Raw genomic sequence first — 288,358 nt, 5'->3', positions numbered from 1 at the left:
TGTATGATTAGACCTTGTTCTCTTTTGTGTCATTATTTACAAGTTAGAGGGCAGGGGAATAAAAAGTGTTAGCAAAAGAACATTGATGTTTAAATTCAATTTGCACGTGAGGCCCCAGGGCAATAAGGAGATCAGGCTCCCCACATCCTGGATTTGTAGCCATACTAAAGTATTTGACATCTGGTCTCTATTAATTAGTAATCCTGGAAAGGTAGAAGAGGAAGAAGCTGCAGAAAAGCTAAGTCTAAGCTGGCTTTGATTTGCTCGTAGTGTGATATATTGTGGCTGAGCATATGTACATCAGGGTTTAAAATCTTTTTCCTTCCTCCTTCTTATTTGCTTCGTCAAAGCCAAAATTTTAAACTATAAAACTCTTCTTCATGTAGCTATTAATTTTCTGTGAGCAAAGGCTGCACACTGCACTTCAAAAACTCATGTGGTCCTGACAAGGCTGCCCTGTGCACGCTGCATCCACTGCCACTACCCTTAGCTTATAGCAAACACCTGAGTTCTTGCCAACAGAGCATCCTCAGCCTCTGAAACCTCAAAGTTGGATCACCATTATCTTGCATCTCACTCAGCTGTACAAGGATGACAGAGTGCTCACCTCTGTCGAGTCCATACCAGCGCATTTAAGTGTGAATGGGCTCAGAAAACAGCATCTCAGTGCAGTTTCCTGATGAAGTTTAAGCCAATCTTAAGATGTGCTCCTGCTCACAGGGAGGACTCATCTTCCGTTCTGCTCCACTCACGCCTTCCCACTTCCTCCCTCAAAGAGCTGCACAATGATGAGGTTTCCTGGTCTGACTGAAGATGTTCTCATGTAAGGGTTCATCTCTTGTGCCAGCTCTGACACCAGGGAGAGGGCAGGAACAAACACCCTTTTATTACCAGTTTATTTTTAGGTCAGCTTGCACTGATGGAGGAACAATGCTACCAGGTCCTTCTAGCTGTCAATTATCTAATCTTATTAACTAAACTTTCTTTTTAAGCACGTTGCTTTCTTATGGCTAAGAAGTATTCCTTGATCCAGTGTAATTGCAAATAAAATAAAGCACTGGAAATGAATTAAACCCATAGGAAAAAGAAAAAACACCTTGCAAATTACCTGTCAGTGGCAGTATTTGAGGTACAAGAAAAATACATTGCAGTGAAAGGAATATACTCTTGCTCTTCAAATTACCCTGAAGACCAAAAGGTTTTCAGAAAACCAGAAGAGCAATCTGTGCTGTAGCCACTCCAGGTCAGCGGGAGTCCCCTGTGCTATCAGAGCCTTAGCTACTACCAAAGAGGTGCTCAGTATGTGGCCAGCTGGGCTCACCAGAGCTGTATGTGCTTGAGCTTGACCATGGCACCATCTGAATTTGAATGTCAAAAGTACTTGCCTCAAGAGCAGGGCCTGTTTGGGAGAAATGGCTTTTTGTCTGTGCTGTTTCAGGCCTGCTGAAAGCCTGACTGTCCTTGTTGAGTGAACTTGTCTGGTGGGTTGTGTGACTGTTGCCCATCTGTTTAAGGAATGCTTAAAAACCGAAACACAATAAAATAGGAAAATGTCCTGACACTCTAGTGAGGGCAGAGGTTAGAGCTTTTTGTTCTTTGGATGAATCCTCCTTTGAGAAGCCTCCCAGTGCTTTCCCTCAGCATCTGGACAAGCCCTTCATTGTGAAGGCACATGAATATGGAGAGACCTGCAGAACACCCTTCTCTCCAGTCAGCTTCAAAAGGAAAGCTTCTAAAGTTATTATTTTCTGGAAATTTTAAACATCTGAACTGGGGCATCGCTAGCTTTACAAACAGCATTAGCTGACTTCGATGACTTGGAGCAATTCAGTATTTGCACAATTAAAACAAATAATTAATGTGGGCTATGTGCTTAGCCAACATTGTTGGTTTTGCTGACTAAATGTAATATGTGAATATGTTGTTCTCATTCAAATAAGGTGGTCTTAAGTCATTTCCTCAGCAGACAATAATCCATTCCAAGAATAAGAACATCTGTTCAGTGCCCAGACCTGAAATAAATAGTAGGTTTAGAGACAGGTCTTTTGTCCAGTGCTGTGTGGGCATTAAACATCCAAGAAACAGCTGACTCTTCAGGTCATAGCTGGGGTTTTGGTGACAATGTGTAAGTATGTCTCTGCTAAGGCTGACCACAGTAAGCATTACCTTTGACTGAAGTTCTGTTCCTGCTGCCAGTCTACATTGCTGTGCTATCATGGGCTTTTGCAAATAGCAGCTTGCTTTAGAGTGCTTATGGTTACATTCTGTTGTTTTGAACTCTGTGTGTTTATATATGCTGCTGTTGATTTTTAAGGGAAACCCCAACAGCTGGCTATCAAATTTTCGTTTAATTATAAGGTATTGCTCAAAGTAGCCCATGTTTTTGAGAAACTACAACTGTTTTCATAAGCAATTATCAGTCTTTTTAAATTCTCTGTTGCAACCTTTATCTAGAAATCACCAAATACTTGCCAAGTGACAATCTCGCAGAAGTTTCCAGGCAATAGATATTTTATTCTAATGTATAAGTAGATAAGCCAAGTCATTAGAGAGCTAAGTAACTTTGCTGACATTTGTCAAGGAGTTGCTGCACTGTGATCAACAATAAACTAAATCAGTCATGGCCCTGTAAATAAAGCAACATCAAACGAAGTTGTTAGCAAGATTTTTCTCATTTCCTGTTGTGTTTGCCTTCTATGCAAGGAGAGTGGCTCTATGAGCAGCTTCACTTCACCTCAGCTTCTACAGGAGCTCTGTGTCTGTCCCCTCTCCATCTGGCATGAAATAATGAGATGGTATTACTCCAGATGATAGCCTTACCTGCTTCTCGGGAATCACTGTGAAGGGTCATCTTCATACTTTGTGCTGGGTCAGTTCTTGGCCAGTTTCAAAGCTGTCTTCCATGCCTTGGCTGGCACCTTTCTCTCCTAATGATGAATTATGCCACTGATGCCATGTCTGGATTTTAAGTTATTCTTTGCTGAAGTCAGAGGGAAAAAGAACACTCCTGGCTACATTATAAAGAAGGAGTTTTTGTGATGTGTCACTGGGTTCTGCATAAGGCCCTGCATATTTGGTGAAGCGTGGATGCTCTGGTTGTCAGATATGAGTTGCAGAGCTAGTGAAATACTCACCATCAGTTATGAGGTTATTGCACAGATAGTGTCATTTTCTTAAACCCTCGGGCTGCGTTGGAAGTTGAAATGATAGGCAGAATGAACAAAGCACTCATAAAGGCTGACACTGAGCCTGACTAGGAAAGCCCTGACCATACAAAGAACTTTCCATGCGATTATTTTGGTAAAAAGAGGAGAGGTAGCCAAGCACGCTCTCACAAGCAAACAATGAACTGGTGAAGTCAGAAACTTGCAAAGCAGCACTGAAAATTACAGATGTTCTCTTCACACCAGTTGTACTTTTCACCAGGGTTCCCCATAAGTAAAATCATCTCTGAGGAGTTTGCACAGTTAATGTCATCTATATCTGGATGACACTCAAAGGAAATAAAATGTGCTTTTTCCACGGACAGGCTCATGGCCTCCCTGTGTTTACCAGAGTAAGTGAAAGACTTGTTAGCACAGTTTTGGAATTACCAAACTCAGTTTTATAGCTTGACTTCACAAAACTAGTTAAAAACACTACTAAAACAGGAAGAGCGTGGAATTTACTTAACTTCCAAGGTAATCTCCAAAGGGAAGGATATCAATTCCTATTCCAGATTCACTTCTCAGGCAGTTTTACAATAGACTTCTGTGGGGAATACTGGAGTAGTAATTCATTGTTAAGGGCAATTCATCCCATCTCCAGGCCAGAACTCTATATTTCCCAAAAGTCACAATTTACAAAATATAGTCAGTTATGAGGCCCCATATTTCTGTACTGTCATTACTCTTTTCAGTGTTTGTTTTTAAGATCTTCCAAGCCAGAGATAGTGATTTAAACTTTTTCCTCTTTATTTATAAGCATAAATTCAGGAGCTCCAGAAGCATTTAGCAACAAATATTAGGTAATGAATCAAAGCAGTCCTGGAAAGCATGACGTGCCAGGGCAGAGGCAATCAATAGTAGAACCTATACATAGCAAATCGGTTCTGTAATGAATTGTTTTCCAGGCCCTGGGCCCTTCCTCTATGTAATCACTTCATTATCACTTCCTGTAATAGTACAGAGTATGTTTCTACACTGTTTTGTAGGATATATTTGTGCTAAGAATTACACACTGATTTCCTGTGATTCAACTGCTTGTAGAAGTCCGTGGTAAAATTTGCACGAACTTCTGTGGGACTAAAGCTCAGTTCAGGATGGTAAATACGTATCAGAGCACAGCAGACACAGAGATTGCTATGCAGAAAATCACAGTTCTTTGCCACCTATGGAAGCTCTTGTCTACATCATAATGACACCCATGTGAGACACAGAAATTCAAGAGAGAAAAGAGTGTCCTAGATGATTATGATAACCATGTAGTATGAGTCTCTTCAGCAGCACAGCAGGTTCTTCCTCCAGTTAAGTCAATGGGAAGCAATTAGTCCTCAGCTAGCACCAGCTGAACCCAAAATAAACTAGAAACAAGCATAGAAATACAGAACTGCACAATGTATTTTTCTGAAATTCTTGTATTTCTAATCTTTCAAAAGAAAAATTCAGTTATCATCTTATGCAAGTGTCCAGCAGTTCCAGGGGCACCCTGGGCTGCAATGCCAAATAGGAGCTCTCAAGATTCCTGGTCTTCAGTAAAGATCAATGAAAAATAGGAGAAACAAAGGAAGACCAGTTGGAGAGATGAAGGCTCTTCAGCAGCGGTAGCACTTAAAGCGATAAATGCTGCAATTCAGGTTTGGAAAGGTGCCTTCAAAGTCAAAAAGAGATGTTTACCTGCCTCGGTCCTCTGTAGGTCCTTCCTCCCATCCTTGCTGTGTTTCTGTTTGTGCAGAGGGAGGGTAAAACTCTGCTCTGAGTCATGGTCATGCAATGAAGTTGGAGTCAATGACCAGTTTTGCTTCATTAAAGTTATAATGACTGTTGCTGATCCTGGAAAAAAATGGTCACTGCTTTGTGGCAAAACCATGTTCATCCTTTCAGGGCAATAGGCCACAGCAGAGCCAGTGTGAGTGTGTGGCCAACTTTGATCTTTGGATGAGCACTCCTAGCAAAACAGCAGACGTGTTCCAGGGTAAATCAAGGAGGAACATCTGAGGTCAGAGATTCAGCAGCATAGCAAAGCAAGCTGATGTTGATGGCTACTGACCTCCAACAGCTGGAAAGTTTGGGCCATGTATCTTCCATATGCAGATGAATAGGGCCTTGTAATAAAGCGTAACTTCGGTCTGACTTTGCAGATTACTGAATTATATAAAAATACATATTCTTTGCCATTTGCTTGGCTGTCACATGCCCAGTTACATATAATTGCAGTCAAACTAACTCTGTCTGCCTTCTTAAAAATGTCTAGCCTGTTAAGATTAATTTCCAATTTATTTCAGAACATCTTTGAAACTATCACACATACTCTTGAGTATGCTTTACAATGTCAGCTTTATATTCTTATGGGTGAGAACTGTCATGTAAGTGAATATAAGAGCAGTATTCTTGCCATATTTGGCCCTTTATGTCCTGAGGGTCTTTCCAGTGCAGCCTCTCCCTCTCCAGGTCAGGGATAGGATTGTGGTAAGCATCCTCCTTTGCCAGCTGTGGCACTTGCCACCCTATCAGCTGCAGCTCCCAGGCTGGGGTGACCTGTTACCTCTCCTACCAGGTCCAGGAGCAGACCCATCCTGATGGGTTTGCCAAGAGTTAAAGGGCTGAAGCAGAACTGTAGGGCTGGGCTGCTGCCACTGCAGACTCCAGACGTGAGGGATCTTTGGCAGCATTCCTGGGTCTCCACATGAAGGCAAAGGGAGCCAGTTACTTGCTAAATGAAAGTATGTATTCAGTTGAAGTTTAGACAAGACAGAGTAACTGATTGCATTTCTTGGGAGACTTGAATAGAAACACTTCTCAAAAGAGTTTTTACTCAAAAGCAAAGGGACGTTTGCCCAAGTACATTTTCCTTCTGGCTGATACAACTCCAGCACATTTCTTTTTCCCCCGGTGCACAGTTAAATCTTTTTAGCTTTTCAGAATCAAAGTAATTTCAGACTTGTTTGCTTTCCCTCCATTTTTTTTGTTCCTTTTCCCTAGACCACTTTCCCATATTTGCAGAACTGTCCAGAGTGCCCAGTACCAGTAACAAGAGGGTCGCTTCCCCATACCACCCCCCAGGGCTCCTGCAGGCACCGGGCTGTTGTTGGTCAGCAAAGGGTGGGGAAAGTCTGGTGACTGGCGGAAATTTTTCCCCATCAGCTACCACGGGAGGGAGCCCTCGACCAGCCCTCCGCGGCCAGCGCCCGGGACCGGGGCCGGGACCGGGGCCGAGACCGGGGCCGGGGCCGGGGCCGGGGCCTCCCCTACTCAGGTAACCGAGAGGAGAGGGAAGAATGCCTGGAGGGTTTACGGGCTGAGGAGCTTGCTCTCGGTCATTATCCGTCCTTACACAGGTATGCTCTCCCACTAGAAATGATTTCAAATAACAGAAGTTGGGGAAAAAAAAAAAAAAAACAACACAAAAAAACCCCCTACTAAAAATCTGGAGGAGTGGGTTTTTTTGTTTTTTTGTTTTTTTTTCACCATTTCTGCACTTCAGAGGGATGGAGTGGACACAAGGCAGGTTTGCTGCTTTCATGCTCCAGTCTGATTGTAACTTTCCCCTGCTATTTGAGGAAGCCCTTCACAAAGCAAAAGGGAGAGAAAAAAAATAATTTAATAAATAGAAAAATTTTATTTTGAGTCTGGACCTATATTTTACACTCCATTCTGTCATTGCCTCTGTGGGAAGTGACATATACTCCTGCAATGACCATTATCATTTTTATTACAGAAATTTTCTACATTCCTCAGGCTTCAGCTGCAGCTGAGCCCATCTGCAGGCTGCCCAGTAGAAAGCAAACACCCGCACATGGCTCTGTACACTGAAGCTGGCTCTGGGGATTAGCAGCTAACTATGAGATTAGCTTTTATGTCTGGGCACTGGGGCGTTCACAGCACTTGCTACTTGAACCAGCCTGGGTGGCTGGACAAGGAGAAATGGCTCAATGCAGAGGCCAAACCTAAAACCAAGCAAAGAGTCCCCAGCTTTCCATAGCCATGCCTAGGGTGCATCCAGGTGCTTTCTCAGGTGGCTTCAAGCTCTGTCTCCACTTCAGCAGTCAAACCCACTGTGGGAGCTTCCTGCTGTGAGCAAAGCAACAAAGGTGCTTTCTAGCTGGACAGTTTAGCCCAAGCAGAGTTGTGCATGAACATGGCTGCTACCATTTCTGTTGCCTCTAAGCAACATGGTCAGAACTGACTTGTCATAGTGCTCTGCAGATGTACCTAGACAGAAGACTCCGTTTAGACTAGATCTTCACATGGCAAGAAACTGAAATGTAGTTGGCCAATAAAGAGTTGAAATTACCTTTGGGGTGGCTTGTAAAGGAAGACTGAGAAAGGATGTTGAATCCATCAGCTCTCTGAGATCCTACAAAATTATTCAGCAGTTGCAGAGCACACAGTCATGGAGCATTTGAGAATAAGCAAAGATGTTCCCTGAAGCAAGGGCTATGGATGTATGTGGAGAACTTTTATTGTCAACCTGCTGTCTGCATGAAAAGTTGGAGGTGGAGAGCTGTTGTACACAGCTGCTTGCATTGGAAAAGGGAAAAGCAACTTTCCTAAAAGAGAAACTGCTTCTCACCTTCACACAGCCTGAGGACTGTCATGCTTGGAGAGGTAGAAGTCAGTGTGAATATTCAAACAGGGCAAGCTGTAATGTGAGCTGTGAAAGAAAGTGTTGCAGTCAGGCAGAGACTGGGGAATGTAGGTCCCTGGCATTCTGGTTAGCGACTGTCTGTGTTTTGAGGCAAGTTTCAATCCAAAGATGCATTGAAATAACAGAGGATCCAATCTGATTGGGAGATGGGAGAGACACAGAAAAGCAGACAAGGAGATCTATTATAACTCAGCCAGAAGAGAAGGAAATACTGAGACCTTCTCCATCACATGGGGTGTTTCTTGTCCCAGACAGAAAATGTCTACCTTTGGCATTAAACCTGAAAGACCAAAAAGCATCAAGCTGCTGGAGGAAAAGCAGCTGAGCCTGGCTTAAACAGCTAGAAGAAATGCCTGGTTGGAACAGAGGTGGCAGCCAGGGTAGTAATACTCATTTACTTGGACAGCTTTGTCTTTTTTTCTGCTTAATCAGTGGCTCTGTCTGCTTCACTTTATTTTCCTTGGCAGCTGTGGCACTCACTTTCCATGCCAAGCATCCTGGTACAGGCCCAGGTGCAAGAAATACAGTGGTCTCCATTCCTTATCAAGAGCAAGACCTTCTCCATCCTGTGCTCCTCTCTGCCTTCTTCAACGCACTTCCCTTTCCAGACTATTGTGCCATCTTCTTCCATGCTCCTCTTCTATCTGATCTCCACATTTAAAGCATTTTGAACTTAAATTTGCTTTCTCCTGTCTCTAGAGACAGCTTTACTCAGTCCCCTCATTTGTGAGCCTATGAGTCAACCTCAAGGACAATTCATGGGTATGATCTCTTTGCCTGTTTTTTGTGGCTCTTGTATAACAAGATGGTTTTCAGTATCCATGTGTATTGTGTTCAGAGTAAAAAAACTGTCTCTTCCATCAGTGAAAAGAATATCCCTGTGCCTACCACGCCAGCTCTGTGGCTTTTATCACATATCATAGCAGAGGGATGTCTGCAAGCAGATAGGCATGAAGGCAGGCTCAATGGATTTACAGCTGTGAAAGTATATCAGTGGTCTTCTCCACACTGAGACAGATTGAGTACAGCCACAGAGCAAATTCTTTTCACCTGAGTGAAACCCCTTGAGATGCTCAGAGCTCAGCCTGGCAGTGCAGGAGCACCCTAAGTGTTTCCTTTCACCTGGTCCACATCTACTTTTGCAGGTTCACTGCTGCTCTGAAACTGGTAGACCCATCACAGCTGCGCTTTGTTGAGTCCCACAAGGACTTTCTTGAAGGCTTTGTGTTGCTAGAAGGTGGCCAAAGCCCCCTTCCAGGCTGAAGGAAATGGTTACATGCATCATTAACAGGCCATGTTGATTCTTCAAAACTCTTCAGAGAAGGTATGTGCACACAGCAAGGCCATTTGCCTTTTTTTAAAACCTGGTGACACACTTAACAGCTGCCAGATTCTGTACCTATTACACGATATGCAGACAGTGAATTTTTTTCACTATTCAACTTTTGCCTGAGTCTGAACTTAATTAAAAACAGATTGAGAAGCTGGGGAGAAAATAAAACCAACCAACCAACCAAAAACCAAAACAAAACAAAGCCAAAAAACCCAACCAACCAGCCAAACAAACAAAAAGAACAACAAATCAAAATCAAAACAAAAAAACAAACCCAAACAAACAAAGACAAAAAAGGATATCGAAGTTAGGAATTACAAAAGAGAAACACAAACTCACTGATACTTGTTGATGCTTGGGGTTGCAACACATGCAGAAGACGCTGGCAAAGCTGCTGTCAGTGAATCAGAGCAGAATGCGTCAGTTTGCTGAAGTCCTTGGGAGTCGTGACATGACTCATGCCCAACGTGGAGACCAAAAGGGGGGTTTGAAGGGAAAACGTCAGATAAAGCAAGCTTCTTGCAAAAGAGCAAGGACAGCTTTAATTCTAGTCTTTGAGATCTGATTCATTAATTAATACTGTGCAACATGATTGCAAAACACGGCCATCCCCCTTTGGTAACAGGAGGTGCTCTTGTTTAGTGACACAAATTGGCTGGACAATGCTGAGCTAAATATTGTTTCTGTCACTGGCAAGTGCTTTTTAATATTTTGATGTGTTTTTTTCATACAGTTTTAAAAGCCCAGTTTTGAAATCAGCATGACTAGTTTACAGAGTCCTCAAGTTTTTAGGTGCTGTGAAAGATATAACTCAAAAGACAGCATCTTTTTTTTTCTACTGGAGATTTGTCAAGCCTTACATCTGATTCACATGGGAAAAGGAATTTAGACTGTATGAGTCACTTCAGTCTTTGGATGCTTAGCAAAATGTACAGTGTGATTTGATGCATGACTAAAGCATTTGTGTATTTAAGAGCCTGTGGATGCTAATGGAAGTTTCGGAGCTTCTTATCTAGAAAAGAAGATACTTTAGAGCATAGTGGCTCATTAACTTTCATCTATACATAACCAGCTGCTGTTTTATAGATCTAAAAAATTCCTTAATGCCCTGTATGTTTTAGGATTGTGTTTTAAAAGCCCCCTACAGTAGGTCTTTGTTAAACCAACCCACTCATCTACCTTTAACCATCTCATTGTATTTTGTTTCAGTTCATTTGCACAGCCTGCCTTCTAATTAACACAATTTTTGCTGCCTGCTGGTAGCTTACCCTCTTCTGACCTGTCACTCCCAAATACATTCACAAGAAATTTCAGCCTCCTTTTGTTAATAGCATTTGCAAAGTGACCTTTATTTTCTCTGGCTACCTTCATTACTCACAGGTAGTTACTAAGTAACCCGTGCGAATGCTGCAGGCAATGGATCTCTTACTGAGTTGCACTATTTAGTGTTGGTCTTAGGGAACCGAGGACCCAAATCCTTTCGTCTTGGCTCTACCTTCCATCTGAAAAGGATGCTTGTAAACCAAGCTTATTGAAACCTTTAAATTAACAAGAATTTTCTCGTGACAAATTGGGCTTGCAATAGCAAGGTAAAAAAGGTAAAGAAATCCTTTCTATTCATCATTCTCTTTAACCAACAGTTTGCAAGAAGTGGAATATATCTCTTGATGAATGCATTTTTATTTTTTCCCAGTTAGCATAGTCTCTATATTCCTACTGATTTTCTTTTGTAATGCTTGAAAAGTAATAAGAAATTATTTAGAAAAAAAGATTAACTTTTTTTTTCAGATAAAAGTGAAACTGCTGATTTTAATAATTAAAAAAATAGTTGTGCTTTTAATTAATCCAACCATGCAAATGTGTACTAAGTAATTTCAGTCCACCCTAACTGTGGATTTCTGTGTTGAGATTTCATTCTGAGAAATGTTTGTGTTAAACTTAGTGAAACTGTGGATATTTTTATTTGCAGCTGGTAGTAGTCTGAAACACATTGCTGTTGAATTTTCTCATTCTTTGAAGTTTATCACTCCCCTTTAAGACCTTCTTACGCAAACACATTTTTCAACTCTCTGGAATATATATATATATATCCTCTTGTCTCATTTCTTTTGCTTTTTGGCTCTTGGCTGTGTTTTGCACAGGCACTATCACGGTGTTTGAACACCCATCACATTGCTTTGGCATTGCACTGCAACGAGGCGTGTGGGCAGAATGGACCAGAACTGAATTTAGAGCTCTGGATCCAAGCCAATCTCAGTTCACATAGGTAACATTATCTTTGTCTCATCCTTCTGCGGTTTCTACTCAGCAGAATCATCACAGTGTCAAAGAGCCAGGAGAACAAAAAAAAACCAAAACTTCTGACTTTCTCCTGGGTCAAATATGTCTCTCCAGTCCAGTGCTGAATTTAAAGCAGTCCCAGCAGTGGTGCCAGACAGTGACCAAGTACCTAATCCTGCACCTAAATGATGTAACAGAAACTTTCAACTGCTCTGCCCCAGGACCAGAAAGCATTTTCAGTCATCCTACTGATGCCTTTAGACCTGAAATAAAGGCACAAGGGCTCTCTGTCAAGTAGGTGTTACAAAAGTCCCTTCTTAGCCAATGATAACCACCTTAGGTGGTCAGGATTAACCCATTAGCATAAGGATCTCCCAGCCATTATTAAATTAGCTCCAGGAAAACTTTTTGCCTGTGGATCTGTTGGCCTTTAAACAAGAATAAAAGCCAAATGAGTGTAGCAAAGGAGACATTGAGGGTATTCTCTTCAGAAAACACAGGTGCTGTGAACAAAGACCCTGTGTCAGGCTGTGGTGCTGTCTTAGCACTGAACTCTCCTTGGTAACATTGTAAAAAAACCTGTTCCTTTCACATTTTGTCATGTTATTATAATCGTTGCTCCATGGAGTAGCACAAGAACATTGCCCTTCCTTTCCCAGGAACAGTCCCTTGGCGTTGCAACTGCATCTGTCATAAATCACCCGCTAGTCAGGGTTCTAAATGCCAGCTTTGTTGCAGTATTTTTTCACCTGCAATTATCAAAGACCAATTTGGGATTATTCTGTTTCCCCACAAGAGGTGACATTCGTGCCATTCAGCACTTGTGAGGATTTCAACACTACCTTGGTGTGTTTGCCAGCAGCCTCCCAGTGCCGTGCCTTGCGACGCTGCCGACCCCCACGGGAGGCACGGGAGGGCTTATGGTGGCTGCTGGTCCTGCTGGGATCAAGCTCTGCAACAGTGATGCCAACCTGCTGAATCTAACTGAAGGGGAAGACCTGTTGATTTAGAAAGAGGGCAAACAGTGTTGTATTTTCAAGAAGTTCTTAAGTGCTCCAGTCCTTAGGGAGGCAGCTGTGGGTCTTGTGGTCTGGATACCCTGGCATACTTGCAGACATTGAAAAGGGATAGGTTTACCCTGTGTAAATATCTGTTTACCCCTGGTAAAAAGCTCCAGATTTTTTTTGCTTCTTGTTTATTTTGTTGCAAATGTCTTTTGGAAAAAGAAATATCTTCTTGTACCTGTGCTCTGACTTTACTTGACATATTGACTGATGATCTTAATTTTCCTTAAGCTGTCTCCACCTACTGTTTTGCTGGAAATAAAAGGACAAAAAAAAAAAAAAAGAAAGGCAGAAGCATGTATCAAGAGAAGACGGGAGAAATTGTGAAGTGACGTGGCAAAGCATGTCTGAGACAAAGGGAACCTCTTACTGCTGCCCCAGTTCTGCTAGGAATGTGTAACATCATTTGACATCAAGAAGCCTTGAGTGCAAGTCTGAACTATCAGCCTAAAGACTTTCTGGCAACAGGGCTTTCTTTTTTTGTACCTGAGAGCACTTGTGTGTCTGATATCTGCAACCAGCTTCTCTGACAGTACTCTATCCTCTTTATGATGTAAAAATACACCACTTCCCTCTTCAAGGAGGCTTCTCTCCCTGTGGACCAGGGACATGAGCTGATGATGCTTACATCATATCTTGTCATTACACTGGCCAGTCACCCCAGGTGCTCAGGGAACACATTTTTTTCCCCAAAATATTATTTGCAGTAACTGGGACTGCCAGGGATCAGGTCAGAGGGAATGTCAATGCAGTGGTGAGTTTGTGGGATTTCTCCATCACCTTGGTTAAAAGAAGGTCAGCTTATTGTCAAAGGGCACCAGACATCTGACTAACAACATCAAGGTGACATGTGGTGACCAGGGTTAAAGCCCAGGCAGGAGATCATAGTGATGAACTTTCCATCTTGTGGAAAAAATCTTGTTGGGCTTTCCTTTCACCATAGGATGACCAGTTGCCACCACAGCTCACTGTTTCTCAAGGAAAAGTATTTAAGAAATTCTTATGTCCTTACTGTAGACTGATATAGAAGCAGGAGTACTTCCCTCGCATGTAACTTTAAAATGTGTCACTTTGTGATGTAGAGCCACCTCATTACTCTCTTTATGAACCTTGCAAAATTTTGGATTTTGAGTGTATTCGTAAGACTTCTAAGTCTATTGTTGCATAGGCAGGGAGGTCAGTTTAAAAACAGAGCTTTCAATTTTCAAGGTTTAAAATGCAGAGTCAAAAGGTTCTGCCAGTGGTGAAAGATTGTATTTGGCATTATCATGCCAGTATGCTGATACATCAGTGCTGAAGCATGTGGGATTCCTGTGTGACAGCTTTCACAAAGTCATACATCAAATTACAGGCACACGTGAGTGCCTTTGGAATCATGGCTTTTGAAAAAGTCATTTTCCCCTGGCTACACACTAAAATTCTGTGAATAGATCACCATAGATAAAAATAGACAAAGAAAACAGGGTGGAGTAGTGTAAAACGGGGAAATGGTAGGAAGCTGAATCAAGGGAGGTTTAGGTTAGGTATTAGGAAAAGGTTTTTCACCCAGAGGGCAGTTGAGCAATGGAACAAGCTCCCCAGGGAAGTGGTCACAGCACAAAGCCTGCCTGAGTTCAAAAAGAATTTGGATGACACTCTCAGGCACATGGTGTGATCTTGAGGGAGCCCTGCATAGATCCCGATGGGTCCCTTCCAACTCAGCATTTTCTATGATTCTATGAAAATTGGAGAAAGTACTGCATAGTATATTCAGAATGATGGTTTATAGTGCAGCAGGGTAGACAAACACTTCTTACTTCTCTCTTGCTCTCCCATTCACTGTTACATCACTGTGTCATGATAAGAAGATGTAACAACCTGGTCATTTCTAAGATTTTTTCAAAAGAAGACAACAGTACTCAGGAAAAGCAAGTTGGTGAGAGCAGAACTTTGTCCATAGCAAATGTTACTGTTCGGGGAAAAAGATAGGATTTGAGTTTGAGTCGGGCTCTAAAGCTTTATAGGGAGAAAAAAGGCAGTGCTTACTTTTGCCTTCTTCCACCTTCAACCAAAAAGATGGTGAGGAGCACAGATAATTGTGAATGTCCTGGGGCAGCCAACATGAGGGATCTCATTAGCTCCTGCTCAGCAGATACAAACAGCCAAAGTAGAGGAACAGTTTGTAAACATCATCCCAGTGAAGTCCACAAGAACAGTGCCAGAAGGACCTGAGATTCTGCCTGTCTTGACATTTGCTTTCTTCCAGCTCCTGTTTTAAATGATGTTACTGAGAATAGGGATTTAAAGTGTGTTCCAAAACCAAGGGAGACAAGAAGTAGCAAAATGCTATTTACCAAATGGAACAGAAGTCCTGTGACTAAGCAGTGAAATTATCTCACCATAAAAGCAAAGCTAGCCACCTGAGCCTTGCTAGTCAAATATGAGGTATCCCTAGCTGGCCTTGATAAGATGTATCTGGGCCACCAGGGGTAACTGGACAGAACACTATTTAGGCAGCAGCAGTTTCTTACATATATAAAAACTGTTACTGGTATAAAAACTGTTCCTTAACCACAAGGTTGTGGAAAGCAGATAGGTGAAAGTGGGCATCTGTTTCTTCTAGAGTATAAAATGTGTTTGCATAAAGCTTACAGCCTCTGCTTGTTCTCTTTTCATGAGACTTTGGGAGATTTGGAGCCATCAGTTTGCCTATGCTCTTCTGATGCTGTGACTCCTAGTGTGGATCCACTCCTGATATAAATACCATTAGTACAGAATTGATCTTTATTCTTACATCAGATACTGCAAGGTCAGTGTCAATGAAAGGGCCCATTTTCTTGCATATCCTATAGAAACAGCCAGACTGTCACAGTGATGCAGACAGATGAAGGAGCATTAATTTGTACTTCCTGAGGACATAGCCCACCAATCAGTAGCAATGTCAGTGATTTTTATTAATCCATAAAACAGAAACAGATACTTGTTTCAGACAACAAATGACTATGTGCTAAAGTAGTTGAATACCTAGTCTGTTACTGCACTGTACAGACTTTTCCTCATAATTTACTTGCGTTGAAAACCCGAGTCTTCAACAACAAGAAATGGTCTTCAGACCTAATAGTATTTGGTAAAGACTATGTATTAGTGAAGGGATACTAAATCGAGGAATTATAACAATTTCTCTCCTACACACTCTCTTGACTCTGTCATTTTCTAATCCATCACTACTCTCCGTATCCCAGTCCTTTCTGTTGCTGCAGATGATCCCAGTATAAAATATAAGAAGAGTCAAAGACAATGTTTTCCTTCATGTGATCCCTACTCTTCTGGATGTTATTTTTCTCTCCCAGTGGGTGCTTCTGTAGCACTAAATTTATGCTGGTGAAATGTGCATACATAGAACATCCTGAGATCATTCGTGGTGGTAGGACCCAGAGACCTAAGTGGGATATGGGGCCTTTCATATCTAGGTCACTGGTGAGCAAATAAGTAGGTCAGTAAGGAGTGGAAGTAGGTTATCCAATTGTTATGTGGGGTGTGGGGTGCAGATCTACTTCTTGGGTACGTTTCCAGAGCACAATAAAATAGCATTCCAACCGACACTGACATTGACTGGTGTCCCCGCTGGCCATCTCTGCTGAGATGCCATGAAATAAATGGACAAGGAAACAAAACTCCCCTGTCACATGGGAGAGGGCACACCCAGGTCTCGGTGCAGGCATATTGGGAAAGCAGCACGTAGCCTGACTGGTGAAGCTTTTGCTTTTCCATCCATTCTGTGCCTGATTAATGGACAGAAAAAGGACTCCACTTTCCAGGGCTTTATGCTGACACATTTCATCAGCACTATCCCTCGAGAATACCTATAAGACAACTAGTTTTATCCTATTATGTCAGAACAAATTGCAGCCTGCAGGCCTGATTCTCTGCTCTATTATGCCAGCTTTACACTGGTGCAATTTTGCTGAGCACTGCTGATCTGCACCAAACTAACACCAGCATGATTGCATGAAGATGCAGAGCCTTTCTCTTCCAGAGGATGCAGGACAAAGCTCCAAGGCCCTGCTGCATTAATAAAGGTGCTCCTAAGTACAGCCAATGAAGAGTAAATGGTATTTGTGCAGTAGTTGTGCTACAGCAGGTTGTGGTTTGGTTTTGTCAGGTTTCTGTGGCATTACTCTGGGAGGTGAAGGTTACAAGAGGAACCAATGACAGCTGTACCAGTCTGGTGGCACCTTAAAGCAGTGTACCCCACTCAGCTTGAGGTCCTTTTGCCTCTCAGCCAGATAAAAGCATTTCAAAAATTGTTTGGAAGGTACATCTGTAGTATCCACTCTGTAGTTTTCTTGTAAAGGAACAGCTGCTTAAAGTGAGGGGAAGAGAAATGTGTCAAGAGAATGAATACAAGAGAATGTAAAGTAGATGCCATGTGGTGCTTTGTAATAGCAAAGACTCTTGTCAAAGACTCAGTTGTTTTTTTATTAGGGTCCTCACCAGTACCTGAGGATGAGGAATGTTTCAACTTGCTAAACCAATCCAGAATTTTTCCTGGTTTCCTGAGTTCCTCCAGAATGGACACATGCAGCCACTGAGCTTGAAAAAGGAAGAGGAAATATACAGACTATTTCCCACCTGCCAGTTTTATGTAGCTTTTTTGTTCATTTTCCAATGTGCTATCTCCCCATCCAGGATGATTTCAATATAAAATCAAATTGAAATAAGGGAGAAAGGATTGAAGCCATACAGTAATCCAAAAAAATCAGATTAATTATGTGTGTCCCCTTTGCCTCAGAAAAGAAACTAGTGTGCTTTAAGGTATTTTTTGTAGGAATCCCCTTATCACCTATCCCTGCAATATCTGATTACTCCATTCAAGAGCCTTTCTGTTGCTCTGTCAGCTTTATTCTAACCCTACCTTAGGGCTGCAGAGCTCTTATAGACAGCAGAAGCACTATTATTACCTGCAGTTTCCTGGGTGCAGCATAACATGTGATCCAAGGACATCCTTCCTCTCCACTTCCCACCTCTGTAGATAACAATACTCTGCAGAATTCATTTCAGATACTATTCAGTGCTTGCAAACCCCTGATTTTCCCTTTGCTGGGAGCTCGAGACCCCTGGTATGTGTAACTTAGTGTGATTCCTTTCAATTTTAGGAATTGTCTGCTGGTTTTGTTGTTCACAACAGTTCTTGCATGGCAGGAAAAAATAAAACCACCACCACCACAAAAAAAAGAAAAAAGAAAAAAAAAAAAAAAAAAAAAAAAAAAAAAAGAGAGAGAGAGAGAGAAATAATTGGAATATAAGATAAGAAAGTAACGGAGCATGGCTGCTTGGAAGTGGCTTGATTTTTATCAGGGAAATGAGCATTCTCAGAAACTTTACTTCAGCAGCAGCATGTGTCAGTCCCTTTAAGGCTTTTACTTAGGAATAGATATTGTATTATATAATAAAAAAATGTATTTGAAACAGATTTGAGGACAAACAGTTTCTATTTAGTTGCAGATAGAAAATTTCAGAGCACTTAAATAGGTTATGTTCCCAAACACACTCTACGGGGCCTAAGCAACAGGAATCTCACCACCTTTTAACTCCTCATCTGCTGTTTGCTCACTGACTCATGAGCTACAGCTCTACAAGTAAATGAATACCCAGGACCACTCTGTGGACTGAAGCCACTGTCTCTCTATTATTAAACTCTCCTGCCCTCCAAAACAGGATGGCTGCACCCAAATTGCCTATGGGAGGTGGTACTTGGCCTACACTAACTGTGCTTAGAGATAGTTTGGGAAGCAAAACTATGCTGGTCATGGCTCAAACAATTTAATGAAGCCAAGCTCAAGTCCAAGTAGCCAATTGCTGTTGAGTGTTCCCTCCCACTATTTAATTTAGCCATATAGATGCATTCACAGTTTTTGCCACCAGACAAAACACAGGTCTTGAGTTCAACTTCTTTTTATGTTCTGAGACTCCAGGTACAATGTAGATTTTTAGGACATCATTGCTGCATGCTGCAGATCTTCATAGAATCATAGAATCATAGAATTGGCTGGGTTGGAAGGGACCTCAGAGATCATCGAGTCCAACCCTTAGACATCTTGATGTCTAGTCTGAGCCAGGCAAGTGGAACTTAGAAAAAGACAGCCAAATTATGATACCACATACCTTAACATGATGTATATGTATGTGACGTTAGCTGTGTTAGACTATTCTCATACTTAAGCAGCTAAATTCACCATTACTAATGTATAAAAAAGAGGGTTGCATTGACACATTTGTAGAAGTTGAGGTGTGACTGTGAGTCAGAATTCACTTCTACCTGCATTTCTGTCAAGCCCTTTCCCAATGCTCTTGCTCCAGGCAGAACTTGCTATGATCCAACTCAAGCTAATTATCATGGCAAGAGAAGTTTTCTGAGTGCTTGCAGAGAAAGCAATAACTTTGCATGGGCTGTTTGCTGTCATGACATTTCAAGAGAGACAACAAAATATATGGATGAGGGGAACAAGGGACACTCTGTAAGGAAACAAAACTAGGGAAATATTTTGATAGCAGAGGGTGTTGAGGGATGTAGTCAAAGGGTCATTATCTGTGTACAGTGCTGTTTATTTTCCAGTTAATTTTGGATATTGGGCACTGGATTTGTGAAGAAGGCTTCCTAGGGGCTGGACTTTGTTTATAGCCCATTAGGCTGTTTCAGAATAACCATAAAGAGTGCATTAAATGAGTGCCTTCAGTAAAGCTCTGAAGGGCAGAATTGCATCCTCACATGTACACATTTCAAACACTTACACCCTGCCCTTTTGCGTCAAAAGACTTTGTGCATGAGATTTCCTTGTACTGAAGAAACAGTGTTAAGCACACACTGAACCAAGGGAAGGGCAGCAATATTGCAAGTCAGCACAGGGGAACCTCAGTAGGCAAAGGAGGCTTGAACTTCCAGTACTCATTTCAAGTCAGAATTACGAAATTAAAAAGCAAAAGACTGTGGACACACAGTTTTACAAGGTGGGATAATGAGCAAGGTATCCAGTACACACACAAATATGCTTATGCATTTCTCTACCACCATGCAATAATTCATTGCAAATTCACAGATTTTTTTTTTAATTTGTTGGTACTCTCATAGGTTTTATGAATAATAAGTATTGACTGAGTATACTAATGTTACTGAACCAGCATGCACATACCTGGACAACATTAAAAATCCTGGCTAAGCAAAGAAAATCGGTTTCCATTTCATCCAGTTTTTCTACATCCTTCTAGTGGGCTATAGAGTATATTGTCAGGGCAAAGAAAGGAACTAATTTCAGCACCCCAAGACCAATAATGCCAGATATCAGTTTCTCTTCACACCATTTCTGAGTTAGCTTCATCTTTGTCCATTTCCATATCAGCATGATCTTTTATACCAGTTATGGGCATAAAATATACATTTAGGAAGGACCTTTCCTGTTACTGATGTGACAAAACACTTTCTCAGAAAACTGATGTGTGATTACAAATTGCTCACAAGTCTCTCAGGCCTTGTAGATAGTTTGGAGCTTAGATAACAATTTGCAACACCATCTTCTTGAGGCTTGGAAAAATCCCAGTCACTTAGTTTCACTAACTGTGCTTGTAAAGGAAGGTTGTTTGTGTTCATCTGATACCTTCGAGAGTGTTGTGACAACTCAGTGTTTGCAAAAGGATCTGATAATGAAATATGCTCCAGGCTGCTTGTGTCCTGTGCATATAGCAGTAGGTTATCTTAGCACAGCATTAAAAGGCTGCTTATCTCCAGGGACTGTTCCCCCTAGATGTAATGCACACCTGTAAAATGAATGCCCAGAAAGCACAATTAGACTCCATGTTTTTTATGACTGCCTCAAAAGCACTCGGTCCCCCACCAGTGAAAAAAAGCAAAGGCTTTTAAGTTGGCAGAGATATGTAAAGCTGTCATATTTTTTTTTCCTACTCCAGGAGTACTGAGGGGCTGTGGCTGGGGTCTTCTGGAGACAAAACTCATCAGCCATTGTTCTGTTCTCAGTCCAGAGGCTGTATCCTTGAGGAGGCTGTGCTGACACACTTGGCATTTCAGGCATTGCTTCAAGCTGGCCTCATCAATCCAAATTTCACTTGTCTGTGGAAAATGTATTCCAACCATATAGCTCCTTCTGAAACCATTCAGAGTCACGAGAAGGGAAGTTCTTGATAAAGAACCAACAAACAGCATATCTTCATTTATGTATATATATATCCTAGTATTTATATATATGTAATTATTAACAATCCTCTTGAGAAATGAACAGAAGGAAAGCCCAACTTTTATAATTGAGTAGCATACACTTTTGTGACAGATACTTTATTTTCACTATCTGAATCTGAGAGAGTATGGGGGAAGGATTAAAAAAACCCAAGGGTCCTAAACTGCTCCTGGGTTTTGAATTCAAGCCAATGTATAGTATTTAAGGCTGCTGCTTTTTAAGAGCTTCCCAAGCGCGTACAAGATGGAAAATGAAATATGCAGTCAAATCTTGACAGGTTTATTCAACAGTTACTAAGTGCAGTGATGAGGCTGTGGTCCATAGCAAGGAGGATTTTCTTGGAATTTTGCTAAGGAATGAAACTGAAGGAGCTGGAGAAGAGAAATTGCCTGTCCTAGTATATCATTATCTGGATCTCTGCTGTATTCTCCCTTATAAACTTGTATTTTTCTCCATCTTTCCCACTTCCCAAAACAGTACAAGCATCTCTTGTTTTCCATATTACTGTATCACTAACAGCTCCCTCAGGCCAGTTCTTCACCATCTCTAGCTCCTTCACAGGTCTTCTACCTTTACTTCTCTCAGCAGCTGAGCAGAAAGCAATGTGTTTTGTGACTTTTTCAGAAACCCTGCAGAGATGGCTGTTTAGGCAGCCACCTACATTAGTGCTAACTGGACTACTGTTTCTCCTAAATCCCTTCAGAGCAAACAAACCAAAAGGTGATGACTGCTTTTCAATCAGGAACAGCATTAATGTGGCCACTTCTCTGCCTCCTTAATAGATTTACACTAAATGTGGACAGCTCTGAGATCTCTTTCACTACATGTGTTTGAAAATTATTCAAAATGTATTGCAGGTAGCGGGGCTGATGACGAGGAAATCTGTAGACAGCAGTTCCTGTAAGTCTTGTTTCCTTAGGAACCAGGCTGAAAGCAAATAAGAAAGGTTTAAAAAAAATCTTGCTTGTGCTTTGTGGTTAACAGCCCTGGTTTTATGCTGTTGTTGCTCTGGGTTCACTGTAACTGTGTACTTCACAACATAATAGTACCAAGAGATAAGAGGTAGTCTGTTGTCACATCAACGTCCATGTAGTTCAAGAGATAGGATGCTGTGCTCCAATTAATACTCACTTTAAACCCCTCAATCTCAAATCAACATGTTCAGCTGACTTGTGCTCCAGAGAAAGACAATGAATGTGTGCCCTGGCCCCTGAGAACCACCAGCAGAATCCAGTCCTGCTAAATCCAGAATTTTTTCTATTCGTCATCTCTTGCTTTAGTTTGTTCTTCTTCCCCGCTCCCAAAAATGAGCCAAAAAGAGCTCAAGTTTTCCTATCATTCACACAGCCAGACTGATAAGTAAAACCCATCCTATGTAGGCTTGTCCTTGCTTTTCCTTCCATCTCCAAATCAGTGTGTGCTTGGTTTCAGCCCTCCCTCTCTCTGGCCAAACATTGTACTTAGAAACATCCCTCTGGGTGTGCTTGATGTGCTTGAAGGCCTGGGTGGAGCAGAGTGGCAGTGACCTGCCTTCCCACCAGCAAGCCCTCAAAGTGGACTGAAATGCTCTCTTAGCCTTGGGGGTAGCTCTGCTGGAATGTCAAAGATGTAGTTGTGGTGCTCATTTCTACCCTGTCAGAAGTAGAAGCAAGGTGTGCCCTCATGGCAGTGCTGATCTTTTCAGAAAGGTGGGAAAAACTAACTTCTCCTAAAGGAAATTCTTTTAAATTCTTCTCCCTGAGGAGGCATATGTTTGCTGTCTGGGAATATGTGGGAAGGAAAACAGCAGAAAAATTACTTATTTAGAATACATTACTTGCTAAAGAAGAAATAAATATGAGCTGAATGCCTGTAACCTGGTTATTCAAAGATTTTTAACTAGTAGAGGAATGAGGTGATGAATGACTAGAACATCAAAGGATGCAAACACCTGGTAAATTAAGCTCAGTGAACATAAGGGGAAGATAAAAAGCAGTCATCTGCCAGAGGTCTGTGGCTGACATCCTAGCAGTACCTTGCCTCCTAAACTCTTGGGACTAAACTACTGCTCTTGTACTGATTCCTCCTCCTGACCCAAGACACCAAAGTTGCAATTAGCTGGCAAGCGTGGGCTGTGAGTCATACCATGTAAAACTACCCCCTTTGTGTGGAGAGTGATGTGCAAAAAGGATCACAGTGTCACCTAATGCAAGTGGTCAGTGCCATGAAGTGTCATCTCTGCCATATTCATAGGTCTTTCATTTGTGTTCTGAAGTGTGACCCATTACTTACTGTGCTCAAATTACAGCACTGGCTGCAGCTTCCAACTTACCACTAGTTTCCTACCAAAAACTCCTCTTTGAAACTACTGTCAGTCTTTGTCTTCCACCTGCAGCTTCATCCAGGAAGTCCTTGTGCTGGCAACAACTCCATCAAACTTTCCACCAGAATTATACATCCCCTCTTCCTCTCATCCTTCCTCTGAAAATTGAAAAGAAAATAGGCATTTAGCTTCCATGGTGATGAAAACCCCTATAAAACCCTAAGAGGGAATGGAAACTACGAAACCAGCCAGTCCATTTTCTGTCAGTCCTCAAAAAGCCTAAAATGAGATCTACAGTGTGAACCTAAAATGGAGGAACAGGAAAATTTGGTGTCTGCTTTAATTCTGGATTATGTGGAGTAAATCAGTAAGTCACATTTGTGGGTTGTCACACACACAACTAGACCCTTGTTGTGGTGCTCCATGATTGTCTGCTTCTCCTGCAAAGCAACAGCGCAGACTAGCACCACCCTTTTAAAGGCTCTGCTCCTCATCAGGATTTAATTATGAACAATTTGCCTGCTGCAGAAACTTGTGGTCTGGGATTCAGTGGTACAGGGTTATTATGAAAAGGAATACCAGCCTGCCTCTCTGACAAGTCATGCTGACTCTTTGCTCGGGCACTTTTCTGGAGCAGCTGCTGACAAACAGAAGAAATAAGTCACTGCTGGGCAGCTCCAAATGCTGCAGTACATAGGAAAGAGCAATAGCATCATTTTCCTGTTCCAGGAAGAAATTCAGTCATGTGTACCAGGTTAAGCTAGGACATGTGGCATATCTAAAAGTCCATTATGTCTGTATCTGGTTAGGGTGGTGTTTTTTTTTAATTTATTTTTCTTTTCTAAGTGATCATTAGCTTTCAAGATGAACACAGGCTTCTACTTCACGTGTACAAGTGGTCAGAATTTGCATCACACTTTTCCTACTTTACATTTCACGTGCTAATAAGGTTCAGATGTGAACTCTGTGAAGCTTAATAATGACACCTGAATGAAGAGAGGACAGTCCCTCTTAGGAACTTCCTTGCAGGGTGGAATGTGCTAAAACACCATGGCAAGTGGAAAGTCTGTAAACACCCTGTCCTGGCAGATAAGATGTTCTGTGACTGCAGTATCTTATGTACCAGTGATGGTATCAGTGCCAGCAGAAATGTTGGTATCATTTTGCTTGGGAGAGGGAGCCACTTTTGACTTGAAAACTGATAATGTTGAAATGTGATAAAAGCTTGAGAAAGGCTTTGATAAGGAATCCCACCAGTCACCTCCCCATGTATGTTTGGAGAATTTAAGCATGTACTAAAACCTAAAGTTTTGGGTATCTTGACATAAAATTTGTATCTTGAAGTGAAAATAGCTCTGGGCCTGCCTTTGCCTCACACACATGAACTTTTAAGAAGACCTTTGGCTAACTGTGAAATTGGGCACATCTTTGTATTTTCCAGAGCCTGCAATGCCCTTACTGTCCTCCTCTGCTGGTACCTAACAGGGCCGAGAGCCTTCACCAGAGGATGAACTCAATGTAACCGTCATTCCTGAAAATTAAAACTCTCCTCTTTGGACTTAAGATGAATCTGATTTAATTCAATATAAAACTAAGCTTCAACTTGTTTACAAGCTTCAAACAAGGGCTTCTGAGCGTGATTTGACATGCCAGAAAAATGCTAGGATCTCAGACTGCCCTCAGAATGTTGGTCTGTTGAAGGCTTTGGCTAGGGCATTTTCTGTGCAGACAATAGCAGTTTGAGGAGAGGAGAATCTGACAGGCTTGCCAGCCTCTTCCCCCCATAGGACACACACTGGGTTAGGGCTGTTGTGTGAAGGAATCCCTCACTGCACATGCTCCATGCAGGCTTTGCTGTTGCTGCTCCCTGACACATCCAAGGGCTAAAGGACAGAGAAAACATTTTTGTTCTTGTCTTGTTTGCAAGGAGCACTTCAATACGAGAGTGGTAGTAAGATCATAGAATCATAGAATCACAGAATCAGCTGGGTTGGAAGGGACCTCTGAGATCATCAAGTCCAACCCTTGATCCACTGCCGCCGCGGTTACCAGGCCATGGCACTGAGTGCCACATCCAGCCTCTTTTTAAGTATCTCCAGGGACGGAGAATCCACTACTCCCCAGGGCAGCCCATTCCAATGCTTGATTACCCTCTCTAAAGAAATTCTTTCTAATATCCAACCTAAACCTCCCCTGGCACAACTTAAGACCACGTCCTCTTGTCTTGCTGAGAGTTGCCTGGGATAAGAGACCAACCCCCACCTGGCTACACCCTCCTTTCAGGGAGTTGTAGAGAGTGATGAGGTCTCCCCTGAGCCTCATCTTCTCCAGGCTGAACAGCCCCAGCTCCCTCACCTCATAGGATCTGTGTTCGAGTCCCTTCACCAGCCTGGTTGCCCTCCTTTGGACCCACTCCAGGACCTCAATCTCCTTCCTGAACTGAGGGCCCCAGAACTGGACACAGGACTCAAGCTGTGGCCTCACCAGGGCTGAGTACAGGGGCAGAATCCCTTCCCTGGACCTGCTGGCGATGCTGTTCCTGATACAGGCCAGGATGCCATTGGCCTTCTTGGCCACCTGGGCACACTGCTGGCTCATGTTCAGCTTCCTGTCAATCCAGACTCCCAGGTCCCTTTCTGCCTGGCTGCTCTCAGCCACTCTGTGCCCAGCCTGGAGCTCCCCATGGGGTTGTTGTGGCCAAAGTGCAGGACCCAGCACTTGACCTTGTTGAACTCATCCTGTTGGAATCAGCCCAACTCTCCAGTCTGTCCAGGTCCCTCTGCAGAGCCCTCCTGCCTTCCAGCTGATCAACACTTCCCCCCAGCTTAGTGTCATCTGCAAATTTGCTGATGATGGACTCAATGCCCTCATCTAAATCATCTGTATAGATATAAACCATTCATGCAGCAGGATAAGTACAGGGAGAGGAGGGGTCATGTTTGTAGCAACCACAAGAGATTTTAGATGAAGTTCAGCAGAAATTAGCCTGTTTATTGATTATTTTAATGAGCACAATGTCATTGCTTTCATAAGTTACTTATTCTTTGTAGTGATTTCATTAGCATAGCTATTTTTGTTTATGTGCCAGCATTGTCACTGATTCCAACATAACTTTTTAAAGTACCTTAGTTAACACAGATTCATGAAGGCCAACCAGCAGAGGGGGCACAGAAGCCAAAGCATCGATCTGGTTATGTATCAGTGATAAGCATCTTTCCCTGTGTTTATGTGTGTGTGCATGTGTGTACATGCAAAGAGTAAAAGAGAACCATTTTCAAATTATTTAATTTACCTTTACTAATTTACCCTCAGTGAAAACATGTTCTGTCCTAATTACAGACAAATACTCTTGGAGACTGTGTTTCATTAAATATGTTGAAAGAAAGCATATTTGCAGAGGATATGTAGCACTAGCCACTTGATTAATTAAATCATTTATATAATTTTTCAATGACAGAGCTAGAAATTGTCTGCATGCTTTCATAATGCATTGATGAGAAGAGCAAGTGGGATAGAAGGGTTCCTGAATACTTATGGAGTTCCAGGTGCACAATTGGAAGAATACCATGAGTTTATGAGTTGAAATTTAGGAAATGGTCAGCTCCAGAGTCTACACCCCTTGTCCTGGGAATGTAGAGCTCCCAGAAGTCCCCATGGGAACAGGCAGAGATAGCTGCTGGCAAATGGAGAACAGAAGTAAAGCAGATTCCCAGAAGCCAGACATGTAGGGAGGTCAGGAGGGGACAGATAAAGGATTTCACTACTTAAAAATGAGAGAGGGACACTTAGAGGACAAGCAGAAACACCAACTAACAAGAGAAAATCCATGCAAGCACTGAGTCAAGGAGACACACTGCTCCACAGCAAACCAAAGGGAGGAGGATTAAAGTAGCTAAGACTGAAAAAAAACATCTAATGCAGTTGTTCCTTGACAGAGAAAAGCACACAGGGGGAAAAGGGGAAAATGAATATTCTTATAAAAAAATAGCATTTTATTGTGTACCTTGGCAACCTGGTGTGCAGGGGAAGCAGCCACAGATGGTGTTTGCTAAAGCCTGCTTAGCCAGGAGACCAGAGATCGATGGGTAAAGGCCCATTGGAAGTTCTCTGGTAATCTCACAGGAGAATTAAGCTCTGAACAGCAGACTTTTGGTTAACAAAAGAAACCAAACTGCCTTAAAAGTCTAGAGTGTTTCTATCCCTATTTTGATTTTGGCCCATCTCTATCTTTTTTTCCTGCCAATGTCTCATTTACTTCAACAGATGATTTGCTTCAGTGAGTCATAAGGTAAGGACTGGGCTCGAGAATGGATAACATTGTAATGTATGAGTCTGTGAGGCATATACTATTCTGTGATGTTTTCAGGAAATTCTAACGGGGGTCCTAAGAGTAAATTTACAGTATGTAGCATTTGATGTGTGGTACTAGCTTTGAATACTTGCCACAGCAGATGAAAGTTTGTGATATGAATCTTTCTTGTGTCTTTTTCGATAGGCAGCTTGTTCAGCACATGTTGCAAATGCAAAGATTTTCCTCCCTGGAGCACAGTACAAACTGAATTTACTACTAAAAGAAGTTTACTATCAGCATAATCTATTAGAGTGGAAAAAAGGTGTATGACTCAGTGAAGCATTAGTGTCTCCATCACCACTTCTGCAGTGCTACCAACAGCACAGATACTAGAATTTTTATGATTCTCAGTTTGTTTTTAAGTCCCTGGTTCCAGAGGTCATTTGAATATGAGACAATTTCAAGCTTCCATCTCTTTTTAAAAATTAGTAGTTAGCTCTCAGGCCTGTGAAAAATAAATTGGAAACACAAGCCTGGAATGATCCTGGAAGTTCAAGAGCTAGCTCTTGAAGAACAAATCGTTTTTAAGGGCTTCCACATGACTTTCTGTATGACTTTTTCATATGTCATTAGCAGTACTACCACAGCTCTCCATGGATCTGTTCTGCTCCGTGTCTCCTGCTCAGCACATAGAGCCAAGCACCATGAACACCAGCCAAAAGCCTGTCCCTAGAGTCTTTATTGAGGGGTGTTGCACATAGGCAAAGTGATACTCCAATTAAAGACGTATAAAGGAGAAAAGTCATCCCCAAGGAGGAGAAGGTGATCTGGAACAATCCCAAATCAAATGTTCTAATTATGTAACAGAGACCCCTTTTCATGAAGGTTGTATCAGAACGTGGTTCAGATGGTTCTGCTGCATAACATTTAGCAGATTCTTTCCATCTCATGTTGCAAAGTATACTCTTCTTTTCTGAATGATTGCTTTAAACAAAATGAAAGAGTCTGATTTTTGACTGATACTTTCCTGATATTTTTTTCCACATAATGGAAATATGATGCTCTGATATTTTTGCAGTGTTTCTCTGCTTTCTTCCATCAGTAGTGATTACTTCAGTCATATTTCTAGTTCCCTAGACAGTACATCTTGCTTGAATTCTCACACCAGTGGGAGATGCAGCTCATTTTAGTCTTAAAACTATTTAGTGCTTTATATTTAAAGGTGATTCTGGAAGGTGATTTTCCCCCTCTAGTCAGCACTTGTGAGACCTCATCTTGAGCACTGTGTCCGGTTCTGGAACCTGCAACACAAGAAGGACATGGAGCTCTTGAAGCATGTCCAGAGGAGGGCTACAAAGATGATCAGAGGGCTGGAGCACCTCTCCTGTGAGGACAGGCTGAGAAAGCTGGAGCTGTTCAGCCTGGAGAAGAGAAGGCTCTGGGGACACTTTAGAGCAGACTTCCAGTGCCTGAAGGGGCCTGCAAGAAAGCTGGGGAGAGGCTTTTTGCAATATTTAGACATTAGGAAGAAATTCTTCAGTGTGAAGGTGGTGAGACACTGGAACAGGGTGCCCAGGGAAATTGTGGCTGCCCCCTCCCTGGAAGTGTTCAAGGCCAGGTTGGATGGGGCCTTGAGCAACCTGGCCTAGTGCAGGTGTCCCTGTCCATGCAGGGGGGTTAGAACTAAATGATCTCTAAATTCCTTTCCAACCAAAACCATTCTATGACTTCATAAGTCACTGTATGGATTTCTTCCTCGAAATATCATAAACACAATTGGCTGAGCTAGCTTGTAGGGCAGGACTGCTGTCAATATCCCTTACTGACAGTACACTTAAATGTCCTGCTACACACAGGTAGTTTTTCCTGACAGAAAGCATTTGTTGGCCACAAGAGCTTCTTCTCTCCTGGCAGACTATGATTCTGATTACTCCATCTCTCACTGGATTACAGAAATGAAATTGTAGGCATGAAGCCAAGAGAAAACTCCAACTAACATAGTATATAGTCTAAGAAGCGGAGCCTACTGTGAACATATGTCCTCTGCTTCTCACTTTAGCCTCCCATAGAGATTCACTTCCACTCACTTTTCCTACTCTGATGCAATGGGCATTTCTGCAGATAGGTATAGACTTCTTGGGCAGTAGACAAAACTTTAAGGAGTGGCTGTGGTATGGACTATCTGGAACACCAAAACGATCACCACACTAGTCTTTTGATGAGAACCACATTGTTCCTTTACACTCCAGCATTTCTCCTGTTATATATGCTGGGTGAGTAATCTGGAGGGGGCGACAGCAAGTAAGGTCTCTCAACACAGGACTAGAACTCAAAAGTGCATAATAGAGCAGATAAGTAAGACTTGTAGTAGGTGTTTTTTAAACTGGAAATCAGTAAACAAAACCAAATCAAGCCAAACAATAATTTGGTCAGGGGAAAAAAATCCCAACAACTGACTGTCTTAAAATAAAGCCTTTCTCCCCAAGCTCGCAACTGCCCTGGGGAGAGAATGACAGGGCTCGCAACAAAACAAAGGTTAATTATATAATATAACATGCAAGTGAACTGTGCTTGCACAGTGCAATAATAGTAATAAATACATCAGAAGAACTGAGCGCAGGAGGTAATTGTAGACAGGGTGCCAGCTCCTCTCTGCTCTTACGCCTCAGCTGCGCGGGGTCAGGGCCTGCCCTCGCTTCCCGAAGCTGCCCAGATCGCGACTGTGGTGCCGGAGCTGTTCCCTTTCCCGTTCGTTTTGCTGCGGAGCCCCTCTCGGAAGGGCTCTTCCAGGTGGTTTCTCTTCCATTCAAGCCCTGTGCGGGGAAAACCCAAGAGGTGCGAGGTTCCTCTTGGGTTTCATTTCTCCTGGTGCTGTATTAACTGGGTAGGTAACTTGGCAGTAAGTTTTTAAGTTCGTAAAACGAAGACTAAAGCCCAAGGGGCCTTGCTCTGGCAAAGGGAGGAGGATTGGGGTGGTAACGCTTAGATCCCGCACCCTTTACCGCGACCCTGCGGGTGCAGGTGGACACCCTTAGCCCTTCCGCGGGCACTGCTGGGACGGGAACATCTTCCAGCCCGGCAGCCTCACTGCTTGCCGGGCCATACCTTCAGCCCCGGCGTGCGGAACCTCCGCGGCTGCGGCCCGGGCAGGGGGAGCCGCGGGGCGGGGTCAGGCGGCTCTCTGGGACGCCACCGCCCCTGACGGGAGGGAGGGAACGGAACGGAGGGGGCGGGCGGGGGAAGCTCCGCCGTTGGTGCGAGGAGCGAAGTAGAAGCAGAAACTTCTCCGCCGGGAGCCGGGAGCGCTGCAGAGGGTGCGGGACAAAGTCCTCGGGTCTGCGGCGCTGCGCACCCGCGGACAGGTAAGGCAGGGGGCGGCCGGGCGACGGGTTGCCAGCCCCGGCAGGGGCTACTGAGTGTGCGTCTGTCTGTGTGTAGTGAAACCTGCTGTTAGTCTATGCGGCCGGGGGCGGGCGGCTCCGCAGCTGCGGAAAGGGGTCTTGTTCCTCAGGCTCCCGGCGCTCCTGCGGCTGAGCTGCTCCTTGCCCTGTTTCGTGGGGCGCGGCCGCTCCGGCCTCTGGTGCCGCTGAACAAAGAGCCTCCGCGGCCGCGCAAGGATCCGTACCCCGCGCAGCACTCGGACGGGGAGCCTGCCCTGAGCCGCCTACGGGGGCGGACCGCCCGAGCCCGGCAGCGAGAGGGGCTGCAGAGGGGCTTGCGGGCGCCGAACAGCGGCAGCGGGGCCGACGGGGTCCCCGTCTCCGGGCGCTCTCCCTGCTCCATCAGCCGGTGCCCATCAGCGACACCTGGGCATTGGGGCTTCTACAGCACCCTGGCTGCGAGTCTGGAGCTGCTGTATGCCTGAGTGCCCGCGCCCAGCTCTTTAATGGGGATTTACTGGGAAACCTTCAGGGGTAGTCGTTGCAGCACAGGGCTCAGCAGTTTGAGAAAAAACAGTTTAAAAATTTAGCGAAATGAAAGTATTTGCTGTGGTAGATCTCGGTTTAAGGATGATTGTGGGATGAGCTTTCGAAGTAAGAGAGTAAGAGGGGAATAGAGTAGTCAGCAACACAAATTTTAGAAGGTCAGGCTTTCAGAAGTAGTTGTAAGTCTCTTGAAGACAGCTTGATGAAGGCCATTTTTGTACCGAGTTTTAATAACATGGAGTAAATTTTTCCGTTTTATATGTCAGCAGGGCTTTTGTCATTTCCCAAGAGACCTCCCAAGGGTGCCATACTGGGTTCCCAGCACACCCTGGACTCCCACTGAAGTGAATTTAACATCTTGTTTTAAGTTAATAGCGGGATTAATGGTAATTTTCTTTAATCGTCTTTAAGTGAAGAAAATCCCATTTCAGTATGGGAATGTATGTATTCTGTAAAGAATACAAGAAAATCCCACCGGAACCGTTGGGATCTTTGTATATGGGAAGAATGTGTAAGGAAACCAGCACTTCCGTATGACCCTTTTTAATCTAACTTAATTTACAGTAATGTCCTTTCAAGTTGTTGACATGAGTGCATGAGTGAGCCTCAAATTCCTACAAATGTTTCTCTATGTATTTGGGCTTACTTCTGTGTCTGGTCCCCATGGGAGACATTGGCTGGTCTCAGAGAGGCTTTGCTCTCTGTAGTTGGGGGAAATACAGATATCTTGCTCTGGATGCTTCTGTGTTAGGATGAGTTGCTATGGTCCCATCACACCCTCTCCCTTGCGGCAGTTCCCAGCTCTGGGAGCCAATGAAGAAAAAAACTTGCCCATCCTGAGCACTTTTTGCAGGATTTTTTTGCTGGTTTGGCTTCCCAGGGGGAGGTCTGGGACAGCTGCTGATCTTCATTGTAGGGCAGGGAGGAGAGGACTACCCTTATTGCTCCACTGTCTGTGATGGTCAGATGAGTGTAGAAGGGCTGAAACTACAGTTTCTAAGTAAGGTTGTACTTTGGGTGGTTTAAACTGGCATAACCTGGTGTCACCCTGGCAGCCCCTGCCTACCTCTGTCTCTTTTCCCCTTTCATACCTGCATGATCGCTGATGCTGCCCTGCGGTGAACTAGATCTAGGCACTGAGTGAAATCCAGATTTAATTTTAACCTGGATCAGTTCCATTATTTGGTTCACTTGGGGGTAGCAGAAGAGGAAAGAAATTGTCAGGAAGGTAGGGCTGCTTTTTTAAGCTGGCAAAACTTGATACCACTGCCAAAAACTGCTTTTGGAGCTGCATTGTGACTGTGGCTGCTCCAAGCTGCCTCTCCCGCTCCATGTCTCCCCTGGGAGCCTTCCCTCCCTGGGTAAAAATGAGCCTTTGCAAATTAATCCATTAAGCCTAATGGAGTAGTTTGTACTAGAAAAATTAAGCAAGTGCCCAAGTGTTTGCATAATTGTTGCTTTGGACAACAGTAAACACCGCAGATAGCACAGCACAATGTGCAGGGTTTTATGAAAAGTGTGTGTTTGTAAGCTTTTACAGCTTTTTGCACAGTGTCTAGCACTAAAGGGAGAGAGTGAGCCAGAAGTTTTACGGTCTGTCATGACACTTGTAGTAATAAGCAATTATCACATGGGCTTGTGACAGCATTTGGTGCTGGTTTGTCAGGTGAAATAAACTGTGTTTCTCAGTCCTGGAGCTGGTTGAAAAGTAGAAATTGGTTCCTAGAGTAAGGCAGCAAAGTCCTTGATCCAGTCAAAGATGGGGAATTGTCTTTCCCTCCCTTGTTTACATGATCCCAACGTAACACTTGTGCTGGCTTTTTGTCAGATCAGGTCACTGATTGGGTTGAAAATAAGTTCTCACAGGAGGAAAAACCATTATTATACTGACTGGATTGCTGCTGTTTCAACATTTGTCATAGGGTGGGCTGAAGACAGGAGCTGGGAATCCATGGCCAGGGATGGAGGGTACCGTGAGACAGCCCCTTGTAGTGGCAGTGCAGTTTTAGATGGTGTTGATAGTGCAGTTGCTCTTTCCATTCCCCTTGTAGCAGTCACTTGAAAAGCTGGCAAAAGATACAGATTTGGTGCTGAAGTCCTGCGTAGCACTCGCTTTCTCTGTAAATATTCAGACTATTGGGAAGTAGTAACTGTTGCTGCAAGTGGAAATGATAATTAGTTCTTGTTGCTTGCTGCCTACAGAAGACACAATGGCCATATGTTTGCATGAAGAGCCTGATGGTGTTGAAATATGGTGCAGCTGATCACAGGGCTGACCATGAGTTGGTTAAAGGACTCGTTTTTTGTTCGTGTATTTTTAGTAGCATATGTACTTTCAAAACCTGCATTTGTGCCAGATCTGAGCTCTTCCGTTCTCAGCTTATGATCTTAACCACCAAAAACTGCCAAAGACCTCCCTCACTGACTCACCTTCAATGAGGTGCCTGCAGAGAGTGATGTGGAGAGCACACTAGTGAGATCCCTGCGCTGTCTGATAAACTTGATTCTGATTTTGTGTTTGATAATGCATAGGCACATTAGTAAGGATCCTTCATGCTGCTTTGAAACACCCTTATAGATTGGTGTGGTTGCTGTACCATTTAGAGCCAAAGATGAATTCTAACGCTGCCAAGGTGAAGTGCATTGTTTCTGAAAATGTAATAATAATAATGGAGTGGAAAAGTTCCAGCACTTTGCATCTACTGTCAGATTCTCTGAGAGATTTTCTTTCCCCCTCTATAAACTTCATTGGAGTGACACACAGTAATGCACTGGAAAATTTTGGACAAATTCTACCAATGAGATTACATAATACAATAGCGAAGGAATTCATTGTGAAGCCCGTTCTTGATTCAAAGACAAAAGATTTTCCCCGGTGGATTGTGGCTAGTTTATAGCTTCCTCTCCCCTTCCAAAAGCATATGTGTCATATTGTGTAACCACAGAAGTAAATGCTTACTCCTCTCCAGCAAATGGATTGTGAGATCTTTAATAGCAGTTGTAAAACTCATAGTTTGGTTCTTGGGGTAGCATAGCTGCAGATGGGTCTTGCTGTTGTTGGCAATTAAAATATGAGCACTTCTCTGGGCTTTATTTCTACTTCTTGTGGGCCATGATTAAATATTGGAGTGTCTGGATTTAGAAGTGTTCCTACTGTCTATAGACTTTGAGATAACAATTTCTTAGGTGATCTCATTTCCTCCTTTGTCTCTTCAGAATTGTCTGTTTATTTTAAAATGAGTTATTTGAAAAAGAGTAACAGAGTAAGACTAATAAATAGATTCCATGGTGTTTTTTAAATTTTTTAAATCCCTTTCACCACTGAATCAAATATGCTGTGATAGGCAGTTTGCAAATCAAGCAGGTGATATTGACAAGCCTTAACATTTTTGAGGTCATAGGGAAGATCACAGCAAAGGAAGCAACTTTGCTTTGCTTTAGAAGTAATTCTTATCACTCATCTTTAATTCTTCAATCCTTTCATGGTTTGTTGTTTGGTTTTTCTTTCTTCTTTAGCATAGGATAACTTGTTTCTAGGATGTATGCTCTTATATCCCAAACATCAGAGAAGCATGTTTTCCTGCAAACAAAACCGGTGTCATTCCAAGGGATGAAGGGTGAGAATGAAACTCTCAGCAGCTGCTCACCTGCTGATTAGAACGGTGTCTTCTTCTCTGTTGTGGGCACTTGGTACCGTGCAGTTGGGACTGCGGCAGCTCATGCCCACAGAATGGAGCAGCACTCTGGCTCCTCTTAGCTCACCTGTGGACCTCCTTTTCTCTGCCTGATGCTGTGACACTGGGTGAGAGCCACGGGGTTATGCAGTTGCCCCCTGCTCACGTGTTGGTCTTGTGTCAAAGTGACAAATAAACCCTGCTGTGACATGCCAGCGTGCCAGTCATCCGAGGAGAGCCTTGATTTTGAAGGTGCCCGGAGGCCCCTTGGCTGCCCTGATGCCTGGGTTGTGCTGGGTCGTTTGCTAATGTGGTTTCTTACTTGCTGGCCTGCATCTTAATGGAGTTCTTCAGCCAGGCTAACTGATTGTGATAACTTTTGCCTGTCTAGACAGGGCCTTACTGTGTCTGATTAGATCCCAGCCTTGTGGCGTGCATCGCTGCCTGTTTCTTATAAATGTGATGAAGGAAAAAAAAAAAAAGTGCATGTTATTAGTGCTTAGTCTGTTTTTTTGCTTTGCAGTGTTAGTATAAAATGTTTATAGATGTTTACTTTTTGCCTGGAGGAAAATAGTTTTAGTCAAATGTTTTTAGGATGCAATTTAGAAGGGAACTTCTTATCTCCAGTTAAGAAGAAGACAAATGTTCTCTTTGAGAGTATTAATTGGGATTCCACTGAAGTCAGTTGCAGAAGTTTGTTACATACTCAAGTCAGTAACTTCTTCTCTTGTGTGCAAAGAAATTAATATATCTGAATCATTAATGAAAACTAAAAGCAAGAAAACTTCTTACTGCTTGTTTTCCTTCCTTACAGCTTTTTAGAAGTGAAATACACTGAATAGTTGAATTTAACTTTGTCACTCTCAATATTTAAGTGCTGTAGAGGAAAGGTTGCATAAAACAGATTTCTACTGTGATTTTTTTTTTAATTCGTATTCAGTTTTAGAAAAACCAATGTTTATAAAGTATAGACTTCAAGATAAATTTTGGGTGGCAATAAGGTCTGTTTGTCTTTTTCTTCCATACCTTCTCCAGAAAAAGAGATTCAGATTTTGAAGTCTCTTAATTAAAGAAGAAAACCCATCTTGGGAAAAGAAATGGACTTTTAGTTTTTATTTGGAAAGTAAATCAGAAGTTAGTGCAAATGTGTACGCTTTTCAGTAGCTCTTGTTAATGTTGTAAACTGTGTCATGGTAACAACTGCTTCTGTTTTCCTCGCACTGCTAGGATGGATTTAGACTTAGAGAACAGAGGAAACACGTCAAAGAAGTTAGCAGACCCTTCTGGTGTCTTGCAGGAATGGGAAACAAGACTACATTTTCTGGAGCTGGGAAAATCAGTCGCAGCTTGGCTGGTGTGCAGTGCCTGCCCAGAGGAAATTCCTCCTTTATAGCGAGACAGTGGCCAAAGACTAGAGCATATTATTCTAATTAAATCATTTAGATTACATCATCTTTATTCGAAAGGCCCTGTGCATCTTCTCTGAATATAAAAATGAGTTATAGTCTTGTTCTGCGGGGACACTGTGAAGAATTTGAATACTTACATGCTGACATTTCTTCAGTTGATGCTGTTAAGTTTAAATTGCTGGTTTATTTTTACATTAGTCACTTGAAAATGCTGCTAAAAATGGTATCTCTTTAGAGGTAGAAGTAATGTTTACGTGCATTAACTACATGCACAATTAGTTCCCTGGCTGAAACACCACAATATTAATAAACTAGCATATAAAAGGAAACACTGAATGCAGCTCTATAAAAATGGGACATTCACTTCTCACTCTAGTTTAAGAAATCAGTCTACTGCAGAAAGGCTAAGTACAGATCTGGACCTGATGCTGGTGTTGCTGCACTATCTCTGCAGATCATTGTTTTAAGCCAATTGATGCAAATTTTATCTCGTTTGCCTGTAGATGCCACCTGCCCATGGATAGAGTGAGATCATACATTAGCATGGTAGCGGTACTAATAATTAGTGTATAATTGTCGTGATGTCTAATATAACTATATCACAATTTTAGCGTGAGATATTTGGCAGTGCTAACTCCCTGTAATTAACTTGCATGATCATTGTATATATGACAGCAGAAAGAAGAGAAACTTGAACCATTAAGATACCATTGTTTGGAATACAAAGCTTGTTAAGTAATTATAAGCTTTCAAGCTTTACCAACTTACTGCAAGGCATCTTGTTTGAAAAAAAAACCTGTTAAAGTAATTTACTTTTTCTCTGTGGTTTTAAACCAACAGGCATATTTCATTTGAACTAAGGTATTTTGTATATATTCCCCCTTATCAGGTCTTGTGGGGGAGAATACTTGCTTAAAGTTGTTCAAGTTTTCAGGTAAGTAACACATTACTTAGTTTCAAGCATTTCAATCTAACTAAACTAATTTTGAAGTCCTCAGTGAATCCGCTGCCTATACTGGGTTTTGCTTGGCCTGAATGTGAGCTCTCTAAAACCATACTCATTGTTACAGAGGGTCTTACTAATTTGATCCTCATGCTTCTTCCATGTAAGATGCATGGAGGCTGATGTTTACCTCCATCCTGCTGTTTGCCAGGAGGCATAATCGGATCCAGTTCAAAGGGTTTCCCCATCTACGAGCTTTTGTTTCCTGTTACCAATCAAATGTATGGGCTCAGCATGTAGTCCCCTTCTGGTCTTACTGTATTCACTTGGCAGGTGGAAGAGTAAAGTAGATGGGAGATACTTGCTCCTGGTTTTTATTCTCCATCTTTTCTTCAGCTCATCATTACCTTTTGAGGGAAGTGCCAATAAAGGAAAGGAAATTCTTAGCCTGCTGTTTTCATACAAGCCAGAGGACATATTGTTGCTTGAAGCCCCAACAGTTTTTCTAAGACTTTGACTCAAAAATGGCAACAGTTGTTTCTGCAGGAGGAACACATTTGTTCATTATCTGCATCACACTTTTTGAATGCACGCTTTGAAGTTCCAGTTGTGGTAGTACTGGTGCTGAAACCAGAAACCAGTGGTGGAACAGATACAGTGCTGCTTGTTTGAGATTCATTTTCACTGACAAAATGAATCAGCATCACCTAACAACAATAATTTCAGTCTAGCTATTTATTCACGTCACTATGGTCCCTGTTAGTACATTGTATGTATAAAATCCTTCTTATATGGGAATATGTTATATGATGCTAAGTGCTATTATGCTCTTTCATTATCACAAAGCAAAATACCAAATATACTTAGCTTAAAAGCTAAGTTGTTATAAATAATTATAAGGTTGGGGTTTTTTTTAAAATAGTGTAATTACACATCATATATTTTTTAGCTCCCTCTTTGTTTATGACCTCATGTTTGTGGTCTTGGGTCTTGCTATGAATCTTTCTTCCTCCCTTGGTGCATGTGTGGGGTGTTTGGGGTTTTTTTTGTTTGTTTGTTTTCTTTTGGGGTTTTTGTTGTTGTTTTTGTTTGTTTTGTTTGTTTTTGTATGCTCTTGTTTTTAAAATAAGAGTATAATTTTTGTTGCTGAAAGTAAAAAACCTTTGCCTTAACTAAGCACATTGGGTTCATGGAGTTCTGAATTGGGGGGCAAATTTTAAGTTGCATCACAATCCAGTAGTTAACAGCAATAAAAGGAAATATCTGCACAACACTCACAATACTCTCCCCTCTGTAAGGTATAACTCCAGCAATGCATTGGACATTTGATAGAAGAATATGCTGCTGGCAGGCAGCTCTAGAAATATCCCCCACGGATAACACAGATTGCAATTGGTAACGGGGGTTGAACAGGGTTTTATCATGTCATACTGTGGCTGTGATTTTTATTTTTTGTAATTACTCTGTAGGCTTCTGGTTTCCTCTGCATCTGTGACTTACTTCTCTCGGGGCAGGTCAAGGGCAACACAGCATTACTGAGACTAAGATTCGCCTTATGACTGGCAAAGCGATAAAACTATTGTTTTAAAATTTACCATTAAGTTGATGCTTCCAGGACATAAAATGATGTGAACTTCACTTCTTGGCAGTCACACTGTAGGCTACTGATGTGTGTTGACACTCCCTTCTCGTTGAGCAGATTTGTTGCAGTTGGCATATTACTGCTAATAGCTCTCAGATTGCTCGCAGCAGTCCTGTCCTACCTCTGCTCTTGTTATGAACAACCAGTTCCTAGGCTGGCAGCAGCAGTGAAATTGTAGGGTAGTGGGCAACTAACTGTTACATCAGCCACTTGAAAGTGTGCAATAGATAGCAGCAAAGCCTTATTAGCTACCAGCTGCAGTTGCACCACTGGCAAGTGTCTACGCATACAGAGGAGCCTTGCAGTCTGCCCAGTGTTGCCTTGATTATTTCACTGGGTATTGTTGACACTTGAACCCCATTAAAAAATATTGCGTATCTGATTACTTCTCCAGAATCAACCCCGTAATAACCATCAAAAATATATGAACGTAATACATCTTCCTAAGGATCGGGTCAGATGAGGTGTGAATGCAGATGATGAAATCTAGATTTTTTTTTTTAATTTTTGTTTGGTACAAACAGAAGTAGGGAAATGGAGAGCTGTGCCGCTTTTTCCATTATGGAGAGGTTTCAGCAGAGCATCTATCTGAAATAAGGTTAGTCTGTATTGGTTACTTTTAAGCTCTGCAATGGGAACATCTTTTATCAGAAAAAAAGGACTTATTTTACCTACTCTTTGTTATTGTCAACAAAACTACTTTTTCTTGTTTTTTCTGGCACAGGCCTAAACTACAATTAAATAACAAAAGGAATATTGAACAAAAGAAGGAACTTAGGATCAGTGCTTTATTTGTTGAGCTACAGCTCACATATGGAGTACTTGTTGCAGAGTGTTTCTACAGAAATCAAGGATGGGTCTAACTATTTTCTACCTTTCCAAAGGTCATGAGATTTGCTTCATTTTGTAAAATAGTAGAAGGCTGCCCACAGACAAAAGCTGTTGGATCTACATGGTGGTGTTTACTTTTTCTATTAAAGTACATAATTTTATCATCAGTACTTCCTAGTAATAGAAAAGAAAGATTTGAGTGTTATAGTAGCATAATTGATGCTCATTAATTAATGATAGTATCTTTAAAGAAGTTCTTTCCTAAGTAATGTGCTTTTTTCATAACGCTGCCCAACTTGTGTCCTTGAGAAATGTTTTTTTTCACCTTTTTACTCTGTTGGGACACACTTTCTAGACATCACCTTTCTCCCCTGTATTTCTTTTGGATCCTGACAGCTTCTGCATTTGGTCATGGAAAAGACATTTCCCATAGCGGAGAACTACATTAGAAAAACAAATCACCCAACAGTTGTGGTTCTCTTGTTTGACAGTTTATGGAGCAAATGCTGGCTATGCACCATTTAGCATTCTCCAAGACAAAGTACCCACACAGTGCTGCCAATTTCATTATAGAGCTACACCAGCTACTTTTAAAATTTGGTCCTGTTTACATAGGAATTTCAGTTTTACTACCATAACCATCAAAAGGTTATTGTCTGCACACAGAGAGTCACTGTTTTTAGCAAATCTGCCTATAAATCTAAGTAACCAGTAATTAAATGGGAGTCTGAATACCAGGCAAGTAAAAAAAAATTAGGGTCTCCCTGTGGGTTACAAAGTTGTGCTTAGCATGGGCTGGTTTTAAGCACCAATCAGCCAGAAAAATATTGTAATTCATCATTAGGACCTACCTTTCCAGGAACCCCAAAGTTAAATTTCAACAAAAGGTGAGAGATGACTCAAGGAACAAAACAATCACAAAGCGATGGTTTCTTTTTGTGCTCAAAGGTAGCTGGAATTGGTGCTTGTTTTTCAGTTCATAACACATGTGGGAATGAAAGCTAGGTGCCTGGGGATGGTGTTGGAAAAAGTATGTTCAGAAGCTTTCAATGGTTGTTTTCTCAGTTGTTGATCCTCTGCTTCTGTCTGCTTTTTTCCTTCACTCCCGTTTCCACGACCCAAGATCCATGACAGGACCTCAGCAGGTTGAGAATTAGGGTACAGAGTTCACATACTATACACATGAATTATATGTCCACAGTGTATCAGGCTTTGCCAGAATCTGTCTTCAGCCAAGACATAATGTATAGCAACACTTTTTTTTTAATGAGGAACATGCATCTGTTACACATTTAGCAGAGGATATTTCTGGAGCAGTGTTAAGAATAAATGCTTTGGTTTTGCACTCCCATACCCCTCTCTCTGTCTCTAGCGATGTCATTTTTTTAGTCAAAGACCAGACAAAAGGGCTTTCAAAGGCTTTAAGACTTAAAACTGGATAGAAGCTTGGCAGGCCTGTCTGCCCTAAACATGGTATGAGTATCATCGTCGCTTCTACTGCTCCCCAACCCAAGCCGCTGACCAATGTGCTCTTTGGAGAGTTGAGGAAGTATTTCTGAAGAAACACTTGAATAAAAATACTGTTTTGTGTAAGAAGTCTCACATAAATGTGTGAATTCCTAATTTTCAATAGAAAAGCTTGTGTAAAACACTGTCATTCAAAGCTAAAGTCAAGTATTGGTTTAGTTGGCATCTCACTGCAACACCTTTCATCACCATCAGGTGAAAAACTTTGTTTCTGTGATGAAACAGACATTTCAGTCAAAAACTGGCCTGAAATGTGGTTGGCTGTTGGTTTTTTTGGTTGGTTGGTTTTTGGTTTGGGTTTGTTTTGGTTTTTTTTGCTAGGTTGATAATGCAGAAAATGGGTATGAATGGCCTCAAGACTGAAGTCCAGGTTTGAAGACAAAGCTATGAGCACGACAACAGCTCCTTCTGCGTCTTGTGGTAAAGGCAGCCAGGAATAAATCCTGCCTGTGTTTTTAGCCAGCATGAGGTGCTGTGAACATTGCCAGCATGTGCCGAACCCAGGGTAATGGCACAAAGCTAAAGGTGGTGTCCCTGCAGCTAAACAGTTTATTAGTTTGGCCCAGAGCCACGCTAAACGTTCAAAAGGCTTTTGGTTATCTCCAAGTGCGGGCAGGGATTGCTTGTGTCTGTTCAGAGCAAGTTTGAACCTGTCAGCATCATAACCTATAGGCTTATCCTGTGAATCTGCATCTTTGATGAAAGGAAACTGGCATCATTTAGTATCTTGCCATTCCTTGAGTTTGTTAATTGATTTTTTAAATTATTATTTTTTGTAGGATTTCAAAGTCTGCCTCACTGTAGAAATATTAAAATAAGAAGCAATTAGTTCTTCTTGCAGTGGCCATCTAAGTCCAAAACACTAAATGGTATTTTCTGGACTATGCTTCACCTTCTCTATCAAACCCTCTTTGAGGGCTGTACTCACAGACTTGGCAGTCTTGAATATAAAGCTACTTGGAAGGAGCGTTTCCATGTAGGAAGATGCTTTTCCATGTGAGGCAAAGCACTTGCTTAACCATTTGCAACCAAGGGCTCCTTTATCTCCCCTGCTACCTTGGTGTGGCTTGGAGAGAGCTTTTGGAGAAAAGTGCAATGGTATAACCACTTTTTCTGGTGTCCATGTCTTGCCATCTTGTGCTTTAGGCCTTGTCTGATTCAGCTGTGCTTGGGTGGCATGCTGCCTTTACTCTGGAAATGTTTTCTAGATAATCTGAAGAAGAAGAAACACCAAAGAGACCTAAGATGGAGGTGGAAAGTTGCATTGAGGGAATGATGGCTTAGAGCAAGTTACAGACAGAGATCTTACCTTCATGAGAAGTACTTGTCAAGGGCATTTTGCTGAAATTAAGAATCAGGTTATGCAGAATTTGCATCTGCTCAGGTTTCCATGCTCCATTAGCTAAACAGCTGCACAGAAGACCCCCATCAGAGTGATGGCACTGAAGGTTTTCCCATGAGACATCTTGGATGTCTTGCATGAAGCAACCATCTCCATGGTGTCTTGAAGAAAGAGTTTACCTGGCTCTAGAGCTACCTAGGTCCTTGGTTCAACAGTGCATCTCTGGGTAGACAGCAGAAGGCATTGTCATATATACGGAGAACAGGAGGGAAGATTTCTTCTTCTTTTCCTTAGGAGGTGTTGAGGGTGAACACCTCCCTCTACTCTTGTTCCTCATTTGTGTACAACTTTTACAGATCACTTCTGTGCAGATTTCCCCACAGCATCTTGGCTTCCATCTCTGTGACTACTCTGGAGAAGCTGATGTGTATGCAGTGAGTGTTGCCTACGTAGTAAGCAGCAGGAAATATTAAGATGAACCACATCTGAAACAAAGGTTTGTTTTAAAATGGGGGTAACCTCCTCGCCCAAACCTCCAGAGTGTGTAAATTTGTCTTCTGAAGATTAAGAAGGGAGTGGTGATCAAATGTGGTTCCCTATGTCCTCCTTTCTTCCATCCAAAGTGAGAGGAGGAGAAAGGTTTGTGAAGAACTTGTGTCAGCAGTGCTAGTGACTACCATGGGGTCTTGAGGAGGCAGAAAGTATCTTGGAGAGGAAACAAATAATTTATGTTGGCTGGTGATGTGACCATGGGAGAAATGGGTCATCCTTCTGCTGGTTGCATTGGGATGGGGAGGTGCTGTAGCTGTGGAGGAAGCTGCCTGGGCTCAGTCCCAGTCAGCCTTGTCCAGGCAATGCCACCCTCTCCTGGTCCTCCTCACTCTGTAATGTAACTTGGGCTGCTCCTATTGCTGGAGGAGAGAATCTTTGTCCATGGGCAGCTGCAGTGGTCCCCTGTTTTCTTCCCAGGTTTTGGATGTGACTTTGTGTGTTGGGGCAGGGGAGCAGCCCAGAGCTGTGTCCCTTTGGGAGTGCACTGGCAAATCTGAAAAGTTCCCTTTGTGTGTGTGACCTGTCCAGCCCTTCAATGTGGCTCACATGGCCACTGGCCCAGACCCCTGTCCTATCCCTTAGCACTGTCTGTCAACCTTCCTTGGTGCTGCAGGTCACCCTCAAGGATCAAGAGCTTCTCTGGCTGGTTTCCTTCTGTCATGGCTCCTCATCCTCCCATCCTGGGTGTACTGGTGTGTCACAGCTCCTGTCAGGTCTCATACCCCTCACCTTCAGCTGGCACAGGGGTAATTGAGCTCAGGGTGCTTTCTGTTTGACTTCTTCTCTAGCAGCGAAATGTGTTCAGGATGCTGTTTCAGTGTATATCAGACTACATTGCAGTATTTTACTCTGTTCAGTGTTTTAAGGTTTTTACACTTTGGCCCATGTCAGGATAAAAATAAGTAGAGGAATATTAAACTTTCCCCCCAGGACAAAAATTCCATTTTCCAACCACTTCTAATTATTTCCATTCTGCTGTCTGGAAAGGATCTGGAGACAATTTAGGAAGCCATCTACAACTAACTTGGGAAAAAATTATTTACTCCCCTAAACCTCCTTAGATTTGCAGCTAGTGGCATGTGATCTATAGAGAATCTCGTGCTTAATGATTTTGGTGCTCACAGAAAGACCTTGAAACCATAAAACTCAGCCTGGGGCCTTATTATCTATACATGTAGGTTTTGTAGGTGTGGTAGATGAAACTGCCCACTTGATGAAGGGCTTTGTTAAGTGGGAGGAGTGCTTTGAAAACCTGGAAAGGATGACTTTGTTCTGCAAAACTCTGTTGTGAGGTATGTTGCATGCTGTTGCCCACTTCCTTCCTGCAGGAGTTGGGGTGACCCTAAAGCTTCTGGGCCCAACATTGGGATCTCCAGGTGAGAGTGGGGCATGCTCCCAGCTCCTGTGGTCTTTAGGGTCCTGGTGAGTTGCATTTGTTAGCTCCAGAAGTGAAGGGAGGTACAGTGAAGGGTGTGTGTGGATCTTGGACACCAAGCTGCTACTGCTCGCAAAGCTTTCTCTCTGATCCCTTCTCTTTGGATGAATCCAGATTTTTCTTTGGCTTTTCTTACATAGCAGGGCTGCATACATCATCCTGCATACTGCTTTAATCCTATTAGGGCTGTGTTTAACTGGGGTTAGGATTTGTCACTAATGAGTGCATTGAGGTTAGTAATTTGCAATTACATTTTTCCAACTCTCAATTAAAAAGGTGGTTGACTTTTTATATGGAGAATTAAAAAAAAACACAAAACTTTTCATTTAGGCTGGCTGCAAATTGTAAAAGTGGGACTCATGGGTGTACAGAATTAACATTCTTAAGAAATATTGTAAAACATGTTCTTCATGGTTAACATTTAAAATTTTATTTTAAGATTTTATGTGCTTTATGCTATGCTGGCAAATTGAAAAAATATTGGATCCTTATATGGAGAACCAACAATTTCCCACAGCCCTGCTTTTACAGTGCCCAACACATTTCATTTTGTATGCAATTTTCCCCAGTTGCCAACTGACTACATCATACAGTTTTTTTGGCTTACTCTTTCTGTCTTATGACCATCAGCAGATATTTTGAGTAGCATATTATAAAGCCACAGATCCTTTTTGCTGCCTCGGATTTCGCCTGCTACCACTGGTAACGGAAAAGATTTGATGAATTTTGTGGCGTCAGTGAGCATTTCAGAGGAGGCTTCGAGAGAGCTTTTTGTGTGTGACCCCAGCCCTCAGCACTGGTTGTCCTCAGGGTTGGCAAAGGATGGATGCCACTGGCGGTCTCTGGTGTCTTCTTCAAAAGTATCATGAGGTTGCTCTGGAGAAGGATGAGGAAAAAGATTGGTATTTGTAAATCATGGAAGATGCCCTGCGAATCCTCAGGGTGATTGAAGTGTTGAAGAGATGGAGCAGAATGTGAGGCATGCTGCTGAAGCTGAGAATAAATGGCAGGTCCTTGTAATTCCTCCTTTAGAAGAAAGGGAGGAGATAGGATATGAAATATTCTTGTGTGACAAATGGGTGTTTTATGGGAATATAAACTGACTGCCAGAAATTGAAGTGAGGGGATGCTGGTCTGTTGCTGTTACAGTAAGGCTGCATCTGGGTGCAAGCCTGCATCAGGTTAGGGTGCTGCAGGAATGGGAAGGCATAAAATGACCACCAGGCAGTTCATAGCAGTCTGAAAAATTAGGTTGTTTGGGACATTTTGTGTATTTTGGGAAGAGCTTGTAGAAAAATAACAAATGATCAGACACTGAAGTCTGATTCAACTGGAGTAAACGAAGATGTGAACGTGGGACAGCTTAGGTTAAGGATCATGGGGAGAAGGCTCAAATAATAATTGACATACCTGAAAGCTGTAACCCTCCTGCAGAAGGAGCCATTACTTAAGATGCTGCAAAGGTTTAAAAATGGCAAAAATTGGAAGTAGTAAATTTAGTAGCAAGTTTAATCTGAGTAATAGGAAGAACATCTTTGCAGTAAGGTATCATAAGGAGCAAGGCATTTTGGGGGGTAAAGGATGGGAGCTTTGCCCTTAGACATGTTTAAATTTGGGCTACTGAGGATATCAGAATTTGTGTTGCTGGGAGTCAGCCCTTCACTGGCAGGACTGGCTGTGCTATTAGACCATCAGCGATGTTGTTCTGATGAAATATTTCCTGGAATGATACATGAAGTATCATGAAACACCAGGGTTTTGTTGGTATGAAATATCTGAAAATATCTGTGGGATGAAGATATCTGTGATAAATTGTCACTGCCAAATCTCTGAGCCAACATTTTTATTAGAGAATGTGTCCTGCAAGACCTTAATGTGCAGAGTTATCTATGGAGAGGGTGTCACCCAAGGCCAATACTGATAGATCATTCATGAAGCATCTCATTGTAAAAGGCAGTGGGGTTTGAGGGCTAAGAACAAGTGTAAAGGGTGGCTTTTATTGCTGCTTTCAAACTTGGCTTTAGTCAACTACTCTTGTCTTCTTGCACTTCATGAATGTTGAAGTCCATGCATACAGGAGAGAAGATGTTAATCACCATTCACTGAATTCAGACTGAGGCAATTTTTAATCAATAGCTACTTAAAACAGAAAACTGGTGTAAAAGTAAGGACAGTCACCCTGCCACCTATAAAGAGTAACAAATAGGGCTGAATGATCACAAAATATGTTGGGTAAAATACTTGTCTTTTACTACTCGATTATCACCACCAAATCATAGTAATTTTTTTTTCAATTTTCAAAGATGTGCTTGACCATTTAAGCATTTTGTTTCTTTTAAAACAATTTAATTTGATTTGGAACAGTTCATTATTTCCTCTGATCCACATGCTGACACTGTTTTTATTACTTGCAGTATTTTGTTTTTCTCTGGGACTGCAGTCTTAGAGGGAAGACAGTCTCCCAGGTAAAACATAGTGTGGTAAATATTTCAAGTAGCTATATGAAGCTCACTGGTTTTGGATCTTGGAATGGGAGCTTAACATTAGCTTTTTGTTCAGTTGTATTCTTTGTATCATCATGAGATGGGAGATTGTTACTGTGCAGTTGTCTTCCTCAGCTGGAGACCTCTTTATAGGGAACTTTTATGTTTTCCTGATGGTGTTTTCCATTCCTCTCTGTGGATTTCTTTGTAGGATTGCTGTAGTTGATGTTGCTTGTTAGTAGAAGCTGAATTCTTAATAGATCAGCTGCCATATTGCACTTAGTATTACAGTACGAAGTATTACTGATAGTTTATTCATCATTGCTTTGAGTAGAGCTTTCCCCCATTATTGGCATTTTATTTTAAGTGTAAATACATATTATTTTACATATTACTGATATACACACATTTCTAACATATGTAAATGCATAAAATCTTGCAGACAAAAGTTAGGAAAGATTAAATGGTGTGTCAGTAAAGGTGCAGGAAAAGTTTTCTCTACTGAATCTTTTTCTGGCTCCTGTCACACTTTATGGATAAGTTTTAGAGTAGGAACAATAATCTCTGAGTGCTTTAAGCACTAAGCCCTGAAAAGCTCCAAGTTTGTGGTTTAGCCATGTGAGCTCTTTAGTATCACATGGATAATAGATGTTCCTTTTTGCATTCCCTTCATAAAAAGGAAGTCAACTGGAAGCATGTTTGTTCTAAACCACATCAAGAGTTATCCTCTGAATTAAGGACATATAATAGTTCATTTAGGAGTAAACCTGTACAAAATGTCAGAATATTTTGGTGTTGGTTCAGATATAATTCGTTAACTAGTTTCATTCCTATTAAATTTACTATTTTATCGGAATGAATTGGAGTGTGGTTAATTTGTATGCATCTTCATATACCACTATAAAGTTCTGTATGGAATTTAGATTAGATAAGATTCCAGGAAATAAGAATGAACTTTAGATGCGTATGACGGTAAACACACATAAAGAGCCATTCTGTAAGAGTTAAATAATGTTTAGAGTTAATTTACCTGATTTTTTTTTTGCTTTCCTTTTTCTTATATGGAGTACAGCAAGCAGAATCACAAAATCCAGATACATATCACTGCAGTATTTTGCTGCCTTATAGTAATTCATGGGCTATACTTCTTTACATAAGTAAGGCAATAGGTGCTATGCAAAGAAACCAAAACACAATCTCTGAAAGCCAGAAACCCCTGAAGAAGTGTTTTTAGTGGGTGAGAATTTTGTGATTTGAAATAAGAAGCCAGGCCTTCAACTCTAGGTCACTGCTCTGAAGGCAATTTACTAATTCCCTGGAATTCTTGCTGTGGTAAAGCCTCTTAGTGCGTGCTTCGGCAAGTGAATACTGACACTCACTGCCTGCCCACATGGTAAAACTACTCTTTCTGATGCATCCTTTCATATTTTTAATTACACGAGTGGCTTTGCTGAACGAAGTTGGTTGTTCCAGGGAGCTCTGTATGTACCCAGCATTAAGTATGCAAGCATTTCTAGTGATTTAGGTGGTAGCACACTTGTGCCTGGGTTTATGTCCATGGTGACTTACCTCACTGGTTTAAAGGCCACGTGACAGAAAAGTATAAGCTTGTTATCCATTTCAGCAGACCCATTTGGTTTTATGGTTATACTTTGATTGCAAAAAGGAATGTGTTTCACTTTCTGTGTTTTGTTGTTCTTGGTTTTGATTGGTTTACTTTGTACTTTGGTAGACAAGTAAGTATTGTAATTTAAGCAGACTCTTCTTTCTGATTCCCAGAAATGTGTCAAATACATTAATTTCCCAATGCTGTCCACCTATTCCATTAAGTTTTCCTGATTCATTCTTTCTTTTGTTGATCATGGATGTATTTTTGGTATTGTTTATAAAGCTGCATGTAGCTTTATGATTCTTTTGAAATCGTCGCAATGCTGGCACTCTTTGTGTTAAAGTCCATTTTACAGATGGCTGGAATGGGGTCTGTCTGGTACAAAATGCCTTCGTTGTCTTTCATTTTTTTAACAGATTTATATTATACTATATATTTACCTTTTCCTGAAATACAAAATTGTAGAGGGGCCAAGTTTCTAAATAATGAACATGCCCTTAAACATTCATAAACGGCAAGAAAGACGGGTTGTGAAGTGTATGTGGCATGATCGTGTCAGCAAGGCTGAGCTTTTTCTTTTGGTTTTTTTGGAGCATTGTGTGGTTTCAATAGCGCTTCCTCAAATGAAATTCTGCAAGTTGCATCTCAAAGTAGTCTAAAGTTGTCAAGTAACAAGGAAGTCCTTTTACAATCTTGTCAATCAAAGTATACCAGGTTACTTAATAATTAGAATTCAATGTTGAAATCATCCTAGAAATCAAGGGTCAATAATGAGACACAAAATTTTACAAACATTTCTGAAAAGTAAGCATTGAAGTAGCCCAGTATGAGCACTATGTGGATCATGGATTGTGACAGTTCAGTCAAGCTCTGAAGACAAGGCAGTGCTACCATCCTACAGATGTGCAAGCTGACATTTAGCTGCAAACATAAATGACTTAATATTTCCATGGTTAGCCAAATGCAGGATGATTATCAATGCACATTATTTTACTTAATTTTCAGCCCCTTAAGTTCTAGACTTGGTGTGTGTCAGTGTGCTGCCGTGGAGAGAGGGTGTAGACCTGGAAGCTGGGCTTTTTGTTTTTGTCTTTAAATGTATATATATATAAAATGTTTTAAAGGAGAAATGAAAAGGTCTGACAAGGTGTTTTTTGTTGTTTAATAAACGTCTTGGAAGGAATAACTACAGCCAGTCATTCCTGATTATTAAGTTTCTTAATAGCTTTGACATTGCAGCATGTTGTGCTCTGTCTTACAGACCAGTAACCTGAACTTCATGGGACCTGTAATAAGCAAAGCTGTGAAAGACTAAGGTAACTCATGTGCTGATTACACTTTTCATCCCTGTTGTTTGAGACAATTAGTGCATTGTAAATTCCCAATTCTCCTTTCCTATCCATGTTCTCCTTTTGACTGGCAATTATTTGATGCAATAGAAACTTACCTTTTATACCTTTAAACTTTTATATAATGAAGCAATCTGCTGTCCTCTTACCACATGGTGTTATATTTTATTGCCTTGGGAGTAGTACAGGCTGACTGAATGTAGATAAATGAGGAAGGTGCTGGTGATGTGAAGCCATAATCTGATCTTCCTTTGATGTAAAGAAATTTCTGTGGGTAAAATAATCAAATCAAAATCTCCCATCACTTTCCATCAAGTTTAAAGAAAGTACTTCTATTCCTCACCATCCCTACTCACCTTTTGTATGTATATGTGAAGTCATATGTCCCCTGATAAAGCTTTGAGTTGTTCCCAAGAGACCTCTGGGGACTTCCTCTGATTCTCTTATCTTTTATATCCTCTTATTGTCACCCCTGTCTTATGACCCTGCGTTTGCTGATGATCTCTTCAGAAAGACATTGTCTATTGACATTTATTCCTCACTACTAAGTGAATAGTTGGAGTAATTGTAGCAATGCTCCTGGCTAACTCAATGCTGTCATTTTTTCTGACACTCTGCAAAGGAACCCATCTTCCTGGCAGAAGTCATGGTCTACTACAGCCCACCTATGAAAAATCCATCTCCAAAGCCAGGCAGGCAGCTGTGGATATTGGCCATTGATATTTCATTACTGAAAAAGACAAAAAATCCTTTGGCATGCCAAATGGTTTATTAGGCAGTTTGTCAGACCATTAAGATAACTCAAGGTTGATACCTTTGTGTGAAAAACAGAGAAATGGGAGGAAATTGGGACTTGGGTCTAATAATAAAACCAAGTGGATTTAATTGCAAGGTCTTTTGTAGAGGCTGTGTCTTGCATTGTGGGGAAGGGATTACATAAAATAGCTTTTCTCTGCTGTGACAGCCTGTTGTAGGACCCATTAAAATCAACAGAAGCCTTTACATCAGCCTCTTAGTGAGGGATGCCTGCGGTCTTCCTGTAATGTGGAGACAAGATCAAGAATGCTACTTATTTTTCTGTTGCTAATACATAGAGATTATTGGATGATTAGAGCAAGATAAAAATGCTGTGGAGTAGTAGCAGCTGTCCCATGCTGATACCCCTGTGCTGCCATCATGGATCAGCCTGGGGGATGTGCAGAAGGAGGGCTGGGTGGCTGGGGCAGGCTGCTGGGCTTTACCCAGCCTTCAGCCCCCTCCTCACCGTCTTCCAGGCTGCTCTCCTGGCATGCTGTGCCAGATGTGCTGCCAGCAGCAAGTTTCTTAATCGGGGGTTGGAATGCACAGGATGACTGGGGCATAGTAAAGCAGAAAGGGAACTGAGGAAATGAGCAGGGCCCTGACCTCTGAGATTTACATTGATTTACACGCTACTACGAGGTACGCACCAAGTGTAAATGCATTCTGTGTTTAAGGGATTAAATGGTTAAATACAAAATTCTTTGTGTGCTGAGCATGGTCTAGATGGTTTATGGCTATTAGCATGCAAAAAGTTTACTTACTAAATTGATTTATTTTTTTATTTATGTTCTTGAATATTGAGAACAGACAAGGAATTAGCAGGGTTGCATGAGCTGCACTAGCACATTTTTCACCTTATATGGACAATTGCCTGCCACTTATCAAGCAGGGGCAGATTTGCTGCTGTTGTCACATTCCTTAAAGCTGGAAGAAATCATGTTTCTCTGACCAGAGAGTCAACTTGTAAGATTATGGTTTTGTCGTCTGAACACTGGTTTTCAATCCAGGAATTGTTGGGATGGGCAGCCCTTCTTTGGAAACCAGCAGTGTGCAATTTTTCACTGCTGTTTTTGCAGAGTTCATTCCTCAGCTCGGGTGGGGGAAACTTAAGTGCTTGCAAGGGAAAGTATGTTTCTGTTTTGGAGTCGTCCAGTTCCTCCTGGCTGGCTCTTCTGCTCTTGAGGAACACAACAGGAAGGAAGGTCTTGGGAAACTAAGAGGAAGACCTGCAAATTAGGGTGCTTGAGGTATTTAAGGGAGAAGACCTCACTGCTTTGTGTGAGATTTTTTATGGTAATAGAAAATACAGAGATTAGATGCGAGGATTAGAAAGCCTGTCCTGAAATTACTGTTGCAGATCCAGAAGAGTTAACTGGAAAATGATACTCAGTTGTTTTTTTTTTTCTTGCTCCATAAAGGCAACATTGACTGTATTTTTTTGAATAATAAGATGTAAGGAAGAATTCATGAGTCTGGGAACATTTGAAGCCAACAGAAACAAAAGGGTAGTTTATATGGCTAAATACTTTGAAAAACCAACATTTGAAACACTTAGGCAAGTGGTTCCATTGAAGTATACATGGAATTTTTGAGGCTCCATTGAAGTATACATGGAATTTTTGAGGGGGTAAGGCAAAAGATACGGATTTTTATTTACTGTTTGCTTGTTTGTGATTTTCCCATTCTTCCAGTTTTGTGGCTCACCAGAAAAGGACCAGATTTCTTATCGTCTATGGTATAAAAAATCCTAAACTACCTATATTTATATTTAGGGCTCCACCCATGGGCTTTGGATTTTGTGAGCAGCTATTTCAGTAAATTTACATCTATATGGGGAAACTGGCAAATTGAATACTGTACAAATCCATGTTCTAAAAAAAGCAATTGCTATTATAGAAGGTAAATGATATCATAAGAAAGCCAAATAAAAAAGATTGCATTTTTGTTTGCTACTTAGGGAATCATCAATGCTTCCTGCTGGCTTTTGCACCCTGCAATTGGAGATTCTGGCATGCAAATGGTTTAAATAATGCTAGGTTTTGTGACTGGTCGGTACTGTATAAAACTGGGGCTGAGGTGACTTAAATATACGGAGTGTGGTCCAATCCCAAAGTCCTTTCTCAGGCAGAACACCCACTGAAATCACATTTCAGTGTCGTCAGTGGAAGCTTTGCCAAAGAAATCACTATGGATTTGACCCCGAAGTTATTACTACTAGACTTCATATGTAAGCCTTTCATTACTGTGTTTTTTAGGAGTGGAGTAGTCGATTGAATCCTGGAATTCATTATAACTTTCGGATTTTACCAGACTATCGGCCTCTTAAGCTATATTTTCACTGGGAAAAAATGTTCTTCCTTTTTTTTTTTTTTCTCGAAAAGAGGTAGAAAAGATATTCTGTGGCTCAGATCTGTTTTACCTCAGGCAAACAGTCTACTGAAGTGCATAAATAGGAGCTTGGTCTTCCAGCCTGTGTGTGTGTGCACAGGGGAGAGGGTCATATCCAGAAGGGATTTTGCTCAATGTTTTCTTCTGTCTATGAGTCCCTCACCCATCCACCCCATTAACTCCAGGTGTGTTGTAGGCTACACTGACTGCCAAACCCAGAGGGATATGTTTGGCAGGTGGAAGGACCTGTTGTGATTTGTGATGTGCCATACGTAACTTGTTTCAAAATTCCTTTTTAGGAGCTAGTGGGTTGGGGTTTTTTGGTTTTTTTTTTCTTTTTCTTTCTTTCTTTTCTCCATGGATGATGGAGATTGGCAATAGAGCTGTGCACTTCAGTAGAGGAAGTCCCATGTTGCGAGGACCCTTGTGAGGTCTCCAGTTGTTCTTTTGTATTCTTTGTGTCTCTGGCTTTGGTCCCATCCCACAAGCTGTAGGTTTCATATCAGATCTTGTGAAGTGTTTTGTGACTTGCAGTGTGCACAGATGGATTATATGATCCACAGGCCCCTTAGACCAGATGTCTGCAGTGTCTGTCTGCTTGTGGTGGGACTGGCTCAACCAGGTGGTCCTTTCCCAGCCTGGGATCCCAACAGGGTTTTTCAGCATAGAAACCTGGATGTTTCATACTTTATATTGCTAAAATTGCAGTAATCCTGGCTTCCCTTGTTTAAAATATTAAAGTAACAACAACAAAAAGGGTGAGTCATTAGTGTTTTAATATGCCTTTTCATTTCCAACTGCATTATACAATATTATAAATAAAATATTGTTGGTGGGGGTGGTAGGAGCATACCTCCTGTATTCTCTTGTAACATTTTATTTTCACCTGTGTTTAATTCTTGCCAGCCTTCAGTCATATGTACAAAAAAAAATAATAATTCCGCAGTGTTTTTTTCTGCTTCAGACTGAAACCTCTTGGAAAGGTTTTCAATAGAAGAACACCAACTGTTTTTAAAATAATGCATTACAGAAAATTAGAGACGTTTGTCCATTTTATTTGTCCAACAATGCCTTTCAATAGCTTTTACACCTCCAGGGAGTAGAAGAGGCAGTCAGGGAAGCAGCCCCATGGAAATTAACCTAGATTTACCAACCTACCAGAGCTGGTAAAAGTTGCTATCTACAAATGCTCATGAGAGCAGGTTAAAAGCTTGCTGATAAAATCTTCGAATACTCCCACTTTATAAAACATGCTTTAACCCCACCAGCCTCTCTGCCTGGGGTGATGAATATGATGGGTGGTATAGAGCACCCAGCTGGGTAGCACCATGGTTTCTGCTGCCTCTGTTTTGTTGGAGAAAAAGGTGTCTGGGCGTTTAATAGTCTGCCAAATTTAGTAAAGCTTTATGCCAAGGCATACTTGAGACAGTAATTGAAAAGCAGTCGAAATCATTGCTGTTTTGCTATTCATCGTTCATATAGTTAATTTCTGCTGAAGCTGGGGGTAGAATTTATATTTGGGTCCATAAGCCACCACCCTCCTGAGTGCCTAGGATGAAAGGCAATGCCCTAAGTTTGGGAGCAGAGTTTGAAAATGATCTTTCTATATTATACCTTTTTTTTTCCCAGATTGTAGGAAGGCTTTAGTATTGCCAGGTTCCAAGATTTTACCAATGATTATTTGTTATTTTAAAGACACAATTCTTGAAGTAATGAATTCCATAGAAGGGATGTATCTGTATTTTATTTAAACATATTGGAGCATGAAAATGATACAGGAATGTTTTATGAAGGCTGAAATAAAACCAAGATTCGAATGCATGTTATCCTTAAGCTATTGAAGAAATAAGCCTAAATTGAGGTTTGGTAACCCTCAAGGGCTATGACAAGACTAAGGTCAGGTCTGAGACATTCTGCAGAGTGGGAAGGAAGTTGCTGCTGATGTGGCAGCATTGTTATTTCTGACATTGACTTCTTGTCCTAAGGCCTTTTTAAAAATTCACCTTGCTCAAAAGGCATAAAAATACTCCTCTAAGTGATAAGTGCTTTAGATCTTTGCTTTCTTAGTTGTGATCCCTGAAAGGCACCAGGAACTTCTCTAGAGGAAAAAGTTTATATTTGGCCAGGTGGGTGGGGGAAAGGGACAAGGAAGCACTTGCCAGCCACTCGTGCTGGCCAAGTTAGTGGGCTAACTAAGGTGAAAGTCCTTGAATGCATTCAGAGGAGGAACAGAAAGGTGGTGAAAGGGCTGGAAGGAATGTCCTATGAGGAGTGGCTAAGAACCTTGGGTTTGTCTGATTTTGAGAAACCTCATGGTTCTCTACAGCTTCCTGGGGAGGGAAAGTAGACAGGGAACTTTTGATCTCTTCTCACAGAATCACAGAAAGTTGGGGGGTGGAAGGGACCCCTAAAGATTATCAAGTCCAATCCCCATGCCAGAGCAGGGTCATCTACAGGAGGTCACACAGGAACACATCCAGGTGAGCTCTGAATGTCTCCAGGGAAGGAAACTCCACAACCTCTCTGAGCAGCCTGTGCCAGTGCTCTGTCACCCTTCCAGTGAAAAAATTTCTCCTCATGTTTATATGGAACCTCCTATGCTCAGGCTTGTATCTGTTACCTCTTGTCCTATCATTGGGCATAACTGAGAAGAGCCTGGAACCATCCTCCTGGCTGTCTCCCTTTATGTATTTATAAACATTAATGAGGTAATCCCTCATTCTCCTCTTCTCCAAGCTGAAGAGCCCCAGCTCCCTCAGCCTTCCCTCATGAGGCAGATTTCCCGCTCACTTAAGGATCTTGGTCGCTCTGTACTTGACTCTTTCAAGCAGTTCCCTGTCCTTCTGGCACTGAGGGGCCCAGAACTGGACACAATATTCCACATGTGGCCTCCTCTTCTTGCTGGGATCCATTAACACAACACTGGAGTGGGAATGGCTGAAAGCTGCTTCAGGTGAGGTTTAGACTGCATATTAGGAAACCTTCCTTTACCTTTCTTCCAGTGGTCAAACACTGCAACAGACTTCTGAGAGAGGTCATCCATGCCCCAAACCTTCCAGTGTTTAAGATGAATTTTGACAATGGTCTTAACACCATACTTTAGGATCATAAAATAATTTGGGTTGGAAGGGACCTCTGAAGGTCATTTAGTTCAACCTCCCTGCAGTAAGCAGGGACACCCTCAACTAGATCAGGTTGCTCAGAACCGTGTCAAGCCTCACCTTGAATATCTCCAGGGATAAGGCCTCAACTGCTTCCCTGGGCAAGTTCCCTGTTCCATTTTTCATTAACCTTATGGTAAAGAACTTTTTCCTAACATCCAATCTAAATCTTCTCTAATTTAAAACCATTGCCCCTTTTCCTATCACTACAGGCCCTTGCTGTAGGACCCTTCAGGCACTGCAAGGTCGCTGCTAGGTCTCCCTGGAGCCTTCACTTCTCCAGACTGAACAATCTCAGTTCCCTCCACAGGAGAACTGTTGGAGAGGTGTTCCTGTTGGAGAGGTGTTCCTGTTGGAGAGGTGTTCCAGCCCCCTGATAATTTTCACCTTTCGGTCAGCTGCAAATTGGTCAGACAGTTGGACAAATGATTGTCATAGATCCCTTCCATCTGAAATACAATATTCTGTTCTATTCTTTAATGTTTATCCCAGTGTGCTGATTTTTTTGCCAATATATTTCATTAAAAAAAAACCCCAGAATTTTTAACTATATTTCAGGTATTTGAAGGTATATTTTGAAGTTGGTTTTTTTCCACCAATTTTGTTGCTTTTAATAAATTATAAGCGTCCTGATGAAAACACAGAATTAAAATATCAGGCTATTTTCTTGCACATGACATAATTAAAAATTATACTAGATGAATGTGTTATAAAAGGGAAACTAAAACATTTGAAAAAAAATAAGATAATAGAGTATATTCTGAAGCATTTCTTACAGAATATCTGAAAAATGTAGGTATCCAAGTCTGTTAAATATGGTATATACCAACAAATGTGAGCAATGACCTGTTGATAATGTTGCTAGGTTTATGTTAGCTTTATGAGACTTAACCTCTCCATGTGCAACTGTTTTTGACTTTCTTTGTAAGCTTCATAGAGAATTTCACAGAAATGATCTCAACTTTTTTTTTTTTTAAAGGTTTTAATTTCTTTTGAAATTTTGCTTAGGAAATGAAACACTTTTTTTTTCTTTTCTTTTTTTACTTTTTTTTCTTGTCTTTTTTAACTTTTCTTTTCTTTTCTTCTTTGTCCTGAACAGCAGTGCTGTTTGTGGATCTCTCCTGGGGTATTGAGCCTGAGCTCTTACAGAGAATAATGCTGCTGTCATATTTAAGTCCACAGCATTGCTTTGTATATATATGGCCTGGTTTACAGTGTTGCTTTAAATACACAATAAGAGAGTTCATCTCCATTTCAGAAAAGGTTTATGACTGTTCTCTGCCTGGCTAGGGATGTTTATTTTCTTCCGTTGCTTCACTGTGAAAATGTTTTGAAACTGAGAGTCCTAAGCTGGTGGTGGAGCCTTGCTCATGTTCTCTTCACAGCTAATCCTCCACTGCTAGAAAGCTGTCATTTTATGATCAACCTCACACAGATCAGACTCAGTTCTGATATTCCTGTGTCCATTTCCCATAGGTCTGCAGAATTGAACAGATCTATGGGTGTTGGCAAGACTATCAGAAGCCTCATTAAGATTTAGTTATCAGTCCCGGTCCTTTGAAATATAACGTAGACTTCTTTTTTATTATCCGTAACTTGTTGATAAAATAACCCTGAAATAAAAGTTTTTAGAAAAATACCTTTCCACCAGCAGGGATAATGGCAACAGGGAGGATTCACAAAGTCTGAATGCTCTTAAAATGGCATGCTGGTGTAGGATCAGCTTTCTCTTTGAAAAGAAATGATGTAGGATTAAGCTTTCATCTTGACACCACATATTGATTATGTATTAAGGCCAATGGAAAAATCCTTTCTAACCACATACCAGGAGTTGTGTGGGGCTGTGGTGTATCCTGTGTGGTGGCTTGTGTTTTGAAAGTGAATAAATAATGCCAGGTACAGGAAGAAGCATGCAGAGAAGACATGATACGAAGCATGTAATATAGGATGTGGAAAAAAAAGCCCTGCTCTTCCTTTCCTCCCTTCCACCTTCCCTGTACTGCCTAGCCTGGTTGTCCAGTCTGCCCAATGTCTGCTTTCCTCATGTCACTTTCTGGTGACCATGAGAAGGGTTGGGCTCCTGCTGTACACAGAGCTGAGTCACCAGCTCAACCCACCACCTTTTAGGAGACCTTCCTGGACAAAAGAAGGTGGGACAGTAAAGCTGCTTGCTTGAAATCCCCTGAGGATCAGCCATTCTGCCCTTAGACCTGTGGGAAGGAGATAACCTCCCCCTTGTTCACAGGGCATCAAGCAAGCAGAAGGTCATTGCTGTAGGGATGCTGTCTGTTCACATGTAAGAGCCTAATAGGGGATTAATGGAAGGAGGAAAGTTACCCAGTCTTGCTTGCTCTTCAGAGCATCAGCAGACATGAGTTGTGACTCACAGGCCACGAGAAGCATGAGCTTTGCTAAATGGAGGGCAGTGTGAGAAGTGGCACACATATCTGGACAAGGAAGGCTCACCCATTTTTCAGGGGTAATAGGCTTGGGCTCAGGCTGTAGGCAAGCTTGTGGCTGGAGACATTTTGATGACAGCTTAAAGAAGAACAAGGGAACCTTTATTTAAAGGTTTTCTATCTGGTTGTCTTCCTAGGTGGGACACTGAAACCACTTGCTGGATGGGAGTTTACTTGGTTTCAGTTCTGGTATGTACATAATGCTGTGTACATTCCTATCAAGTATCGGTGTCATCCTTCATTGCTTGCCTGAACCAACTAATTAAGAACTGCACTTTTCTGGCAGGGCTCTGCAAATCTGTATCTAGCCTTGGCTTGCTTATTTTGTAAAAGCACAATAGTTAATTAAAAAAAAAAATAAAATCGGTGGCTATAAAATTCAAGGCAAGAAAATGTGGAATTTTGTAAAGAATAATGTAAAATGAAAAATACCTCAGAAGTTTAACAATGAAAGTGTTGTGGGGTTTTTTTTTTCTGCTCTTGTTGTGTTGAGGGTTTTTTGCCTTTATTCAACTTGAAAAAGAAAAAAAAAATGTGGGGGACAAAGTAATGCAGAAATAATTAATGCACATCTCTCAGGGGTGGAGTGATCTTTGTTCAGTCACACCTTCTCCAGAGTAGCTCAAGTGAATTAATCAATCATCATCTTTCTAATCAAACTGCTGAGTTAAGGGATTAGAAGCTTTAGATGATGATCATTAGTTTTGTGCAGAATCAGTGAATTAAAGGTAAATAATATTAACAAGTTCCTTTTCTCATAGATCAGTCAAAGGTTAGGGAAAAGGTCAAGACTTTTTTTCGTGTACTGCTTCTGAAATGTAAATCATTGATTGAAAGAAAGAAGAAAACACTTTGAAGTGCTTTCAGAAATGTATTCTGAAAATGGCAAGTAAAGAAACACCTTGGATCATCCCACACTTACATACCTGTTTGTCTCAGTTCTGCATCTGACAGAGCAGTTTAGGGTAGATCCGGAAACCCTGCACAGGAATGCCAGGCTTCCTGAAACAAACGCCCAGGCACAGGGAAGTGAAGTTCACCCTTCCTTGTGCAGACAGATGGCTTCTGCCTTCTGGCAGAGCTGCACATTGTGCTACAGTCCTGCATTTGCAGGTTGCCAAACGTTCTCTAACTTGTCCCTTCCTGAGGATCTGAGGCTTTACTGCCCATGAGCAGAGCTGATGCTCAGTGTGGCTGCTACTGGGCAGCCTGGACTCCCAGGAGATGTGCTGCTGCTTATACTGAATCTATGCTCAAGGTGTGTTTTTGATGGGACTGAAAAAATTGTGAGATTTCTTTTTCTTTTTCTTTTTTTTTTTCTCTTTCTCTTTTTAATTTTTTATTACTATCTTTTTTCTTTCTTCCACAAGCAGAAGCAGCCTTCATGATATTACATCTGATCTGCAGTCTATTCCCAAGTTTTGGTGGAAATCCAAAGTCTCTCCCCTGGTTGATGGTTGAACGTAGATGAGACAGAAATAGTTAAAATATCTGATGTTTAAGACGTCAAGGTCTGGATGTATATATTGTGTGTGACTATCTTGGAGAGCTTTTTGCAGTCCACTTCAGAGAGGGCAGAATGCTGTTGCTAGTTTGGCTACTCTCTGCTTCCTTCTTGCTAGACTTCATGAGGTTTGGTAGCATCTCATACCTCCCTTTCAACATAGGAGATGTACTACAGCTGAAACAAATGAAGGTGTCTATAGAGTTGTGTTACTGCATTGCTTAGTACCTTGTCATTGTATGCTTGCCGTAACCAGAGGCTATACTTTGTATTGAAGGTATCTGGCAACCCAGCAAAAAAACCAGACTGAAATGTTTCAGTTGTACCTTTACAAATCTGGGATGACTGAGTGTTAGTTCTGTGAGGTCACCATGCTGTGGTTAGCTGATGGCCAGCTGGATTGCCCCTACAGTTATGGGCCAGCAAAAATCTAGGAGAGTCTGTTTGCCCATGAGGGCAGAGACTAACTCTACATTGTTGAAATTATGTGAATATATTAACACAGATCTTGCATTTAGCATCGTTACTTCTCACTCCATGTCTATCAAAGCATCAGTAAAGATATGATAGAGCTGGAAATATGGTTCCAGCAGGAAAGGGAAAATGCCCAAGCAGCTCTCTACAATGAGCCAGAACATGGGAGGAGTGGCACTTCTCAGTTCAAGGATTTCATAAACCAAAATTGTGTGGGTGAGAGCAAGCCACTGTCCAAATATTTTGAGTCTGAGTTGTTGGTGTTCAGGAGCTGGGTACCATGGTGAAAGAAGGGCTTTGTCTCTTTGCAGAGCAGAGCCATGCTGTGGCATAGGGTAGGAAAAGTTAGCATGACAATTTGCAGGAGAATGGATCTGAGTCATGGGTCATGACAGTGTTATCTAAATGCCATCACTGTGGCACTCACAGCCCTGCCCTGCAGCACTTGGCTATGTGTCTCTTGCAGTGATGATGAAGAGGGGTTTGGGTTTTGGTGGTCCTCTGCTGTAAATATTCTGTACAGATAGATATGTACCATCCCCCACCAGCAAAATAAGTCTCTGTTTTGTACTTGAAACTTTACAAGTTGTTTTATGGTAGCAACTAAGAAAAATATTACATCTTCTTACTCACATTTCCTTTTAGGGTGTAACTTGCATGATGATACTGCTCTACTTTGCTGGCCATTGATTATTTGTCCCTTTTATATGGTGGTTTTGCAGCTTTGTATCATTTGCTCTTTTGTCTGTGTTTTATTTTAATGGGGCAGCCCTTGTTTTCAGTGAAGTCAGTTTGGGACTTTGCTCTAGTTCCACTAAGTAATCTTACAAAAAGAAAACTTATTGTGCTATGTTGCCTTTTTGTATGCTGGGAAGATTTAGATAGAGGAGTAACCCCTAGTTTCTATTTGTGTTTTTACAGGTAACATTTTAAATGAGAATTATGTTCTGTTGTTGTATACGGTCTCCATACCAGGCTTTTCAGTACAATCTGCCTTCTGAAGCATGAGTATGATAAAATTCTTGTGCTAGTTTTATTTCAGTGGTATGTCAGCTTAACTGTTGGAGAAATAAGGATATTTTTTATGACAAGGTGCTGTGCACCATGAAGAAGCTGTTGAAAATGAGACGTGCCAATTTAAACATCACAGAAAATATCGTAATACAGTCTGACACTTTGCAGCATGAAAATGACAGACTCGGTAGAGCATGAAGTGTTCTTCTTGCCAGCTTTTGGGAGCTCAGACACCATCTTCAGAGTATTAAGAAAAGCAGCTATGTCATCTGTCTTACTATTTTCAGCTGTTGTGGGCAAAAGAGCAGCTGGTTACTCTGTATTGGTCTACTTAAAAGCAGTGGCCTGCTTTTCAGAGTCTGGCACGGCTGGTGCAAGTAAACTTTGACAGGAGGTCTTTGTAGCTGAAAAGCAATTGTTTTGCAGAGGCCCTGGCTGGGATTTGATTGTCTGTCTGGGTCTGGGATGTGAGAAGTTTTAAATAAGTACATATGGGAACAGACCCAAAGGTGCTCCTGTGTGGACTGCAGTCCTGTTGTGGTCCAGGCACCTTTTACAGTTGGTGCCACCATTGTAGAAAAGGAACTGTTGATGGTGTTGACCCATTTTGAGCTGCCTTTGCTGGTGATGTGTTTCCCAGGTGGACACATGGACAACTTAACAAAAACTCCTCTTGAAGCACATGTCTGTAGTGTCTTGCATTACAGGTTTGTAGCTTCCCTTTGATTACAGAAAGTAGTTTTTAGCTGCCACACATAAGCAGTCCATGTAGAACATGTAAGGTATGGACCGAGCAGAGATGTTTCTAGCTGCCTTTTTTGCATGCAAGTTCTTGGCTTTGTGTGGGAGGGGTTAATAATTTAGCTGGCAGTGGTTCAGAACAAAACTTAGTTCTAATGTATCTAGGGAAACATGTGTTAACAAAACAGTTTTTGTTTTTCAGATTGCCAGTACTACGAAAATAGAGACTTCCAGCAAAACTTTCTTGAGCTCATGAAGCGGCAAGAACAGAGTTGAGAATACACTCCAGCCTCCCTCCGTGTTTTCACCCTAGGATGCAGAGGGAAAGAAGGCATTCAGAGAGCCAATAAATTATGCAAGGTTTGTTTGTTTTTGTTTTGTCAGTTTGTTTATTTCTGAACATATACATTGGATTATGAAACAGTTACAGGCCAAGGTCCAGATGCAACCAGTTTAAAATTCACTTTAGTCCCTGGATCTTAACATCTCATATTGGCTGGGTGCCTTTGAGGTTTTGGAGTCAACCAATAGAGAACACCAGCACTGGGGGAAACATAGTCCATCTGAATTGTTTCTCTGAGGCATTCATCAACTCTCAGTGCTTCTGACTTCAAAATAGGTTGTATTTACAAAACTTCAATTCAGACAAGCGTCCAAATCTTTAAATAGCATAGATGCAGTTTTCTATACTTAACTTGGGGTGGGAGAGGGAGGGGTTTAGGCTTTTTCCTGCCCGGCTATTAAGAGTGTTGTTGTGTGGTAGATGTCTGTCTATCAAAGGAGAGGGAATGGATGAGCAGTTTCTGGTGTAGACTGCATCATTCCAGAATTAGTGAGAAAATTACCAACAAACAGATGTCTCGCTATCCCCAAAGGACAGAACAGCGTTACAGTTTAGTTCTGGTGATCATCAGATGTCTTTCTGCTGTAGTCACAGATCTAAAGCATAGTGTATGAGAGAGAGAGGTGCTTTGGGTGAGGGTTTGAAGACCTGGTACAACTTAGCTCAGGGGAGGGCAGGTCTCCTCCACCCCCTTTGACTTTTGTCATGTGAAATAAAGGGGTTGTTTTAGAGATTTAAAAAGACTTAATCATGATGTTTTGTAAGAGGGTGATGAGAGTGTTTATTCAGCTTTTCATTATTTTAAATTGCTTCAGCTCTGTTTGCCATTATTAACTGAAGAAACCCCAGTTTCTTCAGTTGTAGTCAATTGTAGTCAATACTGCGTTACCTACTACATCATCTTTGCTACTAGTTAACACAAAATTCAGATGTGTTTGGGCTTAGTGACAGGAATCCACTCTGCAACCCTGACAAGGCTACCTTTTAAGAAGTGTAGGCCTGTGGGCAGCTCTGCTCATCCCAAAGTCCTGGGGAGCAGGGTTGGACCTCAACACATCCAGTTCATCCTCATTCCCTGGGAGTTTGTCTGACATGATCTTAAACACATGCACTGATGAGGGCTGTGGTTTCAGAGTGATTTGGTCTTATTCCATGCAAGGACAGGATTTCTTTTCTTGCCTGACACAATACTTTGGGGTGAAATCACACTAAATAAATGAGAACTCTCCAAGCTGAGAGGTTTCTTTTCTGACTGATACACACCAGGCAGGTGACTCTTAGAGCTGATTGTTATATGATACTTAAACAGTTGAATATAAATATGTTCAGTTTATTTTGTAACATGCTCATCTCTTTTAAAATCAGCATATAATGGAGCATAGCTGCAGTTTGTAATGATTTTAAAATTCTGCCACTTGAAAGGAACTTAGGGCACCCGTGCCACAAAACTAAGTACGCAGAAGCTCTGCACTTGCTGTTGTTTGATTAACAGAATATTTGGACCATTCTTTTCTAAACCAGGTTTTTTTCAATACTAGCTTATACCTTCAGGATGTATTACAAAAATGGATTTGAAGGAGTCATCAGTGTTAGACTGAACATGATTACAACAGTCTGGAAGTTCTTCTGGATTTTTGAGCTTTTCTTCATCAAAACAGTGAAGTAATACAAAGAACCCCAAAACAGACAAATGCTAACTGATTATGGTAAATGGGACAGCTATGATGCCGTGCCATTGTGACTGATACTACTAAACTTTCTGTTCTGGCATGCTGTGCTCTGTTGCGTCAGGTTAAAAGTATTACTGAGATTTTTTGCATAGCAGCACTCATAAAAGTTCTAATTTGTCACATTAGTCAATCTGTTGGGGGCTTGGAGGTTAGGTTTTTTGGGGGGGTTATTTTGTCTTTTTGTTTAATCTGTATTGGGAAAATGAGGTATTGGACCTGATTCTAAAATGTAATGAGACTAGCTAGCATCTGTTGTCAGTGGGTCCCACAACCATCAAAGCCTGCTGGTGATTTTTGCCATGCTTCAGTGCTGCAGGGTAGGTGCACTATTTATTACCTTGCAAGTTCCTTGGCTTTTTAGCAGTCAGTATGCTTTGTTTCATTTTGATTGTGATCACCTGCAGCTTTCCAAAACAGCTGTGAAAACCCTGAGTGTATTTCAGTGGCAGCAGGTGAATTCGAGTGAAGGTGAATGTGAAGGCATGGAAGAGAAAATTAGAGCATACGGATTCCTAATGATAAACATAGCAAAAACATCCTAAAATTATAAAGCAGTGTCGTGCATTAAAACATTCATTTGCATTTTGCCTGAGGCGTAGCTGCATTTTTTGACTGTCCCTTTAATTCTGCTCTTTTAATTACCTGCTGACTGGTTCCTGGGGTGGAAACAGTAGGCATTGGGCCTGGAGCAGTTCCGTGACGTAGTGGTTTCTATCAGACAGAGCAATGGGATTCCTAAGGTTACTTTGAAACCTGGGGTCTCCTACTGTAGACCAGCAGACTGACTTGAACAGGAGTCTAATTAAAAAGACCCAAGATGTTGAGTAAAGCTCACAAGTGCCATCTGTTCAGTTTTACAACCTGAAATTACTCGGTAAATTGCAGTAACAACTTTGATTGTTCCTGCATTTCTGTGGCAGCTGAACTTTGTTACAGAAGCTGGCTGGCACAGGCAGACTTGTGCTGACTCTCTTAGTGTTATTAACACTTGGATTTCATTAAGTATTCCAGCAAAGTATGTTCTGGAGATAGATGTAGATTAAAACCTAATATCCTGAGGAAGGCGTTGATACCCTGCAGGCTCTGTGCTGATTTTCTAGCTTAGAGCATGCTTGGAAAGGGGCAGCATGTGCTGGGTACTAAGAAGGTACCTGGCAAGGTGTGTTTGTTTCCTCAAGCTCTGCAGGAGCAAGTCTTTCCTGAATGGCTGAAGTTCCCACGGAATGGAGGCATGTGCCCTTTGCAGGGCTGTGGGCTCTGGTTCCCAGATCTGAGGGCTCCTGCTTTATGTGACTGAAGAAACAGCTTGCTGGGAGTTGCACACAGCAGTCAAGGTGTCACTTTGCCTTTGGGCACCACTCACAAGCACCAATGCCTGTGTTACACACTGAGTCTCAGGTTGCCCTGGAAAGTGATGTGTTGTGCATGCATGAGGTGTGGAGAACGTGAGTTTGGAAGAGAGTTGGCTGGCATGAGATAGAGGCATGATAAAAGTGCTAAAACTGAAGTACCTATTGGTATGTGTTCACGCTGGATCTTCAATGGTGGTATTGCCTGAGGATGATGTACACCTGAGTTTTCAGAAGAGCCTTTTTTGAAGCAAAGGTGATGTATAATTGAGACAAGTAGGTTGCTATGTGTTTACTGTAATAGCTGCTTAATTATGGCCCAGCACTGTGGGCATACGCAGTAAGACTGGACTCAGATATTCGATTAAGATATCATCATAACTCCATCTATAGATTCTTGCAACAAATTGTTCCTAGGTTAAAGTAATTAAAAACAAGGCTTGCTTCTCTATTTCCTTGCAAGTGAAAGTCTCACTCATGTGGTTGATTGGGTGAGAAAATGCTAGTCCAGTCCAAACGTTGCATACATCTGAGTGACCTGAAATTATTGTTCTATCTGGCCTGTTGTTGACATTTAAAAAATAATTTTTGATAGAACTGAATAAAACAAGTATGCTCAGTTTACAATTTTAACAAACATAACAAAAATGCTGTGTTTTTAAAATGTTTTTTGTTTGTTTGGTTGTTTTTTTTTAATGAAGAAATGTAAAATAATTCAATAGTTCTGGAGTTCAGTAATCTTCTCTATAGCAACACTAGTCTACTAGAAGTTTCTGTAGTGCTGCAGAATTTAGGTTTCAGGTGTCTGGCCCAGTATATGTAGCCTTGGCTCATTCATTAGAATCTGGTGTGAAAGTTCTGGGTTTCATATGCTGATACAGCTTCTCTTTAGGTTGCCCAGTATTGGGTAGTTAGTGTATGAGTGACAGCTGTTGTTAGACTCCAGTATCTTATGAAAGACATGTGGCCTTTTAGGTATATTTCTCCCTTTGGACCTACTAAGACATTTGATTTCCAGAAATCACCTTCCTTTGAAGTCTCTGCAATATATCTGAAGAGGTGACAATATAATTGCAAAACTCCCTTTTATTTGGGTCTGGAGTGGAATTTGAATGGAAACCAAATGATGCAACACACTTTTCTGCACTATTGATAAAGGAATTTGCATACTGATCACTGAGGAGCTTCCTTCTAACCTTAAAACAAATCAAAGAAACACCCCAGTTTTAGAAAATGCAGTGCTCTGGCCTGGGTTGCTGCAAAACTGAGTTTTCATGTTGCAGATCTTTTCTTGCACTAGTAAAACATGAGTGGTGTAAGAGCTGCTGTATTGTGTTTTGTTGGGCATGAAATATTGAAAAGGGCAGGGCCTGGTCCAAACCTGTGCCTCAGGGACTGATAAATCAAATGCCTAAGCACTGAACATTCAGATGGTTGGCATATCAGAGGGAGGGGCAGAAATCACATGGAAGATCGAAGGCATCAGAAGTGGTGATTAAAGCACTCTTATTTATTGTTTTAACTTTATATTCAAAGCTTTTTCTATATCCTTTTCTCTTTTACGAGTTAACACAACGGATGAAATTCTGTCACAGTTGAAGTTAGTGATATGTTTGCTTTAATTCTTCAGCGGGACGAAGATTTAACCTACAGTGTTTTAAGATGGTTTGCATGGGTGTATTTTATGATTCCTTGGTTAGTAGGTAATAGTGAAAGTGTTAGGTATCTTTTTCATTTACCTGAAGTAAGTAATGTTTATTTTTACAAGGGGAAGTTTCACCTATTTACAGCATTTTTTTGAGAAAATCAGTACAAAACTTCCTTATTTTTGTCTGCAGGAAAGGGTGTTTTTACTGGCATGCTAACTTACACTTCAGGCAAAAGTTAACAGTATCTTTTGACTTTTAAGTTACAGAGTAGTAAAGTTCATCTAATATTTCTTTGCTGCTTAGCTGACACACTTTAGGTATTTCACTAGCTGTATGACCTCAATGTACTTAATGGTAAAACTGCATGAAACCTTTTGAGGAAAGGAATTCTGCCTCAAAGAAAAAAAAAATGTTGTCATGGAGTAACATGGATGTTCTCTTGTTTGCTGTTTTCCTCTAGTGGATAAGGAAGAAGTTTGCAAGAAATAATTACATTTAAAATGTGTAATACACTTGTGTAGATGTCTCTGTATTCAGCTTCATATAGAATACTTTCTCTTTTCCTAAAAAACAATAGTATTAAGATGTCTCATACTGATTCTTCTCCTAGGACACTAATGTCAGATGCCTATTTTTTAATATGGTATATATCTGGATATGTGGCTTTCATACATTTTATTTTCCGTTAAAAGAGTAAGTGGAAATAGTAAAATAATAAAAAAATAGTAAAATGTTGAGCAATAATGAGATAGTAGGTTGAGGTATTTCTTCATTTTCTTGCCATATTTAGGTGGTGAAATTTACTTAGGTGAAAAGCAGTTCTCTATACCATACAGACAGTTAACTCTCCTAACATTTCTTAATAAAATACATGTCAAAATGTTCTTGAGTTCATCTCTCTTCCAGGACGTAGTCTTCTGTTGTACATTGGCAGATCTGACTGAAATATGATTCTTTCTTTGCATCTCTTGATAACTTGCTGTAACCTGATTTAAGTACTCTTGAGGGCAAGGACTGAATTTTTACTCCATCCTCTACCTGACACAGTAGGATCCTGTGGGAAGGGAACAGATGCTTTTGAGTGTTAGAGCAGAATAACACCTGCTAACAGGATGGCATCTGAATGGCACTGGGAGTAGTTCATAGGATGGTTTGTGTTGAAAGGGAACTTAAGAGGTAATGTAGTTCAACCACCCTGCCATGGGCAGGGGCATCTTCAACTAGATCAGGTTACTCAGAGCCCCATCTAACCTGACCTTGAATATTTCCAGCAATGGGGCATCTACCACCTCTCTAGGGAACTTGTTCCAGTGTTTCACCATCCTCATCATCAGAAATTTCTTCCTTTTGTCTGGTCTGAATCTGCCATCCTTTAGTTTAAAACCATCACCCTTGTGCTATTGCTACAGGCCCTGCTAAAAAGTCCATTCCCATCTTCCATGTAATCCCCTTTTAACGAGGGAGACAGATAAGAAGATGAGAAAGCTCTGGCATGAGACTCACTGTGACTTTTTCCCATGTGACCTTTTTTTTCCCCCAGACACTACTTGAGCATTCACCACACATGAATCTTCAGGTTTCTTGTTTTCACAGCCGCTGCAGATCCTTCCGTCTATCCATAACCACTGCAGGTGACCCATGACAGTACTGAACAGTTAATACCAAATAAAGCACATTTCCAGGTGGCAAATAACTAACAATTTCATAGCTCGTTGCCTTATTCATCCTTTTCTTCTCTAAAGACCCAGAAGCCACACTGAAAGAGGGAAGCCTTTTTGGTTCTTGTTCATTCCTTGTGTCAGCAGCATCTGGGTTGTTTCAGGAGCTCAGCAGATTGCTGCGCTAGAGCTTAGGAAATGATTGTAAGATGTCTGTGTTGGTTTATTTCCCGTGTGTCATTTCCTGTGATATTTCTATAGAATAGCCCTTTCTGTTACACAGACATAAATCACCTGAGCTATAATGCTGCCATAGAAAACGGAGCAGTATATTACACATGCACACATGGGATGAGATTCTAGTGCTGTCTACTAATGCGATTAAATATATTTAATATAGTGGTAGATTTCTGGTAAATCAAGAGTGAATTCCTGTGGCAGTAACAAAATAACATTTATAGATGTTTGTGTCTAATTTTGTGATGAGTCTAAATGTATTTCAGTCTTCTGAAATGCTTTTGGAAGAAGTTGAGGTTTTAGCTAATGTACATATTCTCTAGATTTTACAGGGTATAATTTCTTTACTGTTGTCTTTGTTTGCCTCAGAATATTTTTCATTTCTTCTTAAAATAATGTGAATTTAGATCAAAGTATTAGCAAATAACACAAGATTGGCTGTATACCCAGAATCTCAAAATCGATATTTATCCAGACTAAATATAGCAGATTGATTAAAGTGGTTTCAGGTTTTGTGCTAGTCAAGAAGCTATTTATGTGTGTTGGAATAAAAGCCATACAGTTGAACAAAGTTTTTATTATTCACAGAAATTGGAAATGAAAAGATATTTGATTTCCAAAGCTTTTGTAGAATCAATAAAGGAAGATTTATAGTAAAATCCAGGAGATGAAGGGTGGATTTCTTAATTTCTTTGGACTTCATGGGGAAAAACACAGAGAATGAAGTTGATGTTTGACAGTTTCTGGAAATTAGTACTTTGCAACTCCAGAAGTGATCTCTCTGCTCATCTAATTTGATTTCCTGAATAACTCAGATTTAGTGACTGAATTTTTTCTCTTTGTAAAGAAACATTTGTCCATGTATTTTTGTTTGAAAAAACAAAAATAGGCTTAATAGGCTGCTTCATCATGATTGCATTTCTCTAATTCCCCCTAAACCTTGCTTTGCCTCTGCTGCAGCTGGTTCCTGCTGGAGATTGGTTCTCCTAAGTGAAGCTCTGTGAGCCTGACCCACTGTGTCCCTTTCCAGGTTCTTGCAGAATGGGATGAAATAAGCAATATGTGGTGCTTTACCAGCTGTTGATTTTCCGCATGTGTTTTGAGACAGACAAAGCCCAAAGTGACTCAATTTCCTGCTGAGTTAAGTGTGCAAACTCTATAGGAAAAGATGCAGCAGTAGAGCTTGAGATAGGTGAGCCCCATCCATCCCTTGGCCACTGTTCTTCCTGGAGAAACTCTCTTGCCCATGTGCCCATCTCTCTTCTCTCTGTCTTTCTCCCTCTTGCCCCCTGCCCTGGACTGGTGATAATGATACCACTTCAGCACAGCACTTCTGGATTTCTAAATAATTTTTTGCATCATTATTGTTATGATAATATGCCCTGTGTAATTGTTTGAACATGCTTTGCCAGGCTGTAGCAGGTGGTGTCAGCAGTAAACATTGGGTTTTTTTAAAAAAAACCCAACTTGTTATGATAGTGGAAAATTGTAATAATTTCCCTGGACAAAATCTTGGCATCACTAAACACTATAAGGGCTTTGACATCAATGAGATCTGGATTAGGATTCATCCACTGCTGGGATTTTTTTGGTTTTGTTTGTTTGGGGTTTTTTTGTGTTTTGTTTGTTTGTTCTGTTTTGTTGGTTTTGTTTTGTTTTGTTTTTCCTTTATTCCTCTGCCCTTGGCAACTTCGAGGAAGATTTGCCCTTCTGTAACAGACATGGCAACCTGATTATATTGCTGATCGTTGCATCCTGCAACAAACAGTTAGGATTATTAAGAGTCCTAGTCAGAACCATGTCATGAGTTAAAATGTTGTGAAATCTTAAAACCAAGGTTTTATAGCTGAAAGGATTTGCAAGCCTTAGTTACAGAGTCACTGCTTCTGTCTAGACTGTGGAAATAAAAGAGCAAGTGTTACTCTGAGGTAGTAGCTTAGTTTTTGGCTTAAAAGTAACAAAATATTCTGTATATTATACAGAAAACTGACTTTGTCATGAAGATAAATTTTCATTAGAAAAAAATAAAAGAACTGCAGAACTGTACTGTCAGCTAGTGGAATTTTTTTTTCCAAACACTTCTGCAAGGAGTGTATGGAAAATTTATACTATGATTTTTCCCAAAATGTAGTCTAAATCTGAAAAGGCTGTTTTAAAGCAAGTACAGTATAGCAAAGTTTTAAAGCCAGTGGTTGTAAGCTGTCCACTATTTATTTGGAAATTATTGTTTTTCCCTGTTTCCTGTGAATGCAGATCCAACCTGCTGACTCTGACAACTATTTTTTGTTTCATTTTGGCACAGTCAATTACTGGAGGATTTTAGCACCGTTATAAGGGATAATATGTCATTTCCTGCCCACGTTGCCTTTTTTCACTAATTCATCTGTATATCTAGCCTAAATAGCTTGGTCTTGGACATCCTTGTACTTAAAAAGCTTCCCTTGACATCTATCCAAAGGTTTCCTCACTAAAAATCAAGCTTATTTATTTCTTGTCTATAGTGGATGAGGCTGGCTAACACCTGATTCCAAAACTCTTTGTAATGGTTTTTTTATACTGAAAGAATATTTTTCTTTCCATTTGTGTTCTCTTTAGAAAAGAGGTTTCTCCTTCCTTTTTCATTTCTTCAAATTACTAGTGTCTTCTTTTTAAATAACTGAAAGTTATTTACAATAAGTTCCAACAATATTGATGAAACAATTATCACTAATTTTGATAGGTCAAAGAATATTTTTGTTTGTTTAAAAAATTGCTGACTCATAGATATGTGCCTCTGTATTTTCAGTGTTAGTGCCATTCCTACTTCCTTCATGGAAGTATGAAAAAAAAAAAGAAAAGAGGTAATAAAAGAAAAATAAAACAAACAGCACCAAAATTATGATTTGCATGAGGACAAGAAATGTAATTTCCATTTCTTTAAGGAAAGTGTTGGAGCTACTCTCAAAGCTTGTCACTTTCTTTCCTGTTATCACCTGTTGTCATAGTGATGTTTTATTCTGTGACTAATTTGTAGGCTGTGCTTTTCAGCCAAACAGAAAAAGCACAGACTTCATTTTGATTCTCAGTTGCACCAGCGTGAAAGATAAAGGATGGAGCTGTTGATCAGTGGGTAAAGATGAAGAACAGGGCACACATTCAGATGAGTTTATCACCTAAATTCAGCAATGTGATGTGCAGATCCGCAGTTGGGATATTTGCTAGCTAGAGGAAGTAAGATGGTAAATGAATATAATTACAAAACGTTATGATGCATTTGGCTGTTCAATTGAGTGATGGGGCTCTTGTTTCTGTACCTGGCTTGACTTTTGCAGATCAAATCTCTCTCCCTGCACTTTCGAGCAGGAGACCTGGGCTCTCGGACCTTGCGCTGTTGTAGAGTTCTTACACAAAAAGACATTCAGACATTTTTAGTAAGATAATAGAGCGTTTGGACATGTGCTGTGCAGTATCAGGCACGTGGGCCAGGGTGGGGTTGGTGTTGGCAGCTGCAGCTGGTGCCAGGGTCTGCCTGGGTCACCAGATAGCAGCCAGGAGCCGTTAGAGCATCAGCAGGAAAAGGGTCCCTCCCGGGGTCCCCCCTGTAACCCTGGCACCCACTGGAGAGCCCGTTGGTGGGGCTGAGGAGGTGGGAAGATAATCCTTCCTGGAAAGTGTTGTGCCAGAATACATGAAGAATTGTCTTTTGGCTGAGCCATTCTTGATGCCCTTAGGAAAGGACCTGACAGTGGCTTCTCCTGTGTTCAAGTGTTTGAGGCTGTTGGGGACAGACCCAGAGCAAGGGGTGCAGGCACGGCTGGGCTGGGCTGGGCAAGCAGCACCTCGCTGTGCTTGTCTGTGCACTGTGGTTGTGTGATGGTTTGCATCTCCTTTGGAGTCCTTCTGGTCTTCTCTGCTGGTGGTTAGGACGAGTTTGTGCCTGTCCTGTCTACTTTTAGGGCAACAAAAAGCCAACAGCTCGTGTGTCGTGGTGCATTTAGCCTGGGAGGCTTTCTGGAGGCAGGGAGGCACCTAGCTACAAATAACTTGCAGGGGGAAACTGGTCTCCACTTATTTTCATAGTTCAGAGCAGCAGTGCACTGTCTGCTTAGTAAGTAGTTCATATTCACTGCCTTGTTGTGTTTTCTTTAATAAACTGTTACAGTGGAAGGACAAGATAGCTATTCAAAGACGGCTCAAAGCTAGTGGTGATGCCATGGCACAGACGGAGTAAAGAAATGTAGCAGAAGTTGATGTTTCTGCTTGCTGGGGTAGGCAGAAGAACTTGAAGTCTAAGGATATGAGTGGGAGAAGCCCACGTGAAGCTGCAGGATGACAACACTGCCATCTGGCCATCTCTCAGGAATTAGTTCAGATGTCCTCAGCTCTCCTCGTATGAGCGATTTGTAGAACACAGCTGTAGCAGAAAATGTTTCCCATATCCTAAAGGCCAGGTCACAAAAAAACAAGCAATGCTGTGAGATAAGGATGTGGGGAAAGCCAGGTGGTGATGATGGATGGGTCCATGCAGAGGAGGAGCCAGCAGCTGAGCCCAACTTGATGCCCACTTTCCCAAGCAGGCAGCTTCAAACCAGCATCTGCAGCAGAAAGCTTCTCTAGGTGAACCAAGTAGGCATGAACTGACCTGACATGTTGCCTTGCTTGGATAACTGGATGGATTCTGGAGACTTGGTCTTGGGCAGCAGTTGGAGCAGCAGTCAGGGAGTGGATGGGGTGTCTGGTAGGGGCCACAGGGAGCAGTGTGTCAAAGAAGGGGGACTTGCACAGGAGAAGGAGCTGTGATGGAGAATAGATCTTCAGTGGATGAAATCTGAGAATGAGGGAAGATGGGGAGAGTAGGTGCTGGAGAAGAATAGCTAGAAAACAATCCAGGAAGCACAGTGAAGAGAATCAATGCATGGTGTAGTTTGTGTTTTATAGCTCCTTGGTGAGCAAAAAGGCAACTGAGAGATTTGTCTCTGGATGCAAGACAAAGCTTGCACATAATTTGGACAGCTCGACAGCACCCCCTCGTTGCTCAGGTTGTAACATACTTGAATTGCTACACCAGGCTTTGTCTATGAGGATTCTTCTAGCCATAGAAACTATTTCAGCTTTCAATTAGTCTTTTCCTTTAAGAGAGGTAGTTTTTGTGTAGAAATGCCACTACGTGCAGATGTTTCTTATCTCCTCTGAAAAGGAAGTAGGGGAGTTACTTGAAGGCAGACAGGATACCCTTATCCTGCACTCTTCTTTTTCCAATTACTGCATGATGTGTAACTTGTCACAAAAGAGGAAAGGCTTATTTCCAGGAAAAGCAGCAGTTGAAAATGTCAGTGAGTTTGTATTGGGGAAAAACCCAGCCTCATAGAGTAGCTTGTACCTTGTCTTTTCATAGCAAGAGAGGAGGCATGCATATGTTCTGGTGGCAAGATTACTCAGAAGAAAGCAGCTAGTATGAGCACCCAGCTGCCTCTGGCACTTAATTTTAAAATAGGATAAATTAGCCTCTGAAATGCCTAGGTTGTGCCACTAACTGTAGCAAGAACTTGTATTACTGGTTAATTTACCAAGTTACATATGATCAGAAGAGATGAAACCCTCAGCAAGACAAGAGGACACAGTCTTAAGTTGTGCTGGGGGAGGTTTAGGTTGGATATTAGAAAGAATTTCTTTACGGAGAGGGTGATCAGACATTGGAATGGGCTGCCCACTGAAGTAGTGGATTCTCCATCCCTGGAGATATTTAAAAAGAGACTGGATGTGGCACTCAGTGCCATGGTCTGGTAACTGCAACGGTAGTAGGTAGGATCGAGGGTTGGACTTGATGATCTCTGAGGTCCCTTCCAACCCAGTCGATTCTATGATTCTATGAACCCACCACCCTCTTCTTGCTGCCAGATGTACCTGGTGCAGACGAGCCATCTCAGTGTGTATCTGGGCAGTGATGGGCTACACACATCAGAGCCTTGTGGCATCTCTGAGAAGGACCAAATACTGATTCTCATGCACTGTTCTGCTGCTGCACAGATTGAGTGAAAATGGCACTTCAGGCTATAACTTCTCCATCGTTGTTTGTGGCTTTCAGGCATTTCAGGAAACACTGCAGTATTGGTGTTGCTGGGATTCTTGGATGGTGATATTTCCGTCACTTTTGGAGCCATTGTTCTGGTGCGTGGAAGGCTGCCAGAGTATTTGTCTGACACAGGGACAGCATAGAAAATGTCTGTGCTAAGACATACTGCTTTCTAAAAAGAGGCTTTCATTTTCCTAGGACGTTTTTGCTTTGTGATTCTGTGATTTTTGTACTTCTTATGGGGGTTAACTAGTAGAGTTTTAAAAACCTTTGGTTAACACTGATACTTTATTTTGTGGTGTAAGGAAAGTTTCAAAATTTCCAAGGTGCTGTATTGAGCTGTTTTTACAGAACTCAGCAGCTTGTTGACATATTAGACGCAAACATAAGCCTGCACAAAGCTGCCAGAATCTGATTATTAAAAAGTGATCCTGGAGGTTCATACGTTTGCACTAGATTCAGAAGAGAAAATATCTCCCTTTTTCAGATGCATGAAACTCATTAGTACTACACACTATCTTCCTGCAAGTTATTCTCAGTAGTAATGCAATTATCAGCGTTCACACTGATAGCAAAAACCTTCCAGTAACATTCTTGTGAAGCTGTGAATCATGCTTCTGTTGTCTCTTGATAGTGTGCCTGAACAACGGGAGAGATATTTATAATAAATTATAATATGAATAATAATACAAATGCAAATAAAATGTGAATGGTAATATGAATAATAATATGTATGTTTTGTCCTTGATTTACAGAATAAGTTATCTTTGGAACTTATACTGCTTTTAGAAATGGGTTTACCTGGTGTACTTATAAAGAAATGGTCTTATTTAGTTATGTGACTGGCCCTGTTAGACCTGTTTGTTAATCAAACAGTTTTAATAACCCCTCCCAGATAGATGCAAACAAATAATATTGCATTCAATTTGCCACTGGAGAAGCTAAATCTAATCAATGGTGCAAAACACTGGAGTTGAATCCAGTATGTGAAGCTAGGAACTGCTTGTTCCATATAGGCAGCCTTTTGAGCAAGTCCTGTTTTCCATTTTTGTAACTGGCTTCTCAAATCACGGTTCATTAAACTGAAATTAATCTAAGACCAGAATTTAGGTAAGTGTTGTAGGACACTCTAAGGCCTGAATTTTTTTTCCTTTTTCTTTACAGAAGTGATTGTGTTAGAAGGCAGTCTCTACTGCCTGTTGTGGCGGTGTACTTGAGTGGGTGTGCAGGAACTGGATGTTTCTTCTGAATTATTTTGAAGCTTTGACAAGTACATCACGAGTCTGAATAAATGCTGTTCCTTTATAGCTTTCTTTTGTGAAATATTGATCAAAGAAATAGATGTAACTGTTGTAGGATGTACCTGCCTCTCTCTCCTTACTTCATCCTGTAAATTGTGGCACAATATTTGGTTAGTACTGGCAATAAGTCTCCAACTGCAGATTTTCATGGACTAGCTTGTTTCCACGGCAGCTCCCAGGACATTTTTGTGCAGTTTGGAGGGAAGCCAAGATGGGCTGCTGGGTCCCCCCCATGGTGCAGAAGTGCTGGAGAAGTAACAGGGTGCAGAGAAGCACTCCTGGCCACAGAGTGATCTTACAGACTTCTGCCTTGCATTTTGCTGCAGTCAGGTATTGGACATCTGCTGCTATGGCTACGTTGCTTTCTGCCCTGGTCTGAGGAGGTCTGCACCACAGTGACAGCTTCTGCTTCCCTTTCTGAAAGCTGGCTCTTGTGTTCAGGTGTTTGTATAAAAGTCAATGTGGCCTGGTGTTCACCTGGTGGCTGGAGATTGTTGCCTGCACAGAGCTTGTTTGTGCAGTTGCCTGTGCCCAGGGGTGGTCTGGACTGGGCCCTCTACATTGGGAATCACTTTCCTCCTGCAGCAGGACTGCTCAGAGTTAAATGTGGAGGAGCAGAGAAGAGGAGGGATGGGAAACGGCATGAAGCAGATTTGGTTTAGAAACATCTAAGTTTTGATGAAAATTAGAATTGAACACTTCCATGCACTTAATTAAGAAGGTGGGGAGAGTGGAAAAAAAAAAGTATGGCTTTATTCTTCCTGGCATAGCTTGTGATGATGCCATCCTGGACTCCTGTGTTGCCAGGAACAAGCACGTCAAGAGAAAGAGAGCGACCATGCAATCCCTGGGGGTGTGGGACCAGCACTATGCTAGGTGCAGGACTCGGTGCCACCAAGGCCTTAAAACACAGCTGACTGAGTGCTTATGGCATTCCCTGAAGGGTCTCAGGGTCAGAGCATCAAATTCTTCTCTAACTTCCACTTATCTGGCCACTGCTTTGTCTTTGTCTTTCCCAAGTATGTTGGTCAAGCTTTTTGTTTCAGTGGGTGCTTTTGTCTGGAGCAAGGTAGTGTTGCCCTGTCTGCTCCCTACCCAAAAGTCAGCTCCAGGCAGTGTGTTCTTCTGCCCCCACTTCTGAGGCAAAACTCTGAGTCATGTTGAAATATCTGTTCTTAATACCCTTCAATTAGAAAATCCCAACACCATAACTGCTCAGCATGAGGCTACGCTGGGCAGGCTGAGTTCCACGTCAGCTGGGGAAAACAGCAATTTTTGTCCCCCAGCACAGAACGTGATGTTTTCTTGCGTGTGCTATTTGCAGTTCACAAATATTTCCCCTGCTCAACACCATGGAAAACAATGCTTTTATGTTTCATGCTTTCTTTGCTCTTGGTTAAATGTTTGTTTTCAAGACTTGATTAGCTAAAGCACTCAAGAAAATTAGCTGAAGCAGGGCCTGATTTTTAAAATGGCAAAACAAAACATGAGGTGGTTTGAGTGGAACCAGTGTCTGTCTTGCTCACAAATGAAGACTTGGATAATACTCTGCATATTGTTGTTGTTTTCTTCCCCTTAAGTGCTTTTGGGTGCATCAAATGCCTTAATATGCAGCAGGCATCATCAAAAGCAATCCTGACAAGCAGCCTGAAACTCTGCTTTTGGCAACGTTTTGCTCATTCTTAATGACTTCTGAGTAGATCAGTTGAGTAATTTCAGCAGCAAGTTTCCAGCAAATTGCAGTTTGCTCTTAGAGACCCAGTGTGTGTATTTAGGAACCATCTTCTGCTTCTCACCTGGTGGCTGGAAACGTGTTTTTCCTCTGGCTAACTTTGCAATCTGGCTTTTTAAAAGAGAGCATCTGACACTGGTAACATTACCTCCATTATCATTGCTATTCATTAATTTTCAATAGCACTACTTGTTCTCTCTCTTAGCATTTTGTGGTCGGTAAGGTTACCCATCAGTCCAAACTATATTACAGCAGCATGGCTCCCGTTGCTTACCTCCCAGGGGCATCAGCAGCAGTAGAACCAAATATCTTTGAGGCAGGGGGCAGGGATCCCTGCAGGGTAAGCATATGAGGGTTTTTTGTCCTTGCAGAGGCTTCAGGGCTTCAAAGCAAAGGCATTATAGTCTTGTGCCTGCGTGCTCCCCTGTGGAGTTCCTGGTCTTTACTCAGCTCATCGGGGTAAGCCCCCAGAATCCTGTGTGATCAGAGGATGATATTTTATCTCTGGTAGGAAAATGGTGGTGTGCCTCATTTAAAACAACAAAACAAGGACTGCAATGGGACAAATCAATCTGGAAACTGTTAGGGCTTTAAATACAACCTTTGGTCTCTGTTGCCTGCAAAATGTATCTTGTTCTTATTCCTCCCTTATTTTCTTTGTCAAAGTCACAGACAGCATTTTTGTCCAACCACTTTATTTCAATGTGGAAAAATTGAGATCTCTAGCTTTTTGTCCACTTGAAGAATTTAGCAGAACAGGGATTTTGTTGACACGTGAAAAAACTAAAACGAACTGTGCATTTACTTGAGAAACATTTGCAGGGGTTTCTGGGCTCAGTCCCTGTTGCAAAGTAGTGAGCTGCATTGTTACCAATTATATATGAATATCCCAAGGACAAGGGTTTCATGAGGGTGCTGTTGGAGATGGGCAGCCTAAGTCACCTGCCAGCTACTGGGGCAGTGGCTGGCAGGGCTGGGAAGTGCCAGGGTGAAGCAGCCATGCCCTTTGCCACTGTGGCCACAGGGCTTTGCACCCAGGATAACCCTGAGAAAGGGCAAGCTACCTGAGGTTTGCTGGGTCCAATCCTTAAAAATATAGGGGCTGGGCTGGGCTGGGCTGGGCTGTAAAATCTAGTTAATGAACACTTGCTTTTACCGGAGGAACAGTGTGTGATAGCTTTAAAAATTGTTATTTGCCATTGTAATTGCAGCACTAATTAGCATCAATTTTCTGTTGTTGTTTTTTTTTCTTCCCTTTCATCCTCAGATTATTCCTGCAAATAAAGAGGAAATAATTCTGACAATCATTTATCGAAGATAGCTAATAAAACAATGGAAGGATGTAGGCTGTAGCATAAATGGGATATTGTGACAGATGTAGATGATTATTAACCAGCTGATGTTTCCGCAAAGGCTTCTAATCATAAACACAGCATGGAGTGAATCTGGGTGTATTAATAGCAAAGGTTTTGTTGAAAATCTGAGTGTGGCCTTTTTCTTTAACATCCCATTTCCTGCTTTATTGATAGACTGTGAAGCTTTCATACAAATAATTTGGAAAAGATTATTTTGTGTCTCTGACATTAAGTACATGGTACAGGCCAAGCACACCATGCTGTGGAAGGATTTCTTGAAAAGGACTCCTACAGTGATGCTTTTTCAGAGTTGTGACTAGCAACAAATGCTAAACTCAGTGATACAATAAAGCTAAGTGGCTGTGGCAGAGAAGTATCTATTTATGTCTATGCAACCTATGTTTTAATGAGACTTTTCAAGAAAGAGGAAGGTATTATCCAACAGAGATCATTATGCTGCAAAATTTGTGGGCTAAGCTTCCAGTTTTTCCCTGGCTTTCCATCAGATGTTGTCTTGGTTATAGTTTCATCGTCCTGCATTGTGTTTTGGGAAATGCAGTGCTAGGTTTGTACTGTAATACCTGGTTTGAATTGGAATACTTTAAATATGCACCTTTCTGAGGCTCTGCTACAGCTTTGGCTGTCATTCTCCTTTTCTGGATTCCTGAGCCTGAGGAGGGAGGCAGGGCAGGAAATGAAACAGAAATTACCCAAATAGAGTGATGATAGTTCTATTTAACATCTTGTATCACGTCTTTGCAAATACTGAATCCTGATACCATTTGCAAACATAAACTGTTTGTTTACCTTGCAGCAGTTGGTATTAGTGATGTATAGAGTGGTTGTTTGCAGTGTGGATAAAACTGGGTAGAAGATATTGAGGAAGGGAAATATGATTGTAGTGCTACAATACATTAAAAAGACAATGCAAGTGTTGTTTTAATAATAGTTTGTATTCTGCCGGTACCAACCAGTATATTTCAGGTGTTTTGTGACAGGAAGAGCCTCATCTTAAAATCTGAAAATTAGGGAAAATAGCATAAGTTTTAATTAAAAGTTATGGACAGGAATCAGTTTCTCTGTTGGTCACCCCCAGCACTCAAGTAACATGTATAAAGCATAAAGCTGAAGGGGTTCATTGCTATCTAAGTTATGGCAGTTCCTTTCATTGCAGCATCTGCAGGGATGTCAACAGGTCTGCAGCAAAGTAGGGCTTTCTTCCACAGCACTTACTATACTTGGTCTCTTGAATCTTCAGTTCTCATTTTCTGATGGCTAATTAGAGAAACTATTTTTATTTATTCTTGATCTTAATTGTTTTCTTTTATCTTCTCTTTCACTGCTTCCCCCTATTTACCAAGCCCTCCAGCTCCCCCACAAAAAAACAAACAAAAAAAAAGAAAGCTGTTTCTCTCTAAAAAAATCTGCTTAAATTAAGCAGTCTGTGCCAAGTGAAATCATTCAATTATTGGTGCTTTTTGGTCTTTCCTTTCAGTAAACAGAGCCTTCCTGACGGCAGGGCAGTTCCTCAGGAATTCCTTTATGGTGGATTAGGCAGGGTAGTCATGAATAAGTGGGGGCAAAGGACACTGAGCAGCAAACCAAATTGATTACCTATGTCCTCAGCTAACTTCTTTAGAGCAATTTTGGATGGGCACGGAACCCTCTGAGGCATAGGTGGAGCCTAATCTCACCCTGGGGGCCTGTTCTTGTTAATATTTTCTGCTGCATTGTCTTTCATGCCCATGCGCGCCCTTAGGGGACTAAAACTGTAATTAATTAAGGGTCCAGTAAGACCAGGAGCTGGAGTCTTTGCATAGTCATGCTCATGGACCCCTGGTGTATGTGGGGTGGTGGTGACAGGACGTGGCTGTGGTGCTCCAGGTATCCCTGTATCACTCACTGGCCACCTACATCTTCACCCTCTGCTTCCCTCTCAGCCTGCCTCTGCCAGGCAGCCAGCCCTGCTGCTGGTTCATCATCACTCTTGTCATGTCTGAGGCAGCTCCAGAGGGCACACACAGGCTTTGCTACACAGCTGTTACCTGTCCAAATGCTCAAAGGGTTCAGGAGCTGCAGTGGCCCAGCCTGTCTATACCCCAGCTTACTGCCACATCCAGGTGCAGAGTGAGTGCCTACGAGGGGAACGCAGCAAGAGGATTCTGCCATTCTGCCATGATTTGGGAAGCTGTTAAAGCATCTGACAAGAAGCATATAAAGACCCTTTATTAATGTTTTCTGTCTGTGACAAACCTGTGGAATCTACCATATCTTGTTATAGGAGAGAACAAAGCATCATAGTATGGACTGTTTTTAAGTGCTCTTGATTTGGTAGCAGCCTGATGTTGATCCCTATAGTCTTGAGAGACTTGTCATTCCCAACAGTCCTTTCTTTTATTTTTTTTTTTTTCTTTAACCAATTCTAGATACTGAGGCTGTCACCATAACAGCAGAGCATCAAGCCAGTCTGTAGGAGTGTGGATCCCCATATTGTATCCTGAAAAAAACAAAAAAACAAACCATACTGTCTGATCACCATCTTGACAGTCTAAGGTGAATCAAAAGGTTTTTACTGCACACTTTTTTTTTTAATTCCACTGTTCTTTCATCTCCTGTGAATGATCTTCTCAAGATTAATTTAGAATATGACCCACTGTTACCTGTCTGGTTAGGTTTGAAGAAGCCCAGGATTTAATATTGAGTTCTGCTCCCTGGTCAACACTGTGGGGACGTGATTGAAGATAGGATGAGGAAATAGAATGGTGGATTTAGGATGAGAATAATTATTATGGGGAATAATTTTGATCTTTGATTTTTTTTTTTTTTTGGTTGGTTGGTTGGGTTGGGGTTTTTTTTGTTATTTTAAATGGAATATTCCAGGGGAAATAGGAGAAGCAGCAGATGGAAGATGAATGAGGCAGCAGTTAGTTTGCTGCTCTCAGTGGTGGCAGATTGGGGTGCACCCTTTAGATTTACTCTCTTTTTCCATCTTGCAAGCAATTGCTAGTTCTAGTGACACATCTCAAGATACCAGCAAATTCCTGCAAGAGTAATTTTTTCTTTTTCTTTCTCAGAGGAAGGAGGAAGGGGAAGCATTTTGGGAACCCATATTTCATTATCTTGAATACATAGAATGGGATTGAGTTCTCTCTGACATTGACTTCTGTCTGCTTCTGGGATTAAGTTCTCATGCTCTGTGAAAAGGACTTCTGGGGCAATATACTTCCCTCAAGTAAATATTTAACTGGCTGCATCTTCATTGGAATTAAGCAAAGAGCTGCTCTGCTGTAAATGGCACATACTTGTGGGATTTGTGCTTCTTGTCCATTCAAATTAAGCAAACATGGTAGATGATGTGTAGAGGTACAAGAAAAGGGAAAAGGCTGTGTAGAAACAAAGTTCATAGGCTGCCCAGATCCCCCTTTTTTACAATTTTTTTTCATCAAGACCTTTTGCAGAAAGTCAGTCTGATTCAGATTCACAGAGCTCACTGGTAGAGCAGTAGCACATGGAAAGGTTTGTCACATGCTACATTTTGAGTTCAGATTCTTTGCTTCTAAGTTTGAGTTGATGGAGAAGCTTATAGAAGCCTGGGATGCTTGACTGGGCTCTGGCCAAGAAACTGCAGCTGGTCTCCTAATCACAAAAAGGGCAAATGATATAAAGGCCTTTGGGGATCTGTCAGAAACAGATTTATTGGGAAGGATAGAGAAGGACCTAAAGCTAGCGCCTCCTCTCCATCACCCCCTCCCCACACAGTGCACGTGCTCTGAGTTTTGTGATACTTTTTCAGCTTTGTGAAAGCCATCATCTGGATCACACTTATCATCTGCCTTCTTCCTGGTTCCTGCCCATTTTGTATCTTGTCCAAGTTCCAGTTAATGGCTGCGTAATTCAGGAAATAACGTGTAAAATCATTTTATGCATATCAAAATAAGGGATTCTGCAGATTAGGACTTCTAAGTGATAGTCTGACACCCTTTACTATCCCCTATGCCTCCTCAGATGTCAGTAAGGAAAAACACATCAAGATTGCCACTGATGAAAGCAAGACAACCCGTGTGTGCTGGCTGCTGCAGCACCAGCTAGTTGGAATATGTAAAAATAATTAAAACTGCCTGAAGTGAAATTTGTTGATTAATACTGCTTTCTGCAAAACTCGAGTCACTAAAGAAGTGCTTTCTAATGGGACTGAGCCTCAGTTAAGACTTAAACACTAGCTCAGGATACAGGAACTCAGTAGAGATCAAGATGTGTTAAACTTGTGCTTAAAATGCTTCTCTGAAGTTTTTCAGAAACAGAAACTCTGAGTGCCCCAGTTGTGTACTCTGGCTGCAGAATTCTGGAGTGTATGCGCCACCCTAACGTGTTTTTCAAAGCTGGAGGAAACTATTGCATATTTTGTCATTCTTCATTTCATGACACTGTTGATGCAAACCAGGACAGGAAGCTGGCTGGGATCATGATATATTGCTTCTATTTCTTTTCTCTTCTTTTTTAAATGCTCTCTTCTCCTTGCTCTCTAGAAAGAAAAACAGCATCAAAGCAGAAAAGAAAGGACAGACTTTGAAATCCAAGTGGATAAGTGTTTCCTTTTTGAGAGAAACTGTGCATGATTTCTCTGGTCTTTCATATAATGTAGCTCTTGATAACAACAAAAAAATTATAATTAAAAGTAGCATTAAAAATTGTTTCACAGCTGCTGTTTCCTTTTGACCTTGCTACTTCACTGTGATTACAGGAGAAGCTGATCAAGACATCTTGGGAGTTGCAGCTTCCTGGGATTGTCTGTCATAGGGATGAGGAGCAAAAGAATAGCTTTCTGTCATGAAGTGTGTGCCAGTATATTTTAAAGCATCCTTAAAAGACTTTTCTTTGGACATAATTGAGAGGATTCAAGGATCCAAGAAGCCAGACCAACAAACACCTATTGGTCCTCAAGTTATTTTTTTTTAAATGAAAGTCAACAGTTGATCTCTGTAACATACCCTGCATAAAAATACTGACATGCCTTTTGGTGCTGGATTGTTATTTAGGTTGCTTACATTAGGAAGCAGAGTGACCTAAAGAATTAAACATTTCTTTGAGGAAGCATTGTTCCTTTACAGTGAATATATAATCCTCTCCTTGAGCAAGCAGATGGAATCAAGCAGTGGGAGGCAGTAGGATTGATCTTCTGCTTTTCCTTAATGTCTCAGACCTCTTTTCAACTATTGCTTTAGTGAGACAGTGCTGTCTTTATTTATCTTAAGGCCAAGTCAAAAGTGGTTCCCACAATGACCTTCGATTTCTGCAGCCTCCTCAATCTGCTGGTTTGATGTTTGATTTGCTCCTCTTCCTGGCCTCGCTTTTACAAAAAGTGGAGTCCAGCCATTGCCTGGCCTTGCTTGTGGTCTCTATTCAGTCCTTGGTGCTCAGACACTTTGCCCCAAAAGCTGTACATGGATGAAGGGCAGCTCTTCTGTTCAGAAATTTTGGCTAATTTTTTCACTTGGAACAACAATATTTTAGCTTCATTAGAATCTGCCAGGATCACTGTCACATAAATGCTCGTGTACCTGTTTCACTGTGAGTGGAATTGGTGCCTAGGGTATCAGCATGGAGCCTTTTAGTACTGTGTTTTCATCTGCTGAGGGATCTCATCTGTAGTTAGTTGCATACTGAAAATGTTTGCTTTCATGTAGAAAGTAACTGGTGCAATTAAATTGCAAGTAGCAGCACCACAAATCCATCCCATCCCTGGCTGTATGAATGGGTGTAAACAAACTGTACCCTGTCCTTGGGGGGTTGTGTATGACCTTTCTCCCACTTTTCAAAATTGGGTTTATTGTGTTCTGGAAAAATGACAATGAGTGTTAGTCTTTAGCTGGCTATGAGATGCCTCAAAGTTAAGTGCTGTTGCACTTTATTGGTGTCTTGAGGGGAACAGCCTTGGAAAAGAAGGGGTTTGGGGCTGCCTCCTCATTCACTGCCTGTATGAAGTTGCACCCCTGACTGAGTGCAACTATTGTATGAGCATGAAGCTGTAAATGGCATTTCATCTGATTCTTGTTACTTAATTGCATTACCTTCATGTGTGGCCTGGGGAGGAAAGTAGAAAGCGGAGGGCAAGCAAACCAACCCACCTACCTGCCTAGTGGTAAACCAGAGTTTAAAATGTGAACTGATTTTGGGGAGGAGAAAACCAGACTAACATCTGGCATCTCTGACTGCAGGCTTTTTCCACCTTCAAACCCTGTACATTTGTGAAAACCAGGCTTTGTCACTGAGGAAGGTTTTGGAGTGGCTTGTGATGCCCTGCTAATGGTCACCCATGTATGATAACTATGTGCTTGCCCAGCTGGTGGTTTGCCACCACTGAGGCACAGTGGTGACTTGAATTTTCTCCTGCCTTTGCTTTTTAATTCCAGTTCAGAGTTAAGTTTTATCACATTCTCTTCTTGTTGTTATTTATTGCTGAAAAATGAAGTTGCCTAGAAGCAGAAAAGTGCAGCTTCTGGGATAGATTCAGTTGGTAAAATTGGAAAAGACTTCATAGTTTGAGTGCCTGTGTTGGTTGTTGAGCAGATAGTCCCAAGATGCTAAATTTATTTTGCACCAGACACTAGTTATCTTCCTAGACCTGGGTTGGTTCTCCTTGGTTATTTACCATTAAAAATTTTGCTTTGCAGCTCCGAAGGTGTGATCACACTTACCTTCTGACATACCAGTAAGTCATGTTATACTGAATGATTTATATTTAAACCTGTGTCTGATTTTACCTAGTGTTAACAAATTCTTGATTTGTATCTTTTATGTGTACATTTACACCTGACATTTTAGTGGCTTATAAATCTGTGATTAGTTGTGTCCAGTTCTATTTTTCTGAAATTTGTCTTGTATTTAAAATGGATAAACAATGTATTTATTTTAGTTTGTGGTAGCTATAAGAGAATAATGGAGAAATTTTATCAAAATATGCAGTTATTTGTCTGAAATAACACAAATTAGTTCAAAAGACCCATGGGAGTGAAACTCTTGCCCTCCTTCCTCTAGCTGCTTGCATGCCATCCAGGCAGGCTGCTGGCAATGGGGAGACAAGCTAGAAATCGGTAGCCTCTTACCCATAGGCATTGGAGATATTCTGGTCTCCAGGTATTTATGAAAAGAGCAAATGAGACAACCAAATGATACCTGGAGACCATGTGATGTACAAAGAGGAATTTATTGTGGAAGAAGAGGAGCAAGTGGAAGATATTTTTTAAAGCAAGTTAAAAGGTGGCATTTTAATATGTGTGGTTTGAACAACTGTTTTGTTTTCTTGATTTTTGGTTCTGTGGCGTTTTTTTTTTAACCTCATCTTGGCAAAATTACTTGGTTTAAGTGCTGAAGAATATGCATAGACACACAGTCTACACTCTACAGATGTTGGCTGAAAACTTTATGAACACTGACCAGTCTGTGAGTTTAGTCCAGGTCTTTACAACAGTTTTATGGACTTATTAATAACCTGTATTACTGTGGATTTCCTCTTCTGTCTGCTGGTGGTGTAACTAAAACTTATACAAATGTGGCTTTTGGAAGAAACAAAACCCACGGGCACGCGCTCTTAAGGCACAGCTTCAGATAAGAAGTCAAAATGGAGAACTTCTCTCCCAAAACATGAAGAATATGTATGTTATCTATCCTGTAGAGTACTGACTTGCACCTCTTAAGAACTACTCATCTTGAATTCTTAAAAGCAGGGAAAAGCTGAGTGGAACCATCAGAGAATGGAAAACTGTGCTAGTTGTTTTAACTCTTGGTTAGGCAAATAGGATTAACCATGGTGGTTTAAAATGATTGGATCTGAATTTTTTCTTTAATATAAGTAGGAGCCTAGACCATATGTCTTTGAGGAACATCATCTGGTTTCAGGCATTTTCAGTGGGAAAATGAGACAATTTTGATACTTTTGCCATCTGTTGTGGGGTTTATTGGGGACAAGGGAGGAGCTGCTACAGTTTCAGTTTGTTCAGTTCCTGAAGTTCCTGATGGCATAATACTCTGTAAGTGAAATGTTTTGGTTTTGTTTTCCATTTATTAGCTTTACAGTGTGTTTTCTAAAGGCACAGAGACAACTTCAAAACTGAATACTCTTGAAAAAAACAACACAGGAAACTTTAGAGTCCATCATTTCACAAAGCCTTCATTGTCTTCAGAATAATCAAGCGTGACTATGTTTTAGAAGGAAATAGATTCCCTACCACCCCACTGTTCTCCAACTGATAAGTCACACAAGTTTTGGAGCACATACTCCTGAAAAGCAATTTTCTTCATGTTTGTACTTTCCAGAGTGCTTACAGGTTCAGTCTTCATCTGATGATAACAGAGAAAGCAGAGAAACAGAGGAAACTGTATGAAATAGATGATTTAAACAAGGCCAAATAGCCTGGGTTTCCTGTTCTCCAGCATTTCTTTCTTTGCCTCCAAATAATTGCACTGATTTTATTGGAGTTGTTCCTGATCTAAAGATGGTGGTTGAGCATAATTATGGTTGTTTTTGTTATATTCTTAAATTTTATTTTTAAAGAAAAAAATGTACAATAAAAATCTTACATATGGTCTTATTGTTTATGGTCATCCAACCATGAACTCATGAGTTCTCTTATTTTTGCTGAGAATGGCTTAATCTTCTTTCTACGTTAGCCTCTAGTTCTGCTATCAACCTGTAGCTTGTGGGCTAAAGTTGCTGTTTCATCTGTCACCTCATTTGGATCCTAAATGGCTACATCACCTCAGAGAACACAAAATAACAACAAGAAACAGAAAAAAATAATACTGAGCAAGACTTGTATTATAAGGGAAAGTGAAAGGAACTGGTGCTTCCAGTCCCCAGAGAGGCAAGAGGAAACAGCAGTACAATGTCTGAGCAGTAGAAGCCAAGCACAGGAAGAAGGTTGCTGTTTATGGGCTTCCTAGGATTATCCATGTAAGGCTTTGTGTAGTATGAGAAATGCAATAATATGGACAGAAAAAATTACTGGCTCTAAATATCAATTTGTGCATTGCAGAAGAGCCACACAGCACTCTTCTCCAGAGGAATTGTGATTCCTGGTTGGTAAATGCTACTCTTAGGGTCACCAGGAATTCTGTTTCTCAGATTAACAATACATTATGATTTTCTTAGTCCATGTTGTACACTTGCCAGAAATGCCATCCTCTGAGTCTGTGCTCTGAACTGTGGTATTTCTTTAACCTGGCTTTCAGTATTTTGAAAAGAGTGGTCTCCCACCTCAAGCATGCTTGGGATAAGCTTGATTGTAGCCATACCATATTTTCTCAACCAATATGAATAAATGAGAGAAAGCAAGAGCAGATTTGATGTTCTACTCTGTTCTTAAAAAAAAAAAAAAAAAAAAAGTGATTTAATCAGGGATCATGTATCAAGAACCTTTGTTAGCATACTACGATGGGTCAAATTTGATGCCCAACAATCACTTGCAGAATAAGAGTCAGCTGGATGTTCTTCAGAGGAATGAAGTTTGATTTGTAATCCTGTCTTTAGGAAATGCACATGCATATGTGTTTATTCATTACTTCTTGTATTTAAAAAGGAGCCAAGGAGAGAAAGACATTTTGTCTGTTAATGCCAAATATTGTGCTACATGCAAATAGAGCAACTACTGTCTTTCACCATCTGCAATGACAAGGTGTCCACTGTAGAAACCTGCAAGAAGCAGGAATGAAAAAGGGCATAAAATATTGGTGAATATCATAGAATTGAAAGGACCTCAAGAATAATTTGGTCCAACCCTCCTAATATTATTGTTTATATGATATGTCTCAGCATCCTGTCGAGCTGAGACTTAAAATTGTCCAAAGTGGGGGAATCCACCATTTCCCTGGGAGACCATTCCAATGTCTCACTGTCCTCGTAGTGAAACATTTCCTCTTGTGTTCAATCAAAATCTCCCCAGGAGCAACTTGTGCCCATTGCCCCTTGTCTTGTCCATGCAACTCTTTGTAAACAGGGAGTCTCCATCTGCTTTGCAGAGCCCCTTTAAATACTAGAACATCATAATAGTGTCTGTCCTAATCCTTCTTTTCTCAAGGCTAAACAAACCCAGTTTTCTCAGCTTCTCCTCATATGGCAGGTGCTCCAGTCCTGTGATCATCCTCGTGACCCTTCTCTGGACCCTCTCCAGCCTGTCCACATCCTTTTTGTAGAGCTGGGGACCAAAACTTAATGCAGTTTATTATTATTAGATGTTACTAGGTATGTTTGTTGGCTTCAGGTTTTAGTGACCCTGAGCTTCTCTCTGTGACAAGATAGAGGGGCTTTGGCCTTGCAGGGAGCTTGGCAGCATCGCTATTGGCCAGAAAGCTCCAGTCAGATTCCTGGCCTGCATCTGCATCTTCCCATCAGCAGTGGCTTGTAAATGGTGATAGGCATTTGGCTTAGGTGCTTCTCAGCGTCTGCTGCCAGAAAGCATGAAGATATGTTTCTGTTCCTGCTCTTGACTAAACATCCCAGAAAGTCTGGCAGCTGTAGGTGTGGAGCTTTGACAAATTTCTGGTCCTCTTCCTTCTCTTGCATGTTTTTCTGTTAGTACTTCTGAATTCTACCTCTGCTGCAGTAATAGTTTCTTTAAGCAATGGTAGGAAAAAAAACCCAACCTAAAACACACCAAAGAATCAGTTTTCCTGTTCTTTTGTCCCTAAACACTGGTGAGGCCACACCTGGAGTACTGTCTCCAGTTCTGGACTACACAGTACAAAAGAGAGAGAAACATACTAGAGAGAGTCTAATGAGGGGGCACAAGGATGATGAAGGGAGTGGAGCATCTCTCTTGTGGGGAAGAGCTGAGAGAGCTGGGACTAATCATCCTGGAGAAGTGAAGGCTCAAGGAGATCTTATCAATGTGTATAAATACCTGAAGGGAGAGTGCAAAGAGGACAGAGCCAGGTTCTCCTCATTGGTAAACAGTGACAGGACCAGAGGCAGTGAGCACAAACTGAAACATAGGAGGTTCTGCCTGAACATCAGGAAATAATTTCTTACTGTGAGGGTGATCAAGCACTGACACAGATTGCCAAAAAAAGTTGGTAGTCTTCATTCTTGAAGATACTCAGAACCCATCTGGACATGGTTCCAAACAACTGTCTGTAAGTGATTCTGCTTGAATGGGAGATTAGAGCAGATGGCTTCCAGAGGTCCCTTCCAACTTCAGCCATTCTGTGATTTTGTGAAAGCTGGTATGACCCTTGGTTAGTTGACCATTCTTATTTACTAGCAGTGGAATTGCTTATAGTTTGAATTGCTTATTTCTGTGTTTGTAGGAACAAACTCAAACATATTTGCAATCTCTTCAAGGGACACTGCTGAGTTTACATTTTGGTTCACATTGAGGTGTTAGGTTGTTTGGGTGGGGTGTGTGTGTTTTTTGCTATGTTTGGGGTTTTTTTTGTTTTGTTTTATTTTGTTTAGTTTTCTTAAAGCAATGCATTATCCATGTAGTTTCAGTTCTTCAGATGCTTATGAGCCTAACATGTCCCTACTTGGGAGGACTTGCTATCTGCCAGGGACTTTGGGCATTGACAGTTCACTTTAGCCTTGCACTGAAAATTATGTTCTCTGCATGTGTTTCTGTGTGCATATGTGTTCACTTATCAGTTTCATAATTATCAACCTTGATAGTTTGTTGCTGAAAAATAAGTCACCAGAACACGCTGCAGTTTTTTGTATGGCACTTGTTTTTTCCAAGATTGCAGAGTTTAAGAAAGTAATATTATTAAATGCATAAATTTTTGAAAAGTTTCAATTATCTCTAATTCTTAAAAGTTGTGATATGTCCAAATTAAAATGAGATTGGAACCACTTAGAAAACTTAGAGCTGAAATGCAAACTAGACTGTGGATTTGATTTATTCCAGACACAATTAAGTGAAGCTTTGAGTTCCAGACATTCCTAGTTTTTGAATATTGTTCAAAATCTAGGTCCAGACATGAGTCTTGTGTTGGAAGTTTGACCAGTATATATATCACTGGGGGATATTTAACAAGATTTGATTGGATCTGGAAGGTAATGACTGCTTAAAATTTCTGAGTAATAGAGAGAAGTTAAGGATTTCCTGGGGATGGCCCTGAGTTCATCTTGCATTTCACAAATACAGCCTGCAAGAAGAGGTTGCAGGCTGTCTCAAACATGAAAAACTAATGTCAGCATTGATAACACACTTGCTACAGAGTGAGTTTAGGTGGGCAGAGCACTCCTTTTTTGTATTTAGCACAGTTGAACATAATGATAGTTCGCTTCATGTAAGGGTAACCTTTTCTTGTTTTTTATTTATTACTACTTTTTTACTTTATTTAATTTTCAGAACAATAAAGATGTAATAATCTGAATTTATGCTGAGACAAGAGAGTTGTTTTAATATGTTGGCTCAGTTACCTTGCCATCCCAGCATAAAGTCAAGAATACGATATAGCACCTGAAGTTAGGCATATTTTTATTGATGATAATGAAATGAAAAGCAGATCTCTTCATCCTCTGGGTACTTTCACTAATATTGGCCTGATCCAGTGCCCACGGAAGTCAGTGGGAGCCTTTCTATTTTCTGCACTTGGCTCAGGCTCTATCTTAGTAGTGCCATTATGTGAGCAATCGTATTTCAGGAAGCTAAAAGGCAGCTTGATAAGGTGGGAGAGAGCAGGCAGGACTCAGAAATCCCTGCTTCTGAGTAGACTGTTCATGCAGGCTTGATTGTTGTTTAGAAAGAGTAGAGCACTTTGGAAGATCAGATCTGCTTCTGGAAATTGCTTAGGGATACCAAAGTCAAAGAGCATCTAAGCATTGCTTTGTGGGTTGCCTTTACTGCAAATAGAGTTAATGTTTCATTACATTTGGAAAAATGGTATAGAGTTCCCTTCTGGGTCCCGTGGAAAAAGTGAACCAAAAGAAACTTTAATTATAAGCTCCATCTCAGATGCCAGGAAAGAGCTAAAAATCCTTGAGGGTGCCATACCCTAACAAGATATCCTGTTGAGGTCAATAATGTTGTTAGCTTTTTTTCCTTCTCTGATCTGAGCTTTCTACCTCAGGCAAGGAGAAAGGAACTCAAATTAGTTGAGAGTAAATAGGAAACAGAAAATGCTCTGCTTCTTAGTTCATGTTAAACTCTGGGATACATGTGGGGATACTCATGTCTTTCCTGCAGTCTTCATGGTTGCAGGGCAGAGCCCCTTGTCTCTGGAACTGATGGAAGCAGAGTGACTGTGCCTGGCTCTGGAGAGGTCAGGCTGGTGGGGAGTTCATCACAGTGGGATGGGTGTAAATGGGGCTGGGCTGGAACCAAAATTTCACATGTATGCAGAATTTCACAGTGCCCCAGAAATCATGAACTTCTGCATTGGGGTAATAAGGATTATGTCCTTAAGTGGCTGAGCTTTGAAGGCAGTGAGCATGGGCAAAGAGAACCTTGGGAACTCTTGGTCCCCAGTTCTCTTTCATCCCTGCACTGGCAACTAATGCCTGGCTCTGCTGCCCTCACTGCAGCTCAGACTGGAAGTGAGAAAGGATGCCCTGTACTCAGCAAGGAAAGAGGAAATCCCTGGCCACATGACTTAGTGCAGATGGTCTTAGGCTTCTCACATAATCCTATGCTTTTGTTTCTTGGGAGGGACCCCGCCTCTCCCTTGCCTGAGTGTAAGCATGTGTAGGAGGCTCAGTGGGGGAATCTTGCTGAGTTAATTATTCCTTACATGTTGTCTGCCTGTGTATGGAACAATTTAGCCCGTAATAATCAATCTTGCATGCTCTCAAACAGGAAAATGCTTCATATGATCCAAGCTGCATACTGAAATGTGGTTATTGGAAATGAATTTTATGGATGAATAGGCTGGTATCATGTTGTCTCTTTGCTTTTTTGGACCTTTAGTTATTTGTTCTCAATGTCATGCTGGCAAAATATTTTATGTCTTTCCATTTATCTCATTGACTTAATCTTCTACTTCTGGAAATGTTTATATGCAGATGATGAAATACAGATTTTTCAGTGTGAACTGGTGGCTTACTTTTTGTTCATGTTAATTGAAAAGCTTATCTCTGTTAGCATCTTTTTAAAGAATGGGAAGGAAATCCCTTGAACTCCTATTATATGCATTAAGGTAATTTATTTTTGCTATTTCTTATTCACATTGTGGTTGCTTAGAAACAGAAGTAATAACAATTTTCAAGTCTTTTTCTTCCATTTGTCCTTCCATCAAACTGGCCTTTCCCAGTATCTGTGGTGTTCAACGTGGTAATCTACTGAATATTTACATGTCTTCCCTTATAGCCTTAGAATGCATTTGTAAATCTCTTCTCACACATGGTCTGTGTTTTGCTAACAGAGGTCTATTGCAGGCATTCCTAATTGCTGCACTAACATTCCTTACAAAGTTCCCATGAGGAACTCTTTTCAGGTGTTACAGTTTTGAAGGGATTCTATGTTGTAGGGGACTTCTGGTGCTGTGAAGAAAATAAGGCAGACCCGTTAATTGTAAAACTGTTTATTTTTTCCAGTGTTCAGAAGGGTCAGGATTACATGAAGTAATTACTGATGCAGAGTGTGTTTGATCACTGTTAAAATAAGTGACCAAGAAATAATCTATCATAAGCAAAGCTGCTGCTGTTCTGCTTCCTTACTTGTAGTGTTCCCCTTCCTTTCTATAGATACTAGATGTGGGAGTATCTCTGAATGATCCTGTTCTTTAAATATGAGTGTCATTTGTCTCTAACATCTTGTGCTGCTACATTAGTTTGTTTATACCTGTCATTTATCATATGGCAGATGAGAAGAAAACTCAATAAATAGCTATTTTGCCTCCCCCTCCCCACAACTTCCCATATGTCGAGATGCTTACTGTTGCTCATTTAGCACTCAGGCTTGAAACAGTGTGTTTCAAATTTCTCTTTAATATAATTTACTTGTTTACTTCATTTGGTGGGTGCAGTGCTTATCAGTGACATATGTCCTCTTTGTTTAAAGTGAGGCTTTTAAAAAATGTGGAGAGGCTATGCTGTGGTGTGTTTCCTCATGGAAGCCAGCATCCTTTCTTTATAGAGCAGGGATAAAAGAAGCTTCTTGCCTACTTAACTCATGTGATTAAAATGGGACACATTGTGATGCTCTCCTCAATTAGCATGATCTGCTCCTGGGGAGCAAGGGAACCCTGGCTGCAATGGTTCACATTTCCCCCTCTAATGAGTAGAAAGAGTCTTTTGAGAATTGCTAAATAATTCAGACCATTAGGAACCTGTCAACTTAAACAATGCCCCCTCTGACCAGAAAAATGGTTGTGAGGAGTTGGACACCCTGGCAGATGTTGAACTTGTTCCCATTGCTCACTGTGCTTCAGGCAAATAGCTTTGCAGCCACTTAGAGGATCTCTGCGTCGCTACAGTCAGGCGGGGTGTGTGTGTGTATAATCAACACATGTTAGACAGACTTCTTCTAGCTTTTATACCCAAGTATTTCTTTTAGTTAATTTAATGATTTTGTAATAAGCTTCCAATATTGCCGTTTACTACTTTTAGTAGGTTTGCCAGCCATCTATCGAGAGAGACCACAATCGAGGCTAAAAAACCCACAAAGAGAACAAATGCTTCCCCACCCCCTGCTTTGACTTAATATTCTTCCTTTTGTGTTAATGCCTTATTTTGCATTTTGAGGTTCTTCTCTGTAAATAGAAGGATCACTCTTGTTGTCAAGCAGAATTTGCTGAATACATATACAGAAACATCAATGTCTTGAAACTTCCCATAAAATCATATGCATTCACCGGACTATTTTAGTTAAAATTTATTATGCAACAAGATGTATTTTATATGCCTTTTGGTGCATGCTGTTGAAGCAAACACCAATTTGATATGATTTTCTTAGAAACTTTGCCATCCTTACACTTCTGTTTGTTTATGTCTGCAGATTTTTCTAACTTAATGATGAACCAAGCATCAGTATCATAATGAAAAAAGTATTTAGTATGTTTAAAACAACCTATCATAGCTTCCCCACCCCCCAGAAACTGTTTTGCTTTTGTCTTGAATGGGTGATAACAAATAGTCAATCTTGCACAAGCAATTAGCTGGCTGGTTGGATCAGTTCATGGAACAAGCTATGGTAGTAATACAATGTGAAATAACATCTGTGATTTATAAATATTTATGTTGTAAGATCTCCTAGTGTACTCTTGTGACAAATGACTCCACCTTCAAATATTTTTACATGCTTAATAGACATGATTTTTCTTAACAGCATGTGTTGAAGGCTTCATTTCTTGTTTTTTTAACCCTAATGCATTTCAAAAACCCTTTTCACTTGTATTCTAGTCAGATTTTTCCAAGTTTTAGGTTTTTGTTCCTTTGACTTGTTTACGTCTTAAACTGAGAGCATTTCTACACCTATCTGTTGTAGAAAAAGAACTCTTAGCTCCAGCTCAAAAGACAGAATTACCTAGTTAATTAAAATCTGTTTCTGCGCTTTGCATGTTCATAAAGCATATTGCTGCAGTAGGATACTTGTCAAAAGATGCATTAATTAGTTCAGAATGAGTTCCCATCTTGATTTGGTGTATCAGTCTTTCTGACTTTATTTTTCAAAAACGAAGCTTTTACCACTAGTTCTGAAGGAAAAAAAAAAATTACGAAGTGTGAGTTTCTGAGGCCATGCAGGGTGAGCCTTTCTATAGCAGTAGCTACCATCAGTTCTGAGGGCTACCTTGGTCTCAGAAGTTAGCTCTTGTGAGGGCTTCATTGGTCAGATGTTGCAATGTCAGCCCTGGGAAACACACACACACACACACACACACACACACACTACACACATTTTTATTGCTGAGCATAACATTATTTGGTGTTGGATATGCCTTTGGCTGGTTTGGGTCAGCTGTCCCAGCTGTGTCCCCTCTTGCCCACCCCAGCCTGCTTGCTGGTGGGGCAGAGTGAGAAATGGAGAAAGCTTTGATGCTGTGCCAGCACTGTTCAGCAACTGCTAAAACAATGGCATGTTATCAACACTGGTTTTGGTCACAAATCCTAAAAACAGCACCACAGGGGCTGCTATGAAGAAAATTAACTCCATCACAGCCAGACCCAGTTCAGGAGTATTGATCGAGCCTTGTAGGCCAGGCTTCTCACATCCAGTATGCTCAGTCATCTAAATTGAGGAGATGAGTTTGCTGTATAGTTTACCTCCTTCTCTTTCCTAGTTCATTTTCTATTTTTTCAGTAATGTCTCATGCCCTGCTATCACATGGTCGTGCCTTATCTTTCTTCATTTAATTATATTGAAATTAATAAGACAGTAACCAGAGGCGCTGTGATTCCCTAACTATTCTCTCTAACTCACTTGAAAATAGATCATAACCACAAATAATAAATTCACATGTACAGTGGTGCCAAAGAACTGCATAACATCAAAACAAAGGGAAAATTTCATCTGCATTGAAAATCCAGGTGTGGTTTGTTGCATGCCTTAAATGTCAGTGGGTTCTTCCTATTTTGAACATGGGAAAATCCCATTTGAGAGGAGCAAGGTGTGGGAGTGTGATGCTTGAACAGCAGCCCCTCTCTGCTGAGTTGGGCGAGAGCATACTGGCTCTATAGGGAGATGGGGATGGGGATGGGGAGCATCCCTTTGGTCTCCTGTATTACAGTATTTCACAAAGAGAATGGGAGGCTCTGACAGGAAGGTAGTAGCCATTTAGGGCTTGTAAGTCTCTGTGATAGCTGAGGGTATGAAATTGTGTTCATCTACACCAGTCCTCATCTCTTCTGACCTATAGCTAGAGCTGTTTGTCTTGTGTTGGTGCCTGTTGGGGTCTGTGAGTTCTGAAGGGAAGGCACATTGTAACATGCAGGCTTCTGTGGCATCTTTTCCCAGTCTCCTCTGAATCAGAATTAAGTAACAAATTACATCAATTACTTTTGCCCTCTTTCATCTGACAAACATTAGGAAATGAAACATGGGTGGGTGATCGCTGGTTTGCAGGAATGTGAGATGTCTTCATCAACTGATGTCTTCTGGAGGAATTTCATGTGGTATAAAGCTTTACTTTCAGTGTGGGCTGAGTAATAGACTGCTGCTTTTCTTGTGCAGTTCACCTCCAAGGCAAAAGATGTAAAGGATGGACCCTAAGTACAGTTTAACAAGAGTAATTCTGTAATAGGTCTTGTGTGATTCAGATGTTTTAGTCATAAGAAATCAAGGTTTTGGAAGTCATCTCTGAGTAGTTACACTTAGCATAGCACAACTTCCCAGCATTCTTGAGAGCTCTGTTAGAGGCCTCTGATTTGAGAACATCAATTTCCTACTTTATACTTCCTTAATTCCTGCATGCATTCTGGTTTTGGTAACATTGGAACATGGTCTGGATTTCATGGGAAGTCTCTCTACATATCTCCCAGTCTGTGGATAAGCTGTGGTCAGCAGGGTACTAAAACCTAGCCATGTGTGCCTGTCCAGTGCCTGTTTGTTAAGGAACCAAGGAACCTTGTGGACCAGGGGCTTGCACAACTCAGCTGTTTTGTTGACAGGTGAGCCAGGCAGGATGAAAAGCAGACAAGTGGCCTTTCAGAAGCAGACTGGACTGTGGTGTATGTTTGTAAAAATGGGCTGACATGAAGGACATTTGTCATCTTCGTAGCTTGAGTGCTGAGGATATGTAGATTTTCTGTGGTTTTCTTAGCGGATTTTCATTGCTTAGCATACAAACCAGTGGTGATGGTAGGATCTCTTAGCACTTTCAAAGTTAATGCAGACAATTTTGTAGTGTAAAACATGGGTTAAAACAACTGTCTCTTTGATTTTGATAAATTATTTATCTCTACCCATTAAAAAGTAAGATCTTGGCTTCAAAACATTTTATAGAACACATGTTTAAAAAATGCTACAAAGCTTGCGTGTTACTCTGGTCATAGAGCCAACCTGCTATCTAAGGTGCAACTTCTAAGTCCATGATGGACTTCTCTGCACAAACTATATTAGTTTTTACTGCAAAGCAGAGATGTTAAGAGCCATTAAGCTAGCAGAAACATGCATGAAGACCAGCTATGGGGCATCCTCTTTCTCTATTGGTGGTCTATCCTTTAGTTTCCTATGTGACCTAACAGTTCTCTAGAAAAAGAGGATAATGGCACCCTTGTACTTCCCAGCTGATATGTTTCTGGAGGAGTGCGAGGCATGTAAATACTATGGATAATAATAAGTGATTAATCTTTATTGTTCAGCATGGAGCTTGGGTATTCCTTGTTGATCTCCAGAGGGCACTTCATTATCAGGTTGTCCCACATTGATAAGACAAAGCAGTGAGTGAGAGAGGGAACAAGATGAATGTAGAGACTCAGTTTTGATGGTGTGATAGAAAAGGACCCTCGTGCTGCAACTCACTAGATACTCTATTCCAAAGCCTGGTCAGCTTGTACTGCTTGCTTCCAAAGAGCAAGGCAGGAGGGAACCCCGTGTGCAGGGGGGCACTGGCAGCAGCCCAACAGCCCTGAGATGAAGGGTTTTAAAGCTCCATGTAAGTCAAGTAAGAAAAGTATGCCTTCAACAGGTAATATTAGTCTGCCTGTTGACACTAGGGAGTCACTCTCTAAAAACTAAAGAGGAAGGGAATGGACAGCTTCATTATCTGTTGCTTGAAGATTGTGAGGCACTAATGTTGACTCAGCCAGGTCCTAGATTGTGTCAGTCCAGGTATTTTATGTTGCATTAGGGAAGAATTAGTATCATTTAACAAGATGTTGGAGAGACATCTTTGGCATCAGCATTTATATTTCTGAACATTCACCTTTAAAAAAGATGAATTCAAGAAAATAACTGCTGATGAAAGGCTTGTGGGGTGGTTTGAAGTTAACCTTTTTTTTAGGCATAATTTGAACGTGTATTATTCAATCAACTAAGAGGAGGAACTTGTGAGGGAAATGCAGTATTCTCTGTGAGAAGGGGGATAGGAGCAGAGGCCGATTTTTGCTCCTGGGGGAGACCTGGTGCTTTGACTCTTGAACTTCCATTTCTTCCATGCATGTCCCAGGACTTGAATCTGGACTGTTGGTGAAATAGCAGGACCACAGCAACACTAAGTGAAGTGACAATAACTGTACCATGGACAGGACAAAGAAAATAGTCCACTTTTCACAGAGAGCAAAGCTGTCACCAAAACAAGCAGATATTTCTTCAGACATAGATTTAGGAGAACAGGTGTAAGTCCTCTACTGTTGTATTACATTTTACAAAAACTGACCTACGGAACCCACTCACAAGAAAATTAATTGAGATCAGCAGAATTAAAAGAAGGATTTGGCCCTTGCCTTGGTAAGGAGGGCATTCTTGATGCTAATATTGTGTAATCTGTGAAGTTTGAGAAGAGATCCAAGTCATGGTTTTCCAATGGTTTTAACTATAACTGGGCTTTGGAGGTTAAATAGGAGTTTTTTCCAAAGTGTTCTGAAGCTGCTGGGCTTAGGGGTTTCCTCTGTAGTGGGACAACAGTGGACACAGTGAAGCAGAAATCTGCTTTTAGGTAGCAATTCCTATGTTACTGTGCAAATCATTATTGCATTTTTGTGGACATAAATATTGATTTGGGGCTTTTGTGGGTTACTAATGATTTCTATTATAGTGTTCATGTGTTCCTTTTCAATTGAATATATCATCTGCCGTGTAACTTGGCTGTATTTTCACGCTTGGCACTTGAATGTGACCCTGCAATTTTATTAGAATATTTGAATAAATGCCTTGGTTTGGGGCTGAGTTTGTTCACCAACTGTTGCTTCAACCAGTGAAGTGTTGAGCTTTTCTGATAATAAAACAACTGTTTGTGCTCCTAGTGACAGATTTAGCAGCCTAGCTCTCTGTATTGAAACTTGGAGATGTCATTTGCATCTTAAGAGACCCATTGTATCACTTATTATAAAACAACTGATTCTTTAGGATGATGTAAAAAAGTATGACAAAGGAAAGCATCGAGGAAGTTTGAGTTGCCTGAGTTTGTGGTTGTATAAGTGATGCCGTTGTGCAGAACTGCTAAATGCAGCTGGGAGCCACTTTTAAGAGTAGGTTTTTATGACTACAACATTCCTCCTGTGGTTCGGGGAGTTACTTTTTCGCCAGGGCGTTTCACACAAGGATGTTAGGGCTACCTACTCCTTCCTAGCAATCGAAAAGGAAAAAAAAAACCAACCCAAAACCAAAAAAACAAACAAGCAAAAAACTGAAAAAGGAAAAAGATGCGGAGACCCTGGAGCTGCCATCAGGCAAGTAAAGCCCTCTCCCTTCAGCAGCCTTCCCAGCAGCTTTCCTGTGGAAGCAGCCTGACGGCTGAGGAATGTGGGGTCAGACAAGAGCCCAGTCACGGCGTTATTCCCCGGCGGCTGCCCGGCATCGTGGCAGGGCCAGCCCGCGTAATCGTTTCAGGCAGCCCGTGGAAAACCACCCTCTGGTTAAGTCTGCATCACGCTGTTCCACCAATGGAAAAAAAATTGAACGGGAGGGGAGGGTGTGTTGCCTGCAGACAAAAATACATCCAGGCTTGCGCCGGGTCTGTTTTTAGTTCCTAACGGCTTGAGCATTTTGAAGTGTTAGGCACAGTTTCCTGGCGTGCCCAGGGCAGGGAGGAGAAGTCCCCGTCTCTGCGGCTCCGTGTCCCTGCCACGGCAGAGCTGGGGCAGCCGTGGGGCCGGGAGGCTGGAGCCGGCTCCTTGGGGAAGGTAAGGGGGAGTGGAGGGAGGGGGGCTCTAAGGGGGAGACGGGGGATGGAGGTGCCAGGGGACTATGGTCGTCTGATCGCTGGCTGCTGGCCAGACCTGGGGAACTGCAGAAAAAGTAGGGAAAGACTTGGGAAGCATTTGAAAGCAGAGGCCGGAGCGGGCTGCTGCAGCGCCAGGACTCGCGGCCCCCGTGCAGCCTCTGCTATTGCCGCCTGGACCCGAGATGAATGGTTTTCCTCCAGAAAACTCTTCTCGGTGGTCATCTGTCAAACTCAATTGCCTGAATTGCTAAATAAACCACTGCTAAGGATCGTTTTACAGCTCTGTTATGATGGAGTTGAAAGATTATTTTTCTTTTCTATTTTTTTTTTAAGGTGAAGTATGTGAAAGTATTTTTGAGAGTGCCACATTCTGCAACATTAGAGTGACTCTCCTAAGACAACGGGGATAATCATCCCTCTGAATCGTATCTCTTTTATGAGCAGGGGTTACATGTTTGGCAAGTGTTAGGGTAAAACGTTTTAGACAACACTACTACTGCCATTGAACAGGGAAGGTGTGGAAAACCAAAGCTTCTGCATCTGTCCCAGGTATATCCTGCACAAGTTTTGATCTTTCTACACAAAGTTTTAGTGCTGTGTAAATTTTTAATATGTGACTGTACAGAAAGTGTGTTCCATGGCACAGAAAAAATAAGAAAGCGGAAAATACCTAAGAAATTGAGAAGTGCCTTCACCCCAACACAGACTTTTTTAAAGAGAGGAGTGATTCACTGCTTGTGCAATGCAACCAAAGTTTGCAACTTTGTTTATGCTTGTTGCTGATGTGGTCACGGAGTTAATTTTATACACTGGTGACTTCATACTTCATTCTGGAAATCATGTATTTCTTTCCCCTTAGGGTGGATTCTTTGATAACATTATAGACTGTATAGCAATTTGCTGGTTAGAGGCAAGGGATGGAAATTCTTTTTATCTGATCACCTCCAACAGGAAAGGGTAGCTGCATACCATTGAAGAGAGGACTCCCTGAATAGGGCGCTTGGTAGCTGTGAAGCTACAAAGCAAGTGTTCTAGTGGGGAAACTTAATCCTTGGTGTACTTTTTTGTTCTTTAATGTGCAAATAACATGCTGGTACTGCAGGGCTACAGCAAAGGAAGCCCTCAGCTGTGTTACTGCTGTAGGGCTCTTGGCAGGCAAAAATCAAGATCTGCTTTTAATTTTCCAAGGGACTGTGTCTCAAGTTTACTTGAGTGTCTAAATCCCAGATCCTCTATCCTCTTCAGGAAGTTCCAGGGCTAAAGGTGGGAAAGCATTTACTTTGGAATAGACACCCTCAGGTGTTTATGAATGTGTAAACTGAGAAGCAGAAAGGACTGTGCTGAATGCAGCACAGTTTCCCTCTCCCACTTGTGGAATGGGCTGCTGTAGGTGGCAGGCAGGGAGCCTCACGGCCATTCCAAGCCTCTGTCCCTTAGCCTGGCTCACGGTGTCCTACCAGTGGCTGGTGGAGGTTTTTCTCTGATACCAAAGATGGTCCAATAGACTTGGAAGACATCATACTAAAGACAGTCTTTGGGGGAAGAAATGGGTCAGTGTTTCTGCTTGGATTTTCACCTCCTTGCTGCTTTTTCCTTCACTTTTGGTATCATCTCCAGGGCTGTGTAGGGTGTAGTGTGGTAAACTGTATCCTAGCCTGGAAATAACTATTTTCCTGCTCTCTCCAAAGCTGATATTTTTGCACCTACAGTTGCCCACTGATTATGGTTTTATTTGATAGTATGAGCTGGTTGCTACTGAAGCAGACAAGAAAGGAAAAGAGCAGATGTTCCTGGTGGGGATTTGGGCAACCCAGGTTGACCAGAAAGGTCCAGCCTCCTCTCCCACTGTTATCATAAGTCAGGAGGACTGAAGCAGAGACCTCTTCAGGATGTGCCATAATTCTCTTAAGTGTTGTTACTCCACAGCCCAGAGAGGCTGAAGCCACGGCTCCTCTGCTTGGAGCATCTTGGAGTATTTCAGGTGCATCATCCTCCCTGCTCAAGGCCTCAGGGCTTGAAAGCATCATGTTAATCTGCATCAGGACATGCCAGTGTGCTTACAACCAGAGTAGGTGGAGAAGAAAAGACCTTTCAGATCACTGACTTCATTTCTCCTCCAAAGGCAGGAAGTAGACCCTTTGACATATCAACTCCTTAACTACTGCAGCTACTGCATTAAGCCAAGATGTGAGCTGGCATTCCTGTTTTTTTTTTTGTTTTTTTTTTTTTAACAAGCTTAATGGCTTTTATTTAAATGGATGTGCACTTTAGCCATTGTGTATAAATTCAATAACATTTACAAATGGTGAAATTTGTTTTTCCTGTCAAAGAAAAATAAGTCCCTAGAGATTTTAATTGTATCAGCACTGGTGTAATATGATAAGGATCTTCAGGCTTGACTCAGTCTTCCATATTGCAGTAACTGGAAAGCTATAAAGTGTAATTTAGTTAAGCTGACAATGTTTTGGACCCAGAAAAATGAGTTGAGTAAAAGAAGGAATCACATCCCAGGTACAGAATATGTAATTTTAATGTGATATATCTATGATGAAGTGTAAACCTGTTGAGCATAATGTTATTTTAAGAGAAGGAAACAGGGAAAGTAATTGTCCCTTTTGGGCTTAAACTGTGAAATTAGAACTCTATATACAACATAGGTTGGAGTCACAGCATGAAAAGGAGGGTCTGGGGTCATAATGACTCCTTATGTTTAATGAGAGAATCTATTGGTTTTAATTTGATCTGTGAGCTGCCAAACAGTTCCTAATACAGGAGGCTGTACCTCTGAAATGAGTGAGTGAGGAATTCCTTTTTTTTTTTTTTTTTATTTTTAGAAAAAAGGCATTCTTGTGGTATTTTGGTTATTCATTCTTTGAATACAGTGGTATATAATGCAAGATATCCTGCCAAGAATACCTCGGTATAATTATTATGGTATATTTTTGTAATAGGAATGTGATTGAGATTGCAGGACTGAGAAATCTGCTTCTGATTTGTGGAAGCATGTGACCAAAGTGTGTAGCTCTCAAAAATACAGTAAATTGTTTCCAGTAAGAAATTCCACGTTTAATCCAGCTACAGTGTTGTGCTAACCTGCCTGCCTCATTAATTTCATGTATCCGAACATATTCAGCTGTGCAGGAAGGTGAAGGCAGGTTCACATTCTAGCATTCTGTAATACTTTCATAGTAAAAACCAAAGTAGATTAAAATTTTAATTCTGTATCCTTCTAAGAATTCACCTAGCACGTTGATTCTTTGCAAAACTTACAAACACATTAATGTCTGAAAGATAGTTATATACAATTCTAAGACTTCATAAGCCGTTTAAAATGGATGGTATTTTAATCATTAGGTGGAAGAGCATGTAAAAGTAGTTTGAAAGGAAATACAGGAATGGCTTGGTCAAATAAAATAAAATAAAATAAAATAAATAAAAAAGAAAACAACCTTTTCCTGATGTAAAAAGCCACTAACATACTTGCTGCAGACCAAACCTGCAACATAGTTCTAAATTTCTAACTAGATCTGCCATTGAAAGGAAATAAGTTGGTCATTTCATATGGTGGCTTTGTGTTTCATTTTTTATTGCTCTGAAATACTTACAGATTCCCCATCATCCCAGCTCCACGAATCCTGATGACTGTTTTCTGTGGTGCGCTTACAAACCAGGCACTCAGAGCAGCTGCCTGTGTAAAGAGCCTGGTGCTGCCTTTTCTCCTCTCTCTCCCACTCCCCTCTTCATCTTCCCACTCCAGCCTGCACAGTCTGGAGGTGGTTGTTGCAGACCCACTCTGCAGCTGGGAGTCCTTACCCAGCCTTGGGGAAAGATGCTTTTCAAAGGCAGCAGAAAGCACGTGTGATTCTCTTGCTTCATGACTAGAGAGTAGTTGGTGGGATACACTCTGCCCTTTGCATATAAAACCCCCTTGTATTGAAGTCACCTCAAAGTGAGTTAAAGCTCTTGCTTGTCTAAAGAAGGGCAGTGTAGCTGGTGGAAGGGTCTAGAGCACAAGTCTGATGAGGAATGGCTGAGGAACTGGGTTGTTTCACCTGGAGAAAAAAAAGCTGAGGGGCGACCTTATCCCTCTCTACAACTACCTGGAAGGAGGTTGTAGCCAAGTGTGTGTTGTTCTCCCAAATTACAAGTGATAGGAGGAAATGGCATCAGGTTGTGCCAAGGGAGGCTTAAATTGTATGTTAGGAAGAATTACTTTACTGAAAAGTTTTTCAAGGCACTGGAACGGGCTCCCCAGGGAAGTGAGCGAGTTACCATCCCTGAAAGCATTTAAAAGAGGTGTAGATATGGTGGTTAGGCACATGGTTTAGTGGTGCACTGGGTTAATGGTTGGACTTAATGATTTTCAAGGTCTTTTCCAACCTAAAAGAGTCTATGATTCTGCCTTTTTTTGGCAGACTTTTGTACATGTGGAGTTGGGTCCGAGGGACTGTGTTTGGTGGCAGGTACCAGAGAATTTGTCCTATTCCCTCTCAAAAGGTACAACCCTGATGCAGGTAACAATCTCGTTGATGAAAAAAGTCTGAACAGGTTGTGACACATGGTTGCTTCTTAAGCTACAAGTAGGAATAAAATATTTAGCTTATGTCTTTCTTGAATAATTTTTAGGGTTTTTTGGGTGTTTTTGTTTTGTTTTTTTATTGGTTTGGTTTTTTGTTTGTTTGTTTTTTTAAAGAAAAGACTGGATTGAAAAATTTAAATTGTGTCCTGTTGTGTCATTGTAAAGAACTGAGAAGATGCAGTCTCGTTTTTTTGGGTGTGAGTTGGCTAGCTCTACCTTTTATATATTTTCTAACTCTTATTTTAAAGACACTTTAACCTTTTAAGACCTTACTCTTTTTAAAGACAGGAGGTTTTAAATGTAAGTTCATCTGCTGTGAAAAAAAAGTTATTGTTCCTGGTAATTCTGAAGACTCTTGGGAGTTCCCACATTTCTCAGTGAGTCCTCACTCAGTGATGCTAGTTTGATGGGATAATGTTATCCTCATCTGGACCAATCCATTTTGTTCTCTTTTTGACTTGTTTTTGCCATTTTTGTGCTGCTGCCATATTTAGTTAAGTGAGAATCAGCTTCCCTGCACCTCATCAGTAGATTTTTGAGGGTGCTACAGTGGGGATTAAATAGTTTGTAGATCACTTACTATACATCTATGGGTGAAATTTCATTGTCACCAGCCATCCAGAGAAACAAAGACATCAGAGTACATCAGAGGGATAGCTTTGGTACATGTGTTCATGTTTCATGAGGGTAACTTGTGATCCAGATTAGTGCTTAGCCGAGTTCTTCCAGTGTCCTGCATGGGAAGATGGTCAGTCCCAGTCAGGGAAATCTGCTGAACATCCCTAGAAAGATGCAACCACAATCTTTTTGTAATTGGTATAAAGCTACTGTCCAATGCTGACTGTGACTGAGGACCCTTCAGTCTGTTTGTGGCTCTGTGCTTGCCTTCTGGCAGCCTGGCCCTTGCCATTCTCTGTTCTGTAGTTTTTCAGTCTCATCCTGGTTATTGTGACTGTACTGGAAGCAGATGGCTGGCAGTAGCAAAAGCAAGTTTGGTGTATATTCCCACTGTGGCAATGAGACCAGTGGAGGAGCCTGTCTCCTTGGACTCGAATATCCTACTGATTCATAATACAGTGATTTCTTGTTGTATCTCTTAAGCAAACCTAGTACTGGGATAGTATTGCTACAGTTCAGTTTTGCTTGCAATATGGTTAGACTCCAGCTTTGTAAACGTTTATTTTGAGAGACTGAGACTAAAGAAGAAAGCACCCACGTAATAGCAGAGCACTCCTGTATGTGCTGTCACCTTAATCTTAAGGAAAGCATTTTCCCTTCTACCATTTATAAAGCACTCTGACTGCAGTGGTATTAATGAGGGTAAATATGTGGCAGGCTCTTCTCCAGAACTGGTCTTAAGCTTGTCTATTTGTTTTTCAGAGCCAAAAAAAGTCTAGGGGAGCTTTGTGTGGAGAAGTCTAAAGGTGGGGAAATACATTTTTAGGTCTGGGTTTATGATTTGTGTTAATTGTTGGGTGTGCTGGGGATAGTGGGGTTTCTGGATTAGTATGTTTGCATAGCTGCGTTTTTTGAATGTGTCAAAGGGAACCCAGGTGAAGGTTAGAAACTTCTTTTTTGGGGAATGTGGGTATAATTAAAAGGAAATAGCCTCTTTAATAGTCATCTTCAGGCTTAGTGAGCTGCTTTCTAAATATACTGATTAGAATTACAGAAAATATTCATAGAGATTTGTTTTGCTCACAAGAAGTATTCATCTTTCTGCCTAGGGAGAAAAGCATGTTGTCTTCTGCAGTGGAAGGTTGCTGTGAGAAATTGAGGGGAAGCTGAACTTGGTCCCCTATACTGTAATTTCCAGTGCTTCCATAGTTCAAATAGTGTCATGTGTGATGGAGAAAGCACAGCCTTAGCTTGTCCATGACCCCCACCCCTGCCCCTGGAGTCACATTGGCTTTGGGCACAAGCCAGCCCACTCTGCTCCCCCCTCCTCCCCATTGTAGTCATCAGAAAGAAAATTGGTCCACACAACTGAGAGGCAAGAGAAAGGCATCACAGCTGATTTGCAGGGTGACTGTCTTTGTGCAGCCTTGCAGATGCCCTGATTGGTTATCCCAGCATGTGTGAATGTTTAGCCTACCGTAGCTTTCTGGACAGCCAGGATGCTGAGAAAAATCCCTTGGGGCTATTTCTATGGGATTTATTGACTGTCCTGTTGTACTGCTGACTGATTCCTGCACAGACTGTAGACAGTGTACCCTGAGATAAATTTATTCGCTCACCCATTATGTGACTTGTGTATTGGATCAGACACACACAATGGACCCTGCAGCAGCATCTTGAGCCTTGACGAATTGGATGTCTATCTTCTGAGCTTCATGACAGCAGCTTGCTCACTACCCATTCTGTTAAAAGGATTACCTAACTATTTCACAATCACTATGGAGACCAGATGGTCTTTTTGCTTGTTTCTTTAGACAAATTGGGCTCAGTGTTCCCTTATGAATAGATATAAGGCCTTCAAAGCCTCTTGTTGAATGTACTTTCTGCTCCCAGATGACGTATTCTGAATGTAAACTCATTGCTTGTTTGTGGTCTGCACCTTCTGGATCGAGGAGGGCAGTTGTGCTGGGGATTCACAATTTCTTCAGCTTAGGGAACTTGTGTGTTGTCTTCTGCTTACCTAAGTCAAATGTCTTTTGTTTAAGCCGTGTTGCATATAATGTTTTTTAAACTGTTTACACAAATGAGTGCACTTCGTAGCATAGGCGAATCAAATCTGCAAGCTGAAGGTGTGCTAAGTAGCAGCTTCTAAACTGCTAAAGGGAATATGCAAGTTCAACAGATTTATTTACTTATTTTTAAAGACTAAGATGAAATTTCTGTGGCTTATCTGTTTAATCAAATATCTTTGTGATAACAACCATGAATTTGTGTTGATAGGTCTGCAGCATCTCTAGTGTGATCCAAAAGGATATATGTTTTCTAAGTAATATATTAGTTAATTTTTTCCAGGATTACTGTAGAGACTGGTTTTAGTTCTAGTTTGCAGTGTTTGCCTTCATTTTTGGTCATGTTCACAAAATGCCTAAGTTACCAGTGAATTTCTTTGAATATTTTCAAAGTTTCTTATACAGTAAATAGCCACAAAATTAGTCAGAAAAAGCAAAACTGTGCATATTCAAATCGAGTAGTTATTTAATTGAAAAATGTGAACATTAGCCATTGAATTTATAAAGAGAAGAATATTTGGGGGAGTTGTATATTAAGAATGGTTTCTAGTTAAAACATTTTTTCTAAAACTGAGCCTAAGATCTTCTACAGCTTCTTAAATTGAAAGTTTCAACCTCTAAGCTGCTGTGAGTTTCAGCTTCTATCCTTTTGTTTTGAATTTCAGCCTTTATGTGCTAAGTGAGGATCTGATAGCTTCATGTGGTCAGGAGAAACTTGGGTCTTGGTACCTTTGGGTGGGTGCAGTAGTTGGTGCTACCTTTTTCTTGGTTTTCTGGCAGATTATATTAAAATCAGAACAAACCTGAAGAAGAAGGTTGCTGAATAGTTGGGGGAGTAAGTTGCATGGCAGCCTTTCAGTCCAAGGGTCATAGTTAGAATCCAGGCATGGGGAAAGATAAACAGATGCTGAAGGACCTGGCTCTGATCAGCTTGGTTCACATTATAATGGATCACTGCACATTCCTGCCATCTGTAGTTGGTCTTCCAAAAAGCAAACTGGAGACAGGCTCAGAGTTTGCCCTAACTTGTCAGTGGGAGGAGAGAAAGACAAAATTAGAAAATAAACCACTTACCTGAACAGTGACTTAATGTATTAATTCCATGTCATTTGTTAAGTCATCTTTATAAAAATGTATGTCTAAAGTCCAGGAATCCTCTTAATTGCACCTCTCTTCTCTATTTTTTTACTTCTGAAGTTTTTTGGTATTCCTTTTGCTTACAGCTGGAGTGAAATATAAGTTCTGCTTGACTAATTCCTCTTTTGTCTTTTTTTTTTTTTTTTCTAGGAAGGCTGGGTGCAAGTCCATCCTGGTTTTGGCAAGCGTAGTGGCTGGCCACAAAGACGATGCAGAGCAAGCTAACTGCTAACTGTGCCTGTGTTTAAGAGTGATCCTACAGGTTTGCTGTTCATTTTCTACTATGGTTTTAATCTAAAAGTGCCTAAGGGTTAGAGGTAGGAATATTAAAGTATATAGAAACTGTAGAAAATAAGGATCTGCTTTCAAAATGGCTTATTTTAACATAATTTTAATGAGGCTGCAGTGAACTCCCCTAAGAGTGATAGTCTGAGACCCTATATGCAAAGCAGCATAGTGCTGATGGTAAAAAGCATTCGATATTGTTTCTGAAAATTACAAACAGTGGAGATTCATTCCAAGTAACAAAAAGAACAGATCGATTTTGGTGGTGGTTTTTTTTTTTCTACTTTGGGGGGTACACTTTATGTATGTCCAAAATCTTCAATCATCTTGCTGGGATAATTTAACTTCTCCAGGGTGTGCTGTTCACTGTGATTCAGTAAAAAGCTGAAGAGAACTATTGAAATGTGCCATGCTGAATGAATATAATACAGTTAGTTTTGTGTTGCAGTGTAAGATAAGGCTAATCACTGAGTTTTTGTGGGTTTTGCGTTTTGTTTTGTTTTTTCTGTGTTGTTTGGTTTTTCCCTTTCTCCTGGATTGACTGCATTTAAACACAGAGTTGGTGTTCACTGAACAGTTTATTGAGGCAACACTTGGTTGTTGCACAGGAACAAGTCAAGCTGAAACTGCAGTGGGCTTGTCTTCTGGCAGAAGGGATTTCTTTGAAAATATAGTTCACTTTACATCTAAGTTATTATTATCTTTCTGTCTCCCTTTCATTATGCCATTGTTCTTGGGAGCCAGAGATTTTGTAGGTTATAAGAAAAGCATGTTGCCAAGGGTGTGGGTGGAGGAAGGTGTTGACATGATTTCAATGGAGCTGGATTCCAGCTTTGTAAGAGAGGGGTAATGAACCATATAGAGAACAGACTTTTCTACCCTGCCCCTAAAATAAGTTCAGTTAAGAATTTAATGTTGTAAATGATTATTTAACTGCTTTTTAAGAAAAAAAATTTTCATTTAATTTTTTAAAAATTGCACTTTCCTGTGTAGAAGGTAAAAATGGTTTGCTGCTTTTCTCTCTGTCTTCTAGCAATTGTTTCTAATCAAACTCTTCTTAACTTAGTGGAAAATGGGAAACTCAGAAAGCCAATACAGTCTTCAGGGACCGAAAAGTCATGCTGCTGCTACAGCTGGTGCCAAGCAGAAGCCCTGCTCTCTAAAAATTCGCAGCATTCATGCTAAAGGTGAAAAGTCTTGCTCTATGCATGGCTGGGGACATACTAGTAGTGGCTCAAACTACAAATCGAGGTCCCTTGCAAGAAGCTGCCTTTCACACTTCAAGAGTGCTCAGCCTTATTCATCTAGACTGAGTGACACTGTGGTGAAGGTTTCTAAAAGCAATGCTCATGCCAAACACAGGACAAACACCTCAGGGGACTACTGCCAAGGAAATAATGCAGTGTTTTTGCCTGAGAATGGTTTCCACTATATTGGCCTTCAAGCTGGAGGTAATCTTACTGCCTCTCGAGAATGCAATGGACACATCTTAAATTGCTATGGAAAGAATGAGAGCCTTTCATCAACCTCCCCATCAGAGGACAGGAGGAGTCCCAAAGTCCTTATTAAAACACTGGGGAAGCTGGACGGGTGCTTAAGGGTTGAGTTCCACAACAGCAGTAACAGCAAGGTACCGACCGAAGAGTCCAGTGGACCGGTCCAATTGCTGAGATATTCTCCTGCCTTGGAATCTAAGCCAAACAACCTGCTCGATGTCAGGAGGAACTCCAGCACAGACTGTTCTTCAAGCCATCGTCTGTCACCTACTGATTCAAGGCTTCGATCTAGTAAAGGAAGCTCCCTTAGCTCCGAGTCTTCATGGTATGACTCTCTCTGGGGAAACGCTGGAGATATCAATGAGTTGGATGGTCCATATTTGACCAGAAGCACTCCAGATACAAGCATCCATGCCAGTTTCCCAGCAAGTGACAACAAGAAGTCCTTCAACCAAAGTTCATCTCTTTCCTCACTCCGAGATCTCTATAAGGATACAAATTTGGAAAGCACTCCTCCACCCAGGATCAGGCTGTCTGATGAGTATATTGATGCTCACGGTAGCCTAAGCAACCGTGTCTCATTTGCCTCAGACATTGATGTTCCCTCCAGGGTGGAGCAGGGAAGTCCTGCACATTACTCCTCCTACACACTCCCATGCAGAAAGTCAAAGCCTCTCAGTGAGGATCCTTCCAAAAAAGATACATTAAAAAGCCGAATGCGACGCATCAGTGACTGGACGGGAAGTCTCTCCAGGAAGAAAAGGAAGCTGCAGGTAGGTACAAATCCCAGTCTAAATGTGTGAAAGTCAGCTTGTAGAGTCTGCTGACAAGTGTAATGATTGCATCATGTTTGTCTTTCTCACAGGATAATTACTCACTAATCTCGTTTGGTAATTTGAAGAATTCTGAGAAGTGTTCCATCCCTGGAGCTGTCTGAAATGTGGGCAGCAAAAAAAGATACATGTTTGTGTGTGCAAATTTTCCCTTCCTATTTTGTCACCTTCTTAGCTAATCCCAATCTCTGCAGCCTAATCTCTCAGTGAGTTAGCTTTTGAAATCATTGCATTACTAGCAAAGTGACTTAAAGTTCTTGAGCCTTCTCTTTTTTTCAACCATGAAGATATAGTATAGACATCACATATAAGCTATAAATTGTTGGACACTAAAGAATGTGGTAGAAGCATTAGAAGAAGGATGTTAAAAGTATCTTTGCAGCTATTCCCTGTTTGTATTACTGGCTTCATTGTTCCCTTTGGTTTCACTGTCAGTCCATCTCTAGCAAGGCAAGCGACTGTAGAGTACTGACCACATCTGCCTCCACCTTCTATGAAGGCATCACATGGAATGTCCTCCTTTTGGTGTGCCAGCTTAGTTCACCAGATGGAAAAGCTTGAGTTGCCATCTGGCTCACTGGGAAGTGGTAGTGTGAAAAGGAGATGGGAGGAGGGCAAGAGGGGAGGGAAAGGATGTTTCTTTAGAAGAATTTAAGGCTAATCCCATTAATAGGAATTTAGGATGCCTGTGGTCAGGAATGAAATTCTCATTTCTAGCTGTAGACCCCTGAACTGGCTCTATAAATGCCAGACTCTTCATGGACTTTTACACATCAGTTTACAAGCTGAGATGGAGGGCACACAGTGGTTTTGGGTTTGGTTTTGATTTACTTTTATTTTTTAAAATCTCCCCCAGTGTTTCTGAACAGCCAGTGTGCTTCTCTAAATGAAGAAGCTGCTCCTTTTCAGCAGGGTTGGGCTGCTGGCCACTCCAGAAGTGAAGGGAACCCCATAACACATTCTTTCTGTGATGTGTAGAGCAAATGATGCCTCCAATTTTGAAAATTCAGACAGGTATCCTGCTTTACAGGCACGTGTCATGGCATTGTAAGACTCCTAACTGACCCTTAGGCTCAAAAATGAGGTCAGCCTGAGGTTTGCCAATGGAAATCCTAAATAAGGGCTACAGAGCCGGGAAAATGAAAATGGAAGCCATTTATTTGGATCACTTCTTTTGTGAATTCATGCTTGTGTATTTTATCAGATGTTGCCTTTTCACCTTCTCACTCAGTTGTAAAAGAGAAGGGAGAAAAACTGGAATTAGTGAAGAGCCTCAGTGCTTTGTGCCAGGATTCTTCACTCCTTTCAATATCAATAGCTGTTCTGGCTATCATATGCCAGGCTTTGCATATGATCTCTCCCAGACCTTTGCTATGTATTACTTAGTTACGACATTTTCACAGTGGTATTTGTGGTGCACAATTCATAGCTGTTTTGAATTCACTGTGTAGTGAATTGACTTCAGACACAGAAAGAAAATTTGGCTGGTGACATTGCATCAAACTCAAATCTGATTCTGGTAGAAGTTGCTCTGAAAATGGTGATTTCTTAGAAAAAAGGCTTAGGAAGTAGTCACTGATTTTTATCAGACAAGCATCCTGTAACAGAAAGGCTAAGAAAGGTAGCAAATGCTTTATAACTTTACCTTACTCTTGAGGCTTGGTCTGCTTCTATCTGTCTTGCACCTTTGAGTAACCTGCCTTCTCTTCTAGGGATTGCTGCTTTTTAATTTGGTAACAGTTATGCTCTCACTGGTTCCTTTTGAATTAAAAATGCAGAAGTACTGTGCGTGGTTACAGTCTGTCAGATGGTTAGTCCCTGTTTGTAGGACTGTTCATCACAGCAGTTGTAGCCTCTATGTTTTCCTCGGAACAATGTGTCCCTTCCTCAGTGCATTACTGGTAACTGACTGTGAGTCACTTGAGTGGAACGTAGGTGAAAGCTGGAATTTGTCCCTGTCAGTAGGGTGCTGGTGCTGGCTGTGTGGATAGGTCCCTCCAATTTCCCCAGTGGAAAAGAGACAGCCAAGCCTCCTGCTTCACAGGGGTGCAGGACTAGGTGGAACAGTCCTGGCATAGTGTCTTGCCACTAGAAAGGCAGTGGAGTTTAAACTCCCTTTGTGAACAAATTGCAGCTTGACATCAGGTGGGCTTTTCCCCAGCTTGAAGGCTTTTTCCAAACCCTCTTACTCTGATTCTTGCTAAATTGCAGAGTAAATGTAGTCCTGGCCAGTTTGTTCTGTTGCCAGCATTGTCCTCTGCATTAGTTATCCTTCCCTATTACCTGCTAGGCTTTATTTAAGGGAAGGAATTTTATATTTTCTTGGCCTCTATTTGTGGCTCTATGCAAGCTCTCTTCGGTCTCCTGTCTTAAGATAGGAAGTCTGTTTCCTTTTCATCCTGGCATTCTTTCTCTGCCCCTGTTTTAAATCATCCATAAACATGGATAGGCTCATATCAAGGCTTGTAGTCATTCTATCATTCAGCTTTCGTTGCATCAGGGTGTCCTAATGTGTTTCCTCAATGCCTCACTGGTACTCTACTGCATGGCATATTCTCATTTAGTTTAATCCTTGCTGAAATGGTAATTTTTCACAATGTGTGAGCAGCAAAGTCTATGTGATGTGCCCGAAACTTTAGGACAGAATTTAGGCAGACTTGTTGCATAGTCAGACACTGCTAAAACTGGTGGTGTAAAACACAGTGTGCAACTGTGTAACATGGAGAAAATCAGCAACTGCTGTGTAAAATGAAAATCCAGACACCAGAAAGGTTCTTCAATGAAGTAAGTAGCCTCTTTATGGGAATAATTTCTGAGATTTCCTGACTTCATAAGCCAGAGCCCTGAAGTGTGGTGTAAAGAGAATATAGAAGAAACATACATTTAGACAATCTCTTTATTTGGCTTGAAAACTGGTATTAAATTCCACTTTTAGCTTGGGTCCTAATTAATTTAGTGGGCTACATTGTTTCATGCACTGTTCTTTACAGCTAATTATTACATGCTTCACTTTGTCTAATTGGTATCTTAGTTAGCAACTTTATCTTTTGCAGTATCTTTAACTATTCTAGAATATTTCTCAGACACTGAGAGATCTGCTTGAATGCAGCTGAGCAAAAACAGTGGTAGTTTTCTATCATCATTAGATGCAGCAGAGAAAACAAGCAGAAAGTCATCTTCCAGGGAACCACCACCAGCAGCAATTTGGGTCAAACCTTTTCAGCAGTGACCAGATACTGCTGCAGTGACAGCCTCCCATAGGGACCAGCAGAGACTGCGTGACTCTGCCAATTCTGTTCTTTTTATGTAAAAAAAAAAGCAACCAGCACAAACAAACAAGTGGTGTTGTCATGGCGAAGTGTACATATTCATTTTGGATCCTGTGTCCATTTACTGTGCTCTGATACTTCGTCATTTCTCCAGGCACACAGAAAGGGTAGAAAACAGAGGATGTGGTTAGTGGCTGTTTGTGGACGGGTTGTATCCTACCCTTTTCACTAACACGTGTTGTTCCAGTAGAGACTCTACACAGCAGACACTTTCTTATGTATGCATCATTTTGTTTTTCTTACTAGTGCCTTAGGACTGAAAGAAATACATATCCTTAATAAACTGTATGCTACTATTTCCTAGAGGGCACTGTCTGTTCCTGGAGAATAGTCAAACAATTAAAAAACACAGGATTTTGGCACACACAGACAGTGACAGTAATAAAAAGAAGGTGGAGAAAGCTTCCAGTTTCTCACTGAACTGCAGATGGCTGGAGGAGGTGTATGATCCATGTTGTACTGTCTCTTTGTGGGCATAAATAACATTACATTATTATTTCCTTGTGCTCGCTCGCCCCCCTGCCCATCCCTTTACCTTTACTTCCTCCCCCCATGATTTCCCTCCCTTTGCTATATAAAAAGCAAAAGGTTTTATGCTCAGGGAGTTACCCTTGAGGGACTCTGATTAACCCTCTGCAGTAAGATTTGAGGAAGGTGGTTGATTACCAGGATAACCAGACAGAGAGATCTGAAAAGCCAGACTCAAACATCAGCGTGCAGTAAGAGAATGTGGGTCTCAGTTCAAGCTGTTTTTTTGTGAGGCCAGGACAGGCAGTGTCCTGCTGCTTGAGAAGTGGCTTGTCTGGTGATGCTTGGGAGGGCGTGCAGCCCCACTGTTGCTCTTGGCTGCATTCTGGAGGTCCTGATGCTATCAAAACACAGCACAGCTTTTCTGCTGCAGTTTTGAAGAGCACCAAGTAGGAAGGAATGGAACAAAAGAGTAGTTGCTTCCAAAGCTGCTGGTGAGTGCAGTTCACAGGAGACCAAGGTTTATTTACTTTATTCATGTACAGAAGTCTGTGAGCAAATAAATGCTTTTAGAGAGGCAGTCTAAACTTGGAAGTATAATAGCTTTATTACTACTGATGGTAATAGCTTCACTTTTTGACTTGTTTATAGCCATCTTTTCCCTCACATTTTTACTGCAAAAGACATCAGTTTTTTGGTATTGTATGTTCTTAAATCTTGATTGATTTCAAATGGCATTGGCAATGCTTGAGTTGGGAATACAATAAATGGCTTCTTATGATGAATGGTGTGGTTCTTGACAATGAAGTTAGTCCAAGGAGTTCTGGGTAGTACAAAAATCCCCCTTCATCACTGGAGCCTGTGAGAGTTTGGGCCAGTCAGCACATCACTAGGAAAGGCTTAAGAAAGCAGAAGCCAAATCTGCCAACAAGGTCCCATACTGACAAGCAGTGGCAAGAAACGGGCCTACGTTAGCATCTATATCACAAGGTAAAATTGGTGTCATACCATTGAGTATTTCAAATAACATTGGCCTATTCTCCCAATACAAGGGGTGAAATTGCACAATGCAATTAGGAGAAAGGCCCATTGGTGCTTGATAAGATCATCAAGATGCTGGGAGGTTTCCAACAAGTCAAAAAATACACACCTCTGCAATCTGGAGACTGGATGAGTGCCAGTCAGCAAGTGCATCTTTCTTTTTTTAAATCACATCTTCTGTTAGATTAGATTTTTGTCAACCGGTCAATACTTACAGGCTTAAAATATTCTCAACTTTTGACCTTTTTTGTGTTGGTTAAGCACAGTTATATGACAAATAGAAAGTGGAGGTAAAATTAGCCTGGTTGTGCTGATGCTAAATATAGCTGCCTTGCACAAATGGAGTGTCACCAAAATATTGAAAACCCTGTAATAATAGTGTTGTGACACTGTTCCTGCTTGTACTCAAATAGGCATATAAGTGGTGGTGCTGAGGTTTCAGATGGAGAGTGCGGTTGTCTCCTGGAGTCCATCCCATTTCAACCAGTAAAAGTTCCAGTGGTTACTAGTGAATTCTGAGATTTGTGGCAGGTATCTGAGTTACCAAAGGTTGCAGATTTATTGATTCGGGTTAATGGAGTTCTGAGAAAAGTGTGGGTAGTGGCACCAATGGTGTCAGTGGCTGATGAAGCAAAACCTGTGGTGTACTTATGAAAAGAGGTAGCCCTTGATGAAGGAACTGGCCATGGCTAAACATGAAACAGATTTAAATGCAAAATGAGGTTGGTGTTTTTGTTGTAGCTCTGGTGGCTGATTGCTGGCAATTTTCTTTTTTGCACAGGAGCCAAAATGTAAAGATGGGAGCGAATACTTCGACAGCAGAACAGATAACTTCACCACAGACATGCTGGCACCATCACAGCTCTCTGCTTTGCTGTGGTCACCCGGCTCCAGCCACGTCCTGTCCCAGAGAAGTGAGTCCACTAATGCTGTCAGCAGCGATGCCCTGAGGCAGAACATCTATGAAAACTTCATGCGGGAGCTGGAGATGAGCAGGACAAACCTGGAGAACACCGAGACCTCATCAGAAACAGAGGACTCCAGCGGGGAGTCCCTCAGCTCCTTGGAGCAGCTGGATCTGTTGTATGAGAAAGAGCAAGGAGTGGTGCGGAAGGCAGGATGGCTTTTCTTCAAACCCTTGGTGACCCTGCAGAAGGAGAAGAAGCTGGAGCTGGTGACACGGAGAAAGTGGAAGCAGTACTGGGTCACACTCAAAGGTAAACCACTGCAATTGCTCCTTTGGGTTGGTGGCAGCAGTTGTTTCTGTTGTGTCTCGGCAACATTTCATGCATTCTGGCTTCTGTTAGCAGGTTCAGGGGATCAGAAATTCATGCCTGACTTCACACAGTCTATCCAGAGCCTTAAAGTGAAGCATGTGCCCCCTGATTTGGAGTGGTGCTTATGTGTCTGGTATTGCAAATGCAGCCTTGTGGGAATCTGTTTGATTTCCCAGCTTCTGTACTTGCACAGAACTGGGGGGTTAGAAAGAAGATGCTTTTGGATGTTTGGAGGTCAAAGACCAAATTGAACCCAAACTGACAAAAATACAGAAGGTACACCTTTGTATGAGGGAAATTCAAAATTTAAGGATCAGAAGTCCCCAGTTTACTTATAGTTGGATTAAGATAATGTCAAAATGTTGAGTTCATTTCAGTGCTTCAGGTGGCACCATTACAAAGAGGTGCACTCCCTCTGCTAGTGCATTTACACAAAAACATGATGATCAGGGCAGAGGAGGCCCACGTAGCATCAGCAGGGGAAGCTCTGCAGTGCTTGAGGTGTAGCTGCATGGACCATTCCCAGGGCTCTTCAGTCTCTCTCCTATCCTTGGATGGCCTTTCACCATGCCCAACCACTTCTGGCTTTTGCTGTGCCCACCTTCCCACCTCCCCTGGCTGCTTCATGCTGTGGAGTAGCCCTGTGGGAAGGCAATCCACACAGAAGGGGCTGCTGCTAATGTGGGATGTGGTGTGACTTCTGTGCTCAGTGCTGTGCTTGGGGTGGATATTGATGGCTCAGCGTAATAGAGCAGGTAGGTGTGCCACGAGAAGTGTATGTGTGTCAGGAAGTGTGAGAAGGAAAATAACATCTGTTATGGGGAGGAAAAGGAATTTGATGGGTCAGTTCATAGGCTGGGTCACTGGGGGTTTTTTGTTTTGTTTTGTTTTGTTATTTTAATTGTATCCAAAGGATTTGCCTTTCGGTAAATAGAATGCTAAGGTAATGAGTAAGGAAATGATCAAACTTAATAATTTCCTAGCATATCTGGGACTGGAGGAGAGTAAATAACAACTTTCCCACAAGTTGCCCTTTTCAAAATTCTGCATGGGTGTAGACCTGAAGAAAAATGAACAGTAAACAGCAAATGCTGGGAATGTTGTCCTTGATAGTGCTGATCTGAAAGAGGCAAACTTGCAAGAATGTAGCAATTCTGCCTCATAATTTAGAGACCTGTTATCAAGGGATCAAAATGTAGGCTGTCTTAACAGCTTAAATCACTTACTCTGATCATCAGTTACCATGATTCACGCTTACAAGCAGTGTATACCAAGGGAAAAACAGTATCTGAATGCCACCCTCTTACTGTATGTGTTTGCATTCTGGAGTTTGATCTGCATTCTCTAAAATTCAAGTAGTTTTGAAACAATCCTATCAAAACTCTGAACTGAAGTATATTATATAGTACCAGTTTGTGCACTTCTGGGATAATGAAGCTCTGGGAAGGTATTTAGGTGTATTGTGTTCTATTCTTTGCTATAAAATTGGCTTATCAGTGACTTTGAACAAGCCACATGCCTTCTTGCTACCCGACTTTCCCCAACCATAAAGAAGGAATAATAAAATTCTTTATAAAAAGTTTTATTCACTTCTGACATTACAAGAGGTATTAGATACAACACTTTTTACTTTGGATGGGTGATATGGCTGTATTCATGGTGCAGAATCTCTTCCACTTTCTTAGCTGTTTTAAATATACATTCCTCATTTCCTTGATCTCGTACCTTTATTTTGCCATGGAAACTTCTGATGCCAAAATAAACTTGCCTGTCTGGATATCAAGGCGTAGTTCTGTTTTCATAATATGGTATATCAAGATCAAGGCACTTGCTTCAGTTCTCCTTATACAGGGTTTTGAAAAAATCTGTATTTAATTTGTTCGTGAAGTTTAAATAGCTAAGATATGTAATAAGTAAGTAATATGACTTAAAATAGCCATGTATGCAAATGGAGAACAGCATGTTTCTTTGCACTTTGTTGAGATGTGTTTAATTATAAATATGCAGAAGGCTTATGACCATCTGGTTACCTGCCAGACTTCAAAGTATACATGTCCTGAGGCCTCTGCTCTGCTTTCAGGGCCACCAAGACCTGAGCTTGAATAGTAACCCTTTAAGAAGAGGAGCTCTCTTTTCCATCTGTCCCATCTAATTAGTTTATTTTAATGGAGGAAATTGCTTTCTCATTGCCCTCCCCTTTCAGTTCAAGTTTTGATTAAAATACTTGCATGATAATCAGTCCAAGTGGGTCTGTTAGAGTTTATGAAACTGGCTGCTTCCAAGGATCACTTGGCTTGAGCTGAAGCTAGACCTGGGGTGCCATACACATGCATACCCTTGAAATCTTTCTCACTTATGTACATATAATGTCAAGATAAAATATAAAGTGTCTTGAGTTACCTTTTTGATAACACATAAGGGAAATACAGGAGCTGAAAATAGATCTTAATTTGCACTTTCCAAAAGTGCAGAAGTGAAAGTGGTTTTACAGTTCTTCTGCTGAATACAAGAGGAGGCCTGGTTTTGTTGGTTTATTTTGCCCTGTTACATTGAAATGTTGACAGAAGTGCCATGTCTGATATACATAATGCAATAGTAATAGGAAAGTAATAGGAAAGTGTGCCCTTGAATAGTATAGGAGCATTTCTCTTTGTTGGATTACTTCCTTTCAAAATTTTTAAGTCATCAAGTCAGTAACTTCTGATATACCTGGTATATATTTCCCCGTTGTTGAAGGGTATGTTAATCACAAAAGCATTGATGTAAGAGAACTCAGATATGGGATCCAGAACTTACTCTCTCCTTATGTTTTTGTTCCTTTGACCTCCAAAGGTTGTACTCTGCTGTTTTATGAGACCTATGGAAGGAACTCGATGGAGCAGAGCAGTTTGCCTCGATATGCCCTCTTTGCAGAAGACAGCATAGTACAGTCAGTTCCAGAACATCCCAAGAAAGAAAATGTGTTCTGTCTCAGCAATTCTTTTGGAGATGTCTACCTATTTCAGGTAACACTATGCATACCTAACTTCGTGTTTGTTACCATTTTAGGATGTCTTTGTTAGTATGTCCATTGTATATATACATACAACACACACCATCATCCATGCTTGTGCTTTTGGCTCAAAAATAAGAGTGTAGTTACACTATTATACTATACTATTGTAATACTGATTCAAGTTCTATGGTGTGACTCCAGGTATATGATATTATATCAGTTTGCTCAGTTATGGTTCAGAAATAAAAACTACAGATCAGAAATCTACAAGACACTTTTGGCACCTAGTAGTTAAAAGCTTCAAGAAAATCGGCATTATTATAATTATTTTTCCGTGTCTATTAGCTTTTCACCATTACAGAATGATGGGCTCAGCCCTGAATGTCTCAAACAGAATTGTTGAAGTGAGATGTTCAAAAAAGAAGGCTAAAAATGATCTGAAGATTGTGGCTGCTTAAGTGCACCACTGGAAATGTTAATAAAGAACAGCATATAGGGGTACTGTCTGCATAAATACATGTTGACTCGTAGGCACACTTTTCAATATCTTGGAGACACTTTGTGCACATGTTTTGTCCTCACCTTCCTGTCCTTTCTCCACTAACTTAGCATATTTTAAGAAAGCAGATATCTCTTCTCAGACCTTTCATGCAAAATCATCTCTGTTGCCGTGTTACCTGCAGAAGAGGAAGTTTATCTTTGAAACCCGTTGTTTTTTACTTCAATTATGTGGAGGGATGAAGGATGGAAGTCACATCTTCTCCACAACTCATGGGGCTCTGTTGTGCTTGCCCTCAGACCTTATAGATCTAATAAGGATAAGCTGAAGATTGGAGGCAAGCCATGAGAGAGTGCAGGAAAAACAGTTCCTTTATTTGCACAGTTTTAAAGATAAAACCTTATTTAACTGATTTTATAATAAAGTGCCTAAGATGTCAGTGAGCCTGTCAAGCACTTCATGTCCTCAAGCTGCTGATTTTAACTTTTTGTTTTTGTCTCTTGTCTGTTCATACTGTTGGATTGTTGATTTGTTCCACAGGCGACAAGCCAGACGGATCTGGAAAACTGGGTTACTGCCATACATTCAGCTTGTGCTTCCCTATTTGCAAAGAAGCTTGGGAAAGAGGACACGGTTAGGCTGCTGAAAACTCAGACCAAGAGTCTCTTCCAGAAGATTGACATGGATAGCAAAATGAAAAAGATGGCAGAGTTGCAGCTCTCAGTTGTTAGTGATCCAAAAAACAGGAAGGCCATAGAGAATCAGGTAATGGAAACTCCTTTTACAGGAGTATATTTATCATTATTTCTTGCTTTGGTCTCTAATTGTCAGTGCTTTCTAGGCCTGAGAGGCCTTGGGGATAGCTGGCATGGTAGCTGTAATCATTTCCTGGTTTCTACAGCAGTCCAGAGTATCATGGGAGGCTTCCCAAAGGTGAAGGTCAAACAGATCTGTGTTATGAGCACAAAGCTATTTCTTTTCTGGTAAAAGATACTTAATTTTCACTGGTTTATGATATACTTCACTGTTAATAATATCTAGCTGTTACAAAGCGTACCACAGAACATGTAGTATGTTTTGTAAATTCTTTATTCGTGACTTGCAGTGGAGATTTAAGAGTAAGTACTAAGCAATACTGTTCTGCACCTTAAGGCAGGACATAAAGAGTACTTTATCCAAATAAAATTGGAGGAAAGATTGAGGCAGACAAGGCTGTGTTCTTCAGTTGAAATTTAGCCACATCTAAGGCTAAGATCTTCTAGGATTCCTAAAAAGCCTTGTAGGAGTCTAAATAAGAATCAGAGGTAAAGACCAGAGTTTTCCATCCTAGGTGGCAAAGCACTGTCATGAGTACCACTGGGAGCCACTAGAGCATTATGCTGGTATCAATTTAAAGAAAAGGGGGTCACTCAGTCACTAGCAGCACCTCTTGTGACACACTGTGGTTGCCTGCTGGGAATTTTTCATCTTGGTGTAAGCTATGGCAAATTACTGCTTAGCTTGGAGAACTTGACATACTACAGGCAAGATTTTTGCCTGTGGCTGGAGCAGACAAAATGTTTGCATACAAACTTGTGTCTAAGTTAATTTTGTTTTGCAGCAGCAAGAAATGAGCTGAGTCATCAGTTGCCCCTCCCTGCAAATCTCATTATGGCTTCTGAACGCCTGATGTGTTACTCTGATTGCATGTTCAAATTATAGTGATAGGAATGCTTGACTCTTGGCTACAGTAGCAGCATTGTGCTTAGGAAGATTCACAACTAAGCTTTGTATTTAAAAGAAAAAATGAAATAATATCCTCAAAATTTAGATGTCACGGTGTGTATGTACCTTGGTATTTTAGGCAAGCCATGCCTAAGAAGGAAAGGGCATACTGATGAGCAGCTAGAAATATTCCTCAGTGAAAATGATCACCTTATTGTCTGTGCAGTAGTGCACAGATACCAAGCCTTCCTCTGCTCTCACTTCCAACATGGGAACCAGGAATCACTCCAGTGATACTTTATGGAACTATATCTTGAAGTATTGACATCAAGTCCATGTCCCTAGTTTTGTAGACGGCAGCTGGCAAAAGATGCTTTAATTAGACACACTTAATGTTCAGGCAAAGGCTTCACTATGGAGAGCCTCTCATGCTAAACTTTTCTAGTAGTTCAGCTTAATAGGTCTATGAATTGAGGTTACTGTATCTTTCATTAGGCTATTAACAGAATACATCTTATAGTTCAAATTCATTGACTGGTATTTGAAAGCCCATCCCTACTTTCCTTTCCAATCAGAGTAGCTATTGCTCTGTCGTTACTTGAGTCTGCACACTATGGCCTCTTGAGTAGCAACTGAAGTTTGTCTCCTTTTATCCAATGCAGCATAATTATGTTTCTTTGATTAGTGTAACACTTTTGGGTTCATGAATTTGATGCTTATAATATTTAAAATTCTTACTATGCTGGTTTGAACTTGACAAAGAGCAGACTATAACTTGTACTGATGTCACAGGCAAACTCCTGTAGCACATTTCAGTCTGAGGCTACATGAGCAGAGTTCAGTAAGTATGCAGGTTTATGTAGGGATTTGCAGTGCAGATGTTTGCAAGCCCTTTGAGTGCTCAGGTGTTCATAATTTATTTCGTGGTCCAGAGTCTAGTGAGGTGAATGCAGGAAGAAAAACATTAAGCATCCTCTTATTGTAGTAGGTTTTGAGATCTGAAAGAATCTACAGATTTTGAGAGATGTCTAATATTTGTAACATCATGCACTGAAAAAAAATCCTGCCCCATATTAAATTAATTTACACACACACATGCATGCAACCCGATTATTAGAGCCTGATGCGAGTGTATCTAGAGTCAGCTGAAGAGTATTAATGATGCTTTCTTAATATCTGCTAATTAGATGTTCTGTCCTTGAGCAACTACTTATCTTTTCCAATTCGGTCCCTGGGAGAAGCTGGCTGTGTTCTGCTAGAACCAAATTCCTGTCACTAGGACTTCAGAAGATTTATTCTTGTTCGTCTGCTGTCTGTGAATGTCTCAGAACACCAAATGAGGGCAAACCAGTGAGACAGGGGGGCGAGATGGATCATGTGCAAATATCCACTAGTTAACAAACAATAAATTTATAATGAGCCTTTTCTCCGGTCTTGATCCCTTTGATCTCTATGGAATCTCTCGTTACAACTGCTGAACGTTTGCTGGCAAAGTCACTTCAGAGAAAAGTTAATAGATAACTGGGTTTCCTAGTCTTTTGATTTAATGTCTCAGAGATAGGCTTTTGCAAAGGAAAAAAAATATCTTGCTTTAATTAGTAACTAGGAATTCTTAATAAACCTTGTAAGCTAATAGTTTTGGAAAAGCACTGTTACTGAAGGAAAAGTTTGCATGTGTGCAGCTCAGTTGTTTAGTAACTGTGGTTGTTTAGATGTCTTTTGCCCACTTTGAGTAACAGGAAGAATATAAATTTTGGGGGTTGGTATTTGTGTAAATTTTGTGCTGTTTTCAATCATATGGCACTTATGATTCTTCCATGCTGAAGTAAGTTGTATTGCCAACACTGTAGTTTATAAGCACACCCTACATCCTGTGCTGGAAGACTTCACTGGTGATATATTTTGGGAAGTCAGAGGAAATGGTGTGATTGACTTCAGAGGGACCACATTGGGTTTTTTATATAGAAGGATGAGGCAGTCTTCATTTCCATGGGGGAATTATCTTGGAAGCTGATTTCTAAATCCTTTCTTCATTTTTCCTTCCTCTTCCTCAGGAAAGCAGTCAACCAACCTCAACTTTTTATTTTCTTTAAATAAAAAATTGATTTAAAACCAATATTTCTCTACTGAAGACTTAATATTTCACAGGGCTTTACAAGTAAGCAAAACCTTCTCGTATTTCACAATTATCATCACGTGAAAGGCAGTTGCAGTAGGGGAACCCTGGACTCCTAAAATTGCTATAGGCATCTAAATGAACATATGTGTTCCTTTTTGGTGTCTAGCTGGAGAAACTCATTTGATCCTCTTAAATTTGGTGGATTTGCAGGTTAGCAACTGCTAAATTAGAGCTAAATAGAAGAAGTGCAAACAAAAGAAGGACAAGTAAAATGTTGGTTTTCTAGGGAAATGATTGTTTTATGAGGGGAGACCTCATTGCTCTATATAACAACCTGAAAGGAGGTTGTAATGAGACAGATGTTGATTACCAGCAATAGAACAAGAGGTAATGGGGTCAAGCTCCCCCAGGGGAGGTTCAGTAGACTTAATAGTATGAAACTGGTTGAGAAATGTCTACGGCTTTGCAGCCTAGATCAGGGATTTGCTGTCTCTTGCTTTTTCTAGTCCACTAATAATAATAATAGACTTAGGAACTGTTTAAGAGAAAGTGGCAGCCCTTCGAATAGCTGTTGTTAGCACTGGACAGTTGAGAAGACATCAGTGGAGCATCTGCCAGTCATGTATATACAGCAACCATTCCCAGTAGGCCACTGGTGATATGGATGGAAATCCCAGCTCTGCACATAGTACCTGTATCCATGGGTGATTATATTACTATATGCATAAAATATTACTTAGGTGGTGGTGTGCCTCCAAGGTGTTACTTCTCACCTAAACCGAAGAGAATTAAGATGAAAGTTAGTAAGTTTGAAAATCCTTAGGTGTCAAGATGCAGTTCAAAGCCTGTGGAGTCAGTTTTAAGAAAAAAAAAATAATTTTTTCTAGCTGTTTAACCTGCTAGAGAAATCATAGCATTTGCTGTCAATATGCCTGACTGCTATTGAAGTTAGTGAAAGGGTTTGTTAGCATTTATTCAAAGCTCTTTTAACAAAATATTGGGTATTGAGTCAAAAGCAAGGCTGTCAGTGCCTGTAAAACTGGTTTTAATGGGATGGAAAATCTAACTCGCAGTGAGGGCACTTCAGCTCTGGATCTACTTCTTTATGTATGTATTTATGTATGTAATTGTATTGTGTTGTCTCATTTTAGAACAATAATATGTATAATAGTTTCTTGAAAACATTTTATGCTTTTCAAATTTTACTATATTGGCATAATCATGTTTTCAAAGCTGTTCAGAGGTTTCTGATGTGATTCATATTTTCTGTGCACATGATAGTTAACTTACTTATCAGATGGGTTATCAAAGTAGATATTTACTTGCAGGCATTGAAATGGTGAGGCATTAGTGAGAAGAACAGGCACATGGAGGTTATTTTTATTGGCATTTTCTTGTGTGCCCTCCAACTAAAAGCTGTTTATTTATTGCTATAAGAATAAAAATAAGGACATCAGTAAGGTAATGTTCTGTTTACTCTGGGTAGCGTCGTGAAATGAGGCAACCAGGTGCCACTAATTCCCAGGGAGTGGCATGAGCTTGTGTCAAGCCCACCTGTGCCTGATTAGGGTGGGCCCCCACTGCGCATGAGCAGGATTAGGGGGCCAATAAAAGGTGAGGCCTGAGTCACAGGCTCAGCTCAGGCCTGAGCAAGCCAGCAGAGAGGTCAGTTGCTCTTGGAGCAACAGCACTGATCCAGGCTAGTCAACCCTGAGGGCTATAGGCTTATAGCACTATTCGTGAGTCTCTGCTGGAACACCTGGTTGGACCTTGAAGTGCTGTTCCCTAGAAGAGGTTCGTCTTGCTACAGATAATGACAGATAAATTTGTCCATGCTTCTGTTTCCGTAGCTCACAGCCACAAAGTACATCGAGCATTAGTTCATGTGCTTATTCATGGGTAGCACTTAAAATGTCTAGAAATCTGAGGAAAGACAACCCGAACCTCTAGGTACTGCTTACCTATCCAACCTGAGCTCATGGTGCAAATAAGAAACTCCTCCAGAAATGCCCAGTGGGGGCCCACCCTAATTAGGCACAGGGGGGCTTAACACAAGCTCATGCCACTCCCTGGGAATTAGTGGCACCTGGTTGCCTCATTTCACTACAGGTAGTCATTAAAGCCATTTGTACCTTTCTACTCTTCCCTGTGGTGGTCTTAGGCTTTTTACACTGAACATAAATTTGTTACTTTTTTGTTCAAAATGTTCCTGACTCTTTCTTTTCTCACATTTATAAAAAGGTGAGTGGAGTGGTTTGGGAATTTTATTCTTAAGGCTCTCCAAAGCTCAGATTTCATGTCTTCATTTTCTTTAAACCATCTGACAAAATATTGTTCTGATGCAAATTCCAGTAACAACACACAAAGAGAATCTTCTCGGGGAACTTTGCTTGCAATTGCCAGTTTTGCTACATGCACATTCAAAATGAATCACAATATACAGTTACTTTTCTTTCTTCAATGTCCTCCTAAACTGGAAAACAATATCTAAACTTGCTACAACAGATCTTCAGTTTGGGTGGTCTTTGTCCTGGCTAGAGCAGAGCTCTGCTTTCTGAGAGATTCAGTGTTGTTTCTTTTCAGGTGTCATCACCCTTCAGTGCAGGATGGTCCCTGCCTGTGTCATTAGCAAAATCTTTTAGTAGTAGCCCATCACAGAGGAATGAAGTGAATAGTCAGACAGAAAAGGGAGGTTGTCTCCATTCTCCTGCAAAATTATTATTTTGCAAATGGGTGAATTTCTCTCTTTGTTTCACAAAGATTTAATATAATGAATAAACTGTTACTGAATGTGGAGTTGCATAGCATTATCTCGTATGATGGTGGTGTGGGAGCTTGTGCAAGAAGGGCTGGTCTTCTGGTTTTTGGGGAGGGGCAGCTGCATAATAAGATTCAGTGGCTTTCTTCATTACATCCCTAGCTATAGACATACATGTGGTACTGCTGATTTCAATCAGATTATTGACAGGAATGTAAATTAGGTACATGTGGGTGCACTTTTGTGCCATCGGTGCTATGGGAAATAAGATTTCCTTTATATGCTTTGGTTATAAATTATGAAAATTCTGTCATTCCAAAGCAAGCAGAAAGATGACATTTATTTCAAGTAAAATAAAATAAAAATAAATAAAGAAAAAGCTTTTGCTGTCTTGTTATTTCCGGAAGTTTTCTTAACCATATCCTAAGTCACTTGGCAGTAAAGAATAAAGGGTTTTGCTAATTGCACATCATTGTTGCTGTACTCTATTATGTTCCCTTTTTTATGTCTTTGAGTTAGAAGTTATGACAGTATCTCTGTAGTGTCCTTTAAAGTAATGGAATTTCTGCAAGACTGATGTTTCTGCTTCTCTTTAGGAAGTAATGACAATAAAAATCTTTTCCTTGTCCCCAGAAACTGAATGACTCATTTATCCAGATGGGTACAATATGAATTGTGTCTGAGAACCAGAGACTGGAATGCAAAGAGATTGGTGTTGTTTGTAATGTGGTTGAAAAGCTGTTCCTATAAAACAGCACCAGAAGTTTCTTTTAAATCCACAGAGTTCCCTACATCAGCTTGCAGAGACACTTTCCATCTGGGAAGAAGATGTTGTGTAGGGGAAACATTTCTGAATTTTTTTGCTGCTATAGATAGTGAATTGTGTCAGTGAGAAGTTCATGTTTCTATGTGGTATAAGAACTGTTACTCAGTCCAGTCAGTTTTAGTGGTCTAAGCACTGAGAGAAGGCCCTCCTCACTAAGCACTTACTCTTTTGTGCTTTCTTAAATAAGTGCCAAGTGTAAAACTGGTGTTTTGTTTTCAGTTGTGTTGTACAGGGAGTTTTTTTAGCCCTTCCTCTAGGTCCTTGAAGTATTGCTACTTTGAGTTGATACAGTGTAATTTCTGGCACTACTTTCCACTATTCCCGTACTAGTTTGGGGTTTATTACGTTGAGCTTTTCTTACTCGGTACAAGACAGGTATTTGAGAATGAGCCAGTCCTTTTCCAGCTCCCAAAAGACACTGTTGGCACTGTACTACAAGAAGGATGAGGAGATGGGGACCATCCCTGAGCCATATTACCAGCACTGCTTTCTCTGGGACAGTCAGAGTCCTTCCTTTAACAGTCTGAAAAGCCAAGGAGTGTTCTGGTGAATGTGCCATTAGGAATGGAGCCTGCAGAGAGAGAGGACTGTATAGCACATATAGATCCCTGTGCTGGAAACTACTGGTCTGTATTCTCTGGTCTGAATGTATTTACCCCTTGCTTTTTTCAAGCTCCTTCTTTAGAGTTTACCTATAGAAAACTTAGTGGGGTTATAGAATTAGCTGAGACCTGCTTTTGAGCATCTTCTTCTCACTTACATGTTTATGTGATCGAAAATGTAATTAATTTAGGATTGTTTCTTAGTATCTGAATAGATTTTTTTGCTAACCTGGAGGAGAATTGGCTATTTATGTTTTGGAAAGTATTGTTACTGATGAAGTCCCATGTTGATTTTGCTTTATATGTTAACTCTTAAAAAACTCCTTCCTGAACTAAGTCTCTGATGTAAAAGCTTATCCTCTCACTGAGCATTCCCGACATGATTACTGTCTTGTCCCTATACCAGGCTTCCTTTCATGAGTTCTCCTGGTGCCCCAGGGTAAATAATTCATGGCTTTAATTCTTCAGTCTTCTTACATTTTTCTCTTTTCTGTCTGTCTACCACTGCCTCCTTTTTCTTCTGTTGGACTGAATACATTTATTAGGGTGACCCCTCCTTGCCTTTCTCCCAGGTGTTCTTATGAAACCACTTAAACCTTGCCTAACATTTGTCTGTACTGAGAGTCACAGCCTCCCTTTCCTTTAGGAAAAGCCTTTAGTACTTTTGCTGGAAATTCACATGGAAGTTTTGAAACAGTGGCTGAGAGAGGATGGTTTGCAATGGCCCAGGTGCTGTAGATGGTGGTGCAGGCAAGTGCAAGAGCTGGGCAGGTCACATGAGAAGCATTTCATGTGTATTTTTTTGTTTTGGTGAGCCTCACATCAGGCCATGTCTTATGAGACTTGCATCATGCTGCTGTTGGCCTTTGTCACCCATTCCCTCTCTCACGGTTTTCTGATGAATTCACTTTTTCCCCTTTGCTTCTAAGCAGATTTCAAAAGGGTATTTTTGTCTGGGCACAGTGAAATTAAGTCCTCGAGCCATCTTTTGGGTAGTCCCTCCCACATGGGGCAGAGATTTGCCTCACAATAGCAGAATAAGGATCGCAGCAGTTAGTCTGAAGGCTGTAAATTAACTTCATGGACCAGGTCATACTGTGCTTTGAAGTTGTTCCTTTTAATTTGTGTGCTTCCCCCATTTAGTCTTCAAGAGTATAAATCTGTAGAAAGAAGTATCAGAGTTTAAAAGGCTTAGAGAAATAGCAGCTGGTATTGGTTCGTGGTCTCCAATTGGTTCCAGACATCCCTGGTTTTGATAAGACAGCTCCAGAAATTCCCTGCCTACAGCTTTTGCTAATGCCATTAAATGTAACATGGTGATTACTGATGCTTTTGGAGCTGGTTAGCTAGCATCCTGTGTGACTGATAAACACTGTAATTCAATTATTTCTTCAGAATGTCCTCATGTTGTACTCCACTCCCCCTTCTTAGATTACCTTTATTTTAAAATACAACGTGGTAGAAATATTCAATGGGGATTTTGTAGAAAGCCTCCATAACATAAGGATGCCTGTGTTCAGGTCATGCCCAGTAAGGACAAGATGCTTTACTCTAGTAGTTCCCAGAACAAGCCTTGATCTGTTCCTGAGCTATTCAAAGTTGGCTTGGCTCTGTATCCATGCATGTGTCATCCTAAAAGGAAAGACTTCACCTAAGTTTGTAGCTTTTGGCCTTTGTGAGAAGCTGACATCCATGCTTTCTTTATGGTTGGGTGTTGACACAGAAGAGCTTGTGAAAAAAACCTTCTATTGGGGTTGTCCCATGCGTAAAGAACTGGCAAGCAGAAAAAATGCTCTGTGAGGAGTGCCTTGAAGTACTAAGAATGCAGAATAACAGGCAATGTTCAAATGAACTCAGGAAAAAAAAAACCCAAAGCTATTATTCTTTCTGGGACACAAAGAATATGTATTTTGAATGTATGTGGTGAGGTATTAGATAAAATGTCTTTATGTGTATATCTCTGTCCTTCTTCTCTGGACTTTTGTCAAGTGCTGTTAGGATCCACTTGAAAATTTTATCTTTTGCTTTTAATAGTCATGCCTCTACAGGTTTTTTCAAGTGTGTTGTAGATTATGATTTTACATTTGCAGATGTACAAGATGTATATTGTTATCCCTTTATTTAACCTCCCAGCCTAATAAGATCACCTCTTACTTTCAAAAATATAGCCATAAGTAATGCGACAGTTTCTTAGCACATGTGTAAGGAATCACAGAATAGGTAATGTCTCAGCTGTAGTATAAGCTTCAGCATCATATTCATAACAGGGCCTTTTTCATCCTTCCATTGCTCCAGTTCTTCATTGCTGAAAAAAGAAAGATTCTTGTTTAGTTCCCATGATATATGGCAGCATCATAAGTTAACTGAACTGATTTTGCTTCTGGATGAGCCTGCAGGTCATAGTTCACCTGAGGTTTTTATTCTGTTTATCAGTACTGAAGGGTCTTCTCTCCACTTTGGCCAATCTCAGTGTAAGGTGATAATGTCCTGAATGCACAAGGACAGGCAGGGTGTGCCAGTGAAAGGTATGAAGTCACTGTATGTTAGAGAAAATGTGATGAACTTTCTCTCCAGCCCTAAATCACCTGTTGAACAACCAGAATGCAGTGATAAGAGCTGATGCTGGAAGGACAGCAGTCAGGGGATTTTAATGATCTCCAGTAAATGAACATGTAAAGTGACCTAATAGACATGCCTTTTCTGCTCTTCCAGGTGTGAATGTGCCTACTCTGTTAAACACAGCTGCCTTAATTTTTTTACTTTTTTTCAGTTTTAAAGTATGTTTTGCACTGTGGGGTATATTTTAGCTGCAACTACAATCTGTAAATTGGGGAAATAAAAAACAGAATTTGGCTTTTGTGAAGTGCATAAGAAGATGAGTATGTATTTACATGGACTCTTAAAATCTGTCATCTGAGTCTTGATTCAAGTAAACTAGTAGGTTTGTCTAGTATATATTTCAATCTCTTCACTTTCTAATTTTGCACTGAAGTGAGATTAAACTGTCTGTTACATCTGCATGTACCTGAGTTAGCTATGTTTAAGAATTACATGAAGGATCTGTATACATTCTTGCTTTTGGTCTAGTGATTTGTACATGGACACATACAGCTCACTTTTGCAGTTTCCCTGAGCATAATCATGTCTTAATCTATTAATCAAAGAGTTGCTCATGCTTGGGTTGCCAGTATTGTCTCCTGTTTACAGATAGAGAGGCTATAGATGGTAGTAAAGGACAAGCAGAACCTATCATTATAGCTATTTCATTTTGCATAGTGCATTAGTGTAGCTCTGCAGCCTTGCTTTCACCCAGCCAGCTCTACTATCTAAGGTCATAAAAATGAAGGAAACAAAAGTAATCTCCTAAAAAGAGGGGGGGGGAAGAAAAAGAAAGAAAGAAAAGGAAAACACACCTCTGTGAGCAACAGAGTTGTGTTTTTATATAACTGCTTTTGTTACTATCAAACTAGCCAAAGTTCATAGTATATTCATCTTGTCAGTATGCATTTAAGACCACCGGCTTTGTTTTATTTCAAGCCATCTTTTGGGTTGATGTAACACAATATGACTGAATCTATTTTGGCAGAGAATAACTAATTTAATCCATATACTGACAGATGAAAGTAATTTAATGTGGATTTGTGGAAGGGCTTAAATTTTCAGTGCAGCCCACAAAGACATTTTTCCTCTTTTAATTGTGTCTTTTTATATCTAAACAGATCCAGCAATGGGAACAGAACCTGGAAAAATTTAACATGGATCTTTTCCGAATGCGATGTTACTTAGCCAGTTTGCAAGGTGGGGAGCTCCCAAACCCAAAGAGCCTTTTGGCTGCTGCCAGTCGTCCTTCAAAACTGGCACTGGGGAGGCTTGGCATTTTCTCCGTCTCATCCTTCCATGCACTGGTAAGTCCAAATGCATGGGTGCATTACACAAAGTCATCATTAATGACATCATGGAATTGTGCTGGGATAATACATGGCTGCATCCACATATGTTGTTTCAGACAGTCATGTTCTTCTCTCACTCTTTCTACCTGTTGCTTGACTGAAAAATATTTTCTTCTACAGACACAGACTTTGAAACTATGAGAATATGGCCATGACTTTTTTTTCTGTCTCCTGGGGACTCCAGAATTGGGAACTTCTGACCTATCTCTAAATATTAAACAAGCCAAAATATTCTTCAGATGTAGATGAGTCATTGTGTTGAAATTTTGTCACTGCAATTTCGCCTCCACTGGGTTCAGAGTTTAAAGTGCTAAGCTAAGTTACTTTGAATAAAAAGAGCCTAACACTGAAATTTCCAAAAGTGATTCTGATCTTCTTTTGGAGGTCTCCGGTGGCTTTATTTTTCAAAAACAGTTTGATACCTTCCTAAAGAGGAGTATTTTTAGAAAAGTCTAAAACTAGAGAGAATCCAAAATCATAAATCTGCTTTTAAGAACTGCAGCCTTTGTTTCTGAAGAAGAATGAGGGAGGTCCTCAGCCGCTGTAAGCTTTTCTCATGCTGTTTGCTTTAGGTGAAATATGGCAGTAGCAGGTTTGCCTCTGCTCTTTAACCTCAGTGGGACTGCGAGGCTGATCTTGGCAGAGAAAGGTGGACCACAGTTGCTGCGTGAAAATTCAGACTTATTAGTGGTCCTGGAAGATCTGTCTGAGCATGTTTTTCTCTCTGCCACTGTTTTCATCTGTGTGGTTTGTCATTGCTTGTTAATAACTTAATGCCATTGCACGTTTTTCTCCTATGTTTGGCAATTTTTAGTCTCTTTCTTTCTCTGGGTATTTCATATCTGAATGATAGGTTATCATTCTTCTTCAGAGTCTTTTCATTAACTTCATGGTTGTACAGAGCAGTATTTTCTCAGTTTCTGCCTTCCTGTGACCTTGTAATTTTACATGATCACACCATTAGAATACCAAAACAAGCAACACCTCTGAAAGTTTCACTGTCCTTGCACTTCAGCATATTGCATTGACATGAACTGAAGTAACTCTCATTTAATGCCTCAGGTTGAAATAACTGTCAATATTTTACTCCTATCAAAGTGATATAGGAAGGGTGTGTCTCTGTGTTTAAATAGATCTGCTCCAGGGATGAAGCTGCCCTCAGAAAACGTACCCTGTCTCTGTCACAAAGAGTCCGAAATAAGAAGGGTTTATTTTCTTCGCTAAAAGGACTGGACACATTGGCAAGAAAAGGAAAAGAAAAACGACCCTCCATAACTCAGGTAGATCTTATTTCTGGGGGTAGCATAGAATGGCTTGTTTTTGCTGGGCTTCATCCTGTGAGGTGCTGTTCGTGCATGAGGTAAGAGATGTCTGCCCATCGAACTTGCATTCACAGTATCAGTAGGCATGGCAGACTCACAATGGAAGTCTATATATCTTAAAGACTATATATCTAACTTTGGGTTTCTTTGTGATAAGCGAGATTCATGAATGAGAAGTTTTCATCCTGCAGATTGATTTATTATCAGCATCATGAGGCCATCAGGTTTGACTTTAAAAAATCTTGCATTCTGGCACATTGCAAACTGTTGGAAAGTAGGGTTTATTTGGAGACAGCCTGTATGCACAGTCCTTAACACTGTTGTGCTCACTGCAATTTAACGTAGAGTAACACAGGTGAGTCCTCAAGAGAAAAAGTGCAGAGACTGCTGCAAAGACAACTGTCTTTGGCATTGCCTCTCAAAGCAACACAGCCTGCTTGTTAGTACATTTTAGCAAACAGGAGTAGACTGCTGTCATGCAGCTGTATGCATTGGACTAATAAAGCCTTCCCAGTTTACACCAGTGGAAGGCTTGGCACAGGCTTGATGTATTGGGGTAGGCTGGCCCTGAGGAGAGGGGCTGTGCTTATGTGTGGCCCAGCTGAAGGGCTACCCTACTGCTAATGAAGCTACAGCATCTAACAGGGTCATTTTCTCATTGTGAAACCAATGACCCATTCACACATCTAGTGTGAACCCTTAAGGATTCTGTATTTTCTCAATAAAGACAGAAGTAAAGGTGAAACAAAAGCTTACTGCTGTAACCCTGAAAAAAACAGGTAAATAACAGCAAGGACCCTTGATGGTGAGACAGAAGGTATAGAGGTACAACCACCTCAACTTGTTATTGTCACTAATTTCTGCCATGTCTGATGTTTCTCCCCCAAAACAGTATTTTTGTGCATTATTTGTTTGGTGATTTTACTCCTGTTCATCTCTGGCCCATGTATTTTGACTTTATTAGTAAAAATCTAGGATGAGCAGTAGAAAATCATCTCTTCTCGCATGTCTGGTAATCAGCTTGTGGAATATTTCAGCAAGCCTACCTGGATCCATGTTGCAATAGTCCCAGAGCTGATACAACAGATTTAATGTTGCAAAATAACAGGTCAGGATTTTCTGGTCTAGTGGTTTGTATTTTTGATAGGTAGGTATCCATGTGTTACACTGGGATGAAGATTCTTGGGGTAACTGCTAGACATTTTAGCATATCAACTGAGATGTGTTTACGTAGCAAAATTGAGTAAAAGTCTGTCATATGAAACAGGGAACTTAAGAAGAAATTTTCTCTGGGTCATCTTTTTCCCATTATTTCCCCTGTGTTCCCCAGCAGGTGAGGCTGGCCTGAGAGTCCTGCACCTCTTCATTAATAAAGAGGCCTGAGGGGAAAGAATGTTACGCCCCTGAGCTCTGCTCCCAGTGGAGCTGATGCCTCACTCTATCTTAATTGGGTAATATGTCCTCATGTATGCTTTATAGCCCATGAAGGGGATTCTGCAGAGCTTGGGAATCAGGGAATATTATTTCCATGGCAAGGAGAGGAGGCTCCTGCTGCCCTCCCATCACTTTGCTCAGCACTACGGAAGGATCCCTGGTGCAGGTGGAGGTGCCCCTCATGTGTCCTCACCTTCTTTACTCCAAAATGTGCAATCAGGTGGCCCAAAAGAAGTGTTTATTTTCATCCCCAGGCTGAGGTTCTTGTATTTGTGTAATTTTTTTACCCCCTGTACTTTAACATTGTACAATAAAATTAAGGAAATGTAAATGGTGGGTGTTGCACATGAGTAACACCAGGCTGTGACTCATACCCATAAAAGTGAGAACTTTTCAAGGGCATGGATTTTAAAACTGGCCCATGAATCTAGAAAGTGGCAGAAAAGGGAGCCATGTCCTTGCTCAGGCTTGTGTGTATGCATGTAATTATATATCAAAATTGGAATAGGCCTGAGGCTGCCTTCTTTGCCATCACTTTCAGCCCACTGAGGAAACGGGGTTAAGCAGGGAGAAGGAGGAGAAGGAGCTTGCTTATCTGCCCCTTGTGTTCTCATGTCTGTGTCAAACAATAGGTTAACAATGTCTTGCTTTCTTGAATGTAATCAAAGTTCATTTGACTGATACTGATAATATTCCTATCTGCCATAAGGTAGTTTCCAAATTACGTAGTATATTCTTGAATATCATCGTATCGGAGAAGTTTTTTATTTTATCTGAAGTTTAATTTTATGGTATTAATAAATAAATAAAAGCTTTAGAATTTCTATGCTGAGAGGCTTTTGTAAACATTAATGAAGTGGCTTAGTCTTTTACAAATCAGTTAATAAAACTGGGCTGTAGCAGATGGGGGATGTCTAATCTCACATAATCCTCAGTTTCTTAAATGCTTGTCTGCTTTCTTGTGTCTAAATGATAAACTGTTTTGAGAAATCATAAACAATAAAATACTTTGATTATATCTTTGGGTGAGACAAGGAGGAGAAAGTTCAGAAGTGATGCCCTTTATTTGCATTGGTAGAAACTAGATTTTGTATGAAATTTTAAGAGACTTTGTTATTGTCTCAGATTATCAAAAAGGCTTCTGCTAGTACTAAAATAAAACAAACAAACAAACCAAAACAAAGCAACAACAAAACCCAAAACCTAAACAAAAAAGCTCAGAGGAATGTTTGAGATTGTCCCTATTTGTTGACTGCAGAAGGAGTTAGAAAAATGTTATTTATATTTGCAGCTGGAGGGGGTAATGTTATTATATGCAAGTCTCAACATCATGTATAAACTGTAGAGATCTATGTTTATACAACCCTTGTCACCAAAATATGTGATTGTATCCATAACAAATGATTGGATTTTTAAAAAGAATTTCATTAATAATCCTAGCACCTTTATGAGACACTACTAGATAAGATTTCAAAACAGATGGGGAAAGTAAGTCTTATTTTCTTCTTTCATCAATTCCAACACAGAGTAGTCAGCTATTCCCATATTAATAGTGCATCTTTTGGGTTAAGTATGCCTTCAAAGCTAAGCTTAAATCCAATAGTGTCAAGCTACCTACTCAGTTAAAAGAGTTTAAAAATGATAGGGTAAGAAGTTGTAGAAAACAGCCACAGTGTTTTAGAATAGCTCCTTTAGCTTATTGAGATTTGTAGATGTACCTAGAAGTATCCCAAAGTATGAAGCTTTAGTTTTGAATGTGGTGTATGATTTGAAGGTAAATGACTTTGATCTTATTGCAAAACAGTAGAGCAGAAAAAATAAGGGCATGAAGGCTTCTATATATATTTGAATATAAGTGAATGTAAGCCTGAAAGAGAAAACTTGCTTGGATTTTCTTTATGGAGGTAGATTTGTATTTCTTTAATACTTCTTCTAATCAGAATAAAGTGGTAGAAAGTACAAAAAGATCACTGGGATTTTATTTATTTACTTTTAATTTTTTTTTCAAAGAATTTACCTAGCACAGGTAGGAAATTAAGAGGTTTATGTGTTTAACCTGTTTATTTATCCATAATATTTTTAATAGATTTTTGATTCAGCTGGAGGACATGGATTTGCTGGTGTCCAGAATTCAGCCAACTCTGCTGAGGTAAGATATGGCTGTCCTCATTCCATACCATCTTCATTTAAATTCCTGAATATATTTCACTAAGTATCATGAGGCTGGTTCAGAAACCCCACAGAGATTCATGAGATGCAGTTAGTGTTAGATGGAAGGATTATAGTTCTGCTAACGAAGCAGATTTAATGAAAGTTTCCAAACATGCATGGTAGCCTTTTTTGAAGATAAATAAATAAAATTAAAATAAATCCCTAGAAGCTTTTTTTCGTAACACTAATCCTTACATTGTTTACAGTGTTTAAGAGAGATTTGGAACTTAGCTTGTTTGAAAGCATCCTTCACAGTACTGCAAAACTCAAAATGGTTTTTTTTTCCCCTTTGGTTACTTCAACAGAACCCGTAAGTTTTGAGTATTTAAAATATAGCTGGAAATTTCCCAAGTAAAGGAAGAGAAAGGGACATCCCCTCAAGATTGTTACTCAATAAATAGCTGTGGCTGCTTTTCTCCAGTGCACTGGAGCAGAGCTGCTGCTTGCCCCTGCCTGGTATCCCCTCTGTCTCTGGGGACAACACTGCAATCTCCTGGTCTGGAGGCAAAGCAAGACTTTCCAAAATACATAACTTCATGTGTGTAGAACTTTTGTTGTCTACATACTGTTGGGGTTACACAGGCAGAATCCTTCTCCCTCAGCAGGCTGAAAATAAAAAATTTGAATCAAGACTTGGGCACAGATTTTCTGGGCTTAGTTTTCTACATGGGAAAGCTGAGTTTCTTTAATGGCAATGATGTGCCACACTCAAAGGTGTATTTGTCTTCTTATCTACCTTGTGTCCCTTCTCCTCCTTTCTTCCCTGAACCAGATGTTCCCCAGTTGCAGATTAAAACTTGAAAGAAGATTTTCAATATCATAGTACAGTAGTGTTGCATTTTTCAGCTGAGTTTGTATACCAGGTATTAGACAAAAAGTCAAAATCTTCATTTAAAATGAAATATTGCTCTTTGAAATGATTAGCTGAAATGAATTTTGCGAGGAAGTTTTGGACAAAGTTCATAATTTCTCTTAGGTTTTTATGTTGTTTTTATGTCATGTGATACAAGGTTTATTTTCTCATCAAGTTCATTCATTTAATGGCTAGGTAAGAAAGAAATACATAACTATGAAGTTATACCACTGAGAGTCATCTCCCACTGACAGCAGCTAATCCTATAAAGATGTTTTGCCTCCTGAAAGCATCTTCACATTTCTTCTATTATTTGGGGGACTGTATTGAAACACCTTAATGTAGTGGGAAGAGCCTTTCTTGCTCCTGAGGCTCGACGAGCTGCTGGCCTCTTCATTGCCTTGCACCAGAGTGAGCTTAGCTGGAGCTGCCCTCTGTGGGTGTGTGTCCCACCTTTATTGGCCCCCTGGTAATAGGGGGCCTGCCCTAACCAGGCACAGGTTGACTCACACCCACTCTTTGGCAACTCGAGGCACCTCGTTTATCTTGTTTCTCTACACCTTAATTCCCCTAGTTATTGACTACTTGCTTGTTATTTCCTGCGGTGGAAAAGTATGTATTCAAACCAAATGACTCCTCTCTTTCAAAAAAATAAAATATAATGAGGGATTTCCGGATGAAATAATCTCCTGTAAAGAACACTTAGAAATTCCTTCAGAATGTTTTACTGTGTTGGTGTGACATAGCATCCATTTTCCACCTCAAAGATGGAAAACATGGTTCATTCCTCTCAAGATTTGGTCCCTTCCAAGCCTGAGAAGAGACCAAATCCCTCAGGTCCACCCCACGATGGCTTCTGCGGAGGGGCTGTGATGCCAGGCCCTCAGTTTAGCTCTGACCCTCCAGAGCTTGAGAGGCTGGTGGTGCTGCCTTGTGCAGTGGGGTCTGCCGTGGGGCTCCTGTTCTCTGGCCTAACAAGAGCATTGGCTCTTCCTGAAAACCTTTTGAGGACACAGAGGAGGCTTTTGAAGGTGCAAGGAAGGATGCTGAATTTAGTCTTCTCCGTTTGGTCCTGTGGGGAAGGGGTGATGTCTGGCTTCTTGACCCAGCTTTTGCAGCGGGGTTTATATGTTCTCTGGAGTTGCTGGATGAAAGCAGCCTGCTCCAAATTCGGGCAGGGGCTCACAGCCCCACTCCCTGAGTAGAAAGGACCAAGAGGCAGTATCACTGCAGGTTCTGGGCCAGACTTTTACAAAGTTTAGCAGAGTTGTTTTTCAAGACTATAAAGCCAACCCCAGTTTAGGTGCTGAAACAGAGTTCTGGAGCTCAGCTATATTTCTAGAAAAACATTACTGCTATTATTATTATTATTATAAAAATGGAATTAAACATACTGGGGGCATTTTTTGAGTCCCTGGCATTTTGATGAGTCATGCAACAACTCAGAAATGATTCATCGTAACTGTGAAAACCATTACTTTGGCATCAGCCCAGTTTCATTGGCTGCTTTCAAATGAAAAACAAAAACAGCAGCAAAACTTGTATAAAATGCTACCTGAGGAGTGCAGTGAGTGATGAATAGTGAAGTCTGCCAGGGAAGCTGTATTTTCCCTGAAAAGAATGATAAAAACAGAGGCAAACGGTGGGGGAAATTATGAAGTAACCTATTGGTCCTGCAGCAGCCCTGTGGCACAACGTGTGACAGTCTGCAAATCCTGGCGCCTATTTCTGGAAAATTGAATGGGTTATTATAACTTTATGTGGCAATGAATGAATGAACTATTGTAGAATTAGTCACTGCAGAACAGGAAAGAAAAATATCTCTTCATGTCAGATTTTCTGAGATGGAAAATGTGGATGAAGCAACAGTACCTTGACTGCACTTAAGGAATATAATCATCTTTAATGACAGAGGCAAGTTTATCTCAAGACCTACCCTTGAGCACAAGTGTACATGGGAAGAAGAGGGAGGTATGTCACATTGGCTGTGGAACTTTCTGTCCTGTCTTAAAGGCTTTTTGAAAAAAAGTGATTCTAAAGCTATATCTCATCACCTTTGACCTTGGTTTTGCCAATAGTGAGATTTATTTTGTTTGCAGAGATTTGAAGACCTACTGTTGCAGAGCAATAAACTATTGGTTTAGAGGTAGTTACAAACCTCTGGAGATGCTGGGAGCATCTCCTAGTTGAGGCAATATAGGTTTAGTTTTCCTCGGAGGAATCGCAGAATCACAGAATGGTTTGTATTGGAAGAGAGCTTAAAGACCATCCAGTTCCAACTCCCCTGCCATGGGCAGGGACACCTCCCATTGGATCAGGTTGCTCAAAGCCCCATCCAACCTGGCCTTGAACGTTTCCAGGGAGGCATCAGCCACAGCTTCCCTGGGCAGCCTGTGCCAGTGTCTCACCACCTTCACAGTGAAGCCACTGGAGAATTCAGTCTGACTCATTCCTACTCAGCTCTTGCAGTTTGCCTGCCTTGCCCTTTCTCCTTTACGTTATTTACACCATGGAAGCAGTTCAGCATTTATTCTCAGGCACTTGATTTAGTGCTTTCTGAGACGACCGTGCTTCTGTAGGAATTGTCTTCTTCGACACCAGTGTTAGGAGCAGTCTGAAACCACAGCCACTGAGGTGAAGCTTCACCTGGTATAGATTTCATCACTCCATTAATTACAGTAGCATATCAAAATTCCTGCTAGGTGTAGTAGCTGCTGTATTGTAGTAAAATTTCCATGGACCTGCATTAATTAAAAGGGACAGTGTAGTAAGAGCCTCATTGAATGCCCTTAGTTCCTTAATATCATTCTACCAAAAGCAGCGTTACTCTGGCATCAAATTATTACTTTGCCATACTCTGTGACAGCTGCAACCTGAATTTCTACATAGTTTGGTGATTACCTGAATAGGATTGTTTACTCTATCATATTTTCACAGCCATGGTGGTTGTTTGGAATAACAAAAAAATATTGGTCTCTCTTTTGCTACTGGTAGGCTGTTGTCAATAACTTTGTTGCTGGCTAGGGAAGCAGTATCTCCCTGTGCAGTGATCTTCCTCCAGTTTTTAATTGCAGTGCACCCCTGGGCTTGTGTCCCTGCAGAGCCAGGAGAAAGAATTGCATAATCCATGGGCTTTATGGAGTCAACAAAACCCCTGAATCCAAACAAACAGAAACAACGAATGAGCAGAAAACAACCAAGAGAAAAATCATTGGAGAGATAGGCACTTCTGAGAACAGATCAGAATATCTTAAGACATGTCTGGGTGGTGGTTCTCCCACACAGTTAACACAGTGTTACTGACCCTTTCCATTGTTTGTAAGGGGAATCCAGGGAAGCTCTATGTGTAGTCCTGAATTCCTTGATGGAGGCAGTGAAATGACATACTGAATAGGTAGACCCAACCATATCGGTGAAACTCAAAATTCTGAACACTTCAGAAGTATTTTTTTCTTCTTCTTCTTCCTCTGTGGTTTTGTTTGAAACCTGTGGCCTGGAGTGCAGCACAGAAAAATGAAGGGTGAGAAACCAGAAGGGAATTCATTCAGGGTCGATGTTGTTATTTGATCAAGTGGAATAGATTTGGATGAGGGTAAATGTGAAGCAAAATGGTAAACAGGCAGATACCCTGTGCTACATATGAAATAATTATGTTCTTAAACTGTAAATAGAATTGGAACACTTTATTCTGGCATCAGTCCTTTGTGCTACCACAAGCCTTGCTCCACAGTGCTCTCTGCTGGAATTTTACTGTATTACCATTTTCTGTTAAAACGACAGCTATTCCTCTTTTTCTTTTTTTCTTTTTTTTTTTTCTTTTTTTTTTTTTTTTCCATTTAGTAATTAGGTAAAATTGTAGTACTCCGTTCTGTTCCAGTTGTGATATGATATCAGGTAGCTACATATTTTCACAGAGTTAAATCAGCAATTATTATGAGATACAGGCAAAAAAGTCCACTATGAGAATGCAGAGGAAGTGCAGTCTGTTCTCAAGAAAATCACTTTTGATAGTGAATGAGAGCAGGTGACAGAATTTTGCCCCTGGCTTACCCTGGGGAAATACACAGTACTGTGTCTAAATGCACATCCACTGCAAACTGCTAATGTAATTGTACTTTTGGGTTTTTTTGGTAACATTCACAGATTATATATTTCTCCCTTGTTTCCAGCAGCAAGTTGATGACTTTTTGAATGTCTACTGCTCAGTGCCAGAGAGCATCCAGAAGGAAAGCACTTGGGAAACGCAGACATATGTTCACTTCTGTGATGGCCAAGGAGTGGCACTGACCCTCAAGCCAGAGCACAGGGTGGAAGATGTTTTGTCTTTGGCATGCAAGGTACTAATTCTTCATGTATGATTGCACCTTGTTACTAGCTGTGGGCTTGAGAAAGAACATCAGAGGATGCCTAAATAGTGAGGGCATAATACTGGCATCTCCCTGTCACTTTATCAAGGCACATTGCTCTTTCCTTTGGTTGTGTTATTTATGTGTTGGAGCCAAGGTAGCAATGCTGTGGAAAGGTTTCCAAGAAGTGTTGATCAAGATAGTGGTGGCAGTTTGCCAGGTCACCAGCCCCTGAGAAACCTTAGCATGTGTTTGCTGTACATTTTCAGTGCAGAAAACCCAGTTCTGTGCAAATTAATCACAGAGGAGTAACCGGGCTGGTATTTCTTATCAGGAGATTAAGACATTTAAGACTACTGTGAGAAAGGCTATCATAGATGTTTGCTTCTTAAAGGACCCTTTCAAGCTTTTAATTAAATACCAGCTCTACTTGTGAATTTCAAGAAGTGCATTGCCTTCTGATAGTCAGTGCCAGCAATCCGAGGGGGGTTGCTATAGATCATGGGACAGAAATCTTGAGTCATAATCTGAAAATAAAGTAGAAATACCCATTTTAACTACAAAGAGAAGACCAGCACCTTGTGAATGTGGCAACATACCTGTCACCTTTGTTTCCACATGTCAGTGCTTGAATGTAGCTGTAACTTTGTGATTCAAATTTTAAGTATGGAAACAAGGTTTTTTGAAAAAAACAAGCTTTGTACTTCCAAGGTTTGTTTTCTGACTAGTAGTAAGCATATTGTATTTACATCACCAGCAATGGGGAAAAATGGAGAAAAAAAGTATCCTGCTCTGTACAAAAATACATTAGCATGAACTTTCAGGTCACCTTGTTCAACAGGCTTGAAGTTAAAGAAAGGGCCCAATTTTTACCTAGTGATGTTGCAAATAAATAAATAAATAAATAAATAAAAAAAAAGAACATTGTACAAGTTCTCAAAAATATGAGGTTAACTTTAACTTTTAAATCATAATAAGCTCACCACTTTAGTCAAGTAACAATGAATCTCCATGGCATTGCCAAGAAAATATTACCTCTCATTGGTTTTTGGAAACTGAATCCTGGAAAAATAGATTGTTGCCTGGCTTTACTTTTAAAAAATTTACTTTAGTAGGCTGAAGAGATTGAGACATTATTTGACCAGCAGATGGCACGGTAGAACCGAAACATTTGGAAGTATTTATAGTGACATCTAAGACCCCTGAAGGAGGAAATAAAATTTATAAATGTAAAATTAAGTTGGAAAGTAAATTCCTTACCTCTCTTATTCCATTGTTCCAAAATACTTTTTATTGTAAAGCTTTTATTTTTAATGCATGTCTGTATTGCATGATCATTTAGTTTTAAATAATTTTATTTTTTTCTTAAACATTTTTCTGTTTTATTTTTTCTTTCCATTTTGTGTGTTAAAGCTTTTCATAAGCATGCTCTAATGCTGAATACTTTCTGCTCATCTGTCCTGGTTCTTTTCCTTCTTACATTTTCATTCTGCTCTGGTGAGTGTAAGGAATCTTTCTTCTTAACAGAACATGTTTGAATGTTATGTGTATAAGGATAAAGTTCAAAGGGGTGGTTGTTTTTTTCCCCTTCATTCATTCTTTATGGGGTTTATGCTTTTCTCCTTTCTGTTTTCCATCTGGGGCTTTTGGATAGTACATACAGAAAAAAATGTGCATTTGAATGCAATTATTCAGGATACAGAACACATGCAACTTGTAAACTGTTACACATAACAAAATGTTAAGGTAATTTTAGTTACTCAGTAAATTTACATTTTGTAAGCTGCAGAGATACATTAAAGAGGTTAAGTAACCCTAAGGGAGGCAGTCATGCCTCCTGTTTTAGAAATGTTGCTTCCTCCTGTTGCTCTATTAATATGCTAAACTGAAATGCTTTGTGCAGTGGTCTCACCATCATCCTGCTTTTCTGAGTGTCTCCCATCAGGGGCTTGACACTTTCTGACTAATATCCTTTGGGAATATTCCTATTTCCCCTTGACTTCCTGTTGAGACAGGATTTTTGCTTTGACCTCACGCAGTGAGAAAAAGTAGGTAAAACTCTCTGATCATAGATGAAACCCAGCAATAAAAATAAAATCAAATAAAAGCAAGTCCTTAGGGAACCTGTTTCCCATCCCCACTGCTAGCATCCCATACATGCATATACATTTTCTACATCAGAAAAAAAAGTGGCTGAGCAAAACTGAGTCATTAACTACTTTAAAAAGTACTTTACTTTAAAAGGTACATTAAAAGTACTTTCAGAAAAAGATGTCTGTGAGGATAAGTTCAAAAAGAACAGAAAACATTTGTAATATCTTTAGAAATATTTTTCAGTGTTCAGTTAATTAACCAAGATGTAGTTTATGAAAGGATTTGGGGTGGTCATAAGGGAAAACAGAAATTGCACTTAAACCTAATCTTCTAAGCAAGGCAGCAAGTTTTGTTTGTACCACACAAATAGTTAGAAAATGACTTCTTGATGGTCGCTTTTGCATGATTTCTAAAGAGTTTTTAGTATGTGTATGTTGCTTCTTAGTCTTATGGAATTCTGGAAAAAAATAACAAATTCCAAACTTTGTTCTCTTTATTCCTTAGATGAAACAGCTGGAGCCAAGACACTACGGCCTACAACTCAGAAGAATGGTTGATGAAAATACTGAGTATTGTGCTCCTGAACCATATGAATACATAATAGACCAGGGAAGTGTGACTCCTGTTAGCTAAAGCACTATGATGTCTGAAGCTAGAGTTGATTTATCACCTACAATATGTATCATTTAGATCTAAAATAAGGCTTTAAAGCTGTTCTTTATTGTGTTCTGCCACCCTCATTCACACAGTCTGTTCCTGTGCAGACATCTGGGTGGCTGGGCACTAGAAACACTCTGCAAGTCCTGTTTGAAGATTTAAGTGAGGCTTCTGGTGTAAAGTCTTGAAGTGTCAGTGTCTACTCCAGGCTGGGTTTTCTATCTTGAGTTTAATCTGATTTTAGTCCTACTCATACCAACAGTACTAGTACAGTACCACAGTCCTCTGTGTAAAGACAGCAAGTTTTGTCTCTTTATTGATGCAAGTGATATTGTGCTTACTTCCCATGCTGGATCTTTAGTTTTTGATGCTGACAGTTTCAGAATTTGATTATTTCTGTTACTGTTTTTTTCCAACAGGTGTATGATGAAATAGAAATTTGTCCCTTAAATGTTCATCATATTCATCTTACAAAGACTGAAAACATAAATGATTTTGGTAAGTTTAACAGCTCTTAGAAAATTTTCTTTTTATTCTTCACATTGCTTACTTTTTTTAGGACTTTTCTGTCTTTGAAAGCAGGTAGAGCCATCCCTAATAGGACTCAAAATCTGAGTCTGCAAAGGACTTGAGGTACTACAACAAAGATCAAAACTGGTTGTGTTAAAGTGGCAATGACATTTCTTATGTCTCCATTTGGGAAGGGGCCACTTTCTAATTCTCCTGTGCTGGCCAAATAATTCAAGCATCAAATTGTCAGAAGACAAATGCCCTTTGCCAGGATTAATGCAATTAGTCTCAGTCAGGCCATGGTAAAGGTCTTCCCTTTTCTTTTTGGTAGTGGGATAGGATTAATAGTGTCGTTTGGTACAAATTCTGACAGGCTTTTTATCTGTGAGAAATGGTTGTGCCTCAGAATAATTGTATACCTTCCAAAGGTACCTTTGTAAGGCAACTCTGTGCTGTTCTTTAGCTGAAGGTCTGTTGGTATACATTATTCCTTTCTGGGCTGTCTCACTCACTGGTCTATATGGATTTGTTGCTTTGTAGTTTAGGTTTCCATTTTTCTGGCCTGTTTAAGATACTTCTATGTCTGATGGACACACTGCAAAATTCTTACCATAAAGATGAGCTGTATCATTGAAATGTCATAGGGGACTGAGGTAAAAAAATTTTTTTTGAAATGTAATCTTTTTCTTAGAGCAGAGTATGACATTTCCTAGAAGTTGAAATGTTATATTAACTCTAATAGGCCTTACAGTGACTGAGAAACAAGGGGATAATATCTCTGTGTTCTGTGGGTGTGCTCTCATGAGCAGTATTCTCACTTTGGTTGAATAGAGGCTGCTAAATAAAAAAAATAAAAGGGAAAAATTTCTGAGAAAGTATATTTGATTTTAAACCTCTTGCTTCAGGTTTTGCTGTCACAGCACAGGTTGATGAAAATCAGCATCTCACCCGTATATTTGTAAGTGATGTTATCCCTGATGGAATGGCGTATAAGGAAGGTACTGTATCATGTTTATGTCTAATACTGTAGTTCTTTGTCTTTTTAAAGTCTCTAAACATGAAGGACCTTTAGTGCTGCTGTCTGAAATGGTCCTTGGCCATAGTTTTCCTTCCTGAAGGCCATGGATATTATGTGATATTAGGAGAGATAATGTGGACAGAATAACAGAATTCTGATTTAAATATAGCAGAGAGAGTTCTTGTTCACCCTTAGAGACAAAATCTGTGTTCAGCCATCTGACCAAGTGCTTTTGCACAGAGAAATAAGCTGGAGAGAGTTCATCTCACATTTCTGTGAGAGCCTTCCCTACTGTGCTGCACAGGAACCGTGTCTCTTCATCAGCACAGCATGATCACATCAGTTCTACTCTCTGAAAAACAGAGAGACAAATCCAGAAAACAGAGGCAGTTTCTTTTGCTATAGGAGGGTAATGACCACTTCATTGTCACTAACCATGAAAGATAGTGTTTAGTTTTATACAAAAGACTTCATCTGCTGTGGTTCCAGTTTGGCATGAATTATTTCATCTGCGTGACTTGTGCCTTGTTCTTCCCAGACTGGGAGAATGAAATACAAGATACATTTCTGTATGCTTTTGGGCTGTCTTTTAAAGTGGATTCAAGGGATCCAAGCCTTGAGAGGTGCCTCTGTTTTAATCATCATGGAAGTTGTGCTTCCCTCCCACCCGCCAAATCCTGTAGCATCTTCAGAAAGAAACAATTAGATTGAGGTAGTATTTGTAACACCGATAAGCATGAGACTGAACTGTTTCACAAAAGCACAAATAAAGCTCCCATTGGTTCTAATGGGTTTCTGATTGATTAGGCTTTTTGAATTACAAGCACAAAAATAAAAGATGAAGCATCATAAGGTTTGGTTTGAGACCCTTAACATTTTGTATTCTCCTTTTTCTTGCCTTCCTTTCACGTGCTCCTAGGGCTTCGAGTAGGCAATGAAATCCTGAGCATAAATGGAGAGGCTGTGTCTGATCTTGATCTCAGGCAGATGGAGTTACTGTTTTCAGACAGAAGTGTAATGCTCACTTTGAGGATGAGCCATTATGGAACCCAGCAACCCTTATGTGTATCCTGGTCAGATGGCGACATTTCCATGGAGCCAAAGACTTTGTTGCCTCCTCCAAACCAGTCACAGCTCCTGGAAGAGTTTCTAGATAACTTCAAAAAGAACACAGCAAATGGTAAGAGGTTGAGAATAGTTTAATCACTTTCACCTGACTTCTAACATTGCTTTTGTAAAAACTCAGTCAACTACATTTAAAATCTGTGCTTGCCTCATTGAGAAGCCCAGGTACAAAGTGTTTAAATTCCATTTACGCTCCATATGTGTCTTGTTATTTAATAATTTTATACAAAGTAAAAATGGAACTGAATATGGTCATTGCTTCAGGGAAATTATATTCTTCTAATCTGTTTGGCTGTACCATTCATTGCATCATTGTGATGACATCACTGTCATCAAGTGCTCTCTTGATTGTGCTGTGTCATGTCAAGTACCTTTAGTACATTTGTTACCCAGGCATCAGTATTTGAAATTATGTGATGGCTTTCAGAGGCATAAGTATTGTTCTGTGTTTACCATGTTTTACAAATAGTAAAGTACTGCATACATTAAGGATACCTTAAATACAGTAATCAACATCTCCTCAGAAAGGAGTCATTTAGCTCTGCTCCCACCAAGTGATGTAAATGTGGTCCCATTGTCCACAGCTGCTCCCCATGTAGAAGAAAGCCTATGCAAACAGCTTTCATATGGGTTATTTTGCTATCACCTGCTCAGATTTCCTACTCAGTGTAACACCACTGTAATAAACATTGAGACAGTGATCAGGGTGAGACCCATATGGGTTTCCACATGAGGAGCACCAGGCAGGGTGGGTGCCAAAAGCCAGCATAGGAAAGACTGTTCCTGGATGGCACAACAGCCTGGCAGCCCCAAGGAGCTTGCCAGTGCTCACTTTTCAGCTGGAAATAGGAGGTGGTACCTAGCAGGGCACAGCCTCACCAGGTAGAGTAGAGCCATGGTCTCACCCTTCCCTTCCTTTAGCTGATCTTACTTCACTTGAGTAGTACATCTTGTAATACCAGAATACTTGTAAACACCTGTCTGAAATAGAAAGTATGCAAAGATTTGTTCCCCTTCCATCCCACACCTTGACTATTTTTCAAACAACATAGAAGCAAATTTAAATGTAGTGTAAAAGGTGTAGTTTCATCACTACACCTCTGGGGAATGTTAGTAAAATTCTGAGTGCACTGCTCTGCGAGGTGAGCAGCAAAGGGTACAAAAAGAGATCAATTATTTTTGTATATAATTGTGGTGGCAAATGTTTTCTGATTGGAATTTTTTTCGTAGTTAAAAATGGGAGAAGAAAACGAATCACACAGGAGGAGTTATTAGAATTGATTTAATTATAAAGCAATTTTATTAGGTCATCTTTTGAAATTAAAAGAAATGTGAATACAAGATTTGTTATACAGTAAGTACCATCTCTCTCTGGGGCCTTAGTTCAATTTAAAATGTCATTAAACTGACTATTGGCACATGAAAGTTGGTGTCATAAAACAAAAATTATGATAGAGCTAATTAATTACATAATTATACCAGGACTATCACTCAGCTTGTTGGCTTGATATCATAGGCCAGCATTACCTAGAGTATTCAGTATGATAAATGTATGTGTCCATTCACTAGATTCTTCAATCCTCTGGGATAAATTTGCAACCTGTGCAAATACTCCATTATAATAGGAAATTACTGGAGTATGTATTACACTCTAAGCACTAGTGGGTAAAGGTACATAGTGTGTTTGCTTTTCTGCTTAAAAGCAGCTAAGGAAGATTTATTCTGAAAGGGAACAAACAGTTCTAAATCAAGCTTGGTGAAAAGAACTTTCATGTTTATTGAATTCATTGTTTAGTGTCTGATCATCTGATTGGGTTTAAATGGGAACACAAGAAAATTACATTACTTTGAATTAATAGATAATCATAAAAGGTTTAGCTGTTCTATGTTCTGTTACTCACTTAGGAATTGAATAAGATTTTAGATAAGAAAAGGGTGTATTTATTGATCTAAGCAGGGATTTGGAGACCAGAGGCTCTCAAATTCACATCCAGTATTCAATTCTGTTCTGTCTCCTTTGGTAAAGTTAAAAAAGGTCACTCTTATGACCACAGTTTTCAAAAATAATTTCAGACATTTGCTTGTCCATGTTGAGCCTTTTCTTCCAAGGCAGCACCTCTGAAAATCAGGTAATGCCAGTGAAGGGGACCTCTCTTGAAAAATTAAGCAGTTTGGCTGAGGATACACACTAAAGTTAAAAGCCTTATTGTTTCTGCTCTTGCATTCCTGTTTTTAAAAATTAACTGACTCTATGTGTTTTTGTAGAGTATTATGAGGATTAATGAGTTAAAGTTAACAAAGTGCTTGAAAAATTGAAGTTTTCAGCACTTAGTCATGCTGTAATGCCCTGCTTGGTGACAACCAGCAAGAGAAAGCAAAACAGAATTTTTTTTAAATCACTGGCTTCATATAACTTGGGTGGTAACAGTTTGTCCACATTTGTTTAGTTTTGTAACTGATTAGTATAAGCCTGATGAATGCCTTTTCCTACTTACTCTGCTATGTTAAGGAAACCCAATTACACCTTGTGGCAACTTTGGCAGCCTTTACTCTACAGAAGGGAAGTGATTGACATTCTCCAAAGCCACTAACACTGCCACTCCTAAAATTCATTCCAAGGGAATTTTCTGAGAGAATGATTCATTTTCTCCAGGAGGCTGCTCTACTCTTGTAGCTGTATTTTGGGCCTTCTGTGGTCATATCATTTGATTTTCCACATGGCAATGCTATGTCCTTGCTGCTTAGCACTTGGCTAGTAATGAGCTTACCCTGGAAAACCAAGTGGCAGAGCAACAAAATTTGCTTCCATCTCCAGTGCTAAGGAAATAAAACAAAGTTGGTACAGAATTACAAAATGAGGGATTTGGACTGAAATTCTTACAGCTGTGGAGGAAAAAAAAAAAGCCTCTTTTCAAGATAGCATGGATATTTGAGGAAGAAGCAGTGGAGAAGGCATGAGAACTGAAAATCGTATTTTTAGGGGAATGCTGTGTGGGTTAATGGTATATACATGAAGTGCTGAGGCAGGAGGTAGAAGCATTAGTAGGTGTGAAAACCCATTGCAGTATGTGAGTGGCTGTCAGAGTTGGGCAGGGTATTTTTTTCCCTGGCAAGTGGGTTTTTGTTAGGGAAGCTGTTATTTCTGGTTAGATGACACTGTTGAAACCAACCTTAATTTGTAAATAAATCCCCATGATTAAAAGAAAAAAGTGCAGGATGGCACTTTAACAAGTTTCCATAAAGAAACACTTTCATCAAAGAGGGTTAGAGAGCTAAATGGGAAAGAAACCATAAAAAAATAAATTAAAAAAAAAAGTACACACTGATCCTTCACTTTCTATTGTATTTCTCATCTTTCATCTTTGGGGCATGGCACTTAGTTTCTCTGTGGGATCTGGGTTCCTGTCTGCCCCATCTTTCTAGAGATGTGGTCACAGGAGCCGTGAAGAAGGCTTGGTTCTGGTGACAAGGGGAAAGGGAGATGGTTTAGATACTTCTGCAGAACATAATTGCAACTCACAGCTTCTCCAGAAAACTTGGCTCCTTACAGTTTTGTCAGATACCACTGAAATGAGGGAGGAAGAGAGAGACAGAGGTTGGTTTTGCAGCCAGCTGGCTGCATGCATGTTGCTGGGCAGTCCTCTCCCTGTTCCAGACTCAACCCAGCCTGAATATCAGACGAGCCTGTGTGTCCCTCTTAAGAAAAAAGGTGAAGTCCAGGAGGATGTAAAGCTAAGGTGCTGTAGCCTTCAGCAGGTGAGGGATGTGCCTGGAGTGCTTCCTCAGACTGCTGGGCTTGTTGCTGTTTGGCCATAGCTGCTAAAGCATTTCATAAGCATTTTTAAAATGTTAGCTTCAGAGAATTTCATACGCAAAAGTAAAACTAAAACGTAACTGAAGAATATTTCTACTTTTCTACTTTTAGTTCTTCCCAGGTCAGGTCCTGTTTGTTTCAACATTTAAAGTCACTTCATTGTGTTGTAGGGCTCAACATTTGTTGTGCTGCATGCATGAGGAATAAAGAAATTTATTTATTTTCATCCTTTTGATCTCAGAAGAGGTGAATATTGCTTCTTAGCTTCCAAAGTCCTGAAGTAACCAGTAGTCTTCTTAGGTTGTGGGCCCTAATCTGTGTTAGTTGTACAGGTCTGCACCTACCTCTCACTCTTGCCTTGTGAATCTAATACTAAATATCTGATGGTTTTGCATGGTGTGAGACAGCACACTAGAAAACCAGTGCCTCTTTTTAACATAGACACCTGGTTGTCTATACAGCATGACTGCTTGTCTGCCTGAAGATTGATGACTGATGCTGAGTTTTCTTTTTTTTTTTTTTTTTTTTTTTCTTCACTCATTGCCTGATTTACTTCAGCAGGAAGCCACGTAGATGTGATAGAACATGCAGTGGCCATTCATCAAAGCAAGCTCAGAGGTGAGGTGTGTTTACAGTAGTCTTGGACAACTGTGGTATGTTGGCTCCTGCTTCAGCTGTTTTTGTGCCTTTACATGTCTTTGTCCTGTGCTCCTGTGAATCCCTGGGAAAATACTCTGGCCTGTGACAATACCTGGAACTGTAGCAGTGCAGAGGTTAATTCAAAGAAAACATTTGCCACTTCAGATGCTGGTTCCATAGGAGCACTTGTTGCCTACTGCATGCCTTCTGCATGTTTTACAATGTTTCCCAAGAGTGGTGGTTTAACGAGCTCTTGCTGGCTCTTGAAAACTGTCCTGTTGGCTTCCTGCTAGATGTGTATGCTGCAAATTACAAGATTGTTTATGCTATAAAATGGGACAGCCTTAAATGCTCTTTCTACTGAAAGAGTGTTCTGTTCTGCTTTGCTAAATGCTGCTGTGATTTTATCCCTGTGATGTCAGTGGGTCAGATTATTTGTTCCTGGTGTAAACTCCATTAAACCCTGTTGATCTGCACTTTCTGTCTCAATGACAATATGTAGGCATAAATCCTGAGATTGCCCATCCTACTGAATTCTTTAGAGTAACCATATGGACAGCAGGGAGATTTATTAATTATGATAAAGCTAGAAATGTCCACATATAGACCAGTGCCTTAGTCATAATTCAGTACACACCAAACAACAAATGTTCTGTGTTTCATAGAGGTAAGGTAGACTGAGTAATTTAGGAACTGTCTAAGTGTGCTGGTTTTGCCCTATCCCTGGAAGTATTCAATGCCAGATTGGACAGGACTTCGAGCAACCTGATCCAGTGGAAGGTGTTGCTGCCCATGCAGAAGGGTTGGAAGTAGATTATCGTTCAGGTCCCTTCTTACCCTAACATTCTTTGATGCTATGGTTTTAGCTAGGGTAGAGCTAATTTTCTTCATAGTAGCTTGTATTAGGCTGTGTTTTGGATTTGTGCTGGAAACAGTGTTGATAACCAGGGTTGTTTTTGTTATGTGGACCAGTGCTTACACAGAGGCAAGTCCTTTTCTGCTCCTCATGCTGCCTTGCTAGAAAGTAGGTTGGGAGTGCACAAGAGGCTTCAGGGGACACAGCTGACCCCAGCTGACCCAAAAGGGTATTCTATGCCTTAAGGCATCACACTCAGCAGTGACCTTGGGAGAAGGTTGGCCAGGGAGGTGCTGCCTGGGGACTGGCTGGGTATCAGTCAGTTGATAGTGAGCAATTGTTTGAATTTGCATCACTTGTCTCTTGAGTTTTCTTTTTCTTTGTTGTTTTCCTCTTAATTACATTTTTAAATACTATTAATTATTAATTGTTATTATTTTCAATTATTAACCTTATTTTAATCTCATCCCATGAGTTTTCTCAATTTTACCGTTCCAATTCTCACCCCCATCCTGCTGTGGGGGGAGTGAGCCAGCAGCTGGGTGGTTCATATTTGCCCAGATAAGTTGGCAGTGAAACCATGGAGTTAAACCATGACACTAAGCTAGTCACAGATTCTTGCTAAACTATTGACTTAATTCTTTCCTCCCTCTTTTTTCTTCTGTTTTCTTTACTTTTGTGTCTATAAATCTGAGATGGGGAGAAAATGTAGCAATGAGGTGGTACATGTAGTTAACTGGGCAGGGCCAGCTCTGTTTGTTTTCAAGTTCTCAGTGCAAATGACCACTGAGCATGGCCAAAGCCATCCCCTGTGAGCAATCCTGGACCAGCAGCAGAAGCCAGGAGAGGTGCCACAGACAGCCCCAGCCTGGGAGATCTAAGGACAGCAGTATCAGCCTTTGCTGATCCTTGCAGAGGATGGTGGCCACCCAAAAGGGGTCTGCTGTGTCTTTGTCCTCTGTACCACAGCCACACATCTCCAGTTGTTGAACTGGAAGAGAAGGGTTATGCACCAACTACAGCTAACACTGTCCTCCAGTGAGACAGATTCTATAGAGGCATTTGCTATGCACTTAGGAAGCAAATGCCTAAGGTAAAGTTGGAAGGTAAATGTTTGAAGGTAAATGAAGGTAAAGTTTGAGAAGCCAGTGTCAGAAGTGTTAAGCTTGAAACTGAAAAGCCTGAACAGTTGCCTGACTGGCAGATACTTGGACAGGGAAAGTTTGGATTTTAGTTCAACAACCCAGAGAAAACATACCATTGGCTTCAGGGACTAAATAGGCACTGCTACAGAAGTTCAAGCTGTTATTTCCTGTTCTGTTTCTAATTTGTGTTTTCTATTGATTACTGAATTAACAAATAGGTAAAATAACTTCACCTTACTGTGAACAGTTAATGAACAAAAAGGATCTAAAAGACTCTGCTCCAACTTCAAAATAGATGTTTCTGCAGATATCAGGGGAAAAAAAAAAAAAAAAAGAAAAACAAGATAGAGCATACATCAGCCTACAGAAAGTCACACTTGCAGAAGTAGGTGGCTGACTGGAGCTAAGCCACTGTTTAACATGTGGTCCAACATGTCTTAAATTGTACGATACAAGAACATTTGCCTGTGTTTAAAGAAATATCACTTTCCTCACTGAAGAATGAGAACAAAGATTTGTTCCACTCAATCATTTCAGACCCTGGCCAGAAGTACAAGTTTCTCTTACTGTAGGTGCTGTGAGATCTGCAAAAAGAAGCAGCCTAGGTGCATGGTCCTTCAGGAAGCATGTGGAGCACTTTCTGATGCTTCATTATAGCTCCCTGAATCCAAAACATCTGGATGAGAGAGGCCATGAAGGGAACCTTCTTGTCTGGCCTTCAAATGCATGTCTGCTTGGTAGAAATTAGACTCCACATTTACAGGCATCTACTAAATCTGTTTTTAAGAACCCTGTCTAGGAAGACTGACGTTATGACACCTGTATGCTAATATTCTTTCCAGATTGAACATCAGTGAATTCCTGAAAGAAGTTTCTATCTGCGCCAAAGAGTCAATTATTACAGCATTGAACATGCCTTCCAGCCAAAATAGATTAAAAATGTCTAGAAGAACAAGTGATAAAAGCCAAAATATCAACCAGAGATAAAATATTTTATGAATTATTAAAATAGAGTGCATTTTATGTGTTAAGTTTTATGTTTCTAGAAACCAAGTTTCTCCATAGTTTACTTGTCTTAGTAGACTCAAGTCATGTTAATTTAGCAATGAAATTTTGAGCTAGTTTGTATCTGAAGTTAAGGCAAAGAACAAGAAGTTGAACATTTCCTAGATAAAAAGAGGAAGAGATTTTTAAAATGTGAATAAATGTAATATTTAACTTCCTTTTGAACTGTTGCTTAAAGCACCATGAAAGCTGTAAACCACTGTACAGTTAATAACCACAGCTACTGCCTGCAAATAGTTTTGAATTTACTCCAGCATTGGAGTGAGAATGCTGGAAGAGTAATACTTGCCTGTGAGTACCATCTGTGGGGAAACAACTGAACTGGCAATGTGCATTAAAACTTAAATAAATTCCAGTTAAAATTATACTATTTGAGCTAAAATGAACTCTGCCATAATTCTGGTAAAACTTAATTGGAGATTACTAAGAATCTGCATTTAGGGTCCGGTGTACCTCAGTCATTTGCCCAGATTCATAGCATGTGAAAGCTGAATCAAATTGCTTTGTTTTTCAACTTGAAGTGGTAGGGGTTATGATGTGTTTCAATGTATATTTCTCATTTGTGGCTGCAACTGGATTGCTTATCTACCAGCCTTCTCTGTTTCCTTAGTGCAGAAGCTACCTGGAGATAACTTTTGGTCTAGACATCAGATGTGCCTACAAAAAGCTCCTCATGAATAAGATCAGTCTGTAGCAGTCATTTTTCTTATGTTGAGGCTTGTACTGGTAGAACATAGAAGTGAAAAAAAAAATTATTAACTTGTTTATTTAATTCTGTATAATACAGAGAAAAACAGATTAACAACTTCAGGGAAGGACCTTTCAGGGCACTTTTCTTAGGTGGAAATTAGTTCTCCACATCACTTGAATTGGACCTTTCTTGTGTTACAGACTCAATTTTTTTCAGTTGATTTATTACTAAATTTACAGTCATCTTTCTCTGGCTAAAGAGGGCTTAGAGGGGAAAAAGAACAGGTTTGGTGTGAAGTCCTTAAGGAAGTCTATGTGCTTCCAAACACCTGATGTTTCCAGACCTAGGGCTTCATGATGGAAACTGTGGATCAACTCATATCCTCTTGTATCACAGCTCCACCAAAGCTACCTGGCCTTATCCACACACCTCATCTTCTAGACCCTCCACAGTTTTACTAGCAATTTCTTCAGTGAAAATTACTGTGGTGGAACAGTTAATGGATCTTCTGCAGGAGTTTGTCTTCTCCTCCCAGAACTCTTTCTTTTCTCCTTACTGACCACAGTTAGTGTGCTCTTTGCAACCTCACCAGATATTTAAATCGCTGCAGAGAGTGCATGGGCTCTGTCTTGGATGCCAGCCACTGGATGCCCCTCCCTTGTTGGTCTCAGGGGACAGCATGAGACAAATAACTGAAGGGTCTGTTCCTCACATAAACAAGACACACAAGTTATTCATATGTGAACTAGTGAAACCAGAACCTTTCATATCTCTCTGGTGAAACTTGGATCCCTCCTTTAACAAAAGCTGTGGGAATGTCTCTTGTAAGCCATTTGATAAATTCCTTCAGATCAGCTGTTGCTTTTGGAGACATATTTCTTGAAGTCTTTCAGAAAGGAAAACGATACAGAAGGAAATGCTTACATACATACTTTTAATGTGATTATCAAAGAGTAAATGCACTGCTGAAAACCTGAAATATATCCAGTTGTATCACACCAAAAGAAATAAGCACGTGTGCTACTTGCCAGGCGGAACTGTTAAACTGAAGTTATGAGTACTATTCTCCAAGGGAGTATTTTTAGAGTTCACTATGCTGATATTTCTCTTCTTCAAGCAATGCTGGAATGCTTCACCTACCACTCCCTGGTTTTCAGTAAGTCCAAAGGGATTAAGACCACCAAGGCTTTGTACAACTCTAGCATTTTGCTCAGGCTTTAGTATTATTTGCACAAGGAATTTTGGAATTATTTATCTTTTCTGGGAAACTTTGCTCTTGATAGCAGCATTGGCTAGAAGAATGTGGGAGCTGCAATCTTATCAGAGTTAGCTGATTAGTCTGGAGAAGTCACACAACAATGAAAAATGCAGCTTTCCCTACACCTGGCCTAGCTCATTACACAAATGTAATTTCTTGTTTCCATCTAAACCGTACAACCCTGTTATGGAAACTCTCTGTAATGGGGAGAGGGAGAATATCCTCCATGCTGAAGACAGCCTGTGTTGTGTTTTGTTGGCAGTTTCTAGAACACTTGGGAATTGTTGAAAATATTGAATACATTCTTAGAGGATAGATTGAACCTCCTGTAACTCCTTATAGTTATGTATCCTAATTTTTTCCAAGCTAAAATACATGTTGGTATTCTCAGAAATAAGTTGATGTCCAGCTTATTGTTATTTTGCAACATCTGTGAAATGACTGGACAATACAGGAGTTTAAAAAAGCTGTCAGTTGCTCTGATCAGAGATCTGGGTATCTGTCTTTCACAGGCCAGACCAAGGCCATCATAAGTACTTAAAGCATCTGTGTGTGCATATACCTTATATGAAGCATCTAACTACAGCAAATTAAAAGATGCAGCAGAGAGAATGAGAAATGAGAGCACCATTTCCCTCTCAAGTTGCAGAGAGCTATGAACAACAAAGAGACTGGTTTGCAGCACATAAACCACTGTAGTTAATAGTGAATATCTGAACTGTAATCAGCAAGTGACTGGGGTGTAGGTCAACCCTTGGGGCTTTTCACCAATGTTCACTTGTAAAATAAGCATTCTCTTAGTGATAAGCACTCTTTGCCAGGATCTCTACACACCAGCAGTAGAGAAACGTGAAGTACTCCTTTACCTCTACTGAACAGACAGAGGCTTTTGGACATCTATTTGCCTGTGCATCTGCATTTATGCATCTATGTAATACCTGTGGTGTGTTGGTAACAGAGGAACCTAGGATGGGAAGGAATTTCAAGACTCAGTGTGTCCAGCTCTACTAACTGAGGCTTTCAGTTAGTAGAGGCTTTCAGTCAGCCTATTGATACATTTATCGTATTCCAATTTAAATCAGGATAGGCTGTTCACATCCTTTGTCCTGGATAAGCCTGTTCTAGAAAACAATTCTTGCGATGGCTGAAATCCAGTCTTCTTCTTGTCAGCATAGACATATCCCTGAACAATGTTATAACTGATCAGTATCTGCCAGCCTTGGTATCTACTTAAGTAATTTTAATTCACGACTGCATGTTACCCCTTCTCCACATTTCCACACTTTACTTTCCTTGTCCCTGAAGCTTTCCTCTATCCAATTTCATTCTGGGACTGTGACTCCATGTTCAAGGTCATCCTTCATCTCCTTTGTGGTAGTCCAGTCATGCTCACAATTAGTGCTGTGTGTTAACTTTGAATGATTAGAGTATTTAATCGGAGTACTTCCTATTTTACTTTCTTTGCTTAGACAGGTAATGAAAATATTGTGTAAAATTGCTCCCATAACACACCATGGACAAAGTCTACCATTAGTCTCTCTCAGAGACTCTCTCTCTCTCTCTCTCAGAGACTAATTAGAAGTTTGTTCAGCCCAGTCTGTTGTTATCTTACCTGCGAGCCATTTCTCCCTTCTTTTACTTCCTATGCTTTTCATTTTAGCTAATATTTTCCATTGGGATATCATAAAGTTTTTTTTTCCTTTTTTCTTTTTCTTTTTTTTTTTTTTTTTTTATTTAACTGCTTTTTCAGAAGATTAGGTTTATCTTATGTTCTTTTTTTTTTAAAAAAAAACTTTGTTCAAAGACAGATGTCAAGATAGTTTGACAGGCATCTTACCTTAGCTGAAATAGACTCAGCTTCAGATCCCTCACCTGAACCTGGCAGAGCAGGAGGCTTTGTCTCACTCTTCTACTTCACGGAGGAATTCTGGTTTCAAGCTGCTACTTTTTGCTCTGTGGTGTCTCTTTCTCAGTATTTTGGCAAAAATAAAATTGCTTAACATGATTTCATTCTGATACAAAGCAGACTGTTTCAAACCTCAGAAATCTGGTAAAATGGAAAACATATTTTGCATACTGTTATAGTCACTATATTTTTTTACTGAGGTCATCTCTGCTTTGTGCCTGTCACAGTGCTGAGGTTAGTTATCAACTGATGTACAGCACTGCTACTGCTGCCCAGAGCTGAAAATGATGCCCCTGTGGTGTTCTTACTTTGTCTTGCAGTGAGATTGAGTACATTTAGTTTTAATGTGTGTCTTCTAATGCAGAGTTAGAAGAAATTTTTTGTTCAATTTATTGCTGTCAGTAGAGTGGCAGGTGGAAACACACCCTCTTGCTGTAGTTTGAAAAAAGGGGGTGGTTGCACCACCTACATAGTGCTTGACATTTGATAACACTTGACATGCTTGTGATGATTATTTGGTTTTTTTTTTTCAATTGGTGAGAAAAAAATCTAAACCAGAACAAGTTCTAAAATATTATAGAAAAAAAAAATAATGAAAGAAACAGGATCCTCTGTTCCTACTTTCTCCTTGAGGTAATTTTGCCTTTGCAGTGAGCAACTGGAGTGGTAAGAGCAGCACTGACTAGATAGTAATTAAGGCTTCTTCATTAATTAAATAGAAAAGAAAGAGAACTGAATTTTGCATTTGATGGTAGCCTCTTTATGGTAAATGAATTGCCGGATGGCTGATGTTGATGTTTTCCAGTTGATTTCCTTTGGTTTCTTGGCTGGGGTTGTAGCACAAATTATTATTGTCTCACACATCTGCTAGAGGATGTGTTTCCATTGTACCTCACTGCTCACAAACATGTGAATAACTTCCATATTGACCACTTGTACGTGTATCACCACGGCGACGTGGGAAGAGACATTCTTGTAGGCGTATGGAGCTCTTGGATGTTCTGTGTGTGTTTTTCTACCAACTGTCCTGTCCTTGCTCTCTGTGCCCACCTTTATTTGAATGATGAGTAGTGCAGAGAATGGTTTAGAAAGTATGCTTTCTTTCAGTTTTCAGTGGTTACATTGCAATTTCTCTGGCGTGATTGAGAGTCACACATCTGCCTGCCAGCACAATGTTGCAGGAAGGGTTAGGGAGGCAAATGAATCAGAGTATTTGCAGATTTTGGTTCAAATTCTGAACACCTTCTTTAAGTGATGCTTTTGGTACCTAAAGGTGCTAAGCAGGTTTTTTAGTACTTGGTCATTCATTGCTATAAACTAAGGATAAAATTTGATGTGCGTTTTGTATTATATAGTTAAACTTTTACATAATGGCATTTTTCCTCTGCTTTTCTGAGATTTTTAGCATTTACCTGAGATTGCTGCTCTTCTTGTTTGCAAGAAGCTGGCTTGGTATTTGAGTGTCTGGAGACATTCTTGTTTGCTAGATCAGAAGAATCTATCTGCTTAAGAGGTTCCTATACTTACCAGATGGAAGTGCTATACATTAAGTTGTGCCAGGGGAGGTTTAGGTTGGATATTAGAAAGAATTTCTTCACCGAGAGGGTGATCAGACATTGGAATGGGCTGCCCAGGGAAGTAGTGGATTCTCCATCCCTGGAGATATTTAAAAAGAGACTGGATGTGGCACTCAGTGCCATGGTCTGGTAACTGCAGCAGTAGTGGAGGAATCCACCACTTCCCTGGGAGACCATTCCAATGTCTGACTGTCCTCTTAGTGAAAACTTTTCCTCTTGTGTTCAATCAGAATCTCCCCAGGAGCAACTTGTGCCCATTGTCCTTGTAAATAGGGATTCTCCATCTGCTTTGCAGCTGCCCTTTAAGAACATCATAATAAGGTTTCCCTTAAGTTTTCTCTTCTCAAGGCTGAACAAACCCAGTTTTCTCAGCCTCTCCTCATGTGGCAGGTGCTCCAGTCCTCTGATCATCCTCGTGACTTTTCTCTGGAACCTCTCCAGCCTGTCCACAAACTTCTTATACAGCAAGGACCAAAACTGGATGCAGTACTCCTGGTGAGGTCTGACAAGCACTGAGTAGGGAGGGATGATGACTTCTTTATCTCTGCTGGTGATGCCCTTGATGCAGCCCAGCATCCTGTTGGCTTTCTTTGCTGCTGCAGCACACTGTTCACTTATGTTGAGCCTGTTATTCACCAATATCCCAAGGTCCCTTTCCACAAGGCTGCTCTCTAGCAATGTGGATACCAGTCTGAAATGCACTCCTGGGTTATGTGTTCCCAGATGCAACACCTTGCACTTCTCTACACTGAACTTAATAAAGTTCCTGCTAGCCTACTTCTCCAGTCTAAGTCATCCTGGGTGGTGGCTCTCCCTTCTTAGGTGCCAACATCTGCAGTCACCTTGGTGTCATCAGAGAATGTCATAAGGGTGCTCTTGATTCCTTCCGTTTAGTACTAGAAGTAGAGAGAATTTCAGTATTAAACTTGCTGCTCTGCTTATGTCCTTAGGCATTTCCATTTGAAATTACCCAATCTCTAAAGTAATACCCATCTTCTTTGCCCCTTGATTTTTTTTTGTTTTTGTTTTTTGTTTTCTTTTGGTCTTGTTTATTTTTATTTTTTTAGCCATGCAGCTGATGTTGATGCTTTTATGCTCTTTGGGAATAGTTTGGTGGTTTGTAGGAGCAGATCCAAAGGAAGTCTGCGTCCACAGTAAAAGAAGGAAAAGGAGGCAGGATATGGATGCTAAACTGATCAGCAAGCCATACGTCCTTCCTTCCTTCCCTCCCCCTGTTAGTTCAGCATACAACGTGCAGTAGGATGTCCTTTTCCACCTTGGATCCTTTCCCTGTAACTTTTTTTAGTTTTTGCTATTTAACATAACCTTTTCTGTTGCTTACCTTAGCTACTGTCATCAACACAATCTTCCACTAGCAAATCCTATAAAAATGGGCAAGAGTATATAGACCTTCCTCTGATCGTTGTATAGACTGCAAAGGAAAAACAAACATGAGGGTGAAGGGAGAAAAAGTTAGATGACCTGAACAAAGTGATAGAATGTTCTGTTTTGCCTACTTTGGGCACTGTTACACTGATTACTTCTGTTTATGCTGTCTGCTGATTTTTTTACCTTTTCTTCTTCTTTCTCCATTTATGCTTTCTCTTCATTACTTATGTAGGTTAGTTTTAATTTCTATTTTGCAAAGAAAATATACGTTTAATAGTCACTTTGTAGGACTAGGGAAAAGATTTTTTTTTCAGGTATCTCATTAGATAGATATTTTGGATCAAACTCTGGATCCTTTCTGCCACTGCACAATCTTCAGGTGCACGTTGTTTGGTGGCATGGGGGACAAGTGCATTAAAACACAGAATGCAAGTAATAAGAGGACAGATGGTAAACCAGATCCTTGGTATCACCTCACCCCCAAGAAAATATGCTATTTGAAATGCAGTTCATGGTTTGGGGTTGGCTTATCTCTTTTTTTACCCACAAGTTGACAGTACTGTAAGTTAATAAACATCCATGTGAGCCCATATAAGAAGAGAGACTCAAAATTAAATTAGAAATGCAGAGTAACAATTCCTTCAGGCATAGTGGAGGAAGAATGATAAAAGCATAATAAAATAGAGTGACATGGCAGAATCCTTTTTAAGGTTTTGGAGAAGTGTGGAATTGAGTAAAATGTTTTGTCTGTGTAGGTAACTCTTGTGGTATTGCATGTTGTATATGTTCTAGGAGATCAGGAGCCATACCTGACTCCAAGGGGAAAAGGTAAAAAAGCTTCAGGGAAGAAAAGCAGAATTACCTTGGTTCTTCAAGGACAGGGAAATGACACAGTAGTGAAGTCCTTGGCATCTGGGTAGAAAGTATAAGCCTCAAGGCTAAGCTTGGCATAGGCACCTTAATAATGTTTAGAAAAATGAAGAACAAAGATGATATTCTGCTGAGTTGTTTGCCTTTTCCTCTCTGGCTTTCCTGTGAAGTCTGTCTTCCATGTGCAATTTGTCTTCCATGTTATATCTTCCCAGGAAAGCTACTCATAGGCTGTAAGGATTAAAATTCCCATTTCCCTCCCTGCTTTGGTCCATGATTGTCAGACCTTGCTGAGAGGAGCTGCTCCTTCTCTTCAGGGACAGGGCAACAGCAGCACCCAGGTGGAAAGATACTTGTGTCCTTCACAATTTTATTATTGCTAACACTCAAGATTTTGCTGCAAGATGAGCGATACTTGTTTTAATTACCACCTCAATTGCTGGAGTCAGTGATTTAATGAGAATCTCAGCTTTCACATAAAAATACATTTGTAGGTGTTGAGAAAGAGCTTGAAAATGTGGTAACGTGGTGTGAATTATACCCTAGAGGCTTAAAAACTAGGAAACAAAGTGGCAAAATAACAATAATTAAACAACAAAAAAAAGCCCACAACCTTCATTTTATTAATGTTTTATCCTCTGAAGTTGCTAAAAGTCCTTAGTATTTTTTTTGTAAGTGCCTTATTTTCAGCTACTTGGTTTGATTATACTTCAGTAAAAAATGAGAGAAATTTGCTTTACTTAAAAAAGTTTTAATTGGATGTAAACATCTCTGCAGATATTAAGCAGCAAACTGAAGAAATGGAAAGAGAAACCCCATCATTTTTATATGAATGTTCAGCATTGTTGGATGGATTTTGAGTTTACACATAACTGCCATTGAAAGCTACAGTCTGTCAATAGGTAGAGCTTGGGAGTGCCTCCTCTGGTTTTTCCACTGAGCCAGTTACTACATGCATGGACTCCAGACTTGGTAAAATTGGTGAACTACTAGTAGCAAGGAGGGATTTTGTTCATTTTATGACCTATAGTGTTTGTTCCAAGGCTAGGTTTTCTTTTCTTCTTAGAAAAAAGGGATTCAAGACTGCAGTGTTGAACAATAGTCTGTTCATCCAAGAAGAACTACTGAGTGCATTTAATTATCCTCACTGGTTGTCTCAGCACAGAGTGTGCTGATTATAGACAATGCTATCTTCGAAAGCATGCCCTGAGCAAGAGCGTGAGGTTTATTTTGGTAGATCAAATATGTGCTTTGCTTCAGAAGTCTTAGATGTCCAGCTGCTGTTTTGAAAGTAGAGTTTCCAGGCATAGTTGCTTTTTACTTTGACCTCTTGTGTTATTTGCTGGGGACTGCAAATTTTGTATTCCTTTTCTCCTTTTAAAGCAGTTCTACTAGATGTTGAAAGTATTTGCAGATAAAAGCAAATTCTTTTCCTGTTCCTGTCCTGTAAACCTCTAAATTCTTTTTTTTTTTTTCAAATGCAGACTTCAGTAATGTACCTGATGTCACATCCAGCTTGAAAAGAAGCAGTACTGATGGCACTCTGGACCAAGTGCCATACAGGGAGAAGACTGATCCACCTTTCAGGGTAAGAATGTGTTTGACATAACAATCCTCATGAACAAAAAGACTGTGTTGTACTGTTAATGCTCTGAATTTTGTGGGAAAGAATTTAACATGTGACAGTAATTCAGAAGAAAAATTTTGCACATTAGCTGAACATAATTTTTTATTTTCTTGAGGTGACCCTGACAGGTTAGCATCTACGGCACAGCTGCTGCACCTCCAAAAGCAGTGTGATGGGGACAAATGGCAAAGAGGCTGACATTGTCAAATTAATCTGTGTTGCATTAATCCATTTCTGCAGAGAATAATAAAGCTGCTACAGGTTTCTAACTGATTCAGTTTGATTCATATTTTCTTTTTACTGATACTTCTAGGGCTTGTTGTTAAGATTGCAGTGACCATAGCAACACTTGCTTAATGTCTGTGGTTCTGGACTGGACCACAGGCTTGTAGAGATGAAGTGTCTGAGACCCAGTCATTCCAATCTTCTAATTTGGAGAATCTTTATGTGTCTGTAGTTGCTGTTTGGCTTCATATGGAATAATGGATGCTCAGATATTCTCTTAATTCAAGGACTTCAGAAGCTGAGGCAAGGTCCCTCAGAATTAGTGTCCAGTTTTGAGTGCATCTGTCTTCAAAGAGCAATTTTTATCCATTTTCCTCCGAGTCAGTCAAATTGCAACCTTATCCAACTCAACACCAAAATGTTCTGAACCCCCCCAGCTGCTTGTGTAGGTAGTGTTATCATGTTGGTGGAAGTGATTTTAATAGGCATTGCCACTCTGAAAACAGAAATGGTTTTGTTACTTCTTTTGATGAGTTGGTTTTATCTCCAAGCAAATTTGTGATAGCACTTCCATTACACTCTTGCATAACAGAAATGAAGTCAGAATTTTTATGATTCTGGAATATATTACTCTCTTGTACTAAGTTGTAGGAAAAATGGATAGAGAAAAGGCAGAACCTAAAAACTCAGCACACCAGAACAGGGAAGCTATACTGTGCCTCTAAGCCATACCTACACAGAGGAAGTGATTCTCTCTTACTTCTGGCATTATGTTGTAATCTACCTCATTCTGGTTTAGGTAGATATTACATTATGTCATATCATATGTCATATCATATATATTACATATTATAGGACTTCGTAAAGCTTCTTACCCTGACAGTAAGGTGAAGCCTGGTGATTGTGGGTGTTTGGCCCATTTTCTTATCTGTTCCCACAGAGATTATCTATATCCTGTGTAACACATTGCTCTATGCTCCCAAAAAAGTCTTTATAACCAGTCAGGAATAAATTCTCCCTCTATGATGCATTGTTTCTTTGGAACAGGTAATGCAGATTTCTGTTGTTCTGATTTAGGGCTTCTGCAATGTTTCAGGAGCAGGGATCTTTGTGGGAGCATTGCAAAGGTGACCCCAAGCCTTAGGATGCCCCAATGTCTGGCTGCACGAGCACCTGGGTTGCATGTTGCCCCTCACGCACAGTATGGACATACACAGCTGAGCTCCCATCCTACTGGAAGTGAGGAGATTCTGGGGTCTCAGCTGTTCTTTAGCAGAAAAACAAAGTCACTTCTGATTATGTCAAATACACCAGACAACAGAAAATTAGGGAGAGTTCTGCAGGATTTAAATGCACAGAGAACAGTTCATATGCACTACTTGTTGCTCTGAATGCACTAAATTTGCTCCAGCACTTCAGCTGAAGCTCAAAACCCAGAAAGATGCATAACCAGACAGGTTTTTTCCCTGCCTGCTCTCTAGCCTCAAATCTGTCACATCTAGCATAACTTGTGCAAAATTTGCTGAATTAACTGCACATGCTGTATTACAGTTCACTTCTTGTGTTGGCATGCAGATCTGCTAATGTCATTTGAAAAATTATCTGAAGCTGTTCTAGTTTTGTAGGTACAAGGGGGTGGAAATGGCTTTGCAATCAGAGGCAGTCTGACTTGAACAGCAGCTGTAAACGAGTCTGTGACAGCTCTACAATTTCTGCAAATGGTTTGTAATTGATTGCTGCATTTCTGCTGGAGGGTGCCTATTACTGTCAGGGCTTTTTGTCTGACCCTTGGATTTCTCCCATAGATGTAGAATTAACAAAGAAAAAAAAATCAAGCTTCAGAATAAATTTAAGTTAGTGTATGTTGTATGTGACTTTGTGGTTGGGTATAAAAGGAATTAAAATTATTTCTGTCCTTATAGTTGTGTTTGGGAGTTCTTGCCAGATGAACAATAGCTATTGCTAATAAAAGCTACTTGGAGGAAACTATGCAGCCTCAAAAAGCATAGCATCTTGATTTGGGGTAGTGTATTTTTTTCCCACCTTTGCCTTCTGTTTCCTGCATGGTCTAACTTGACCCACGCCTGTGGGAGAGCAGCAGCACAGGCACCTCAGTGTTAAATGATGTCTCAGAAGCATGGGGGAGAGCAGATCTGTGAGCACAGCTCTGTGGAGAAGACGGTGGTGGCGCTGAGAGGTTCTGAGCACAACCTGGAACAGCAGTCAGTTTGGGAATATCTCGGGGGAGAGAGAGCTAGTGCTGCTCACTTCCCAGTTGACAGCAACTGTAGATGCAATTACTTGGCTCTGAGGGAGCAGACCCCTTTGAAGTTTGGTTGGTTTTTGTCCCATAACATGTAAGTAAATGAAAAACAGTCTTAAAGCTTTGGATTTAATGGTTGCATGTCTCATTTCTAGATTTTATTTCCTTTTTGGAGCATTTTTGTTTGGTTTTCACAATTATGTTCTTTGTCTCGCACCAAGCTAAGTTTAAGAATAATCTGAACTGAAAGTGCAGTGAGGAATTTGAGAAGTACCTTGTAATCTCAAAGGAATAAGTCTTTTGTTATATATGTTCCATGTTCAAATATGTGTTAACTCTCATTCATTTCTTTGTACTCTGAGAAATGAATGCATTTAGAACAGTTGTATGTTTGTCTTTCATCTGAAAGCTAACAAATTAAGTGGACAGGCAATAGAGGACTGTCTCATTCCAGAAAGGGAAGCTGTTCTTTAAGCTGTAAAAGATTATTAGAAACATATGTGCATCAAGAAACATTCACTCTAGACGCTCGTTGGTTTTACCAGGTCTGTATTCTCTGGGATTTTCCCCATTTATAACTTTAGTATAACTTTAATTTTATTTTTTATTTTATTTAACAAGGATATACATGGTATACTTCTAAAACTTTCTGCTGCAGTGTATTTTCAAACTGTGTTAAAATACTGTTTATGTGGCAGTGATATGTCATCCATGCAGTTGTTGGTTCTGGCAGATGTAGGCGTACTGTTGACAGAAGAATAGAGGACCTTGGAAAATCTGGGGATTGAGTATGCCTGCCAGTGCAATTAGATTCAGTTGTGTTTAATCATTTTGAGAACTAATTGTCTGTGCTCCTGGTGCTCAGTTAAATCCTGGTATATTGATTGTTGCAAAGAATCCAGCTCTCCATACATCAAAGTAGCACAAAGATGAATAAATAACAAGTGAAACTTTTCCTTTAGCTACTCATGATGCCCAATTACAAACTGTATTGGTTAGAAATGTTTTTGGCAGCTGATTGTTTCCTTTAAGATGAAGTTTACTAGTCAGTTCCTTACCTACTTATCTTTACTTTGTATTTCAATATATTTAAAACATCCTTCTGTGAAAGACAAGCATAGCTAAAAGTTGAAATGTTACCATAGAATTAACTACTGTTTGAAGGTCTCTGGTAAGACTGCTCTGATCTGACTTTCATGTGCTCTGAATCTTTCTGAGTATCATCAGTGATACATATTTCTGAAATCATATTAAATTTTAACGCATGGAGAGAAGAAAGTTCATATAAATGCATGTAATATAAGATGTATTTTCACTTCAAATATTTCACAGACCATGAGGAAAAAATCTTAGAATCAACTCTGTGGAAATATTTCACCCACTTTCATTGTATTCTTCGCTATGTATTAGAGTTCTTTGATAAACTTAAGAAAGTCACTAAAAATAGCTAATGGGAAGCTTTGGGATTGTGGTAAAAATAGGCAATGAATGCAGAATGGTTTTATGTTGGCACTTTCAAAAATTAACATGAAAGATGCAGACAGAAGCTACTGTGATGAAAACCTGAATGTTAACAAGAATTTGCTTTCTGAAGACTGCCAAACTGTTTTTATTTTGTAATGCTTTTGAAGCAGTGCTATATTTCTTTCAAACAATGAAGTGAAATTCTGGGAATAAGTTGGGTGTAGAGACTTAGAGCAATTGCCTTTGATTTGCTGTTGATTCTTAACATAGGCAATCTAGTCTCAGGATGGGTTATTGATCATAAATAATTATGTGTATATGAGGACAAGTCTATCCATAGGGAGAAAACCAACTTTTTTTTTTCTTATTTTTTCTTGAGAATACCATTCTTAATGCAGTGAACAGAAGTTACAGTTAAAAATTCCTGAACATGCTTCCTGAGCATGGTCTGCTTTAGATTAGCTCTACTCACTCCTCCTCCACTCCCATTTGACAACCATGTTCACTTTCTCTCCATCTGGTGAGGCAATGAAGAACTCACAGCAAGTCTGGTCAGCAGAGCATATGACACCTTTGGCAAACAAGTTTCTGAAGGGTGGAACACTTTCATCAAATGCTTTTAGCTTTCTATAGGGATGAGGGGCAGGTCAGTGTAATGGCCCTACTTGAAACATCCATATTTATAGATATAGGAGACAAAAAAGGTAGGAAAAAAATATGTAGTTGTGCATGTCCAAAATCTGCTTTTAGATGTTCCAGTTTCCAATTTAATCTCAAATCAGCCTTCCAATGCTTTTGCAGCTTGTGTATTTTGTTTATTGTGATGCCAGTTGTGGACAGTTCTCCATTTGTCAGAGTGGAGCTTTTGCAAGTGCAGTAAGAAGTAGATGTTTCTATGAACTCTGCATGTCTGGGGCCATGGTGAGAAATCTGGTTTTTTTAGCCTCTAAAACCTCCATACAATCCCTTTTCTTGTGTGCAAGGAGCCAACGTGCACACGTCTAACTTAGATAAGTGTTGAGGTTTTTCTTCCAACCCATCTAAAGTATGTGTGCAATTGAGCATCTGGTTTGCGTATCAGATGGTGCCCAAAGGATGTGAATGAAGAGGCTGAGACTGGGTGAGAGAACAAACCCATTTTCCCACTAAAGCATCATCCAGCTGCCACAACAAGCTTCCCAAACTTGTGCTTTCAACAGATGCAAAATACATGTGGCATGATTTCAAAAAGGAAATCCGTGTGTTACCTATTAGCTGATTTCTCATGATTATTTCTGTAATGAAAATCAGCAAATGTTATTAAGAGTTTACTGCATATGGGGTTTCGGACACTTGAATATACAATTTAGCCATGTACTGATGGGATGGTTTTCATAGTTGAGAAAAAGTAATATTTTGTCTTTAAGCTGTCTAGAATTGATTCTGAAAGCCCTAAAATAAACTAAAGCCATCAATGTCTCATGCAGATAGGGTAATTTAAGTATAAAAATCCTGAGGAGTAATTAAGGTCTAGGTTCAAACTGAATGAGAGAAAGTGAATCACATTGCTAGTCTTTATGATTGCCCCATTGTTAAAGAAAAAGGTGTGCTTTGAATCTGGGGAGTGGAAGAGGGTGGTGCAACAGTTTCCATGGAACAGTAGAGGTGACAGCAGTCAGTAGTCATTATTCATACAGTCCAATCCCAGCAGCAAATCAATACACCTGTTCAATATCTATTGTTATTTGAATGGTATTTTACCTTCCAGAAGAAAGCAAGTGGATGCTAACAATGATGTATTCCTCTGATTTACCTAGAAAGCATTGTACAAGCATATGATCTGTAGTAGGGTGGGGGGGTGTGTAGTTCAGGGCACCCATATTCAAAATACACCTTGCAGCCTTCTATTGTCACTGTTGGGAAATGTAATCCTATATATCCAGTCTCAGTGGTTCTTTTATTTATTTTGAGCTGGTGATGATACACGGTCTCAGAAATGAGCTAGGGATTATCATTCTGAATGTGTGTGTATAAGCAGTGGATGATTGTCTTTTAGAGGGTTGAAGAGTTAACCACAGCTAAAGAGTTTCCCAGTAGGACTTTTTGGTGAGAAATTTAAAGATTTACCAAAATAAACTGAATTAGAAGGAAGATTTGCAATAATTTTGCATAAAACAAAAACTGACAAGTACAAATTGTCTTTTGAATACATTTAGGGTGGTGTGGCAGTGTATGTATGTATGTATGTTAACATGTGTCTGGTAGATTTTGGAGCTCTATTTCTCTTCATTTGGTATAAGTGGTGTCCTTTCTTGTTAGTCAGTGAACCATACGCTCAAAAGCATCCCCAAAGAAATTGCAACATTGAAATCAAACTGTGTTGAATCTTGAAGAAAAAAAAAAAAAAAAAAAGTGTGTGGAGTAATTCTGTAAAACAAAGACTGTAAAAATCCAGAATCTTGGAAGGCAAATGTTGTTACTAATCAAGTAAACACCAATTGAAAGAAATTGAAGCAGAAGTGACCAGAAGTTTAACAGAGGTCCCTCTAAGAAAAGTAAAATGAAGTAAAATAAGAGGAAGAAAAAACTACTGGTATATCCATATGGCCCCAAGCCTATTTCTTGCATGGAAACAATTCTAGTGAAACAATGTTCATGGTGATGTTTTCTCATTAACTCTATCTTGCATTACCCTGGCAGTTCCCACTTGCACAGCATGTCATCAAGTGCAGGAGAGCTGCCTGCCTGAAGGTTTACTGAGCATCCATTGGACTTTAAGGATCTTTATTTTAATCGGTGAGAACTTCTCTTTAGCAGTTGATGAGATCCAAAAGCTTAGGGAGTAGTCTGCAATTAACATCTTTCCCCCCCCCCCCCCCCATTCTTTGTAGGACAGGGATTAACAACATAGTCCTCTCAAAATCACGTATGCTTCTCTGCAATCCAAGTGTCATTTCCTTCCAGATGTGAGGTGCATTTAGGGAGTCTAAGACCTAACGTGGGAAAATTGCATGTTCCTTGGCAGTGGTTATCCTTGATTCAGTTCTGCCTGGAGGGAATAATTCTGCACTGAAAGCTCTACAGAAGCCCACGGGGAGCTCTGCTAATTATTGTGCTTCCCTTGCAGACAGCCCAGCCTGGGGTGAGCCCAACCAGAGCTGCTGGCTCCAGCAGCATGGAGCCATGGCCAGGCCCCTGCTGTCATCATGTGCCTTTTGAGGAGGGTATCAGTGATATGAGGGAAATTGTAGAATGCTGGAAGTCTGCAAGAGTTTTGCTAATAAAATTATGTTTGAGTATTTTAATTCCATCCCTTGGAGAAGACACCAAAACTAATGAACTATAGGTTACACAAGGTTTGTTGTAAACCTACCAGTGGGTGCTTGCTACTGACCCCAGCTTCAAATTTCCCTTCGTTGTACTGGTCCTGCAGTTGTTTAAGTGCAGCAGAGCCCAAAATGGATGGCCCAAAATTCAGATACAACAGTTGCCTGTATTTGTTAGTATAGTGAAGTCCCTTGAAACCGTAAATCTTGAAGTGTGAAAGTTGTCTCTATATAAATCTGTGTCTAGAGTGAACCTGTAACAAGACATTAGGTCAAGCTGTAGAAGGAGACCTGCGTGCATAGTAACTGGTAGGGAGGCAAGAGAGAAGAGCAAAGGGAGACTGGGCAGTGCTTGCATGCAGAGGTGTGAACTTGTGTTGCTCTGTTTTGTACTACTACATTGAGGTGCTGAGGCCTGGGGGTGAGTTGGTATTTGTTGTCTTTTCTCTGATTGAGGGAAACATCCTTAGATGTACCGTACTTACGTTACGTACTTAGAAGTACCGTAACAGTTGTCAGTGTGAAATACACAGATGTTTTTGATCAGGAGAAGAAATTGTGTTATGCTGATGCTTTCAAATAAAAGAAGCTGGCAGGAGATGACTTAAGATGCAGCTTTTCTTTGCAGTCTTCTGGGAAAAATCCACAAGGATTACGTGCCCATGGAAAGCACATGACAACAATCCTGGTTCATTGGAACAGGATATGGTGTGTCTCTGCAGATGCTTGTGACTTCACTGATGAAGAGCAGGAAGCTGCCTGGGAGTCCACCACCCTGGGCCTCCAAAGGCAAGCCCAGTCACCTGCTGTGCAGGATATGATGGCAGCATTTCACTCTGCAATGAAAGGCAAAGTTATCTAATCACACTTCAGACAAACCCAGGGAACTGAGTAACCTCTAGGGCAGCTGTAGATTTGTGTTTTTTTAAGGCCAAGATACTGTTCAGTGACAGTGCTGACAGTATCGTGCGTGTGTTTCCCTTGTCATGCAGAAACATTTCAGCACAATCTTAGTGCTTAGTGTCCCATAGGACAGAAAGTCACTTTAAAGTCACACAAAGTTGTAACACAGAATTTCAGACAAAAATTGCATCCTGGGTATCGTCATGCACTTCTGTTTTGTGCTGTTTTGTGCTGTCAGGAAGATGGTAAGGCTAAAGGTAAACCTGAAATGCTAAAACTGAAAAGTCTGCTACTGCAGCAGATTCTGCAAAATCAAAGATGATAAAAAGATACCTGGGAGGAAGGAAGAAGGAGGAGAATTTTAAAAAGAGCTCAGTTGAGTCAGATGCATAAAGAAGTTCCTGCAGATTTTCATGTTTTGTTACCTGTTGTCCTTAACACTGTGTGCCTCTCTCTTCTTGTTAACATACTGTGGGCAGACATAAAGCTTCATTCACTCAGATGTTGATTATTTCCTTCTGAAACAGCAGAAACCTCTGTACTCTGTACTGCCTAAACAAAGCCCCATCAAAACCAGGGGAGAGGTTGGTGTAGAGTTCAGGGGGTCTTTTATTTGTCTTTACATGTGGGTGACTTATTGCATCTTTTAACCTTTGAAACACAATATGTGTACTGCTAACAAGAGGAGATAAGGCGCAATGCAAAAATATATTGTAAAAGATGAATGCAAATGCAGAGATAATATATCAGTGGTTGCCATAGTTTCTAGTTCGGCACTTGAGAAAAGTTTTTTGCATTCAACACAAAACACTTTGAGACTATTTCAAGCAGTATTTAAGATACTTGAAATTTGAAATTAGACAAGAATTAATTTTAGACACTTGGAATGTTAATTTTTTCAACACTGAGTTAGAGTGAATGTCTTCACTGTGGTCAATTATACTTTGAAAATACATTTTGAAGGCATTTTAAAAACATGCTATTAGTTTAATATCCGTAATAGAAAAATATTCAGAAAAATTATTCAATCACGTTTATAAAAAGTAAAATACTGAGTCCCTCTAGATCTCTGTAGAAATCTGGAGATCAGATGGATTAAACCTGAGCTTATAATGCTCTAATGGTCTTCTAACAGCTCCTGTTGGTCCAGGGCATGTACGTACATATCATGTATTTTTAAATAAGTGTGTGCGTATGGATATATATATTCAGAGCAGCCCACATGTGCTCGGGGTAGTTCCAGAGGCAAGCCTCTGTTTCCTTTCATTCAAAGGATATACAGACACAGCAAAATTAACCTTTTACCTTCATGCATCCAAGGGCAAAAGCATAATGGGAAACAAACTGGTTGCAGATAAGCTCACCTAGACATGTCGGGACAATAGAGGGAAGCCTGTATTATGAAGGATGTTACTGTTATGGTAACTATCAAGCCTGGTGCCACTAAAATAGAAAGATGAAAACCAGATGTCTGTAAAGAGCTTGTGTGTTACTGAAAGTGCACAGGAACAAACAACAAGACTATGGCATTTTTACAGTCATCTTAAAAATATTTCAAGGTAATTGATTATTTTACATGTTCTTTTTACATAGCAGACATGTTCTTCTAAAGGCTTAAGTGTTTGTTGTGTGCTTCTAAAGAAGAGAGGCTAAAGAGAATGCATTTATTAATGTCATTTCTTTTAGTTTGTGGTTTTTTTACTTTTTGATTTATCCAAGTCCCCCAGTAGGAGTTGGAAGGACTGCTAAAACAAAGTTGTTTTTTTTCTAATGAATACACATTTAAAAAAAAAGTTGTTAATTGGTAACATCTTTTAGCTGGCATATGGCTAGCTAATAACTCAGGCTTAATTAGGAAATCTGGGGAAGAATAACTTCCTAATATGGAATTAAAAAGGCCTGTCATTGTTTTTCATCAAGATTGACAATATTGCTTGGACTTGAAATTTAGCAGCCTTTTTTTTTTCCCAGTCCGAATGGATGAGCTGCGTTTTAACACATACATATTACAAAAACAGAGCTTGAAATTACCAAAACTCATGCTGCTAGAATATGAAGAAACAATATCTTTCCAGAAAGTAAAGTTATGCTTTTAATAAATGCTGATCTGGTGACCCGACCTGTGCTATTTTCAAAATGCCATATACAGCAATGTAAACCTTTAATTTCCACAGACTAATGATTTTAATTTTTTTTATACTCTTCAGAATTGCTCTGTGGATCCATAGGGTCTGTGGGCTACTGCAGAGGCAACCTATCTTGGTAGATAAGGAAAGTAGCCTTGTACATGCTACACAGTACTCCATATAACTGGAGTTTTAAAGCAGGCTGTTCCTCCACTGAAAAATGAGATGTTAGAGAATGGGCAAAATCTCTCTCTCCTTCTAGACCTGTCCCTTAGCTTGCTTTTCTCACCATTGAATCTGATATCTGTCTCCAAAAGGAAGTGCATGGTCCATCAGCTATCAAGAAGTTCCTGCTACCGCAATGCATATCAGCAGCAAGCCTTATCAGCAGCGTGTTGTTTCAGGGCACCAGTGTTCCTCTGATAGGCAGCCATGTGGCAACTGAGCTTCCCTGTTTGGCAAATGCTGAACTGTCAAGTTGGACTAATGATTTGGAAAGAGATGGATGCAAGCTTAATTGCAGTAATTAAGGGAAATGGCTGTGTTTATTCCCTTGCTTACGTGAAGGTGAATATCCTTGAAACCTCTGAAGCAGCCAAGGACATAGATATCCAGGCTTGGTGTATCATTTGGGTTCAAGACAAGGTTTTGCTAGAGAGCAATAGGCAGTGGCAAGGGCAATGCTGAAGGAAGCCTTACAGCTCTATTTCATTGCACTCTAACAGTGCTGTGATAGAGGGAACATGGGAGTTAGTGTGTTTTATTATGCCACTGGTATAGTTCTCCTTTTATTAATTAATTGCTTGTCAGTTTTGTGACTCATCAGCACAATGGTGCCATGTTCTATAATGTTTTATTTAAAGCTAGAATGTTTTAAGAATAACCTATCTGTAGACCTGATTGGGTTTATGTAAATGTATCAACATGGGGACTTTTACTTTCAAGCCTGAATTCATTAGCAAGCACAATTTAAATTTCTTTTCATTGATGTAATTACAACTAAAAAGTTCAAACAAAGGACAAGCACAACTATGTAAAGAAATTCTCCAGAGAATTGCCTCTTTGTTTTTCATTTTAACATTCTGGAAAATGTTAATATGCCACGCCATTTTAGCAGCATCTACCCTTGACACAGCATCAGTACCATTGACAGTTTACACTGACCTTCAGGGCAGTCAGCACCCTCTAGATATTTTTAGGTATTTGGCTAATTTTCTCAATGCACCTGATGTTTTGTTTATGCAGTAAATTTCACAGGCACAGAGGCAGGTACATTTCTGGGGAGATAAAACCCATCTTCCCTTGCTGTAATTGCACTTAGTCCTGCATTCACTACATTGAGCTATCTATAAAAAACAAAACAAAACAAAACAACCTTCTCATCCAGCACATTTTCCCTGCATTTGTAGTAATAAAGGGAGGCATGGCAGGTCTGTTTGTGCTCTCGTATGCTGCTTAGCCCCATTATACTGGGACATTGGCAGCGGGTCTCATTTTTTGTTAATCGGCACAAAAGGGAAAGCAGGGTGGCTGAGCTGCGAGAGAGAGGCGGTGAGTTCGCGGGGGATCGCAACGTCTGTGACTTCCTTCCGAGGGGCCTTTTCCTTGGGCAAAGTTTATGTTCTCAAGCCACAATGCCCGCCTTCAGGAGGAGTAAAACCCGAGCTAAGAGTTTAGCATTGGCTCGCAAAACCCAGCAGCAGGCAGCGGCAGCGTACGGCTCCCTGCACAGGATGCTTTCTGTGGTGAGTTCTGCAGCGGCGTGGGCTTAGCTGGGGGGTGCTGCTGAATTAGGCTGAGGCAGGTGACAGGGGCTGCAGAAGTGGCCCTGGCTGTCTCTGCTTGATAAATAGTGGCTGTCCCAGCCTTAATAATCAAATAATGGAGTCTCGTAACATGGAGTTGGTGGGGTGAGTTTATAGCAGTACACTGCTTTTTGAAGTTTGGAGGGGGGAAGAGCGGGTCGGTTGCCTGCACTGTTTGCTGCCGGGCTCAAGCAAATGCTTTTTGTTGCATCTGTCAGAGAGAGGATTAAGTCTAATCAAGATCTTTGACAAGAAGTAGGGTGATTTTAGAGAGATTCTTCAGAGAAATTTGGAAATAATTGCAGCATGAATGTCTTTACTAGTTCTCTGGGTTTTGACAAATAATTTAGGATTGTGTAAGAAAGGAGGAAAAAATGAGAGCTACAATCAAGATATTGATGAGGGAGTATAAGAAGGCTGTAAATATATTACACATGTGGGAGAAAAAGACATAAGCCTTCTGCATTGAAGATTGACAAGTGGAGGATAAGGATAAAGGGAAGGAGAGAATGACAGTATTTTCATAAGATCAGCATTTGGGGAAATGAGCATTGTGTGCTTTAATATTACCTGAGAGTCTCATTTTTGTGACTTGGGCTGTCAGGGTTCCTCTCTCTTTTTTTTCCTTATGCTCTCATCCTTCCATTTATTATGGTCAGGATTTAACCTGCGATGTAAATTATTTGCTTTGCCTTTGACTTTGGTATGCGTTGGGTTGTATGACTTTGGAGACTGGTTTTAGATGTGCTGAGCACAGCATCTACGAACTCAGTGGGAGGTGCTAGTCTTTTGGACATAGTCAATGCAGGTGTTGGGCCCAGATCCCTGCTGCATGACTTGGTATATAACCAGCTTTTCAGTTAAGTATTTAAGTTGCCAGCAGTTCTTGCTCTATACCCAAGGAGAAGGATAGGCATCTCTGTCTTTGGCAAGTGAGAGCAAAGTTTTCCCACACTGTAATTCATACTAATAGCTCAGGAACATCAAATGCTTTGCATCTTAGCTGTTTGACACAGCTATGTTCAGCCTTCTTTAAGGCTTTGACCTGTCCTTTCAAAAAAGAGTTACTAGGTTATCAACCCCTCTTCTTACTCTACTTGTGATTTGTAAATGAAATTGGTGACACCTACTTGCTCTACCAGAACAGGCTGGCTTTACTAATATAAATGTCCCTGAAATTTGGAAATTCTGACTCAAAGACAAAAGTTTATCCTTAACTCCTCCCCTGTTGTCTGTTGTGGCAGTGTTTGGTAGGTCAGCTTTTTAGAATGCGGCATGGAGGGATTGCTTCTCCTTCCTTAAAACATAATTCAAACTCTTCTTGGCTTATGGCTGCAAAGGATCTGAATGGGCACTTTTTAAAAACTACCTTTCCTTTAGCAATGTTTTAAACACTTTATTTAAAAGTCATGCAAAGAGACACGACTAAACAAAACAGAGCCCAAAAATTTCGTCAGTGTCAGCCAGGAACAGTTTCATGTTCTGAGTGGCCTTGAAGTTGGGGAAAAAAAGAAGGACCAAAAGAAAAGTGATGACTGAGGTTACTGCTTTGTTTTAGTTTCTCTTGTCTGAAGCTGAGCAACAGTCTTGCCCAGATACCTGTGTTGAAAATCTCACAAAGCTAATTTCAGTGAAATGCTGCTGATATTTTTTAGTCTTAAATGTACTGCATTGGAGTCTAACATGCAGCAGCTTTTTTCAGTTGTCTTTAAGGAAGCTGAGGCCAGTGACTTGACAGCATTTTACATTGCTTGTTTAGAAAGGACTTCCTAGTCTGACGATAATAGAGAAGTCTGAAGAGTGATGGCCCACCTGATGGCTGCTAGAGGCTGCCTTTACACTGGAGAGAAGTATCTTCTGACACAAAGAAAAAGTGATGGACATCTCCAAAAGCTTCCTTTTTTCAAAAAGTGAGGGCTGTAAAAAAGGCCAGTTGCTCACTTCTCAAAATCCCATGTATTTCTTTTGCTGACTGGTGCATTTGGCCTCCCTGGAAATACATACATCAGGCCCAGCTGTTAGCTGTTCATTTTTAGAGGGCACAAGACTAATCCCTTTCTGCAGGATGTTTCCTGAGCCTGCTTCCTCTTTGGATAAGGAATTCAAAGTATTGGTTATCTCCATGTGGTCAGTGTTCTGCACAAGTATACATGAATCTGAAAACTTGTCAAAGGGCATGCAAAGTTTTAATACTCCTCCAAGAAGTCTCTCTTTGGCTGAAGAGTTTTCTAAGCATATTAAAAATAACCCCTTTCCTTTTTCAAACAAACCCTGACCAGCTGATGGAATACATGAGGTGTATAAATGAGGGTAAAAGAAACAGCAATGACCAGAGATACCATAGCAGTAATTGACCTTGTGCAGTATTTATGCTCAGTGTCATTCAATAGAAAGTCACAGGATAACCATGAAATCGTTGTGCTGTTGCTTTAACCACTGCTGATTAATGTCTTGTGCTCTCTCACCAATTAATTTTATGGAGATTTTTAACTCTGGTGGCGATCAAGCAGCCTCAAATGATGATATGGTTGTCTGCAAGGAGAGAAGAAAACCTGTGACAGGTTCTTTGTAAGAGTATCCTTTGTTCGCTTTAGAGAAATAATCTCTTATCTTCCTTATCTTGAGTATTACCTGAAAAGAGGATGTGCTTCATCACCACATGACAAGCTGAGCACCTGTGGGGTGGTTGGCAGCTGTGGGTCAGGCTGACAACTATGAGGACTGGAACCGTCCCTCTTAAAGTTACTGTGAGCAACCCTCACTCACAGGGAATACTCCCTGCAAAAGGATGTGGGACCTAAGTATGAGTCTCAGACATACAGGGATGAAAAACTGTTTCTCAAGGTTGCTTCTACACATCCTTCTGGTTTTCTTAGAGGTCAAGAGCATATGGGGCAGGAGGTTGTTTCATCTCACTGCTGGGTCAGTAGAAGGGTTTATAAAGCTTTGTTGGAAAATCTGTGGAAATGGTTGTTAAAACAGTACAGTGCTGCTTAACTTAATTCTGCCTGGAATGCAGATAATTGTTTATTCTGTAAACCCTGCATAAGTTCCTGTTGTCCTCCCCAACTCTAGCACTGTTAGTCTACGTTCCTGGAGTTTTGGCCTCATTTGTTGGCTGTTCAGTGCCAAAGGTAAGCTGAAACTGCTTGCAGTCTCCTAGAAATGTTGCTGAGAGTGGCCTCATTTGTTGGCTGTTCAGTGCCAAAGGTAAGCTGAAACTGCTTGCAGTCTCCTAGAAATGTTGCTGAGAGTGGCCTACATAAGCTCAAGTGATGAATTTTGGGGAAGGTTTGTTGTTTCCACTGTATGTACCCTTCATCTTTTCTCTGTACCCAGCTACCTTGCAGGCTTGTCCACAGTCAGTCATCTGAGATTTTCTTTTCATCAGTTTAGGTGTCTTTATTCTGATGAGCTGCACAATAAAAAGCCTGGCATTGTTTGTTTGTTTGTGGTTTTTTTACCGTTTATTAAATACAGACAGCCTTGGCCATGTGCAAATACAATAAGCAAATAAGCTGTGTACCCAAGGAGTTTGCCAGGTGTATTCAAGAGTCAAATCTGCCTGTGTTAGTCATTGCAATGTCATTTTAAGAGCAGATTCAGAGTTAGTTCCTACCCGAATTAAAGATTTCTGTGGGTGTATGTGTTATCATCTTGGGGCTCCTCTGGAGACTTCTTGGCTTACAAGTGCTGAAGCCCCAAACTCTGCTTTCATATCCAGCCTGGCCAGGTGGCTTAACAGGGCAGAGTCTGAGCCTCTCCTGCTCACACATAACAGATATAAAGAGGTGTTCTTAGGAGTTGTTGATAGAACCTTTCTAGAAAAAAACTGTTTTGACCAGCAAAAATCATAAAAAACACAACATTGTTTAGTGTGGGAGGCAGAAAACATCCAGACTAGTGTGGAAAAAAGGTGGAGAATCTGACCTGGGTGGTAAAGGTTTTTGGAGGAGAAAAATGAAACAAGTAGTTTTATTCCTCTCTACTTCAATGTTGTTATGAAGTTTCTCATGAGTCCTGGGCTCTTGGTCAAGAACTGAAGGGACACTGTGATTTCACGGGCAAAATGAGTTCCTGCATCTTGTATGGTGTCGGAGTGAATGTGAAATACTTTTGTCCTGCTATTGAGTAGCCTTTCATGCTTGCTTTGACTCAAATGTAAATACCACAGTGGGTACAAAGAGTGAAAATGAGGTCTTGGGTATTGCACAGTCTCAAAGTCTCCCCAGAGGGGAAGGACAGAGGGCAGCAAGAATACTGGAAAGGACGTGAGCCTACAAGCATCAGGACAAGGACAATATTTTTAATTCCAGACTTGCAAACACAAAGTGCTTACATGTTCAGGTCCAAACTAAAATTTATAAAAATCACTACTTGTTTACAATATGGCTGAGAGGTAATTCTGTGCCTTGGGCTTAGGCTAGCCACACAGAACAATTTCTGATGCTAAAATTATGTTGTTTAGATGCTCAAATAATGTTTATGGTACCAAGTATCATCTCTTGTCATATGCTTTCTTTATCCAGTGGTTCTTGGTGGCAGATGCAGCTCTGGCTCCAGAAATTAAAGGAATGGAGAACATAGCATGTTCATATCTGCCTGTCTGACTTCTGAAGGTGGTTGGGGAGGAATAGAGGACTTTTAACTCCTCCCTGTAAAACTCTGGCAGATGATGATGTTTGTGACTTGCTTTCAATAAGCTGTTTCATGTCCTTGATCAGTGTGTCCTTGGTCAGACATCAAGTTGATAGGAATCAAGCTATTTACATGTACCTTGAGCTGTAGAGAGTGTAAAATCGGAGTTGTTCAGACACAAATGCAACACTTTCTGACATCAGAAACAAAGAAAAAAAAACCCTCTGATGTACCTGGGCCTTCGGGTAGTTAGAAATTGCTTTAAAACACACACACACACAGACACACACACACACTCCCTAAATAAATAATTGTGATTTATTTTTAAAACACTAATTCATTCTAGTGGCACGGAGTGACTAATTTTTAAAATATATTCCGTCAGTGTGCAGCTTTAATTCTAAAAAGCACCATTCACTTTTCATTGTGTTTCGTCAGGTCCTAATGAATACTGTAAGTACAAAATGTATCTAAATTTTATAGTCCTCCAAGCTCTTATTATACAGGATTGTGAAGATGGTTGTATGTGTTAGTGAGGAAGAAAACATTTTTTTTAAAGTGGTGGCATTGTTCAAAGGTAGGGGCTGGAAAGCTACGGAGTATTATGGACTACATGGGAAATATTCAACATTTCAATGTTTATTTTCATCAGATGATGAAAATATACCTGTGTTTTTTCACATGAGTGGTTGATTCATGAATGGATTTAGCCTCAGTGTCTGAAACACTGAAGCTCTGAAGAAGAGTTGTTTTATGTAGAGGTGGATATCAACAGCTGCTAAGGTGTGACTGAGTAATGGTAGTGATCTTCTAGCTTTCAGAAAAAGCTTATGTGAGAAAGAGAAGAGTGGAATAATTTTCAAATTAAGCATTAAAGATTATTGCCTGCAAAAGTTGCTCTTGGACATTAGTGGTGGTTATGCAAGAACAAACTGCACAACCATTTCACAGTGTCAGAACAATCTTTTTCTCTTCCATCTGTGCCTTATAAGATTAACTGTTGTTCCAGTTCCAACCTTTTCTGCAAACTTTCAGGATTTTTTTCATGTTTCTCATTCTTCTAAGGAATCTTAAAGATTTATGTTTCCATTCACTGTTTTTGAAAGCAAAAGATCTTTCTTGGTAGTTATCTTCTTGGAGAGAAAGCACCTAAAAGGACATTACAATCTGAACCCTCAGCTCCATGTCTCAGTGTTTGGACAAAATACACAACACAATATAGGTAGAAGATGAAAAATGTAAATTATTCTGGATGTTTAAAAGACGTTTATCTACTAATTCTTTCCATTTTGATGCAGTGAGTGTTGCAAAATGAGAGATGTAAAACAGTGCCATGGTAGTGTCATAATAATTAAAGCATATCTTAGTGCTCTTTCACCTTTTACATCCCATGAGCTTGTATCTGAAGACTGAAAATAATTTGCCCTGGAAAATCTCTAGACAATGTTTATTTCATTTCACTGCTGTGATCTGGCTCTGCAAGATCTCTGAATGCAAGCTGTTCAAAGCTATCAGGATACACATTTAATAAAATTTGGAACAAAAGCAAAATTTGAAGAATATAAAAATAATTGTAGCACACTTTGTATTCTAAAACATCACCACTTGTCTCTTTCTTCTCTTTGAACAGAGTGCAGAACAGATCAGTGCATTGTGCCGAAACTTCCAAGAAGTCCAAGCAGGCAGCATGGAAGGACAGAGGGACAACCAGGATACACTGCCACGGCCACTGGCTCGCCACCTTTCTGACACAGATAGGCTGAGAAAAGTCATCCAAGAACTCATGGATACTGAGAAATCTTATGTCAAGGTAAAAAAAAAAAACTTTTTTTTTTTTTTAAATCTTGCTAGCTACAGCCTTCTTTTTGAGCCTGACTGTAATTTGTGGATGGTTTTAACATATTTAATGCTTACCTTCTTATTGCCAGCCCTCTACAAGGGCTATTGCCTACAAAATCCACTTATCTAATTGTTCCTGTTGTTTTCAATGGGCTTGTTCATTTAACAGAGGCTGTAAGATTTCAGCTAGTAGCTTTAGTTCAAGTTGATTTGTATTTATATTGGAGACTGGAAATTGATGGGGAGTATTTGAATGTTGGGGTTTCAATATTTGAGCATTGCCATTTTCCCAAGGGATGTTTCCATAGTTTTCAAAATGAAAATAAATCTGGTAGAATAGCAGAATAGATTCTCCTGCAAATTAGTAAAAAAAAGTTTATTTGTGGAAAATAGTGTGTAATTACTCCTGAATAAAAATGTGGCAAATGGCAAAACTCCAGTTGGTTGTAGCTTTACATGTTATTTTTCCTTTGACTGATTAGTCTGTAATTTGTTTGCTATACATCTCTTCCTTTTATAAACCCCAAATTCATGTGACTGGATGCCAAAAGAAACACAAAGACATTGATTTAATTGACCTTTTGAAAAGAGGAATCATCTACTTGGTCTCACAACGTACTTGCAGATATGAGTACTTGCTGCAATAATGTATATGGAAAAGAAAACTCTTTCAGGCTGCTGTTGTTAATACCAGTACACTAATACAGCTTTATGCTGTAAATCTTGAGGAAACTTTACAGAACTCAGACTCCTATGTATGTTCAGCTGATGTTTCTTACAGGGGAATCACTTGGAGAAAGGTGTGACCATGGTGGTCACTGATGAGTGAAATTTTGCACCAGGCAAAATCCCAGCAGGCTGCACATACTTGCTGTGGCATTCTCAGGGAGATGCTCATTATTTCTTCCCTATAAGAATTTCTGCTGTTTCTTTTCTCAGGGTTGGAGAGCCCTGCAGTGGGCCCTAGCCCTGCTGTCATGCTTTGGTGTGGGATAGTAAGTCTTCAAAAGTGACACCAGTTCTTTGAAGAAGTGACTGAAAAAGCCCTTGATTACATCCCCTCCAACAATGAAACTGAACACTTTAATACCTAATGGGATTTTGAAAAGTGTCCTGAATATTACTACTGATATTTAAATGAATGGTTATTTATATGTCTAACATGCATGATTTGATGCTGTTCATGTACATGGACTCTTTAAAAAGCCATCACCTACACCATTTTCTCCTCATGCTATACACAAATAAAATTTTTATAATCAAGCTGTAAAGCCCTAAGGATGAAACAAAAATATTACACTGAAATTAATTTGTGTGTAATCTAGCAATCACTTTAGTGCTAACAACATGCAGGTGATTTTGTTACAGAAAAAGAATCTCTAGTTCATTCCTGCAAATTACCCTATCTCAGAGTTGTTGTGTAAAGAATTTTCAAACTGTTATATAAAAAGAGAACAAATTTTCTTTCTTACAGGACTTGAGCTGCCTCTTTGAGCTGTACTTGGAGCCTCTTCAAAATGAAACCTTCCTTACCCAGGATGAGGTGAGGGAGTAACTGAAAGATGTGTTATTCATTCTGCTGTGGGTTAAGCAGTTCTTTGGTTTTTCATTGCTGAGAGCATGAAAGAAAAAAACCAGTGAACATAACAATAGGAATTACACCAGTCAGTGCCTTTCTGTCTGGTGTGTGCGTCACTTCTTTTTTTAAAGGGTAATTGTTCTTCTGACTCAACCTCCAAGAAATCTTTGCTTTTTTGTAAGGGTGGTTTTTGTTTTGTTTTCGTTTCTTTTTAAAGCCCATTTGAAAAGTATTGCCAAAGACATTATTGGCCTTTGCAACCTGTTTTTGTGTCACATCTCCTTAGAGGGCTGTTTTCATAAGACCACAGTTAGATGTATGAAGTGTGGTACTTCATAGCACAATGTTTTTCGCAGATGGAATCCTTGTTTGGAAGTCTGCCAGAAATGTTGGATTTCCAGAAGGTGTTTTTGGAGACCCTTGAGGATGGAATATCTTCTTCTTCAGATTTTAATACACTGGAAACCCCATCCCAGTTCCGGGTAAAGTTTCAGTCATTTAATACTTTGCAGTGTGCTTGGAAATGTTTGTGGAAATTTGGCTTTAAGAACTCATATTGAAGTTTCATATGGTTGATTTTTATGTTCAAAGTTTTACAGACACATATTTAGCAGTGAAAGATAAGTGCTATTTTTCATGTTTTTATCATCCTCTTTCCCATGGCAGAGGATGCAACATGGAAGATGATTAATAGAATTTGAGCATGCTGCCAACTAGCAATGTTTATGATGCAGAACTCCTTTGTAAAAAAGGTTATTGTAGCTGTGCTGTTCTGCCCTGCCTTCTTCTCCTCCCTGCTGTGCTCAGTTCACCCACTACAGACCAGGAGCTTTTCCTATTATATGCTGCTTGAATTGCTCATGTTGTGAGGTCCAAGAAGGCCTACAAAGTGTAGATGGCTGTAGACTTTGCTCTCTCTGTGCTGTTTTGCTCAAAGTGACACCACGTCCTACCTGCCCTAGCTGGAAGAAATAGGTCCTGTGCAGGTGGAGTCATTGTCACAGGACCAGATGAAACTGCTGGGAGGTCTCCCAGCCACTTGGTGTGTTTTGTGGAGCAAACATTGATTAAAAATAGAGGAGAGGGCTTCTCTCCTTCTCCTCTTTCCCCCTCTCCTCCTCCCTCACTACTCCTCTTTCTTATGTTTGCTTTGAGAAGCATTTTTCTAAAAACATCTCCCTCATGATTCAATCCCTCCCACATCTTCCCAACCACCCCTTTATCCAAGAACATGAGAGGTGCCCTCTAATTACCACCTGCCTGAAAGAAGGAAAACAGTTGGAAAGCAATCCTCTGTGTTTGTTTTACACTGTCCCCCACTTGTGTGCCTTGCTTCCTATTGCTCATGCATTTTCCCAGCACAACATAGCCTGTTACATGTTGCTTGATTTTTGTTCCTGTGCTGCCTGAAAGATAAGAGAGAGGCAGAATGGCTGCAGTGGTGTTACCTGCTTAGGGAGAAAATTCAGGGCTTTGCCTAAATAGGCTGAACTATACACTCAGAGAAATACAGTAACATCACAGAGCTACTACTAGTAGCATATTCATGTTAGATGTGCATATACTAAATATAGGTTGTATATAAAAAGACAGAAGATAATCACACTCCTGGCCCTCTGTGTTATGTGCCTGAACATTTATTTAGGATTCTAGTACTGAATTAATATTTTGATTGTGTTGATTTCAGAAATTGCTGTTTTCCCTTGGAGGCTCTTTTCTGTATTATGCTGACCACTTCAAACTATACAGTGGCTTCTGTGCAAACCATATCAAAGTTCAGAAAGTTCTCGAGAGAGGTAATTTATTGGCTTCATTATTGTAATTCATTCGCATGAATTTAAACTGCAGTGAACACTGTAACAAATCTCATAATCTGGCAGAAAACATGGTACAAATCAAGGACTAATTGGGTATCTTTCAATAGGAATAGCTAGGATCTGTGTTTCTGCTAAGGTATGGTATAGAACTGAAGAGATAAGATTCCTTTTGTAACATCCAAGCAGTAGCTTGAATAGTTACAGAAACATCTTCCACAAGTATTTGCTGTTTGCACATCCAGCTCATGCTCAAAAAAAGAGCAATAGATGGTGTATTAAGTTAGGAATTCCTTCCTTTGCTATTCACTGCAATGTAGTAGAAAAATTACATTGAGGAGTAATATCACCTTGATATAATTGTTCCCTTAGCCCATATGTGTGTTATTTAATGCAGGAAATCATTATGAAATTACTAGTGTAAACCCTATTGAAAAGGATGAGGCTTATGGTGGTGGTTATAAGTTGCAGTTCTGTTCTTTTGAATTATTATAACTTCTATTGCTTCCATGTTCGACTGACTGACTCTCCTATTAACATCTAGCCAAAACAGACAGTGCCTTTAAGGCCTTCCTGGATGCTCGAAATCCCACAAAGCAACACTCTTCTACACTGGAGTCTTATCTCATAAAGCCTGTTCAGAGAGTGCTGAAATATCCACTGCTTTTAAAAGAGCTGGTGTCTCTGACAGACAATGAGAGTGAGGAGCACTACCATTTGACAGGTAATTTTTCCTTTCTTCTGTAGGAATGACTGTGAGTCATCAGCCCTTTCTGAAGATGCTGGTAGCCATTTGATAGATCCAAGTTCCTTTGAGAAGTACATATATCCAAGATTTGCCATGGCAAATAGAACTGGGGGCTTTCACCTCAATTCTCTCACAGGAGAATTTCAGGTCGTAAAGTGGCTTTTTTTTCCCCAATTTGGAAAACACTGACCAAAGCTCCATCTTGTGGTTATTAGTCAGTTCTTGAAATGTGGTGAAGTTTGAATGCCACAGAAGGAAATTTTAGTTGTTTGAGGTTTGGCTGTGACACTTATGTGGAAAAAAATTGGTGCCAGAGCTTTGCAGTCTTCCCATGTAGAAAGACCAGTCTGTCTAATCTATATTAGACTTAATTGCTTTTCTAGGCTCAAAAGCAAGACATTTTTCCCTGGTAAATGCTAGTTCAGGTCTGTCAGCACCTGGTAGATGAGAGGCTAGAGATTTATTTTGTGGAACGGCTGTCATTTTAACAAAATAGACTGAGGCAAAATATATTGTCAGAAAAAAAGTCATGAGGTTGTTACTGACTTCAAGGGAGTTTCTAATAATGTTCCCTTGCCCTTGCAGTCAAGCTGGGGATGACTTACTTGCAGGTCAGGATGGATGCCAAACTTCTAAAAGGCTGCACTGTTAAGAGCTGGCAGGTGTGGAGAAACTAAGCACCCTTCTCCAACTCCATCCTGAATTAACAACAAAAGTCTAAAGAAACCTAGTGTCAATCTTGCTTAGAAAACAAAATGTAAACAAACCAGTTCCACAGTGACCCATGTATGCCAGAGCGTTGATTTCATGTAAACAATCCATGAGGAACTTGTACAACCTAGGACTGTATTTCTTTGTCTGTTCTGTGGGGAGGCAAATGCAATTTCTTTCTATTAAAGCTCATCAGATGACTTAATGCTATTATAGGTGTAGATTACTCTAGAAATCCTAATGGCCCTATATATGTTACAAAACCTAACTGTGTTTAATATCATGCTGATGGGAATATTAATGCATCTGGGGTCCTACTGGCATGCTTATTGCAGTGTTTTCAGGTACATAAGATACCAGATGAGCCTTTTCCACTTACTCTGATCAGGAAGCTTCTGCTGTTGCTATGAGAAAGCACTGATCTAAAGCTGTGATTCTGTTCAGCAAACCTTAGGAACACTGCATCTATTTTGCCTGATTCAAGTGGAATTCAATAAAAAATGCCATGTCTAGAAAATACAATTAAATTACATAGCTCTCTATGAATTTCTTAAACATTATAGAAGCGCTGAAGGCAATGGAAAAAGTAGCAAGTCACATCAATGAGATGCAGAAGATATATGAAGATTATGGCACTGTGTTTGACCAACTGGTTGCAGATCAAAGTGGAACAGAGAAGGAGGTAAGAGAAGGAACATGTTTTATTCACTCCTGAAGCATTACCTTGCTTGCTGCTGGGCCTCTTATCTCTTCCTGAGATAATTTTAGGAACTTATTTGTGCTGGGGTTCTTCCATTCCCCTTTAATGTTTTGACTTTCATTTCATATCTGCCTGTCAAGATCCTCTTTGTCAGGAGGTTACGGTAAAATTTTCAGACAGCTGCCAGAGCCGCCTTCTGGACTGACAGGAATTGCAGTAGAAAAAATCCTTCTCAAATGTTGCAGAGATTATCCACGCCCCAAGGCATTCAGATTTTATGCTATAGTGTTCTTAAATTCTTAAGATATTTTTTTTTCACCCGTGTAAATGAAAATGGCAATTTGAGAGATTTCACATTAAGGTCTGTTATCCTCATTCTCTACACTTCCAGCACTGAGGCATCCACGGGTATTTGTCAGAGCAAAAACCATTAGTTAAACAGCCCGTGTGCACACATCTCCCAGAATTGGGGCAGCAAGGTCTCAACTGAGCTATTTACATCAAACGATTACTAAGCAGATCAAATCCATAAAGGTGAAGATCAGAAATGAGAACTGCCAGCTCTGTTGTTTTTATTTCCCCCTAGTTAAAGCCAAATCACCCCTCTTGGCTACCTGGTTTTCCATCATGTATGGGGAAACAAATCTTGACAGCTTGGGAGGTTCTTTAGTGTTACCTTGTGTCCCGTGGAAGAAAGCAGCCTCAGAGTACAAGACCTCCATTAATTCTGCTGTTGGCAGTGTCATTAATACTAATTACTTTATAGAAATTAAACATACTTACAGCTAATAAATCAGCCAGTACAAAACTGGCTATATGTAAATGACAGATCATCAGATCAACTTAATATTCTTCTAGGTTACAAATAGTAAGAGCTTCTGTCCAGCTTCTGTAACTTAAGAGCTATTAGTTTTTATAGTTGTTACCTATTTTTAAGAGGGGATTATATACACTTTTCCTGCTGTAGTGCAGACTTCTGCCTTTCTCTCTGTACATAAAGTAAATACAGAAAACAGAGCCTGTAAGACCCTGTAAGTTATTGCTGTATCATGCTCATGAACATTTTGCTCATATGTGGGTTGCATCACTGATGTATATATTTGTATGATTTATTTATATTATCTGCTGTTACAATTTAATACAGGTGACAGAGCTTTCAATGGGAGAACTTCTGATGCATTCTACAGTTTCCTGGCTGAATCCTTTCCCATCTCTGGGCAAAGCAAGGAAAGACCTTGAACTTACAGTGTTTGGTAAGTGTTTTAGGGACTCTCTGATCTTTCAAATCTAAAGATAACCACATTAAAACTTCTCACAACCTAAAAGCCACCATCTCCTTTCTCTGTAGCCATGCAATATCTAAGGTTGACTTACATCTGAAAAAAACACAGTTACATTTATTTTGTAATAAGAGATCTGAAAAGTTTCCAGTCAGTTGTTTGCTGTTTTCTCTGTGAGCCAGCCTCAGCTGCTCTCTTGCCTATGTGTAAACAAGGAAAATAGTGTTTTTCAAGAGACAGTATTCTCTTCAGAACAATCTGCTAAAACAAGCTTTCAAAGGAGGCTGATAACAAAATGGATTTTTATTCTGCTCTTGGGAGTTGGGGCTAACCTCGGCTTTACAGGTACAGCATTGAAATCCACATCCAGATTATTTTAACCTGAGAAATGAATGTAGAAATGAGAGCACACAACCTAGAGTTTAATAGTATATATATGATTAATAATTTAAAAATTATCTATGTAATTAAATCTTCCAGTGAAACATCTTAGGCATTTGCAAATTTCTTTTAAAAATATTTCTTTCGAATGTCATTAGAGAAACACCTACAGAACAACTCGGGCTGACAAAAGACAAGTTTCTCTTTCTCAGGGCTGTTGCACACTCCTTCCCTGGGAAGACAGGGGAGGGGATGCTTCTAACAGGGACAAACACAAGCAATCTCCTAGGTTCCTTAGATCATAGAATCATAGAATTGGCTGGGTTGGAAGGGACCTCAGATATCATCAAGTCCAACCCTTGATCCACTACCGCTGCAGTTACCAGACCATGACACTGAGTGCCACATCCAGTCTCTTTTTAAATATCACCAGGGATGGAGAATCCACTACTTCCCTGGGCAGCCCATTCCAATGCCTGATCACCCTCTCCATAAAGAAATTCTTTCTAATGTCCAACCTAAACCTCCCCTGGCACAACTTGAGACCATGCCCTCTTGTCTTGCTGAGAGTTGCCTGGGAAAAGAGACCAACCCCCACCTGGCTACACCCTCCTTTCAGGGAGTTGTAGAGAGTGATGAGGTCTCCTCTGAGCCTCCTCTTCTCCAGGCTGAACAGCCCCAGCTCCCTCAGCCTCTCCTCATAGGATCTGTGCTCGAGTCCCTTCACCAGCCTGGTTGCCCTCCTTTGGACCTGCTCCAGGACCTGGATATCCTTCCTAAACTGAGGGGCCCAGAACTGGACACAGTACTCGAGGTGTGGCCTCACCAGCGCTGAGTACAGATGAGTACAGATGAGTGGATGAGTTCCACAGTGATCCATGTATGCCAGACACTTCCCAGCAGGACATGTGTGAATGAATGGCAGACTACTTGTATACCACTTGAGAACTTAGTTTTATTCTCACTTCAAGCCCTGTGTGGGCAGCTTAGAAAATACACCTTGAGGAAAACTGCTAGGCTCTGGGGTAAATGCTGTCCTTGCTAGGGCTGCATTCTGGCTTCATGTATGGATGAGACTCAGCTGCACACAATTGCTGCTCTCCTCTTCCCCTGGAAAGAAATGAGGATGCACAAGCCAGGAAAGAGCTATTCAATTCAACCCCCTTGAATTCAATCTGGGGTCTAGGACTCCTCAGCAGAACCATCCCTTGGTTCAGCTGCAGCTTCAGTGCTCCCCTGTTTCTGTTCCTGCTTATAGATGAGAGAGAACATCTCCCTGCCTCCCTGGAGGCTGACAGATTATATCATGTTTGTGAGATACTCCAGTCAGGTGTTGTGGAAGTCTTAGAATTCCTGCAGATGGAAAAGTAGGAATTGAGATGTTTGAGTTTCTAGCTAAACAAATGCTGAACTTCAAGAAGAAAAGACTTTGTGTCCTTTTTTTACAGCCCTCTCTTGCTATACACCTTTCACTCCACTTGAAAACATCCACCAATTACAAAACCAAAATCGGAGCCTTTGCATCTAACCTTCATCTGCTATATTTATGTGAGGACTGCTTCACATACCAGGAGCCTGGGTGCTACTATTTTCAGAATACATCCTAAATGTTCAGAACAAAATCTGAGGGGAAAAATACTGCCATTGCATGTGCAAGTATAGGATGAAAAACCCAGTTGTCATTTCAGTACAGGGCCCATGCTTTTCAGTCAGTGTGCTTAGCTCATCTTTCACTTTCCTGTGACTACAATCATCACCTTCTGCAAGATAGCATTTTAGTTGTATATTATTATACCTGGAATTAACACTTGTTTTGTTTTTTTTAGTTTTTAAGAGGGCTGTGATACTGGTGTATAAAGAGAACTACAAACTGAAAAAGAAAATGGTAAGTCCTGGTATCAGTGGAGGTGGTGAGTGTTAACACACAGGATCCTATGTGATCTGAGATGGACAATACTTGTGTTGAAAGGAGAATGACTGTGGTGAAATCAGCTTCCCTGGCCAGGATGCAGTTCTAGCTATCACAGCTGAAACAAGTGCTCAGTATGTGTGTAGCAATACATTTTTTTTGTTATTTAGCAAGCAGCAGCAGCTTTTCTGTGTGAGCCTCACATTAGTTCTGTCAGATGGGATATGAGATATTTCCATAAAAGACTAATAATTTATTCCAGATGGCATTAATGTTGGCCTACTTCAACACAGTGTAGGTTAAAGACCACTTCCATAGCCTCCTCTGTCCTCATGTACAAAAGTGGAATACTGAAATCACCAAGTTGTATACCCCAAGTATCAGTACTGCACCATGCTTAGGGTAACAGAGGAAGGACCTCTTAAAGTAGCAGCAGCAGCTACATGATAAATGTATTCTGTTAATCAACAGTCTGCAGGTTTCTATTGGGAAACTTGTTCCCTAGTGGTAATTTTATGCAAAGTATTATTTTTATCCATTAAAGACAAGTGCTTTTTAAAAAGTTGAAACAAACACAAATTCTAAAGGTTGTGTCTGTTACCATTTCAACTACATTTGCAAACACATATTAGGGTACTGAAGGAAAAAGTCTAATGAATTTAGTTTCTCTTCAGAGGCAGCTCTTTTAAGAGCAATAAAAAAAAAACCAACCCAACCACTTTTTTTACTTTGCCTTCTTAGAAATACCCTTGTTGGTTTTCTCTTTGCAGCCTACTAATGTTCGTGCTGGGCATAATTATGGTGACTTGGATCCATTTAAATTTCGTTGGCTGATTCCCTTATCTGCTCTTCAGGTTCGACTGGGGAACACAGCAGGTAATTCCCCTGCACTGAGTACTTCAGGCTTCATTTTCTGGCATTAGGCAATATTGCTTCTTCCATGTGTATTTCTGGAGCTTCTGGAAACAGACAGGTGTAGAGAAAATAGTATCTGCTGTTTTCTATACACTCAAGGGGGTACAGGCTCAAAACATCAACAGACTTTCTTCATTTGCTATCTTGACTTCTTCCATGAGTTCAGGAAGATGCAACATTATGTGAAAGAATGGAAATCCCCGATGAAAATACAATGTGAACAGGAAAGGTGATTTACCTTTCAGTGGTTGACATTGTGATGCCCTTACGCTGTTCATGTGATGACCCTTGTGTTTTTCCAAATGAGAGAAAGGTGACTGTGTAATTTTTGGTAGTCAACTGGGTGTTTATTTTCCCTTTAAGTTGATCTTTGTGATCCTTGTGTGAACCTTGTGTGAAGTGTCACTAGGTGTTTAGAGCAAATGCTCTGCACACCTGGGAAAAGGCCTTCAAGGCCTGAAAGGCAGTGAGTAGCATTAAGAATGGAGGAAGGCAACTCTCCAAGAATCCAAGGTCAAGTTAGCAAAGGCAGCACTGGCTGTGCTGCTGTAACTGGGTGGTTCAGGGAACTTCTCTTTGGGTTCCACCTCAGGTGAGACCTTCTGTGGTTCTACAAATGCCTATGTTAACAGTGTCTTCCGAAGAGGAGCTCTACATGGTTCTTTCTAATGCTAAAGGTTTTGTGAAGTGTATAATTAAAATTAACATTTCCCTCCATTCACAGGAACGGAGAACAGCTGTATCTGGGAACTGATTCACACAAAGTCAGAACTAGAAGGCAGGCCAGAAACCATTTTTCAGTTATGCAGCAGGTAAGCTTTACACATGGAAGTTGTGTTTGAGAAATCACAGTAATGGAATTGAAAAAATAACAATGTTTTTCCATGTGTGACCTTTGCATCAGCACTTCTTATGTGGCTCTCGCTCTTTGTATCCAGGCACTGTGTCAGTGTTTAGCTGCATAAAATATAACACTTGGAAATGGGAGGGAATCTGCTGCAGTGATTCAACGTGAAAAATCTGCACAGATGTATTATCATAAATTCCACTATAGTATTAGAAAGCAACTGGTTTTAACAGACTCAGTTAACAGAAATTGCCTTCTGATAAAGACCCCGTTAGGGGTGATCTATTGGTACAGAAGTTACATTTCAGGTTGTTTTTCAAAGGGGAACTAACCAAGATCTAAAAACACAAAGTGTATGAAACATCTAACACCACAAAGATGTTATCTGCACAACCTACTACTAAAGCAAGCTACTGAAAAAAACACTGCATTAAGGCAGAAAGGAAAGAAGGCAGGCAGATTTTATCCCAAGAGTGTCTTCCTTCAGAGGGGAAAATTACCTGTTTTCTTAAACTTGCAGTGACTGTGAGAACAAGACTAACATCGTGAAGGTGATCCGTTCTATTTTGCGGGAGAACTTCAGACGTCACATAAAATGTGAGCTGCCACTGGAGAAAACGTGTAAAGATCGCCTGGTCCCACTCAAGAATCGTGTACCTGCAACAGCCAAGCTGGGTAAGAAACACATTCTCAAAGCTGAAAAATGGAGTCTGTACTCTAGAGCTGGCGGAAGGTTTGCAATTATTACCATGACTTTAGTGTGTTGTATTCCAGAGGCACAAATCCTTTTTTTTTTCTTTGGGGCTGGGGAGGTGGTAGAGTATCTCTGTAACTCAGTGCGTGAGGCGGTAAGTAAGCTTTTCATCCCCCCCACACTGAGGTATCATTAGCTCTCTTAAGGAAAAACTTAATAAGACCCAAATTAATTTTACTGGGTAGAAATGGACTCCCTTTGGCATGCAGGATTAGTGTTCTTTCCTCTGGATTCTCTTCAGTAGCTCAGCCCTAACATTTAAAGCTAAAAGAACTGGCAAAAGGCAGGGGTCTTGCTCCTTCCAATGCACTAAATCTGCATCCCAGCAGATAACTTCAATTAAGTACAGGCTTTGACATTTTAGGTAAATGAATAGCTACTAGTTTTTCAAGTTCTCCATTGGTTCAGTTGTCCATAAAATCCCTTTAACATCACTGGAACTGGGACAGTTCAGCTCCCGCCTACAGCCTGGGCCCCCCCCCCAGTGCCGGAGGTGCCTGAATCAATCTTGCTTTCCTGCAGATGTGTGTAAATCCTATTGCAATTTTTAAAGGATTTTGTATATATTTCACATGAAAGCAAGCAGATAGCCCTGGGGTAGGTGGAATGAAAGCTCTGGCATGGGATCGCGCTGTGGGTATTAGAATGTTGACACATCTGACCTGGGATGATTATCAAACGAGAGAGTGTTCAGCATAACTGTAAGTGGGCTATTGAGACAGACAGTATAAACAGCTGATGTTTGCTGAAAAAAAAATAAGCCTGCCTGCTTCCTCTGCACAGCTTCCACAAGGTCCTTGAAGGTACTGAAGAATTCATCCAGCAGCGAGTGGAACGGTGACCCAGGGAAAGGCACCTTCCAGGACTCTGATGAGTGCAGCCTGAGCAGCAGCACACAGAGCAGCAGCTGCCACACCACCGAGAGCATACAGGAGCCCAAAAACTCATCATCTCCCAAGAAAGAGAGCTGTGCATCTGACTTCTCCAATGTTCTTGTCAAAGAATCTGATATTCTCAGTGATGATGATGATGATGATGACTATCAGAGCCTAAAGAAGGCCAGTCCTACAAAAGATATTGAAATACAGTTCCAGCGGCTGAAGATTTCAGAGGAACCAAGTACTGACTCTGAAAGGGACCAGGCTGCTAAAAATGAGGAAGGAGATGGCTTTGAGACAGGAGAGCACCCAAAGCTGGTGCGTGGCCACTTCTGCCCTGTGAAGAGAAAAGGCAACAGCACAAAACGTAACAGAGGAACTTTAATGGCAATGCAAGAACGTCACCAGTCCCTTGACAGCCACTCTGATGCTGCAAACCTGGATCTGAACTCTATTTTAGAGAGAGAATTTAGTGTCCAGAGTTTAACATCTGTAGTTAATGAGGACTGTTTTTATGAAGCTGTGGAGAGGCATGGGAAATCCTAGATTGCTAAGCACTGTATTTAAAATATTCATTTGAAGTCCACATAAAATTCATCAAACTTATTTTGCTTTAAAACTAGTAAATTCATGGAAGCTGCAGGAAAACTATCTGATTTTGTGCACTAATACATTTTTTTCCACAAAAACAGCTGTAAAGGATTCTTAAGTTATTTTAATTTATTGTGGATCAAAACTAGATTAAGTTGGCCAAGGTCTGTAAATTAGCTCATCCCTTTCAAGCAGTTATTACAATGATGTAGTGTTCTTGGGGAGAGGAAGGAAAGGATGGCCTCATTAGTATTTTAAGTAAAGCAGAAAAGGTGTTAGTGAGGGACAGGAGGGGATTACAATGGAAAGTAGCATTGCAAGATGGATTTTTCAATACCTTGGGCATTTTATTTCTTTGGTTTTCATTTTTGCTTTATTTAAAGCAGAATTAAGTTATTTTACTGTGGTTTAGTGCACAATAGTGCAGAAATTTCATTTTTGTAAGTTTCAAGATGCTGTTTATACTTTATACATATGTGTAAATACAAAAACAAAGCTTGGCCTGTAATCTTTTATTTGACTGTATTTTTTATTTCCTCTACCAGCCTGTACAGTAAAGGACAAGTATTGTACTTAGCCATGTTTTCTACTTTTTATCATCCTGCTTGTCTTGTTGGAGCTTTAAATCCCAAATTCTTTGCTTGTGCATAAATGAGGAGAGTATTAGTAGACTTTGAGGCAAACTGGCCACTTTATCCTCCTTTAAGCCTGTCCCTTCAGTATACTTACACAAGAGTTTTGGCTTTTGTTTTCTGAATTACTCTGCACAGTAGGACATTCCAGGCTAAAAGGAGCACAAAAAACCTATCAGTCTTACATCCAGAAGTATGAAAAGTGGTATTTTTCTTGCATTTCAGTAATGCACTTTCATACAAACCTCAGTTACTTCAGAAGTATATCATTTTAATGACATGTTTCACAACAAACCTTGTTGTTGGTATGTGTTCCAACCATTTCTCTGAAGTAAAAAGAACCTGCAGGCGCCTTGTAAATGGACTTTTACTTCACTTTCATTTACAGCTGAATGGAACAAATAAATAAAATGGGAAGGTCCTCTCTCTCTCCACCACTTTCTCAAAAGTATTTCTTCCATACCTGCACAGATGCAGGAATATATAAACCTCCTTTTACTTAATCAACACTCTCAATCCAGGAGTTAAATTTTTTTTTTTTTAAAAAGCAGTCTGCTGCTGATTACAGCTATTAAAGCTGATTTTCTTCATCAGTCTGTTTGGGTTGATTGGTACTTTTAAGCGAACCCTTTTTAGTTTTCTTCTTTTGCCTCAGTTCTTCTCTGTGATTGTACACAAAAAGACTCGGGTCTTCATCACACATTTTCTTGTATGTATTGCAGAGATTTCTAAACTGTGACATGGAGAGCTGAAAAGGACGCAGAGTTGGGTCAACATTTGCTGTCATCATCAGCTGCTCTGTTCTTTTCAAACGTCCACTTTCAGGAAACAAGGTCCTAAACGGTGTGGGCAGAAGATAAATAAATTCAAACAATTCAGACATGGAAACACCTAAGGGTCCTTTTTCTGCAAATGCAAATTATAACAAGAGAGGAGAGCAAATAACATACACTGTACATTAAACATGTGCATGTGTGTTCATGTTTGCTAACATGATCAAGAGTTTGGGCATGGATACAGCCACAGAAACGTTTTAGAATCAGCCTCATATCTGTAGAGCAACAACAGATTACACTGTGCAAAACAGATCAGATCCCAACCAAATGAGTTTCTTACAGGCGGAGTAAGTGTTTCATTCCAATGGAGAAGATACTGTTATCACTTGTCATTAACACTCTAACTTGGATTAAAAAAAAAACAAACCCACCCCCCCCAAAAAAAGGAGGAAAGAAGTATTTAACTGGTCACTTAATAATTTTTGGAATGTGGACAACGTGCCAGGAATCCTAGATTTTGTTTTCAGCTCAGTCACTGTTCACATTAAAACTTGGGTAATTGGAGAGAATCTAGCTACATCATAAATGCTTTGGTTTGACTGTCTGTGAACAGTCAGTTCAAATGAATTTTTTAAGGTCTTGCCAAAATGCATATTACAAATCTCAAAACTACTTGAAGTACTAGCTCACCAGCTCTTATTAGCAGCAGTGCTCAGCCTACAGGTCAGGAAAGCAGAAAATTTGCACATGGTTGATGTGGATGTCCAAATTTTCAAATGATCTGCCTCTGTCATACATTGACCTAAAATTGTTGTGTATCTAGTAACAGTAATACTCCCCCAAGCCACCAGCTGTGTTTTGCAGGTTGGCTGGACAAGGTAATCAAAAGGCTTTGTATAAATAAGTGATAGTTGGCTGTTGGTGGGCAGCCAGAATACAAAGTTGAGAGCAGATTTAAAATAACAAGGGAAGGGTGGAACTTCTGGGAACAACCTGAAGTATGTGCTATTCAAGACCTTGGTCAAAAAGTTCTGCAGTTCAGCATCAGGGTCAGCAAGGCTGAAGTGGATCATTCTTTTCTTTTTTTTTTTTTTTTTTTTATAAATCCTTGCTTAAGTTACTCTCTCCTTTGATTTGGTTGTTTAAAGCTGTCCCTGGAACCATTTTATATACAGACAATGAACCATCTTATAAGTGTCCACAAAGGGCAATGCAAACTACAGCATTTTTCTTTACAGACTTAATAGTTTACTCTTAGCCATGGCTCTCATCCCCAAATTTACACACAAACATAAACTGATTCTACTACCTTGTTTTTATACAGTGTACATAACAGACAGATAAATACCTTATAACAAACTTAGACTTACTGTATACCACACTTGCTATTCTTTTCAGGTCAGCCAAACAATTAAGAGGATTGCATTTGTTAGCTGCACACTAGAGGCTAAAGTATGATAAGCTGCTAGGGCATACATGATGTCCAAAAGTTCAGGTTCCCCCTGTTCGCCTCAAAAGAATCCAGCACTGATATCAGCAATTTGAGATTATATAATAGTTGTTTTGCTTTTTTTTTTTTTAATACTCTATGTAATATAGATAAGCTGATTGTGTGTACCTTTTGCTTACATTATCAACTGAATCTGCTCTTTCACCAAAGAGACAAAAAAACCAAAAACCAAGCAATCAGCTCTGTAAATCAAATACAAACCTATTTAGAGGTCAGATAATTAATTTTCTAACCTCCTCTAAATGCATATTCAAAATACAGGCAAGTGGATACTCATTTTTAGGTCAATCGTTTGTATCCCAGACAGCAATGGCATTCACTGGCTCAAGCAAAAAAACTAAAAGTAGAGAAAAAAATTCTATCTTCACCTTTAAAATCGTGGCATACAAGGCTTGTAATAAGGTGAGATCCACTCTAATTCTAGACTGCATCAGGGCCAAAATAATGTCCAATAGAACTCAGCTATCCCAAGCTGCAGCAGTGTGACCCTAACAGCAGCTCTGTCATACACTCTACAATGCTGAATGCTGGGTTTCCCCCATACCAAATCAGACAAGTGGCTATGCTGGAGTCTCAACAGGATCCTTGGCAAAAAAAAATTGCAGGTTTCTTCAGTCAGTTTGAGAAACTAGTAAATTCTCTCAGTAAGACATGGGGATCTTTAAATAAAGTCAGTAAGAGCTCAATAAAAGGGCAAGCACAGAAACAACAATTTGGCTTTTTTATATTATCCACAAATAAGTAAAATTTCTCACAGATGACATTCTGCCTCCTTTGGTTCTGAATTCTAAGACTTTCATATTTTAACTGAACCAACAAATACCATAGTTTTTATGGTCAGTTTTTGCTGGTGGGTTATTTTTTGTAGTTTTTGTGGGGGGTTTTGTTTTTTCTTGTTTTTTTTTTGTTTTGTTGTTTGTTTCTGAGACAAACAATTGAAAAGATCACTAGCTTATCCTAGTAATTTTAACAACATAAACTACACAAATGCACAATAATTATTACAGTAGAAAGAAATTAATCTCACACTTTTATCCCCAGAAACCATTCTGAATTTGAAAGATCTCATGAACTATGATGACGAATTTAAGATAGGAGGAATAAAAGGAAATGCATAGCTACAAGTGCTAACTGATTCAGTAGCTGACACATTGACAAAAACATTATCTGAAAACTCTGCATAAAAGATCCTTACTCGATTCCACGGAAGCAATATTTTCTTCTGAATTGAAAAACACTTCGAACCACTTTTTCTACTAGCTCGAATGGCTGCTCTATCTTTGGTTGAACCAATGGAGTGAGATGCACCACGGCCACATCCACCTATACAGAAAAGAAAGATAAATCTGAATACATCTTTTCCTCTGAGACACATTATTTCTATTATATTCTTATTATATAATTCTATATTGTATTCTATTATATTCTACTATTTCTATTATGTGTTAACCAGCTAGACATAAGGAAAAAGGCAGAACACAGGAAGACATTATTGTGACAGGTAACACAGCTGTGCAGTGACTGATGTCACAGTATTTGAATATAAAAATCTGGCTTATATTTCAAGGCCCTCAGGACTTCAGCCTGTCTTAGTTATATACATATTTCCAATTAGTTCACATGCCATTACTGCTTGGAACATTTTTCCCCATGGCACTTCCTCTATCTGGAACAACTTCTATGTAATCTGTGAAGCAATTAGCACTTCTTTCTTCAGATCCTTCCACAAGACAATTCTGATATAATATACAAAATTAGACAATATCCAATATACAGGCTGAAGGGCAACTGGAGAAAATTGGTATTATAAGCAGAAATTAAACCCATTCCCTGTATGTTTTCTATTGCTCTAAGGCTTTTCTAAAAAGGTAGCCGAGGAATTGCTTTTCTGTATATTAAGATTTTTAAATTCTACTTTATTTAAAGGAATGGTAGACAAGTTTGCAGGTGGCCATATGGTCTGTATTTATACTGCATATCACAGGTCATGGAAAATTACATTTGAATGATTCTACAAAGATTTTTATTTTAAACTTATTTTATACTCTTATGTGTTAAAATCAGCTTGGTTCACAGAACAGTTGCTTTCCCCGTGTCTGAAAAAATAATGAAGTAACATCATTCCTCCAATGTACACATATCTACACATGAAACAAAATATATCCTAAAACTATAGAGATAATGTATTATACAGAAATGACCTGAATCCAGACTTCAGAATTACAAAATACAGGCTGGGCTAAATTTCAGTTCTTCAGAATATCAAATAAAGCAATTAATCTTCCAAACTAGATATTAACACTAGATACATTCTGTGGAGCAAAACACTTAAAATTTTAGCAATTTGTACAAATACTGCTACTGAATAGCTACAAAAATTTAAGTGTCAGACTTTTAAAAATATTCAGCCTCTTATGAACAAAGTCTTCTGATATGATGGACAATCATCCAATTTTTAAAAACATCTGAAAATCAGTACTAGCATTTATAGAACAGAATCTACATGACATTAAATTGAAGACATGCTACTTCTGACTGAAATAAAAGATACATTCAGACTGAAGAACAGCTTCTGTTCTAAGCACACTTCAAGTCTATCAATTGTTAGAGAAAACACATAGCAACAGAGTACTTCAAAAAATGAGAGGAATTTTGTACTGTACTAATCAAAATTGCTCTAAGTTTGTGGCTTTTCAAAAAATAACCAATTAACTCACAGTAAGCATTGATGTGGACATACTCTCCTAGCATAAAGATGTCATCTACCCATGTTGTATTTTCAGTGGTAAGAACTCAGCTGGCTACTATATCTAGTCTGTACAACTACTTCAACAGTAGAGGTACTGGTTTTGCTTAAATGTATTTCCCAAAGCAGTTCCTGACTTTCCCAAGTGCTGATAGCTTCTAATTTTGCCACTACTACCTCTCACAAACACCACAGGACTGCAGCAAAAACGTGTGTTACAGTCTCAAAAAAGTTTCCTTTTGAAAAGGGCAAACAGTCTGCATAACCAACCAACTCCATGTAAAAAAAATACTAAGGGCTTATTTACACATGTGTATAATTGCCTATACTTCCCCCACAAAATCAGGGATAAGAAAACCACCAGAGACCATTTAGGATCAGCTCATCACCTCAATTTTGTTGAACTGCTTGTAAGTGAGATAGAGGGCTCTGTGGGAGTTGAAACCATCTTTAACAAAAGGAAAGCAAAATAAAAACAATGAATGCAGTCAAGATGTAGTGTATGATTTAAGAGAAAACCAGCTCAATTTACAGTCTTAAGGCCTGTGGGCAATAATTTCTGCTTCTGAAACAAAACACAGCACTTCTCAGCATTTGTTCCATTCTAGACGCTGTTTTCTTTGGACCTCAAGAAAGCTGCTGGGTTACTATAGCAACAGATAACAGGGGGAAGCTTTCCACTTGTAATTGGCCACTCCTTTAAAATTATACAAGTTATTTTTCCTGAACCTTTTTAATATGTATAAAACAGGGTAGAATTATGAAAGCCAATCTAGTACACAAGAATACCTAATGTACATAAGTTTATTTGCTGATAATTTTATTAGTAACAGGAGCTTTCTTTTCCCACCATGTTAGAAATATTTACAAAACAATATTTCTTACAAAATAATAAATAGTAAATTACTCAGCTGATGTCCCTGAACTGTCAATAGTAGAGCAATTATTCCCCCTTGCTGTTCTAGTGTATCTGTACAATAAAGGTTTATGTTATGGTAGGGTAGGAGAAACACAGGACAGAATACAATTTAAGTCAGAGAAGTCTGCTGTCTTGCTGATTAAATCAACACTCTAAATCAGAATAAGCTGAAATGAGACAATTTTTACTAATTATTGACAATAAAAGTCTCATGGTGGGCAATCCATGTATCTTACAATACAGCTGTATTGAAAGCAAACCCACACACCCATTTTCAAGCTCTAATTTACTCATAGGGAACTGAAACCTCAGCAGAACATACTACAACTTCATTAAAACAAACTGCTTGAGAACCTACTGAAATACTTCTAAGCCAGCACTTCCACCAGTTAAGTGTTCAGTGCCAGGATTTCATGTGTTACAAATGTTAGGTGTAACACCAGATATCCCTATCTTGTAGCAATCTTGTTCCAGTTTAAGGTTTTCATTTTGGTTCACTTCCAGCAGAAAATAACTGTGCCACGGTGCTAATAGCAATAATCTAACTCCTGTTTAGGAACAGTTTTGTAATAACTTCACTCCATTCACAATGGGCTCTCAAACAGAACACAGGTGCAGAACATCTGGATAGTTCACAGCTACAATCAGCAAGACTTTTCTCTTAACTTCATGATTTCACACACCAAGTTCTTAAGGCCACTTCTCCCATGTGCTACAGTTACCATATAAGCCTTTTAACAGCTTTATTCTTCATTCTTTTATACAGACTCAGACAAAAGTAACAAGGATTACCTACTGAAGACTAAGGCTATCAAGAATAAACAAAACCTGTACTTGAATAGAAATGTCCTGCTGTTCCAATTATGAACCAAAATAGGTTGCATAGTTCTTTCTTAGGAAATTTAAACTCCTAGTAAGATTATCTGGGATAAAAAACCAAACCCACAAACAACCCACAAACGACAAAATCCTCTAGTTCTCAGTTCAACTTAAACGAATCCTACACCCTCCTACACTCACCCCCTCCCTGCCTATCCCCAAATCCATAAACCTACAGAGTTTCTGGATTGTTCACATTTTCCTCCTTTTAATCATTCATACAGTTTTTATTATAGAATCTGGATATCATTATGTATTTAGGACTAAAGGCCTTCATGTGTTTTTCTCCATAATCTCTTTGCTTTCCCTTACTGAGTGTTTGTCAAACAAAACTCATTAAACAAAGTACTCCTTTATTCTCGGGTAGATGGAACTAACAGAGGAAACAAACAGCAGTAATGCACTTGCTGCAGAGAAGAGAAAACAACATTCCAAGAAATTTGTTAATACATGCCAATGTAGTTTTATATGAGAAGGGATAGTGCCATTCAAGAGAAACTACATTTTTCCAGGACATCTACAGTGAAGAAAACATCTCTGACCTCACATCCAGCAGTAAGTGCTACAGAAAAATGAAACTTAACTGTAATCTTTATTATATTTATTATATTATACTTATACTTGAATTAATCATGCTTTTAATTTGGTCCATCCCATTAAATATAACTACCATTTGCAGTTGTTTGCATTTATGTTTGCATACTTCTATATGCAGAAATTTTAAAAAAGCAATGAAAAAGCTGACTCCATATCCTAATTAGCTATTTCAGAATAATCTTTTGAATCACAAGTTTTGAGGTATCCAGATGTGTCAGTTCCTTCTGTAAAAGGAAGCTAAGCCATCTTTCCCTGGGCCTGATACAGAGAATGATATGTACTTGCCGAAGTGACCCTTCACAGCCTGAACAAACTGAAGGGATTTGGAAACAGGCTGGTCTTTGAAATAAGATTCTTAAAATCAGTAGCTTTTAATAATCTCACCTTAACTACCACAATTTTAATATGTACATGCTGGATAGAGTTAGCACAGTCTTGGACAATAACCAGAAGTAAGTAAAATATAAAAATTAGAGGACTACTTCTTATGTAATACCACTAAGGACTGTTAGAATACACGTTGATCAAAACCTTGTCTGATGTATAATGAACTGAAATGCCAGCACTATGCTACAGATAATATGTTTCACTTATTTTGACTTTATTGAAGAGCAATTATAACAGGGGATAAAGTTCTAGTATTGTTCATATATAGAATAGCTTTGAAAGCATAATGCAGAGTGAGGACCACCCTTCTATCACTTGGATAAAAGACAAAACCTGCCAGTTACACACCCCCTTTCAGAAGCCAGGACACCATTTCTAATCCTCATCACAGAGGTTTCATACCATTTTTAATTCATCTGGTATCACAACAGTCCAGCTGACGTAACAGCAACAGCTCTGTTTTGCCAGATGCTGTTATCATACTGCCTAAAATGTTCTCATCTGTCAAAGGAAATTTGACTCTTTATGCAAGAATGGCAGGGAGGGTTTTTAAATTAATTTTTAAACTGCCACTTTGTAGCAAATTTGCAAATTATTTCAGGCAGGTAAGTGACTGATTAAAATAAATGCACTTACACAATTGAGTTATTCCGTATCAGTGTCAAACCCAGTATTTTATTTTATAGACAAAAGCCAACCCTACTCTTATGACTTGCTCAATACTACTGCTCTAAGTCAAGGAATGAGAATCTTTTACTGAAAATCAAATAATTATTTAGAAATGTGATATGGCTTAATTGTGAAAGCACTGCAAAAAATAAATTCAGTATTATTCTCCTTCAAAACCATAGCATTTCATAAGATAGTAAACAAAAGAATAGACAGTATTTAACTTAAGTGTTACATTTAACTATATTTTAAACAAAATATTATCAACGTTCACAGTTATATAATAGTCAACCAGAGCTGTCTGCAACCATCAACACACAAAAAAGGCACCTGAAGAGTACAATGTATTTTCTACCACAGCGTTATACCTCCATGGCTTCTAATTTGCAAGTTTCTAGCATTCATTTATAATGTATACTTGTCTAGTAAGCCTGCAATCTGTATACTATTACCAAAACAACTCCAGTAAAATAAGGTTTTGCTTGATGGCTTGCAATCACACATGAAAGGGCAGCAGCTTCTTCTTTTATGCAATTCTAAAACACTGTCCATTTGCCATTATTTATGTTCAAGTACCTTGTGTACAGCTGTTCAGCTGCTCTCATCTGCTGCTGGGTCATGTTCACATATTCATTAAGATAGCTCTAATTTTAAATGCAAGCTTTTTTGTGTTTGCTGATTTCTTTTTCTCTCTCTCCTGCACTTCTCCTCCCCCTTGCTTCCTCCCTATTACAAAGGGCTACAGCCTTGGCTACAAAGCTACCAACCAGTTACACTCATTTACGAGAGGAACAGGCAGACAAAAGGTGACAGCAGATAATCATCATGGCATCAGCAAGTCTGCAGTTCTTTGCTTTTATTCTGGCTTTGTTTGGTGTTTTTGGAGATATCACAGCCACTTTACTGCCAAACTGGAAGGTAAATGCAGATGTTGGTTCAAATATCATAACAGCTATAACACAGATGCAAGGACTTTGGATGGACTGCACATGGTACAGCACTGGGATGTTTAGCTGTACCCTGAAATACTCCGTTCTCTCTCTCCCCATCTACATCCAGGCTGCACGGACCACCATGGTACTGTCCTGTATCCTATCAGCCTTTGGGATCTGCATCACTACAGTTGGAATGAAATGCACAAAGTTGGGAGGGGACACTGCCAGCAAAAGCCACGCTTGTTTTGGTGGAGGAATCTGCTTCGTTCTTGCCGGAATCTTTGGATTAGTACCTACATCCTGGTACACAAGAGAAATTATTTCAAATTTTCTGGACCAGACCATTCCAGAGAGCAGTAAACATGAACCAGGAGGAGCAGTTTATGTAGGATTCATTTCATCTGGGTTTCTGCTTATTGCTGGTGTGATCTTTTGCACTTCCTGTTTTAAAAAGCAGCCAGGAGCATGGATTTGCCCTCCAAAACAGCACCGTTTCTCATCCACTGAGCAGGAGAGCAACACAGGCTACAACCTAAAGGACTACGTTTAAATATGTATCCATCGAGGTGGTTTTGTTTTGTGTGCAAAGTATAGTTTGACTGCTTCAAAGAAGGTATAACATAGCACTTAGCTTCTCTTAGATCTGTGTTGCTATTATGTTTAAGCAAAATATTTTGTTTATAGCAGCATCCACAAAAAGAATGAAGTAGGAAACTCTGCTTATATCTGCTACAAGAGTACTTCTTGGATGGATTTTCAAATAATTGGCTTTGACTTCCAACATCTATTGGAGAAAAAGGAACAACTTTCCAACATAACTGACAGTACAATTAAGGTACTGATGGGACAGCACAGTAAGGGTACTAATGGCTTATTACAGCATAGATGCTTAAAAAGTTTTCTATTTAGCAAATCAGGCTATTATGCTTTTAATGTTTTATAGTGTATTTTATACTTCTATCTCATAATTACAATGCAAGGAAAAAAGAAAACCAAACAACTCCACAACGCTCTGTCCAAGATGCCCAGTTCAATGGTTTTAAGTAAAAACAGGTATCTGCCTTTCATTTTCAGTTCTCATTTGCCTTTCTAACTAGATTTAAAAAAAGAAAACCCCCCCCAAAAAAACCACACAAAAAAACCCAAACAAAAAACCCCACAAACACATACCACACAACCTCACAAAACCAACCAGCCAAAACAAGAAAAAACAAAATAACCCAAACCAGCTCACAACAAAAGCCCCTAGCTCCAAACCTTAGCTGCATTGTATATTCTGCATATCAGGCTGAAGAATCAGCAGTACCATTCAGATGCTGCCAAAAATCTCTCTCCCACCCCAAACGGCCACCTGCTGTGGGCTTCATATATTATTGTTAAAGAAATGCCTACCAGGCATTCAGCAATTGCTACTGATCTGTCAGTACACAATGAATGTAAGATTTGAGGACAAATGCAACACCAGAAATGTAACCATGACTATGAAATCGCCTTCAAACTGTAACACATAGGATACAAGCTAACAATGTATGGATAAAACTAATTATGTTACAGAAAACTCTGGATGTGTTCTGGCTTATACTGGCTCAAAGTAGCTTTTAACAGGTAAAATAATACAGCTATCATTTACTGTCTTCTATGTTCCCCGCATTCTAAAACAAATTTGCAAGTTTTTAATTTTTTCAGTAGGGTTTATTTCAGGACCACTCCAATGTATTCTATTACTGTAAAATGTAATATACAGTGGTGCTAAAGAGACAGTTTCTTAATTTAAATTAATTTTCTTAATCCTCTTTGATTTATAATCTTAGATCCCTTAGAACCTTTGTTTTCAATACACAGATTTTGTTTTCTACTGGTCATTGACAGAGTATGTTTTTTCTAAATGCTTCCCTAAACAAAAAGCAAAATGATGTTAATTTACCAGCACAGGTAAGGGAATTGAGAAATGGGCTACAGGTCTTTAAATTCAGGATTATGATAATGCTGAATGAGTCTTTCAACAAAACCAATCACTATTTATTTTGTACATTTACATAAAACTTTAATTTTCCACAATATTAGCCCAAAATTCACTAAAATATTATGAAGGGGCCTTAATGTTATATGTATAGCTTGTTGGGAAAAGTAGGATCTTCTGTTACAGCCAGCAAGGAAGGAAAATGCTCTATGCATCTAATATGTAAAGAGTCTTTTAATTTAATATATGTAGAATGGAATTATGTCTTGTTTATATTACTACTGTTACACATTTTGAGTACCCTGTCTATTCATCAAGAAGCTTGTTTTTCACTATTTCTGATGCTTGTACCAGCAGTTATTAAGTACTTCACAGGCTTCACAAGGACCAAAATGCCACATTTTCTTTGCTTAGATAAAATGCTGTGCAGCACCATTCTATTCCATAAACCAAGAGTCTTTTATGTCTCAGCATTCACAGGTATTGTTGAAGCAATTTCATGGCAAAAATGAGGTAAATGACTCATTCCCCAAAACATGCACCTCTACCTTTAGTAGCGGGCTTAACACAACACTGAGCTGTGATCATTGCTAGGTATGTGAATTAAAACTGACATTAGCAAAATAAGAAGCAAAGGTGTTTTTATAGGAGAGCATAATAAAAAGGTAGTAATTGCATTCACCAGTCACATAAACAGCGTATTTTTTCTTCCTAGAACTGTATATGGAAGTACATGAACTTTTTCATATAGTGATGAAACAAAAATCAAGCACTGAGCTACTTCATTCATAATATGAGGCAAGAACTTTCCAGGAAAACAAAGATTCTATCAGCAATGGTAATACCTAAAACCACAAGTCAGTCTATGGCTAAAAGACAAATAAACCAGATCAATCTACACCAGGAATATAAAGGAAACAAAAACCAGTGAGAACAAATGCCAGGTCTGTCTGAAAAATGTGTACTTTCTGCTTTTGCAGTATCAGCAATACTTGTTTTAACTCAAAAAAAATGCATTAAATGAAAATATAGTTGCCTTTAGCAGTAGTGCCTTTTTTATTCAACAGAGAACCAGCTGACTACAATTTGCTTACACATTTGTCACAATTCTATGAATTACACCTCTCTCAGTCAACTGTGGCCTTTTCAGTACAGGAAAATGGGAATGTCAGCTATAGCTTCCTAATTCTGACACAGTATGCACAAGACTTTTGATCATATTAGCTCTACTGTGTCCTCAAACTGTATCCATCACTGAGAAACCACCACCACAGAACTGGAACTTTGGCCTTTCTGAACACTATTTCACACATTTAACAGTGAGATGACATCCTAAATGTATTCTTCATTCAGCTAGGAGGCTGGAAATAAAAACTCCACAACCCAAAACCAGATAGCAAAAAATAAGGTACCTTCAGCACAGCCATTTTTCCTCACAACAGACTGCTGTCACGACCATTAATTTAACATGTTGAAACAGATACCTGCTTAAAAAACACTAATGAGAATTTTAAATCATCATCAGAATATGCCCAGATAGAGGCCTTAAAATAGAGTGTGATGAGAGAACTACCTCCCAAAGGTTCTCAAGAGATTATCCTGAGGAGTAAAAAGACCAAGAAACTGACTGTGATAATGGAGAAGAGAGATGTATTGGTGAACTGAGCAAATAAGCAAAGTTTAGGAGGAACTTGCAAAAGCTCCAAGTTCTTTTCTGGAACAGCAGATTTACCATGCATTCAGGCCCCACTTAGTATCAGGCACATTGTCCAAAAAGCAATTTAATTTATTAATTCTCAGTTCCTGTAATCATAATGGCTATTAATGAGAAAAAGTGGCAGTAGATAAAAGGACAGCAAAGAGCTTGTTCTTCTCTACTGACTCAAGAACAAATAGGAGGAAGATCTTTACTTTTTTAAACAGGCAGTAGGATGCATGTGACAAAGTGCTACAGCAAAGAGGAGGGAGTTAAACATGCTAAAGATGAGTGGGGTGAAATGTAAAGATTATATACAGAGTAAAATGACAGACCTTTGAGAAGGATGACAAATTAAAAGCTGTATTTATTACAGTCTCTCAAAAGACCCATCAAATTTTCTAGGCACAATTCCCAAACTGTTTATAAATCCAAACTGTATACCAGCAGGATTTCCATAAAAGGTACAATCCTAGCAGACTATCTTGTCATTAAATCCTCATCTCTCTTTTCAGAAACACCCAAAGAAGGACACTGATTCTGCAGATAGGCTTGCAGGTCAAAGTCAAGTTCTGAGGAACCAAAAATAAAAGTTTCTTCTTGAAGCAAGTATGCTCCTTTTACAAGAATATCACATCACCCCATTTTGTGGTATGGAGACACGAAGCTAAAGCAGCTACCTGTGCTCCTTACTCAAAATCAGGTACACTGCTTGACTGACAACCAAAAAACAAAGAAACACATAAAAACTCACCTCTGGTTTTGGAACAAAGGCTTCACCTGGAATTACGAAACAGTTTTCAACAGTGCAGAGATGCTGAGACATGACGGACAGTCTGCAACGTTGCTTGCCTCCTGGATTAGCTATAAGCCTCTATTGAAGATTCAAAACATGCAGATCAGTGAAAACAAACTGATCAAGTGATCAGTTACATTAAAGCTTCATTTTCAGTGTAATCAAAGGCAAATAATAATAAACAAAAAAACACCCAAAACAATCAATTGTTAAGATTCATTATTGTGTCATCTACCCTTACAATACATGCAAGGAAGCTGGGTCTACTTTACATAAATTTATAAATACCTAACAGTAAGGGCATTTAATACTTAAAAACATAATAATTTTCTGGTTTTCTCAGGAAATTTCTTACAAAGACTATATAAAAACTGGCCTAGACAAACAAAGGTTTTCTGCAGTTTGTTGCCTGGCAAGAAACATGTTCTGTGTGTTTTGCTAGCAAAACCAAGATTTAGATGTAAAGAAAGGACTCAAGTTTTGGACAGCAAAAGACATTACACAAGCTATGCAGAAATAGAACTTGGAAGATTCCTATTCCTATTTTACCACTACACCTTATTAAAAAAATTAAAAATTAAAACAAATTTGCAAATATGATAACATCTGTACCTCATCTAACCTCAGATGAAAATTTTACTTATGAAATACTGCCATGCTTATTAAAACTGTCCCAAAAAAATAAAATAAAACCTATTGCTGAAGTTGTAGATTATATTTAAACAACTCTCCTGAAATGCAGATAAAGTATTAGCATAGAGTAAATAAAACCTTTTCAACAATTTTTCAAAATTAAAGCTCAGTGATTTTTTTTTCCTACATCAACATTTGAATGTACCTTCATTATTGTTTCAAAGGAAACCCATTTAAAAAAATCTATCCACAACCATTATTCTCTGAAAAAATCCAGGCTATGAAGTCTAACAATTCAATCAGATGTGCACTTCCTTAACTTCTGAAGTAGAAATGAAACAGACCTAATGACAACGTTTGTAGCCCTGCCAATGACAATTCAAACAAGCCAGTCTTTGCTTCCTACAAAAACAGTTCTTGTTTTTCAGCTTCAGAAAGGATAAACTCAACAACATCCACTTCTAGGCAGTAACATCTTCAACCACACCAAGAAGAACATACCTGTGAATGTCACTGCTCAAGGAACACAAAAATGCTGAGAATATACTCGCAGAATAGATCCATAAAATAGTTTGGTTTGGAAGGGACTTTTAAAGGTTACCTAGTCCAACCCTCTGTGCTGTAGGGTCTATAGACACCAGGTCTATAGACAACTTGTCCCAGTGTTGCATTGTAAAGAAAAGTATCTTCCTTATCTCTAGTCTGAATCTACTTCCTTTTAGTTTAAAATTATTACTCCTTGTCCTATAGCAACAGGCCCTGCTAAAAAAGTTTGTGCAGATATTTCTGCAACCTGGCCTGATTTTGTAGGTTTTTACCTGTCAATTATCAAAATTTTCTTTGATCTTAATTTTAAAGTATGGATAGCATCTTAAACTGCACTAAGAAAACCATGCTTGAGTTTAGTTAAGTAGGAACATATTTGCATCTGCTATTAAAATTCTAGGAAGGCACAAAAAAAGGATTCTGAAGCCTAACCTGGAATACAACCAAGGTGGCACTTCACGTCCTGTTTGATGCTGCTCACTATCAACCACTCTCAATGACACAAACAAAACAATTACTTGTTTTGTTCTTCGGCAAACTATACCACGCCACTGTACCTTTCATAAATGCATATTAAACCCTCATTATTAAGAAATCTCTAAAATCTGCCACAGGAATTAACCTGTATGCAGAATCAGACTGGCAAAGCTAGGCACAGAAAGGAATATTAAACACATTTTAGTAGACAAGCCACTTTCTGGAAAACAACTTTTCCTTTAGAACACGAATATTTATATTTTAAGTATACCAGTTATGAAAATATAACAGTAATTCTTTTGTTTGCTGCTCAAAAATCTGAGCTTTTTCCACTTTATTAGAACCTTTTGCCTGGTGTCCTAAATAGACAACAGTGTTAGATACAAAACTTTTTTTCTGCTCTTCAAATGTGCCTGCCTTCTAGATTTCAAACAGTTTAGCACCCCACCTTCTGGCTTGCAGATCATGTTGGCAACAATTCAGTCAAACTATTCACTCTGAACAGTTTTACTCAAAATTGGAAACTGACAAAGATTGCTCTATTTAAACTGAAATACAACTCATTTTAATGGTAGCAGATTTGAGATGAACCTGAAGAATTTGGGGCAAGGTGAAAATTCTTATCCACTAAGTAACAGAACACGTAAAAGAATCATTTTTACTGCTGTGGATATCTGTACAAGGAACTTACAAGTGCATGCTATTTTGCATCTCGTTGAGCTATGCTGGATGCAGAAGCACTATAACCTGCATGTCACCAATGGCATAGGCAGCTGGTTACAGCTGTAGAAAGTACAGAGAGTATTTATGCTCTCACACAGTGCTAAGCCACCTTTTTCCCTGCTGTCACAAAACTTTTCATCTTGCCCATCAACACTTTGCATTTTACATCATAGTCCATTGGCCATACTTTGCAGCAAGGTCTAATCTCAAATGACACGAAGAAAACAGATCTGGATTTTTAATGCCTGAAACCACATGAGAACTGAACTAAGAAATCTAATTTATGTCACACTAAATGTCTGTCCCTGGTGAGGGGACACCTAGAGCCACCTACTGGAAATGCTGCAGTACTTGTCTTAATTTTGACCAGGACTAGGGTGATGACAGCACAATATGGTTTTCTATGACCCCCCAGAATTTCAGCAGGCATCCCACTTGAATATATAGTATTACTAAGTTACTGACTGAAAAAAGCACAGCAAAATTTTCCTACTAGAAACACATCTAGGTTGCACACGGAAAAGCAGGTATTTATGAACTCTGAGTAATTAGACTGAAATCCAGTTTTCAGACTGATATGGAATTCATTTTTTTTTTAAGAGTAAGATGCTCATAAAGAAGCCACACTGAGGTGTTGGTAAGAAGCCATGCAGCTTTCATAAAAAAAAGCAAAAGCAAAAAGTCTTCCAGCTTCCATGTTAAGATATGCTTAATGCAATGGCACCAGAAATAAACTGTAAAGTCAGAAAGAATTGTGGAGTAAGTCAACCTGCTCTACAATTAACACTGCTACATATCAGATCAGTTTAGACTTCTTTGGTAATCTAGCTTTTGAGACAAAGTAAAATCTCAATTTGCTCCTGGACTTGCTGTGACAGAATTCATGTTATACTTTTTTACACACAAGACTGGAAGCAATCCATTAATAATTCTGATCACGAGCTGAATTTAAAAAAGCCAGTTTCTGTGGTCTTGATAAACATATCCTGTGTTCCACACATTTAATCACAACTGGAAATAATGCTACCCTTCCATTTTTCCTTATTTCAAGGAAGTTGTATTTTAAAATAAATTATTTTTAATTCATTGGGCAAAGAAAATAATATTAGTGTATTTCTTGAGATGACTGAAAGGTAAGGAAAAACAAACTGTTTTGTTCTTCTGAACAAAAGATGATTTGGTGCATGAATGAATGTGACAAAAGAGATACTTAAAAACAGAAGAATACAGTGGAATCTATTCATGTTGAGAAAATCAGACCAGAAACAAATAAAGTACCTCAAGGAAATTAATCCCTTCATAACAAATTAAAAAAAATAAAATATATGTACTGAGAAATGATCAGAGCAGATGATTAACTCAAAATTATATCCACATTTTACAGCCACACAAACTAAAATTTGAGCCAAATCTTTCCTCTCAGAACCAAGTAAGATTGGTTTTGTACTTTTAAGCAAAAGGTTGAAGGTGATTTTTTTTTTTCAGTTTAGCATCTCTAAAATTTTAGGAAAACACTAATATCTTACCTCTGCAACTTCCTTCTGAAAAGTTAATGTCATCTGTGTCCTGCCATATATAAAAGGTCCATCCTTTTTGGAAACATTTGCAAGCCATTTGATGATTAGAGGAGTTGAAACACTGAAGGGCAGATTCCCAATGATATGTATATTTGGTGGCTCTGTTAACATTTGATGGAAGAAAAGCAACTGTCAAAAAGTTTTAGATAAGATTTTGCCCTGAATATACATGTAAGAAAGACAACAGATCAATCTAGAATTAAAAAACTTAACCAATCTTTATCATGCCACACCAAAATTATGCCTTCCCATTTATATTTGACTTAAACTGACAAAACTGTGTTACTAGTCTCAGTATTTAGTTGGGAAAAAAAGGGGTTAGGTATGGTTCTCATTTACATTTGAATAAATTAGTAGTCTTCAGCTGATCTTTCAGCTCATCAGTAGATTTCAGTTGAGCTACTCCAGGATAGCAAAAATGACACAACAGCAAAACTATTAAGTGTTTCTATTATTTTAAACTATGACTGTTAGTTAGATAGTGAACAGCCACACTCATCTTTCTGTCCAACACCTTCATCCTAGAGGCATTTTACTGAGCCAGCCTAATCCCCAAAACAACCACTTTAGTCAACCTGGGTAGAGCTCTTCTGTATAGAACCCTTGGAAATCAACAAGTCTTAAAGTACAAATTAATTTAATAAGAAGTGTAACGTATGGTTCAATTATGTACCATATCAGTATGTATGTGTTGCAGAAGAGAAAGCAGGCATTTAATTCATTAAATTAGCAGGGATCCTTATGTCTAAGCTGCAGTGCAATAGAAGCAGAGGAAACAAAAGCAAGTGTGTTGTTCCTTAGATACTATACTCTGAGCAACACAAATAGGCAATGATAATACAAAATTCAAGCTGGTTTTCACACACAATTCTTATGCATTTCTGAGCTCTGCTATTTCTAGCATATTTGTGATATTACGCATGTATCAAAGAAGGCCAAGTTTCTTCCTGAAACCCACCAACCTTTCAGATTTTCATACAGCAGTAACACAGAAAGAGTATCTTATCTCTTAGTAGTTGTATCTTACCTCTTATTAGGCATCTCCAGCTACAATGACTTACATGTATGCTCAAGAATGGTAAAATTTTAAAAACTGCACTACACCTTCCAATATGCATTTGCTCATAGTTCTGTTTTGTGAAGCACTTATATTTTGCAATGAGGCAAACACACATGGAATTTTTCAAGGTGAATGTGAATGTTGTATGATCTTTTATGTTCTAAGTCAGAAAGCAGTTTACTGTTCCTAAGGCACTGCAATTACTTAAATGAAGAAATTAGAAAAGGGACATGGGAGGTCATCTTAGGTTTATATAATAGTATTACATGTTTTAAAAGGGAGGTGAAATCAAGTCCTACAGAATCTCAGGTTTCAAAACAATAGGAAGAAGCTAGGAAGAAAGTATACCATTCAGATTGCTTTTATACCTTCCAAGAGTCTTTACTGTACAGTCAAGACACTCTAAGGTTAATAACTGCAAAGCTGTTTGATGTTGACTAAGGTAAATGTCACAATGACTCTGACAATGTGACAGACTGTTTTGCCTCAGAAGAGGATGATTCTCTGTTTCCTTCTGGAAAGGAAGTAAAGAAAGAACTTCTTTAACGAGAGGGTGATCAGGCATTGGAATGGGCTGCCCACGGAAGTAGTGGATTCTCCATCCCTGGAGATATTTAAAAAGAGACTGGATGTGACACTCAGTGCCATGGTCTGGTAACTGCAGCAGTAGTGGATCAAGGGTTGGACTTGATGATCTCTGAGGTCCCTTCCAACCCAGTCGATTCTATGATTCTAAGTCAGTTTGTCCCCCTCCTTACCTTCAAAATGTACCAAAGAGAGTAACACCAGCACTGTATGAACTACAACTGTATCATCACACTTAAGACTAACTCAAAAGTCTTAAAAATGAAATAAGCCAAACTGAAATACTAACCATCCTCCCAGTTCTTTTTTAAGTGCTTTGGAAAAGCCTTCTCCATCTTGTATGTCAGGATATCTCCATGAACAATGCGCACTTTTCCTGGAGCTGCTTCAGATAACATCTGTTTGTAAGCAAGAAAGCAGAATTCACAGTATTAACCAAACTGATTTCCAGTTCCAGCCACAGCAGGAATGAAGCTATTACTATATATTTAACTTCAGTATAAAAAAAGGCACAATAGCATTTAAAATTGAGCATACTATTAGTGAGCATTTACTTTCAAACAGCAAACACCAACAAAAATTTTAATGTGTGATTCTCTATATATACTACTCACAGCTGTGGAATACTTAATAGGGATTTTAAACATGGTAAGATTGCTAAGAGCCACTTCAATATGGATAATGAAAAAGCCCCAAGGCCACTAACAGGACCCCACCTGATTTAAGTAACAATGCAAGCATCAGATTTTTAAAATTTTTTAGTTCCATTACTGGTGGCTCATGTTGTTTATTCTGTCTTACCCACAGCTGTAGGGCCCATTATCCAATTTTAGCCGTAAGTGATACAAGGCAGCAGAAATACAAAGTAATTTTTAGTTTTAGATTTAAAAAGGGGAAAAAAAGTCTCTGCAGTACTCTGAATTCACACCATTAGAAACCAAGGAGTTCCCAAAAATGAGGGAATGAGTACAGTAGCAACGGATAAAGTCTAGAAAATCTGTCTTTTTAGACATTGCAAAATCACTTCGTAGTCAACTTCTCTATCCCACTTCTGCAGCTTATCTAGAATTTAGTAAAAGCTGAAATGCAAACTCAGAACCTTTGATGACCACTTCTGGTGTCAGTTTATAAAATGAAAATTAGTGAAGCTTTTAGTGTTGTATTATTGTTTTCTCTTACAGAATGACACTATGGACAAACAGCACCATTCAAAAGCGAAGTCAACATTTACAAAGATGATATTTGGGGATATGAATTGTTCCTAAGTCATAGTAAAGAAAAATACTTTAAATAAATAACAGTTTTGCTTTTGCACAGAAATCCAAATCTATAAGAAGTTAAGTGCTAGTAGTTTAACTGCTGAAATAAACTTGTCACCTTTGTTAGCTCTACTTTCAATCTGAATCATGTTTATGTGCTCAGAGGTACAAACACCTTTTACAGGCCTCTGAGCCATAGGAAAGTGCTTCTTTCTCACATTGGTCACAAAATATTTGCATGTGGTTTTTTTGTTTGCTTGGTTTGGGTTTTTTTGAGTAAAAGTGGGATTTATACCATCAAAATAGCTAAATTTTGTGTACAGTACTAATAAAAAAAAAAAAAAATCAAGTGACCCTACATGTTTTAAATGCAATTATTTCCAAGGAGAAAAAAATAAAACTAACATCAACTCAAAACACTTAATGGATTTCTCAGCATTACACTAGCAATTATACAGAATAAAAATTTACTAATTTGTCAAATCTTTCTTTGAAGCTGCAGTTTTGCTGTTGTTACAGTTTTGCTATTCTGGAGTAGCTCAGATGAAATATACTGATCAGCTGAAAAATCAGCTGAAAAATCAGCTGAAAACTACTGATTTACTCAAATGTAAATGAGAGCCATACCTAACCCCCTTTTTTTTTTTTCCAACTAATTACTGAGACTAGTAGTCTCACATATAGTAACACAGCTATAACAGGATGAAAGATAATGTAAGATCAATAAATTTAGAAAATAGCGTAAGAGGAAGCAGACAAATCCCTACACAATAATGGATGATTAACATGTTAATCCAATATTACTGTATTTTAGTAATAGTTTCATGTCAAGAGGAGTTTGGGTTTTTTTGAATATCACACTTCCATAATTGAGAACTGCCCTTAATTTGTGAGCAGAAAGTCAGTTGTGTATTTCAAGTCTGAAACAGACTGAGAAACTCACTGAAACTTTCTTCATTTTAAGGCATATGTGCAGCTAACACAGTTCCAAAAGCTCTTGAGCACCAAGCACAAGCCAAGTGATTCTCCAGCTTACAATCATCTTGTTCTGTACACACAGCCAAAAGGACACGAAGAAAGCATAAAGGGCATAGTTTAACAAATGAAATTGTATTCCTGGAACAATTATATTTACTTCCATTCTCTGGATGAGAGTGCTCTTTCTCTCCTCAGAAATCTTTGCAGTCTAACAAATATTTAAGGCATATGGCATAGGAAGGTTGTGAATCTTTAAGAGCCAGACAGAACTGACAAGACTCTCAGCTTGTGTCAACTGTTACTCTTTACACATATGTTCTTCACTGTATTTCATTTTTGCAGTAAAGAGGATCCCCACTTCAGCTCTGTGATAGAGCCCACAGCTTGAAAAACAGTTAATGAAAAATTCACAGCAGTTTACAGCAGTGACTTTATAAGCATTTAAAGAGACATTTTAAAGTAATAGTCCCCAATTGTTATTTTAATGAAATTTTCTGTCATTCAAATCTTCAACTTTTTCTAAGCATTTTGACAGAGCTTTTAATGGGAAACCAGTAAAAAAAAATTAGTTATTACAACTCCATATTATGCCAAAAGAAAGATTCATTCTCTTACACACCATCTTACTTGGAGGTAAAAAACAACAATTTCAGATTTAGCAACAATGGTTGTGACATATGTCTTGTTCATTCACATCCACTGTTATTGAGTTATGGCATTCTTCTATTCAATAACATCATTCATAAATTTATTCCTACTGTGAGGAGGTTGCTAATTAAAAATAGTAACTAACATTAATACACTTGGCAAGTAAAGATAATTACATACCAAATGCTAATTATAGACATGAAAAGTATACTTTTTTTATAGACATTTGTTGTAGTGGCTATGTTTTGGAAGAAAAAATGTCAAAATACTTCTAATGCTGTGTTAACTACACTAAATATCACTTCATCTCAAATTCCCTCCAATACCTAACAGTTTTTATAATCTAAAACAAAAATGCAGACTTTCTACCACTCAAAAGAAGTGAAAACAAATTTTTCATAAGTTGTCATTCTAAAAACTGGCAATGGGTAACCCTACAACGACAGTTACACGTGTACTCACATTTAGGATACATGCAGTTTCATTTGTATCTTACATTATTATTGCCCTACAGAGATGGTATCAGTTCCCAAATGTTCTCTACTATTTATTTTCACTGTTGTTTTACTACAGACGACAGTACAATATAAGGAAATCCCTTTAAATTGCTACAATTTGAGGTTGAAGAGGCAACAAGAAAACAAGGAATCTGAAGAGATTTGGGGCTCTGTTTGTCTTACTAGATTGATATAGCCAAATTCTATAAACATGGAAACTTAATAGAAACACAAGTAGATAGTATTTGAAAAAATGGCACAATGACTTGTGAACTTCTATCAAGCACAGAAAGAAAGGAACATAGGTTAAAGATTAGGCTCTCTTGGAAACATAAAATAAATGCTTGCTTTCTTCTGCTATATCTGGGTGTTAATCCACATTGAACTATATTAACTGTAGATACATGTTTACAGTTTCATAAGTATAATTATTAGGATTAAAGTGAAAAACAGGAATAAAAGACATTACATTCAGTCTTGAAACACTATTCCACCTGTATGGATAGACTTTTAAAGCACCTGAAACATCTCAACCTGAAAATGAGGCTTCAGCCTCAGTTCAGTTGCAGGCTCAGGTCCTGAAGAGACTGCAGGTATTTAAAGGAACAGACATATAAAAAAGCAGGAGAAATTAATAGCTTTACTGTGTTTTCATCTTTAAGCAAATGATAGCTCCAATTTTGGCCAAGGAAGCAAACCTATTTTCAATTATGAGACCTCAATAGAACACTTGGAATCTTTCTGTATTCTTAAAATGTTCTTATTCAGAGTCATGGATGTATTTATACAAACAATTCTCCAGATGGTACCTGTAATCCTGGAATAAAACGAGCATCTTTTTCTATTAAAAGGAGCTCTTCAACACCAGCACTGAGAATGGATCTGGTAATTCCTCCTGGCCCAGGGCCCACTTCACAAACATGGGCATTTTTCAGGTTGCCAGCTTGTCTCACTATCTTGTCTGCAAGGCACAAAGAACATAGTAAGTCTTTATTCTCCAAAAGATCCAGCTCTCTAAGATAAACTCATTGTTTATTGTGGAAGCACAAGCGTGCTTATCTCAGCACAGACACAGTGACACATCCCAGTTAAATGATCACACACCTGCTAGTCTGCACAGAATTTACATTTGTTTCATACAAGATAAGCTCAACTGTTTCAAAAAGTCTAGTTTCAGTTTAATGCCTTTAATTTTCACTGCTAGCCATTGCAGACTGGATACAAAGATATTTTTATTCTTTAAACTAGCAGAACAATTCTCCAGCAAATACTTGTATTCAATGTCCTGAAGTATCACTACTTACGTTTATAACAGTATTGCACTACAGTATCTCTTTTCCAAGGAAATTTAAGCCTCAAAAAAGATGCAGAGTTCCAGTACTTTCTATGATACATAATAATCTAAAAAACCCCACTCATTTTAAAATCAGATTTATAAACTATAACAGTACCTGGATGGTAGAAGAACAACCAAGCCTTGTATTTTTGCTTTTCAATCAATATATTTTATAAAGGAATATAGTTTCATCCTAAAAATTACTCTATAACTTATAAAGAGCAACATTTTCTAGAAATTTACAAGCGAAATTAATTTTTTCAAAACTAAAACTACTTTAAAAAGAGGTCTTTAAAGGTCTACCATTGAGCTACCACTTGTTTTACAAATATTGTCAAGCAAACATTACCTCCTTAGCTAGAATCTTGATTCAGAAGAAAATCAGGATACATGTCTTATAGTAGCTAAAAATATCAGAATAAAATACTTAACCTGTCAATCGCAAATCCAGTAGAAAGTTCTGAGAAAGCTGTTTCTGGGCTTTAAGGCGAAAAAGCTTAATAATCTCTCCAACAGTTGGCAGGGGAGGCAGACGGAAAGCTGCCACCTTTCCTGGAGCAGCCATAAGCAAAACTTGTTCCTTCCTCCTAGAGAGACATTGAATGGATGATTCCAGTATATACAATTCTAATATACTTAACATTAAAACCACTACTAAATATACAAACTGAGATATGGTTTACAAACCATTACGCAAGTGCTTAAATTTTGAACCAGTGTTTTTACTATTTTATGTGGTGTTTTTAAGTGTTTGGGTGATTTGGGCACATCTCCTTTTGCATCTTTGCCAAAACCTCAGGTAAAACAGTCTCTGACAATGCTGAGCATCAAGCTTCATTAGTTTAGAACAAAAAAATTATAACAGATAACCTACTTGAATTCACAGCATCACATAAAGATATTTAACTAGTGCCCCTTAAGAATTAAATTTTTTTGCAAACTCATCATCTGCTTTTCTAAGCAGAGATGGAGAGGAATCCCAAGTGTAAAGAGTAGCATTACCTGATTCAAAAAATAAATCTTTTTCAGCACGACAGGACAGAATGTTTCACCCCTCTACTCCCACCACCTCACCATTACTCCCCTCAGGAACCAGTTTCACCACCAGGGGCCAAGCCGGGCTGGGTGTCGGGGCCTGCCTCAGAAACCTAATGCTTTCTGCGGGCTTCCAGAGGAGATACCGCCCTCAACACTTTCACTCTTAGGGACCCCATGACAGGGACTGACGGGGCCAAAGCCGCGGCGTGGTCACACCAGCGGACGGGAGACGGACGTGCAGCACAGCCGCCATTTGACAGCTGCTGAGGGGTCGCTGGCCAAGCACGGCTCCTACCACCGTGAGCACGGCCACCGCCACCGTGAGCACGGCCACAGCCCAGGATCGCGCCTCAGGCTCAGTGCCATAAGCACCCCGGGAACAGGCCCCGACCGAGGAACGGCGCCGCAGGGCGCATGCTCCCTGTGTCCGAGGGGAGGGGGTAGGGAATGCGGGCGGCTACGCGTGCGCGGAGCAGGTCAGCGTGCCCAAAGGAGGAGGAGAAGGCGGGGTGCCGCCGCAGGGGGCTTAGCGAAGGCACTAGGCGGCAGCGCTCCCTTTGCTCCCCTTCCCCCCCTTGCCCCGCAGAGCAGCACCCCGGCATTTCCTTACGGTGCGGAGCGGGAGCTGACCCGGAAAGGGAAAGGGAGAGGAAGGGGCTCTCGGCTGTCCGGGCACCTCGCGGCCCAGGTTCCGCGCGTTGATTGGCTCTGCGGAAGGTGTTCCGCGCATGCGCAGTGGCCGCGCGGACGCGGCGTGTGCCTGCCGGGGGGTGCGGTTCCGGGGGGCGGGGTGGGGTGGGGTGGGTTGGGGGGACGGGGCGGTTCCGAAGGCTCCGGGCGGGACCAGAGACGTTTCCGCCCACAGCGTTTCCGAAGGTTGCGGAGTGGGGCAGCGTTGGAGGTGTAGGGTGTGCTGGTGGGGGCAAGGGGGGGAGGAGTGGTGGTCCTGAAGTTGTAATAATAATTAATAATAAAAAAAGTTGAGCAGTCATCCTTGTGTGTGCACGGGTAGTTATTCCATTTCTGTGGTAACTCGATCTGTTCAGGCTGTTACCTGCAAGTTCCAGGAACACGCACGTGGGTTTTCCAAAGGCATGGAGGTGGGAATGTGGATTCAGAGATGCTCAGACCACCCTGGAGTGGAGTTGGCTTCTATATTTACGCAGGGTTGGTTTGTTCTGTTTCATTTTTAAACTTGAGTGAACCAATTATTGTCCATTTTCCAGATAGCCTGGGTGCTTGCACAAATGTTTGGTTCTGCACGTTTCTGTGTGTCAAGGCACTATTCAGGGGATGATCTGAACCTGTAGGTGTCATAATTTCCCTTGAAAATACAAACTCTCTATGTTTCTGTCTCAAGTTTTCCCAATTGGAGCCATAGAGCACACATGTTGATCTGACAGGGAAATTGGCACTGAATAAACAGATTCAGTAGTGGTATTCTAGCGAGTAATTGTATTATATAAACTCAGCTATAAATGCATGTGTTCCTGTGCATTTATATCTATGTACGTATTACTAAAGCCTTGTCTGGTTTTGCCCATAATAAAATATACTGCTCGCGTCAGAAGCCATTTTGGCAGATTACTTCTTCAATGCCTTTTGTCACAGTGGGTTAAGGAAGTTCCTCTCTCTCTGGCACTTTTTAAAATTTTGATTTGGTAATCCTGTACTTGACAATTATAACAACAGTGCAAGTAAATGCTTAGAAGATGTTTCCAGAAATTTAAACAGTTACTAAAAGACAATGATGATCAAGAATATTGCTAGGTAGATGTAAGAAAATTTAGACATCAAAGGATTTGCAGAAAATGATTCCTCAGGATAAATAATGGTGTAATTTTAAATGGCTTTGTGCATTACATATAGCTTATGCTCTCAATAGCCTGTTCTGGTTAAACAACAAAAAATAATGTGAACATTAGTGGATTCAACAGGAAAGACAATATAATGTGAAGGGGCCACATTTAAAGAAAAATTAAAGCGGATCTAATTATACAGTCATTAAAAACATAGGGAACTTGTAATTAGTCTCACTAAGAAAATGAGCTGGCCAAGGATTTATTGTTGACGTGCAGTAGGATATTGAAATAAAATGTCACGGTCCTCGTCTCATCTGAAACACTGAAATTTGAATTTGTGGGGTATAAAGAATTTATTGTAATAAGTATATTTGAATTTGAAGTCATTATAAATGAAAATTAAAATGTAAGCTCCACCTGTTGGTGAAAATGTGGGATTTCAAATTATGTTTGTTACTTCGCTGAATTTCAAAAGGTCTTTAACAAGAAAACATAGTGGTGATTTTTCTACTTGAAATCTGAAGAAATTTGAATGGATATGGACTGAGTGTTAGGATGAAGAGTGTGATAGTAGCATGGGATGATTCTTGCATGTACGTGATTTTAACTTTGAAGCAAAATGATGCCAGTTTAATAGTTTTTCTCAGTATTTTATAAAATCTATATTCTAATAATGTATTTCAATCTTCATGGTCACCAAAGCTGAACTTTTTCATCTCGCAACCTGAAGTCTGCTCAGTGTTTGTATACAAATATTGTTAAAAGTACAACTAATTGTATTGTTAAAAGTACATCTAATCTTGATTAGATGCATTTATAGATATTTCCTGATATTTTGTGTGACCATAACTCATACTGTAATAATAATAATCTGTAATAGATTTATACTAAAGTACTTTTAAAAAATACAGCAATCTGTTCTAATAAGTCTACTTAGAGATGGTTTTTTTCTTTTTGTTAGAAAAATTACTTACCGAAATAATTCCAGTTTATAGCTTTAACTTTTTACAGACTCTAAAAGATCCTATAGCACCCCTATAGTCAAGGTGGTCTTTAAAATTCATGAAGAGAAGGTGAATGAGCTAAGCCTTAGCTGACCACATCATCTATTAATTTCTAGTAGAAATTTCCAACTAAGTATTACATAGCCTGTAAGAGGAAAATTGAGCCTTCCTGGCTTTTGTCTGTTGATTCTGTTTATTCAAACCTTTCATTACTTTGCAAGTTATGCAGGGCCTGAACACTATCAGTGCGAGGTCCTTCTAATGGCCTGCACACTAGGAGTGAAAGTTTTGTTTTCCAGAGTTCACTGTTCAGAGGAGAACCTTGAGGAGTCATCTTGCCACAGAGAAAGCAGTGACCCATAAGTGGGAGTCCAAAGATTTTGTTCCCAGCTCTCCCAGTGATCTGCTGGGTGATTGCTGGGTGATATTGTCCAGGCCTCTGTATGTTCACTGCATTGTAGGTATCTTACCTTCTTTGAGTGGATGATTTTTGGTGCCAGGACTGACATCCTGGTAGCTGTGTAACAACAAAGGGTTGTGAGTACCACAGTCAGGCCAATCCTTAAGCATGCCGAAAGCAGCTGAACATGGAGAGCAGTACCACAAATACCAATAACAAAAGTTAAATGATCCATCAAGTTAGACTTTGGGCAGCTAAATTTTGATGCTGGGGTTTGGTCCAAGAATCTGTTAAAGAAGGTTATAATTTAATTTACCTTCCTCCAGGGTGGGAGCTGTTGATAAAATAATACCGAATTTTGGAGACTTCATTTTGAGAATGGCAAGAATCCACCATCTAACTTATTTCATCATTCAGTTTTTAGAGATAGAGCCTGCTTTATTTTGAAACCAATGAAATATTTGGCATGTTTTCCACAGATCAAATAGATGCCAGGGAAAGATAAACCAGGCATGTGAAGTGGTTTTGGTTCTAGTTCTGAGATCAGTTGTGCAGATACACCCTTGTGAGATCAATTGAGGTTCTTTTCTTGAGTGCAGCTTCCATTCAGGTTCATCTGCCAGCATGGCAAGGGTTGAAACAAAAGTCGTGGCTGCAATTATGTAAAACCATGTGCACCAGTGTAAAGGTTCCACTGCAATTGCAGATTTTCAGTGTCAATTTAAGTTTCCAATATTACAGACTTGTTGAGCTCTTTCATAGATACTTATTATTTATCAATTCAGGTTGTTACAACTTAAAAATAACCCCCTCTGAAAGGAAGTAAAATATCACTGACCAAAAATGATTGAGTTGCTTGGGACTATTGTCACTAGTTTTATATTATAGTATCATGTTGTAAGAAACAGGGTTCACACCATGCTCTTGAAATGCCATACTCCATTCAGATTCTGAGACAGAAAAATCTGTTAATTACTTTTGTATGTTGAAGGTAAATTATAAAAGGCCAGATTGCATCAAGAAATTATAAAGAAATTTAATACCCAAAAGAGGTTAGATACAGAAAATCTTTTATTTTCCACCCTGCTGGAAGTATCTTCATACCACAAGGCCTCTATTCTTCAGCTTGTTCTCAAGGACACTGTTTACTATTGTTTGTAAAAAGAAAATGTTTGTTATTTATATTGCACTACCTCATAAAGATCCTTAATGAATTTTAGGAGCCCATTGCACCAAGCACTGTACAAACAATATATTGGCTGCCCTCCTTCAGGAAAAATGCTGTGACTAGATAAAATGCTGAAGAAAATAAATTAGCAAATGGGAAACTGTTTAAGTAAGATAACAGAAGGCAGGAATATTTGCATACTCGATAATTTTAGAAGCCATAGACTGCCAAAAAAGGGCAAAACTGTCATGAAATATCTTCAATATTAACTCTGTAGAGAATATTTAAGTTGTTTTCTTGTCCTCTAATGGTGGAGGAACACTTTTTTTTTGAGCTAAATGGTCTGCTCAGTGCAATGGTTGCATTCAGTGTGAAATAAACCAGAATATATATATATGTCCATTTTTTCCCCAAGAACAAAACAATCCAGTCATGGGGAAAATCTTCCTACTTTTGTAAGTCTGCCACTGTGGATTCATCACTCCATATCATGATCAAGAACAGTGTTTTCCTTCTTACCACTTCAATAATATGTAGCAAAAGCTAAACACTCGAAGAACAAAGACTTCTCATTATCAGAAAATCTGGCAGAAATTTCTGTCCAGACTGCTCAGTTCTTTCCTAACACAACTCAGGAAGCAAAAAGATCCATGGCTTTCAGTATTGCCATAGCAGATGTCTAAAAATCATTATTTTAAAACATTATGATTTCTTTTATTGCTTGATCCCTTTGGTGTGCCTTTTGATTTGTGAGACATTTAATCTACTCAGGCCACATTGTCAAGCTCTAGCTGTACCTATCCACACTAGAAGGTTTCTTTTTAATCAACAGTTTTGATTCTGCTTGATCAAACCATTCTAGGTGCTAGGGCATTTAGAAGGAATATAAGATAAAGTTTGGGGTAAAATTTTAGGAATGCTAGGAATTCGGAGGATAGAGTCTACTCCTCTCACATTATCTGCTGGCCTCTGTCGAAGTGGGCATTTCCACACTGCAAGAAGGACCCAAAGCCACAAGCCCGGACTCAGAGCTGTAAGCACAGTTTGTCACCTATTTATCATTGAGAATTTTACAGCATTGTGAAAAATTTGTGGTTAAGTGAGCTTGCTCATGTTCTTCCAACATCCAAGTCTCCATCTCAGAGAGTGCTCCCGTGAGGGTAATAGCTGTTTGTGTCTTAATTTGACTCTCTGGCTGCGTGTTTTCAAAACTGATATTCCAGTTTCATGGATTAAATATCTGTAAGTTAAAGAAAAAGAATAGCTTTCTCACTACTTGCAACAGCTCCCACAAATAATTTTTCATACCATATCATATCATCTGAAGCCCAGACTTTTATACTCTTATCACACATCATGAAAAAATGAATACAAAATTAAAAGAACTCTGAGAAGCACATGAAATGTATACTATCACGCAGGGAAGAGCATTCATTGCCACAAAATGTCACCATCTATGCCTCCTTTGCAAGAGTAATTTATGGTCTTGTAAAATGCAGCCAGGGACTGGGAGCAGCACAAAGCCTGTATGTTCCCCATGAGTGGACATCACAAATCAGGCTTCATCTCTGGTTTTCTTTTCTGCTGCTGCATTTTCTGCAGGGTAGTTAAACATATGTTTGCCTCACCTGGGCGTACTGGACAGTGTGTTAGAGTTAGATGAGATCCCATAACTCCTTCCTTCTGTGCTTATGTCAGGCAAGTCAGTCACTGCCTGACCCCTCAGGAATAAGCAGTACAGCTTATAAGTGCCTGATACCTGTGGTGGGTTATGTATGCTCTCAGAAAAGGTAGTGCTCAAGCAGAGTACTGAGGAGAAAGCTTTCAGCTTCAGTTCTCTGACTTCTGTCTGTCAAGGACAGATGTGGGAGAGTGGTCTGTGAGGTTGAGCACAGAAGGATTTGTGTCTTCAGAACGCTGGAAGGGGTTTTATGAAATGCAGACACAGAAGATTCAGCGTATGAGTATTGAACCAAGCTCTCTGGCCACTGGGTGCCAGTCTTGTTCCACGACGAGTGAAATTGAGCAAGAAACAAAAAGTTCAGACTATACTGTACATCCTTATGTCGAGTCAGGCTGCCAGAATGTGAATGCAGTGTAGCCTGCCTAGCAGGAATAAAAATCAGAAGGTCAATGATAGATGCTTAGGCTAAGCAGGAACAGAAGATTTAGTAAGCAAAATATGAGCTGGAAAATGTGGAGGTTCAGGTTTATTGAATATAGGAAATAAAAGGGTGTGTTTTTATCATAGTTACTCAGCATTTTGGGAGCTCCTAAGTAGGCTAGGTCAGAATATGTATTTTACTGAGAAAACGGTAAGGAGACTGAATGAAAATCTATTTTAAAAAGAAAAGTTTTCATTAACTGTTAGACTTTAAGTCAGCTTTTTTGCATCTAATGCAGCTGGTGCAGTAAATCATAGTTCTCCTCCAACCTTGACCTATTTCTATCATGCAGGTGCTTTAGCCACCACAGCATTTTGCCCGTGCATCTCTCAGGTGTCAGACATTCACTACTGCTGTAGTGATGAGTATGAGAGAGTAAAGCTAACTCGAATGATTATCCAGACTGAGGGAAGTGCTAAAATGAAATGAAAAATCATCAGCAAGAAATTGCTCCCCTAATCAACAGTGTGACTTTTTTCTAAATATATTGTGCTGAAACTTTACTTGGCATAAATGGCTGCAGTTCTGTTAAAGCTGTGGTGACTGTGCTGATTTCTAACAGGTGGGAATATTTTTTAATTTTTCTATGCCAAGTTAGTTTGATATGGTTTTAAACCAAAATATTGTAACATTTTTGAAAATAGAACAGTAATTTACTCCCAGATAGATTCTGTCATACTGTGATCTGAAAATGGAGGTAGATAGAGGATAGACGGATTTCTTTCTGGCTTTTCACTTGCAAAACTCTTGTTTGAAGTTAATTTGGAGACACAGCTCTGTTCAGGTTGCTAATGAATTTGTCTTTAGCCCCATGTATTAGACACTATTGAATGCTGTATTCAAAGCTTAGAATGGATTTTTTAATTGTAGTTACACCCAGAGAACCCTACAGATCTCCAGTATGTCAGATTGTACTGACATAGAAAAGATGAACTGTCAGGAAAACCTTGCCATGTGAGTCCAAAAGAACAGGGAAAAGTGGATACTGACAGATGAATAGAATAAGGAGGCACTGAGTTAGTACTTGTCAGCATGGCAAACTGCGGTCCCAGCAAGGCAGCATATTTCCTTCAGCATCACAAAAGAAGGATCTGAAGGATACAACAGGGGATCTTTGTGAATTGTTTACAGGGAGGGCAGACTGGAAAAAAACATCAAGGTGCTTCTTTGAAACATGGGCTGCTTTCATGAACCAGCTGGCCTCTCAACAGTGAATAAGTTTCCAGGCAGCAAACACAGAAATCTTACAGGGGTAAGGGAAGAAGTGAGAGAGGGTGGCATATTTTGCAATATAAGAGATGAAGCAGCGGAGGATGTAAAGAGAGAAGAGATCTGGCCATAGTGAGTGATAGATAGATAGATACATGCTGAAGGATGGATATGACAAGTGGGGTAAGGGAGCATTTATGAAGGCCAGAGAGAAGATGCTTTCAGTATGCAAGATATGAAGAGTTGCGAATTGGATGAGAATTTTAACTACATGAATGAAAAAATATCCTACAGATGTTGTGCAGAAAGATCGGCAAGACAAAGTTTGGGAATGAGGCCCAGTTAGAGGTTCAAGGTAATAAGGATAATCTGATTATGTGAGTAGATAGGAACACAGTGGTTATATTATTTACAATTATCAGAAAAAATGTTGCTAGGAATGTGCAGGAAGAACATTTTATGGCCATTTTTGTCCAGAATGTACCATTACAGTCCTCCTTCTGGGCACACAAGTACACACTGGAAGTTTTGACTCCTGCCCCCTGCTCTTAGTACATGCTAAGAGTGATTTGAGAAGATCAGAAAGCCCTTTTGAAAGACTCCATACACTTTATAGCTGGGAGAATTTAGGAAATTATTTGAAGGATAAGAGAAGTCTACAACTACTACAACTGAAGCTGTAAATGAGATGGATACAAAAGCTTGGATCTTGGTATGACCTAGAAGGACAGCTGAGCACTAGAGAAGGAGATCTAAGCAAGACTCTGAAAGTTTGTTGATCTGAGTACTTCAGAAACTGTGTTAAATAAAAGGCATTAAAACAGGAATTAAAATCAGCAGGAATCCAAAATATGGCTTCACCTGGGTAAATAGCTCACAGACTTGTAAAGTTGTACTAGTAAATAAGAGATTATAAGAATGGAAATAGGACATTGAGGGGACTTCAGGGTGAACATAAGTGGCTTATATTCGATGTGAGAGAAATGGAGGTTTCCTTTGATTAAATCCACAGTAACTAGGCTGCACAGGGTCTAAATACTTTATTATGCACTACTAAAACCTAAGGTCAATTATGTGACACTGCTGGAGAAAAGTCCTTAGAGACAATGAGCTCTCTATACAAGGACGCAGTCTGCAAGGTGGTGTATCAAGATATATGTCTGAATGTCCATAATATCAAATTGCCTCATCCAGAAGTTATCAAACCATTCCATCTAGCTCTAGGAGCAGGATGTGGAATAGGTACAGCTGATACAGAGACTAGAAAGGCAGTTAATATAACTCTTGGGTTTCAGGAATTACAAAGCTTGCCAATATCTATTCATTAACTCAAGATTGTTTTTTCAATGGCTATTCCCAAAGTCTCTTGCATTTCATCAGTTCAAACCATCAGACTGGGTCAAATTCAGCTGCTTCGTTTTTTAGTACCCTTCTAGAAATCAATACAAAATGCAGATACTACACCCTAAAACAACAGGGACTTTTCAAAGATGCTTGAATGAACTATTTTCTGCAGCTATTTCTTGGTTGTCTTTGATAATCACCTTGCAGAGTGTTTTCTTACACTTAGGCAGTGATTCTATATAGTTAGAAAGGTGCCCAGCTGACCTGATTATAAACATGTTTGACAACTTCTTAACCAGTTATGTAGCTTCCTCTTTGAGATCTATGATAGGTTTCCTCTGAGGAGTCATTTAGGTCCTTTGCCAAGACACATATTTGAATTGTTAGGTTAGTTTGGACAGTGCGACTTTGAATTTAACACATCTGTTTTCTAGAATTGCAGTAGACAATCATGGCCACATTTTCCTACTAAACATATGACATTTTCAACTTCCCTGCTCTCCTTGGTATCTCAAGTGAGCTAGGACAATTACTGACATTTTGGTGTTATTTTTCATCAGAAAGCAAAATCTGATCCTCTTTTTTGGTAAGTAACACTCAAGATGGAATTACATTACTATTTAGAATATAGTGTAACATTTAGGTTCTTCAGACTGAGGACATTTTTACATCTGATGACATTTTTACCCCTGGTCCCTGTGTATTTTGCTGCAGATTCAACAGCTGCCTTATGTATAATGATGGAAAGGGGGAAAATTCCATAGAGGACCCTGAGACTTGTTAAATTACAGGCAAGAGATGCAGCGATGTCTTTAAAGAATAACAGAATTGTTTAGGTTGGAAGGGATCTCTTAATATCCAGTCCTCTATTTCAGTTTGTGCCTGTTTCCTCTTCTGTCACTAGGAACCACTGAGAAGAGTCTGTATCTCTTTTCTTTGTTTTCTCTCATCAGGTACTTATGTGCACCGATAAGAGGTGTTTACCCTGGAGATATTTAAATGATGTGGTGCTTAGGGACATGATTTAGTGGTGGACGTGGCACTGCTAGGTTAACAGTCTGACTTGGTGATCTTAAAGGTTTTTTCCAACCAAAATTATTCTCTAATTCTATGATCCCCCTGACCCTTCTGTTCTCCAATCTCTCTTGGCTGTCCTCTCACAAAATGTCCTCTGGTCCCATCATTTTTTTTGTGGCCCTTTACTGGCCTCACTTCAGAAAGCCCATATCTATCTTACACCTGGTAGCCCAGCACTGAACCCAGCTCTGCAGATACATCTCATCAGCACCGAGTAGAGGGGAAGGATAACTTTCCTCAACCCTCTCTCCCTAATGCAGCCAGGAATGCTGTTGAATGATCTTGTTTCACAGGAAATCAAGATCTGGTGTTGGGAAGCCCTGATCCCTTCATTCTGTGCTAGCCTCATCAGGACATCTATTGATGGTACTGGGTTAAAACAGTACTGATGGCTGTATAGGTTAACTCATATTTTACTTGCCAGTCATCCAGAGAGTGAACTAAACACCTGGTTACCTCTCTTGGAAATTTGCCTGCTCCAGAAACACAGGGGTTTTTCAAGTCCACTTGCAGAGACTGTTTTTCTGGAATACGCCATCATCTTCTAGTGATCCACTATTCTGAAGGGGATTTTCATTGTTTTGAAGTGGTAAGATGAAAGGACATTTTTTTCTAGGTGATTACACAGGTGCAAAAAACTTGATTAATGACCCATAACAGAAGTCAGTCTCCTAGGTCCCAGTCACAAGCCTGAATCTGTGTGCAGCATGGTCACAAGCATTTGTCACCATCACCTTATCTGACCTCAGTATCACTGTCTTTTTGGCCACGTGGTAGGGCCCACAGCTGCATCCCATAGACATACTTTGGACCTATTACTCAGCTTTGGGAGTTATGAGTTATCTGATACCTGTGTATTTCCCACTGTAGTTGCTGAAGTTCTCCAACAACCTTTGGGATACAAGTACTCAGTGTAAAGGAACCACAGATGTTACATTTGTGACTTGTTCACAGTAAAATAAATTAAGGAGCTCTCCATTCTGCTAAGGTGTTCACCTCTTCTAATTTACTTGTTATCTTCCATGATTGCCAGTGTACATGGACAGAGAAAACTAGGCTCAGCTCAGGAGAGGGGCAACCTAGAAGTTCAGGAAGTTTTGACAAGCTTAAGAGTTCAGGACCCTAGGCTTCTGGATTTTTTGGTTGTCTGAAGCCCATGCCAAAATTCCTGTCAATTTTCTGCTCACAGAAACTTTATATCATTTCTTCAGGGCTAGAGACATCACTGGAAACAAAACTTTTCTTTGTATGGTGCCAGACAGAAAGCTATTGCAAAAATCAATGATTCAACAGGGGAGCATGCTTCCAGGTGAGCTGAACAAATTCCTGAGTTGGAGTGATATTGACCTGGATATGAGTCTGAAAAGAACATTTCCTACCTAAATCATCACCAGTAGACATCTCCACTCACATTGCTACAGTCAGGGACTGCAGGTCTGTGCACTGTGCCATGTACCATGCCAGTCACACAATGACAGCCCATACCCACTTGGGGCATTTGTGGACCTCAGGGATCACTCTGAAATGTCTGTAAAGAAGCTGATGCCATATTGATATTCCCTCTCCTTGTGTGCCACTACTGTGTGTCACGTATCTGAGGCCGGTCCAATAGCTAGAAAAAGATTTGTTACCTGGCCACCACATGCTTTCCAGCTTCCTTCAGCTTCTGTTACCCTGGGACCTATTCTGCCACTGACCATATCCTCATTTTCCCACATGTGCTCCACCACGAGACTGATCTGTGTATCTTCTGACTGTGAAAAAGGATTGCCAAAGCCATATCTCCCTGGAGATATTTAAAAAGAGACTGGATGTGACACTCAGTGCCATGGTCTGGTAACTGCAGTGGTAGTGGATCAAGGGTTGGACTTGATCTCTGAGGTCCCTTCCAACCCAGCCAATTCTATGATTCTATGTTGGTTTGAATCTCACAGGCTGGCTTAGTTTGCCTAAATCACAACAAATCCAAACTCCAGGCAGAAGACATTAATCCTTCTTCAGGGCAGCATGAGGAAGCTTTCTAGCTATTCCTGATGTTTCACTGAACAGTGGTCTCTGCAGATGCTGTGCCCCCTGTTATGCTTCCTCTGCCTCTCTCTTTTCCTTGGCTTCTTCCCAATGACAACAGGCTGTTTCCCAACTCAGTCCAAGGCCTCATACCTTTGACATGGGTTAGTATTGAAAATACTAATCTATATATGTCATATATTTATGTCACATAAATGCCTGCATTTTATTGAAACTCAATGTCATTTAGTCTCCAAACTCAATTCTGTTTGGAATGTTACCTTTAATAATTCCATGTATTTGATGAAAAATCCAGTTGTAAACATAATTTTGATTTTGTTGATAACCTAGACAAGTACATGTATGATTTTCAGCAGCTGTAGCATCTTTTAGAGACATTAGCAGATGTGGTTTTATAGCCATATAGGTCTGATTATCCTCTCGCAGCCTAAACACTGAAAGCTCGTTCTTGTCTCTTTCAGAAAGCAAAGTATCCAGACAAGAGAAGCTAGGAATTCAAATATACTGGAAGAGCTTGAAAGCACTGTCATGGATAATGTCCCAGGTTAAAGTAATTTTGCAAAATGCAAAAATAACTTGCAAATATTCTAGTTACATACCATTTGTAAGAATGCTCTTTCTCCATCCTAAGGTAAAAGGATCTGTTCAACCTACCCTTTGTTTTTATTTTCACATTCTTCCAGACATCTGCATGGAGAAATTATTCTGGCTAAAATAATTGCATAATTCAGACCGTCAGTGTCATTGTTGTGCTTTAATACTAGGATATTCAGCTCCTTTACTGAAGCAGCTATATAAGACTGAGCTGACAAAGGTACCTTTTTTAGAGCTTCCAAACAAAGCTCTGCAAGGAGTAACTGTGCAGATAATTAAAGGATGCTTTTTACAGAAAACTGTTCTGCAATATAAAGTCATTTTGTATTTAAACATCTTAAATCATCTTTGGTTTTTAGGAGATTTTTTGTTTAATTGTTCATCTTTTCCCATCATGTAGCACAATTTAATTGTGCTCCATCCTTTTAAAGTGACTGGGTGGAATTTCAAGTGACAGGATACTAAAAAAAGTAATTCAGCTGTGGAGCTGCTATCATTCTGGTGGTTTGGGTTCAACCCTACATGAGAGCATTAATTAGCTTCAGTTCATGAAGCAAGCTCTCAATGACTGAATTTTTAGATTGATATTGTCTTTTAGAGTAGTTTTATTCCGCTGCTTAACAGTACGTCGCATTGCTTTGTGGTGTTGGCAGTGGAGCTGAATTTGCACAGGAAGATATGATTTTCTTCCCCCTCCCCTCAAATTTATTTTACTGACAGGGAATTTTGAAAATTCATAGATCCATTTACTTGGATGAGCTTTGGATTTTTGTGCCCTAGTTAACACAAGTCAAAAGAAATTTGATAATATCAGCATAATAAAATGCCTTCTGTTCTATTCCTCTCATCACAATTGCAAACATTCATAAATGTTTTCTGATTACTTCTGCAAGAGGTGAAGTGTATTAAATCCTCACTCCTCTAGCATTAATTTAATAGAAAATATTAGTGAGTGGAATGAGAAGGAATGAATTTACTCTTGTAAATAGTATTACTACAGATACAGCTTTAATGTACCTTTAAGCAAGGCAATAACCAAATAACATTACTTTGGATTACTGTGGAGCCAATAACAGAGGTGATAAAATTGGGATGAAGACTTCATATCTGGTTCTCTTAGAATTTATTTTAAGTTGTTAATGGAGTATAGATATAAGAAATAACCATGTTCAGTGTTCCAATCTTAGAAAATTCTCTAAGTACAAGCAGCATAGCAGAAATCAGAAAGCAAACAAATACAGTGTAGCTTCAGATGGTCGTAAAGAGGGTAAGTGCATGCTGGGAAACTGAAGCAGCATTTTATTTGTTTACTTAGCTTTATTATCTGTTATTGTATATTCTTTACATTAAATATTTAAAGAGAAGCTTTGATACACGTGAAAATTTTCTGATCTGTCCTAAAGGAAACTGAAATCTTGGCTATTCTGATGGCACGTTGCTGTGCTACGCGGTGTTTAGTTGGATGCTGTTACTCTGTGAGGCAACAAACATTTTTTGTGCTCCTTGATCAGAATATGATCAGTAACATAATGTCTCATTATAATGTCTGGTACTCAAATATTAGGATTGTATAACTTATTAGAAAATCCCAATCTTGTTTCTTTACCAACGCTTTTTTTGTTTGTTTGTTTTAAACTTCCTACTTTATCACAGAAATCACTAATCTTATGCCACAGGACCTAATTTTCATGTAAGTACTCTCTATCATACATGTAATTCTATGAGTGAGCAAACATATCATGTTGGTCCTGGGAATCAAAATACTTGCCTGTTGAACCATGCTGCCTAATATCAATATTAGCTATTGCCACTAAAATGAAAAATAATTTAGTTAATTTTTATGTTCATTCAGAAAGCTCACAGATATTTTTAAGGGACACATCAAATATACATAATGCAGTTTACAGGAGAAGAAGATATCTGTAGCTGTAGTCTTAATCTCAAAAGGCTGTGGTTTATTCCTTGTTTTGTGATTCCTTTGAGAGATTGAGGCAAACCACTTAGCATCCCTATGTCTCAGTTCCCCATCTAAAACTGTAAGTAATAAATTTTCTACCTGACAAGGGTATTATGAGAGAACATACACTCAGATAATTTTGAACTCCAAAGGGACCACTGCACCTTTTGCCCTTGATGCTTAAGTATCAGTGGCCACTAATTTGAACCCAGTTGCTGAGCTGCAACAATAACTTCCACTTAACTGAACCTAACTTGCATCTGGCTAGCATGGATCTTCCAGAGTAGCACCCAGGCTTGACTGGATGACAGCAAGAAATACAGGTTCTACCATTTCTTATGGGGCCTTCCAGTAGCTAATCCCTTCCTCTGTTAAAAATGACTACCTTATTCCCTATTTTAAATGGTTCTTATTATGCTTGTGTATGCTAGATTAAAGATCCTTCCAGCACCTAGATTTTCTCCACATGAATGTACTTATACACTCTCATAACTATCAACACTATCATAACTATCAACACTATCATAAAGTCATCTCTTAATCTAATTTTTGATGTGCTAAGCTGACTGAGCCCTTTAATTTCAGGGTGTTTTCTTACGTCCTTGAACACATTTGTGGCTCTTTTCTCTCCCATAATTTCTTAACATCCTAAGATGTACAATAGAAGAATTTGCAGTATCTCAGTATTAGTCTCATCCACCCTAGAATACTAAATAACAATTATCTCTTTTGCTGTGTTATCATACTGAGTGAATGTGATGAGATGTTAGTCTAGTAAAGCCTCAGCTTCTTCTTCAGCATCATTTTTTTCCAAGGCCCAGCAGTATGCTCTGAGTTTGTCATACCTCTCATGTTCCAAAATGTGCAGCTTCTCAGCTGCATGTGTTCAGACAGTTTTTGTCTGAGTGACTGCTCTGTAATAGTGTCCACTTGTTAAACTATTGAATTATTCAGAGCTTTTTTCATTATAAGACTATATTAGAGTTTTGAATAAGATTATCTACCTTATTGGAATTGGTTGGTAAATCAAGTAGTATTTGCTGAGTAGACAGGCAGAAAAGGGAACCAGTAGACAGACAAACAGACATAATAATTGCATAAGTCTTATTTCTTTAGAGAACCACACTACAGCCAGTTATTACAACCAGAGACCTGTGGCCAGCAGGTTGAGGGAGGTGATTCTCCCCTTTTTCCCCTTTTACTCTGCTCTTGTGAGTCCCCACCTGTAGTACTGCATCCAGTTCTGGAGTCCCTTTTACAGGAGGGACATGGATGAGATAGAACAGGTTGCCCAGAGAGGTGGTGGAAGCCCCATCCCTGGAAGCTTTCAAGGTCAAGCTGGACGGGGCTCTGAGCAACCTGACCTAGTGGGAGGTGTCCCTGCCCATGGCAGTGGGGTTGGAAATAAATGATCTTGAAGGTCCCTTCCAACCCTGAAAATTCTATGACTCTATGATTATGGCAGATGCATATCTAAGAACTGAAATTACCTTTACTTGGCTCCCCAAAAAAGAAGACAACGAATTTCATACCCCTACATAAGATTTATTTGGATATTCCCAGTTTCTTCACCAGCTCTATGAGAAAAGCCCCTGCTGATTTAGGAAAAACTTCTTTGTGGAGACATTTGAGCAAAGCTCTTAAGATATGGAGTGGGCCTTGATCATGTGTCTAAGCCCCTTGAAACAAAAACCCCATTTATATACTTTCAATTAAGCATAAGCACAAATGCACTGCTGAACTGGAGTCCGGTGTAATAGCATTAATATATGATATAATATAATAACATATAATAATAATAATAATAATAATAATAATAATAAATTATATAATTGTGTCCATTCCCCAGAAGGTGTCTCTCCACTTAAAGACTGAATTATTGATGGCTATCTATGTGTATAGCAATAAGACAATTTGTGTGTAGTAAAGAACTGGCTATGTCATTATAAACAAGTCAGACCATTTTAAGTTCTTTTTTTTTCCCCCCTTAAAATTCTTTGTTTGATATTTGCAATGCATCGTTCTACAATGACATTGAGTAGCTGAGCCAAATTCTACTGTCCTCATTTTGGCAAATCTCCAGTTAATTTCATTGCCTGGACTCCAAAGGTCTTGTTCTGCAGAATGCCAAGTAGATATGGTTTCTTTTGGTTTCACTAAAAGCTCTTTCAGCTAAGGACCTCCCAGCATCAGACCATTTTTGAAGTGTTTTCAGGCTGCTTTATGAATGCATAATGTTATAGAAGGATGATGCATTCTATGTAATAGATATAGGGTGGCAAGTGTTCCACAGCTTCCATTAAAAAATAAATAGTTGATGTACCTTCCTGTCAGAGAAATTGTGCTTGGACATGTTTGTAATACCCAACATCCAATTCAGTGAAATCTTGCTGTTCACCACACAATTTGTTTTTGAAATAACTTCTGTGTTAACCAGTATCACAGCATATATTTGTTTGTTTCATCCTCAGACCTTTGATATTACATTCAAAGTTGTCCAACTGTGCCTCTTAACTATCTTCCTCTTGCCAGCATGGTAAGGAATCTAAAAGAGTGATCTTAAATGGCTAACTCTGCATTGGTATGCGACCTGTGTAGCACTCTGAATTTCTTTAGCAGCACACAAACTCAGAAAATTGCATGGATATTTTACTTATATTAATGAGCAAATGGTGGGCATTCTTCAATCGAAACCTTTTTAACAAAATGTAATGTAATTGTATAGTAATGTATAATTAATGAGTGTGATGTGTTGCAGGTTGATTAGGTGCCTGTGACCTTTTGAAACCAAAGTTTGCCTTTCATTTTTTTAACCTTGATCAATTCCTGGAAACATGAGAATAAATACAATGTGCTTGTTACAGTAAAAGGGAATTGTGGACATCAGCTTCTGTCAGATCTAAAGCAGACAGGAATTTGTAAGTTTCCTGTGTGCATCCATGCCACAACTACTGTGTCTTGATTTGAGCTTATTCATGCTTCCTTATCTTTGCTCACAAAGACACACTTATTTCATTTTTTTGGACATTAAAAAAATTATTTCTGTGAGGGTTTTTGCAGTCTTGGACATTAACAAAAGAAAAGATGTTGCTTTTTTGCAGAGAAACCATCTCAAGCAATGGCACAGGGTCTTTGCATGGGTCAGGACATTAAACATTCAAGGCAGTGATGCTGGGGAATGGTCAGCAATGGGCTGGTTTCCAGAGCTTCTTCCTCAGAGGAGAGGCTTGTATCTGCCTACCATCCTGCTTATTTGTGTACAACCAGAGAAGGTAATGTTCAGACCTGTGTAGTCATCATTTGGCAAAAATTAAAAAAATTAAAAAACAAAACAAAACACCTCTTCCCAAACCCACATTTTTTGTTTAATAGAACCTGTAAGAAAATTGAAAACCAGGCTTTCCAATAAAGTGCCTAAGTGCAATCTTATCTGGGTACCTTAAGGCAAGCATGACTGTAAATTGTCTTTCATACTCAGAATTATGGTACCAGAGAAACAGTTTCTAGACAAGAATCAAGACAGTCCAGTGGCTGAATAAAACACATCAGCCTTTAGGACCCAACCTTGAGCCTGATGTAAGTTTTCTGTGCATGAGCTTCAAAGGAAACTGTATTTAGTCCTTTAGGACAGTGAAAAGACTGTTTGAAGTTAGTAAAGCACATGTGTAAGTATTGGCAGGCTCAAGGCTTTTATCCTCAATGAATACAAATGTCTTCCCATGTTAGACGTCATTATTGTTTAGAAATAATAGTGGCAAATACTTGAAAAAGACAGATACCCTTTGAAATATGCTGGTTTGAGTGGTTCATTATTCTATACAACTTCTGTTTATTTTTATGCATTATGAAAGGATATTAATGTATCTTTTAAAGCATTTAAGCCTTTTCATCCTTTCTTGCTTTTGAAAGAATAAAAAGTGTTTCCAGTCCAAGTAACACATTTGTTCACATACATTAAACCATTGTGTAACTGACATTATTTTCACTGTAAGATACGATTTGTTGGAGGTTAACAAGACTCCAGTTAAATAGATTTAGCTGGTTACAGTTTATAAATGCTAAGCATCAGTCCACTCTCATTTGAGCATGTTCAGGAATGCCTGAACATTCTCATTCCTGAAAAATGGTTCTTTTTGTGGCTGCAATTTTCATGAAATGGACACCTGAGCAATTAAGTGATCACACACAAAGAGTTGGTGGTACTGATGCAGAATAGATAACCTGACTGAGGTGAGAAAACCTCAGTTCAGGTGGTTTACAGCACTAGGAATGTTTAGGCAAGCAAGTCCTTACTCCACCTTCCAGTCTGTTGCCTGCTGTGCTGTTTGACCATAAAGGGTTTGCACTCCCCATTACTTGACTGACTATGCATATCTCATATAAGCCTTTGGTATTCATAGGGGACAAGCTGGGTTGAGGCACTGACATTTTTCTTTTCTTTTTCACTGTTCCTGAAGAAATTCATATCATTTTCCCCTAAAAAAAAACCAAACCCAAAACAAAACAACGCTACAAAAAAAAAAAAACAAAAACCAAAACAAAACCAAAACAAAACCCAAAAGACAACAAAACCAAAAACCAACAAGCAACCAAAAAAACCCAACAAACCCTGCCTGCTCTCTCAAAAATACCCACCATTGGGTATTTCAATTGTTGACCAATTGAAATTATAAGCATACCATGTAATATATTTTATTACTTTTCTGGAACAGCTGAGCTGCCTTTAAGGTGTTTCTTATCAAATCTCCTTCTAATCAGGAGTTCTCAAGCCTATGAACAGTTTGTCACTTTTTTGCAGTTAACTCTTAACCATTTAATTATATCTAAAAGAAGGAAAGAAACAGGAGAGTACTTACAGAGGTGGTAATATGGCACACACAACATGGGATGGACCTTCTGTTAAGAGTAGTATTTCCTGTGTAATCTTTCATTGTAAACTAAGGAGCAAACTTAATTTCTACTATGTGCATCACTTGGGAGGATGGAGAGAGAAAGGAATTCCAGAACACATAAACCCATGTATTTCAATTTACACTTACTAGTGAATACACTTAAATTATTTTAATGCAACTTCAGTCACTATAATACCACTCTTTTTATTGTAAGAGCCAAAGTAATTAATCTTTATATTCATGATCCTTGTCTATGATTAGTTTTCTCTCACAGGATGTGGTGAATCTGTTCTCTTATGACTGTATTTTATTTAATAATATTTTTCTACTCAGGGCTGAACACTTCCAGCTGAAGAAGCTGAATGGACAAATCCATGAAGATATTTTTCATTTTCCCTGACAGTGAATGATGTTTCCATATATAAACATAATAATAGAGTCATTACATATGCACTCACATTATCATGGCTGCTGTGTGCTCAGTGTTTTTCAAAACAAGGCAGGAAGCCAAATCTTCCTAGTTCCCATTTTGATTTAAATTGTATTTGTAATAAAGGGAATTTCATTCAACCTAAATAGAGTTTCACCCTACTCCAAAAAAACTTCTCCAATTCTTTTATTATTATTATTATTATTCCTTTATTCTGGGTCGCCCAGTCCTGATACAAGTAAAATTCTCCTCTGGTGGTGATAACAGCAGTGCTACTCAATGAACTATAACAAGGGCTCTAAATGCGTCTCCTGTAGCATACCACAGTGATTTGCAAAAGTGGGAATAAATCAAAGCAGTGAAGAGATGCCATGTTGAGCCAGAAGCTAAATGCTACATCTTGTTGCATGAGGCTAGGGGGAGAACAGATCCTGTTTTTCTGGCAGCACAATATCTTTGTGCTTGTTACCTCCGATCCAACCCCATTAAAACAATCATTCAGAATCTGCAGGAAATTGTCACCTCTTTCTTTCACGCAATGACAGCTGGTATTGGTGCCTACACACATTTCTCATTTCCTTCAAGATTTTCAACACACATAAAAAAAAAGAAGCTTAATTTATATTAAAAAATGTGTCAGCTTACCCTGAGGCTCAGCATGGGCACCAGGGAAAAAATAAAAGATAAATGCCTCTAGGTGAACTGGCAGAGGCTCTAATTCTCCACTCACTCTACTGCTACACAGTATGCACCACATTAATCATTTCACATAGGCAGGCTTTTAAAAAAACTTCAACAATTCTAAAACAAAGATGCATTGCCCCAAACTTAATACAACCTGTATCTTGTAGAACAATCTCAGTTCACACATACTGTATCTCTTCAAAGAAGAGATATAAAAGATAATATCAGCGTCTTCTGTGACATAATTTTTATTATTCCATTTCTTTTGTCTATACAGTTATGTCCCCTCTAGTGGGCATTCTTCTGGCGTGTGTATAAGTATACATAGGTAATCTTGTCATTTGTCTTATTCAGGAGCTGACATACACAGGATGTTTTCTACCTCCCATTTTATTGTGCAACTGGGTAAATGCATTATGTGATCCTAATGAGCTCTGTTATGCCTCAGTCCAACTGGAATATAGTTTAACTTTCTGAGCTGAGGAATAGTGAAATGTTTTTCTCACTTTTCCAGCTAGTATGAATGTTACAACATTCCCATATTTTTTATTTTGTTTCTCCATCATTCTGGAATTATCCTGTGCTCCATGTGCTCAACACTGCTAAAGTAATAAAGATAAATACAAGTAATAGATGAAGGTCTAAAACCTTATCAGATTTATGAAGGTGACAATGATATACTCTCTTGCGAATGAAGCGAGGAAAAAATAAGAAAGGAGAAAAAGTTGAGGCTGGGCAAGACATACACTCGGTGGCAATATATGTCTGACTTTCTTCATCATCAGTGCTCTTTTATAGTGCAAACATGGCATCCCAGTAAGGTGGATTATGTTTTTAAAAGCAAGATACAATGAACAGAGACCATAGTCTTGCTAGCTGCAAGCTAGCACTTTCCCACAATTTTCCCTGGGAAAACCAAGGGTTGATAGAATATATGCTTCCTTTGTTCAGAGCAGGTGCCCTCCAAATTCCTTTCTATCTCTTCTGGCGATGAGCCTTGCCTTATCTTTATTTTTCTGGCAGCAGGCCTTGCCTTGCTGCTATTTCTGGTCAGCCTTGCTTTTTATCGTGGGGGCCTGCATTTTCACTAGCTCTCAGGTCTCTCAAATTATTGAGGCAGTTCTGCGCAATACTCAGATATCAAAAATGAGCAGAAGAAAGATGTGAGTTAAGGACTGGCTTAGGGGATGGGACCTATAGCCATGACAGCTCTAGTGCCAGTGGGACCTATGAGAAGATGTATAATGATTTGAGTGGCACTAAGGCGATTTTTTCATTGCTTTCTTATACAAGGTGCTGCAAGGCTAGCTGACCTAACCAGCTGGACATCATCCTCCCAGAGGACTCATCCCAGCATCAATATCTGTAAAACTGGCATGCACAGCTTTAAGTTAGTCCCACCATGTTGGGAGGTGTGGTTTGCAGAGGTGAATATATTACTTACTATTTTCTAACTCCCTTCAAGTGTCAGATTCCCCTTCTCTGGAGATATTCAAAACCCACTTGGATGCAATCCTGTGTAATGTGCTCTAGGTGATCTTAGTGGGAGAGTTGGACTAGATGATCTCTAGAGGTCCCTTCCAACTCTGATGATTCTGTGATTCTCAGTGTTATATGAGTATAGTAGAGAACAGATAACTAGTCTGAGCAACACAGCCTGTGACCTATGAGGAAAGGCTGGGTCAGTTACAAGGCATATTAAAGAGCAGGAAATGCAAATAACGAATTAGGCTTTGCTACAAATGCTAAGCAGTGATACTTTGCATGGGTGCATTTTACACCCATACACCATTCTAGAAACTGTTAGCTTGGTATATGACAAAATGGAAGGCAAACACAGTTCCTCCCACAGTGGCAGATATTATTGGGCAATCAACCAACAAAAGGCTTTGGGGAATTTTGATGGGGAATTTGGTGGGCATGGGTCCTGCAAGTCAACAACTGATTGCACAGCTGGTGCTGACAAGAAGGATCTGACATTTACAACCATGGCACCCACTCTGAGGATTGAAAACTGTTAGGAAGAGATGGGGTTCACTGCAGTGGGGCAAAAGCTGGCCACTCTGTGGTGGAGAACTTTTAGTCAGGAATGATGGAGAGTGGATGACCAACAATCAAGTGAGGAAGTGGTGGACTGGAGCAACAAGCAACTTATGCTGGATGATGAGAACAGGAGAGACATCATAATCAACAACTCTGGGCAGAAGAGGGCCCACCCCAAGGGTATCCATGCACACAAGAAAGTGCCTACAGGACAGCTCTGACACCTCTTCTAGGAAACCCACATGACCAAAATGTACACTAACACATGGGACGTGGGAAGGATGCAAGAGGAATCCCATACTTGGAAGAACCCCATGCAATACAATCCTAGAAAGAAGGGGGGTTTAGATGAGTTGGATGATTCTTAGAAGCTGCCTTCTTCAAGTTAAAAAATGATGCCTCTTGATGTGAAGTATGTCAAGCAAGGATAATAGGAGGCCAGAATGAATGAAGAAATTCCCTACGGAAAAAGCTGGAAGAAGTGCAGGTGATGCAGGAGGTAATATAGACACACTGAGTGTGCAGGGATGGGGTTAGGGAAGGCAAAGCCCATTCGTAGTTGAATCTGGTGAGACAAGTGAAGGACAAGAAAAAGGGCTACTATGCATGCATGAATGGCAAAAACAAGATTATGAAAATGTTGGTCTGCTGCTAGATGGGATAAGAGACTTGGTGCCTAAGGCCACGGAGAAGGTAGAAGTACTCAGTGGCTTTTCCACCTCAGTCTTTAAAGGTGAGGCTGACCAGAGATCCCAGGCTTCTGAGGCAAGTGCAAAAATCTGAAGCAATTCAAAATTACCATCAGTGAAGGAGGATCAGGTTAAGGACCTTTCAAATAACTCCATGGAAATTGGTGGGATACACTGAGAAGAGACAAGGGAGCTGGCCATTCTTCATTATCTTTGAATGGTCACGGTCATGGGAGAGATTCCTGAGAACTGGAAGAATGCAAATGTTTGGAGGTTGGTGATGTCCAAGGATGCCTTCCCACTTCAGCCGCTGTCAGACATCCATGATTCTGTATCTTTTAAAGCCCATTCTTCAGTGAGCCTTGAAGCCATGTGACACATAAAAGACACTTGAAACTTTCCACAGTTTCAACTGCCTGTCTCAGAGGGTTGACTTGCTGAGTGCAAAAATTCCTAGAATCTTCTTAACATGTTAATCCTCAGAACATATTAGCTTATGCCATGCACAGCCATATTAAATGTTTGGGCATGATTAAACAGCATGAATATCGCCTGTGGTAGCAGTTTGATTATACACAACAGAGAGTTACACTTCTGAATGTTCATTTTAGTGATGCCTTTTTCTTCAAAGGTTAGCAGATTGTGCTTGTTTTCACACAGATGTAGATGGATTCACAGCATCATTAAGTAAACAATGGAGAATCATCCCTTCTTTGAATGAAAAGGCTAAGAGCAGGGTAAAAATCTTTAGTTGGCATAGAATGGCATTTTTCTACTGAATCCAATGTAACTACTTCAATTTAAAGCTCCTAACATCTGGCCTGGATGCTGCAGAATGAGTAGAGGACAGAAGACAGTGAAGAAAAAATACACTATTTGGTAATATCTGTTATATAATTAAGAAGTACAGCCTAGAAACTTTCTTTGCTATAGTGAAACTGAACTCCTCTTGGATCAACTGATGAATATGAGTTGCAAGTCTTTTGAAGGATCTTAGAGAGAGTCTTGGGTCCACAGAAGAATACTCCAATACTGTTGCTGTAATTGCAATAACAACAAAAACATGCAAGTAACAGAGTAAACGAATAAACTGTACTTTTTTGGTTGCCTCTGGCTTTACATCTCTTGAAATGTATTTCTGAGAAACACATTTGAAAAAATCTATTACTGTCAGAAAGCATTACCATATAATTATTTTAATACTTTAGTCTTTATTATCTCTTACTGCATTATTTATTTAGTTTACTATATTAGAGGTCATGAAATATTTTGGTTTTGATCTTCATAGCTTTTTTAATCAGAGAAGTAAACACTCTGCTTTGGATGAAAATTTCCAGTGCTTTTCCTTAGCTGAGGTAAATTTAAAAACAAAACCAACCAAACAAATCCCCCAAAAAACTAAAAACACACAAAACCACAAAATTCTCAGTTATTTCTAAGATTTTTCCATCCTCTTTCTCATTTTAACATTTTTCTACCAGAAAATTTGAACACTTTTCTGTCTAAATGGCTGACTGAATAACAAAAATTCTAAATAAGTAGTTCTTATAAACTAAGAACATGACTAAAGTAACAAACAATTGTATATGTAAGTTCACAGGTCTGTTAGTCTGTTACAGGGGACTGGAAACCTGGCTCCTTGCTATAAGGTGTTCTCAGTTCACACACAGCACATTGCTGTAAGACATATGTACAGATGCACACAAGTTGTGCTGCTGGGGAGAGCTCAATCCACAGAAACACAAATGTAGTCAGTTCATAAAAGCTGATTGTTCATCATGTAATACAAACTCTTAATTTTCTTTGTCTCTTGAACCTTCCGTAACTCAGAGCAAGACAAGACAGAGTTTTGGATTTTTTTTTTCTCATAAGGAAAGTATTTAACAGAAGGTTTTCTTCAAAAGGCCCAGCATTGACCAAAAATGTGGATATATAGGTTCAAAAGGAAATTAAGATTTTTCTGTCACTTTAGCCTTGGCTTTTTTAAAGGTCTACTACAAGATCCAACATAGACAGTTAATGTCCATCTCCCTCCCTGACCATCCTAAAACCAGAATTTTCTCATTTGTACTTAACAATAAAAACAAAAGTATCAAAAAGTTATGTTTCAAATATAATTTTAGTGGTCTGTTTATGCAGTAGAATCCCTGTAAAAGGTCTTTTGAAAATAATATTTTAACCTTATTTTTTTAACCTATTTTTAATCTTTTGTATTTCCTGATTGTATTTATTTTGACCTCCATCAAGTGGCTTCTCTATTACTGTTATTTTTGCAATTTTCTTGTGACTTACTGTATTCTCTTTGATCTCCTCCTTTTCAGCTTTTTCTTGGGTCTTTTTCATCTTAAAAAAAAAGTTTTCATCTTTTTCTTTTTGTATCTCTGTCTCCTAAGTGCAAGCCTTTATTTTGCATTATCAGGTAAATGTTTGGAAATCATAAAGAGGCACAAAGATTCTGGAATTTTCTGCTGCTGAACACAAAATATTTCTAATTCTTGCTTCAAAGGCTTTCAGGAACAAAGAAGCTTTTCTCAGACCACTAGCAAATCCACCAGGTTCAAATGAACTGTCTTTGCCAGCAGAGATGAACTAATAACAGAACAGCATAGTCTTGCAAGAGTAGCCAAATATGTTAGGGGAACAAACATATCCTTGACATCATAAGAAAAAAATCACGGTTTATCTCTTTAATAACCATCTTCAAGGGAAATTAATGCTACTTTGTCCTTTGTGCAGAACAGTAATTGGATTGTGTGTTTCAATTATATCTGGACAAAGGCCAGGATATTGAAATACTTCTAAATATTAGATTTTCTTGTCCAAAAATTAGATTTTATTGGCATTCTCTTTCCGAGATTTCTTCATTAAAAGCTTCATTAAGCATAAATCTTCTTTCCACACAGCAAAACCCCCTAAATTATTTTTAAAGGGTCATTTATAAAGTTCTGCCCTACCCTTCTCCTAATGTTTATGCTGAGAGAAGGGTTACCTAACAAGGTTAGAAGCCAACCTGCCTTACCTAGGATGATTTTCAGCTAGATGCTTAAACTCATTGTCCCAGTTTGGCCTTCCATAGCAGGTCTTCTGTCTCAACCCAGTAATTACATCCATCTTGTCATCATAATGTAGGGCTATGTGAGTAGCCTAAAGAAAAATTTATGAGGCAGTTATTTTAGAGTCAACAACATATACTCCAAGTAAGAGGAGAAAGCACTAATGCTGCTTTGCTGTCAAAGATAGGAGTACTAATGAAGGAATGGAAACCCTGTAATTACTACATGTGGGGAAAAGAGAGAAGAGAGGAGAGGAGAAGAGAGGAGAGGAGAGGAGAGGAGAGGAGAGGAGAGGAGAGGAGAGGAGAGGAGAGGAGAGGAGAGGAGAGGAGAGGAGAGGAGAGACTATTCAAGATTTCACAACATTATGAGAACTGTAAAAGGAACTTCCAAAATTACCCAGAACCTCAAAGGAGTTCTGCTTCTTGAGATGGACTATTCAAAATGAGTTTGGATTAAATACCTATCTTTACTGACCTGAGCCTAAATGCCTCAGCCACTTTTACAGATAGATCTTACATTTCTAAACCTTTTGAATATATCACCCTACACTTCCTTCGTTGCAGATCCTGAAGTGACACCCACCATTTTAAGGATTAGTTAGGTTTAGGAAAGGAAGCAAAAAAAAAAGGGAGTACTGTAACAGATCTTGACAACAAATGTTAGCAATTACATTCACCTTAATTAAGTCCAGAGCATTCTTCTGCTGATGGAAAAAACAGTGAAAAAGTTTGGCAGAGGTAAAACCCCAACTGTTTTAACCCATCTCCTTGAAGGCAGGTGCAGAAAGTGGATTAGATCAGATGAAGCACTGCTAAGTGACCTGCACAGCTCCCAATACCAAGAAAAGAAATCCTGATTTTCATGAGCATTTACTGTTTCTCAGCTCCTAGGCTATACCCATTACCATACCATTTAAGTACTTCCCAGATGCATTTTAAAACAAAACTATCATCCCTCCTAATTGTGCTGCTATTGCATGGGAGTCAGGCACTTGGTTTCACTACTGAGTATCATTGTTATTATCACTGTCAGGAAATTACCAGAGGAAGGTTAAGTTAAAAAGAGGACTTTGCATTTAGTTCAGGCCCTAGCATGAACTAGACATCATTGTCACCTCTTGCAGAAGTGGCTGCTGACATTTAAATCCATTTCCTGGGAATATTGCACGTCTCTGATGCTAATGAGTCTTCCATGTTGCACAGCAACTCAGTTATTCTGGTCAAGCAAAGCTGTCACAAGAGGTCATGTTTCTAAAAGGTTCTTCTTGTTACTTTGGTCCAATGTCATGGAGGATTGAGAGCAGTCCAAGAAAGAACTTAAAGTGTTTGTTGGGAGTGGCAGGTAGGGAACTGCAGGTTTTTAAATTGTTTAAGGCAAATCTATGCCACTGAGCAGAGTTATGTTAACATTAAGGGAACTTTTCCAGCATTTTTGGTGTGAGCCCTTGCATTAGCTCAAAGCATTAAAATTGCCTGGGAACTGCAGGGTTATTACAAGGAGCAATATGCTGAAACCTGATCTCTAGTCCAAGCAGAGGCAGATATGTGCCGTATCTATTTCACTATCTGTTGCCAACATGACATCCACAAAGAGCTTGGAACATTAAACAAACATGATGTCTGAGCAGTAAACATCTGCCAATAATGAGTGTTCACTAGAAGGTGTAAATTGCCCTTATTTGAAACTTGGTTTCAAATTCACCAAACTACTGGTCATCTATGTGGTGAGAGAGAGGGAGAATGGGTAGAATATTTGTTTTATTATTTTCTAAGGGTAAAGTAAAGTAAAGCATCATCCAAATACTGCTGTTGCTGAAGCTCAGATTTTGTGAAGTGATGAACTAGAATTTTCTAAAGATAAGGAAGACCTGTAAGATGGGGGAGGTTTGTAGATGTCTGAAGAAGGTTAAACTGTTATCAAGAAGAGTTCCCTGGGCTTGGTCAGAGTAGAAGCAGCATCCATTTAAAGACTTTCTTCTTCCCCCACAGCCATTTATAGGTGGGATGCTGGAAGGCTTCAAGGAGCAAAAGCAATACCAGTGTAGGGAGGGAGGCAGGATAGCTTCAGGATGCTCCTGTGTCAGCTAAGCAGCAGCACAGGATAACGAGACAGTGCTGAGAGGAGACTGGACAATGGGATTTGAAGAGGAGGAGGCACTTCAGAAAAGTGAGGGGCACATGAGTGAAGAGAGTTAGACATCCCAGCAAGAATAGTTGTCTCCCTACCTGATTTCTGGGCTGATGTTTGCCCAAGAGGGAAGTGGGATGATGGCAGCTGAGAAATGAGGGCAACTTTGTGTTTTGTTATGTTCCTTAATAGCTTCTTTCAAAGCAGGTTTTAGGTAATACCCTGTGATTCTGCTCAGGCAGAGTGGTAGTTTCTATAACTGCCATATACTTCACAATGGGAGTAGATTTTTCTGAATACAGTTTTATGCACATACCTCATTACATGAGAGAAACCCTAAGGAAAGCAGAAAGAAACAATGTGGTTTTTGGTGGCAGCAGAGCAGCAGAGGCAGGAAGGGAAAAGCTCTATGAAATCTCTTTAATCTCTGCTAGACAGTCCTTCATTCAAGAGAGACAGCAGGAAATAAAACAGTGGGGGAAAGACTTTCCTTTGAGAGTTTTTCTGGCAGGAACCTAACTCTGATCACAGTGTGATCTGAGTAATCCATTAAAAAAAAAAAAAAAAAAAAAAAAAAAAGTGAGATAAAATCAGCTCATTTGGGTCCAGATAGACTAAAGAAGTTAAACAAAATCATCCCAGTCTAAGGATGAAGTGCCTCAAAGTGGGATGATCCAATGAAATTATGAGATGGCAAATTTAAGGCTAATGAGAGAAAATATCTTTTCAAGCAACATGAATTAGACAGTAAAGTTTGTTGCTGAAGTATTATAAGTGCAGCAGGTTTCAAAAATGCACTCGACATATATTTGAACAATGTAAATTACAGTAAATAATAAGAGTCAACAAAACCACACTTTTAATACAACCTTCTGTGTTTCAGTACAGAAATTCCAGAATCTTTTTAAAGACCGTTCTAAAGATGTGGACAGAATGTCTCTGCCCAAGCTACTGAAAGGCTGTCTGCATTTTTCTGAGAGACACCTGGTAATCAGCACTGCCCAGGACAATATACGGGACTGGAAGGATCACTGCCTGGATTCCTCCATTCCTCTTTTCCTAAATGTGAGATGGAAACAGAGAGCTTGATGTCTTTATATTTACAGTTCTTTGTCTCTCTGCTTCATTCATCATTTATTCAGCTGTTCCTGTTCCATATGTTACCATACTGGAAAAGCAAGGTACATTAACTCAGATTCACAAGAGTTTCATTATTACCTGACTTTCATCCCAGCCAGTAAGAAATATATGATAACTTAGAAAATCATTTTTCCCTTTTTCAGCCATTTTTGTTTCCAAATGGAACAGAAGATCAGCAAACCACTCAAATGATGCTGGGTCTCGACAAATCCAGTAAAAATAAACCTGTCAGATAAAAGTAAAGAGATATAATAAGAAGCGAACTTTCAATAAAACTTTCTGATGATTGGCACAACTCATTAACCACATAATGTGTGGCTTCTCCACTGTAAATTTAAACATAATTACATATAATTTTGATGATGTATTTTCTATCTTTTAAAAATTTCATTTTCATCTTAAAACATTGAGTGAATACATTAATGTGCTAGTGAAGATAGATAGGCAATATACAAGTTTCCCAGCTCTGCCTGCCAGTTCATCTCAGCTTTGACTTATAATACCTAACTCTGCATTTCTTGCCAATAACTTGATTTGTTTTTTGAAACTTTACATTTCTTTTCAGTTATGTTTAAAATGTAATTTCAGTTTCAATCAGCACTGAAGCAAGGAATTCCTGTTTTTCAATCCCCCATGCCATAGGATAACAGTTGATGTGGTCAGAAGATACATTTATGTTCTTCAAGTCAGATACCCTGTATAAAACAGGCTAAAGAATGTTCTCTTTTCTTTTTAAATGTATTTCTGGTTTAAATTGGAGCATATAATTTCTATAGAAACATGAAACTGTAATTTAAAGTTACCAAAGGGTAAAATGCATCCCATGATTTATTTTCAGTTGTTTGAAACCCTCCTGCCTATTAAAAATTGACATGGTTTTTCTCATCCAGATTTCTCTAGATTAATTTTCCATGTGCTGGATCTTGTGTTAGTTGATTATTAGATTGGGGAGCCTGTTATTAAAGTTTTTTCCCCAGGTAGAAATTAGAGGCTGGGATCAAGTCATCCTATAATCCTCTCTATTGCAAATGAAACATTCCTGGAATCTGTCACTGAGAGGCTAATTTTCAATCATTCCTATGCCTTATTTCTCTGTTCCTCCTCTACTACAGTCAGTCACAAACAGAACAGAGAGACTGTTTTTTTTAAAAAAGCCAAGAAACTAATTTATTAGGATCTTGGCATAGGGTTGTGCTTGCATAAGGAGTGATATTTTGCAAACAAGATGTTTCGTCACTGCTCATACAATGATGAGAGTTTCTTTTTCAAGAGTCCTTGCAATGGCATCTTCAGATGGATCAGATGAGACTTCCCAAACTCTTTTCTGTGTAATTCTTACAGCTAGCTGGCCCAGGGACCACTTTGACCATTGAAGCACATGCAGCAACTGTTGTGATCTATTGTCTTAACTACATATAAAGCATCTTCTAATGAATGAACTATGTATAAAAGACTGTGTACCCACTTCTGCAGGAATAGTTTCTGTTGACCATTTGCATATTTCTTATCTGTGTACAAATTAATCACTTTTCCAGCAGGAACGGCCTGCAGAGTCTCAGAACTGATGAGGTTCCCCTTTCAGGATCTTAATCAAGACATTGAGACATATATTTATCCTAGGCCAAAAAGGACATACCTTAGGGTAGGTCTTAGGGGGTCTTCAGGACAGACAAAATTTCCCACCTGGAAATATCCTCCATCAGTGCTGTGCTGTGAAAGGGACTGGGAGTACAGCCCACCCCCTCATCTCAGCTCAGTCCCTTGTCTCAATCTGGTCCAGCTGTGTAGATGAGCTGGGAAGTTCCTGCACCACCCAGGGGATGTATGTCTGAAGTTCCCTGGATGTCTGCCCATGCACAACCCTGATGCTTGGCTGAACCACAGTTATAAGACAAATCTGATTGCAGTTCTTGAATTCTGTAGCTCTTGCCACACAATCCATCATTACTTTTGAAGAGAGGGCACCAGACCTCAGATGGGCCTCTGCGAGCAATGTAATTTTGAGTGTAATTATTTTTATAGTGCCTCTATTTTTATAGTGCCTCCAAAGAAATAATTCACAAACATAGAGGAAGCCTAAAATTACACAATTTCAGATGAAAAAGGAATGGCATAGAGGTCAATGTATAAGTTTATAACAAAGGGATAGTTGGAACTTGTTTTATTGTGACTGTGATTTTTATTTGGTTGCAAAATCCCTTAATTTCCTCCAATCTATCTCTCTTTGTGCTCACCAGCCTCTCTGTCTTCTTTTATACCTCAATAACAAAGGTAGTCTAAAAGGTCTTTCCCAAGGCAATCATTGTGGGAGCTCTGATGATTTGGAAATTGTAGCCATTTTCCATAGGATCAATGAGGTAAAGACACATATTAGACACTTCTGAAGTGAAAAATCAAAGAAGCAACCAGAAAGCTATAAAGACATTTCCTGAAGATTTAAAGGACTAGGTTGTCAGACTTCTGGTAAGGCAGTGGGAGAAAAATATGGAAACACCATCCTTCACTGGAGATTTGGTCAAAGAGACTAACAATAATTTGAGATGTTTCCTAGATCTGAGTGTACTGTAAGGGACCATCTGTGCTTTCTGTAAGAAATATAAATGACATATGATCCCAGGAAACAGATAAAGCATTCAGAGTTAAGCAGGGTATTTTTACAGACCAGGAACAGGACTATCTGCAGAACTGTAGTACCAAGCATCTTGACTGTTTGCTTTTTCCCCTTCTGTTTCAATGTTTTGCTTTAAATATAACCTCATTGCTTTACAGAGGGGTTTGCTGCTGACTTATACCGACATAGGTTATGAGGAAAAACAAGTCCACTGACTTGATAGCATTTCATTTTTGAGACCAAAAGCAGCATTATTTTAAATTACCAAAACTAGGTAAGATTTATAGAATTAACCTTTATTTAGGGTTGGGTTTTTTTGTTTGGTTGGTTGGTTTTTTTAGTGTCTGAAACCTGAAGCCTTTCCTTGTTCTACATCCTCAGGACCTCAAAAATCAGCCCACTGAGTGTTGTCAGTCTGTATCACACCGCGGCTGTTGATTTGTAGTGAGAAATTTCTTCCCCCACCTTCTAGTTGATCATCTTATTTCTCAAGCCTTTTTAGCAGTTCATTTTATGGAAATGTATATTTAGTACACGTGTGTGGAGAGAGGGCATGTGCTTCTAAATGAATAATGAATTGTGCATGGGGTAGCAAGTGGAAGCATGTGGACAGGACTGGGAGCCAAGCACATTCGGGGAAGAAAGAAGAAAAGCTGGCTGGTAAATTGAAAAAATGTAGTCTTTGAAATGGAAGATGGGTTTCCAGAATACCAGGATTTGGAGCCTGAAGGAGTGATTTTAGCTTGTTGTAGTCCTGTCATGTTAACAGCCAATCTACCTGACCTGAGACAAGCCACCTCTGGCATAGGCCTCTTGAGAAGGGATGTAGTTTTCTGAAGCTGCAGAAATTCCTTAAACTCATCCCTGGTGCATGTCCACTGAAGCAGTACCCATTGCACTGCCTTTAATTTTCATATGCTAGAGGCAGAGAACGTTTGGTAATAAAGAAAGCCTGTCACAATAAGTAGTAATTTTGGCCATGATTATAAACGTTAAAAAAAAAAAGTAGTGAAGAACTATGTCCTATGGGTAAAAGGTCTCCTTTTTCCTTAGATCAAAGAGGGCTTCTAGCATAGTATGTTAAAATAAATATTTACAAAGTAGATTCCCTTTCTTTTCACTGACTGCCCATAGCATAGCCCAACATATTACATGTATAATTAGAATGCAATAAATGCACAATAAAATTAATCCTTATGATAACTGTAGAACAAAGACAGCATCAGTGCATTTCTATGATTAAACTATTTTTCTGAATCCTATATTTTCTCTTGCCAGCCTCATACTTTTAAATGACTGCAATTATTTATGACCCTGTGAGGTTCCAGTCAGGTTATTGCCTCAGACAACAAACTTGCAAGTTAAGAGTTGGACTTCTGATAAGCACAGTGACTGAAAAGTCAGGTGAGGGTCTTGCCCAGATAAAGGGCCAGTCCGGACCATGGCTCTGGTGTGCTTACAGTAGGGTGCAAAATGTGGAAACAGCAACATTCCTGAAGTTTTAATCTACTCCAGGAGCATATAAGAAATGCCAACGTGTTCATTCTTTGCCACCTAAGACTGGACCGCCACCCCAGGAAGAAGGATCATCAGGATGCTGCAGGATCCTTGGATGGTGATACTCTTACCTCTCTCTTTTTTCTTCTTCCCCTTCCTCCCTCACAGACTTGCCAAGTCTTTACTGGGTCACTTGTACTACTTGTTTTCCACCAAATAAAACTTTCTGTTTGCACCCGACCCTTCGTGGTTGGACTTTGTTCTTGCAGCCAAGTTACACTGACCACAGGGTGGATCATAACAGACCCTTAAAAATCTATTTATATTTATGATTCATTAGTCTCCACCCACCCTATCCCCATTGACTACACTTGTCAGCTTGCCCAAGTAAACTGTCTTAAATTTTCCAACTGCTCTTTTTGCAAATTGATTTAGACACCGTATTGCTATTAATCAGATCTGTAATTCAGGGGTTTGAGTAGTCACTTATTTCTGTAATACTCTGTTCCCTTGCAATGCATGCATAGTTATCATTTGGCTTCCCACATCCTGAATTTTGTACAACAGAGAAGTGCAAGAACTTCAATATCTCTTTCCTGTAATGTGGAAAAGCATACCTTGTAAATCAGCTCCCATCATGTAGAAAGTTTTTAACAATTTAACAATTTTTAACAATTGTTATTGTTTTAAAAATAAATTTTAACAATTATCTGTTGGTGACCATCCATTTCTTCCTGCTCCCTGAAGACAGGGGTGGAGGAGCAGCTCTGGGCAAAGCAAGTTTTTCACCAAAGGGGTGTAAAAGGTGATGAAGGAGGAGATGCCAACTTCATCCCTGACTCCTGCTGCTCCTCCATAGACATGACCAGTCCCTGTACAACCCTCTTATACCTGCAGCCGGGCACCTCCCTGCAAAACTCCAGTCCTTCCTGCTCCTGAGTATCCTACACTACCCATGGGCTATAGCATACCAAAAAAGATCAAAGGTCTTCCTCAGCCTAATTAATTGATCTATATAAATGCAGGACAGGGCTCAAACTCATACCCCTCAAATTGAAGCAAGAGGCATAAACTGTTTTAACACAGCTCAGGAAGATGGTTACATTTGACAACAAAAAGAGGTTGGGGGGTTTTATGTCCTCAGAAGCAGATGTTTTGTGGAGAAGGCTGTGAGCTAGGATAGAGCTCAAAGCAGAAGGTCACCTCAGGTAAGAACAGTCTTTCTTAAAGCAAATGGAAGAAGCTGGTTTTGTTTTCCCCACAGTATGGAGCTGAACTTACTGCCACAACATGCTGGGGTTCAGAAAGCAATTAGTCAAATCCATGGAAGAAAAAATCTACTAAGGGATATTAAATACAGAGATGCTTCTCTTGTATCAAAACATTACTGAACTGCAAGTTGTTCAAAGGCCAAAAAATGTCCACTGGTGTCTTATCACTGTTTAATTTTCTGGTCTGTATGTTTTTCCCTAGGTGCTCATGAAAAGCCACTGTTGGAGGCAGGATATTGGACTAGATGGATCTTTGGTGGCAGTCAGCAGGACCTTTCTTATGTCCTTACACAGGGTAAAAGAGAAAGTGGATGTTTGCTAATATTAGCATCTGATGGATCAGTACAATTTTATCAATTTCAGCAGCAATTTATCTGAAAAATGAGATCACTAAATGAAAAAAAGATCATTTTATGCATAACCAAAGCCAGTAGAAACTTTCCATCCATGACTAGTAGTAGTACTCTTCCTCATTGCAATAAATGACAGGGAAATGAAGGCTCCGAGGCTATTTAATTGTGAAAAATCAATTAGATAGATGTGTAGTCCTTTTGATTTGCTTGGTTTTTTTAATTATACAGCTGCAGACATTATGGAAGCTATGAGTATTTATATCTCAACTGTATGTGGGCAACACTAAGAAATATTAGTTCAATAACTGTAATGATAGCTGTACTCAAATCAAAATGAAGTTGTTAAAAAAGGAAAAACCTCTTATTTATTTCCTTAATAGACATTTCTATGGTACTCATCATGGCAGAAAGAGAGTGCTGAATACTTTGAGGAAGATTAAATTATTTGTAATTATACCACAAGTGGAAGCTTTTAACCAATGGAAAAAAAATGTGCAGCTACCCTGAGATTAATCGTTCTCACTAAGAAGACTGCTAAATTTTTTAAGTAATGCTGTGAACTTCCCCAGGACCTTTCATCCAGGCTTTCAAAATATTTTACAAGCACTGATGAATTTTGATTTCCTAACACCTGTGAAAAATAAGCATCACTATACCCATTGCACCAACAAGGAAACCAAGATATAGAGAAAGGACATACAGAAATTATGATATTTTGTATTTCACAGGAATTCAGAAAGACTGATCTCAAAGACTGATCTCTATAGCAGAGAACAATATTAGAATGCAGCACAAATTTATCTTTGAGGGCACACTTACCTGGGATTCTCCCTAAACTATGGATGAACATATACTATGCTGTCAATGCACAGTTCAATTCTGTTCTTTTCCCTTCAAGATAACTACAGCTATGATGATATTAACAATTTTACATGTATAGCTATAGAATATACATAATATACCTCTATAGCATATATATACAAGTATAGAGCTCTCCTTGCAGTGGAAAAGATCTGATCATTCTGATACAATCATAGTGTTTGAAAATACAATTCTTTTCACATCCAACACATATTTTCATTTTTATTTCCCTCCTTTCTCAGTGCTTTTTCTGCCTTGAAGATCCCCCCTGGCAATTTGAACCTGTCCTCAACTCCTCAGTTACTAAAATCCCAGATGCTTTTTCAGTGGCAGCTTGTCATTAAAATAGCAATTTTAACACTCTTTCATTTAAGAAGATCAACCCCTTAGTCCTGCAATCAGCTGACCCTCTCAGAGATCTATCCACTCCAATGCCAGTTGAACATTTGTCCTTAAACATGAAATGTTGAACAGTTCCTGATTCAGCTTTTACATTGGAAAATGAGTTAAAAGAAGCTGTAAAACTCACAAGATACCACTTGACATAGTGGAAAAGGAATAGAATGTTTAATGCTGATTTTTTCCCCCTGTTGCTTTCTTATGCCTCACCCATTCACTCCTTATCTCTTCTTCACCTATGCTCCCCCCATGCTGCCTCACATATCCTTAGCAGAAGAAGTATCACAGGCTAGCAGATCAAGGGTATGTTAACTTAATTGATATCATCCATGCCTTACAGACTCCAATATATTTTTTCAACAAAATAGTAAAAATGGTTTGAGGCAGTAATATGTATTTTGATATATGCATCTCATCTAAAGCTCAAAAGCCTTTTTGTTATTCCTTCTATGCAAGCTAATATCCTGACTTTACAAGGTGAGAAAAGCAGCTAACAGCCACCAAATGCAGCATTCTGGACCAATTCATGCAGCTGAAGGACCCTCACAAAGCCTGCAGGTGAACAGGGAGTAAGCATCACCCTTTACTTCTGCTTGTGATGACCTTGCAGTATTTATTTTTGGTAGGAAAGAGGACAAATTTTGCTTCTAGCTCTCTATCTGTCTAGCTATGAAAGGCATTACACATTTATCATAGAATCATTGAAAACTGGAGTTGAAAGGGCCCTTTAGAGATCACCTACTCCAACCCCTCTGCCAAAGCAGGAGCACCTAGGCCGCAGGAATGAATCCAGGTGGGTTTTGAAAGCCTCAGAGAAGGAGACTCCACAACCTCTATGGGCAGCCTGTGGAAGTGCTCTGTCACAACTCCTCACAATAAAGAAGTTTTTCAGTTTATCTTCAGTTGCTATTGAAAATCTGATTCATCTTTTACTAAAAACACTGCAGCTAGGGCTACTTAGTTCCTCAGAGAATGAGAGTAAATTGGAGAGACCCTACACCACAACAGTTCCTGAAGCATCTAGAAATCAAGTGGCTGCTGCTGAGAATGAATGAAAGCACTCAAGTGAGTCTCAGGCTCTGAATTGCCTCTCTCACCTGGCAAAACAGGTTCATTTGTGGAACTTTTTTTTTAATAGAGCAATAAACTTTGCCACCTACCTTCTGCAGTGCCAGTACTGTGCTAGGGTTGCAGCACTTGTACCAAATGGATTTTAAAATAGAGGCAAATGGTGTGACTCCAATTCCTGCTGCAATGCACACGCTCACTTGGTAGTGGAAGACGTCTGTGGTTGCAGATCCGTATGGTCCATCCACAGCCAGCCTACAGCAACAAGACATTTAGCCAAGGGTCAGCAACGTATAAAATGAGGGAAATGTTAACATTTGCTGGGCTACGTAATTTCAAAACTGAACTTTTATTAAGATAAAAGACAAAAGATAAATCAGGAACACAAATTACCCGTATAAATACATTTAATTCTCAGTGCGTGCCATTTAACAGCAAAGCAACTGTTTTTTTCTGAAGTGAGAGAACAAGAGGACCCATGTGGGTTTGGGGCCTGGCCATCTATTTAAGCATGCAATTGCAATTTTCTGGCTTTCTGAAATGTGATTAGTCATATAATTGCATGTCCAAATTTAGCTGTGCAATTTGCATATTTAATTATGAATCACTGAAATGCATCCTGTTTTAGAGATTTATTTTCTATATTGTATATATTAAGGAAGAGAAAATCATATCAATATTTTTGAAAAGTTGTCCATATGTGTTAAGCTAGTAAAAGGGAAAGCTAGAAAGAGGTCATCATGTGCAAGAAAACTACTATTTTCTCAGCTTTTTCTGAAAAAAGCACATTTTTTCAGGAATACAATTTTGGCAATAATACTGTACTGACAAGGCAAAATGTATAAGGAGAAATCCTTGTTTATGTCACTACCTCTTATAATCCATGTTGCTGATTCTGAGATATTATTTTTAGTCAAAATTAGAGATTAAAAAATTATTAAATAAGATTAATTCCTCTAGCAACATGGAATGTCTATACAGACAGTAACTGGGAGTGCTCTGTCCAGTTTTTCTTTAAATAATATCAGTGCTCTGGAAGATGGTTCCGCTAACACCAGGTCATTAGGAAAAACAAGTTTTTAGCTACCTCCAGCATTTTTATTGTATTGTGCTCTTTATCTCATGAATCACATCTAAAATTCAGCTTTAATACTGCAAAAAATAGGCAGATATAGGAAGAATGGAATGTTTAAACAGGAAAAAAAAGGCAATTACCAGGTAATGGTACATACAAATACAGGGACACAATGTGTCTGAAGCCCCACTAATGCTTTCTTAAAGAGTACTTCATGTCACAGCAAACATTTTCCCTTTGCTTTGTATTTACCACTTTTATTTCAGTGCTCCAAGTACTCTTCAAGTGCAGTAGCAAATGACACTACTGTTCAGGGATAACTTTTGCAAATCTGGCCTCAGATATTAAAAAAACCCTCAGACTTTAAAAAAAAAATAATGACTGTTGCCCACCACTGTGCTTTTTGAGCACCTAAAACTTCCTATAAAATGTGGTTAATTTAGAGATAAACATAAATTGCCTGATAACTGCTTACAGACAAGCTTTCTATGTAGTTAAATGTGGTCTTTGGAGCAATTCTCATTTTTATTAGTAAATTAGAGAAAAAATTGACCTAGAAGGAATTTCAAGAAATTCTTTAACCTACCTCTGTTCTACAAGAGAGCATCAATTATTTCTGAGTCATTCCTTACAGAGATTTGTCTTCTCAGTCTGTTCCTAAATTCTCAGGTGCAAAGATCTTGTCATTGGTTTGAATGACTTGCTCAGCCATTGCTAGAGAAGATAGCCTAATACTAAGACTCAGAGAAGTAGGGAGGAGAAAGTAGAGAAAAAGAAACTTAACTGTGCAACCCACCCATTTGATCTAGGGAGGGTGGAGGAAGGAAGGTAGTAAAAAAATGATAAAAAAATATTGCATTTCTATTTACCAAGGGAAGGGTAGCAAAGAGGGCTATGGACTGTTTATTGGTATGGTTTGGATTGTTCATATTCTTTGTGTCCATCTGCATAATTTCATTAGAGGGGAGCATTATATTTTTGGGGAAGGTGGGGAAGGTGTTTAGTTTTGTTAAAGGTAACACTGAATAATTTTTAGAATTTAAACATTTACTGATCAGCATGATTGTGTAGTACTCCTGAATAAGAGGTGTTAGATTTTTGGACAATGTGCTAAAACAGCAATTCAGTGAGCAAAAATCTTGAAGAGGCATAATATAGACCTTCATTGTTTTCACAGGAATGATTTATTCTATGGTATATGAAACTGGCAAGAAATCACAACAAACTGTCTTTGCTACCAGTAAAAATTCATGTACGTTTTATTTTAGTCTTCTTTTATTAATTACAGTATATTTATCTTGTTTTTAGAGCCTTATCATATCATTCAGTTGTTTCATGTCTTCTGTCTTCTGCTCAGTTCCTGCTTTATGTTATTTTTTAATATAGCTACCAATTTGGTGTTTATCTTTTGATATTGAAACCTGTGAGAAAGACTTGGTTTTTGCTTTATTGCTAGGTTAACTATTTAAATATTCTTTTCAATGTATTGCAAAAGCAACCGAATGATGGCATTAGGTACCCTAACAAGATTAAAAAGAAGAGTCTTTATCTACGACACTGCTGTTAATTTCAACTCTGTATTGTGACCAGCCAACGTTTGATAATATTTTTCTCTTTTTCATTCTTTATTCTGGCTCTCAATCACTTGGGACCATTTTTGCTCCAGTTGTGCTGAAATGGCATACTTCTCATTCCAGTTGCCTTTAACACAGGCACAGCTTTCATTTCTAATTCTTATTAACTGGTATAATGCAATGACTGGACCAGAATTTCTTCTCTGCCCCCACCTTCTGGTATGCCTCTGTAGCTCACTGCTGTCTAAGCTTTTTTGGCAAATGTTCTTTAGCATCCAAGCCTCATTTGATTGTATAAATGTAGCTTTAAAAGTTCTTTTTGCCATTCAGTTTTACCAGAACTACCCCATCAAAGGCAATTCTCCCAGGGATAAAAGTCCCTTTGGTCCCAGACCCTACACACACCACCAGAGCTGAAATGATCCTGTGCTGGGCTTTCTGCTGAAAATCTCCACTGTGGATGCAAGGAGTTACAGAGTTTGAATCCATTACTTTGAATTCTGTATGCTTAGCTGGTCTTAGTCAGGATGGCTCCCTTGACTTCAGTGGAGTCCTGCTGACTTGCAACAACAAAACATCAACTTTTTTGTTTGGAGAAAGATGCCACAGAAACAGAAATTTTATGCCAACGAACTTTTTAAAGTAGAGCAGGGTTTGGAAACTGGAGAGTTGAGGGAGACTGCTGGAAATAAGAAAGGTTCAGCCATAAATTTCTGAGGCAATAAAATGCCTGGGGAAAGCCAGAATTTTGGATGGCAGGTGAGGGGTGCTATCAGAGTACAAGCATGCAGCTTCAAAGTTAGCAGATAGATTCTAGTATCATTTTAATTCATTTCTATCTGTCAAAATAGGTATCTTTAGGTTTACTTATAGATGTTAGATATTTAGGTGATAGCAACAGAAGTATAGATACTGATAAGAGCATAAACTGTTAGATTAGTCATCATGTTATCTTGGGAGATGTTGGCATAAGTTTATGACTGTGTCTATTTGTGGGATTTCTAGTGCAATGACATATTTATGGATCCAGAACTATGATCTAATACTGTGCCATAAAGAACACACAAAAGTTAATTAAATGTAATATGTTAACATTTATTTTAAAATGTAGAATTAAACTTTTAAAACGTATTGTTTGTTTTCAAACCTTGGCAAAATCCACAACTCCTTGAAAGCTTTTTCCTCTGCTCCAAAGGCCTTGAAGAGAGCTGCAGTCCAGTCCCCGACAACCCGTATGTGAACACTGAAGAAGTCCTCCTCAGGAGCTGAGGTGATGGTGAAAGGGTGCCACTCCAGTTGTGAGACAGATGGGCATTGTAGAAAGATATATTGACCAGGTCCCATTTTAAAGCCACGTTTCTTCATGTGAAGCTCAAGGACTCCAGAGGAATGCTTCACCACCTAAACAATAATAGAAGGGCCTGGTTTATTTTCCTTCAGAAGAGTAACTTTTCCTTTCCATTTGGTTACATGTGACTTTGCAACCATTTCTACTTGAGTTCAACCACAAGTTAATGCGAATTGGGATGTGGAGCAATTTTTAAATGTCTTGTAGATTATGTCCTAAACTGCCTGCTTCTGCCAAGAGATGTTGCAACTGCTTGTTGTTGCAGTGCTGTGCTTGAGAGCGTGTACGGAGTGTAATGTGGGGCAGCTTGCTTCGTAGGTGGAAGAAAGAGGCAGAGGACAGCCTGTAATGATTCGGCAATTTGCCAACTTTCTGTCTCAGTAGATCTTATGCAAAAGTATTCCTCAATGAACTGAAATAATTTCTCAGTTTTACTCTCATGTAACACAATTAATTTTTGTGGGATTATTGTTGGTTTGGCAAGAAGCAAAATGCCTGGTGAGCTCAAATCTAATATACTTTCATTAAGAGGTAATATTGGTTAAGCAGCCATTTTTATACCTCACATACTGAGATTACACTGATCATACTGAGATTCTCTGACCACAGCAACTCTGAATACAGGAGCAAGGCCCATCAACATGTTTCTCCCCTCATACAAGTGAAGCTTGCTTCTGGTCACCAGCTTGATACATGTGGACTCAGCTGCTTCCAGAGTAGAGTTCCTCATCTGTTCTGCTGTGGCTTAAGTAGGTTTTTGCCACACAGGCCTATTTACAAGTGGGAACTATTGTTGGCATTACTAACAAAGTTTTGACTACATATGCTAATCTCCTTTGAAGCCTCCAGGTGTGAAAGTAAATCATAGTATATCAGGTTGACAGGGACCTCAAGGATCACCTAGTGCCACGTTTCTAAGAAGGAACATGGTTTGGAAGATATGGCCCATCACATTGTCAAGCCAAATCTTAAAAGTGTCCAATGTTAGGGTATTCACCTCTCCCCTGTGGAGATTATTTGAATGTTCAACTATTGACATAACAAACAATTTTCTTCTGATGTCCAATCAGAATCTCCCCAGGAGTAACTTGTACCCACTACCCCTTGTCTTTCCATGTGACTCTGTGTAAAAAGGGAGTCTCCTTCTTCTGGGTAGCCTAAACAAAAATAAAAACCTGTCTTGCTGAAGTTGAGGGTGTCACTGACAATGACTGCAGTGGAAATAGTTTCAATCTACTAAAAAGAGAGACTCTGCACAAATGTTTTTATTGTGGTGGTGTAAAGTCTGGTACTTCGTTAATCAAGTTTGGTATCATATGGAATAATCTTATGTACTTGCTATTGCATTAAATACAAAAGCTGAAATCCAATACTTGACCAATGCCACTGAAACAATGGAAGAGTTGCTGAAGCCAACAGTAAAAAGTGAGGTCATAGTATAGAGAAATTACCTATAAAAGAATAAAAAAATCATGGACATAGTTGTTTTTCTAGACATACATGCACTCTATGTCACATACCTTAGTAATGATCACCTCCTGTCGAAATCTCCAAAATCTAACAATTCTTTCACACAGGTACAACACCATGGGACTTAAAACCCACTTCCAAGCCTGCAGAAAGTTGCATATTAAAAATCATTTGTTTGACTCTCTACAAAAATATTTTGCATTTCTGGTTAAAATCAAAATGTAGACTAAAATGAAATTATTTGATATCTCTTCTGTGATTTTTGGTTTGCCTTTCTCAAGAGAGTGTTTCTGTTGCTACTGAAGCAGTTCTGGCTTTTTTTGTGGAACAGACATATGGGACTCTTTCACAGTTGCACTCCAAAATGGTGCTAACATCTAACTGTAGTCTGGTCCAGAAGAGTCCCTTTAAATCTTTTCCTTATAAAAGGCAAAATATATTTAAGTGCTACATATAGATGTCATTGGAACTGAAGATGTACAGGTGCATACATTTATACAACATTCACCTCAGCCTCACTATTTTTTTGCTTTTCAAAGTCTAGAATGGTCAGATAGGAGATGCTCTTATTGTCAGCTGTGAGTTCCCTGATGCTGCATGAGAAAACATTAAGTCCCATATATTCAATTAGAACACTGGGATACATTTCCATTTAATCCATTAGTTGGCTCTGTATCAATAAATATGGTTTTTTTATCTAGGATATTAAACTGGTCATACTTTAAGCATTGCAAATGATTGCTGTGCTTGTCCTTGCTAATTGTATGTACAGATCACTATAATAATCAAAGATACTTGGCTATTCAAGTACACTAGCTGATGATTTTACTGAATTGCACTGATAGCTAAGATAATTAGATGCAATTGAGTCCTCATGATTTAAAAGAATTTTATTTTTTTTTTTAATAAAAATTAGGTACCGGCTTATTTCCAGTTTTGTTAATTATACAGCTCATTCCAGCAAACAGAGGACTCTACAACCACATAGCTTTTAAAATCTCCAGAGTTACTTGCTGAAACATTGACTTTTCTCCACAAGCTGGGTAACAGGGGTTATAAAGTATCTTTTATGAGGAGCAAGCCATAGAATTATGTGGCTTCCTTAGAAAGTGCTAAGAGGATGGAACGGCAATTTCCCAAGGTTAAGTCTTGAAAATTAAATTTAAAAAAAAATGCATGATTTAATAGTGGGAAGAAGCCAGCATAAGCCAGAAGATTCTCTGTTAAAGCAGAAACTCAACACATCCATTGTCCCTAAATACTACAGGTGTCTCTGCACAGTGGGTAATTTCACGTCTTGAATATATTTGCATATATCAAGCTACAATAATGATGAGACCTGTTTTTCCTCCCTTCCATTTGTGCTACCTGTAAATAAAAGCATGTGACAGGAATGTTAAGGTCGCAGGCTACCCTATGTGAGAGCTCAGCTGAGATTTCAAATGTGTAATCACTCCAGTGCAGTGGAGCATTCAATCCAAAATATCTTTTGGCTGGGTAAAGACAACAGGACATCCACCAGGAGGGATGGGCTGCTAGGCACCATGGCTCCTGGCTGGCTCATGAGGGTGTTGATATTCTTGCCCAAGTGGTGTTTCCTTCTGTAATGAGGATGAACTGAGGCGGGGCAGTGATGGCTCAGGAGATGCCTTGTGGATCAAGTCTGGATGCCCCAGTTGCAACAGAACTGCTTTATTGTCCTCAGTGGAAGCCAGACTGGGCTCCTTTCTGCTGAAATATGGAGCAGTGGAGCAGATGTGACATGAATGAGAGGGGTTTTGCCTCCTTTGGGAGCTGTGGCTAGTGGGACGTGCACTCTGATATCACCTCACGCTATCCCAGCTGTGTGGAAAGTGTTCCCTCCCCTCTCAGTCCCATCTGCTCCCATCCCTGCCAGTGCAGCACAATCCTCATCACAGGCTTTTAGCCTCTGAATGCATTTTTTTGCTATCTGCAGTGTCTAGCAGGTATCACATAGTAGCACATTACCCATCCAGCAAAGCATTGTTCTTACAGATGATCTATCTGACGTATGGCATCATCACAATTCATTTAAAGTAATGTGACTTTGCAAGCATGGCCTTGGGTATGCAGAAAATGTGGCAAAATAGGTTTAACACAGAGATGTGGATGTTCTTTCCAGTTAGCTTTACGATAATGAATGTCAGGACATGCTGTTGGAAGCAAGCTTGTGTCTGTATTCATGGTGCATAGCCATGTATTGATTTTTATGGCAATGTTGTAGCTGAAATTTTTAGAGGCATTCATTTTCTCATTACTATGCAGGCTGGATAGCAGCTAACAATAGTTTAGTTTAAGAAAAATCTATGTCAGCCATTAAAGGAGCAACAAGACACTGAATGCTAATTTTTCTTCTTTACTTTAGGATTTCCTTTTGTACTTTTTTTTTTTTTTTTTTTTTTTTTTGAGAAAGAACAATAACTTGCATATGAGCAAGCTAAATCTTGAGCTGTAAATGTTAAATGATTTTGTTTGGATGCTAGACATATCTGACATACTGTACAAGTCTGCTACTTAATTACCCCCTGTGGATTTGCAATCTTGTTGCAGCAAAACCACCCTACCGTGGGACATTTCTTCTGCTTTTTGCCTATCCTTTTCATAATTCATTGTTTCAAATTCTCTCCTTTTTACCTAACTTAAGACATCAAGGCTGGACAATATGAAACATGTGCCCCAAAGCAAGGACATAATTATATCTCCAACTTACTCTCCCTTGGTATTTAGACTATCCATATTAAAGTACTATTAGTTAAAATAATAATACTAATTTGCATCTCTAGCTTTACCATTCCTTTGTATTTTCTGTATCTCTACCCTCATAAGGTTTTCAGTTGGAGACTGGGTTTGTGCAATGAACACATCAAGGATATTGGTGATACTGAATAATCAAAAATAAATGTACACAAGAGATTGAAATAGAACATAATTATGAAATCCATACCCTTCAACAGGAGTGTTGCCTAACTAAAGGATCTTCCAGAAAGAAAAATTATTGTTAATGACACCAAAAATTTATACATCACCCTTCATCTATACCTGTCTATAGTGACTATAGAGAAGGTCAGGACCACTATCTTAATGCACAGGGAGAGATCATGGAATAGAAATGGGAAACTACCCTCTAAAGATGATGCTAAGTACCAGTCACTAGCACACTCTCCAACCCTCTGCTCTCCAAGACATTTGACCTCCCAAGAAAGGACATTAAGATAAAAACAGAAGACAAACATTGCTCTTACCACTGGTTTGTTGCCGGAAAATTGTGGCATGGGGCATTGAGTAGCATTCTCCCATTCCCAGTAGTGATCTTTACAGTAAGTGGCATTGTGAAGAAGCAGACTCTGAGGTGTCTGACCTCGGACAAGCTGACTTAAAACAGAAATGCTCATCAGTGGTATGCTTCTCTGCAAGGTTTCTGTGCATCTGTAGGTTTTGCAGTAGTAATCAAATGCAAATTTGGAGATAACAGAAAGTTCAAGAACTGTCTATTTCAAACCTGTTCTGCTCTCTTGTTCAGATTACCTTTTCTTCATGACTTTTTGACCAAATGTAAAAAAATTTTGTTATAGTTTTGGTATACAGCAGTGCAGCTGAAGTGTGGACAGTCCTTGTGTAAAAAAATGTACATTTTGCTATTTGAGGCAAAATTAGCATGATTTCCAAGTTCTTTGGAGCAGATAATGTTGACCTCCTCTGTATATGAGCATCTGGTATTGTTCAGAAAAATAATAAAATTTAATAGCGACAGACCTTCTCTTTCCATTGCTGCTTTTTAATACATTTTTAAAAGCTGCAAATAAACTTGGAGGACTGTAATTAGATGTATACTCTCTAAACATATTAAATTCTAGCTTCTTTACTTCTGAGAACGTTAATGATGTGAATTTTCCCAAACATATCAGTACTGACTGTTCTGTTTAAATGGATTTCAGCTGGTGTTTGTTATGGGTAGTGAAGGAAGATTTTTATGGGAAACCCTTGTTTTTTTAATATTGCTTCTGTGAATTTTCCGTTCTGTACTTACTTTGGTTTTATTAGCCTGTCCTGCCCATTAGTCTAACAGGATACAGGAAGATAAGTACTGCCTCCCTTCATATGGCAGTGTCATCAGCTGCCATCCGTTCAGATAGACAGAAGACAGGCTTGAGCCAGTTCTGTGGAGTCACTTAGGAAGAGAGAAGAGATGGGAAGCGGATGAAACCTTGGCTTCTGACTCCTTTTCTTCAGCGGGGGAGAGACAGGGACGTGCTGGGGCAGAGGAGCTGCTTTCTGGCAGGCCACTCCCAGCCACAAACAAGCAGTGCGAATGCTATTGAAAGGGCTGCTAAAAAAGTGTCCTCTTTTCAGTGAAGACTTCTGCTGAGGAGTGACAATCAGCTAGCCAGGTAGAGGGATCATAGAAAGCCGAAGGAATAAAGACATCATTCCGGTTGTTTGAAACTGGATGCTAAAAGATTTGCCAGAGAGAGAGAGGAGGGGGCTATTTTAATCAGGCCTGGATACAGTTTATAGCATTTGTTTACAGACATGACTCTGAAACTTGGGACTGATTAATTGGGCCAGTTTCAGGAATATTCAAAGCCAAAATAAATGTGTGAGCTCTCAAACTGCAAGGAAAGAGGTGAGAAAAATAAAAATACACCACAAAAACTGGTCTGTTCCCTGTCCTGTGGTGACACCATGTACCTCCCAGGAACACAGCACACGCACACTGCCAGGGCTAGGAAGTTTCTGTGTCCAAGGGTAGTGGTCTGCACATACTTATTGGTGAGCTACCCTATGGGAATACTTTACAAAACAGACATAACAAGTGTATTATGATAACACCAAGTGACTATGTCCATAGACCTGAAAAGATTTATTGAAAAGTCAGCAGGAAAATGTCTGTGGAGCAAAGCAGTCTTTGTTGAGGACACTGCACATTTGAGGACTACCTAGGGCCCAGGAGTAGGTCTGATTTGGTCGTCTGAATGGATCACTTGCTTGTGCTTGGAAGACAGAGATAAGTTCTTGTCAGTGTAGTTTCATCCCCAAACCACTCCCTGTTATGCAGTCCAGGGAATGTGCCACGGTCTGAATCAGTCCTAGGAGGTGAGGGGGGCAATGAGATTTATCTCAAAACTGCACTCCCTATCTGAACTAAATGAAAGAATCAGAGCCATGTACCAAGAGGATGGACCTTCCTCTTGGGCTGAGGAGCAGGGAGATAATCAGTGACCTGGCAGTTATCCCTTTCTGTAAAAGCCACCCAACTGAGCTTTGTCATAAACCTGAATTGTTAGTTACCACAGTAATTTAAACTTGGTTTGTAATACAATGCCTACTGCTACTGCACATTATTTCTCTGTGATGAAGATATTAGGGGTTCTTTTTCCCATAGAGAAAGAACTTCAAAATCACTTTATTTTTATAGAGGCAGAGGAGAATGGCACTAAGACATCCACTATAAAGTGACAGACATACTGGAAGCTTGTACAAGCTCTTTCACAAACCTCCTTAACAAGAGCTGTGAGCATAGTATCTGTCCCTTACTTTGAACCCACAAAGGTTTGATTCCTCAACCATGATGCATCCAGTTCCCAGAAACAAAAGTTCATTCAGACTGATGTATTGAAGAGGCACAGGTTGTAAAATGGTAAAAGAGTGGTTGAAAGAACTAAAACACACTTTTAGTCCTCAAAAAAGTGGTATTTTTTAATTTCAACATGCTTTCATCCTGCAGTCTGTCTCTAAGCAAAAATCCCAGTGGTTTGTTAATAGAAAAGAAACGAAAAGAAAGAAGAAAAGAAATTGGTCTGATTCATGTTTCAGCTCAAACTGTGAGCATATAACCAATGTAGTTTATGCAGGCACTTACCCCATACCATGGATAATTAAACCAGTGAAGAAAACCACAAAGAGGTGATGAGTATACCAAAAGACCTCATAGCATGACCTTCTGATGAGCTCAGTGGATGAAGTCACAATCAGAATTAAAGCCACAGTTATCACAACTCCAGTTATTCCAGCTATGGTGGTTAGTAACTCTCCAGTTGTGTTCTAGAATAAATGCATCATTAGTATTTGTAGTTATTGTTGTTAAAATTGTTGTTTTTATTACTACTTCTCTTGCTATTGTTACTGTTGCTGCTATTACATATGAAGCCAAAATCTGCAATATATTTTCAACATAAAACCAGACCAAGACATGGAGGCAAGGCAAACTTCCATTTTACCACAGAAGAGCATGGAAATTCAAGCATGTACTCCAGTCCCACTCAAGCCTATCCCAGACAGATATGTAAATTTTTGCTGCCACTTCTTTGTTTCAGGGATTGAAAGGAAGAAATTAGACATTCTCATTACCACTTTTATCTATTTTGCTTATGTCAAAGTGCCTCAGAAAAAAAGAGGAAAATTATTAGAGAAATGAGAAGATTAAACCTGGCGATGTAATAAGCAAAGCAGCACTAGATACCAGCTTTTTCATGTGAGGGTAATAAAATGTGGTGCCAAGACACCTGCAACCACAAAGGAGCGGGGCTTTTTTTGTGGTTATTTTACTTCAAAGTTGGTAGGGCTTTAGCAGCTCTGAAATGGTGTATAAAAAAGGCATGCTCTCATTTACCTATATAGCATGTCCTGTTTAACTGTTTCTTGCATTTACCTGGAGATACATTGGATAATACTTGGGTTTATTTTTTAAAAGTCATACTTTATATTTTTATGCTTGTCAGTGATGAAACATTAATATTCTAGGACAGAATATGTTCCTTCTTGTTCATGACTCACAGGCAGCAGCACAGGTCTGCTACATCTGTCTAAACCCACCAAAATAAACTGAAGTGAGAATGAAGATGTATTTTGAACACAACAGTCAGATGCTGATCTCAGTCATAATGTGCGTATCATGAAGAACAGCAGTAAAAATCTCACACAGAGAATGAGACTCAAGTTATATATGCCAGCAGAGTGTAAATGAAGTCCCCATTTGGCCTGCAAAGAATATATATCTGTTTTCCTAGTGCTGATGCACAGGAATGAAAGAGCTCAGCATGCCTTCTGGGGCCCAAGTACAGCCTAATACACGAGGAGAAAAAAACCCATATTGTAAAGTGCACTCATTTGATATGGAAATCCTAGAGGTGACAAGATTCTACAATGCCATTTTTACAGTTACTTTTTACAGTAAAATCATTCTTTCAAATGTTCATACTTGACAGCACATAGTATATTTTCAAATTGGTGCCTGTGAAAAGTGTGTTCAGATCCTACTAGGTATTAACTGGATTGATCTAGGTGATATTTTGAACATTTCCACTACAGTGGCTAGTTTAAATGTTGAAAGGAAAAAAGGAAAAATGTCAAAGGCACTTAGTACATTGCTAGTGCAGATGATCTTTAACTAGATGATTAAGGTGCCTTCCTACCTAAAACCATTCTGTAAGCAAACAGATAACATCTATGTACAGTGCAATGAATAAGGGGGAAAAAACCCCAACCTGATTAACTTGTTTTGCAGACATGCATTGGACAAAGAGCCTATTTTTATTTCATCAGAAAGAGCTTATAGTGTTATTATGAGGAAGCCAAGGAAACGAACATGAGACAGAGTCACTTTTTTCCCCCAAGCAAGCAGCACCATTTGTTTGCAGGGCTGACATACCCATAGTCCTACTTGGCTCTGAAAAGCATACACCAGCACTATCTTCCCAGTGCACTGCCTTCTCTATGCAGCAAGACTCTGGGTAATTTTGCACATGATCTTGCCACAGCTGCCACACTTCAGGGCAGAATCAACCCCCAGATTGGGAAGATAGTGTGCAATCATGGGGAGAGACAAATAGCAGTTGTGAAAGAAGTGTTCTTCTGTGATATTACTGTTTTGGTTCAGTTTTTTTTCTTTCTGGAAAAAAAAAGCGCTGTGTTTGTTCCATATATTGGTGGTTTAATTTTTTAAAAATTTCTTTTCAGGTTCACTTCATTGTGTACTATTCACCACACTCCTTAGCCTCCCTGCCCCCATAGCTGTCTCCTGGCAAACTAATTAAAAAACTGTAGACATTTCTTTGAGCTTAGTAACCTGAAAATTGCAGCTCTGAGTAAGTCTTTTCAGCTGAAATTGAGGTTAACCTTTGGCAGCACCTTCTCACTCTGGTTAAAAGGCTTTGAAATACAGTTTTACCGACAATAGAAGCCACAGAGGAAAACTTTCTAGATGAAGAAAACCAAAAAGTGACAGCTTACCGTTTCATAGGTCCTGATTGGGTTCAAGTAGCTTTCATTTGGGCTCTTGCCAAGGCCAGAAAGTTTATTTTGTAACTCCCCAGCTTCCTTTGACTGGCTGGTATGATAACGCTCAATGTTGATCAAGTGGGCAACAATATGGATGGCTGCATGAGAGAAAGAATGGTGTGAAATTACAGACACTCAGATGTGTCCACAGTACCAGAAATAACTTTGTTAAGCAAAAGCTTCAGCTTACACTGAGAGATTTGCATGGGTTAGGCTGACAACAAAAGGAACTTTTTATCAAGTACATGTCGAATATGAAGCAACTGCTTCATGTTTGAGGAAAGAGGTGGAGGAAGGAGAGGAACAGCTCCAAGATCACCTCCCATGTTTACAGTCAAGTGCCCTGCAGTCTTCAGTGTCGTCAAAGGAGAAGTTCATGAGAGATAATATAAAGGTGTTTATTTTAAGTTTTTCAATATTATGCAAACTGTTCAAAATCCCTGGTTTTTAATTTTTTTAATGTTTTTTAATTTTTAATATACCAGGATGTGCCATGGTCTATGCAGGACACAAATTTGCCTGTTTTGGGCATAGACCAGTTTGCATCTTGCACCAGGGATATTTAAGAAACGTATCCAAAATCTATCCCCTATATACCACTAGCTACAGCATCACTTCACGCCTGGAGAAACCACAGGAACTATGATTTTAAAGAAGTCTGAATCACAGTGTTAGATATGATTTGCCCATAGAATCATATATCACCTATACTTCTGGCCTGCTCCCAAGAAGTATATTAAATGGTCAGTTTAGAAAAATGCCTCAGAGTGAAGTAAGAACTCCCTTGTAATTCTTTTCTGGAGTGGAAAGATGCTAATTTCAAAAGAGGAAAAAAAGAAGAACTTTATTTTTTTATTGGCTAACATAGATAAGTTGTAATCATGCTAGTGCTGAGTTTCAGTTTTCAAAATGAGAGATTCTCAAATCCATTACAGGGAAGTTGTAATTAATGAAAAATATTAAATGCCAAAGGATGAAAAAAATGACAATGAAAAACAATTATACATTTACAGTAGAGCTATTTGGATATGCTATTTCTGGTTTTTATAATTAGCTTCCCATTATCATCTCTTCTTCAGTGTTTATCTGTTCCTGCTCATGACCATTTAGAAAAACCTTTGTAAAGGCAGTATTTGTAGTAAAACCAATATAATCTGCCTCTCTTTGTCTCAAAAGAAGATTCTTTTTTCTTTTTTTTTTCTTTTAGTTTTTTTCTCACCCCCCCCCCCTTCTTATTCCCTCTTTCTTCTTTCCTTTTTCTTATTCCTTTTCTTTTTTCCCCTTTTTAAAATTGGAATTAGGTGCCAAAAAACAATGTCTTACTGTGTTAGTCACAGTATAATAATGGATGAAAACATGGGATTAAATGCATAAGGACTTCAGTATTGTGGAGTCTTTTAGGATGTAGGCATTTTCAAATCTTTTAGATGCCTGCCCACTTAGCCAGCTCCCTCAGTCCTATACAGGGCTCGAGCCTCTCTGCAGAGAGATCTGTGACCAAGCAACGCGAGTTAAAGTAGAATCCTGGTCATGGAAGCAGTCAGTGCAAAAAAGGTAGAAGGTTGCACTCTTCCCCGTCACAGCAGGTTATTCTGCATGTCTAGGCTGGATAGAAGATATTTTCACTCTGTTCTGATGTGATCCTTCAGAGCAGTAGATGTATTTCCAGGCTGTAGTTCATTCAAAGCGTTAGGGACTGCCCTCAGCCCATCCCAGCACCTACTTCACTTTGTTACCCCATGCTTAGGTACTTCCTGGGAGATGGAAGACCTGTTTTAAAATCCTTGTTATGTTAAATTTAAAGTAGGGCTTTAAACCAAATCACACACTGAGCTAACTGGTCATTCTCTTGTGAGCTGTCTCCTGATGAGACCCTTAATAAAAATAATCAAATATTTATTGACACGCATCCCAAGTGAATATCCTGAACACCTAAACTGCAAATCAAGTTCCCATTTTTTTCTGAATCTTTGGCCCAATTAATAATAAATTATTTATACAAGCTGGCTTCTGCAGGATGGAGACTGAATCCAAATGGGTATGAATTGCACAGAGATAAAATGAGCCTGGAAATTAGAAGACAGATTCAAGCCATCAAAGGAATGAGCCTCTAAAGTAACCTTTCAATAAATGGGATAATGGGATCAAGCAATCTAAGCAGCTTTCAGCTGAAGGTTGGTCATTTTATGAAATAGCATAGATGATGGGACTGTGAGCATCACAGTGTATTGGACTCAGTGACCCAGCATGTTCTTATGGATTAGGTGCTGCAAGTAAGACAACCTGGCTAGCATCAGGCAGGAGATGCTCCCCAGAGCCTCCACGTGAAAGGGTACTCCCAGCATCTTGGCAGCACCAGGGTGCTGGAAGGAAGGCTGCACAAGACCCAAGCAGTGAGTGAGATGTGTAGATTCAGACTGTCAAAACCCAAAAGCCTGAGAGGCTCTGAGCTGCAGGGTTTAAGTGGCAGCTGTGTGGGGGCTGTGGCAATCTGTTCCTCAGCATACAACTGGTGTATAAGCAGTATATAAACACTGTCTATGTATTTAAGTGTAACAGCACTTTTATGTGCTCAGTGGGAAGGGGGGAAACTGTTCTTACAAGGGGCTCCTTTCAGAACAGATGTTTTGGCCTGTTAAAGATGTTATCAGATCCAGCTGGAAGGTAACCAAGTCATTCCTTGATGAGGACCTGATTTCTCTGACATCTGAAAGAGCTCACTGGGGTAACTGGAGTATGGGATAACAGACCTCTGTCTGCGGTAGGTTGTAGAGTTACAGGCTGCTTGCAGCCTGGTACTGGACTAAGGGAAAGAGGGGAGAAAACTTTCAAAGAATGGAAAGCCCTGTCAATGAAACTCTGAATGGACTACTGCTGAGCAGCTATATCATGGCATCTGCTAGTACAAGCAGTAATGACACCTTGGTGTCTTGTCCTCTGCACCTACAGGATGCTCTTTGTAACTAATAATATGATGTAATAGTCACCAATAGCCTTGGGACCACATCAGTTTCACACAGTTATGATCCATAGTGTTTTACCTAGAATTCCCTGTTACATTTAAACTGCAGGTTTTGGACTACCTTTGCTCACTTAAAATAGCAACGTTGACTGGAGGTAATCTGTGTTCAAAGCATAACACATTTTCTCTCTTTCACCTTCAAAACAGACTTTTTAAAAAGTGATACTGAGGATTGTGAAAACTTCATGTGATACAATGACATTTCTGTTGTTTGGAAGGCTACGAAATCTTGCAGTTCCTGCAAAGGGCAGGAATGTACTTGATTTGTACAAATTCCAGCCATGTCTGTGGTGACAGGAAACCTAGTGGTATCTGGTATATGCCAAGTGTGGAGAATGAAATGAGGTGGTGTTTTCTTCCAGGCAGAGGCCCATATTTCCTAGCAGGGTATTTGCAACCCTAAACAGAAAAAAACCCAGCTATGGGTTGAATTGACATAGCATCTAAAGAAAGTCTCAAGCTTAAGATTTAATGAAGGGTAATCATACTGCAATTTTCCCTAGAAGAAGAGACCTGCTTTCTGCAACTTAACCTAGTATGATTTTTCTTCCAGCTATTAAAAGATGTTGTTTTGCCCATCTGCATATTGTTCTGCTTCACTGTGTTACTGTCAAAAGAATCATCATCATGCCCTCCTCTTTGGGTTTTACTGCATCTTCCCTTTGAGGAAGCTGAAGATTCCCTTCAGCTTTCACATAACAGACAGAGGATATTACAGATGTTGAAGACTTCCCGAATGAACAGAAGTTGTTTTCTGCAAGCTATTCTGTGGTAGCTTTTAACATTCAAAGTATAATGGCACACTGGAAAATATTAACATTCAGACTAATGATGTACTGAACATGTTGGTTTACTTGAGTCTCCCATGATCTTAAATATTGCCTAGGGTGTTATTAGATTAATGCTTCTGGTGCTGCTTTGGTTTGTGTTTTGTTTTTTGGTTTTGGGGTTTTTTTTTGTGTGTGTTTGTGCTGCTAGAAAAAAATGATGCAATCTAAAAGTGAATTATAGCTGGATGGTACAAGTAATGCAAAGATGTAATTCCATTTTCAGTGTGGTTCATTTAATGTACAATAGTAGTAGCAGACTAAAAAGCCTGGCACTGGATGCATTGCCAGTAGCTATAATATTTTACTTCCCTAAAGTGCATTTTCTTAAGGCCCTTTGCATCTGCAGTGTCTAGAATTTACTAAGCAATTCCAAAATAATATGCAGATTTTGGAAATCTCAACTGACAACAGTTTGTTTGTTTATTTTCTTTCCCCCACCCCCTGCATCACCCAGAAAGTTAACCCTGAATGCAAAGTTTAAGATAGTGTCTCTTATGATATTCAGTTCAATTTTTTTCCTCATTCTGCATGACCAAACAGAATAAATCATGCAATCCTTTAAACAAAGCTCTTTTTTATAACTGTGCATGAAGACTGATTTTGACTGTTGTTTGTAATAACATATGGAATCTCTGAAGTTGTTAACATTCATTAATCTGTATTTGACCCTGAGATGCTCTATCTAGTCCACCTCTGAGATCAAATAAAAGGTTTTATTGGAAAGAGGGAGGGAAGGGGTTGCTATTAGAGCATTGTGTTTACTGTACATATACTTAAAGAGAAAGAGATGTAATTAAATTATCTTGAAAGTCTGGTCAATTTAGCTGGTCTTATTCAGCCAATTGTGCCCTCAGTGAAGCATGCACAGCTCTCATTGAACTAAGCAAAAATTGCATGTGTTTATCTGAGAACAAGATTTCACTCTCTTTCTGCGTGCTTCTACAGGACAATAATCAAATCAGAGCTTGCTGCTAGCAGTTAAATGTTTTGGTTAACCAACCCATCACAAGAAAAGCAAAGAGTCAAATCGTGGCATTACTGCCTACAGTGAAGGAAGTGGCTTTGCAAGCAGCTAACCCAGGCACAGGGAATTCTGCCCCCAACCAGGCCCAGGTTCCTTTGCTACCTACTCCCTTCTGCCATTTCTAGTTACACAGAACCCTTAATTTAGCTTTCAGCTGTCTTTGTGGACTAAAAAAGTGAAAGTTATGTGAAAATTGCAACAATTATGACCACACAGGAGCATTGGGGTGGGTTTTTTGCTTAATACGGTCATAATCATCAAAGGAACACATGACTTGAACTGCTTTCTTATCCTAGCTGGAACCTTAGAATCTTTCATTTAATGTATTTTTCTTCCTAAATTTTGCACTGTCTGAATTTGACCGATCTGACTGAAAAAAAAGCAGTTTCATGAAATTCTTTTGTCTGTATTTTCTGCAAGTACAACCCTGAGTTAGCAGCTAAGCCACTGCTGAACATAAATATCTGCTTCCTTGAAAACTTTGTCATTTACACAAAAAATGTTACTCAGGTCAGCAAAACCCCTCACATAGCTACCACTACCAGAATGTGGTTGTAAATTGAAAGGTTTTTAAGTTCTTTTAGCTACAGTTTTTTTCAGTGCTTGTCAGAAGCCAAACACACCTGGCATCTTTGTATTTCTGTCTGCAATTCACATGTTTTTAAAGAAAACTGCACTACTGGAATTTTTAAGAAGCAGCAACTACAAACAGCCTGACTACAAAGAACCTCACTGTCCTTCCTCTGCTTTCCCTTAATTACTTAAGTTTTATTTGTATTTTAATTCAAAGACTAAATTAAAAAAATATCCTTTTCCCTCTCAGTACTCCTCACTTCAGAAAATGAATGTACTTTCTTCTGAGGGGGAAAACAATACGGTTATGGAGACAAGTTGTACACAATGTTATTTACTATCTCCTGCAGATATCTCCAGGTTTCAGACAGCCACCTCTCATCTGAAAAGTCTCTTTTGCATTAGAAAGCATAGAATGATTTGCACTGATCAAACTGAGAGCACATGAAACTATGATTTTATTCTAGCAGAGTTACAGGTCTATAAGGAAGATTTATTATGGGGTGAATAACTCCCAGACAGCCCTTATCACAGACAGGCCTGCAGAACACAGGAAGCCAAACTAAGCAGAATTCCCTTTACTGAATTTTCAATGATGCCCTTGATTATAGATAGCATTGTTTACTCTCTCGCTTTCCTGCCACTTCCCTCTTCCACTAGTCTCTAATTATATCCCTTTATGACCTGACCAATTAAAGCAGGCTCTTGAATTTGTATCAGAGCTGATGAAAAATTAAAGGTACAGATGTACTTTTTCCAAGGCCACACGTACCTCAGCTGATCTGGCTGTCTGCTAAAAGCCAGACAATACTAATGTTGCACTGACTATTTTTAGCACGCTATTAAGTATGCTGAAGCAAGACCACCTGGCAAACTGAGATGAATGCATGTTATGCTAATAATAAAGGAGTCTACAAGTTTATATTGTGAGGCTAAGTTTACTGATCTGATGGGCAAATTGGTTTATCTTCTGGCTGCCACATTTAGGCTATTGATTATACAGGGCAGAGCATTCATTAAAATAAGAATTACTAAATTTCAATAGAATAATAGGAGTTGACTATGCTTTTGTGTAACAAAAGGTAATATAGATAGAACTCGGATAAATAATGTGTCAGTTGAGAGGGTAATGGCATTTGTTTACACATCATTTTAACACTGTTAGATTTGATAAACAGAGACTCAATACACTTGTGGGTACATCTTGACTATGAAATGTTGCTTTTCTGTCACAGTATGTGCTGTAGTTGTAATTTTTTTTTATGAATTTGAAATTTAATTTCAGGCAACAGAATTTCTTTCTGGCCATTCTTTACCCAAGGCTGACTGTACAGTGACATAGTGCTCTCCCAGATATGATATTTGTTTCTCACTTGCCTGTTAGGAAAGCATGAGTTCATCGATTGTTTTGTTCATTAGACTTCCTTGTCTTTTGCCTCCTTCCTCAAATATTTAATCAGCTCTTTTTCTGTGTAATTTTCTGAAAAAACCCAACCAAAACCCACAAAACAACCCAAATAACTACCTAACAACAAACCCTCAGTCTCTCCCGGGAGAGTGACAGAATTAAATAATGGTGCTTTGTGTCATTGCATATCAGTCCCTGTGTCTTTTTCCTTCAAATTACTGAATCCATAAAGTAATCACTTTTCTGATAGACTTGCACTTCCCATTCTGTCCACCTTAACACACTAGCAAACAATTTTATGTGAATGTAAAACCCTAAACCAAAATTTTGACTATTCCATTTTGCTATCTTTTTGGAGCATGACAAATTTTACACCAAGTAAAAGTTGGTTGATTTTTAATTAAAGAAGTAATGTTGCATTTTGTAGCAATCTATACTGAAACTGAACTCTGATAAATGAATGGACATGACAAATATGTAAATCCTCATAATACACTATAAGATATAGGCTGTCATCCCCCAGTCTTCCCTTCTTAATTCTTTAGTACTACATACAAAGGACAAATTTAAGCCATTGATTCCTGATAGCAATCCTAACTTCATATTCTTGTCTCACTGCATGGGGACATTAACAGCCTATACAAGCAAAAGTGGCTCCCTCATGTAGGCTGAAACAAATATCGGAAGCAAGGTTGACCCTGACAGCCTGGGGTTAGAACTGTTACCCTGCAATGTCTTATGCTTGTAAATAACCCTGATTAACTCCTGTGTCTCCTTCATGTTTTCTAAGAGAACAGTCAGCCCTAGGTATCTCTCCATTTTATGTGCTTCAGTCCTTTCTCATAATGCTTTTTGTTCTTCCTTACTTGCACATCCCTATTCCCCACACTATCTTAGGTGGCCCTCATGTCCTCTGAATTCCTACTAACTTCAGTCTTCTTCAGGTCCTTTAATAGCTTGGGCAACAGAAAGATACTGTGTCTTCTTTCCAGCCAGATTATTGAACACCTGTAGTGCAGTAAATCACTAGGATCAACAGAGGAGGTAACCTTTGATCTCAAAGTGCATTTTTTCCCCAAGGGAGCCCTTAGTTCCCTCTACTCATCACCTACTAAAAAAAAATAATTAAGAATTTAAGGTTTTTGAGACAGGTGCCTGTCTCAAATTCAGATTCAACTTATTACGTGGTTGTAAAATTATTGAAGTAGGTGTAGTGGTGGACAGTTGAGCAATGTGACTTTTCCTTTGAAAATCAGACTGTAATACTGTATCGTCTCCACAAACATCTCCTCTCAGGGATTTGAGGAATGTTCTTTGTACTAAATGTTAAGAGTATACAAGTTGGTCACATTAACTATATGGTAACTAGTAGTTACTATCCAGGGTGAAAGTTTATTGACTTAACAGTCAAACTTTTCTCAAGCAAATAAGATTACAAATGGTTAATCAAATGGGACTCCTACACCTATCTAGAGCTGCAGTCGCTAAATTATAGCACAAAAATAGCACATCTCAGAGCTGATGGGGATTAGAGCATTAGGCAGAATCACTGTGATATTCAAAGCAGTTCAGAGGCAAAGAAGAAAAAAAAGTAATAAGGCTTACTTGCATTTACAGCTATTCCATAGGCAACCATCTTGTGAAAGGCGATGCTTTTGTCAAGCTGTCTCCTCAGTGCTCCTCCACAGCACTTGGCGAAAAAGCAGACCTTGTTTTATATCATTCCTATTACTATTTACAGTTCACATTTTAAAGAGGAGGGGGGAGTTCAGTACATTTAAAAATGGAACACTGAAAGAATTCAGTGGAAGTTTTGGGTTAGCCTTAACTTCAGGGCTCAGGGAACTGTTTTTGGCACAGTGACATTTCCAGATTTCTTAAGCTAGTCAGCCTATGCAGAACCAGGGTTGATAAAAGCTGAGACTTGTGAGTGGCTTATCTGGGCTAGTGATTACCTAATTTGCTGGTATAAGGACACCAGGCTGGGCCACCACTGCTTTGCAAGCTTAGGTTTAGTTAAATGAACACAGCTGAAGGGCTGGCAAAGTCAGCTTGCAAGGAAATGAAACACAAACCCCAGGAGGCTGAGGCTGTCTCAGCCTCAGGTGGCTGCATGTTTATGTGTTGCTGAGCCCTCTTCCCATTACTGGGAGTGCTGGCTGCTGGTGTGCTCATGGCCAGCTGGGTGCCTCTGCACAGAACCAGCCTGGGGCTGGGGCAGGCAGACATCAGCCAAACCTCACATGCTCTGCTGGGACCTACTCAGCCCTCGCCAACCTAATACAGTCTCTGAATGGTGTTCTGGGTGTCTGGATTGGTCACTTGACCTGGCAAAGTGCCATGCCAAAGAACTTGGCATCTACCCATGTTGTTTCCCAGCTAACAAATCTTTCACAAGTCTGCGGCACCGTGGGGTGCAAGGCTAAGACACAGTGTGTGCTTAGAGAGCAAATGGATCCAGCCCTGTGCTGACCATCCTGGAGCCAGTGAAGTTGCTCTTTACCACACTCCTCAAGAGCAGAATGCTGTCCAGAAAAGCAAAATATTGATTATCTGTAAGAAAATTTCCAATTTTCACAGTTCTAACTCAGTATCAAAGTGGACATGCAAATATTTTATGTTTATTTGCAAACTGATTCAGGAGTCTAACAAGACTCTTTTCTTAAATGCTCAGCTCCCAGACTCAGTTATGAAACATTGCTGATTCCAGAGTAAAGACTTCTGAAATTTTAACTCTAACTCAGAAGAAAAAAAAGGCAGAACTGAAATAAGAACCATCTTACAATAAAATAATGTTACAATTCCTAAATGTCCGTTGTTCTTGGAATCATGAAATGATTTTTTTTACCCAAACATGTTGTATTGGAATTGCTCTGACTAATAATGTACTGCAAGTTGAATCTATAGCTAACAGAGCTAAAACCTTAAGTATTTGCTATGCGTGGTGCCAAGATTAATGTGCCTCTGAGCAGATGACCACTCCATGACAAAAACATGTTCACAAGGTAGACCTGAAGGGTGGCCACTCAGACAGAAGAGTTTAAACGTGTTCCTTATTATACTTATGACACTTTTATCTATCTGTACATTTTCTCTCTCCAATTTTCACTTAGCAGCTACACAGGATACACATAATGGATAGGTATTTTCTCCATTTGGCCAAGCTGCATTATTACATCTGCTTTTTGTAGCTCCTCGCTTTTCGCTTCCTGACACCGTGCTCTGCAGCGACTGCCAAAATCAGTGTTGCTTTTAGAGCACTGTGTTAAACAAGCCATTTGTTTCTCTTCAGTCATGAATGCTGAAAATTTAAATGGTAATAACTAGGCAACACTGTACAGAATTCTCTGTCAAAAATTAAAATTCCTTGGAAGATATTTGATGTGGATAATACTGCTGAACTAGGGAAATAGAAAAAGGAAGGATAACATGGCTATTTGAGAAATGGTACTTACAATGCTTGCTCCTCTTAAGAATGAAATAAGATTTCTACTGACTGGTAACAGGATTAGCATGCAGTTAAAATTAAGGCACGTTGCAGAAGCTCTTGCCCAAGCCAGGGTTGACTGTACACACAACAATACAAAGAAATGAAATTACAAGGTTGGTATAGGAAGACCAGAAGAAACAATATACTATATTAACATAATACTCTTAAATAGGAAAATTACTGTTTAGGCATAAAAAATATTACTATGAAGGATGTAAATAAAATCAGACTATTAATACATTATTCTTGTGGAGCCCTTCAACAATTAAACTCATACTTACTCCCAGCATAATCCGTGTATAAATGTAAGCATCTTCATCTTCATACCAGTGGAAGGTATCAAGAAACAAATAGAGATTCAGCCCCAGCCACACCAGCTACAAAGCAGACAGCCTACAGATTAGTGATACTTATTATATTTTTAAATACAAATAAAACTGGTTATGGTTGTAGTTTTTAAAGTATCTGAGAAATACTTCAAAATCAGTGTGCAATTCAATTTTGGATCACAGATAGCAATCACAAATACCTGCTGGAATGAGTCTATCTTTTACCAAATGCAAAATTACAGAACCATCCCCACATTCCCAGCAGAGGATATAGATGACATTTACTGTGTGGTGGTAAACTTGATCTTAAACACAGGGCTTAGCTTCAGCTCTAAAAAGGCAATAACAGCTAAAATTAAACAATTCCAGAAAGGGAGGGAGTTAGAAGGTGAGGAAAATCCTTTCTGTGCCCCTCAAACTCAATTCACCTAAGCCTCTGAAAAGAATTCAGAATATAATTTCAATTACAATTGCAAACCCCTCTTCCCTTTATCTGAGCACTAAAGCACATAGACTTAAAAATAATTAAAAATAAAACAGTAAGACTTTAAATCGCTTTTAAGACTAGTTATAAAAAGGATGCTGAATATTTTATAGCAAGTTTTACATTAAGCTTGGGAGTATTACTGTAAGCAAACCATAAAATGTCTTTTAAACAAGCTTAAAATATTTATATATATCCAATTAGATTTTTTAAAGGCTAAAAATACTCACTAATAACAGCACTGAGAGTTTTTCATTCAAAATCCAGCATCCCATCCTGAATGCCTCTCCCTATGCTAGCAGCAGCTGACTCTTGCCTTCCAGAGTAACCTGAGTTCTCTGTCCATTCCTCAGGCTTTTCTACTAACTCCTTTTGTCTTTAGATTGTAATAAGCACCTAGTAGGAGCAGGAGCTCTCTCTAGGAATTTTCTAATTAAGAACTCCCTGACAGGAGCAGATCATCCAAGTGACATGTCTAATGACCTGTGTAAATAAAATGCTGGTCCTTGTCCAGTCTTTTCTCTCTCCAGAGTTATTTCTCAGCAAATGAGAGATGCTGTCGTTAAATTGTCCTTTTGTACTCACATGTATTTGAGGGATTTTTTTTTCCCCTGCTTTGTCTTTGCAGTTTGATCAAAATGTAACCTTTCTTCGTGGTTTATCTTTTAATTTAGTTGAATATGGGAGCATCCCTTATGTGTGTATGCATGCTAAAAGATCTCAGGAATGGCAAAGTCATTCAGTCAGAAGTCAGGAACTGTCAAAATAAAGATTGCCCTTGCAGCATTCATCTGGATTTCTTGCAAATATAGATTGTGTCAATGTTAAAATGCATGGTAGTTGTTCATTCATTTGGCTACAGCCATAAAACAAGCAGTTGCATTCACTTTCTCCTGTTTACACTGTTCAATGCAAGGACATGAATCCTTTTTCCTTCTCTTCATGCTAGAAGTAACAATGACTATGGACCCTGCTCCTATGTTTTGTCTGCAAAGTGGTGTTGCTTTGGCAGTGCTTAAGATACTCAGGAAAATAAGTCTCTTCCAAATACAATTCAGTAGCAGTGCCCATGGCTAGAGCTTATGGACTTCTTTTTAGGATTTTTGTCTTATTTATAAACCAGATATTCATGTTTCTCTGGGTTTGTCCCAAAGACTATTCAGCCTATTCTTTTCTCTTTGGAGGTTTATTCCTGTGAAGATGTAATGAGCCATCTACAGAAGTGAGTCAGCAGGATTCAATACCTTTCAGCAAGATCAAAACCTTTTGACAGGTCAG

The 288,358-nt window shown here is 39.7% G+C and overlaps 4 protein-coding genes across 6 annotated transcripts; 2 read left to right on the top strand and 2 right to left on the bottom strand.

Moving 5' to 3' along the window:
• Positions 1-62,908: 62,908 nt before the first annotated feature.
• On the top strand, positions 62,909-199,099 carry TIAM2 (T cell lymphoma invasion and metastasis 2). Its single transcript, XM_030447803.1, has 27 exons — positions 62,909-62,964; positions 110,314-110,425; positions 111,515-112,717; positions 118,397-118,832; positions 121,725-121,897; positions 122,927-123,151; positions 134,115-134,300; positions 135,479-135,625; positions 139,188-139,250; positions 144,335-144,502; positions 147,110-147,220; positions 147,682-147,760; positions 148,678-148,770; positions 149,710-149,970; positions 166,610-166,713; positions 185,112-185,291; positions 186,795-186,863; positions 187,256-187,381; positions 188,587-188,695; positions 189,258-189,437; positions 190,736-190,854; positions 192,017-192,125; positions 194,360-194,418; positions 195,213-195,318; positions 196,082-196,169; positions 196,725-196,879; positions 197,742-199,099. The coding sequence occupies exons 3-27, from the start codon at positions 111,521-111,523 to the stop codon at positions 198,380-198,382; spliced, it is 5,184 nt and encodes a 1,727-aa protein (XP_030303663.1). The 5' UTR covers positions 62,909-62,964; positions 110,314-110,425; positions 111,515-111,520; the 3' UTR covers positions 198,383-199,099.
• Positions 198,929-225,015, bottom strand: TFB1M (transcription factor B1, mitochondrial). Of its 3 annotated transcripts, none has more exons than XM_030447805.1 (8): positions 224,897-225,013; positions 223,681-223,835; positions 222,722-222,873; positions 218,820-218,928; positions 216,835-216,986; positions 212,888-213,007; positions 202,541-202,668; positions 198,929-199,895 (listed from the first exon to the last, which is right to left on the bottom strand). In XM_030447805.1, the coding sequence occupies exons 2-8, from the start codon at positions 223,811-223,813 to the stop codon at positions 199,631-199,633; spliced, it is 1,059 nt and encodes a 352-aa protein (XP_030303665.1). In that variant the 5' UTR covers positions 223,814-223,835; positions 224,897-225,013; the 3' UTR covers positions 198,929-199,630. The 3 variants fall into 3 exon arrangements, with proteins under 3 accessions (XP_030303665.1, XP_008495118.2, XP_030303666.1); XM_008496896.2 differs by having other exon boundaries at positions 199,128-199,895; positions 224,881-225,015; XM_030447806.1 differs by lacking the exon at positions 224,897-225,013 and adding an exon at positions 224,323-224,748 and having other exon boundaries at positions 199,128-199,895.
• CLDN20 (claudin 20) lies at positions 208,368-209,027 on the top strand. The gene has a single exon (XM_008496895.2). The coding sequence runs from the start codon at positions 208,368-208,370 to the stop codon at positions 209,025-209,027; it is 660 nt and encodes a 219-aa protein (XP_008495117.2).
• Positions 225,016-248,683: 23,668 nt separating the features above from the next.
• Positions 248,684-287,355, bottom strand: NOX3 (NADPH oxidase 3). The gene is made up of 13 exons (XM_008496894.1): positions 287,311-287,355; positions 286,549-286,644; positions 286,233-286,343; positions 284,383-284,467; positions 275,873-276,018; positions 273,504-273,685; positions 270,886-271,015; positions 267,673-267,765; positions 265,952-266,205; positions 262,248-262,410; positions 254,174-254,320; positions 250,792-250,916; positions 248,684-248,810 (listed from the first exon to the last, which is right to left on the bottom strand). Exons 1-13 carry the CDS (start codon positions 287,353-287,355, stop codon positions 248,684-248,686), a joined length of 1,704 nt encoding a protein of 567 aa, XP_008495116.1.
• Between the last annotated feature and the right edge of the window lie 1,003 nt (positions 287,356-288,358).

The sequence above is a fragment of the Calypte anna genome, chromosome 3 (assembly GCF_003957555.1).
Source record: "Calypte anna isolate BGI_N300 chromosome 3, bCalAnn1_v1.p, whole genome shotgun sequence".
NCBI classification, from domain to species: domain Eukaryota; kingdom Metazoa; phylum Chordata; class Aves; order Apodiformes; family Trochilidae; genus Calypte; species Calypte anna.
Note: the sequence above shows the minus strand (reverse complement) of the source record. Positions and strands in the feature narration are given on the sequence as shown.

What these genes read in the sequence shown, in the direction of transcription:
- TIAM2 (XM_030447803.1), top strand. Translation starts at nt 111,521, where the DNA reads ATGGGAAACTCAGAAAGCCAATACAGTCTTCAGGGACCGAAAAGTCAT. An exon ending in AGACTGATCCACCTTTCAGG is followed by an intron (nt 166,714 to 185,111) that starts GTAAGAATGTGT and finishes CTCTTTGAACAG; the next exon opens with AGTGCAGAACAGATCAGTGC. An exon ending in ACAAACTGAAAAAGAAAATG is followed by an intron (nt 194,419 to 195,212) that starts GTAAGTCCTGGT and finishes TTCTCTTTGCAG; the next exon opens with CCTACTAATGTTCGTGCTGG.
- CLDN20 (XM_008496895.2), top strand. Translation starts at nt 208,368, where the DNA reads ATGGCATCAGCAAGTCTGCAGTTCTTTGCTTTTATTCTGGCTTTGTTT.
- TFB1M (XM_008496896.2), bottom strand. An exon ending in GTTTTATTCCAGGATTACAG is followed by an intron (nt 218,929 to 222,721) that starts GTACCATCTGGA and finishes GCTTACAAACAG; the next exon opens with ATGTTATCTGAAGCAGCTCC. An exon ending in AAAAAAGAACTGGGAGGATG is followed by an intron (nt 216,987 to 218,819) that starts GTTAGTATTTCA and finishes AAATGTTAACAG; the next exon opens with AGCCACCAAATATACATATC.
- NOX3 (XM_008496894.1), bottom strand. Translation starts at nt 287,355, where the DNA reads ATGGGATGCTGGATTTTGAATGAAAAACTCTCAGTGCTGTTATTA. An exon ending in TCTTAAGAGGAGCAAGCATT is followed by an intron (nt 284,468 to 286,232) that starts GTAAGTACCATT and finishes TTTTTCGCCAAG; the next exon opens with TGCTGTGGAGGAGCACTGAG. An exon ending in TTAATTATCCATGGTATGGG is followed by an intron (nt 271,016 to 273,503) that starts GTAAGTGCCTGC and finishes TTCTGTTTTAAG; the next exon opens with TCAGCTTGTCCGAGGTCAGA.